Here is a 288358-nt window from a genome sequence, read left to right as displayed (position 1 = left end):
TACACAAAAAAGCACGTTGATTGTCATTCTCTGATCAGCTTCCAAGCATCACTTTAGCTTAAGCAAGCCTGGCTTTATCCACTAATTGGATGTAGGAAAATAGTAGAAACACAGTACAAATATTTCCCTATAATTTACACAGTGTCATTAGAGCAACAATTCGTTTTTTTACTTCAAACACAGTTCCAATTTGCAATATTTAAAAGACATTTCAAAGCTTACATGCCTCTCTTACTGATATTTTTGTGTTTCGTGCCTTTCATTAGGCACAACTTCTACACTGACATGTCAACGTGAATATAACAAATGGCTCAAGCGTGAAAGGTGGTCAAAGAAGACCATGCAGACCATTGCTCATTTATTCGAAAAACGCCATCTGCATGCAGCTCCGCCAGTACCCTCTGTGTCCTTTAATTTGAACACACTCCCAGCAACGATGAAGGTGGTGAGCTTGTTAGAGAAAAATTTGGTGAGACGGCTACTATAAACATGGAAGCAAGAGTATTTTATTCACGTAAAGATATGTTATGTGTGTGTATATTGCCGCGAACCATGCATTAGGTTTGTTTATTTGTGTTTAGTTTTTTCGGCCTGGCTGTGCCGGCCTGTGCTATCGCAGTTTTCACAGCGTTTCGAACAAACGCTATCGAACAACGCTTCAGGCGTTGTTCGATAGAAACAACGCTTCAAGCGTTGTTTGTTAGAAACGCTGTTCGAACGAACAGCGTTTCTAACAAACGCTATCACGGCGTTCTCGACACAATTCGACTATTCGAGAAACCCTCGCGCCGAGGGATATAAATTCCCGCACAGCCGATGCCGCGTCATTTTGATCGCCGACGCTCACTAGCGTGCCCGTCGTTTTGCCGGCCCCTGCTTCGCCGCCTGTGTATTCTTTCAGTTGTTAGGGGAGCACAAGTTCGCTCCAATAAACTTGTTTTCCTTATAGACAACTGTGTCGTCCTTTGCTGCGTGACAATATGCCCCTGTTTCACATCATGGCGATGGGCAGCCGGTCATCGGAACATTGTTATCGTGTTTGTGAGGTCGAGGTTTTGGTTGGGAACGTTGCGTGTTCCCAGGGTTCAAGATTTCTTGCAACATCCACTCTAGCATAAGTTCATGATTGGTGGTTGACGTGTTCATTGTGTCGCATTGTAGTCTGCCTTCATGTCTCGTCCAGTTGCAGTCAGCAATTTTGAGGGTATGTTCAAGAGCTGTACTGAAGCCATTGTTAGGAATCCATGTACAAGTATCTCCCATCAGTGCATACAAGCCGAATTTTTTGGTAATGGCTTTCTTCTCTATCAGTGTGTATTCCTTTTACTGTTCTTGTGCAAGAAAGACATCGAAGGTAGGTTTTCATGACTTTTCTGGGCTGTGCATCCACTGCTGACATGCTTGAAAGGTTTTTCTTTTTGTTGTGTTGTCTCAGTCAGGGCCACACAGCCTCCCGTCACTTTATGATATTTCGCTTCGTAGGAATGCTCTTTGCATGCTTCTTCAGTATTTTGTACTATTATGAAACAGATACTAGCAGGTGTTGACTGTGGTGCTTTTCTTTGGTGTTCCACACACTTCTCGCTAGATTCATTTGCACACAAAGCAAGAAGTCAAAGTATGGTGGCAACGTTTGCTTTGAGTTTTCTGTTATTTTTATTGTACTTTAGCCAAAGCCGATGCCAGAATTGGTCTATACCGTGGGTGCACACACGATAAGCGTGGTCCTTCAGGAAGAGAAGAGAGGCGGGGAGCTTGGCCATTGTATTATGACTATGTTTCCTCTTGGGAACATTGTCGTAACACATGGTCATAACACAACACAGGTGTCAGGCAAAAATTGGGGGCCTCCCTGAACCTATCCTGTCCAGCCTCCCTGAACCTACCCTGGCAACACCCCCGATTCCAGCCTGTGTCATTTGACTGCTGACGACCTCGTGTGGCCGCTCTTCTTCGCGCACTCATTGTTTGTCAGTTACTTGCTCGCCTTATCAGTTGAAGGCTCTTCATGTGATGAAGATGAACCTCCGTCGGTTCTTCTTTTGTCATTACCTGATGACGTATCTTCAGTATCTTTTCTCAGTGTATTCTTATTTTGCTTGGCAGGAAGATCAGCAACGTTACAACCTCGAACTCTTAGAATGTTTTTATGGACTGTAAAAGGAATTTCCGCTCTTTTCTCCGGTATTCGGTTTCAGATGGTTGGCACGTAAGTACTTCCCCTCTCAGCTGGTGAGTGTTTTGTAAGTAGGACTTTGTCGCATCAGCCTCCTGGTACTGGATGCAGTGCTCACTCAGCCAGCCTTATTGGCACAGCAGAAAACAGGACAAATGTGGACTAATCACTGCAGGTGTGCCCTTTATTGGTTGCGGCTGGTGTATCTTTGCAGTGGTGATGTCCTGAGTATGTATTACTAGCTCGACAGACAAAGCCTCTTCTTTTAGTTAGCTGCAAATTACGTGTGAAGAGTACTATTAACACTTGCAAAGAATATAGCCCCTCCCGGTGTGAATTACGATGCACTGTCAACAAATGTGGCAAATTCAGAAAGCACAATCACAAGGCACTCAATATTACATTCTAAGGAGAAAAATAATGTGTTCTTTTGTGTGAGCTCCAGCAAGCCATTACGATTTCTATAAAATTAAAAACTTCATCATTCTGATGTAAGTTATATTTAGTTTTGATATAAAAATAATGAAATCATAAGCTCCTGATGTGTGTGCAATTAGTTTTTGATTGCATTAATTTCGGGAGAAGAAAAGTAACACTTGACGTTGGTTTTAGAACACGATTTGAACGACCCATTGTAAACTAGAGTGATCAGCTATGATTGTGCCCACTAGATTGAGGTCAAGTCAGGACATACTGACTAGAGAGAAGGTTCAATTCATCTAACGAACTGTGTATTTTACTCTATTCTGGCTTCAAGTTGACACAGCTAGCATAAACAAATTTCATACACAAATGCCGCCACTGATGCGGAAGTTTTATATTTGTTTCTCTTAGAAAAATGTTTTCATTTGAAAACATAAGGTCGCATAAACCTTGACAAAATGCTTGAACATGGGCCATGGACTTATAACCTGTGATATAGGCGGAACTTTGTGTGGTGAAGAGATAGGGGGATGACATCCTTGGTCCTCAGTGCAGGCAAGTCGAGTATGTGTTATTTGGTTCTCGGTATCCCATTGCTGAAAATTTCAAGGGTGGGCCATTTGCCCATTGTACCATTCCTTGGCTACACCACTGCATTAACTATGAAGCAGCCATCTTGCACTTTTGTGCCTTCAGTAGCTCATTCATTAAACTGTCTCTCTAGTGGACGTGACCATTTCAGCCGTTAATAGTACAGATAAGCTACATATTTTGATCTGCATGTCAAACTAAAAGTGGAAAGGCTTGTTTCAGCTTAAAAAGCCTTGAGGAAACGTGTTCATATACCACATGAATATGAAATCCAATAAGAACTTCATGTGTGTAGAGCAGTATAAGTCACAAAGATATTTATTATGGCAAGAGTGATATGCACTAGCTACTCTGGCCAACTGAGCTGTTTCTTGCTTTTAGTTCTGTTTGACTGTCGCACTGAATATAGGATGTCCTGAAGACACATACACCACAAAATTGCACACAGAGTATTTGATAATTAAGACAAATTAACTAGTTATTCGCTGATCACAACAATCCTGTTTGCTATTCTGCACTAAGTCTGGAGAAAGGAAACTATAAAAATATGACTGAGCTAGATTGAGGAACACTGTGAGAAAGAAGCTGCAAGATCTCACATGCCAAATATAAAAAAATGCACAGCTGCTAACAACACAGGCAACAGTCTTCAGCACTGCAAACAGTCACTCACTCATAGCTTAAGATTTATTCATAGATATTGCCTTTCAGTTATCAGGACCAGTATTGACACCAGCTGTCAATTGATCCTCCTCATGTTCTGGAGACTACAGCAATTTGTGACACATTTACCGGTTTGCAACGTGTACGTCTATTGATTTCTCGAAACACAGCCAGCTAGCCGTCGCCACCCCACTAAACGAAAAATAATAAAGGACAGCGAGTGTGAAATAAAACTCTCTACTGTACAGGAACCAGCTTGCCACATCTGTGCAGAGCACTTTCTTCTTTTCACAGTCTTAAAAAAGAAAAGCAGGAAGGAGGAGGCGGAGAGGGGTCTGCGGTTTTGCATTTGATAAAACAACACGACGCCGTAAGCATGCGTGTTTCTTGTTTATAAACAATTTAGCCTACGTGTTATGTGTTCTATGCATCAGCCCGTATGAACTCACGGAAATGTTTTTTGTGCGTCGTACTGCGTAAGCTAGCTGATGTTTTGGCTACAGTAGGGCAATGTATAGACATCATCAAAATAATCAACAAAAAAACGTTCCACAACAAAATCGTAACGCGCACGACCCACGGAGACAAGGTGCCCGACGCCCACGCACTCCACCACACTTTACCGACCGCGCGCAGCAATGTTGTAGGTAATTCGTGTGGTCGTTGCGATACTGGATGCGAGCGTCCGTGCGTGTGTCAGATTACGGCAAATGCGTGTGTTGCACGATTCAATCACCGTAACGCAACTGATCACTCCAGTTCCAACACGTCAAGCACTTGTGTGCCGTTAACTGGTACAGCGCTGTGAACGCGAAAAAACCAAATCAGTCGTTGCGATAGCATTGCAGGACACACGATACGATATGCTTTGCGTTAGATATCCACGAAATCGAAAGCGCTTGGCGTGGCATCGCCGGCGTGATGCGACGAAACGAACGCCGCCGGGTCACGTCGAAGTGGGTCACGTACGGCAGGGGCATCCGCAGTTGCTCCATAGCACAGATCTGCACGATTTTCATCTGCAAAAGCACCGCATCGGACGTCTGACACGCGACAAACTCCATAAAACTTTAACAGTAAAATAGTTTACCTCGCGCAACTTCAATCAACAATAATGCCAATGAACTAGTTGTGCGTGATTTAATGACAAAAATATATCACTCATGCGCCCCGAATATTACTTTCTCGAACTTGAACAGTCGAACGTGAGTGGAACCAGAACAGCGCCAAAAGCAGCAGATGCAGATATCAGCTCATAACGCAGGCAATAACGTTAGAACGACGGGCCAATAATGCCATCCTCATTGCATGGCTCCGCCCATATTAGCTGTTGGTTGTACAACTCGGTACAATGTGGCCGTTCTAATACGCTGGCATGGCCAATAATGGCGGGAAGATCTGAACGCCGGTCCAACATCACCGTTCTATTCGACTGGCACAGCCATTATTGGCGGAACGTTGTCAATGCTGGTCCAACATCGCCGTTCTATTCGGCTGGCTCAGCCATTATTGGCGGTACAATGTCAAATCTGTGCCATTCTTGGGCCATGAACTGCCGATCTATCCCCAACATTGGGCCAACGTTCTGTGCGGCCTGGGTCTATTTTCATGGCGCTGGCACTGACACTCGCACCGGCGGCCACACCTGTAATCTGGTAAATGGGGTTTGATAGGCTCAGTTTGCGGGTCTCAGCCGAGTACTTGCTGGCGCAGGCGCTCGTCGTTGTTCGTGGCATAATCATTGTTGTGGTCTTGCCTGGGCCGATGACCGGAGCGTCTGCACGTCCCGTTGTTCGGGTACCGCGTCCCATCGAAGCTCTCGGCGCCTCGGGGCTACTGGGGGTACCAACTGTGTCAGAGCTGTAGCTCTCGTGATCTCTGCTAAGTACGGACACTCGGGCTTCGGCTTTGGAGGAGCTGTGTTCTTCATAGGCGTCCGGCGAGAAGTCGCTGGTCTCGGACGGGGCGTGAAGGGTTAACGAGGCTTTCTCAGACAAAGGAGGCAGGTCTCCTGCGTCTTGTGGTTCAGCATGGGCGTAAGTGTCGCTTTTGTCAGTGTCGGTCGCAGGCTCAAGCGCCGGATAATTATCTTGCAATGCGGGCGTGAGGTCGGTGCCCGCTTGTTCTTCGGTTTCCGCTGCTGCAGCCACTGCCAAGGACTCCGGACGTACGCAGTCAGCTCTTGCATGGCTGCCCGAGCACTTGCGGCATGGTTCTGCGCATTCCTCTGTGGCATGTCCAAACACGTTGCAGCGCGTGCAACGGGGCGTGGCACAATCTTTGGCAATGTGGCCGGAATTTCTGCACTTCGAGCACACTTTCTTGACTCCCCGGTAGTCTCACATGACATTGTAGCCTTGAACTGTCAGAAAGTTCGGTATTTGGCTTTTCATTTCCACTCGCGGCACACGGACACCTGTGCCAACCCAAGGGCGGCCCTTGAACACTGGCTCGTGGATATGTTGCACGTAGCCATAGGCGGAGAAAGCAGTCACTAGGGCTGTGTCGCCTATCTACAGTGGTACCCGGAAGACTGTGAGGTGGACTATGTCGGGACCGACGCTGACCAGTGGAACTGATTCGCCGTTCAAGAGAATGGCGCCCCGGCTTTTCAGCTTGGTGGCTTCATGGACGTTTGTGGCTGCGGCGCCGAACTTTGCACCTTCCATGGGCTGGGGAGACTTGATACCGGCTGGGCCGGTTACTGCTTCGAGGGAAGTTAAAATGTCATTGACGGTTCTCTCCTCTGGTGCACTGAAGTTAAAGCAATGAGCTTTCGGCGGTGGCGCTGCGAAAGCCATCACACTTCCGTCCTGGCCCTGGCTCCCATGGCGTGCGCTGTGGTGCCCGGGCGTTGGCTCACGATGAAGGCCTGGACCGAGCCGGGGGGTTGTCCAGGGGTTCGCTTGATGCTCGATGAGATGGGGTCGATGACTGGCAGCGTGCCTGGTAGCGGGAATCCTGGCACCAGGAAAGCAGTGAACGAAGCGTCGGCCGTCGATTAACTACTGACAAGCGGCGAAGTACGTCGGCATTTATACTTTTGCTATCGAATGTTCGAGCATTATCGCTGGCGGTGACGTAGGTTCCAGTATTATCTGTACAGTTCTCGGGGTGGGCGTGATCTTATCTAAATGGTCTACAACAGTCTCGAAGCTTCTCAAAAACTGCAGGCGCGGATACACTGAAAATTGTGTGGTGTATTGGGGTGATAACAAAACTTGAGACGTATCGTGGCGCAATGTATAAGTATATATATATATATATATATATATATGTGTGTGTGTGTGTGTGTGTGTGTGTGTGTGTCATGATACAGAGGCGCGGGAAAAAAATTCAGTGTTCGCCGGGCGGCGGCAAAGAGTAAAATTAAGCGTGCGGGTGGTGTGCAGAGGTTGGAGGCAGCGCGTGCAAGGAGTCAGTTCTCGGCTGGACGTCCGGTCCGGGGAACTAGGTCTACAACAGCATCTAGGCACTCTACCGTTCCTGGACTCCGGCTGGGCAGCTGGCCTAGGGACCAGGTGATCCACTGCTGTTCTGGCTGCCGTTCCGGGTAGCTGGACCTTCTGTGAACGAGGCCTGTACTCCAGCTGTGTGACTGGCCCAGGGACCAGGCGAGTTTCCGCAGTGCTTGATGCCGTCCACAGTGGCTGTGGGTTTCGGTTGCTGCGGGCCTGATGTTTGTGCTGCCGTTCCGGGTGACTGGCGCGACCCCGTTGCGCTTCTGAGACGAGCGTTGTGGCGGAGAGCTGCTGCAGAGCTACCAATAAGCTACCGGCTGCTGCTGGTGTGGCAGAAGGCCGTTTCGCGGCGTGGTGCGACGCACGTTGTGGACGGCAACGAGCCAGACGGCGCACAGTCCACGAGCGATCGGCGCCGGTGACCCGCAAGCCACATCAAAACACCGCGAGACTTTTCTAATTTAGAGAGATATTGAGTACATCTATAGACTGCGTGTTTATACTATTTTAAGTATTACTCGTTCATAGTTGCGTTCTCTGTAAATATATTCTCGTGTGTGTGTCTGTGTGCTCGTGGTTCTATTCAGTTCCTTGCTGAGTGGTCCTGGGCCCAAAACTGGCACTACATCACAATCTGGCGAGCCTGCCAGGATACCGCTCGCAGAAACGTCGAAGGAAGTTATTTTCTCCCGAGTGCACATTCACAAAACTTGTTTTGATGATGGACACAGAAAGATTAGCTGCTGTTGGGGCACAAGTAGGATTGGATGGCGCAGAATTGCGCAAGTGGGTTGAGACAGAACAGGCGAGGCAAAGAGATGAACGTGCTGGTGATGAGAGATGAAGCAGATGAGAGAGCGAAGCAAATCCTTGAGCTGAATCCAAAGCTTCAAGAAGGAGCTCCGAGGGTAGATGCCGCAGCTGGCTCTGATTTTATGGCTCAGCCGAGTAGCTCCTCTGCAGTACTGAATCCACAGAAATTGCTTTCGCTGTTCGATGGGCGACGTGATGATTTGCACGCATACTTGCAAAGATTCGAACGCGTGGCAACAGGACATGGCTGGTCACAAGAGAAACGGGCATTAGCTGTGAGCATGTGTTTGAGTGGCGAAGCGTTGACAGTAATTGGCCGAATGACGGCCACAGTTTCTCTAGACTATGAGAAAGTAAATAAAGCCGTGTTGCAGAGGTTTCGATTCACTGCGCAAGGGTATCAAGAAAAATTTCGCAAGGCAAGACCAGAAGATGGGGAAACCAGGAGACAGTTAGCCGCGAGACTCTCAGGGTACTTCGACCACTGGGTTGACATGGCTGATGTGCCCAGAACATTCGATGGTCTTCGAGACCACATGCTAATCGAGCAGTCTGTCTGCTGTTGCCATCCAAAATTAACGATATTTTTGAAAGAACGCGAGTGCAAGTTACACCTACAGCTAGCTGACACTACTGATCGCTTCATGGAAGCGCAGAATCTGTGAAATCTGGGAAAGGGTACAGACGACTCCAGAGAATTCAAGAGTCTTGATAATGCTCCCAAGAAACCACCGACAAGATGCATGCTATGCAAGCGTCTGGGACATCAAGCACATGAATGTCGGAACCCAGCTAACGAAGCGACAAAGTGTAGAGTATGTGGAAAAATTGGCCACAAGAGCGACGAGTGCTGGAGCATGAATGCACAGAAAAAAAAATTCCGCATGTGCAGTTAACGAGAACCATTATGGTTTCCCCTCGAGTGACAACACTGGCGGAGGGCAAAAATGAAAGAAACGTGACCCTCCTAATGTAAGTGTGGATGAAAGGATGCCAGTATTTCTGGTACAAAGAATGCCAGTTGTTGAAGGCGAAGTGTTGAGAAACCAGTCAGGATTCTTCGAGATACGGGCAGTAATACTGCCATTCCCCGAAGAAACGTAGTGCTAAAACAACGGTTGACCGGGAAGAGTAGCAGAGTCTTACTCATTGATGTTTCCGCCATAGAAGTATCAGAGGCCAAGATTTCCGTGAACACCCATACTTTAGGGGGAGACAACCACATTTTGTATGGACAAGCCGCTTTATGATTTGGTGCTTTGTAACCTACCAGGACAGATTGTGTTAGAAAAACTAACCACCCTGTTTACGAGGTGTCTCCTGACGAGAAGAGTACCAGAGTCTTGAAAGAACGCTAACATCATCTTAATACATTAGAAAGGAAATTACAAGGACTTGAAGAATTACAGGCCGATCAGCTTGCTCTCTGTAGTATACAAGCTATTTACAAAGGTAATTGCTAACAGAGTAAAGAAAACATTAAAATTCAATCAACCAAAGGAACGAGAAGGATTTCGAACAGGCTACTCAACAATTGACCACACTCATACTATCAATCAGGTAATCGAGAAATGCTCAGAGTATAACCAACCACTATACATAGCCTTCATAGATTACGAAAAGGCGTTTGATTCAGTAGTAATATCAGCCGTCATGCAGACACTGCGGAATCAGAAAGTAGATAAAGTGTATATAAACATTCTGGAAGAAATCTACAGGGGATCAAGTGCTACCATAGTGATTCATTAAGAAAGCAACAGAATACCAATCAAGAAGGGTGTAAGGCAGGGGGACACAATCTCCCCAATGCTATTTACCCCGTGCTTACAGGAGGTTTTTAGAAGCTTAGAATGGGAACAGCTAGGGATAAGAGTTAATGGAGAGTACCTTAGTAACCTGCGCTTCGCCGATGACATTGCATTGCTGAGTAACTCTCGGAGTTAGACAAGGAGAGCAGAAAGGTGGGTCTTAAAATAATCTGCAGAAAAGGAAAGTAGTGTACAACAACCTCTGAAGAGAACAGCTCTTCGAGATAGGTGATAGTGCACTTCAAGTTGTAGAAAACTATGTCTACTTAGGACAGGTAATAACCATGGAGCCAAACCACGAGAGTGAAGTAACTAGAAGAATAAGAATGGGGTAGAGCACATTCGGCAAGAACTCTCAAATTATGACAGGTAGATTGCCACTATCCCTCAAGAGGAAGGTATATAACAGCTGCATCTTGCCGGTACTTAGCTACGGAGCAGAAACCTGGAGACTTAAAAAGAGAGTTCAGCCTAAATTGAGGACGACGCAGCGAGCCATGGAAAGAAAAATGGTAGGTGTAACCTTAAGAGACAAGAAGAGAGCAGAGTGGATTAGGGGACAAACGGGGGTTAAGGATATCATAGTTGAAATAAAGAAGAGGAAATGGATTTGGGCCGGGCATGTAGCGCGTAGACAGGATAACCGCTGATCATTAAGGGTAACTAACTGGATTCCCAGATAAGGGAAGCGGGTTAGGGGGGGACAGAAAGTTAGGTGGGCAGATGAGATTAAGAAGTTTGCGGGTATAAATTGGCTACAGCAAGCGCAGGACCGGGTTAACTGGCGGAACATGGGAGAGGCCTTTGTCCTGGAGTGGACGTAGTCAGGCTGATGATGATGATGATGATGATTTTGATGAACCTACCAGGTGTCAGAGATTCCCACAAGCCGGATCATAAGTGGAAGCCTCCTACAGTCGGCAAGAGCAACAATGCGACGCGAAACGGCAGCAAGGAAGCTGAGGAACGTCCTCACTATGTTTCCGCTACGGTTAAGCCTCACAACGACAAAATAACACCATTGTCCGTGCCAAAAATAAAAAGGTGCGACTTGACAAAAGACCAGTTCTCAGAAGTGCAAGAGAACGACAAAACATTGAAGCCGTGTTTGCTAAAGTCGGTAAAGATTTCAAGTTACTGAAAAGCCGCAGTTACACGTTTCTTGAAAGAGGAGGACTTCTTTACCGACAATACTACCTTGCGACAGGCAGGACGTTTAGCCAGCTCGTCGTGCCGAAGATTTTCAGGAAGCATAGCCTTGAAGTCAGCCATGAAAGTCTTTTGGCAGGGCACCAAGGCATTCGGCGCATGACAGATTGAATTTTAGCAGATTTTTACTGGCCGGATCTGCATGGCGACGTGAAACGTTTCGTCAAGTCCTGCAATAAGTGTCAGCGAACGACACTAAAAGACGAAATTGGTGTTACGCCTCTAGGAAACATGCCTGTCATTTGTACGCCTTTTGAGCGTGTTGCAGTCGATTCAATCGGTCTGTTCTCACCGAAGTCGGACCGTGGCAACCATTACATTTCAACTCTTATCGACTTCGCCACCCGATTGGCGGATGCCATTGCACTCCCTGCAATTCATGCTGTGCATGTAGCTGAAGGACTGATGGAGATTTTCTCTCGAGTCGGCTTACCGAAGGACATCGTTACCGACCAAGGAAGAAGTTTTACAGCGGAACTCATGGGAGAGGTGGGCCGTCTCCTTGCCATCAAGTTTCTTCGAACGACCCCTTATCATGCCATGGCGAATGGGCTCGTTGAGAAGTTTAATGAAACGCTGAAGATGATGCTAAAGAGGATGTGCCAGGAAAACCCACGATGTTCAGACAGGTACCTCGCCCCACTCCTTTTCGCTTACAGAGAGGTGCCGCAAGCGAGCTTGGACTTCTCGCCTTTTCAGCTTATTTACGGGCGTCACGTACGAGCACCACTGACGGTGCGGAAGGAGCTGTGGAGCAATGAAGACATCGACGGTGAAATTCGCACTACATATACCTACTTGGTCGACCTTCGAAACCGCCTGGAAGAGACATGCAAACTTGCGCATGATGAATTGGAAAGAGCACAAGCAAAACAAAAGACTTACTACGACCGCAAAAGCCGTCCTCGAAAGCTAAACGTCGAGGATAAAGTGTTACTTCGTTTGCCGAAATACCAACAAACTGCTTATGCAATGGAAAGGTCCATTTGAAGTCGTCGAGCGCAAGAATGAGGTTGACTACATTCTCGCGATAAGTGGAAAAAGAAAAAATTTTCCACATCAACATGCTCAAAAAGTACGAGGAAAGCGAACCTCTACAAGTGCAGCAGGTGTCGGTTATAACCAAAACTGAAGGGCCACCGGAAGCGAACGAGGAAATGTCAAGCGAAGAAAGCTCACACGACATTGCTTACCTTAGCTTATTTCGCACACAGACTGCGGATGATGTGAAATTACCAGAGATTCTGAACATTGAACAGCGTTCTGATGTGCTTGATTTATTCAAAGAATTTGAGATAATTTTTTCGGATATTCCAGGAAAGACTGACCTAGTAGATTGCACTATCTTATGTAAACTTCTGAAGTGCTGTGGACGTACAACTTTACATTTAGTGAACCATCTAGAACTTTGTGACAATTTTTCCGCCTCTTCCTCACGTCATAAAAGTTTTAAACAACCTTCTTAAACGGGGGGCTGTCATGATACAGAGGCGCCGAAAAAAAATTCAGTGTTCGCCGTGCGGGGGCGAAGAGGAAAACGAAGCGTGCGCGTGGTGTGCGGTGGTTCGAGGCAGCGCGTGTAAGGAGTGAGTTCTCGGCTGGACGTCCGGTGCGAGGAACTAGACAATGGCATCTAGGTGCTCTACTGTTCTAGGACTCCGGCTGGGCGACTGGCGCAGGGACCAGGCGATCCACTGCTGTACTGGCTGCCGTTCCGAACAGCTTGACATCCTGTGAACGAGGCCTGCACTCCGGCTGGGTGACTGGCCCAGGGACCAGGCGAGGTGCCGTGGTGCTACTGCCGTTCAGAGTGGCTGTGGGTTTTGTTTTCTGCGGGCCTGATGTTCCTGCTATCGTTCCGGGTGGCTGGCGCGACCCCGGTGCGCTGCTGAGACGAGCGTGGTGGCGGAGAGCTGCTGCGGAGCTACCAATCAGCTACCGACTGCTGCTGCTGCGGCAGAAAGCTGGGTCACGGCGTCGTCCGACGCATGTTGATTACCGCAACGAGCCAGACGATGCACAGCCCACGAGCGATCGGCGCCGGCGACCCGCAAGCTACATCAAAACAGGGCGAGACTTTTTTTTAATTTAGAGAGACATTGAGTACAGCTATAGACTGCGTGTTTCTACTACTTTAAGTAACACTCGATCATAGTTACGTTCTCTCTAAATATATTCTCGTGTGTGTGTCTGTGCGCTCGCGGTTCGATTCAGTTGCCTGCTGAGTGGTCCTGGGCCGAAAACTGACACTACGTCATATATATATATATATATATATATATATATATATATATATATATATATATATATATATATATATATATATATATATTCATATAAATTTATATATATATATATGTGTGTGTGTGTGTGTGTGTGTGTGTGCAAGCCATTTAGCATTCCCTAAGTCATGCACAGTGAATAGGAGCACTGCTATTTCAACAAAGTAGTCATTTCCTTGCTCATTCCACTCAGCAAAGAATATTGAGATCCACATTATAAGTCACCATGCCTGTCATATTGTTTGACAATTCAAATGTGGATTTCCCAAGATGGTGACCATGAGATTCGTATAACTGGGAAAAAACTGTTTGACTTTTTAGAGCTGCGGAGATGTCATATTGTACTCCAAATCAATTTGCCAGTAACTATTTAGACATCGGCGAGCATATTAGTACTCACAATTATGTGGCATATACATGCATCAGTCATTGCACCAACTGTGGAGTGTCCAGGCACTACAACTACAAGCCCGTTCTAACTAATATAACGCTTTTCTGCAGGCCACTCAGGTACTATGGCGAAGGTGGCTTAAGCGGTGTTTCAGTACAGGTTAGCACAAGACCAAGAAATTTTCAAACCATAAACCCCTCTTCATTTTTTTTTTCATTAAGAGGTTAGGTTTAGGGCACAATTTCTGGGCTTGCTTGCAAAGAACGTTTGACCAGATAAAGTAATAATGGTACACGCCATTTGGCCTCGCAACAGCACCTGATATCTATTGTATGTGAGATTGCTATGGCAACTGACGTGGTCACAGCATGAACTAAAGCTGGTAGCGTACAAGCTCACCGTGCTGAGAGTTTGTACAATTCCAGCTTTAGTTCCTAATGGTTCTTAACATGCCAAGGCCGCACTTGCTGACTAGGAAATTGGCATTTCTCACGAACATTTTCTGGCCATGGCAACACATTTTTGTGTTGTAGTTGCGTCGCCCTGCTGGTAAATATCTGCTGTGGTCAGCAGACCGCCAGGCGCGCGGCGTTGTTACTTCATCTGGTCCATCACGTTTCGCGATTGTCGTAGCATAATACGCAGCTATCTTACACTGCAGTTTAGAGTTACGGTCTGCCCGCATAGATTGATAATGAACACTGAAGGTGGCTAAAGTGGTATTCATTTCTCGCTCAAATTTGGGCCATTTGGAAAATTTTGAGTCTGGTCTGGCGTTTTGATGCAGCGTGGCGCGATTTCTGCATTTTGCTTGGTTTTTGCTCAGCTCGGTGCACAAATGGTGAATTTTATTAAATTGGCGCAATCAGCGCAGCTGTTGCACCTCTGCATTTCAGCATCCCGCAGCAAATTTCAAAATGTCTTTTTCATATTTTCACAACATTGGCTCAATGAAACTTTCGAAACCTTTGAATTCTAGGTCTATCACTCACTGAAGACAATGTATTTCATTTTTATTGAGTAGAAGCTATTTGCATGTTTTCTCTATTTCCAATCATCATGTCACGGCAAGAGACGTGTTTTTGGATAATGAAGTTACGGTTGCAAATATGTAAAAAATTGTTTTGCTCTTTAGTGTCCCTTTAAAGTGAATGGAAGCGCACTTTACTTCACGACAGAACTGCCACAGGAATGAAACCTTCAGTTTATAGACCTAAGGCTAACGTTTTACTCAAACAGGAGTGACACGGCTGAAACTAAATAGGGAGCAGTTTTTGTAGCAACGAAATTTCAATTTTGGAGCAGTTAGCAGTCTTTACTAAGTTGTCCCGGGAGCTTAAAAATACTAATGTTCAGCAACGTTGGGGCACCAGTGCATATTGTAATTGGCTTATAATACTCATTACACTGGAACAGATTTTGAAGGAAGTTTTTAAGATTATCGCCAGGTATGAAGTGCACTACCTTTTTACATACCACGTGACCTATATAGGCCTCATAACCTGAGAAATAGTGTTGAAAATGTTTTTTGAAAGCTAGGTTCTGCGGAAACATTAAAAAAACGCATCACATTCGAAAAAATTAAAATAATTGTAGTTTCTCAAGAATCTTAGTGACGTAACAGTGGTCGTTCCCTTAAAGAAAGCCTGACAAGATAGCGTCAAGAGTTTTTAACAAACAAAAGCATGCTGCACTGCCGTTCACGCCAACCTCATGGAGGGCCCTCTCCAAGAGTTCAGCGCGAGAGCCAAGAAATCTCGCCGCATAGACTATCTCGTAAAGCACGTGCATATGGCACTAAGTGATAAGCGAGTGATACTGATAACGCCTCTCCACATGAGCAACCACGCGTTAAGCGCGAGACAGACGTGCGGTTTTCTCTGCGATTCGGCGTGCTGGTGCGACGATGCGACTGCTGGAGTGGTGACGTTTCGGGCCGTTTCGTGACGTATCATGGATGGATGGATGGATGGATGGATGAAAGTGGCTGTACCCTTTACATCGGGCGGCGGCTAACGCCATCTAGCCGTAATACTTAGTGAACTAACCAATACATTTATCTTTTTTTTCCTTTAAATAATGAAGTTGAGGATTCGTACTTCGCAGTGAAGGGTTTAATTTTCACTCGTGCCTTGACTTTAGCCACCATTCAGATAACCTCCTTCTAGTTAAGTCTACCCACTTAAAGTCTATTTTGCCCTCGCTGTCCCTAAATCCCAGTGCTTTGAAAAACTCTGCGCCATCATCCTGAACTATTTTTTTATTTATTTATTTATTTATTTCACAATACTGCAGGCCAGCATGGCCCAGGCAGGAGTGGAATTACAGAAAAAAAAAGAATACAGAAATCAGTGATAACAACACTGGCAGCGCAAGCAATATATCACAACACTCGTAGCATAACAGTTTAACAGTAATATGACAGCAATATAAAAGTTTATAACGCAGCATAACAGCAATATAACAGTTACAATGATTCAATGTTCAATACAACACAAATATTGCTCAAGGACTTCGTCAAAATCGTCTGCCTCGCAAACGAACTTAGGTAGACTGTTCCAATCCGAGACAGTGCGGGGGAAAAAACTCTGTTTGAATGCCTCTGTTTTGGCAAAAATGTGTTGTAGGGTGTGTTTGTGAGCGTTGCGCGTAGTTCTCGCTGTAGTGGTCTTTAAATATGAAGGTGCAGACATACCAAGTTTTCCGTTAAAAATATTGCGCAAGAATTTAAGTCGACTGATTTTTCTGCGGACAGCCAAGGTGGGGATGTTATTAGCATTCATGAGTTGAGTTGGTGAATCTAGTCTTTTGTACTTATTGAATATAAATCTGATGGCTTTCTTTTGTAGCGCTTCTAAGCTCTGTATGTCTTTTTTCGTGTACGGATCCCATACAACGGACGCATACTCCAATTTAGGTCTGATAATTGCATTATACGCTTGAAGTTTAACATTCACAGTTGCCTTTGCAAGCTTCCTTTTCAAAAAGCACAGCTTCCGAAAAGCTGAAGTGCATATTGACGAAATGTGTGCTCGCCACGTCATATCACTTGAAAGAGTGATCCCTAAATACTTATACTGCGTTACCGATTGAATGGGTGAGCCATGAATATTGTAGGTAAACACACTAGGATTTGTTTTTCGCGTTATATTTATGAGCACTGTTTTATCAACGTTTAATTCCATGTCCCATGCTGCGCACCAGCATTCAATGTTGCGAAGAGCTTGCTGTAATAGGTTATGGTCGTCAGAGCAGGTTATTTCTTTAAACACAACACAATCATCCGCGAAAAGCTTAATAGACACTGTGTCAGGGATTGCTTGCACTAAATCATTTACATATATAAGGAATAATAGTGGCCCCAACACACTTCCCTGTGGCACACCAGAAGTGACATTGAGCATCCCAGATACACTAGATTTAATTTCGACGAACTGTTTTCTATTAGTTAAATAAGATTCAACCCACTTAATAAGATAAAGCGGCAATCCTATGTTACGTAATTTCAGAAGTAATTTACTATGCGGAACCTTATCAAACGCTTCAGAAAAATCGAGTAGAAGTATATCAGTTTGCCCTGATCGATCTAAAACTGCCATAAAATCATGGATAGTTATAACCAATTGCGTTGTTGTGGACAATCCCTTCCGAAATCCATGTTGGCAAGGGGACAAGATGTTATTATCCGCTAAGAAGCACTGAATATTTTGAGCCACTATGTGTTCTAGTAACTTGCAACTTACTGAAGTTAAGGAAACCGGTCTGTAATTAGAAACAATTGATTTATCTCCCTTCTTATGGATGGGCACAACACGCGCAATCTTCCAGTCACCCGGAACTTCACCACTACGCAATGATTTATTAAATACCTCTGTCAAGAAATCAGTTATCTGTGTAGAATAGCGCTTTAAAAATGTATTTGGGATTTGGTCTGGTCCTATACTTTTTTTGGTGCTCAGTTTTCTTAGTAAAATCAAAACACCCTCCCTTGTGACAGTGGGAATGTTCACCTCGTTAACAATAGCTGGCAGAGGTACATAAGCATTGGAAAAAGTGAAGACGCTGTGAAAATATTCATTGAATGCCTGCGATATTAAGAAGCCGTCAGTTTCGTATTTGCCGTCCAGTTTAATTCTATTCACTGTTTCATTGGTTTGAGCCAGAAATCTCCAGAATTTAGCAGGATCTTCTTTAATGAATGAAGGGAGAGTGACTTGATAGTAATGTGTCCTAGCATCATTTACTTTGGTCGCCAAATTTCTTTTCAAAACCTCAAATTTTTCGGGTGCTACGTTTTTACGCTTTCTAAGTCGCTTGATTCTGCGTTTAATGTGGATAATCTCCCGAGATATCCATGGATGTTTACGGTTCTGGCGTACCTTCCGGAAGGGGACAAACTGCTGAATGGAGAACCAGACCGCACTTTTAAATCGCATCCACAATGCATGGACATCATCGTGCGTGCTGTAGCTTAGTACACTGTCTAAGTAATCTGTGATTGCTGTATCATCAGCGCGATCAAAATCTTTGACATCCACTGAATTTGTACTCGAACGCACTACAGAGCATCGATAAGGCCAAGAGAAAAACAACAAACTGTGGTCTGACACTCCTTTTTCAACTGTGATAACACCATTAAAAAAGATATCGCTGACAAAGAATAAGTCCAAGACAGCACTGTTGCGCGTAGGCTCACAGACAATTTGGTCAAGGTTCAGAGCTAACATTGCGTCTAAAACAACATCACTCGATTTATATTGCCCGTAAGCTAAGTTCTTCCATTTGATAGCTGGAAGGTTGAAGTCACCTGTAATCATGATGTGACGTGTACGGTTTAAAAGGAGATGGTCGTAAAGCTGTTCGAGAAAAGAATCTGAGACTTCCGGGGCTTTATAAACAACACAAAGCATAAAGGTTAAACCATTTACAGTGACGTTGAGGAACAGGCTTTCGTGATCGGCAATCTGATTGATCAAACATACATCAATACCAAGTTTACAAATAACCGCAACTCCTCCGCCACGTGTGCCTCGATCACGCCTGTGTATCTGATAGCCGGGAGGAATAATTTCGTCATCTCGTACACCATCATGCAACCAAGTCTCAGTGATAACAACCACATGAGGGTCGTACGTCAAAAGCAATAGTTCTAATTTATCCGCTTTGTTCACAATGCTTCTTGCGTTGAAAGAGAGCATACGAAGGTTCTTAAATGCAGACAGTGAAAGCTACGCTGTTTGCGTAGGATCTTTGCCAGATCGAACAATGACACGCGTGTTCGAAACATCATCCCATGCGTAGAACTGTGAATCAACACGCAATTTATCCCTTACCAGCGCAATCCTCTTGCCTTGCTCTTTCTCGACTTTGGCGCTTTGCCATAGCAGTTTTCGTTTTCTTAGCGTGTCAGCAGAAAAGTCATTTTGCACGGAAATTTGTGTTCCCTTCAGCTTTTTGCAGTTCCGCAGCACTTCCTGTTTTTCCGTATAATTTTGAAAAAACAGAATTACAGGTCGCTTTCCAGCACGTTTTCCCAAACGGTGTATTCTAGCAACAGACAAGCACTTTACGCCGAGCCTATCCTCGAACACCTCTTTTATTACTTTCTGCCGTAGAACATCCTCCGTTTCATTCGCTCGCTCCTCTATGCCAAACACAACAAGGTTCGACATCCGACTCCGGTCTTCCAGATCTGTAAGCTTTTCCTGCTGCAGCATGAGTGTTTGCTGAATTTTTTCAACCGAATTGTTGAGAGTTTCAAAACTGTCCACTTTCCGGGCTATTTCTCTTACATTTGCTTCTAATTTGGTCATTCGGGTCGAGAAAGAGCTAACACTTTTCTCGGCAACTTCCAACCGCTGTTTAAGCTCTGCTAAATCTTCCCTAATAGCCTGCTGGCCCTGTATCAGTGTCTGGAGCATTTCAGTATTGGTAGGACCTGGATTCAATTCCACATCACCACAGAGTAGCAGTTTGCACACATGGTAGCACTCGTACGCCAAAGCAATCAAAGTCCGTGGGCACGGCACGACAACAACACCTCTTTCATCACTACAGTATGAACCAACACAACTAACCTGGAACAAGAATGCGGGACGCATGGTTAATGGTCCGCTTCTCGAGTTTTCGCCGTGCCCACTGAAGAATCCGATTTGAAGCTGTTCTTTTATATGCGTTGAACTGGCCGATGTCACGCATGCGCTGCCGATATCCTGTCCAAGATACGAGGTCCAGTTGATGGCAAATTCCGTGAAGTTGTCGCCTGTTCCATAAGCATGCGAAGCGCAGGTGCGATTCGGCGGTGTCCAAGAAGCAGCGACAATTGGCAGCAAAGCCATCTGGAACAAGAATGCGGGACGCATGGTTAATGGTCCGCTTCTCGAGTTTTCGCCGTGCCCACTGAAGAATCCGATTTGAAGCTGTTCTTTTATATGCGTTGAACTGGCCGATGTCACGCATGCGCTGCCGATATCCTGTCCAAGATACGAGGTCCAGTTGATGGCAAATTCCGTGAAGTTGTCGCCTGTTCCATAAGCATGCGAAGCGCAGGTGCGATTCGGCGGTGTCCAAGAAGCAGCGACAATTGGCAGCAAAGCCATCTGGAACAAGAATGCGGGACGCATGGTTAATGGTCCGCTTCTCGAGTTTTCGCCGTGCCCACTCGCCGTGCCCACAACTATAGGGTGAAGCCCTTTACAGAAGATTATCAAGTGTTCGGCCGTTTCTTTTTCCTCTCCACACGCACTGCATACTGTGTCTACCCCTTCGTATTTGGCCCGATATGTCTTGGTTCGCAGTACTCCTGTCCTGGCCTCAAACAGTAGAGAACTACCCCGCGTATTATGATAGATCCTTTCCTTGGCAATCTCCTGCTTAAAAGTTCGATAGATCTCTAGTGCGGACTTCTTAATCATGCCCATTCTCCACATGTCAGTCTCCGTTTCCTTCACTTTCTTCTTAACCAATAGTTCTTTTTGGTTTGGCCCCCTGCTGTTTTCTAAGTATTTACCAGTCAACTTCCTGGTTCGCTTCCTCCATTTTGTATCGACATTCTTCATGTACAAGTAGCTGAAAACCTTCCTAGCCCAACGCTCTTCCCCCATTTCTCTCAATCGCTTCTCAAATTTTATCTTGCTGCTAGCTTCCCCGCCCTCAAATGATGTCCATCCCATATCACCTTGTACTCCCTGATTTGGTGTATTCCCGTGAGCTCCTAAAGCAAGCCTACCTATTCCACGTTGCTTAATTTCTAATCTTGCTTGAACTTCTGATCTCATGCCCAAGACCGCATTGCCGAACGTCAGCCCAGGAACCATGACCCCTTTCCATATTCCTCTCACAACATCATACCTATTGTAATTCCACAGTGCCCTATTTTTCATGACTGCTGCATTCCTGTTACCTTTAGTCGTCACGTATATTTCGTGTTCCCTCAGATACTCGGTCCCATTGCTTATCCATACGCCCAGATATTTGTATTTATCTGTTATCTCTAGCGCGACCTCCTGTATTCTAAGCTCACAACCTTCGTTGTCATTGAAAATCATGACTGCTGATTTTTCCTTACTGAATCTAAAATCTAACCTATCTTCCTCATTACCGCAGATGCCCATCAATCTCTGCAAATCTTTCTTGTTGTTGGCCATTAGCACTATATCATCTGCGTAGATTAATGCTGGTAGTGCCTGATCAATAAGTTTTCCTTGTTTGACTAAAGAGAGGTTGAAGCCCAGTCCACTTCCCTCTAATTTTGCCTCTAATCCTTGTAGGTACATCATGAATAATAAGGGTGACAGGGGGCAACCCTGCCTAAGCCCCCGTTTTACCTCTGCAGGCTTGGTTACCCGTTTTTCCCACTTTATAACTACCTTGTTACCTTTATAGATACCCTTTAAAAGATTAGTGACTACATATTCCACGCCTAGTGTGTCCAGTATTCCCCACAATTCCTCTTGAACCACGCTATCGTACGCTCTCTTGATATCCAAAAATGCTAGCCACAGGGGCCTGTGTTCCTTTTCTGCTATTTCGATGCACTGCGTCAGTGAGAACAGATTGTCTTCCAACCTCCTGTGTTTCCGAAACCCATTCTGCAGTTCCCCCAGCACCCCCTCATCCTCTATCAACGATTGCAGTCTTTCTTTTATAATCTGCATCGCCAGCCTGTAGACCACTGATGTCACTGTTATAGGACAGTATTTGTTTATGTCAGCTTTGTCCCCCTTTCCTTTATAGATCATGCTCATCCTGCTAAGTTTCCATCCATCGGGAACTTCACCATCGATTATTATTGTGCTCACTGCCTCTCTCAAAGCCTGCTTAGACTTCGGACCTAATATCTTTATCAGCCTAATTGGAATGCCATCTGGGCCTGTTGATGTACTACTAGGAACCCTTTTCTCAGCCCTTTCCCACTCTTGTTGTGAAAATGGAGCCATTGCACCACTTGATTCGTCCTTGTCTATTGTGGTGCATCAAGTACTTTTTTGTTGAAATTTTTCTGTCACCCTTCTTCTTATATATTCAATAGCTTCGTCCCCTTCTAGCCTAGCCCCTTGGGCTGTAGTTATAAAACTCTGCTCTAGGCTCGTCTCATTTCTTAGGGAGTTTAGATGGTTCCAAAATTTCGCAGCTGCCTTTCTATCTTTTTTATGTACTTCTGCAAGCCACTGAGCTCCCTTCCTTCTAATCTTTTCATTGATCAGAAGGGATGCTTCCCTTATACAGCTTAGAAAGTTTGCCCATTTTCTTTCAACATCATCTGTCGGTTCGCCCTGCTGCTTAGCATGTCTGTGTTCCCTAGAGGCTTCCTGACGTTTTGCTATGGCTCTCTTAACTTCCTCATCCCACCAACTTTTGGGTTTGTGTCTTCTTTTCCGGGGTGACTTGCCACGCGTCTTAGCAAGCTCTAGCTGAAAGAGTGTAATTAGATTCGTGTATGTCCACACTGTCTTATTATCCTCCGTGATTACTTTCTCAACTTGTTTAGTGGCTATTTCAACTTGCCTTTCTGGATAAAAATTTTCCTGTAGTTGCTCATCTTGTCCCCTTCCCACTTTCACTGCTCTTCCAAAACTTAGCTTGAGACGTTTGTGATCGCTACCCAGACTTCTGGAGCCACCTTCATCTATGTGCATTCCCGTGAGCTTATCATACATCCTATGTGACATCAGTGCATAATCTATCGTCGACTGAAGCCTTCCTACCTCCCATGTTATTTGCCCTTCACACTTCTCGGTACTGTTGCAAATGATCAAATCAAGCCTTTCACACATATCCATGATCATTTTGCCTGTCGGGTCGGTATACCCATCTATATCTTCTATGTGCGCATTCATGTCTCCTAGTATAATTACTTCACACTCTCTTCCTAACTCCTGAATGTCCTTTGATATACACTCTACCATTGCCCGGTTTTCCTCTCTGGCCTTTGCTCCCGTCCACAAGTACACGAAACCAAGGAGTGTCATTTGACCTGCCACTTTCCCTTTTAGCCATAAATGTTCCTTGCACTCCTGCTTGACCCTTTGACAGTCTGTACTTTTATGAATGAATGCCCCAATACCACCCCCCTTTCTGCTGCCTTCTGTTCTATTACAATATTCCCACGCGTAGTCCGGATTGTTCGGAGGTTGTTCCATGTCCCTGAGATGTGTTTCTACAAAACCGTATACCATCGGCCTCTCTTCCCTTAGCTGTTCTTCTATCTCTTCCCACTTCAGCCTGTTCCTGCCACCCTGCATGGTAATATACCCTATGTCTGAATTGGCTCGGCGCTCGTGGCTATGTCTATTTATGCCCCGGACTCTACCTATCTTAGATATTGGTGCCACTTTGGAATCGTATCTGTCCATACAACCTGTCGAAAAGTCTCCCTGGTTATTTTCCCCGTTACTAGCTATCCTGCACCCCGAAGGGCTCGCTTGCCCCCCAAAAAAGCTACTGCGCGTCCTGCAAGGCGCCAACCCACCTCATGACCTAGCCGCCCATCGAAGTGAATTCTGTCTCGTTGAAAACCCCCCACCTATGCACCTCTCTGTTTATTTCCACCACCTCAAAGCCTTTCTCTCGACTCATCCGCCATATCTCTTGGTTTGCGTTGACCACCGCTCTTTGCAGGTTGCTATCACGCATCGGTACCTCCGGTATCGTGCATATCACTACCTGTACCTTAGGAGAAATGGCGCGCATGTCATCGACGCCTTTCGCCAGTGTGGCTGCTAGTCCTGCTGCATCTTCATTTAGGACATCGTTTAAACCGCCTGAAATTATCACGAGGTTTCGTCTATCAGCTGTTGTTTTGAGCTTTGCGCTCGCTTGCCTCATGACTACTTTCAGCTTGCGTCCGGGGAACGTCCCTACTGCAACCCTCTTGTCACCTCTTACCGTCTCTTTGATGGCTTCTGTGCATCGATTTAAATTCGAATCCCCGGCGATTATCACATGCTGTGACTTTTCAGCTGGAGCGTTCTGCACCTGGGGGCTACTTGCACCTGTGACGCCGGCTGCTTTGTTCCCCCCCTGCCCTACCACTACCTCGCCGAAGCTGGGCCTTGCGACAGTTGAACCGGCTAAACCTGTTTTTCCCAAACTTCTTTGCTTTTCTTTCTCCACCGTTCTGGTTGCCGGATCCCTACTGTTCTCTCCGTAGGTCGCTTCTTTGTCAGGCTTCGCTAGCGCTTCTTCAGCGGACTTCAGTCTTTCTCCCATTGCCCTCGTTTTCTCTTGCTCTGTCGCCAACGCAGACTCGAGCTCGGCGATTCTCATGAGCAGTTCACTTTGGGCAACCATCTTTTTATGCATTTTTTCCTCGACCTCACATTGCCTACACTTCACGTCAGCCTCTTCTCCATCCGCTTCTACGCTTGGGTCCACTTTCAAACCCACTCCACATCCTGAACACTTTACAGTCTTTTTAACCATGCCTTTCTGACACCAATTGTCCCTATACTCGATAATTACTAAACTCGAGCCCTGCACTACGAGAAAAAAAAAGAAAGTCTAAGCTCTACTGCAAAAATTTGCGTGTTCAATGTACGCGCACCTCCCCCACGAGGTGGCCAAAGGAAAAAAAAACAGCAACAAAAAAATTTCAAACACACACACACACACACACACACTAACTAATGAATACCTGGTGACTGGCCCCCGAAAAAGCCGTACCATAAAATAAGTGCTATGAAGATTTCAACCGCTGCCTTATAATTATAAAGACAAGCTCAAAACATGCAAAAACACTTATCTGCGCAGTCGATTCGGAGCGCTCAAAAAACACGTCCATCCACCTTGACAGCCCGAACCCGCCTCGCATCGCGTCGCACCGCCGCACACCGGTGCGGCGAGCATCGAACCGGCCAGATATTTTCGTCGCACCGCCGCATGGCAGCAGCCAATGACAGCGCGAAAATGCGAGTGGCGTCACAATGCTAGTGGCGCCATCTCCCGGTCGCCGCTCCCATCACCCGTGGTCCAAGGCTCCAGGCGAGTCGATGGAGCGGTGCGAGCGTGGATTTGCTGACATCGCCGACTGCGGCGGCGTGACAAACATCGAGTACATTTCCCTGGTGACGTGATAATATTCTGGATTGAATAATGTACGATTGAAGTGTGCCTTTTCTGCAAGACAACGCCTGTTTTGAAACTGCTAGAGAGAGCGGGGATCGTGAGCAGCGATGCAAGGTCATTTCGCAGGTAAACACAGCTACCGGCGTGTCTGCTTTGCTCGCTTCGCTTCTACCTTTGCTCTTCACATCGATGGCATCGATAAAGTAATATTGTATGCTAACGCATTACATACGAGCGCAATGCTTGATAGTGTGGTCAAAAACAAGCGCTCGATGACGAGCTCGCGTGTGAACGGCGTAGGCGGCGGCTGGCGCCCGCGGTGCTAGGCCTACCTGTCGGAGTCGTGAATAATCAGCTATTGCCGTGGTTACGACGTGCTTGTCGTTCACGAATGCAATTTATTTATTATTTTTATAGAGCGAAGCGTGGCTGTGCAGTGTTGTTTTTTTTTTGAGCGTCATTACGAGGATACCAAGTCGTTCGACCCTGCATGCCGAGGCGCCGCATTGGGGCGGAGCCTGCCGCTGATAGCTCCTTCGCCCTCGTGTGTCCCGAAACGTCGCATGCGGCACGCCGCACCATGCGACGCCGCACCATGCGACGCCGCACGCTGCATCGCACGGAAAATCGCACGTCTGTCTCGCGCTTTATTAATACAGCACAAGTTGGCCAGTTCTATATTTTTTTCTTTATTCTTTATTCTTTATTAAAAAAAAAACCTTACAGGCCCCAGAACAGGGCATTGGGTAAGGGGGGGGAGGAATCGGAATGGTACAGACAGGTAACGTTTACAGGCAGGATCAGTGCAAAAACAACGAAAAACTATATATATATATATATAAATGAGATCACATTTTAGGCTATACAGGGCGAGGTAAATTTGAGGGAATACAGCACTTGTTGATAGGAACATGGCGACAGAGGGATAAATTTTAAAATAAAAGACAAGGGGAATATAAAGCACCGTTACGCAATGCACTCATAATACAAAAACAGGGTCACATGGTGAACAGAGTGAGTAGCTGACGGCAAAATGTATCGGGATTAGATATGGAGGCTACGCAATCAGGGAGGTCATTCCAAAGACGAACGGCCCGAGGCAGTGGTGATGAATTGAATGCATTAGTTGACCCGTATATGCGCATGAAGCTTAACTGATTATGCAATCTGCGTGAAAAAGAGTGAGGTGTTTGAAGCTGAAGCCGCGTTCGTTTATTAGAGGTAATATATTTCTGGAACAGACAGAGAAGAGCAATACTGCGACGGCTATCCAATGACGGCAGCTGAAGGTCTGATTTAATTTGCGTTATGTTTGACGTGATGTCGTAGTTTCGTGATATGAAGCGAGCACCTCTATTTTGAATCCTTTCTACCATCAAGTAGTTTTGATGAGGAGACCAAATTGCTGAGGCGAATTCTAATATTGGCCGAATAAAGGTAAGAAAGGCTAGTTTTCGAATATTAGTAGGGGAATTTCTCAAGTTGTGGCGTAGGTAGCCCAGTGAACGTGATGCTTTGGCACAGGTAGACTCGATATGTGAGGCCCATGAAAGATTCTCTGTGAGAAGAACACCTAGGTATTTGTAGGAAGAAGTGTGGGAAAGCATGGTATTGTTCAAGTAATAGGAGAATTCAGAGTTTACGTGTTTACGGGTGAAAGACATTGCCTCGCATTTTGTTAAGTTCAGTTTCATAAGCCACTTGTCGCACCAGTTACAAATATGGTTGAGATCTGCTTGAATGGTTAAGTGGTCATTACTGGAGTTTATAGAACGGCATATTATACAATCATCGGAAAACAGACGCATGCAAGAAGTAATCTCGGAAGGTAAGTCATTAATGTAGATTAAAAATAGTAAGGGCCCAAGGACGCTGCCTTGCGGTACGCCCGAACTAACAGAAGAAAAAGGGGACGCAAGATTGTTAACAACAGTGAACTGCTGTCGAAAAGAAATGAAGTTTCGAATCCAGGTTAATGTTAAAGAATCAAGTCATAGAGCAGATAGCTTAGAGATTAGTCGGCAATGGGGCATACGATCGAAGGCTTTAGAAAAGTCAAGAAAGATACAGTCCGTTTGAAGGTTGCTGTTCATGTTTGAGTGTAAATCGGTGGTGAATTCAAACAGTTGTGTGTCACACGAAAATCCCTTTCTAAAACCATGCTGATTAGGAAAGAAAAAATTGTTCGTCTCGAGGTGATTGTACACGTGTGAACTGAATATGTGCTCAAGCATTTTGCAGCATATGCAAGTTAAAGATATGGGTCGGTAGTTGTCAGGCGAGCGAACATCTCCAGTTTTGTGAATTGGTTTTATCTTTCCTATTAACCAGTCGTCCGGTAGCATGCCAGATGTTAGAGATTGGTCAAAAATTTGGCATAATATTTTGCTTGATATGGAAAGGGTGTTCTTTAGTATCTTGGAATTAATGTTGTCAATACCGGCTGATGTGGATAATTTTAGGTTGTTAATGAGTGATCCAATGCCTCCAACAGTGACAGTAATGGGTTCCATATAGGCGGGTCATCACTGTCGATGTAGAGCTCCCAATAGTACGTCGACTTGCGATTTCTGCCCGCGCCGATCCGTGACCTCACGTAAAGTGGTCGCGCAGCGCAGGTGAAAAAATCCGTGCCCACGCGAACAAACCGCTGTACATAGAGAAGCAGGTTTAATTGCAAAAAACAACAAGGAAAGAAAGAAAACGTAGTCACACTGCCTCCAACTGAAACACTGATTGAGATATGCCAAAAGCTCGTGTAGCGCAGGGCCAGTGCGCATGCAGCGACGCCTCTTTCAGCACTTGTTTTGAATCTCGCTTACAAAATGGAGCAGTGGCAAATCGCTATTATTGAAAATTGTGCCGAGGGATTGCTGATGCGTATTGCGTCACAAGTAAAGCGCCGAGGTGCCTGTTATTATTGTTTACAATGGTTTAAACACTCGTTTTGTAACAACGACTTCACACGTAACCAAGTGTTTCTGTCTACCTGCAGATACCCATGTGCGGATTTCACTTGCGATGGCTTTTTTAAATGCAAACTTCAATGAGAAATCGCCTGTCTAAATAAATTAGTAGCTAATGGGTGTAAACCGGAAATAGGTTTCACACGTTCTGCCGCTCATGGAACCCATCTTGAAAACCCATGTGCACGTGCCAGAGCATCCGGGAGGCGCGTCGGGTGCAGGGAAAAATATGACTCCAAGTTTACAGTTACTCGCTCACGGAGAACACGTACTCGTAGGTGACCGCATGCAGCAGCGTTGACATGAAAGCCACCATTCCTGGAGGAACGCGCTATGCACGACAAAGAACCGGAGAGTCAACCCCGCTACGATTGCCACCCACCTCGGTGATAATTCGCTGGCCGACAGTGGCACTAGAACACACAGCCTAGCTAGTAGAAGCAGTGCGCTCGATGCACGGCCGCAGATTTTTGTGGGGTCACGCATATTTGCTAAAGTTTAAGGTTTATCCCCGCAGGGGCGCCTGTGAATGCAGGCGTTTGGTGTGTAGCGACACCACGGACCCGAGCTAACGGGGAAGTTTCTACTTCCTCCCACGCCTAGCCGTGCGTGGCTTTGCCGTGTCCGGGGAAAAGGGGATCCTGGGGGTTGAGCCGACGCTGGGTGATTGGACCATTAAGGCCCCCCGGCAGAGGCAACACACCCCTTTAGCCCCGGCTTCACGTAGACGGCACTCCTGGGCCGACCCACCCAGGGGAAATCGGCAGTCGCCTTTTCCTATCCCTCTCTCCCTACATCTTCGTCTTTATCTCTTACTATTTATCTGTCCTGTCTTCTACTCTCTTCCGTTTACTTCCAAACTTCCTGGCGGCTAGGGTTAACCCTGTGCAAATAGCCTACCTTGGTCTAGGTGCATTGGCTTATAGTGGCGTTGTACGGCTGGCGTCTGCAGGTTTCAGCATCCGCAAACTTGTAGCGTCCCCTCGTTGGGCTCCGTGGTGGGTGGCCGCCAACGCTGCTGAACAAAAATAAGACAGGCATGCACAGAGCATTCCCCTTACTGTCCGATCGTACCGGCTTAAAGCGGGTACGCACCGATGATATAAACTTTTTTAACCAGCCCAAAGAAACATATCCTCATCATCATGTTATCCACTGTGAAAAAACTGAAAAGCAAGCCAGAACCGTCTCTCCTTTCCTGGTTTCTAGATGTCTTACCGAAACTCTTGGCACAGGATACAAGGTAACCAAAATGGCTAGTGAAGACCTTCTCCTCGAAATCCGTGACAAAGAACAATTTGAAAAGCTAGACCGTCTTTCAGATTTCGGTGGCATACCAATAACCGTAACACCACATAGATCAATGAACACAACTCGCGGAGTGGTATCTGACATGGACTTACTTGAATTGACTGAGACTGAACTTTTGGAGGGGTGGAAGAGCCAAAATGTCACTAATGTAAAGAGAATCATCATTAGAAGGGATAATAAGGAACCACCGACGAATCACTTATACTCACATTTGCATCCAGTAAACTACCGGAATCTATTCAAACAGGGTACACAAAAACACCTATCAGGCCGTACATACCAAACCCTCGTCATTGCTTCCAGTGCCAGGGGTATGGCCAAGGCTCTAAAACCTGTCGTGGTCGCCAGAGTTGTGCACAATGTGGAGTCCTAGGCCACGTGTCTGAGAACTGCAAACAACCGCCACACTGTGTAAACTGCGAAGGAAACCATGCCGAATATTCACGCTCCTGTGCATACTGGAAAAAAGAAAAAGAAATAATTACGTTGAAGGTGAAGGAGAACATTGCATTTAAAGAAGCACGGCGAAGAGTCGCTCCATTCTATGGACCTACATACGCTGATGCGGCGCGTCAGGGGGCACCGCCGCACCAGCCCTCGCCACTCCTTCGGCCCGCGCATACCGAGCCGGTGGTTGTGGCACCTGCCCCCAAGGTGGCTGTAGCCCAGACTACACCGCCTACTCCAAAACAGGGACCGGAGACTCCAGAGTCCTCCGGTCTCAAGGCCTCACCTCATCAGGCGAGGCCCGAAATTCGAATTAAGAGCCCGCACGTGCGGGCATCCAGTGCCTCCGATGAGGCAATGGATACGTCGGCACCCTTGGTGTCGAAAGAGCGGCGTGGCTCTCTTGAGCACGTAAAGAAAACAAAAAAGCAGATAACAGGGCCTGGTGATGGCCCTGTTAAGTGAACTCAAACTCCCTGTCTAAACAGCCACTCGCTTTTCGTACACACAGCACTATTTAACATTCACCATGAACACTCAAAATATACAATGGAACGTCAGGGGCCTTCTCAGAAACCTTGACTACATCCAAGAACTCTTACATGAACACTCACCAAAAGTGCTGTGTGTACAAGAAACACACCTTATTTTAAAACAAACAAATTTTCTTCGTAAATACGTTATTTTCCGAAGAGACCGTGTTGATGCCATGATATCATCCGGAGGTGTTGCCATCATAGTGAATCAAGGAATAGCATGCACACACTTACAACTCCAAATATCCCTTGAGGCAGTGGCTGTTCGAGCGGTTCTTTTTGATAAACTGATCACAATCTTCACTATTTACATTCCTCCTAGCTATCACCTGCAAAAATGCGATTTATACTCTCTAATTGATGAACTTCCGGAGCCTTATGTTCTCCTTGAAGACTTTAATGCGCATAGCAGGCTATGGGGTGACTCTCGGTATGACGCGCGAGGTCGATTGATCGAACAGTTCCTTATCTCGTCGAGCGCCTGTCTCCTAAATCGAAAAGAACCAACCTATTATAACCTCGCTGATAAAACCTACTCCTCCATAGACCTGGGCATAGTATCTCCATCTCTTGTGCCTCTACTCCAGTGGAAAGTCGTCAGTATTCTGTATGGAAGTGACCACTTCCCCGTAGTTTTGAGCACAACGACAGTAACTGACTGTCCACCACGTGTTCCTAAGTGGCTCATAAACAGAGCCGACTGGGAGCAGTTTTATACTATCGCTTGTCTAGGTTGGAATGACATCTGTACTTTGAACATTGATGTTGCTGTGAACTACTTCACAGCGTTTTTGATTGATGCTGCAACAAAATGCATCCCACAAACAAATGGACACCCTGGAAAACGACGTGTGCCATGGTGGAACTCTGAATGCCGAAACGCGCGCAAACAGCAAAACAGAGCTTGGAGGCTGCTTCGGAACTCACCGACAGCCGAAAGTCTTGAAACCTTCAAGAAAATAAAGTCTCAACGCAGGAGAACACGTCGGCAGGCCAGAAGAGAAAGCTGGCAGAAGTTTTTAACAGGGGTTAATTCATACACACAGGGGGCTAAAGTCTGGAACATGGTCGGTAAGATAGCAGGAAAACAAGTACACACACTTCCACTCGTAAGCACTCAGGGTGATACCTTGGAAGATCAGGCAAACTTCCTCGGTGCACACTTCGAACAGGTATCCAGCTCATCCCAATATACTGACACTTTCCAAAAAATACAGAACAAGAATAGAAAAGCAGAAACTCGAACACAAATTCACTAGATACGAGGCATATAACCAAGCTTTCAGTCTAGCTGAGCTCCGAACATCTCTAAACTCCTGCAGAACTTCTGCCCCAGGTTCTGACCGTGTGATGTATGAAATGTTAAAAAACCTACCAAACGAAACCCAAAAAACCTTACTTTGTTTGTACAATGCTATTTGGTCTTCTGGCACTATTCATATCTCTTGGAAAGAGGTTATTGTTATTCCCATTTTGAAAGAGGACAAGGACCCTTCTTTAGCTTCGAGTTATAGGCCTATTGCACTTACAAGCTGCTTGTGCAAAGTGTTCGAAAAAATGATAAACTGCCGACTTGTACACTTTCTTGAAACAAACAATTTGCTCGACCCATTTCAGTGCGGGTTTCGAGAGAGTAGATCCACGACAGACCACCTTGTTCGTATCGAGGCACAGATCAGAAACGCCTTCGTCCATAAACAATATTTTCTCTCTGTGTTCCTCGATATCGAAAAGGCTTATGATACAACATGGCGTTTTGTATTTCTAAGAGACTTGTCCCACCTTGGCGTGCGCGGAAGAATGTTTCACATAATCAAAAGTTACCTGTCAAACCGGACATTCCGTGTCCGAGTGGGCACGGTTCTTTCCCAACCATTTGTCCAGGAAACAGGTGTGCCACAAGGTGGTGTACTTAGCTGCACACTTTTTCTCATAAAATTGAATTCCTTGCGCTTGACCATCCCTCGCAATATGTTTTACTGTACATATGTCGATGACGTCTAGCTTGGCTTTAGGTCTTGCAATCTGGCAATGTGTGAGCGGCAGGTTCAGTTAGGCTTAAACAAGGTCTCCAAATGGGCAGAGGAAAACGGCGGATTCCGACTGAACCCACAAAAAAGCACGTGTGTCTTGTTCTCCAGAAAGAGAGGCATGCACTCAGAACCCGAAAGTGAACTGAATGGTCAACGTTTGTCTGTTAATACGGAGCATAAATTCTTAGGATTAATCTTGGACAGCAAGTTGACCTTCGTACCGCACATCAAGTATCTGAAAACAAAATGTTTCAAAGCCATGAATGTTTTGAAAGTGTTCTCACGTACTAGGTGGGGTAGTGACAGGCAATGTCTCATGAACCTATATAGAAGCCTCATTCGCACCCGCTTAGATTATGGCGCTGTTGTTTATCAGTCTGCGACTCAAAGTGCTTTGAAGATGCTGCACCCCGTGCACCATTTGGGCATCCGCCTCTACGGGTGCTTTTCGCACCAGCCCCGTAGAAAGCCTTTATGTTGAGTCAAATGAGTGGACGCTTCATCTGCAGAGAACTTACATGTCCTTTGTTTATTTCCTTAAGGTGAAAGCAGACAAGAAGCACCCCTCATACTCTACTAATAATGATTTGTCGAGCTCAATTTTGTTTCAAAACAGGCCTTCGATGAGGCAGCCCTTGTCCATTCGCCTGAAGAGTCTAGCTGAGGAAACTGGAGTCTCACTAGTACACAGTTTAATGGCTCCTGTAGCATACCCGCCACCGTGGCAATGGCAGACTATAGACTGCGATGTGTCTTTTCTAGAAGTTACAAAACATGCGCCTATTGCCCATATCCGAACATACTTCCTGGAATTTCAACACAAATACACATGTCCTGAGCTCTTTACAGATGCCTCCAAGTCTAACTCCTCTGTGTACTACGCTGCTGTCGGTCCATCCTTTTCGGATGCTGGCCCTCTACATCCAGGCACAAGTATCTTCACAGCGGAAGTCTATGCGATACTTGTGGCGGCTAAACGCATCAAGCAATTACAAATACAAAAAGCAGTAATTTATACAGACTCTCTCAGTGTAGTAACGGCTCTTCACACTCTTAAAAACACAAAAACCCAGTCCTTGTCTCACTTTACTCTATTTTATGCACACTCTACACACTCAAACAACATGCTGCAGTGTGCTGGGTGCCAGGGCACCGTGAGATTCAAGGCAACGTGAAGGCGGATCAGCTCGCTGCATCCATCCACAAAAACACTGCCCCTACACCCATATCAATCCCGGTCCTTGATCTGAAGCAGTCTCTCAAACGAAACCTCAGGGACTACTGGCAGAGCCAGTGGGATAAACACACACAAAACAAAGTACACGTTATCAAGCCACACCTTGGCCATTGGCCACCAGTATCAAAATCACGTCATACAGAGGTAACAATAACGAGGCTCAGGATAGGACACACATACACGACACACTCATAACTTTTGTCTGGTGGCGATCCACCATTGTGTGACAGATGTGGTGAAGCACTAACGGTTCTTCACATTTCAATCGAGTGCAAACAGTTAGAAACTGTAAGAAAACAACACTTTCCATTACCCTACCGACAACATATACCTCTACACCCTGCAATGTTCGTTGGTAGGGAACCGCTTCTTAGTCATAAATCATTGTTAGCGTTTTTAAAAGAAATTCATAGTTTTCATATCATATACCCGGGCATACCGTAGCACGACCTCTCTAGAGAGGTATTTGCTGCGGTGGTTACACAGGAAAGCACTTGCCTCACGGCCCTTGGACGCAAGGGTATGAACGAGTGAGGTACTTGTGATACATATCCACCATCGTTTTTATTATCACCAACATTTGTCGTCTATTCACACCACACACACCTTTCACGGCATGGTCATGATTTTATTACTTGTATGTTTTTACCCGCCTTACCGCGACGAATTTTATGGCCCTTATACAGCCGCTAATCACAATCATTGTCCACATTCCTTGTCCCATGAACTGGCGCTCTTTGGCCATCGAATGGCCCTTGCGCCAAAAAAAACACCATATATCATCAGTTTAAGGTTTATGGCGGCACCATGGCAGCCTTTGTCACCAGAAAGGTGGAAAGTAAAAGAACACACTTGGGTGCGTCTTATTAGTCAAACTCCCTTTTTTTTCCCCACAGAAGCTGAGGTCGGCATTGAAATTCTAGCTTTCGAGGCTCTTTCGGAGCAGTTTGGTGCAATTTGCTCGATTTTTATGCTTTTAGCGCAGCTTGGCGCAAGAAAACTGAAATGTATTAAAAATGCGCGATATGCGCTGCTGTCTCACCACTGACCAATGCATGTGTGTTGCAGTACAGGACTGCCGTATAAACCAGACTATAGGTCGAGTGGGAATATAGGTCGACCCCCCAAGTTCAGGTTACCGAAAAAGAAAAAAAATGGAAATTAACCCAAAACTGCCGAACCACATTTATTCGCGAATTGGGTGCACCACACTCCGATCGTCGGAGCTCCCCTCAACCACCATCGCAACTGGATCCTATTCGTCCGACGAATCACCACTGTCCTCCGAAGACGAGAGTTTGTCGCTGGCCGCCTCCCACAGTGCGTCGCCCTCCGTGCCACCCAGCGAGTTGCTGAAGCAACATTTCTTGAAAGTCTTTTCCACCATAGAATCTGGCAAGGAACGCCAGGCGGAAAGCATCCAACCACAAACAGTCACAAGCGGAGGCCTCTGTAGGCGGCCCGTCAGTGTCTGGGATGTCGCCGGACATTCACTCTTGGTACTCCACCCACACTCGGTCCTTGAACGGCTTGTTCAGTGCAACGTCCAGTGGCTGGAGGGTGGACGCCATACCACCTGGTATCACGGCGAGGTCCATTTTGCCGTCGCCGAATGCGCGTTTCACAGCGTCGGTTAAGTGACCACGAAACACATCCAACACCAGCTTGCTGCGAAGACGAAGCAGTGCACTTGCCCGACGGTTCCACACTACTCTTATCCATTCGAGCATCATGGCCTCGTCCATGTATCCCTTTTTGTTGACGCGAAAGACAACACCGGGCGGGAACACTTCCTTCACCAGTGTGTTGCGTTTGAAAATGATGAAGGGCGAAGCTTTCTACTATCTGCCGTGCAGGCCAGCATGACAGTGAAGCGCGAGTGCTTGTTGCCAGTGTACAACAGCTTCACATCCTTGGCGCCGCGCTGCGTGATCGTGGTCGACGAAGACATGTCAAACCACACGGGGGTCTCATCGGCGTTGCCAATATACTCCATCATGTAGTCGTTCTCCTCCAGAAGCCGGTTCACGAACCACTGAAAGTTATAAGCTTGTCCTCGAACTCATCGAGCAACTTCTGACAGATGGTATGTGCGCTGCCGAGAAGAAAATCCTTCGCATAGCATAAATCAACGCACCCAATAGTTTGATGCACTAAACACTGCTCTCATGAGCCTAGCTTCTCGAGCGAGTTCCACGGCTTTCTTGCGAATGCTATCTACGGTCACTGGCAGCGAGCGCACACGAACTTCCCGCACAAAGTGCGCTAGCTTCTCCTCCAGCTGCGGATCAATGGCACTTCGTCCACGAAACGACGTTTTCCGAAAATGGCACATCTGCAGCTTCTTTTTCTGCGTCCTCCAATAGCGCACGCTTTTTTTCTGATACACCAAAGCGGCGCTGAGCAGCCATATTCCCGTTCGCTTCTGTGAACTCAACAACATTCAGTTTAAACGCAGCTGAGTACTGCTTCCTCGTACCGCTACTCATATTGACTGAACGAAGAAAGTACCCATAAAAATGCAGCGCTATTTTAAGCGGAGCGAAAACTCTGAACAGATAAGAAGCTAATCACGGAAACAAGAAAACAGAAAGAGAGAACAAAAGCAGCCTGCGATTGTATTTGGATGTGGTTATGGCCGCGTCCGGCTTCTCAAGCACATGCAAGCCACATGTTGCCAGACAGTGGTGCACTTTCAGCTAGACACCGGTATATAAGACGAGCGGCGACTTTAGGTTAATATTTTATTGAAAATATCTCCACTTATATTCCGGCATACGTAGGTCGCAGCAGCCTCCTTTGCCTTGCACATTAGTTTATTCCAAAGTTATCAAAGATGGATTGGCTGCATCTTTGGAACCAGAGGCTTTGTGCAAGTCATTAGTGCACAAGGTATTGAGCAGTGTTTATGCTCAGATCCAGAGGTTCCGAACAGCAGGTTCTTCAGATTATGCGGTCACTAGGTCCTGCGAAAAGGTGGCAACATGAATCAAACATTTCAGCAAATGCGAAGTCTATGAGAAAGATTATGAAAGCTGCTACAGCCTGCTGCCCTACATTCAAGTTCTTTATTGGTACAAGTTCTTTCTAGTACATGAAAATACACAACACTTGTTAAACTTGTTCACAAGATGGCGCACAATTAAGAGTGTTGCATCCAGACATGACGCGGCAGTGGAATGTACGGCTCTCAAGAACCTGAACAGCACTTGCACTTTTGTTTAGCTCGGGGCTAAAGGCAGAACGAAATATAAAGGGGAATGTGGTCAGAAACGCCGAAGCTCCTTCATTCCATGTGTTACAGTAGTAGTGTACAGGATTCCTCTGTCATGCGCAAACAATTATATATGTCAGACTGCTAGGTGCATTTTAAATTAAAGGGGCACCAGAACAAATGCGAAAAGAATGCCTGACAATCATACTTGTTTTCCCATTAAACAGAGCGTCACTGAAAACTACTGTTTAACAATATCAGGGGTGCCAAAGCCGAATTACAACAAGGAACAATTTTTTGCCGCAAAATATTACCTTTCGAGCAAGAAAATGTAAATTTCGAGCAGGTCACAAGGAAAATTGTGCAATTTTCGTCACTAGATATCACATTTGGAGCAGTATAAAAGAGAAGCCTTACATTTAGAAACAGAATCTGTATAACTATTGGACATCACCAAAATTGTGCAGTGTAAACATGAGCATAGCTATGGTATTTCAATGAAAAAAGTAATTTGAACCACCCCACTGAGCCAACAATGATAAAGTTCATACTAGAATTTGCTGTGCCTGTAGAATCATTTGACAGACCCTGCGAATTTAAATTTGAATATGCCATGCTAGCGACCATGATATTTGGGAGATTCCTGAAACAAAAGAGTACGTGTGGTGAAAAAAAAACTAGTGCACAATTCAATTTGTTCTTTTAGGGAAGCTGAAATGTCATACACTGTTCAAAATTATTTCCAGCAGCATATTTAGACATCAGTGGTCATACTGATGCTCACAATCAGGCAGCGTAAAAACACACGTGTAACTGAACAATATGTGCAGTGTCCCGCGACTAGCAATAACAGATCCTTCCAAATCTCAATACGCTTTTTCGCACATCACCGGTGTAAAATGGCAAAGGTAGCTTACTCAGGATTCCCTGCACGGATTAGGATTCCAAGCGAAGAAATTTTCTAACCATCACACCTGCCCCTCCCCGATTCCCACCTGGTTTTTTTCTTTCACCGCGGGGTTGGGTACCGCTTCGGCTCTCCCTTGAATCCGCGTTCAGCCAGGTAAAGTAACAACGGCATGCATCCGTTGACCTGGCGACAGTACTGCAGATGCCTATCACCAGGACCATGGCCGGGACGACGCAACTTCAAGACAAAAAAAAGAAGGCTGAGCTTTCATTGAAATAGAGTGTCCAATTTTTTTAAACATTATTCACAAGCTGTGTGATGTTTCACGGCAGCTCTTAGAAGATGAATGAGTTTTCAAAGCTTACCATGTTTTCACATCTAGATCAAAAAATCATTGAGATGAAGTGACACGGGCTATGGGCTATGCACCTTGTTGTCTCTTCTGATGATGATGCTTTGTACATTGCTCACAATCTGACTTTTCCACACCTCCAGAAGTGCCTCTTCAGTCAAGCCAAGCAAATCAGCATCAGATACCACTCCATGAGTTGCGTTCAATGATCTATGTGGTGTTACAGTGATTTGGAGTGTCACCAAAAATTGAAGGATTTTGTAGCTTCTCAAACTGTTCTTTTTCTCGAACTTCGAGGTGGAGGTTTCCGCTGACCATTTCGGTAACTTTGTACCCGGCCCCAAGAGTTTCTGTAAGACACCTTGCTACTACAAAGGGGGATACAGTTCTGCATTGCTTGCCACTTTTCTCACTATGTGTGACGTGAAAGTGGGGGAAGTTTCCTTTTGAACGGTTGAAAAAACGCAAGTCTTTGGTGCTTCGGTGCGTATGCGCTTTAAGGTGGTACGATCATTTAGCAGAGGAAAAGCTCTATGCGTGATTGTTTCATTTTCTTGAGAAGCGTTGGCGGCCACCCACCACGGAGCCCAACGAGGTGACGCTACAAGTTTGCGGATGCTAAAACCTGCAGACGCAAGCCATACCACGCAACTATAACCCATTGCGCCTAGACCAAGGCAGACTATTTTCACAGGGTCAACCCTAGCCGCCAGGAAGTTTGGAAGTAAACGGAAGAAAGTAGAAGACAGGACAGATGAAGAGTGAGAGATAAGCACGAAGACGTAGGGAGAGAAAGATAGGAAAAGGGGAATGCCGATTTCCCCTAGGTGGGTCAGCCCAGGGGTGCCGTCTACGTGAAACCGGGGCCAAAGGGTGTGTTGCCTCTGCCGGGGGGCCTTAAATGTACAATCACCCAGCATTGGCTCAATCCAGAGGGTCCTTTTTTTCCGGACACGGCTCAGCCACGCACGGCTAGGCGTGAGAGGAGATCGAAACCCCCCTTTAGCTCGGGTCTGTGGTGTCGCTACACACCAAAAGCCTGCTTGTGTAGACGCCCCTGCGAGCTGGTGGATAAAAACTCGTGTTGTCGGGTACAGACATGGAGGAAAAGAGCTGGGTAGAAGGGTGGGAGTGGCACAGGCTGCTGTTAGACTACCTTGGCGAGAGAAGCAGCTTCAACTGGAGAGGAACATGTATGACGTAAGAAAGAAGGTTTCGTCCAACGTGCTAGCCGAACACGTAGAAGCAACTGGCCACGAAATAGACTGGAATAATGCAAAATATAACCAAAATAAAGGAAAAACAAGTGGACTTCTGGGCTATATCTAGACTGCCTGGCACTTCGGACAACAGCGGCGTACATTCTTGAATGTAATGACAGCAACTTCCCCCAGATGTACACACCTACATTCTATTTTGAAATATACATAATCGGACTGTTCGCACATTCATTTTAGTTGTGAGCGTGGCTTCCGTGCGGAAACGTAAACATTCCGATATTGTGCGAGCATTCCTGGTCGGTGATCGTGTTAACCTCATAGGCTCAAAATATCAACCACAACACAAAAAGAGAGAGATTACAGAGGAAATGCAAGCCGCCGTGAAAGTACCCTCACGTATGTAGCGCACTGTGACATACCGCCGGGAACTTCTGCTGTTATTCCGGATTGTGTAGTCTACCGAAGTTCGCACACGTGATGCCAGAGCAAAACAACGCTGTTTGAAATTGAAGACACCACAAAGTCACGGTGAAAGCACCCATGCAACTTCTAACTTTACTTTGCCAGGTCAAGGCGAGATCATGTTATCGAACCCTGCACGTCAAAGTGATTGCAGCACTCGCGTCTCCGGTTGGGGGCATCGTGCCCAACATGTTAGGGAAACTGGATGACTGACCCTTGCTATGCTGGACGGCGCAGCAAGCAATAGAGGAAGATAAGAGTGGTTGGTGCGTGGTGAATTAGTGGTCGAAAAGACAGTGAGAAGGGACTTTTCGAAAACAGTCAACCATAGATTCTTGGCCCTATAACGCAGTTTTAAGTACAATATAGAAACCAAATGTCAGTGAATTACTGAATCAAACCCTTCTATAACATACTCCGTCCTGTCATGCAAGAGTTCGTTCATTTCAAACATCAGTAGGCTAAAATTACAGATCACTCAAACTCACTTATCCATACTTCGCGCCTGGGGCTCACTCTGACCGACCGAAATTCCAATAAACCTGACTCGCTCGGCCTCAAGCTCGCATAAATTAATACTCACCCTTACTTACTCAAGCCCATGGCTTAATTTGAGTATGAGCGAGTCTCGACTAAGTCGACTCATAAGATAGTTGCTGACCTACGGTGCCAAGTTAAGGAGACGATCACAGCGCGCCAAAACTTAAGAGGCTAGATTAAATCGATCGATTATATAGATACTACACAGACCAACTGACTGACAGATGTGGTTAAGGTGCTTTTAGTTCACTAAAAAAGATCTGCTTTAAATATCAAGTGACGACCAGGAGCCCAATCTTTAAGCGGAGCGTATCTTTGAGACTTCAGCTTTTCTGGTTTCTATGAATAGAAAGCACTTATGGGTCACTTTGAAACTTGCCACTCAGTACAAGCACTGGTGTCCAAGCGATAGCCGACACACTGCCCTAAACAAGCCTTGGAATGCAAACCACAGGTCAACAGCACGAGAAAAAAAAATTCCTTGTTATCATAGCAGGACGACAGCACTTGCTAGGCTAAAAAAATAAATAATTGGAACACTGATGTGTTTTTGAAACACCCAACAGTGCTGCACAGACCTTGTGCAGAATCTGCTACGATCTAGCAGACACCGAGCGCATTTCTGCAATGTTGAACGCTGAGCGCGCTCCACCTGTGCAGGCGCGGAATGTCCATATTAACGTGTGGTGGCAGATAGGAGTGGCAGTGCCAACGAATTTTCGTGTGCCATGTTGCTCACACTAAGGAAACTTGGATGCTAAAAAAATATTTGCAGGAGATTAACCTCTATTTTATTTGACTTCCTCGTGGCTGACGCGAAGGGCCAGATCTGTTGCTCATTTTGGTGCTTACAATTAAATGCCTGTTTATATTCTCCGTTCTATCCAGGTGTGGGACAGCATACGCACTCATCACAGCACGCTCTTTCATGCCATGCCAGAATGAAACGGTTTTGGCACCGTGTGAATGCTGGCACAGACAAACCGGCCTTGTGCACGAGCTTCAAAGTTGCACCACGGCTACTCATGCTTGCCTCTGCTGCTGTTTACAGCAATACTTTGTCGATTACATTGCGATAACAATTACATATTAGCCACGCAGCTTCTGCATGTCATCTATTCTCATGTAATTGGCTGGCTGTGCTGGAACATGTTGCTTATTGTTACTTGTTTATTGTGGAGTTTAATAAGGTAACACTTGGCGGTGTGGTTGCACGCGCAATGCTTTACTATGTGTACTTTTCAAGCATTCCACGTGTTCTTTCAGAGGCACGGCCAATATCAGAAGGGCGACCCGAATGCCGTGAGCCTCCCCCAGTTAATACTTTTACACCCGAAGAAGAGCGAATATGTCATTCGAAATAGTGATCCTCCTTCATAAAAATCTTGTATCCACCTTTGTGTGCCATGAAATGGTAATCGATGTCTCAATTGTGTCAACACTGTTCAAAACTAAAAAAATGCTGTTCTCGCAAATCTGTTACCCTAAACTGTGGTTGCGCTCCCACGGTTTATGCACAAAGGTAGTTTCGCAAATGTTCAGTAGGCGATACACAACTTCCCTGCGGCGAACGGCGTTAAACTGTAAGGTGCAAAGAAGTGCCGAAAGTTATGGCGTGAACACAAATATTTCAGGCCTACTGTGCTGTTTACGAGCACATGCCCTCCCAAACGGGTATTCAATGAAATACCAGCTAATAGGCACCTACTTTATCGATGTGTTTTTTATTTTTTTTTTCTCGCACAGAAGACTAAGAGTCTAAAGAATGTAATTTGTGTATTAATGCTGTATATAGCGTACGTTGAGGACTACAGCAACAAAGCATTATTTATTTGAGAAATAAAGAAAGAGTAAAAAGTTTCATTTCTTGTTAGATGTGCAATAAATCGAAAGGGCTATTTTGTGAGAATGCCATATGGAACAGGGCAGATATTAAACAGGAGAATTAAACAGACTCACACTAGATTGGTCAAAGCTATTCTCATGCTCAAGGCATGCGAATAGCCACGAAATGTGCATAGAACGGGTGGATACCGCATCGCGTCAATAAAATGGAGAAAAAACGGCATCGGAACAACATAAATTCGATTGAAATGAAGCGCTTGAGCCCAAAATATCAAATTAGCCTGTTTTCCACCGGACTTACCATAATCCTGCTGCGAAAATCACAACAAAATCGCTCCTCCGAATCGCAATACGACCTAGCATATACTGAAGACACAAATATATGGCTGAAGTCATCCCATTCTGCAATCTAAAGCTTTGAAAAACAACACGTGCCAATATTGATGATGTGCTGCATTCATTTTATATTTTTCCATGTGTTTAAAGCATTTCCGAATTCTCTTAGCTTGCCTACGGGCTTCTAGCTGCTGTTTGTTCTTTCATTCTATCTCCACCCATTCTAAATAAAACCCTTGCAAATTAACCCCTACTTCGATATAAGCCGTTTCCAGTAAATTACCCTTTGCAAAGGTGCAACAGAGCTTCCTTAGCTCAGCTGTGGCTCGCTATAAATTCTTCTCAACCGCCTTCTATTGTTCCTCATGAGCAGCAAATAACTAAAGCGATCCTTACTTCATAATCCGGTGACCACTCCGGTTGATTTAAAGGGCCCCTGAACTACCCTCTATATTTTTTTTCAAACATGTGAAAGAACACGTGCATCATATCTAAAATGCCACATGATCAATGATTCTCCGTGTGGCAGCGCAACAAGCCGCCAGTGCTCCACACATTGCAAGAAACGATCCCTCCATGCTTTTCAGGCTGGTACGTGACATGAAGAAGTTGGGTCTGACGTGCAGAATAAATATGCTGCGATTGGTCAAACAAGCACCCATGCCTTCCTGTTGGTCTACAAGAAGCTGTCCACGCCGCTCGTCGTTTGTCATGATGCCCGCATGCATGCACGTGCTTGCAAATCAGGTACTGTGGTCCGTAGGACGCCCCGCCGTGGTGGTCTAGTGGCTAAAGTACTCGGCTGCTGACCCGCAGGGCGCGGGTTCAAATCCCGGCTGCGGCGGCTATGTTTCCGATGGAGGCGGAAATGTTGTAGGCCCGTGTGCTCAGATTTGGGTGCACGTTAAAGAACCCCAGGTGGTCTAAATTTTCAGAGCCCTCCACTACGGCGTCTCTCATAATCATATAGTGGTTTTGGGACGTTAAACCCCACATATCAATCAATCAGTCAATGTGGTCCGTAGGACAGGGTTCAGACCGACACTATTTGTATAAGCAGCAGCTGGCACAGCAACAGCGATTCGCCAACCAACCCACGGTTTACCGAGGGCGGAGTCGCGGTAACCGTAACAAGACAGTGTTTGGAGCATCATGTCATCGATCATGTAAGCGCCGCGAGATTGGGAGAGGTGGTCAGCAAGAGAGCAAAGCGGCTTCGGGAGAGATACCAACCGAGGGTAGTGAAAGGAAGAATGAAAAGAGTGATTGCTGCGCTTGCCCTGCCACGGTAGTCTAGTGGCTAAGGTACTCCGCTGCTGACCCGCAGGTCGCAGTTTCCAATCCCGGCTGCGGCGGCTGCATTTCCGATGGAGGCGGAAATGTTGTAGGCCCGTGTGCTCAGATTTGGGTGCACGTTAAAGAACTCCAGGTGGTCGAAATTTCCGGAGCCCTTCACTATGGCGTCTCTCACAATCATATGGTGGTTTTGGGACGTTACACACGACATATCAATCAAATAATGATTGCTGAGCTTTGACTATCAAACCCGTTTCCCTCCGCTATTACAGCATCGTTTCAAAAAATTTTAACGGCTCCATGGTTGTTTTGCACTAGCGCACAACTTCACCGCAACTAAATTTTCACCTCTGCACCTCTGGGTGGTTAAAAATTGCATCTGGTTACTGGCTTCATGATATATAGTACATATTGCGGGCCTATACGTGCGGTTATTAAAATACTCCATGGTGTAAGGCTGTGAGATTTGTGGCCTCCAAATCAAGTGGCACATGTTTAGACCAGCAATGCTATTGCAACTGATACATACTGTCAAACGTGGTTCTATGGTGCAGCATGGCATAATCTACATATATTTTATTAGGATGGCGCAAAAAACTTAGTTTGGCACATTTGTGCGGAGAAGCAGCAACACTCGTTGAGGAAGGGGGGTGTTTGTATTAATAACACCAAGGGAAGCTAACAGACAATGGAAACATAAAAATTGAGATAGATTATTACTTGAACATTTATATTTTGTTTCTGACTCACCATGCGCGAATTTTCAAAACAATCTAAAGGTATTGTAGGGCATACAAAGCAATACGAAGTGAAAAAGTAACTAAGACCTCCTTTTGTTGTCGGCCAAGCTAACCCCGCTACTAGTAGCATAATCACCACCAGCACTTTTTTTTGATGCAAAGTAACGGACATAAACGATTATGCCACTTTTACTTACTTGTATTGATGTCACGAAGCATAGAAACGGCGCTGCTCATTTTATCTAATGTAGCTAGCAAGTTACACAAGTCTTGTCTGGCGTACTAACCTCCCACAAAAAGAACTGCCCCTACCTGCAATGGGTCATGCTCCACATAATGGCCACACTGAACTCACGGCACACTGCAGTAGATGGCCTTGCTTTAAGTGCACCGTAAGGAAGCGGTTATGCAAAAAGGTGCGACATGTGCGATGTGTAAGCACCATTTAGCTCACACTGCCGATCCACTGTACAAGTTTGACACCCAGGCACATAAAATTAGCATTGGTGACGGGCAGGCACTTTTCAAAAGGATACCCGAGACATAGGCAGACGACATAAGCTCCCGTCATGTTGCGGTAAGCTTACACAAGTTGCACATCAAAAGATTGCCTTTACTCTACTATGTACCTTTGAATCGAAAGAAAAAGGACAGATCACCCGGGTCGCACGTACGCGACTAGCCGCAACTATCTGCAACTATTCGTCCTGCTTACTCGCCAAATACTCGCCCCGTCGCGGTGGTCTAGTGACTATGGTACACGGTTGCTGACCCGCAGGTCGCGGGTTCGAATCACGGCTGCGGCGGCTGCAATTCCGATGGAAGCGGAAATGTTGTAGGCCCGTGTGCTCAGATTTGGGTGCACGCTAAAGAACCCCAGGTGGTCGAAATTTTTGGAGCCCATCACTACGGCGCCTCTCTTAATTATAAGGTGGTTTTGGGACGTGAAATCCCACATATCAATCAATGAACTCGCCAGATACACAAACACTTCAGCAAGCGGTTATTTAAGATGCATGTGACAGGTATGAACAATAAAGCACTTGTACAGAAGAACAGTAACTTATCCTCACAAATGTAATCTGGCTTGTCGCTGGCGTTGCTGAGGCAGCTGAAATTATTATTCTGTTTTCTCTACCCGGAACCCGGATGGCAACATCAATTTTGCCAGGTCTTTGTAAGGGAGCGTCGACAAAATCGGACGAAATCGCTCGAAATGTGGCCAAGAAAGTATTTTTTCACAACGAAACTAAAAATGATTTCAAGCCTCCTTAATAAAAAAGATAGTTAGCACACAGAAAAGCAGCGATGGTGTGGTCAACCAGTAAAGGTCAAAATCCACTGTCGCTCAGCTTGGCGAGCTGGTATCACGACCGAGGTCATGGTTGGCGCAAAAGCCTCTGACACGATTTTTTTTTAAAAAAGGTAGCATGCACTTTATACCTTTTATACAGCACCAGCTGGCTGCAATACCCACAAAACAAGCGTACTACTTACGACTGTGCTAAGCTTGCGTTGCGTGTCACACGGACACCTGTCATAGCAGTGGGATTAAGACGATCGCAATCTGCGCATCGCGATTTCCGACTCTCAGGCCGTGATTTGGCAAACGTCTGCGCCAAATTTTTGTGTGATTCTGCGTCAAACACAACCTGAGGGACCTGATCACGATCAAAAGAAACTGTTACAAAGAATCAGCAAGACAATTCAGGCGATCCTCGCAAAATCGTGAAAATCAGCATCGGCTGATCCGATTGCAGCATATATTTTATTTCATCATGCCGATGATCGAGGCGTTATGCAGCGGCAGTAGTATTGACTTCGACATGCGTGAAAAGCCATGGTTGTACGTGCGAGAATGACGCGTAAATAGGAAGCGAGAATGATTGATTTATTTATGTGTTGGGTTTAACATCCCAAAACCACTATATGATTATGCGAGACGCCGTAGTGTAGGTCTCCGAAAATTTCGACCACCTGGGGTTCTTTAACGTGCGCCAGAAACTGAGCCCACGGAAGCGAGAATGACGGCCGTAAAGAGGCGAAAGAGCGCAAAATTTTTGTTCTGATTAAATTAAGTGGTAGCATAAGGTGCTAGGCGTTGCCACAAGGTTGGGTTCAAACAATACAGCTCTATACAATAATACATGTTCAATCATACTGTGGGCTCGACGCTCCACCCAGAAAAAAACTCCTTGGAAAAGGTGTCTTAGCATGGTCACATGCGTGTGTACTTTTATTCTCAGATACACCTCGCTCTGAATGCGACATACACCAGACCGCGTGAACACAATACGGCAGCTAGTAAAATACAATACCTAAGCGTATACACGTGCATGCTTTATTAGTAGGAATTGTGGAAAGCCATAACAGTCCACCTACGTTTGCCCACTAATACCTTATTCCCAACAACATCCCAGTCAAAAAAGTGAATTTGTCTAATTGGTCATACCAGTTGCTAGCGATCGGTCCTAAATGAAATGATTGGAAAGCAACTGGGATGTGTTGCGTCAATTTAGAGGACCAGTGACCACACAGTTAAGATTGGTCACTCCATTAGGTCCACTAGTTTGAATGGTCTCCAAATTGGAATGATTCTCAGTCCAATGTGTTGCACACATCCCAATCGGTAAACCATTGGAACAATGAATTCTAATTTGTCTCCCAATCGGAATGCTTGTTGGTCCGATTGGATGTGCACACTGAAATTGGAAAGTGCTTTTGAATTGGAGGAGACCCTTTATTGGAAACATTCTAGTTGTAAAGAGTTTGTGTTGTAAGTGTTTAACTGATTGACCTGCTAGAAACCAGTTAATTTCAACTGGCTGACCAGCTGAAGAGCAGTTCTCTTCAACTGGTTAACGCTTGGTGCAGAATACTGAGGCACAAAAAACATAACGTGAAGCAGGAAGAGCTTGAGAGAAGACAGAACAGCGCTCAAACCCCGGCCTTCCTGCTTCACGTTATGTTTTTTGCGCCTCAGTCTTCGGCACCAAGTATGCACTAACTAGCCCAAAAACAAGTCTTTTTGGTTAACGCTATGTAGTGCCATGTGCAAGTTCTGTGAGATCGGCAATGAGTAAAGTGGTAAAAATTTTGTAATATTTTTTTTAAATCATAATACACCTTACTACAGTACTGCTGCAAACTTTTCTTACTACTTCACATCTTTATCACGTGAGCAGCCACCGCTGTTTATTCATAAGCGAACACAGTGAGGAAGCAGCTGAGCAAGCATTGCTTTAGTATTAACATCCTTTCCAAAAACTCTGCTTTCGAAACAATAAAGTAAGGTCAAAATAAAATTTAAAAAGTAATTGCTGATTATAAAATTTGGTATTGTTTTTTTGACGAAAGCAATAATCGTGTATTTTATTTTCATAAAAGTACACACACTCACAGCGCAAGCGCGGCGGCAAGTGCCATCGGCATCGTGATCGGCAGCGCACCACCGCAGCGGACACAAATCATGAGCTTTACTGGTTTGTTTTATATCCAGCGTCTTTGCAGTAATCATGTTGGCATGATTCATTCATTTAGCCCTATTTCTTTACAACCAAGACAAGTATTTTGCTCTTGAACCACCTTAACCACTCTAATATTAGCACCTTTTTCGCATTTTTTTTGTTCGTTACCCTAACTAAAGTTGGCTCGCGACTGCAGCGGACATGGTGCATGGGCGCAACCAGCATGAAGTGTGGGAGCTACTGTACGCGGTAAGTCTTGTTACTGTTACGACCGGGGCTTGCAGGCACCGGAGGTTCGGGATGAAGTTGTGGAGGCAGGAGGAAGAGAGACTTGAAGAAGGTTTATTTGCAATATGTACATGGTGAGCTCTCGTGCATGACGACCACTTTCATACATGGCCAGCTCTCGTATCTGGTGTTGCTCTACCTGGCGCTACTTCGATTGAGCCGAATGGCTCATTATAAAGGGTATGTTCTCCCCAGATCCCAGATCAGGCAACACGTGCATAGGTCACTGTCCAATCACAGCTCACACACAGCCGGCGAGGGTGAAGGCCATGCACGGCCCACGTGAACGTCCAATATTGAGGCGTGACTCTGCACTCTAAGGTGGCGCCAGCGGGGCTCTTCCCCATCGTGTGTGTGCCACTGGTTGAGAGGTCCAAAGCTCATGACAGCATACATCAAAGGTTCCGTCGATTTCTTCACTCAGTTAGCGGGGCGATACGTGGCTGCCACCGAAGCATCTTTCAAGGAAGCTGATTTATTTGTTGTCCTCTCTAGAACGGCTTACGGCGTCGTGGTGACACGACGTCTCACCCTCCGGCTAGGAGGGACAATACTGGCGGGCATAGGCCGCCGGCCATTCGGCTACTTGTCGGAGGATTAAAGTAGCGCCGCTCCTCAGTCAGTTTTCGCACCAGTCACAACATTACATTGATAACATTTCCATCCTTCGTGCAGAGGTAACCACACTCGCCTGGAACACCCAAATGACGCGCTCTGAATTGCACTGTCGATGTTAATATGCATGACCGCTTAGGACGACTGCTTCACGCGTGGACTATCTCAAACTATCAAATGTGGAATGTGCCAATGCGTTCACTTACAGCGTTTTAGACTAGTGTATTAACGCTTTACTACAGCCATGTAGCTAAATTTTCTCTCTGTCTTATCATATTTTTTTCACGAAGCCAACCTGCATGATTTCTGGTCCAACTCGGAACTAAGAAAAAAACTGAGCACCAAGAATATACCAGCCACCTCCTTTCCAGAAGCTGCAACAGAACAGATGGCAGCATGACTACAAATACTCTTACTAGCAGATATTGGGAGTTTTACTACAAAGTTCACTCTGTAAGAGGCATTTTCGCCGAACTATTGCTGCCTAGTAAAGGCTTTTTGTGTTGAGCACCAGGATGCTCTAAATAGATGATCATTTGCGCTCAGCCGGTTAACCAATTCTGAGCCAGTTTATTTCAACTGGCTGACCAGTTGAGCACCTGTTACTTTTAATCTAATGGCCACATCTATTCAATCATTTAACCAATTGAACACCATGTATCTTAGACTGGCCTTTAGTTTGACACCAGTTCTCAACTGGCAAACCATTTAGATACCAGCTACCTTCAATTGGATGACTTCATCTATTTTAATTGGTTAAACAATTGAACATCACCTAGTTTCAACTGCCGGACCATTTACGATTAACTAGAATACCAGTTGCACACCAGTTCACTTTAACTGGTTAGCCATTTGGGTACCAGTTAGCTTCAATTGGATGAATAATTGGTCCTCCACATAAAATAATTAGTGAACCAATCAGCCACCAGTTCTGTCTGAGCGGTTATAACCAAATGGATACGAACTGGTTCACCAATGACATCCAATTCTAACTGGTGGCGAAATTCCAAAGGGTTGAAAATCGATTGATATAGATGTCAATTGATATTTTCGCAATTGGACGACTTGAACTTTTTTTGCTGTGATTACATGTATACACTCTGGAAAAGTGTCACATTATGCTACCAGCGAGTGTAGAAGCAAAACATCCCAAAAATAACGAGTACCAAGGAAGAGTGTCTACAACACGAGTGCTAATTTTCAACGTTTTTGACAGCTTAACCGCTAAAGAAAACTCTGTATCGGTGCAAAGCGATTGGTCCGATTATTATGTTTTAAGGCATACCAACGTACCTGCTTCTTTTTGTTGCAATGACATTATTGCACGCTACATTACCACTGTTCAGTATATTAAACCATGCAGCCACCACATCAGTATGGGATGGTTCATTGAGAAACAGTCTGATGGCTCTGATGACAGAGAAACAAAGAAGAATTATTTTGCATATGGTAACTCAACCATTAAACTAATGAACTACATAAATTATATTAGAAGTACCATCTCAAATTGGCTGAAATTCAAAAAAAATTTCGACGCAGTCATATAAATTTCATATATATTTAGAGACTATGCTGACTTCACTCAGCCCACTGTATGATGTGTGTTCGTGTTACTGTGTTCTTCGAATTGGGCTGAAGTCTTAATCAGGATGCTGAAGGCATAGCACCAACAGCCAACTGAGTCTAGCTGTTTCAACGAAGCAACCGCACCTGATCAATATACCCAGCACCTCACATTCTTATATGATGTCACAAATATTGGATGCAGCAGTTTTCTCCCGAACTGGCCTCATGTGGTTTAACCATCAAATCCTTTCAGAAGATGTGTAGACATACGCCAGCCCTGCCGCGGTAGTCTAGTGACTAAGGTACTCGGCTACTGACCCGCAAGTCGCGAGATCGAATCCCGGCTGCGGTGGCTGAATTTCAGGTGGAGGCTGAAATGTTGAGGCCCGTGTGCTCAGATTTGCGTGCACGGTAAAGAACCCCGGGTGGTCGAAATTTCCGGCGCCCTTCACTACGGCGTTTCTCATAATCAAATCGTAGTTTTCGGTCGTTAAACCCCACAAATCAATCACTCAATCAACCAATCACTACAGACGCCATGCGGTTCGAGAAATTCCAGACAGATATTTCAGCATATACTGCAGCCTTGAATTACGTAATGCTTGCTTCAACAACCTACTCATTGCGAGTTCATCAGATAAGCACAGTTCACATCTGTATTCTGTAATCCAACGCCTGAACAAGGCACATTTGTCACCTTAAGCAAGTGTGCATTTGATGCCCAAAGGATCACCTTTCCTCTCCCTGTCATCTCAGCATCCAGTATTTAGCTCTACCCAGGCAGATTTATAGGTGTTGAGAGCTTCCCATCTCCTTATACTAGATGCTCATAAGCCCTACAAACTCCTTCGTCTCATTTTTGTGATGTCTGTACTAAACTAACATTTTGTACCATAGTGACAGGCCATTCTACATATTCCCTTCACTTCGTGCTATTGATACAGACAAATGTTACTACATTGAGCTCCCTTAGACCAAGAACTCCCACACAGACTTTTCAGAATCAAGAGATGCTTGCGCGAACGTATATGCTACTACCTTAATATCAAATAAGAGTTCGAATATACATCATCGTAGACATTTTGAATGCAATTTGTGCTAGATCACCGACTCGTCAAAGGAGTACATATGGTGGCCAATCAATTTCCTGACATGTCCTGAAAACTTATGCCCACTATCTGAGCAGCATCACAGAATTTTTTGTGGAGAATGAACGCAATAGATCCTCAAAAATGACACTGAATCATGTGGTTGGCCCTGTGAACATATCCAGCAATGTCACAATGCGAATAATTGTTGAAGTGCCGCAAAGCAATCAACTCAGGCGGTACGTACACCCACGTAATGCTATATTACACCCTATGTATTTGCTTGGGTAAGCCTTTGGGTTTTCTGTGTACTTGGGTGTACGTGAAAGACTCGGTAATTGTAATACACCGAATTGTGCTTACAAGTGGGCCTAAGTGGTTAGTGCTTATGTCAATACATTATTACACGGAAAAAATTGAGTGATTTTTGTCAAAAATATGTGACTACATCTCTTGTCAGTAAATGTTACACTCCCTCAGTTACAATCGTGGCATCCATTTTCCCATGAACTGCAGCAGATGTCAAACATATCACAGACATATCATAGAAGCTGTCAACATTGTCATTGATACCCTGTCACATAACCCAATCAACATGTTCACCTGTCCCAGAGAAATATACATCTTAAATAGAGCCAACTGGTTGACATTACCACAAATTCTGCCATCTGCAAAAATAATAAGCTTTGACGCCGCTAACCGGAGACATATTTGCTTCAACAGATACTGTGACCCAAGAACTGACCATTTGTGCACCTTTGCGTGCACAATTAGGCATGTTGGCACAACTAGACTGTCTTTCAGACCCGAATACGGGGGAAATTCAAAGGCTTCCTCATTGATTTATTTATTGATATGTGGGGTTTAACGTGCCAAACCCGGCATATGATTATGCGAGACGCCGTAGTGGAAGACTCCGGAAATTTCGACCACCTAGGGGTCGTTAACGTGCACCCAATGCTGAGCACACGAGCCTACAGCATTTCCGCCTCCATCGGAAATGCAGCCGCTGCAGCCGGCATTCGATGCCGCGACCTGCGGGTCAGCATGATGATGATGTTTGATGTTTTATGGCGCAAGGGCCGATTCACGGCCAAAGAGCGCCAGTTCATCTTACTAAAAAAATATGGACAATGATTGTGATAAGCGGCTGTATAAGGGCCATAAAATTCCTCGCAGTAAGGCGGGTAAAAACATACAGGTAATAAAATCATGACCATGCCGTGAAAGGTGTGTGTGATGTGAACATATGACAAAAGTTGGTGATAATAAAAGACGATGGTGGATATGTATGGCAATAGCACAAGTGCCTCACTCGTTCAAACCCTTGCGTCCAAGGGCCGTGAGGCATGTGCTTTTTTGTGTAGCCACCGCAGCAAAAACCTCTCTGGAGAGGTCCTGCTACGGTATGCCCGGGTATATGACACGAAAGCTGTGAATTTCTTTTAAAAACGCTAACAATGAATTATGACTAAAAAGTGGTTCTCTACCGACAAACATTGCAGGGTGTAAAGGTATATGTTGTCGGTAGAGTATTGGAAAATGTTGTTTTCTAAGAGTTTCTAAGTGTTTACACTGAATTAGCATGTGAAGGACGGTTAAGCATTCCCCACATCTGTCACACAATGGTGGATTGCCACCAGACAAAAGGTGTGTGTGTGTCGTGTATGTGTGTCCTATCCTGAGTCTTGTTAGTGTTACCTCTGTTAGACGCGATTTTGATACTGGTGGCCAATGGCCAAGGTGTGGCTTGATAACGTGTAGTTTGTTTTGTGTGTGTGTATCCCACTTGCTCTGCCAGTAGTCCCTGAGTTTTCGTTTGAGAGACGGCTTAAGATCAAGGACCGGGATTGATGTCGGTGTAACGGCGGTGCTTTCGTGGGCGGATGCAGCAAGCTGATCCGCCATCACGTTGCCTTGAATCTCACGGTGCCCTGGCACCCAGCACACAACAACATGTCTGTTGAGTGTGTAGAGGGTGCATAAAATGGAGTAAAGTGAAACGAGGACAGGGTTTTTTTGCTTTTTAAGACTGTGCAGAGCCGTTACCACACTGAGGGAGTCTGTATAAATTACTGCTTTTTGTATTTGTGATTGTTTGATGTGTTTAGCTGCCACAAGTATCGCGTAAGCTTCCGCTGTGAAGATACTTGTGCCTGGATGTAGAGGGCCAGCATCCGAAAAGGAAGGGCCAACAGCAGCGTAGGACACAGAAGAGTTAGACTTAGAGGCATCTGTGAAAAACTCAGGACGTGTGTATTTGTATTGAAGTTCCAAGAAGTATGTTCGAATATGGGCAATAGGCGCATGTTTTGTAACTTCTAAAAAAGACACATCGCAATCTATAGTCTGCCACTGCCACGGTGGCAGGTATGCAACAGGAGCCATTAAACTGTGTTCAAGTGATACTGCAGTTTCTTCAGCTAGACCCTTCAGGCGAACTGAGAAGGGCTGCCTCATTGAAGGCCTGTTTTGAAAAAGAATGGAGCTCGATAAGTCAATAATAGTAGAGTATGAGGGGTGCCTCTTGTCTGCTTTCACCTTAAGCAAATATATAAAGGACATGTAGGTTCTTTGCAGATGAAGGGACCACTCATTTGACTCAACGTAAAGGCTTTCTACGGGGCTGGTGCGAAAAGCACCCGTAGAAAGGCGGATGCCCGAATGGTGCACGGGATCCAGCATCTTCAAAGCACTTTGAGTCGCTGACTGATAAACAATGGCCCCATAATCTAAGCGGGTGCGAATAAGGCTTCTATACAGGTTCATGAGGCATTTCCTGTCACTACCCCACGTAGTACGTGACAACACTTTTATAACATTCATGGCTTTTAAACATTTTGTTTTTAAATACTTTATGTGGGGTACGAAGGTCAACTTGTTGTCCAAGATTAAGCCTAAGAATTTATGCTCGGCTTTGACGGACAGTTGTTGCCCGTTCAGTTGAATGTCGGGTTCCGAGTGCATGCCTCTCTTTCGAGAGAACAAGACACATGTGCTTTTTTGTGGGTTAAGTCGAAATCCGTTTTCATCTGCCCATTTGGAGACCTTATTTAAACCAAGCTGAACCTGCCGCTCACACATGGCCAAGTTGCATGACTTGAAGCCAAGCTGAACGTCGTCGACATATGTACAATAGAACATATTGCGAGGGATGGACAAGTGCAAGGAATTCATCTTGATGAGAAAAAGTGTGCAGCTGAGTACACCACCTTGTGGCACGCCTGTTTCCTGGACGAATGTTTGGGAAAGAACCGTGCCCACTCGGACACGGAATGTCCGGTTTGACAGGTAACTTTCGATTATGTGAAACATTCTTCCGCGCACGCCAAGGTGGGACAGGTCTCTTAGAATTCCGAAACGCCATGTTGTATCATAAGCCTTTTCGATATCGAGGAATACAGAGAGAAAATATTGTTTATGGACGAAGGCGTCCCTGATCTGTGCCTCGACACGAACAAGGTGGTCTGTGGTGGATCTACTTTCTCGAAACCCACACTGAAATGGATCGAGCAAATTGTTTATTTCAAGAAAGTGTACAAGTCTGCAGTTTATCATTTTTTCAAAGATTTTGCACAAGCAGCTTGTGAGTGCAATAGGCCTATAACTGGAAGGTAAGGAAGGGTCCTTGCCCTCTTTCAAAACGGGAATTATAATAGCCTCTTTCCAGGAGTTAGGGATAGTGCCAGAAAACCAGATAGCATTGTACAAACAAAGTAAGGTTTTTCGCGTTTCGATCGGCAGGTTTTTTAACATTTCATAAACGACACGGTCAGAACCTGGGGCAGAAGTACTGCAGGAGTTTAGGGATGTTCGGAGCTCAGCTAGACTGAACGCTTGATTATATGCCTCGTATCCAGTGCATTTGTGTTCGAGTTTCTGCTTTTCTATTCTTGTTCTGTATTTTTGGAAAGTGTCAGTATAGTGGGATGAGCTGGACACCTGTTCGAAGTGTGCACCGAGGAAGTTTGCCTGATCTTCCAAGGTGTCACCCTGAGTGTTTACGAGTGGAAGTGTGTGTACTTGTTTTCCTGCTATCCTACCGACCATGTTCCAGACTTTAGCTTCCTGTGTGTATGAATTGATCCCTGACAAAAACTTCTGCCAACTTTCTCTTCTTGCCTGCCGACGCGTTCGCCTGCCTTGAGACTTTATTTTCTTGAAGGTGTCAAGATTTTCGGCTGTCGGTGAGTTCCGAAGCAGCCTCCAAGCTCTGTTTTGCTGTTTGCGCGCGTTTCGGCATTCAGAGTTCCACCATGGCACACGCCGTTTTCCAGGGTGTCCATTTGTTTGTGGGATGCATTTTGTTGCAGCATCAATCAAAAATGCTGTGAAGTAGTTGACAGCAACATCAATGTTCAAAGTACTTATGTCATTCCAACCTAGACGAGCGATGGTATAAAAGTGTTCCCAGTCGGCTCTGTTTATGAGCCACTTGGGAAAACGTGATGGACACTCAGTTACTGTATTTGTGCTCAAAACTATGGGGAAGTGGTCACTTCCGTACAGATTACTGATGACTTTCCACTGGAGTAGGGGCACAAGAGATGGGGATACTATGCTTAGGTCTATGGAGGAGTAGGTGTTATTGGCGAGATTATAATACGTTGAGTCTTTTCGATTTAGAAGACACGCGCTTGAGGAGAGAAGGAACTCTTCTATCAATCGACCTCGCGCGTCATACCGAGAGTCACCCCATAGCCTGCTATGCGCATTAAAGTCTCCAAGGAGAACATAGGGCTCCGGAAGTTCATCAATTAAAGAGTGTAAATGACGTTTTTGTAGCTGATAGCTAGGAGGAATGTAGATAGTGCAGATTGTGATCAGTTTATCAAAAAGGACTGCTCGAACAGCCACTGCCTCAAGGGATGTTTGGAGTTGTAAGTGTGTGCATGCAATTCCTTGATTCACAATGATGGCAACACCTCCGGATGATGTCATAGCATCAACACGGTCCTTACGGAATATAACGTATTTACGGAGAAAATTTGTGTGCTTTGAATTAAGGTGTGTTTCTTGTACACACAGCACTTTTGGTGAGTATTCGTGTAAGAGTTCTTGGATGTCGTCAAGGTTTCTGAAAAGGCCCCTGACGTTCCATTGTATAATTTGAGTGTTCATGGTGAATGTAAAATAGTGCTGTGTGTACGAAAAGCGAGTGGCTGTTTAGACAGAGTTTGAGTTCACTTAACAGGGCCGTCACCAGGCCCTGTTATCGGCTTTTTTGTTTTCTTGGCGCGCTCCAAGGAGCCACGCCGCTCTTTCGGCACCAAGGGTGCCGACGTATCCATTGCCTCCTCGGAGGCACTGGATGCCCGCACGTGCGGGCTCCTAGTTCGAATTTCGGGCCTCACCTGCGGAGGTGAGGCCTTGAGACTGGAGGACTCTGGAGTCTCCGGTCTCTGTTTGGGAGTAGGCGGTGTAGCCTGGGCTACAGCCGCCTTGGGGGCAGGTGCCACAACCACCGGCTCGGTATGCGCGGGCCGAGGGAGTGGCGAGGGCTGGTGCGGCGGTGCCCCCTGACGCGCCGCATCAGCGTATGTAGCTCCATAGAATGGAGCGACTCTTCGCCGTGCTTCCTTAAATGTAATGTTTTCCTTCACCTTCAACGTAATTATTTCTTTTTCTTTTTTCCAGTATGTGCAGGAGCGTGAATATGCGGCATGGTTTCCTTCGCAGTTTACACAGTGTGGTGGTTGTTTGCAGTTCTCAGACACGTGGCCTAGAACTCCACATTGTGCACAAGTCTGGCGACCACGACACGTTTTGGAGCCATGGCCATATTTCTGGCATTGGAAGCAACGGCGGGGGTTGGGAATATATGGTCTCACGGATGTCTTTGTGTACCCAGTCTGAATAGTTTCCGGCAAATCGCTCGAAGCAAAGGTCAGTACTAAGTGTTTGGTTGGGATTTCCTTTTGATCTCTTCTGATCTTAATACGCTGTACGTTTGTCACGTTCTGGCTCTTCCATCCTTCCAGAAGTTCAGCTTCCGTCAGCTCAAGCAAATCTACGTCTGATACGACCCCGCGAGATGAGTTCAAGGACCTGTGTGGCGTAATACTGATGGGTGTGTCTCCAAACGTTGTGAGGGTGTTCAGTTTATCGAATTGGTTTTGTTCATGTATTTCAAGGAGTAGATCTCCACTGGCCATTTTGGTAACCTTGTACCCGGCACCGAGAGTTTCGGTTAAGGACCTAGCCACTACGAAGGGGGATACTGTTCTGGCTTGCTTGTTAGTTTTTTCACAGTGTATAACATGGAATCGAGGAAAGGTTTGTCTTGGCCGCATGAAAAAGTTGATATCTTCGGTGCGTACCCGCTTTGAGGAGGCACGATCACTTAGTAAAGGGAATGCTTTGTGCATGCTAATTGTATGTTGTTCGGTAGCGTTGGCGGCCACCCACCACGGAGCCCAACGAGGGGACGCTGCAGGTTTACAGATGCTGAAACCTGCAGACGCCAGCCGTACAACGCCACTATAACCCAATGCGCCTAGACCAAGGTAGGCTATTTGCACAGGGTTAACCCTAGCCGCCAGGAAGTTTGGAAGTAAACGGAAGAGAGTAGAAGACAGGACAGATAAACAGTAAGAGATAAAGACGAAGATGTAGGGAGAGAGAGATAGGAAAAGGCGACTGCCGATTTCCCCTGGGTGGGTCAGCCCAGGGGTGCCGTCTACGTGAAGCCGGGGCCAAAGGGGTGTGTTGCCTCTGCCGGGGGGCCTTAACGGTCCAATCACCCAGCGTCGGCTCAACCCCCAGGATCCCCTTTTCCCCGGACACGGCAAAGCCACGCACGGCTAGGCGTGGGAGGGAGTAGAAACTCCCCCGTTAGCTCGGGTCCGTGGTGTCGCTACACACCAAACGCCTACTTGCGCAGGCGCCCCTGCGGGCCTGCGGGTCAGCAGCCGAGTGCTTTAGCCACTATACCTCTGCAGCGGGGCAAAGGCTTCCCCAGGCAGAAATACTTAACGTGCGTGGCATCTCGTGGGTGTAAGTACCACCTGTGTCTAATTCTTTGCAGCACTTTAAGATTCAGTCACATTGTGACATTGCTGGATAAGTTTTCAGGCCCAACCACTTGATTCAGTGACGTTTCTGAGGTTCTTATTGTTCCATTGACTACACTGCTTCCTTGCAAAAGACAAACTTGTAGGCTTCTGTTGATTGCATAGTTCAGCGTAAGCGTGGAATATATTCTTACTCTAGACATTTCTAGGTCACGCACTGTTGCTCCTGCTTTTGTAGCTGCTGGCTGCATTACTCATGTCATCCTTGGTCCCAACAAATAGAGTAGCCGATATGGACCGACAGTATTTCACCTTTCAATGAGCAATGGAAATAATGAAACGTATATGCATGATACTCAAGGCAGACATTGGTTGCAGCACTGTAAAACCTGCTTTAGGCGTGACTGTAGGTCTACCCAGTGACCACGTTCTTTTACTCTGATTGACACAAAGCCCACCTTCTTGCCAGTGGCTACACATCTTGTCTATGTTACATCATAAAAAAGCTTCTACCTATAGCTGTGTGACAGCGAATTGGAAGGCATATATGGTAGCAGTGAACTAGACTCGTGTACACGCATGCATAAAGAAATGATAAGGGCTAACCATCCCTCATCAGTGTAATGCTGCCAACTTTAAAAAACCTTTCTGTCAAGTAACTTTTACTGAAGTTTTATGAAAACAGATGATTCACTTCCTATGCAGAAATCACCATCAGTGCACAAATGCCTGAAACAACAAAAGTATCCCACTTCATAACATCAATAAGCATTCCCCACAATGCAATGAATAAAATTTCATGTTAACTAGTTGTCAAATTCATCTAGCTAATAAAGCCTTTTCCAGCATCACTTCTGGTAAAGTGAAAATAAATTTTCTGTGTTTTACGCATTTGTTATGTCTGAAATATTATTATAGACACGACAAAAATGCCCAATTGAATTTGTGACACCTGAGTTATAATGGTTTCAAATATTATTGATAACTGCTGTAATGTTATATAACGATTCAATAAATCTATGCCTTGCACGGGTTTGCAAATGTGCGAGTTCTGGATTGCCACAAATAAAAAGTGAGGCAGTAATTTCAATTTTTTCTTACCTAGTACTCATGCTGTAGTGCTATGAAAAACAAAGTGTAACTTTGTGTTTGCTGTAAGCTTGACTCTGCAACTAGACATCACTTACAAAAGGTTCACGCACTATTCTAATTGCGTGAATTTACAATCACTTGCAATAAAAGACGGTGTGGTCTTGCAACTTGAGCTTTGTTTCATTTGTAGATCAACAAGCTCGTGGTCGTAAGTCATGCCTAATTGTCTTTTCTAACTCATTCACATCATATCAACACTGAAGCTAAAGCCACATGTGCAAAAATGAAAGATTAAGATGGTGCATGTGCCCCTGAAAAGCAAAAAGCAGTGTTCACGTAACCAATGTGATGAATGCTGTGAACCCTGCCATACATCAAACGGTCCTCCAAACATTTTGAGAGGTATGCTTGGTCATAATTCTGACATGGTTTAGTAAGTCAACTATAGGAGCCAGAAAGACTAAATTGGACTGGCAGAGTAAGTTGGTATGGATTCATGATATTAGAACAGTACAACAAAGAATATATAAAACAAATGCGCCACAGAAACACAAGCGCCGACTCACCGGGGAAGTTTATTCGAGATTACAAAACAGATACATACATCCACATGGCAATACGCAAAATAGGCCAGCAATACCAAAAAACAGAGAAACAGTTGTAGACAAGAGTGAAGGTTTTGTTTATCCTGCAGTGTAACTGAAAGAAAGCTGATGCATGGTTATTTTTCATTTTGACTGTATTTTCTCAATTAGTTCCTTTTTTTTAACTTCATCACAGGACAACTCGGGAAGCTTGTGCTCGCACACGTTACTCAACAGTCTTTTTTTGTTTCTTTGTCCTGCCAGTCTAAAAATCAGAAAGCTTACTGGATCTTGAGATTACCTATAGTAGTTCTTTTCCTATTTGTCTATGTCAAAATCTACTAGTGTGAACTCTTTTCGGCTCCACTGTTGCCATAGTTGTTATGTGTCGTCTGCCTGATTAGTTCTTTTTTGAGTTAACTCTAGAAACTGAATTTGTCGATGACATAAGTCAATGCAGCAAATATTCCTGCAGTTCACTGAATCAAATGCACATTCAAGGCGAATGTAATAAGAGGACAGCTAGTGATGACATTTTTCATATTGAAAAAGTTGTTTGGAGCAATGCACAGCATTAAATATGAAAAAAGACCTTATAAATTGAGCAACAAGTGAGTGCTACTTATATACATATAATAATAATAATAATAAAAAACATGAGGGTTGAGTCTGACAGGGGCTATACAAGAAAGCACGTTCATCGTTATTCTTTGATCAGCTTCCAAGCCACACGTTAGCTTAAGCAACCCTGGTTTTATCCAATCATTGCATGTAGAAAGTCAGCAGAAACACAGTACAAATATTTCTTTATAATATACACAGTGTCTTTAAAACAACAATTTGGCTTTTTTATTTCTAACACAGTTCAAATTTGCAATATATAGAAGACAACTCAAAGTTTACATGCATTTCTTACTGATATTTATGTCTTTCATGCTTTTCTTTGGGCGCAACAACTAAACTAACATGTAAGCGTGAATATAACAAATTGTTCAGATGTGAAAGTGCTCAATGATGACAATGAAGGCCATTGCTAATTTTTTCAAAGAACACCATCTGCATGCAGCCTCAACGGTACCCTCTGTCTCGTTTAATTTGAACACGCTCCCAGCAGCGAGAGAGAGAGAGAGAGATAAATGGAGAGGAAAGGCAGAGAGGTTAACCAAGCTTGGCTCGGTTGGCTCCCCTACACTTGGGGTGGGGAAAAAAGACTTGAAAGGAAAAGAAAGTAGTGAGCTTATTAAAGAGAAATTCGGTGAGATGGTTTCTCTGGGAGGAAGAGCATTTTGACCACGTAAAGATGAATTGGGTGTGTGTATATGCGCCTGTTTCCCATCTTGGCAATGTGCAGAAGAGCATCAGAACAATATTATCTTGTTGGGAGGTCGAGATTTCGGTTGGGAACGTTCAGTTGGAGCCAGTTTTCAAGATTTCTTGTGGCATTCACTCTAGCCTAAGTTCATGGTTGGAGGTTGACGTGTTCTTTGTGTTGCATTGCAGTCTGCCTTCATGTCTCGTCAACTTGAAGTCAGATCTTTTGAGGGCATGTTCGAGAGTTGTATTGAAGACATTGTTGGGAATCAATGTACAAGTATCTTCCATCAGTGCATAGGAGCCGGATTTGAGTAATGGCTCTCTTCTCCATCAGTGTGCATTCCTTTTAACGTTCTTGTGCAAGAAACGCATTAAAGGCAGGGTAGTGTGCATGAACTGCTGACACGACTGAAAGTCTTTTCTTTTTGTTGTGGTGTTGCCTCAGTTAGGGCTACACAGTCTCCTGTTGCTTTATAATATTTCGCTTTGTAGGATTGCTCTGTCAGTGCTTCTTCTGTATTTTGTACAATTGTGAAAACAGGTACTAGCAGGTGTTGATTATGGTACTTTTATTTGGTGTTCCACAAAGTTCTCGCTAGATTCATTCGCACACAAAGCAGGGAGTCAAAGTATGGTGTTAACATTTGCTTTGAGTTTTCGCTTGTTATTACTCTATTTTAGCCTGGGACGGTGCGAGGATCGGTCTATACCAGGGTTGAACTCATGATAAGCGAGGTCCTTAAGGAAGAGCAGAGAGGCGTGGAGCTTGGCCATTGTGTTACGACTGTGTTCCCTCTAAGGAACATAGTCATAACATATAGTCAGAAGACAACACGTGGGTCAGGCGAAAATTGGGGAGGGGGGGATCCAGCCTGACTGTGCCTAACCCTGGCACCACCCTCGATTTTAGCCTGTGTCATTTGAATGCTGATGACCTCATGTGACAGCTCTTCCTCGTGCACTCATTGTGTGTCAGTTACTTATTCGCTTTATCAGTTGAAGACTGTTCATGTGAGGAAGATAAATTTCGGTCGGCTCTTGTTTTGTCATTATCTGATGGCGTACCCTCCGTATCTTTTCTGTGTACCCTTATCTTACTTGGCTAGAATATCAGCGACGTTACAACTTTACTCTTCGCATGTATTTGCCTTGCGAAAGTAATCGCCACTCCTTTCTTCGACATTCTGTTTTAGATGGCTGGCATGTCAGTACTTCTCTTAGCTGGTGAGTGTTTTGTTGTTAGGACTTTGCGTTACAGCCTCCTGGTACTGGATGCAGTGGACGCTCAACCAGCCTTGTTGGCACAGCAGAAAACATGAAAACTGTGGACTAATCACTACAGGTGTGCCCTTTCTTGGTTGCGGCTGGTGTATCTTTACAGTGGTGATGTGCTGAGTATGTATTACTAGCTCGACAGGCAAGGCCTCTCTTTTTAGTTAGCTGCAAATCAGATGCGAAGAGTACTATTAACACTTGCTAATATTATAGCCCCTTCACGTGTGAATTATGATGCACTGTCAATAAATCTGTCAAATACAAATATGACAACCACAAGGCACTCAATATTACATTCCAAGAAAGAAACGGATGTGTTCTTTTGTGTATGCTTCACCAAGCCATTATAATGTCTATGAAATTGAATACTTCGTCATTCGTCTGTAACATATATTTAGTTTTGATGAAAAAAAATTAAATCATCCGTTCCTGATGTGTGTACAATTAGTTTTTCATTGCATTATTTTGAGAGAAGAAAAGCAACACTTGACGTTGGTTTTGGAACACGATATGACCGACCCATGAAAGATAACAGTTCCTTCACTAGATTGATCAGCTACGGTTGTGCACTGCAGACTGAGGTCAAGTCAGAACCTACTGATTAGGGAGAAGGTTCAGTTCATCTAACGAACTATGTATATTACTCTATACTGGCCAGAGTTGACACAGCTAGCCTAAACGAATTGCCTACACAAATGTAGCCACTGCTTCTAAAGGGTTATATTTGTTTCTTTTATAAAAATGTTCCCGTTTGAAAACATAAGGTCGCATAAATCTTGACAAAATGCTTGAACATGGGCTATAGACTTATACCGTGTGATATAGGTGGAACTTTGTGTGGTGGAAGGATAGGGGGATGACGTCCTTGGTCTTCAGTGCAGGCAAGTTGAGTATGTTTTACTTGGTGCTCGGTATCCCATTGCTGAAAATTTCAGAGGTGGGCCATTTGCCCAGTGTCCCATTCCTTCGCTACTGTACTGAATTAATTATGAAGCCCAATCTTGCACTTTTGTGCCTTCAGTGGCTTATTAAATAAACGGCCTTTCTGGTGGGCGCGACGATTTCAGCCGTTACTAATGCAGACAATCTTAATATCTTGATGTGCATGTCAAACAAAAAGCGAAAAGTGTCGTTTCAGTTTGAAAAGTCTTGAGGAAGCATGTTCATATACCACATGAGTATGAAAGCCAATGATAACTTCATCTGTGTAGAGCAGTATAAGTCACAAAGATATAAAATACGGGAAGAGTGATATGCACCAGCTACTTTGGCCGACTGAGCCGTTCAATTACGCTTGCTTTTAGTTCTGTTTGACTCTCCACTCATTATAAGATGTCTTAAAGACACACACACCACAAAATTGCATGCAGAGTATGTGATAATCACGACAAATGAACTAGTTATTCATTGATCACAACAAGCCTGTTTGCTCTTCTGCACTGATTCTGGAGAAAGGAAATTATAAAAATATGACTCGGGTAGAGTGAGATACACTGTAAGACGAACATTTAAAGATCTCGCTTGTGAAATAAAAAATGCACAGCTGCTGACAGCATAGGCAACAGTATTCAGTACTACAAACAGTCCCTCAATCATAGCTTAAAATAATTCATAGATATTGCCTTTCAAGTTTGAAGACCAGTCCTGACACCAGCTGTCAAATGATCCTTCTCATGTTCTGGACATTACCGCGATTTCTGACACATTTTCTGCTTTGAAAAGTGTACGTCCACTGATATATCAAAAGACAACCAGATGGCCTTAGCCGCCCCCCTTAAGGAAAAAGTAATAAAGGACAAGGGGTGCAAAATAAAACTCTATGTTTTACAGGAACCAGCTTGCAAGATCTGTGCCAAGCACTTCCTTCCTTTCACAGACTTTTAAAAAAGCGGGAGGGAAGGGGGCGCTGAAGAATCTGTGGTTTTCTATTTGATAAAACAACACGATGCCGTAAGTGTGCGGGTTTTTGTTTATATACGATTTAGTTTACGTGTTATGTGTTCTTTGCAACAACACATATGAACTCACGGAAACGTTGTTTTTTTCGCGCATCGTACTGGGGCTCAAATAGGTCTACCTACAGCGTAACGTAGGTGATATTTTGCTACAATACGCAAATTTATATATATGTCAAAATAATCAACAAAAAACCCTTCCACAAAAAATTTGCGACGACCCACAGAGACAAGGTGACCGACCCCCACGTTCTACACCACACTTTACCAACCGTTCTCTACAATGTTGTAGGTAATACGCGTGTTCGTTGCTATTCAGGATGCGTGCGTCGGTGCGTGTGGCAGATTACGGCAAATGCATTCGTTGTACGATTCAATCACCATAGCGAAACTAATAACCCGGAGCTCCCACACGTCAAGCACTTGTGTGCCGTTAACTGGTACAGCGCTGTGAACGCGAAAAAACTTAATCAGTCGCGGCGATAGCATAGCAGGACACACGATACCATATAATTTGCGTCCGATATCCGTGAAATCTGAAGCACTTAAGTGCCAACCACTGCCACGCGTATGCTCGCGTCTACGCGTCAAAAGCGTCAAATGCGCCTCTCAGCGTCGGCTTGAGGGGCATACACGAGCAGGCGCGAGGGATCAAGCCGGGCTTGATATTTCGCCTCGCGTACGCTACGTCACCACGCGTACAGCGGCGCCAACCAACCAGAGGCCGCGCACCAACCAACTAGAGACCGCGACGACTCCGAATGCTGTGCCTAAAGGCCGCCGCTTCAAAGGCACAGCCGAGTGCTGAGAGCAAGCATGAAAACTACTCCAAACGTTCCTGAATGACCGCTTCGTAATCTAGAACGACAACGAAACGACGAACGACTGCGAGTGCTACCAGCGTGACGCGGTTTCGTGCCGAGTTCGAGCGACGCCGACAAATCCACCAAATGCCGGCACCGGTCCCGAGTGCAATCGTCGGCCGAGCGAAAACATCGCACAGACTATTGGAGCATGTCGGTGTTCTTGTGCATTGATTTGTGATTTTCTGTGCCAAAAATAAGTGTGAACGGACTTCGGAGGTTCGAAGCTTTGAGCGCGAGCCCTCGCCTACCGCGGAGGCAATTCAGAGTGGTGTCATCTGGATCCAGCGTAGGCCTCTACCGTCTAGTTCGTATGAACCAACACATGCGAGGCACTTCGGCTGAGAAAGATCTACGGTAGTTTCCGTCGCAACATAGACACCGTATACTACGCCCAAAACATTGCGTAGTGCATACGGAGGAGTTTTTATCTACACTGTGTTTGTTTTCAAGATCGGTATTCATCATCGCTGAAAGTGAAGCTCGCACTAGCCAGCACATTTTGGTGATGTGAAATCGTACGTACTTATATAAGTGTATTCGCGAATTGTATGACGCTGAAACATTCGTTGGCTTCAGTGCAAATCGTTTTCGTGTGTTGCCAAGCTATTAACAAGCGTGCTCCGGTTGGTATCAGTGTGATGTGATTTCGTGACCGGTACCAGCGACGCTGACACATTCAGCTGTCAGCAGTCTCATGTCCATTCATATCCAAGATAGAAACTAGAGCGTGCGTTGCTGTGGTGATCGAAAAAGAAAGTTGCATGATTAAGTGCTGCTGGTATTGCCTGCTATTACACTTCTCGCTTGTTCTGCTTCTCGGCCACGCTCAGTTGCACATACATTGTTTGGAGGCATTCTAACATACACATTCTTAATTTATAGCTCATTCTGATACTCATAGCTGTAGGCATACGATGGTGCTTCTCAATCGTTTTACAGTTCACTATAATATAACGCGTGTTTTGTTTACAGCTAGACAGATAACTGAAAACCTTGTGAGAAGCGCCTGATTTGAAATTAGCTGCACGATGACACAATAGTAGGAAGAGAAGGTCACCACATGTATGCACAGAAAGAATGAAGGTGCACTAGTACTGTACTGCACTTTGCATAGAAGAAATGCAAAAAGTACCTCATGTGACTTATGAAATCTTTCAGAACTGTGCATGTATTTATCTGTTCCTCTAGACTGTAATGAGCTGAAGATATTATTAGATGGTTTCAAACATTGAATGTTTGTATGTGTTTCCAAGGACTGCTTCATTTCTTTTCAGGTTTTTAGTATACACATTAACTTTGACTATATATGCATGCACTTAAGCACATTCAGTTAGGCTATGTTAAAAACCTTGCCAAAACTTCTGTATGGTGCTCTGGTGCAATCCTATGACCGGTATGTGTCCGATCAAAAATTTTGGGCATGCTTTATTGCATTCTAGGGTATTTTGACTATTTATGACATGTGAAAGCCACAGTGCTTGGCTGCCGTCTCAAAACCAATTTCTGTCTCATCAAGAAGTGTCAGATGCACTTTGTAGATGTTAAAAGATATTGAAACTAGCTGCAAAGTGCAGAAACCTCCAACAGAGCACTGATCTGCAATCACAGTCCAGCCTAGAAGTCATTTGTAGTGCTCTCCAACACGTTCAAATAAAGTTGTCGAACACTGGAATGATCTACTTGACTTTGTTCGTGATACCAGTGTGTCTGACTTTTTGGAGGCACTTATATTAATGCTCTGTTTCTCTCATTTCTTATTGGGGTGCACTCAGAGGGTAGTGATATTTGTTTACGTTGGCACACTTACTGTGATATCACTGTTTAAATGCTTTCATTTTGTATATATGTACACCACTTCTGCAGAAGCCTCACATTGGGCTGCCGTATTTGAAAATATATAAATATACCATCTGAAAGTGTTCCACGCTGTGCTTGGTTCCAATCTGATCACTAATATCTGTTGCATCATGAAGTGTCAGGTGTGTTTTATTGCATTGGAGAACATTTTGACTGCCTTCCATACAGGGTTCAGTTCCAGTATTATGACCGATATCTGTGACTTCATGAAGAGTCGAGTGCAGTTTGTCGTTTAACAGAATACTTTAACTATAGACAACATCCAGAAGTATTCCATACAGGGTTCAGTTGCAGTCCTATGACCAATATATGTCTTATCATGAGGTTTCAGGTACAGTTAATTGCGTTAAAGCATATTTTTACCACAAAAAATGCCCAAGGGCATTATATGTAATGCTTGGTTCTATTCCTATGACCAGTATCTGTTGTATCATTAAGAGCGAGGTGCGGTTTATTGCATTAGAGGATATTTCCAATACGCTTATCATTCGAAAGCCCTCTGCACAGTGTACAATTAGAGTCTCATGACCTACATTCATCACATCATGAAGAGTAGGTGTGGGTTGTTGCATTGGAGAACATTTTGGTTGCAGACAACATTCGAAAGCCTTCTATACAGGGTTCAGTTCCAATATTATGATGATATCTGTGACTTCATGAATAGTTGAATGTCGTTTGTCGTGTTAGAGAATACTTTGACTAAAGACAACGTCCAGACGTCTTGCATTGAGGTTTCAGTTCAAATATTATAACCGATATCTGTGACTTCATGAACAGTTGGGTGTCATTTGTCGTTTTAAAGAATACTTTGACGAAAGACAACGCCCAGAAGTCTTCCATACAGGGGTCATTTGCAATATTATGACCGATATCTGTCAAATCATGAAGTGTCAGGCACAGTTAGTTGCATTAGAGCACATTTAGACTATGTAAAATGCCCGAAGGCATTCTACGCAGTATTTGGTTCCTATCTTATGGCCAATATCAGTTGTATCAATAAGAACCAGGTGTGCTTTGTTGCATTAGAAGATATTTTGAACACGCACATCAGCCGAAAGCCTGCTATTCTGGCCTCAATTGTAGTCTTATGATGGACTTAATTCTGTCAGATCATGAAGTTGCAGGCGTGATTATTAAGTTGACTGATATAAAATATGTTGGTAAATATACTGAAGGTACCAGCATATGCAAGATATTGTTTGAAACTTTGGTAGTGCAGGTATAGAAACCCGGTGGTTTGTAAACCTGATCAGGAGGGCAGCCACGCCTCATTCACCACAGAGAGGAGGGGGGGGGGAGAGCTCAATGTCAACTCCATATATTAACATAATAGGGAGAGGGTGCTAAGTCAGCCCTGGGGAGGGGCACTGGGACAAACTTTTGCCCCCCCCCCCTCCTTAAGGAGAACCCTGCACACGCCAATGATAGACGTACAGTATGCTAGACGCGAATGTTCATTCGCGGGAGCAGAGCACGCACAGATGTTGATTTCTGGTGCATACCGCTGTAGTTACTTTGGGCACTGAAATGTCAATTACTTCTAAAATAGTCTAAACTGTGGTGTTTGAAGCACTATCAACTTGTTAACGTGTTCTCATATCCTCTAAAACATACATTCCCGCTCCAGTTGAGAACGTACCATTCTGTGCTGAACTTGGACAGTTCTAAGCCAAAAGATCAAGCAACATTGTGCATCGGCCTTGGACGCGTGGGCGTCAACGCGGTTGACGCGTGTCAGTGGTTGCGCGCCCTTTTCCTCCACAGGCACGACTAGACGCTTTTGACGCGTAGGCGCGTGCATACGCGTGCCAGTGGTTGGCACTTTAGCGTGGTATCGCCAGCGTGATGCGACAAAATGAAAGCCGACGCGCGCGCACGCGCCGGGTCAACTCGAAGTGGGTGGCATACGGCCGTGGAATCCGCGGTTGCTTCATCGCACAGATCTGTACGATTTTCATCCGGGAAAGTACTGCATCGGACGTCTGACAGGTGACAAACTCGATAAATGTTTATCGGTGAAATAGTCTAACTTGCGTAACTTCAATCGACAATCAATCATATCAACTAGTTGTGTATGATTTAAAGACAAAAATATATTCCTCGTGCCCGGCATCTTACTCTCTCAAACTTGAAAAATAGACGTGTGAGTCAGACCAGAACAGCGCCAAAAGCAGCAGACGCAAAAATTAGCTCATACCGGTCCAGTGTTACGCCAACGAAGTTGAGTCTTTAGCCAACGCCGGTAATAACGTTCGAACGATGGGCCAATAATGCCAGCCTAACTGCATGGCTCCGCCCATATTGGCTGCCTCTTGTACAACTCGGACCAAAGTTGCCTTTCTAATACGCTGGCACTGCCAATATTGGCGGAAAGTTCTGAATACTGGTCCAACATCACCGTTCTATGAAACTGGCACAGCCATTATAGACAAAACGTTGTGAATGCTGGCCCAACACCGCCGTTCTATTCGGCTGGCGCAGCAATTATTGGCGGTACGTTGTCAATCCTGGGCGATTCTTGGGCCATGATCTGCCAATCTATCTCCAACATTGGGCCAACGTTCTGTGCTGCCTGGAACACTGTTTATCAGGTGCCCAGGTTATGCCCCAAAACCTAATTGCAGCATATCATGATCTGTTTTTTTTAATTTCAAGTAAATTCAGTTCAGTTCAGGGTTATTTTTTCACTTCGTTCATCTTTTCAGTTTTATAATATCTTATAGTGTGAAATTGCATTATTCACTGAGTATCATCTACATGAAAGGTGGGTACAGATGGATACGCAGAACGTGCTGCAAAATACCATCCGGGTAGTTGTACAATCTTTTGCCACACGCCCTGAATATTGATCACATCATTGAGGATAATAAACTCAAATCTCTACTTTGTTATAAAGCAGCGCTGATACAAGAACACGGTTTTGACGAAAAATAGGAAATCGAGACCCCCTTTTGCATTTATTTCAGCTTTTTATGCGGCAGCTTTTATATACATAGCACACATGATTTCTAGCTCATCCTGGCCGGACCTGAGAAACTGCGATCCACTCTAAAGTAAATCGTAGCTGGTGTGGTGCCCACAAATGAAATTATACACCTTTTAATCTATCGATTTCTGAAAGCGTTCGGCTCAGCTGCCATGAGCCTAAGTGTGAGTGCTCTCAACCGCCGAGCTTCGTAGGCCACACTGCGGCTGCCAAGCCCAGCAGGTGTAGGCCTAATATCCGTGGCCGACGGCAACGTGCGACCATGCTGCTCGCATTGTTCGAGGAACTTTAGTAGGTCATAGAGAACAGCGTCCCTGACGAGAACCACCTGTTTAGCTAGGCTCTCGAACAGAGCCAAAAGGCAGCGCTTCGCATAGTACCACGTGTCGGCACCCAGCTTGCTGGCATGTGGCTCGAAGCTCTTGATGACTCGCGATATGCCGAAGTCGTAGTTGCCCTTGGCGCAGTAAAGCGTGCCAATGACGAGGTTCACGATGCATAGATGAAATATCTTCTCGCCTGGCTGGTCGTAGGCGAGTTGCTCCTCCCGTTGCTCGACCCTTCGCATGAGCTGCTCCGCTTGCTCGTTTTGACCGGTCATAATGTACGCCACGCAAAGGTTTGCGAGCAGGGCAGGGCGGAGTCGCAGGAGGTCGCGGTCCTGTTGGCGCTCCACCAAGGGCTCGTAGAACGCCACGGCCTCGTGGAATTTGCCTTCCTGGACGAAGAGAACGTGGCCGACGTTCAGTCGCCAGCAGTCCTCCTCGCTACAGAGCTCCACCGAGCGCCGGAAGAGACGCTCAACAAGAGGGTAGTCGTGGGCCTCCCACGGTATGCGTGCCTGTGAAAAAATTAGAGGGAGCTTGTGAAGAAGGAAGACATGTTGAAGTGCATGTTCACAAAAGAAACTGCCCTTGGCTGACAAATTTTATTCAAAATTCCCTTTACGAATATTTAGAATACGATGCTCCTGCAAGCTGCAAAGCATGGTGTTCCTGATTTCAGTAAAGGTGCTGATAACGATTGAAATTTCTACATAATCAGTGGTGCATAGACAAAAAGCAAAGGTAGTGCCACTGATGCGACCATAGTACAGTGAAGTTACATTTTTCTCGTCAGCCGCTAAATTTTGTCGCATAGGCACAAGACACCAGGTTAAATAAAGGATGTTTAAGGCAACAATAGGTGCTCACTAGACAAAGGGCATTCAGAAAGGTGAACACGCCAAGCAACCAACGTGATCGCTGAAGATACTCGTCCACAAGTGCAAAATTACAGCTAGATTTTTATTTCTGTATGGTTTATGAGGCCTGTAAATATTGAAGAAAAAATGAAACATCTTTATTTACAATCAGGTGCAAGCATAAAGCTTAGTAATCCTTTCAATAAAGTAAAGCATAAAATATGGTTTTGCTGTGCTTATTTAACCCCCGATTTGCGGGGGTTAAATAAGCACAGCAAAACCATATTAGATGATAAGCTGTCAGTGAACATTCGGAACACCCTCCCAGCTGTTCCCAATAGATGTTAAGCTACAGCTGCTTTGCAGTTCACGCGAAGGCTTCTAATGACGGCCAATCACCCATCGTTTTCCCCAAGTGTTTCCCGTTTTGACAAATAAAATAGCGACCCGTATCGCAACACTACATCGGCCGTCCTCTCCACAAGCCTGCTGAAATCTCAGAGCAGCTTCTAAGGAAGAGCTAGTCACGACCACTGGTACAATACGTTTGCATCGCGGAACCACATGTTCAATTGTTTCATCATCATCACCACACACCTCACACCGCACATTACTTACAGCATACTTTACGTTCCTTAGGCGCAAGTGTGTTCACAGTGCTCCAGCTCTCGCCAGAAAGAGTAAGTTACTACCAAGAGAGTTGTACAGCATCACCATAATAATACTATTTTTGCGACACCTCGAGACAACTAGCGTCGACTTTTACGACATACTGTGCACCCAATGGGCTTTCTCTTCTTCTCGCGCTCTTTCCCGTGCCTGGTTTGCCCAGTCAGTGGGTGAATTTGCGCTGAGAGGGACACGTAAAAAGCCGAACTTGCGAACGATGTGGTAGAGGCAACGCACCTACGGAGTACGCAAGCACGTTGCCTACAAGTAGTCAAACACAAGGCGCGCTCCACCCTCCTAAGACAAACAGAGCAAGCAACCACGCAATGAAATTTTGCTGGCCACCTTCCAAGCTTCAAAACTTGACAAGCCTCTGTTACCCTATATAGCCTCGGTGTCCAGGGCATCATGACAGCCGAAAGTTGTCCGGCCAACCTGTTGTTGTCTTTGCTCAAATCATTTTCTTGTGGTAGTCGAGAGGCAGAGTACAACAGCGTTCGCGAACGACAATGCAAGCATATGCACAATTTTCGGTGTGTTCCGAACCATCACAAGTCTGTTGCCCTGCCAGAGACGCTGTCGATGGAAGATGCACTGGGTTCAAAGTACCTTCTGATGAAGATCTCATTTTGTTGGCTAAATAGCTTCGGTCCACTTGAAAGCTGCACTCCCAGGTATTTGCATGTCGTACAAACTATCCTCATATCATCTTCGAGCCTTAGGCAACTTCTACGCATGTGCCTGCGATGGGTACTACTGCAGATTTTTCGCAGTTTTTGCAGAATTTCGCAGAGCTCAAGGCTGGGGACCTCTGCTTCAGAGATGGTAATCCGCTTCTCAAAATACCGAGACTCTGTCAAAACACTTGGTCATCAGCAAAGGTGAGCCCCGCTAGTCTACACATCTTGTTCACCTGCCTCCCCCTGTTGTGTATTTCAGTTGAAAACGAAGCCCGCATTTGAGAAGCTTCCACTCTAGGTTGGTCATATACATAATGCACAGCAGTAGGAATAAGGGGCATCCCTGTCGTAATCCCCTCGTCACCTTGACAGGTGAGGATTGCACACCCCCAAAATGAACAATAACACTGTTGTCTTCGTACAGGTACTACACTATAGGTGACGAAGAAGGTAGAAATTCTTCAGGTCGCGGGATCTAATCACGCCTGAAGCAGCCTCATTTTCTATGGAGGCGAAAATGCTTGTGGCACGTGTGCCTAAATTTAGGTGCCCGTCAAAGAAACCCAAGTGTTCAAAAGTACCGGAGCCCTCCACTACGGCTTCTCTCATAATCATAAGGTAGTTTTGTGGCACTAAATTCTAACAATTATGCTTGAAGTTTGATTTGTTTACAGACTCTCAAAGAGCGTAGCATGTGGATAATTGTCGTACGCCTTCTCTACATCTGAAAAAAGCACAGGAACGGTCGCTTTTCTGCCTTTACAGTCAAAACAACCTCTGTGAGTACAAACAATTTGTCATCCAGTCTTCTACCTATCCAGAAACCATTCCGCATCCCCCTAAGCAAATGTTTAGTCTCTGCCCAGCCACTGCTTCAAAATTTCTGCTAAAAGCCTATACAGTACGCCAGTAATTGTAAGTGGGCGGTAGGGTTCGATGCGATCAGCTGGGCCTCCTTTCTTGGGTATATAAAGACCACGCGGCCAAGGCAACACTGCCTTGGAATCGGCGCACCTTCAATAATTCAAGTGAAGGAATTTGCAAGCTGTTCCTTCATTTCCTTGCCAAAGCCTTGAAGTATTCCGGTTGGTAGGCCACCCCGACCAGGTGCTCTGCGGGCGCCGATACGCTCTAATGAACGTGACCGGCCTCCAAAGATCGAAATCCTCGGCTGGTACCTCTGTCGAAAATAGTACGTTCTCGTTCATGTGCGCATAGCAAAGGCCCTCTTTGGGCTCCGTCATCACTTCTCTCTGCAGATAGTTTTTATGTAGACGGAACAGGTGGGAGGTGTGATGCTCTTTAAGCTGCGAAACCGGCTCTCCTGTAGCAGCTTTTTGCGGCTGAACAGGGCTCTTCCCCTTCCAATTCAATGAGATGTATATAACACCAGAACTTTTGTGACGTCGATTTTCCTTCTTTAGGAAATGCCATTAAATGGACAGTATGTTTGGCAATCTTGTCTTGAGCTAGTGTTTGTAGATTTTTTTTTGGTCTAGGTACTCTCAGCAAGCCTACAAACATGCTTCCTTGTCTCCCCTATTCACAAGAAGGTGCTGGTGGTTCACCGCAAGAGTGCTTTGCTAATAAAAGTTCACTTCTGCGTCCCACCAGGGTTCGCGTACTGCATCTGTAAGGTGCTTCTCCCCAACCCCGTGTTTTTGCATGACTGAAGACACTGCAGACACAAAGTCTTAATATGTTCCAGCTTGACCTCATTCTGCACACGTCTCTAACTTGCCCACGACATCCGGGACAGCCTAGCTGGGCAAGTACTTGCCCCATTTCTTGAGACAGTGGTTGTGCGACACCGAGTCACTCGAACAGTTAAATTCTAGGAACACACTATTGCGGTCGCTGCCCAAGCTGAGTAGGCCTTGTTCGTCAACGTCCATATGCTCGAGCAGCCTATTACGGATTGCAGGCACCAGGGCATAGTCAATACACATGGCCTTCCACGGGCACACCACGTTACTTGGTCCCCACATAGAGGTTCGAGCTTTTCTACGACAAGCTACATCTTGCTACTAAACTTCCATACGGAACTTGCGTGTCCATTCTGGTCTGTCAACTCACCAAACTCGTTTATGTGTCCATTGCAGTAACCCTCAATATTGATATGTCTAAACAACGTCAGCTGTTATGCATTCCTTTGAATGCATTTTTCTAGCTGAGTATTGGCGTCGCATTCTTTGCTATTATGGAGTTTAATAAATATGTACTAGAAAAGTTATGGTGCTTGTACCAATGGGAGCTGCCACGCACGGCGCTTCAGCGAGCATGGGAATGATGGGTAGTACAATTATTTGTCTAAACTTCAAATTCTGGCTCCAAGAGTATGCGTGTGGCTTGGAGCTGTTTTTTACGAAACAAAAATAAATTATTGTTCAGCAGTTCCGCTTCACCACCTTATTTTTTTAGGCTTACCACTTCAAATCGGGTAACGAAGTTAAACACGGTGCATTCTTTTGACACAAAGCGTAAACACAATAATAAACGAAGCCACAAGTGCGATTCGCCACCCACAAGTACGAAGACTTGGCAAATTCATGTACTACCCATCATTTACAAGGTCGCTGAACGATCGCAGTTCCAGAGTCCCCTCTAGTTAATTTTACGAAACTCTACACTCTTGCGAAAAAAGTTAGCGATGAGTAAGTAAACGCATGTGTTTACTAGTTTCCGGAGTATTTTACTACCTGCGCAGCATACTTTTACTATCCACCTGCAAGTACAGCTGGTAACTTTAGCCCCGCCGACGCGGTCTAGTGGCTAAAGTACTCGGCTGCTGACCCGCAGGTCGCGGGTTTGAATCCCGGCTGTGGAGCTGCGTTTTCGATGGAGGCGGAAATGTAGGCCCGTGTGCACGTTAAAGAACCCCAGGTAGTCAAAGTTTAAGGAGCCCTCCACTACGGCGTCTCACATATTCATATGGTGGTTTTGAGACGTTAAACTCCACATATCAATCAATCAATCAAGATAAGAGTAAGTTTATTTACAGAAAGGCAGAGAGGTCGGTCTGAGCGATAGTTTGCTCTAGCCTGCTACTCTACTTTAGGGGAAGGGAACCATCGTCATTCACTATTCAATCAAGCTTGTAACCTTAGCCATTACTAACCACTGAAACTTTCTTAGTGTTTTTAACTAAGCAACTACTAAGCCATTTGCGTTGCCAGATCTTTCGTAGGTTCCGCAGTGTATTTTGCCATAATGGTGACACCGTTAGCAATACTTAGGCAAGCTTTAATTTTATTGACTACCATAGAATAGAAGTTTCGAGCTACGTAATGGCACATGCTTAAGTAAATAGAAGGGGCATGATGAAACAGATATCTTATAAAGTATGTGACTGCTAACCAGGACGCGGTGTGTGGTCCCACAGCAGGAGTATATATAGTCTTCAAGCTCCTGCTACAGTGAAATTCTGCTGTGTCCAAGTCTTGGATATTTACTTTTGCATGTGTTCTCCTGATCCGCTTATATGAGTTCTGATACCCATATGAGCATATAACCGTTTGAGAATGAAAATGATATCCTCATATGGACTCATATGTTGATATGAGTCTATATGTCACATATGATCATACATATGTGAATATGATTTAGTCATATTATCATGTCGTCAATGCTGTATAAGTATCTTGCTGTGATGCGCACTTACTACAGTATAGGCACAAGAAGTAGTTAAAAGCCAGTAATAATTTACGGGTACCATGTCAATTCGTTTTTATCCTGTTCTTTTGTAATATAATCATATTGATAAGGCCATACATATGAACATTTAATAAAATAGGCGTAAACCTCGATTCGCGGGGGTTACTAACAATATAGTAACAAACTAATCACTCAAGTCAGCACTATTCACTTGCTAACTAGGTAGAAACTTTAACTACCCAACGACGTAGTACTTTTATGAGACTGTTAGTATTTGGGCTAGTGTTTTTACGAGCCCAACGTGGCAGTGCCTTTCACTATGGTTACTTTTACTAGCTGCATTTGACAGCTGGCTAGTGGATTGTGTGATAAGTAATTGGCTAGTACTTAGCGATTATACCAACCTTTTCAAAGGCGATGATCTTTCTTTGGGACCTTCAACGCACAAATTTCGGTCTGCCTGCATATCTGTTTGTCTGACTGTCTGTACTTTGCATGTTTGTTCGCACATAACGGTACACTAAACGGCACCAAAGTGGCCAAACGATACTCCAAACGGCCCAGCCCACCTGCAGTGCCCACCAATGTGCTCAAAATTCAGGGTTCATACTTGTGTGATTGTAAATTGAAAAGCATTTATTGCTCATATTTGAGGCAACACGTTGAGAATCTGTATGTGTATCTCTCACTAAAAAAAGCATACATAAGTAATTATTTATACATAAGGCCGCCATTGGAACCTGAACTTGGCAAAGTTTAACACTAGAACCTTAACTAGTGAGGCAAGTCTAGCTGCACATTTTGAAGAGCTAAAGGGCAATGAATGAGATTTATTGGGCTATGTGAGGTTAGGAGTACAGATGAAGCCTATACAGTGCTACAGAACGGGCACGTCCTTCGCTATCGGGGCTTGGTTGACCAAAGAGAACTTGAAGTGGGGTTTCTAATTCACTGACACATATCTGGCAACATGGAGGAATATTACACCAATAATTTAGGAGTGGTAGGTATCGTGTTTACACTCAATAAGAAATAGAAGATGAAGGTGGTACAGGCTTATGCGCCTACGTCCAGCCAATATGACGCGTCATTTGAAAGCTTCTATGAAGGCGTGGAATTAGCAATGAGTAAGGTAAAACACAGTATACTATACTGATAACAGACTTCCATGCAAAATTAGGTGAAGAAACAGGCTGAAAACCAGGCAGTAGGAGATTTTGGCGTTGGTACTAGAAATGCCAGAGGTGAGCTACTAGTAAAATTCGTGGAACGCAATATTTTACGGATTTTGAATATCTTCTACCGAAAGTGAGGGAACCGTAAATGACATGAAGCAGCCCTAATGGCGAAAAAAAGAACGAAATAGACTTTATACTGAGTGCACACCCAGGCATCCTGCAGGATGTGGAAGTGGTTGGCAAGGTACGATGCAGTGACCATAGAATGGTACAGTCTTGAATTCACCTAGACTTGAAGGATTGATGAAACTGATGCGCAAGAAGCCAATCATTGAGCTAGCACTAAGAGGGAAAGTACAAGAATTCAGAGTCTCGCCTTAGAACAGGTACTCGGCTCTTATCGAGGAAAACAGCCTTACTGTTGACGCAATGATCGATAAGCTGACGAGTATCATTAGGAGTGTGTAGTGAAAGTTGGAGGTACTGTAGTTAGACAGAACACCGTCAAGCTGCCCCAGAAAACAAACAATCTCATTAGTAAGCGTCAAAGCATGAAAGTCTTAAGTACAACAGACAAAATAAAGTTGGTAGAGCATTCGAAGTTAATTATTAAGCGTACGATATTCGATGTAAGAAGGTATAACCTGGAGAGAGTCAAAACTCTCTGAACAACGGAGGAAGCGTCAAAGCAGTGAAGATAAATCTTGGCATATAAAAAAACCAGAAGTATGCACTAAGGGACAAGGAAGGCCAAGCAACAACCAATATGGATAGGATAGTAAAATTAGCGGAGGAGTTTTACAGAGATCTGTACAGTAGCCAGCACAACCACAACCTTATTATAAGAACTAGCAGTAGTCCAGATGACATGGCACCAGTAATGTTAGAAGAAGTCAGAAAAGCCTTGGAGAGCATGCAAAGAGGCAAAGCTGCTGGTGAGAATAATTTAACATCAGATATGCTGAAAAATAGAGGACATATTCTGTTAGAAAAACTAGCGGCCCTTTACGAAGTGACTCCTGACGGAAAGAGTACCAGAATCTGGGAAGAATGCCAGCATCATTCTAATACATAAGAAAGGAGGTGACAAGGACTTGAAGAATTACAAGCCGATCGGCTTGCTCTCTGTAGTATACAAGCTATTTACACAGGTAATTGCTAAGAGAGTAAAGAAAACAATAGGATTCAATCAACCAAGGACACAAGCAGGATTTCGAAGAGGCAACTCAACAATCGACCACATTCACACCATCAATCAGATAATAGAAAAATGCGCAGAATATAACCAACCACTATACATAGCCTTCATAGATTACGAAAAGGCGTTTGATTCAGTAGGAATATATCAGCCGTCATGCAGACACTGCGAAATCAGGGCGTCGGTGAAGTATATATAAACATCCTGAAAGAAATATACAGGGGATAAACTGCTCCCAAGGTGCTTCACATAGAAAGCAACAGAATACCAATCAAAAAGGGTGTAAGGCAGGGGTATACAATCTTCCCAATGCTGTCTACCGCGTGCTTACTGGAAGTTTTCAGAAGCCTAGAATGGGAACAGTTAGGGATAAGAGTTAATAGAGAGTATCTTACTAACCTGCGCTTCGTCGATGACATTATATTGCTGAGTAACTCAGGGGACGAATTGCAACGCATCAATACGGAGTTAGACAAGAAGAGCAGAAAAGTAGGTCTTAAAATAATCTGCACAAAACGAAAGTAATGTACAACCTCGGAAGAGAACATACTTCACGATAGGTAATAGTGCACTTGAACTTGCAAGAGACTATGTCTGCTTAGGACAGGTAATAACTGCGGAGCCGAACCATGAGACTGTAGTAACTAGAAGAAAGAATGAGAATGGAATGGAGCACGTTTGGCAAGCACTCTGAAATCATGACAGGTAGATTGCTACTATCCCTCAAAAGGAAGGTATATAACAGCTGCACTTTGCCGGTACTTAGCTATGAAGGAGAAACCTGGAGACATAAAAAGAGGGTTCAGCTTAAATTGAAGACGACGCAGCGGACAATTGAAAAGAAAATGGTAGGTATAACGTTAAGAGACAAGAAGAGACCAGAGTGGATTAGGGAACAAACCGGGGTATAGGATATCATAGTTGAAATCAAGAAGATGAAATGGAGATAGGCCGGGCATGTAACATGTAGACAGGATAAGTGCTGGTCATTAAGTGTAAATAACTGGATTCCTAGAGAAGGCAAGGGGTTAGGGGGAGACAGAAGGTTAGTTGGTAAGATGAGATTAAGAAGTTTGTGGGTACAAAATGGCGGCAGCAAGCACAGGACCGAGTTGACTGGCGGAACTTGGGAGAGGCCTTTATCCTGCAGTCGACGTAATCAGGCTGATGATGATGACGATGATGATGATGATGATGATGAAGAAGTAATTATAAGTACCGTAGCGTTTATCACGTTGTGCTCACTAAGCAACGCTTGCACCAAAAGGCAAGTGTTCCCAACGCTTTGCTAAGACAACACGGTGGTGGCATCTACCCGTTGCCTTGCGTTCTACGCCTTATCGCCTCCGAGACGGAGGCGCAGGGCGCGCGCGCTTCGTTTTTCAAGATAACTGCCAGATAGCGCTCATGTCTCACGTGTAACATGACTTGATGCACTCGTTCGCCGCCGCTGCACACTCAAGGCACTCTGATGCAGTGCCTTTAGAATACCATTCACCGCTTTTCTTGCGCAGAACATCAAATAAACATTTTTTCACTCTCTCCAGGCGCAAGACTTTGGTCTTTCGGTAACATTTGCAGTCTAACATGCATATACGGTGCCAATTTTTTAGTTCTAAGAGTGAATGCTTGCTATACCGACTGCCATATACACCACACATCGAGTGGTAGGCCTCCCTGCGACGTCCCCTAGAACCCACAGATAACCTGCACAGTCACTGTCCACACTCTGCTACCGCATGTCCCGCCGCCAAAGTAGTCCAACGCCACCTTCCTTCCGGCTATTGTAAGTTTATTTTTGCTTGCCCAGAGCCACCCAATGCACAGGAGGGTGTTCCAGATCGCGGATGCGCATTTAATCAACTGCGTAGAGAGAAGGCTTTCGCTTCAAGAGCATGGCATGGCTCCGCCCAATTTTTTTTCTTGGTGAGCTTGATTAATATTCATGAACCCCACTCTGACGCTTCGTTGTTTACGTTGGTGTTGGGGGTGGCGTCGAGCACTGGCTACTACGGGATTCAGCGAAGGTGTCGCATAGGTTTGACCTGATGTTTCGGTGCTGTCATTTGAAGTATTATCTGTTCAAGATCCGCCATGACTGAAGTTACTTCTGAGGTTCTCATCGACAGCTGGCACTGAGTTACGTATGCTGGAGGTAAGCCGAAACAAGCGCAGAGTCGAAACTCGGATGCTGTCCCATTTTGTTCCGCCATGATATTATTGATGGTTGCGTCAAACCATGCGCGGTGCCTTGACCAACTCTACTAGCGGTCCCAGCTCTGTGCGAACCTTTTCCCAAAGTCGTTCTACTGGCAACATTGTTCAAACATTGCTGTTTTCCCTGAAATTTCTGGAAACCCATGCAACCCAAAAAGGTGTTGGTCTGTTCATTCTTTCTATGCTACAATTGTACAAAGGGTTTCGTGTGCTAACACGTCTAAAGACATGTTGCAGCAGGTGATGTTTCAAAGGCCAGCATAGATGATGATGATGATGATTATAGCGTCTGGCAAGCTTTAAATGTCATTCGCAGAATTTGCATCTGTCATAACGTACTGTAGCGTAGCATCTCTCCTTGTGTGGAATTTCGCAACCGGGGTCCTGTGTGCAGCCCGCGAAACTGCATACCTCAATTGGTACGCGTATCTGTGACCGAGTACAAACGCAAATCTAGTCTGGCCTCTGCGAGCAATTCAAAGGGTTTGGACTCTGCTGGGGAAGATCACCGCTTTTGAAAGACGCATAATAGGATCGCTTGGGGCGTGTTTACTTTCTCCCTGTTTATATAAAGTTTTTGCTCCCGGCTGACCTCATAAGCGTGATCTTGTTTTTAACATCCTTCTTCGGTGTGTCTGTGTCTCGCCTCTTCTTTTGGGCTATGTATCAGGTGCTGTTAGAGTGTATTATTGGTGTTTCAACTGTGAATGAGCACTTGACATCGAAATCTCAAATGTAGCAACTGCAGGAAAAGCAAGCCACCCTTCGACAAGCCATCGAGGCTATCTCCACAGAATTCAGCGTTTTTCTGCCAGCGCCAAGCCACAGAAATCAGTGAGCTCAAGGAACATTTTGAAGATCTGGTGGAACAAGTAAATGAGCTGACTACAGTCAACGGCGCCATCGCGAAAATGCTTGATTACAGGAACTCGTAGCCTCGCTCGCCGAATGCAATGGCTACAACCAAAAAGTCACCACCATGAAGACGAAAGTCAAAGAAGCTCTGAAACACGAAGCCTTGAGCGAAACAAGGTCAAGCACTTCATCACATATGAATGATTCGGAAAAAAAAGCACATTCTGGTTCTGTTCAGAGCACAGTGGCGTCTTCATGTCTCTAGTTGCCATGATTGACAACGATACTTTAGAAGCAGGAAATCATGAAGTTTCATGGTGAGCTGCGCGCATGGACCAGACTCTGGAACCAGTTCTTGCATGCGATTCATGAAAAGCAAACGCTCCATGCCATTGACGATTTTTAATATCTGACTAGCTATTTAGCTTGAAAGGCTCCAGCTGCTATCGATGGACTGCCACTCAGTTATTGAAAGTACAAAATTGGTGCGAAAATATCGGTCGCAAGATTTGGAAAGGACGAGGTCATCATTGAGTTGTACTTGTTGGGGCTAATTACTACTATGACATCACAACAAGAACTGTCAAGCGCGTCGATGAGAAGCTCATTGACGTAGTGACTGTGTATGGATAGGTAATACAGAGAAAAGACACCACAACATCGGCCTAAACACACTTGACAAGCGTTGGCCTAATGTGAGCCAGAGTTAACACGGAACGAGACGACGTTTCTCGTCAAATTAAATTTTTCTGAGAGCTGGAACGTCTTGGCATCATTCATGACGCGCCGCTGACCACTGAAAACAACGACGTTTTACTTGGGCAATTTAGGACAGGATCGTCCTCAAGAACAGTCGATACGAAGTTACGCTTCCATGGAAAGAGAACGCATCGCAGCTGGCCAGCAACAAGAGAACATATCGCACACTATTCACTCAGTCTCTGCAAAACCACTGCGAAAAGACGAAATGATCCGCATCTATGACCAGGAAATCAAAACTGCCTTCAAGCCAGACACGCTGAAGAAGTTAACGAAGGTGGTCAGTCCCCACAGGGACCTAATTAATTCATACGAGACCGAGGCATTGTCTGGTCAGGTAGCGAAACAACCAAGGTGTGGGTCGTATTTAATGCGTCCTCCAAAGAAGCAAGGAAGCTTTCATTGAACGGCTACCTTGTGTCATCATTTAAAAAATGTCGGAGAGAAATTTACCCACACCACTACGATCCTGCGGGACAGCCTGTATGTCGATGACTTTGTTACTGCTTACTGGTGCTTAGAGTTTAGAATAGACGGACTAGATACGCAAGTAAGCGTAATCTACTCTCGGGATGGAAGGTATGAACCGCAGGAAATGGCGATTCAACAATTCAGTCCTAATGACATCATTTGCTGTGATTAAGACCGCCCTAGAGTGCCTACCGGAATCGGACCCCACAAATATTCTTATTGTAGAATGGAGGCAGATTACAGATGACTTCGTCTAATGATGCGCGCCCTGATTGAATTGTTGGCAAGTTCGCACAAAAGAAAGCAGTTTTTAATACAGGTCTCAGCACGCATTTTCGACCCGTTTTCTTTCCTCGCACCCGCTGCTCTTACCAGGAAGAAAATGTTTCAGAGCCGCTGGGTACCATGTGCAACACGCTATGAAGAGAGTACCCCAGAAACGTACCGAGACAAAACCTAAGCTGCGCATAATTTATGACGCAAGTCTTATGAGATATGATGAAGTAACTTAAATGAAAGCGCAAAATCAAGAAGGTGAAGTTACCGTTGTGCTGCTCATGGCAAAGGAAAGAGTCGCTCCACTTAAGTGGTTGTCATTTCCTCGACTATATCTGATAAGAGAGTTCATTGGTGCATGACTTCCGAGGTGCTCGAGAAAACAGGTAATTGTTGAAGACATTTATGTGCACTGTCGAAGCGATTCAACCTTCGCGCTCAGTTGTATGAAGAGATGAGCACTGAGGTTGAAACTCTTTGTTGCAAAGCATGTTTAAGAAATTCAAACGCTGACAGATCCTACGGCTTGTAAACAATACCCCGGCATTGACCACTCCGCATATTTGCTGGCCCGCGGGATGTTGCCTTCTCAGCTGGTTGGACGCAAAGACAGGTGGACTGGCTGCGAGTGGCTACAGATAGAACGAGCAACTACAGCCTGAGAGTCAGACCTCGGTACGAGCTAGCTATCTGTGCATAGAAGAAGAGCGAGCTGCACGCGTTTTCAGCTCTGTCACAGTTTCATAGCTCCTTGATGAGAGTGCTCCACGTAGCAGCGTGGATCAGGCGTTTCATTCACAAGAGTGAATGCGAGTAGAGGTTGACGGGAGGGCTGACGGCTGAGGAACTAGTCTACGCGGAACAGCTTTCGCGAAAAACCTACCAAATAGCAACGCTTGCGAATAACGTTTGCGTGCTGCGCAAATTCAGGCGTCTGGATTGGACATCAGCAGTACAGACATCAAATTCGATCTTTGGCAGTGATAGTGTAATGAGAGCGAGTGGGCGGCTATAGTAGAAAAAAAAGAAGCACCGTCTCGTCCTTTCACTCCTCTGGTAATTCACTTGGAGCACAGACGCCGACTGTACACGGGAGTGATGGACACGTTATCCGCTCTTACAGAACGTTATTGGAGTACTAGACGAAGTTAAACAATCAAATTGGTTATTCGATGCTGTCTTCCATGCAAGAAGCAAAGCTGCCTAGCCACAGATGAGCATATTTCCCGACATACAGCCTCCAGAGTATGCCAAGCTGGCCCTTTCGAAACAGGAATGGACTTTGCGAGGCCAATATTCTGCAAAAGAAGCCAGTCCGAACACGAGGCTGATATTCGTTTGCTCAACCACTTGGCAACAAGGGCCGTATGCGTCAAGCTTGTTAGAGACCTTTCATTGAAATTATTTTCTAATGACGTTAGAGGTCCGTAGCGAGCAGAGAAATCTTCAAGACTGTGCTGTCAGACAAAGCATACAAACGAGCTTTTGGGCGACTTGAACCAAATGTTCCAAGCCATAAACAAGCGATGTGCGTTGCTTCTTCTGTGAACATAACGTCAGGTGGAAATAGATTGTCCAGAGTGCGGCACGGTGGGGTGGCTTATGGTAAAGCGTAGTGAAAACTGTGAAAGCCACCCTTCGCCGAGTGCTTGGTTCTGAAAACTATAACAGAAAGAGATGGCCGAATACCTGCATGCCAAATACTTCTGCCAAACGGAAGAGAGTTTTGACGACCAATGCCGTTGCCTCGACAATGGCAACCTCTCCACAGTACTAAAGCAGGCAGTCTGTGGTGAACTCCCGTTTTTGACCTAGGTCAAAAAACGCGAATCAGGCGGAACTTTACCAGCCGCGAAACGGAAGCTCATGCCTTCCACACATGCACATTTCCCGGTCAGCCACAAACTAAAGAGCCTGCGTCCTCTTCGAGAAACCACGGAAGTGCAATCGACCGCAGATAGCCAAATCCGAAGATGGGTATAGCGCAGCATCGTTGTAGACTCATATTTGCGATATTGGAGGCTTTAATATAATACACAACTACCTCCTGCGCATGAACGAAAATGAGGAAGCATTGGTGAGAAAGATGTCGTTCTCTTTGCAAGCACCAGAGCTCCTGTCTTAATGTGAAAACAGGACCGTGTTGTGCCCCTCCGCGTAGTTCCAGTGTCTAAGGTACTCGGCTGCTGGCCCACAGGTCGCGGGATCAAATGCCGGCTTCGGTGGCTGCATTTTAGATGGAGGCGAAAATGCTGCAGGCCCATGTGCTTCGATTTGGTTGCACGTTAAAGAACACCAGGTGGTCAACATTTCCGGAGCCCTCCACTACGGCATCTCTCATAATCATATGGTGATTTTGGGACGTTAAACCCCACATAGTATCATCATCAGAGCCGTGTTCTGAAAACTTTCACAGAAAGAGATGGCCAAATACGTGCCTGCCAAATACTTTTGCCAGGTGAAAGGGAACATCGACGACTATTGTCATTGCCTCGAGAACGGTACCCCTCCACACTTCTAACACTGGCCGAGTCTCTGGTTAATTCAGGTTTTTTTACCTTCGTCGATACGGACGCAGGAGGGCTCATGTCTTCGACACCTGCACATTTCCCGGTCAGCCGTAAACTAACAAGTCTCCGTCTTCTCTACCGCGGAAGTGAATTCGACAGCAGGTAGCCAAATCTGAATATGGAGATAAGGCAGCACCCTTATATACCTATATTGGGGACGTTGAAGGCTCAAATGTAGTATACAACTACGTTCTGCGCATGTAAAACAATGAAGAAGCATCGATGAAGGAGATATCGTTCTCTTTGCAAGCAAGAGAGCTCCTGTCCCAGTGTGAAAACAGGGCCGTGGTGTAGAAACTTTCACAGGAAGAGATGGCTGAATACGTGCCAGCCGAATACTTTCGCAACGCGTAAGGAAACTTCGACGAGCAGTGTTCTTGTCAGATAGAGAGAGACGTGGCGCTATGTCGCAGAGTCTCTCGTAACTTATAAACCCATCATCTTCCATACGTCTGTCCCGGCATTTCCTCCCCACCCCCCCAAGGCCGTGTAAGTGGGAAGATTTGCTTTGGGCAGACGGCCATACGCTGGCAAAGTAGCCACTACTCGGCGCCAGGCGCTAAACAAACGCCGCCTGCCTCCCGGCTACAAGCCAGGGAGACCCAACAAAGAGACTACTCTTTGAAGCCGTAGCTTCAGTTCAGTACAAGCCTTGCACCCGCTTTAGCTCCATGACTAACCGTTCGCCACGGGACAAAACCACCCGTGAGCGCCTGTTCATTTAGGGGAGGATGTTGAGTACTGCGATGGCGGCTGTGTGCTTTCCCACCATACTGACACTGTCTTGTGAAAAGGGCCACCAACACAATGCCGACGGGGTCGAAGGTGGTTTCTCCACGCCTTTTTTACGACAACCTTCGCGAGACAGTCTCTGATCTTTCCTCTTTCCTATTCTCCTTCTGACTTTTTTTTTACTTTCCAACCACTAGTATTTCACAATAAAAGCAGTCTTGAAAGTGATGCTAACATGCCGAGTCTCTTATTTTCCGGGCTTTTGCAGCGCGGCCCACGCAGCCTTGCTAGCCAACACGCAACGAAAAAGTTTGCAATGAGAGTCAGCTTACGAAGAGTCAGCTCACGAATTAGAGTCAGCTTAGGGCACAAGTAAGCATTTACACCACGACCCCACCGATATCTGTGGCATTCTATAGTTTAGTTTTAGCCAGAAAAATGTATTGCTAGTCTTGTTATTGAATAAACAATGAATCTATTTTCTTTTTTTATCTCAGTCAAATGTTTCTTTCTATTTTTCACCTAAGAAAAAGCTTCATGGTAATTTTATACAATATCTCAATTAAGTTTGTATTTCTGGGAATTATACGCGAAGCAGTTTCTCCATAGTTATTGATGTGTGTTTCAAAGTGGTAAAGTTTTGATGGAGGCAAAGTGGCACTGGCCCGTCTACTGTGCAATGTGCAACTCCAGTTATTGGTGATACCTGTTTACAAATGAACACTAGAAATTCCGGTGTTTTTATAGATTATCAAATGAAAATCTGATAATTCATTATCAGATTATTAGATGATAATCTGATAATCTAATATTAGATGATAATCAGCCGCCCGCCTTTGTTCAAGCTGGCAAAATAACGGCCCAGAAGCACTCCTTAATGCGTAGCCTGCTAAAGTGCACGCCCAAGCAGGCTTGTTGAACATGTTCAGCAGAGCCGAAGAGAAACTTTTTACACTAATATTGGCTTGTCAATGAGTCTTAAAATGAAGAATTTGCAGACAATTGATACACGAAATAAACATTTTGTTTATACGTCAGTTTATCACTACTCAACTCTTTTTTTTTCGCATGAATTCACGGTATGAAGTTAACTTTGCTAGCATGCTAAGTGTGCGGGTCTCAACGTTGTGACATGAAACGAAATGTTAAATTCTCTGTAGCAACTACATTCCACTGCAAGCAAAGCTTACTTCAAGGTAATGCAAGATCTGCAGTCTTAGGGCTCCACCAGGGTAGCAAACGACATGAGGACACACCCGGAAGAGCTCTGGCGCCTACGGACACTTGCTTGCTGACAATAGAATACGAGTTTGGTGGGGGAGCCTTCAGGATCCACAGCGGTCAGACCTGCGTATGCTATAGATTTACACGCAAACGCGTCCAATATCCTGCAGAGCACGTGCGCAGGACGATCGTGGAAAGAGCGAAACGTAGAACGTATCTCTAGCTTTGCTCGCCCGAAGTGCACTGAGCGCAACGTGAACGTGCACTTGGTTTCGCCATCGTTCTGCAGCCAAGCTTACCGCATCGCGGAAACACGCGCTCGTCAAACAAGCGAAATCTATACAGTTCCCTGAAGGTGTTCGGGGATTGGCTAGGCTTTCACTCTGCGCATACCTATTTGCCTACACTATACCATACAACATTATGCTAAGTATGGCTACACAAGCTCTTTCATAGAGTAATGAGCCACAGATATTAGGCTAATTCTACAATCAACACACTGGTACAGCAAAGTTTACGGTGGCACCTGGGCAGCGCACACCGATTTGGGGCTCCTCATTTCGGCTTGTCTTGTTCACTACGAACGCCGAGCGCTTGGGCGGTGCGTGAGTGCGTGGTATTACATGATTATAATAAATTTATATCTACAACACACAAAAATCCTCGACGATGACAGCTATCGGGCAAGAGTCGACAACGAAAACAGTATTCTTTACTCAACCAAACCTATCGCACTGACGCATTAGAAAGTATAATGTGGTTTCTCATTCTCTTGAGCTGTTGCTTCTTATTTTATTATAATGTCGCCATACTCTTACATGGCCAGGCTCGCCATGATGATCTAGTGGTTACGGTGCTTGACTTATGACACGCAGTTTACGGGGTCGAATCTCCGCCACGCCGGCCGCATTTTCGATGGTGGTGAAAATGCTTGAAGCTTCTGTGCTTAGACATGGGCGCACGTTGATAACCTCAGGTGGTCAAAATTTCCGGAACCCTCCACTACAGCATTCCTGGAACTGCATTATATGATAGTTTGGGGATATTGAACCTAATTCATTATTGTCATTATCTTCATCATCATCATCATCATCAGCCTGACTACGTCCACTGCAGGACAAAGGCCTCTCCCATGTTTCGCCAGTTAACCCGGTCCTGTGCTTGCTGCTGCCAATTTATACCCGCAAGCTTCTTAATCTCATCTGCCCACCTAACCTTCTGTCTCCCCCTAACCCACTTCCCTTCTCTGGGAATCCAGTTAGTTACCCTTAATGACCAGCGGTTATCCTGTCTACGCGCTACATGCCCGGCCCATGTCCATTTCCTTTTCTTTATTTCAGCTATGATATCCTTAACCCCCATTTGTCCCCTAATTAACTCTGCTCTCTTCTTGTCTCTTAAGGTTAGACCTACCATTTTTCTTTCCATTGCTTGCTCCGTCGTCCTCAATTTAAGCTGAACCCTCTTTGAAAGTCTGCAGGTTTCTGCTCCGTAGCAAAGTACCAGCAAGATACAGCTGTTATATACCTTCCTCTTGAGGAATAGTGGCAATCTACCTGTCAGTGAGCTACATGGCCTTGCAACTTCACTTGCCGATGAGTGTTTGAAGGGACCAAAATCAGTTTAGAGTGATGAATTGGTATTCTTTGAGAGCTCTTACTATTGTCAATTTTACGGTCAGGTGTCCGTTATTCAGTGACAATATCGTTGCATTGATTCTTGAATTTCGCGCCCAAGCTTCGGCACCTAAATCATTCTGCGATCTCTCCAAATGAGTTTCGACTGTAATGAGCCATGCAAGTGTCAGTATATTCTATCTAAATCTGTGATGCCATAGGAAGTTGGTGTGGGAACCTCGAGCTATTATCACCTGTATATTCTTTTTGTGTGTTTTCAGCCTAAGTGAGGGTCTTCTTATTGCAGGCGTCGTGCTTCAGATAATGAGATAAATATTCCTCTTTAGTGTGCCCATAACATTTCAGTCTTGAACTATGGAGAAGATTGTGCTGATTGACAAACAGTTCCTCTCCTGCTCAATGCAATCGTGCTATCCCGCGGCTTAGCAGAAGGCCGTGGGTTGAGTTCCTAGTTAGTGTATCCGCATACTGATTGCGAAGGACTCAAACCTTGGTATAACATACATGCATATTACCAACTATCGGTTTTAATGAAATGAATAACAGTTCAGTCATACATAGTATTGATAGATAGTATAGGGTGTGGCGATGGCGTAGTGGTTAGAGCATCCGCCTCGCATGGAAGAGGTCCGTGGTTCAAATCCCGGTGCCGCGCAGTTTCTAACCAAATTTTAAAAAAAAATCTGCGTATTGATGGAACTGCATTAAGAAGGCCTGGGGTGCGGCCTCACCGGTAACCACTGCCGGGAATGCCCTCCCTCACCAGAGAAGGATTGGCCACCCTGGTGCAGTATCTGGCCACTACCTCTCACATGCATACGTCAAATAACTCACGGCCCTCAGTTCCCAGCAGCTGTGAAGCAACTGACCACGGCGGCGGTCAGATCTGCAACGCAGCAGAGGGTGCTAAGAATCTCCGGATCCGGACAGGCCGCCATTAGAACCTGAACTTGGCAACGTTTAACGCTAGAACCTTATCTGGTGAGGGAAGTGTAGCTGCACGATTCCAGATCTAGAGGGTATTCAATGGGATATAATAGGGCTCAGTGAGGTTAGGAGGACAGATGAGACCTATACAGTGCAACAGAATGAGCACGTTCTTTGCTATCGGGGCTTGGCAGACAGAAGAGCACTGGAGGTTCCTAATCCACATAAACCTAGCTGGCAACATAGAGGAAGACTATAGCATTAATGAAAGGGTGGTAGGTGTCGTAAAGAACTGACTAAAAGATACAAGATGAAGGTAGTAGAGGCTTACGCGCCTACATCAAGCCATGATGACGCTTCAGTCGAAAGCTTCTATGAAGATGTGGAATCGGCAATGAGTAAGGTAAAAACAGAGTACACTATAGTGATGGGCGACTTTAATGCAAAGGTAAAGAAGAAGCAGGCTGGAGACCAGGCAGTAGGAGAATATGGCATCAGCACTAAAAACGACAGAGGAGAGCTGCTAGTAGAATTCGCAGAACGCAATATTTACGGATTTTGATTATCTTCTACCCAAAACGTGAAAACCGCAAGTGGACATGGAAGAGCCCTAATGGCGAAAATAAGAACAAAATAGACTTTATAATGACTGCACACCCAGGAATTGTGCAGGATGTGGAAGTGGTTGGCAAGGTACGATGCAGTGACCATAGAATGGTATGGTCTCGAATTCACCTAGACTTGATGAAGGAATGGCAGAAACTGATACGCAAGAAGCCAATCAATGAGTTGGCACTGAGAGGGAAAGTACAGGAATTCAGAGTGTCGCTGCAGAACAGGTACTCGGCTCTTAGTGAAGAAACCAACGTTAGCGTAGATACAATGAATGATAATCTGACGAGTATTATTACGGAGTGTGCAGTGGAAGTTGGAGGCAGGGTAGCTAGACAGGACACTGGCAAGCTTTCCCAGGAAACAAAGAACCTAGTTAAGAAGCGTCAAATCATGAAAGTGTCAAGTACAACACACAAAATAGAACTGGCAGAGCTTTCGAAGTTGATTATTAGCCGTAAGGTATGCGATGTAAGAAGGTATAACATGGAGAGAATTGAACACGCTCTGAAAAACGGAGGAAGCGTCAAAGCAGTGAAGAGGAAACTTGAGATAGGCCAAAGTCGGATGTATGCACTAAGGGACAAAGAAGGCAAAATAACTACCAATATGGATAGGATAGTTAAAATAGTAGAGGATTTTTACAAAGATCTGTACAGTAGCCGACACAACCACGAACTTAATACTACAAGAACTAGCAGTAACCCAGATGACACCCCACCAGTAATGATAGAAGAAATCAGAAAAGCTTTGGAGAACATGCAAAGAGGCAAAGCTGCTGGTGAGGATCAGGTAACATCAGATCTGCTGAAAGATGAAGGACAGATTGTGTTAGAAAAACTAGCCACCCTGTTTACGAGGTGCCTCCTGACGGGAAGAGTACCAGAGTCTTGCAAGAACGCTAACATCATCTTCATATATAAGAAAGGAGATGACAAGGACTTGAAGAATTACAGGCCAATCAGCTTGCTCTCTGTGGTATACAAGCTATTTACAAAGGTAATTGCTAACAGAGTAAAGAAAAGATTAGAATTCAATCAACCAAAGGAACAAGCGGGATTTCGATCAGGCTACTCAACAATTGACCACATTCATACTATCAATCAGGTAATAGAGAAATGCTCAGAGTATAACCAACCACTATACATAGCCTTCATAGATTACGAGAAGGCGTTTGATTCAGTAGAAATATCAGCCGTCATGCAGACACTGCGGAATCAGGGTGTAGATGAAGGATATATAAACATTCTGGAAGATATTTAGGGGATCAACTGCTACCATAGTGCTTCATAAAGAAAGCAACAGAATACGAATCAAGAAGGGTGTAAGGCAGGGGGACACAATCTCCCCAATGCTATTTACCGCGTGCTTTCAGGAGGTTTTCAGAATCCTAGAATGGGAACAGTTAGGGATAAGAGTTAATGGAGAAGAACTTAGTAACCTGCGCTTCGCCGATGACATTGCATTGCTGAGTAACTCAGGGGACGAATTGCAACTCATGATTACGGAGTTAGATAAGGAGAGCAGAAAGGTGGGTCTTAATATTAATCTGCAGAAGAGGAAAGTATTGTACAACAACCTCGGAAAGGAGCAGCACTTCGAGATAGGTAATAGTGCACTTGAAGTTGTTAAAGACTATGTATACTTAGGGCAGGTAATATCCGCAGAGCCGAACCACGAGATTGAAATACCTAGTAGAATAAAAATGGGGTGGAGCACATTCGGTTAGCATTATCTTACCTGAGCCATAAGGGCTGGCAGGAACCTCTCCCGCAGCACGGCCTCGCACTGTGCCTGTGGTGCGCCCTGTTGTCGCATCTGTCGTAGCCGGTCAGCCTGCCTGGCAGCCAAGGCTTCAAGCTTGGCGTACGCTTCTTCCGGTGCCGTCTGCTGGGCAAGCAGGGCCTCCAGAAACTCGTACAGGAATGGTGGCAGCAGTCTGCGATGGTCATGAGACCACTCTGGAGCAATATTATTTTTGGTTTTCAAAAAAAAATACCGTCAGTAGTTCCTAACGCCTCTTTCCAGTTGGTCGTGCATAAGCAAATAATTTTATACAGGTGGGTGTTTACGTGTAGTCACAGATCACTATTTATTTCTAGCTTTTATTACATGAATATTTCTTGAAATTCTTGTCCACCTTACTCTTCATTTTCTGTCAGTTCTTGGTAATATATTTTGGCTTCCTTGCTATCCTCCGCTTCTCCGTTGTGAATTCCAGTTGCACCGAAGGCTTTATTATTACCGATGTTTTTGTGTTGTATTTCACTCACTTACAGTTACGTTGTTTTCATTTTTCCGCAGCGAATTTTTAAGAGCCATTGAACGCGCTTCAGCAAAAGAAGGGCGTCACGTAGATAGAGGCGTGCAATACAGACGCTTACGGTGAGGGCCGACAATTGAGGACGCTCAAAGCAGGATGGGGCTCTAAAGAGGAGACACGACAATGTAAAAAAAGAAGTCTTCATTTACCGTGTCTCAGTTTCCTTAAGTTTTCTGTATATTTTTCAAGATCACTTGCCATCAATATTATTGTGCAGTCAACGGTTCCACAACCCCGCAGGCCGTCTGCGCAAGCAGGCGTTTGGTGCGTTGCGACACCATGGAGCCGAGCTGAAGGGGTGGGGGGGGGGGGGGGGGTTCAACTCCCTTCCTTCCACGCATAGCCGTGCGTGGCTGCCCCCGGTCCAAGGAAAATGGGATCCTGAAGTTGAGCCGATGCTGGGTGGTTCGACCTTTAAGGTTCTCTGGCGCAGGCAACACACTCCGTTGGACATGGCTCTGCGTACATGGCACCCCTAGGCGGACTCACTCAGGGGAAATCGGCAGTCGCCTTCTCGTATCTTTCTCACCCTATATCTTCGCCTTTCTTTCATTTTACTCTTTGCTGTCTTCTACTAACTTCATTTACTTATTGTTTTGCTGGCGTCAAGGGTTAACCATGTATAGTTGCTCTACTTAGGGCAGACATGTTTGGTTATAGCGGCGATGCATGGCTGGCGTCTCCAAGTGTTTTTTATTCAAACTTGTACGTCTACTTGGTGGACTTGGTGATGGGTGGCCACCATCGCCACCGAACTTTAAATGCTTCTTATGAAAAAATGTTTTTCCGCACTACCTGAATGCTGCGTAAAAAACGCACCGATGACAGCTTCTTTTTTGCACAGCCCGAAGAGACCTTTCCTTGGTACAACATAATTAAAAGTCAGATGAACAGAAAATACTCCGATTCATTTCACCAGTCACTGTCTCAAAAACTCTCCCAGATGAAATAGGCTCAAGCTACAAAGTGAGAATACGGGAACTGGTGATCTCCTTCTAGAAGTTCGCGACAAGACCCACTACGACAAGCTCTTCAAACTTGTAGCATTTGGTAACATCCCTGTACCAGTGAGCCCACATAAGTTGATGAACACAGTGCGTAGTGTCGTATCTGATGATGACCTCCTCGCCCTATATGAAAGCGAGTTGCTTGAAAGATGGCAGGAACAGAATGTAGCGAAGTGATTTATTTGTGGAGTTTAATGTCCCGAAACCACCATATGATTATGAGAGACGCCGTAGTGAATGGCTCCAGAAATTTCGACCACCTGGGGTTCTTTAACGAGCCCTCAAATCTGAGCACACAGGCCTACAACATTTCCGCCTCCATCAGAAATGCAGCCGCCACTGCCGGGATTTGGTCTCGCGACCTGCGGGTCAGCAGTCGAGTACCTTAACCACTAGACCACCAAGACAGGGCAAAATGTAGAAAAGTGTGAAGAATAACACTAAGGCGAGATGAAAAACTAATCGCAACAAAGCACATAAGAATTACCTTCAGAACAGGCAACCTCCCCGACACTATTCAAACTGGTTACTGTAAGCTTCGTGTAAGACCTTGTGTGCCAAATCACCGCGAATTTTTTAAGTTCCAGCGCTTTGGACCCGGGTCCCAAGCGTTCAGAGGGCGCGTTAGGTGCGCGAGGAACGCATCTTGCGAAAATGCATACAAGTGCACTTCAGAAACCTTTGCGCTAACTGGAACGGCGATCACAACGCCTAATGCTGCTCATGCTTCGCATGAAAAAAAAGAACAAATATTATACCTCGGGGTCAAATTCAACCTAAGATTCGAAAAGGCACTGCAATCCTTTTCTGCACAAAAGCGTTCTTATCCTTCCTTCGCCAACGTGGCGCGCCCGGGCGCTGTGCCACGGTTTTCGGTGCCCACGTGATTGGTGCCAAGTGTGACCGCAGTTGCGCCAGCAGCGCCTCCAGCAGGACTAGTCTTTTCTGCTTTGCCTCCTGCTCAAAAGGGCCAGCAGACTACCTAGTCTGCCAAACCCCGGGCCGCTGCAAGAGCAGTCAGGACCTATATCGCCATGTTGGAGCGCAACAAAGAGAAACGCCGTATTACAGGGCTCCCAAAGGACCCTGTAACTTGAGCCTACACATTTTGTACACAAATCACCGAACTGCAATAAAATGAGGACACAAATACAACAGTGGAACGTCTCAAGGCAGGACAACGCGTCGTCAGGCCACGAGGGAGTTCTGGCAGAAGTTTTTATCGACATGAATTCATATACACATTACGCGAGAGTCTAGAGCATGGTTAGTAGGGTAGCAGGAGGAGAACAACATTCGTTTTCTCTAGTTAACACACACGGCAACGAGTTCGAAGTCCAGGTGAATTGTAATGGGTGACTTTTCGAACAGGTCTGCAGTTCATCTCATTACACTGAAGCGTTCCAATGATACGAAGCCAGAATGCGAAAACAAATAATAAAACGCAAAACCACAAACCATGAAGCATACAATGAAGCCTTCGTCTTAGCAGAGCTAGAAGTGTCGCTAAACTGCTGTAATGAAACCACTCTTGGCTCAGGCCGTATAGTATACGAAATGCTCGAACGTCTGCCCGATGAAACCTTCCAAAAAACCTCCTTCCCTTGTATATGGTTTGTGTATGATTTTTTGGCGAGATTCCTTCCGCCTAAAAGCAGCCATTATTATTTCGATCCTTAAGCAGGGTAAGGACCCACCTTAAGCATCAAGCAACAGGTCCATACCTTTGACGAGTTGCCTTTGCAAGTTGTTTCAGAAAATGATAAACAGGCAAGTGATGCGATTCCTCAAAACTAATGGCCTACTTGACCCATACAAGTGCAGAGTTCGAGAAGCTAAATCCACTACTGACCACATTGAGGCACAAATTTGTGATGCTTTCATTCATAAACTATTCTTTCTCTCAGTGTTCCTCGATATTGAGAAGGCCTATGACACAACGTGGCGTTTTGGCATACTTCCATACCTGTAAAACGTAGGTGTTACACCTGAGTGTTACACCGGGCTGCGTACTGCAGGTAGCAAACAGAAGTGCCCTGACGAATTGTGCAGTGCTGCCCACACGGTGAGCCAAGCATCCCAAAAGAGGTGCTTATTCAGCATCTGTGACTAACTCAAAGGTAATGTGCAAAGTTCCATTTAATGAAGAAGAGTGTTGTTTTGAGCTTGTCATGTTGAAGTGAAAGTATTGCAAAATAAGTGAGGGTACACAGAGTAACGTCAGGATGTATGCTACCTACCATCTTAACATTATTCATGCCAAAGTGTTAATTATGTGCACCCTTTATTTGAGGGAGAAGTACGATGGTTTCCATGAATGAGCATAGTTGGAAATCGCTGCACAACCAGTCACTGTGCTTTTCCCACTAATTATTATGTGGCCCTTATTCTTGTGACCTCCCACTGACAAAAAACTGCTTCATATAAACAACAGTAGAAGAGCTTTTGCTAGCTATAATAGGAAATTATTGTTATCATAGTTTTTAGTTTCAATAAGTCAAGCTGTAGAAGAGTACTCCACCTATTTGTCACCATGGCAAGTGCATTTCGTCGGGAAACGTGACTTGCTTTCGCAAATTGTTGTCTTTCTGTAGAATGAGGTACTGGCAAGTGGAATTTTGCAAAAACTAAATACTTTATTGTTTCTTGCATCAAGCATTGTTATCGTTTTTGTAAATACATGCATAGTGTGAGGAATAGGGACCCACTTTGAAATTTAAAACCTTATCATTGCAATGTGTTGGGCTGTCTTTTTTGTATGCGACTTGTTTCTGCCAATTATAAACCTAGTTTTTACAATTTTTCAAGGTAAATTGCTGATTTTTCTTTGTACGTTCGCAAGCACACTTTAACCTCTGATGCTAAACCACAGGCGTAATTGGTGTGCCTGATTCTTGTCTAGATATTTTATAGAATACCTAAAATGGACTCTTCTACTTGGCGCAATTATTCGCTGCTGTGTGCATGCTCTAGTCAATTAAACATAAAGTTAGAGAATGAAGCTGGTAGCATTGAATACTCTGTTCAGACTCTTGTATACACTGCGAAACCTTGCTGGTGCCAAAATTTGTTGTGAGTGTACGGTGAAGTGACTGGTAGCTAGCAATACTGCATTGTTACAGCTAATTGCACAATGGAGCGTTTTTAAGCTGCTCACGTAACTCGAGCAGATGTCAATCATGTTCACTGTGGTACGACATAGCCCCAAATTCATGCATTTGCATCCTGCATGCAAGAAACCCTTATGTGAAGCAACATGATGTGATAGGGGTGGCTCAGTGAGAACTGGGTTTTCTCTGTCAGAATCATTACACAGATTTGCTAAATGCACTCGAGTAGATTCAGAAGGCACTTGCAGCTACAGACTCAGTAGTAACAACACATTTCACTAGTAGAATCACCTAGCTGTATATTGCATTTTCCGGAAACTTCATTATTTTGTGACACCTTAGCGTCACAGCTTGGTTACTCTTTTCTTGGTTGTGGGACATTACAAGATTGATAATTTCATATATCTTGCAAAAATATTCAATTTTTATATTGTATATTGATTTTATGCTTTTCAACTTCTTCCTCCTCAACTAAAGCTTAACTTTAGCTGGATTGTCTCATAAGTGAAAACAAGAAACCAGGCCAGGGAAAGCAATACGGTGCTCAATTAATACAGAAGCGAGTATTGCTGTGGTTCAGTGAACAGCTTGAATTTTTTAAGGCACCAATGTGTATTTCATGTGACTAATTACAGAGCATAATTGTGTGTTGCTACTTTTGTTATCACAGCCCCGCCGTGGTGGTCTAGTGGCTAAGGTACTCGGCTGCTGACCCGCAGGGCGCGGGTTCGAATCCCGGCTGCGGCGGCTGCATTTCCGATGGAGGCGGAAATGTTGTAGGCCCGTGTGCTCAGATTTGGGTGCACGTTAAAGAACCCCAGGTGGTCTAAATTTCCGGAGCCCTCCACTACGGCGTCTCTCATAATCATAGAGTGGTTTTGGGACGTTAAACCCCACATATCAATCAACTTTTGTTATCACAGGAAGCACCTCTCAAAAGCAGTGCTACAAGGATGTGAGCCATAAGTTCTTTTCAACAAACGGATCAGATGCCTGAGATCCAGTGGCCGGCTGCTTCTAGCCTACACAGACACTGCAGCCACCACAGTAAAGTTCTTGCAACGGTGTGAGACATTCCTAGGTTGCATAGAGTAGGCATGTTATTTGTCAATTTTATAGCTTATAGGGATATGTCTGCAAAAGTAATTCCCTGCACAGTGTATTTTACATTCTCTTAAGGTGCCATTAGGCAGCTTTGGCACTGTCTTTCACCTTCCAGACCATCTTGCTAATTCATACAGAGTGCTGCAGCAATCGCATTATGTGAGTATCACAAAAACTTAATTTCGAAAAGCAATTACTGTGACCCCTTCATGCCTGACCAGTGTATACTCTTCGCTAGCGAAGTGATGTGATTTTGCACTGACTGTCGGTTGGTTCTCTCTGCAATATGAAATAGTGTTTTGGCCTTAAAATTATTCCGTATAGACTGTGCCGTTGTGAGGCGGGCTGCATATTTGTTTATTTCACCTATGCCTTGCACAGAACTTCTTCACCATGCCGATGTAGCGCAGCGGCACTCAACGAGGTCTTGGTTACTTGATGGCTGCTTGTTGATTGCACAATGATGCTTTGTAGCCATGTGACTGTATTCATGATGGTAACGCATGCGTACCCCTCTTCGCGATGAGAACGATGAAAAAGCCGAGTGAGAAACTGAAAACAGCTAATGTTATTGGCTGTGACTTCACCCTTTCATCATGTGAACAGAATATTTGTGGCAACGTGCTCACATTTTACAATGTTGCAGTAATCAGAAATTTCAGACGGTGGGGTTGTTTAGTAGCTTTCTACCTTTCAATTATGAATGGTCAGTTTATGCACAGCATAGCGTTGTTGATTTATATTTCGCAATGCTCATCTGTGAAATAGTCTGCAGCTTATGTCAATATTTATGTGTTCATTATACGAAACAATCTGTATGTTCAATATGTACCATCAACAGCAACAGTTTGTGGGACACCAAATATTCGATGATGCTGAATTCTCACTTTGTCTAAGAATGTTTTTGAAAGAAATATTTTATACTGCACTTCGCATTCCAACCTATGCAGTCACCAGTCTAACTACAAGCATTAAGTACCGACGTAGCGGAAATTCGCATTTGTTGTGGATTCAACACCTACCAAGTATTTCCTGTTGGTAGTACTTCCATGGATTTTCCATGGCACTAGAGTCACCTCCTTTTTCCGCTTTTGCAGCTACATAGCTGGCAGTTCATTGCTTTGCTGCTTGGTTTACCTAAAACCTATTCAAACAGCACATCGGAAACGCTGTTTTGGGTGTACTTGAATCATTAGGTGTTTAATATTTTATTAGTCATGCAGCTTTTTTCGGTCTTTTGGCTTTTACTTTTTGGCAACTTAACTGCTGTTTTCACAGCCATCTGTAGATATCAATATTGACTCTACTAAACTTTGCTTCAGAAAGAAAAGCTGAACAGTTGCCAAGGCGCATGGCCTGCGCCACAGCATTCTAGGTTACCAGAAATAGATTCTAAGCCGGGTATTATATGGCTTCTTGCTAGTTACGTGTCTTGCTTTTACTCAGAGCTCTTTTCATTGTCCTAAAATTTATCTTACCTGGCCCACAGCTATGCTACCATGTGAACAACCCCCGCACTGATTGGATTTGTTCTTTAGGGCAGCAGTTGCACTTTTGAAGGAGGCAAAAATGCTAGAGGCCTTAGTGCTTTTGAATTGAATTTACAATCAGAACCCCATTATTATTGTTACATTTAACGAACAAAGTGATAATTCTACATCGTATACATAGTTCAAATAGAAGAGGTGAGCTGCTTAGTAGGTTGGTATTCGTGTTAAAAAGGCAGGGCATGCAAACATGGACTTGAGAGAGTAGTCAAGACACTGCGAACACCAACTGTAAAAATTGACATTAAGCTAGAAACGAAACAAGGCAAGTGTAAATATTGATCAAGACAGCATGTCTGTTTATCTATGTGAGAGATGACTGCTCAGCATTTGATTTATTTATTGAGTTATTCAATAGTTCGCTCACACATGCACTACCACATTTCACTAGGCCAAGCCTCGACCATTATATGCAATTCTTCATTTCTGTGCTTGTACGAAACTGCATGATTTAAATTTCGGCATTTGTTTACGTCGTGATATAAGGATATGTTTAATGATGGGCCTCTGGTTAACTATCTTATATGTTCCATTAGTCTGCCTTGTCACTGTTAGTTGGCACACGAAATGTTCCGACTCACCTGGGGCCATGTGTGCGAGCCCAGCCTTTTGAACATGTATGCATATAATGCGTAAAGAAAATAGGTTATTCAGTGAGTATTAGGAAGGTAAATATATGTGTAGTGAAAATTGTGGTATTTTCTTCTGTTAGACGTCTTGCTTAACAATGACTGGGCATTAATTTGGAGCCTGCTAGTGGGGTATGAGATATACATACATAAGGCAGCAGCTGTTAGCATGATTTCGAGACTGCTGCCTCATGAGGCCGAGAAAGTCAAGTTGTGTTACATAGTGCATGCTAGAAAGAGTGAAATGTTTCTAATGTTTTTTTTTTTTGTTGTATCAGCAGACATTCTACAAAAACTGGCCCAAATGCGGACGGAAGGCAGTACAGATGAACACACAGAAGCCATCAGGCTGCCTCAGAAACCGTGACTGGGCATTAACTTGTAAGTATTTGTGAGTTTATGGTCTTGTCATGTTAGTCTGTGAAGTGGTTTCTTGACACTTGAAATATTTTTCAAAACTGGTGTTTTGATTCCTCAATGTGGAAAGACGTTGTTCCAGCACTATTTTTGAGGAAAAACTTTCTATTACAGCAGAGGCCTTTTAAACCAATTGCTCAGAAATGGAGTTATGGGAGAAAAATAACTGACACATCATTGTTACTTCATGATTTTACGACAGTCTTTGTTTCTTTGTCAGCAAAATTTCATGGCTATGGTATAAAAATTATTTTTGTTTGAATATATGTCAATGTTAGTCGTGAGGAAACATGGCAAAATGGTACTCGCCCATGACCCGCAGGTCACGGGATTGAGACCCGGCTGCAGCGGCTGCTATTCCAATGGAGGCGCAAATGTTGTAGGTGGTCGACATTTTTGTAGCCCTCCACTACGGCGTCTCTCATAATCATATGGTGGTTGTAAACCCCACATCTCAATCAAATCAAACATGGCAAAATGCAGTGTCCTTTGTTTATTTTTACAAGAGTGATTTTTTCTTGTAGAATAAAATACATTGCTTCTTTTAAGGGCATTTACCAAGAGTTAAAAATACTTCTGACTCTAAAAATTGAAGACGCCTTCACACAACTTTACTCTGGGTTCTTTGGCTGATAATACAATTATTAGAGCATAAACGTAAAGGGTGAGCATCGAATTAGGAAGAAAGGCTTACTGTCCATATCCTAAAATTCTATCAAACACTACATGACATTTGTCTTATTATGGCAGAAGTTAAGATGATGATGATAATAGGAGGGGGGGCTTTACTGAGAGTCAAATAATTAAAGAAAGTTTTTTGGAGCCAATCTAAAATTTTGAAAATTAGTTGGTTTTGAATGTTTGAACAAAAATTGTTTGCCTAAGTCGTGGCAGTAACTTTGATACGGTTTGCTGCTCTGATAAATAGATGGCCTGTTCTCGAATCGCTCTTTTTTAGAATCTTGGAGATAGTTTTATAAAACTGTTGAGCAGCCAGACCCTTGCTGAATGCCTTGTTCTCTGCAAATTAGGTTTTGCATTCAGTATCATTACAATAGAAGCGTTTATTAAAGTTGAGGATTTGTAATGAATGTGTGGAGATGTAGACCTGATGAAAAAATATTATTGAACTAATGTAAGAGCTTGTTATTCAACAACAGAACTTTTCTTTGCCGAGGCAGCAAACTACCTCAAGGTTGCTGCCACAACTTAAACAAATTTTCTTAATCAAACATTGGCTCCAACAACATACCTAACTTAGCGATGACACTCATTCAAGCCCCCATCTTTAAGTTAGCTCCTGCCATGATGAGATCTACAACTGTCATGTAATGTTTATTGGATTTAAAAAAACTATATATGCAAGCCTTGCTTCTTAATTTATTGCTCACTCTTTTGTTGATGCATTATTCATTCTCTTCATCAGGCTAATACCTCCACCATGGTGTTATGATTAAGATGTTGTGTACCCATCCAGCACTCTGTCACGCGCAGTGACAGAGTGTTGAGTGGGTTAAGGCTACGGAAACGACAACGAAGTCCTAATCTTCTTATCTCACCGCTTCTGTTTCTCGCTCCAAAGGTGCCGTTACAATATATTGCATGCCGCACGTAGGCCTTTGCAATGGTCGGCAATATGCTGCTTATGGAGGCAGATATGTTATAGGCACGATAGCTCAGATTTGGGTGTATGTAAAGAACTCCAGGTGGTCGAAATTTCTGGAGCCCTCCACTACGGCGTCTCTCATAATCATATGGCGGTTTTGGGACGTTGAACCCCACATATCAATCAACAGTATGCTTTGTCTTGTATAAGATTTCATATTATAATGCCAAATTAACTCTCCATTGTGTTAGTAGGTACAGAAATTGTAACTGCTACACCATGGCACTCATTTAATGGAATTTGTTATGCTAGTCGGTGAATACTTTTGCAGTTAGAATAGAGTGCGTTTAACGTTGAGTTCTTGTCTTCCATAGCAATAGGTCTTCGTAGCAACCTGCTGCTTGTTCTGCATGTGAGTTGTTCTTGTCCAGAAATACCGTCTGCTTTTGTGATTCAGGAAATAGTTGTGTGACCAGAGGGGATCGATGGAGTAGACACCGTAGTGCTTTAAACTTTTAACATTGCTGCTGTTGCAATAGTTATTTTTCGTACTTCCTTTTCAGGCATACAGAAAGGAGCCAAGTGGAGCTGTTCATGGGCCATGAAAACAGTTTTATAAGCGGGCTTTAAGCACTTTAGAGAATTATGTTTGTGAATACATCTGCCAATGTTATGTTTAAAGAAGCGTGTAGTCATGCATTTCATTGTTCATTTTGCATGCTGCAGCAAGTATGACTCACACATCTTCAAGATAACGCAGCACAGTGCATACACACAAACTACCCCCCCATACACTTTGGATTTGTGGCTTAACTGTAAATTTTTTACTCTGACCTTGCACAGCAGTTAATAAGAAAATGACATGAAAGCTTTGCCATCTAAGCAGGTAGCGTTCTCAGTATATGCTGGCAATAAGTGTGCAAAGTTCAACCAGTCCACTGGTCACATATTTTCTGGTAAACATTTATAGATAAAAGGCCGGGGTCGTTGGAAGCTGATACATTGTAACAAATAGACTGCGACTCCAGAAGTTCTCTGTTTTCTCACATTTGTACACGAGGTGGCATAGTCAAATTGTTCAGGCTGCAGCTATGTCTTATCACTCAGCAGCGTTCAACAAGCTCTGTGTCAGAACATGTTGCATCGAAAACTTAACCAACACTCTCTTTACGTTCTTTAGGTTTCGGTGACCATTTTTCATTTGTTTTGCCCATGGAAGTTACGTCGCACTTTTTGCTTTATGCTTTACCGATGACCTCACTCAAATTTTCAGTGCTTTTTGGTATACCTTGGGATATACGTTCACGGACCGCACACCTGCGCATGATCCGAGGAAGGTCTTCTACAAAGTACACTGAGGTATTGCAACGCCACTCATATTGGCAAAATGGGCAGAAAGAGTTCAGAGGTTAAAAGGCTGCAGTCTTGGAACAAGCTGCACCAGTGCAGCTTGTTCTAAGATTAGTTTAACTGCTGGACAATAAGGCGCAGCTTCTATATAGACAGTGCTTTAAAGTGGCTTGAAGACAGATCGGGGGGGGGGGGACTTGGAATATTGGTTTATTTGTTGTCAACCATTAACTTCCAAGAACAACATGTTCATGAGGAGGTATATTGCTAAAGAACTGGTCAGCCTTCACTGGCTTATTGTCAACATATGCTGCTGCTGCCATCTGCTTAGGTGGGAACACTTCTATGCATCTTTACTAAATGCAAGTCCAAGTAAACTTTTACACTCATTATTTCACACATAGTTTTAAACATCTTTTTACGTACAGATTGGCTCAACAAAAAGAAATCTGCAAATAGGGGAAAAGGAAGATGTAATGTGAACTTAGCACGGGAAAACGTTTGGCTCTGTTGGTGTAACATTTTCATAAAGTTCAGCGTAGCACTTCAAATCACAAAGATGGGACAGGCTTGTGTATGTTCGGCCTGTCCCAACTTCGTCATTTCAGTGCCGCGATTAGCGCTATAAGCATGTCATGTGCTGTTTGTGCCTTTGTTTGCTGCACACTCCATTCTTGTGTTCTCTGTGTAGAGTTTTGTTCAAATGGACTCCTGTTTAATTTGGTGTTTTGTGCATAAGAAACTGGTACATTAGGAAGCTTGCCATATATAACGGCATTCATTCTGCAAAATCATGCAACCTGTGCAAAACATATAATACGTTGTAATCATTCTATGAACCCTATGTTCATTTGCAGATGAAGGTGCGCCCAGAAACTAAATTACCAGCATGTCCAGCCAACAAAACTCTCCGTCAAACAACACAAATAACTCACATTCACAGGTATGCAGAACATAAATGAAATGCTCCATTGCTATATTTTGCGAGCAGACTGCATGGCACAGCTGTGGTGCGGCATTGTGTTGTGCGGAACAATACAACAGACTGTTGCATGAAACAATACAAACATTTTTGTATTAGTTGCAACAACGTTTAGAATACGTAAGGACACCTTGTTTGAAGAAAATTGTCGTAATTTCATCACCGAATAATATCTGTTGCCTTAATAGTGTGACGGGTTCTGCGCTAACTGTGCCGAAGCATGACTTCCGTGAAGAGGCTAAGTCTTAAGGAGAGAGTTGTATTCTTGCTCACGGAATTGCTCGGCACCACTATACCTTCAGCATTCTCCGTGAAGGAGGGTCCTCATTTTTTACAGTGTGCTGAAAATATTGGGAAACTTTCCAAGATATTCGGTCCAAGTTTCCGCAAGGTAATGGTTACACTTCTCAACGAGCCGGTTACATAAAAATAGAAAAAGAAGCACCCGGATCAGTATGTTTGCGAAAATGGGACGTCTGGGGAATAATTTTCACTCTAATTCAGGAAAACCATAGTTGCCATTGGAAGAATTGCAGCAACTCGCGATAATTTCACTTGATTTAAAAAGTTGCTGATAACAAAAAACAGCGTGAGCCCTTCGTGAAAAGCATTATATAGCTCACATTTCTCAAAAAGAAGCTGCCAGTAATATTTGTCGTCCGCCACAATTGACCAGAATCGCCCCGTACCTGTACGTGAGAGCCGCGTGCTCGGCCAGCAGGTCGGCGGCGAGGGGATGTTGTTCCAGGCGGCAGCACAAGAGAAGCAGGTTACCAAAGGCCTCAGGTGGTTCCTGCCATGTGGCAAATGAAATCGATGCAACAATGTTAAACCTGCATAAAAAGTAGTGTCTTTGCACGATTTGAATGAAACTCACCAATCCTAACTGTTTAGACAGAGAGATGCGTACTGTTGAAATTTAGAATACGATGCTTCATTTTGGTTTGCTACCCTAGGCTTAGGTAAGCAAAATGAAGTCGCAGCAAACCAAGGCACATTTGAGGTAGCATGCTGTCCACCAGAAGTATTTTTAAAAGAAATCTTGTAATAATGACAGACCTATCGATCATGCCGTAACGCTTGTCAAACTTTCCTTTTCCATTCTGCCGATGCTTGACCGAACATCCCCAGAAAATAAGAGAATTCGGGAAGCCGCACGGAACAGCGGCCTACGAATACATCTGGGGCTTCCGAAGAGTTCATCAGCATCGGGAACTGTAGCGGGAGCAGGATGTCTCCCGCTAGAAGTCATCTATATATATATACCTAAAAAACCATGCGTACTCATGTTCGACATATATAACAAGGTAAAAAGCATTTCCTGTACCGAGTTAATCTAACTCAGAGCAATTCTGCATTTGGTCAAGCTGTGAAAACGGTTCATTTCATTCTATTAGTCAGCCACAAAAATTAATGCCTGGAACATTTCTTCCCTGGGTGCTTTCGCCTCTAACTATAAAAAACGAGTTCTAGCTGGCATCAAAGGGGCAAAGAGAGGAATGTCACGGACTGCGCTGCTACAGACTACGCTCCTCTTCTTAGCCGAGCACTAAGCTCACCATTCGCATATCTACACCGACGACTCATGCACTCAGGGCACTTCCAACTCGGACTTTATGGCCCGTATTCACAAGCGCTCCTTCACTTAAGGGCTCCCCTCGACTTGACGAAGTCAAGGCGGAACGTGCTCCTCCACTCAAGGAGCCGCTGCATTTCATGAACGCTCCTCCACACTCCCTTCGCCAATGGAGGCCTCGGAAATGCTCCCTCCACTCGAGTGAACTGCATGGGCCGAGAAAAACGCCTGAGAGTATTCGCGATTGCGGTTAAGAAATGCCTATCTTTGTATAAAAAGTGAACGCTTTTCTTACGCATTCTTTTTTTATAAATTGACATTACAGCAAAATACACGCATTTAGAGTGGTAGCATGGTGTCCGTACACAAATATAATTTTTACACCCAGAAGGGTGTAAATGAGCTTGTCTCATGGACGACACCCTAAGGGTGCTAATTCAGCACCTTCCAAAAAGGGTGCCTTTCCATGCACCATTATAATAGGGTGTACATGTAAAAAAACTGTGGGGTGTTACAAAAACACCCTTAAGAAAGGGTGCCTTCGATGTCCATCACTTTTTAGCACCCTCTAAGGAGGGTGCGAGAAGGGTGCGCAAGTGTGTTGAGTGCCCAATGCAGGGGTGCCAGTATTCTTTTAGACAGCACTAGTAAATATCAGCATGCACTGATTACACACTACTTGAAGAAAGGGGTCCTGATTATCAAGGGTGCGCCACCTGTCGAGCTCCATTCATTGCGCGTGGGCAAAAATATAAACACGAACAATCGTGTATGAACTTTTGCTGGATCTATATATACTTCACAGTATATGCATAATGCGCGTTACAGAAAACGAAGCCTTGCTGCCCTTTCATATTGCATTTATTTAATAGGCAAATAAAACATAAACTTTTCTTCTGCCACACAACTTCTTCACCAGATGTGTAACATGTTCACGTATACGTACACTACACATGCGACACCTCAAATGTTTATTATATTTTTTCAGTTTCACTTTATTGACCATTCTTTGCAACATACAATTACACTGGTTTCAGTTTAGTATACTACTTTAAGTACATAGAGAGTACAAATGAAATACACGCTAATATATCCCTATAGTTCTTTCAAGTATCTACAATCCAAGTGGTTTCCACTTTAATACTCCTTCATGTACACAATCGGTTAATATATAGGAATGAACTACAGGCAAATGTATACTTATGATTCTTTCAAATAGATACAATCACCATGATTTCACTATATCACTTCATGTACACAATCGTTCCCAAGAATTGATGCACACAAAAATATATGCGGATAGTGTTTTCAAATGTATACAGTCACAGTGGTGTAAGCTTCGTATTCCTGGATGTATAACAATTCGTTATGAGAAATGATGTACATGCAAACATATATGTGTTTTTGCACATATAACTTTACCGAATACTTAAAAAACCTATACAATGATCAGAAACAGAATAAGCTAAAACCGAACACAAAACTGAGTCAGGACACACAAAAAACAAAATAGGTAATGCATAATTACTGCTAATGACACAGCTGGGTCACTTTATGCCAAATGTCCCAGCCATTTTGGCAACCATCTCAAATATATTCGAAAAACTCGTGCTGCATTGAAAATAGTGAACTTCTGGCATATTTAGGATAGGAAAAATATTTGGTCACGTGGCTGCCTTCTGAACTTTCTGGAATGCCGTCTAGGTGTTGTATGTGAAAAAGTTTATTTTAAAAGCACCGCTTCTTCTTTCTATACGAAACTCGGTCTACGGGTTACGTAACAAGAGTTTAATTTGGGCTAGTTGGTTCATCATGGTTGTGTGCTAGTCACAGCGCGACAACTTAAGGAAGAGACAGAAAGGACAGGAAAGAGCACCGACTGTCAACTGAATTTATTGAATGTGCTACGAGCACTTTTATACGGAGTATAAGAACCGTGCTCATGCGCGACGACACGTGTGACCACTACAAAATAATCTTAACTGAGAAAAGAATACTCCTTCGCGGAAAGGATAAGTGACATGTAGTGAAGCACTGATCATTGGTTTACCTGATAAAAAATACTTCTACAAACGTTAAATTGGCATTAAGTAAACCTATCCTCGTGACGAATGGTGCAAGATTGAGTATTCCTGTTGCTGTTTAGTACACACACTTTTCAAAGCTTGCAAGGGGTGGAAACAACACGTTAATACCATATCTGCTGTCTATTTTTTTAATTGTAAGACATGTGATGTGGTATAACATGCAAAGGTTTTGGTCATTGTTTTTTTGTTGGTCCTGTCTTCTTTAACTTTACTTTCTGCAGGAGGGTTTTGCAAACGGGTGTGATGATTCTGTCGGTATATCGAGCATCTTTTAGTCTTTTATGCTGGTTTTAAGCCTGACCTCACCCTTGTGTTAACATGACTTCTGAAGGGTGGCCTGAATACATGTGGTATCAATTCCTCTTTTTACTAATTTTGGATGCCCACTATCAAAAGGCAGAACATTCTGAGTCCTCCTGGGCTGATAACACCAGCCAATACCCCAACAGCATCATCACACTTGTTTGCGAAACCCTCCTGCAGAAAGTAAAGTTAAAGGAAACAGGACCAAAAAAAAACAGAAGGACCAATGAACTTTGCATGTCACACGGTACTACATACATAAGGTGTCTCACAATTTTAGGAAAAGAGCCAACAGATATGACATTGTTGTTTTCTACCCCTTGCAAGCTTTCAAAAGTGCGTGTACTTACAGCAACAGGAATAGTAAATCTTGCACCATTCGTCACTAGAATAGATTTACTGAATGCCAATCTAATGTGTATGAGATACCGCTAACACGTTGAAAAGTAAACATAGGACAAACTGGGCAATGCTTCAATGATCAAGCAAGACAGCATGCTTTAAATGTTAAGAAGGGCTATAGTAGTCTCATGGCCGGACACAGTAAAGAATCTAAGTGTAGTCCCAGGTTTCATAAAACACGGTTTTTGAAAAAAAGCAAGCAGAAAAAATGAGAGATTTTAGAACTCTTTATCAGGAAGGCCAAGGATCAATGCATCAGTACACCTTCACTTATATTTTCCGAAAAAGAGTATTCTTTTCTCGGTTAAAATTATTTTGTCATGGTCACACATGGGTTGTTGCAGATGAGCCCTGGTCTTGTGCTCAGTATAAAAACGCTCGTAGCATCTTCAATAAAATTCAGTTGACAGCGCTCTTTCCTTTCCTTTTTGCGATAAGATTTTTATTACAGAAAGAATTTCATTTTCTTGCAATTTAGGTATAATGATGAGTTTTCATTGTATCACAACATGGAGCAAATGGCATCTCAATACGGACAAAAATCACGATTTTGTGAAATTCGTGATATTTTCTTGTATATTTCAGCAGCTTGAGAGGTCTAAGGATATTTTTTTCTCAAAATATACCTTCTGTGGAGTAAGTATTCACTGCTCAGATATTCATACAAAGTGCAATATTGCAATAAAAAATGCAAACATAACACATTTACGCTTTATTCTTGGAAGCGAATGTGGCCAAAAAGTTGCACTATTATTATTGAGCTTCAAATACCTTACAGAAGCACATTTACTTAACAGGTAGACCGAATTTGCTTTAGAAAAAATAAGCGGTAGTTTTAAAACGAAATTTTCCACAACAGCACACAGACGGCATTATGCCAGGAAGTTATAAGCAAGCCACGTGAACAAAACTTTTTTTTCTCGCTTAAATATTCTAGCAGTTCACGGCTTTCAACGCAGTAAGTCAGCACATTTTTTTCAAATACAATTCAGATGGTCGCCAAAGTGCCTGGGACGTTTGGCATGGAATGGTCCAGCTATATTTAAGCAAAATATTTTACACAAATAACAATATTTGTTCATCTACCATGACCACAATAGAAAAAGAGTTTCAGGCATTGTGACACTAAAATTTTCAGCGTCGTACCGCTTGAACAACTTCTTTGATACACTCCAAACTCACGCCGAGAAAAAGCCGCTCTATCATGGTGGTTGTTAAAGGCCTTGCGGCCGTAGACATTGTTGAAAAATAAAAAAAACTCATCAGTGCTGCCACTCTTTCTTCGTCATTACTGACACGGAAGATTTTTCGGTTATCCATGTGGAGGTTCAGAAAGTAGGCTTGCTCTAGGCTGGGGCCGGGGTAGACTACGCAGGACGTCAGCGGCACCCTCTCATACTGTAATAAGAGCAAATATGACTTCTCATAAAAGGATGTTCGTGCTGTTCTGGCAGCACCACATATAAAGAAAGTGTAGTGTGTATCCTTCAAATCGGCGTGTAATTGACATTACACTGAACTCGAAGCATACAACCCATACATTCCAATTATTTCGTATGATAAAGATAAGACTTTTCCAGCATACAGCAAATTCCCGAAATGAGGTGAAGTGTAAGACTACAGCTCGAAAATGGCACTTACGAAAGCCTGAACTCACCTAAAAATCAAATTTCTTCTAGGGTAGTGAGCCAGTGTGAAAAACAATTCTTAAAGTAGATCGTTCAGAACATGTAGCAATAATCAAAACGCACAAGAAACTTACCTCTTCATGTACAAACAGTGAAGACATCTCTGCTTTCTCTTTTACATGAGAACAAATGATCTTGGACGTGGCACTAGCGAAGAGGTCTTCAAAAAAAAGTAAAAGATTTACTGACTTTAATAACGCCTCTAATAATCTGAGGAATTGTTACAAGTCACCAATCAGTGCAATTCTGACTGCCTCTATAAGGGCATCAAAAATCAACAATTTTCTCGTTCTTTCTACCCTCACAAGACGCTCCGTCAATGGAATCTAATCCAAATTAGACGCTGTGCTCCCTATTTGCCTGCTTTCTAGACGTAGGGCTGCGAACATGTGTTTTGTGCACCTAATCTAGCACAGAAATTTGTCATCTATAATTCAATATTCTTAATTCATTGTAATTTGATAAAAGATGTGATAGCTTGTCCAGTTTTTAAAGAGTTGTGGGCCTGCAATAGGCACTGCCTAGGACGTATGAAAGTATTTCTTTAAAAAAAAAATTCTTCAAAGCATGCTTTCAGAAAAAGCGTCTGGCATATTTCGACAGCCAAGCCCATTCTCTGATGGCAATCAGGGGCACGCTATTAGCGATAATTGACCATGGGATTTACAAACGTAATCCGTGCCTAAATACTCAGTTAAACACAATCAAGCAAGTAGGAGCGCTCGAACGACACCAACGCGCGCGGACGCCGTCTACGTTGTAGCAGCCATGGCTTATGCTAGAGCTACCGCACATAGCTCCCACAGTCACGTATACTCTCTCGATTCTTTTATAACGCCGAACGTTATCGCAGATGAAGGCAAAGCACGAAAACAGCAAACAGAAACGAGGGAAAACAACGCACGGCGATGGCCACAACAACGCGCCTTTGGAAGTCTGCTAGATCTTTCCCTGTTGCTGGTGACAATTGTCCTAAATAGCTTAAAAGACCGAGGCGCACGTGCTGGGAGCATCGCGGCATATCAGCACCTCCAACTATACCGTCTTTATGCAAAAAAAAGCCATTTTGTACAGTGCGCCTCTGTACATAACTTTTTCTGTTTCTTCCTTTTTTACGCTTACACCTACAGAAGCACTTTGCACATTTGAGTATTAATAGAAATGTTATTACGATGTAGCCCAAAGCACATATTAAAACAATATCAATGAATCACTTTGTGCAGCGTAGAGACAATGTGCGATCAGCAACTAATCCCGCCCTTGTTAAGTGATCACATCACTCACTGTATGAGTGATGCAGGCACTTACACAACATCGCGCATAGCAGTGTGAACTCGTTAAGTCACACGTTTAATCGGGCATCTGCAACAGGCCCGAAAACACATGCTGTTGTAAATGGCTGGCAGCCTACTTCGGCAGAGCTGCTGCAGGCGCCCAGCTAGCGCTGTATGATTACTACCTACGAAAACAGTACACTCACCGTTAACAGGCTACGTTGTCCGTGTCCGCCACTCCATGAATATTCCTTAATCCGAGCGTCGCTTCGAACACGGTGTCATGCGTGACCACCATTGAATATGCGCCTGTTCGCTAGAACACACACAGCGACCAAGAACCCAGACCAACGCAACGCATTTGAAAGACGATGAGACAGAGAGAGCAACATTGAGAGAGAGAAAGAGGAGGCACTGGCGGCGGTGCCGCAGCTGTCGACGCAGGTGTTCGGTGACGCAACTATTCGCTTATATACGCCGCCGTTGTGGAAGCAACGCTGGCCGGGGTGAGCGGGGAGGGGAAGGAGCGGGAAACCCGCCAAGACGGCGCCGAAAGGCAAACGCTATGGCGCATACGGCAGACGGTCGTTTGACGCGGAAGGCAATCGAATTGCGCTTCAAGAATGACTCCTTGTAAATGGCAACTCTCCTTCCAGCCAGTCGCACAGTGACACAGGTTATTTACCAGCCTCGGGTTCTTTGAGTATTTGGACGCAATGCGATAGCAGTGGGCGAAAAATAGTGAAGCAAAACTTGCGGAAAACAAAGTGCACCAAGGAACGGCCAGAAACAATAATTATTTTGTCCTCGGTGGCATTAGCGGGAGAGCATCGCTACACCTTTTTCCAGAGGAATTTCTTTTCGCATTGTCTGTGTCTGGCGATTCCGCGTATAGTGCCGCAAACATTGAATGCGTAGTCGAAGCTGGAACAAATTATTCCACAGTCGCGGGTGTTTAGAAGGCTTGTCACGCACCATGAAACGTGCCGAGGTTTTTATAACAAACTTTTTGCTGGCTACATGATCAGCACATAATTCCATATGGTTGCCCAATCAGTTAGCTAAGCACCTGTAGCAAAGGCAGGGCACGTTCTTGTTAAACGTTGTTAATATAAACGATGGTTGTGCATAAGTGCAGTGACAGCTTTCCGTGTAAATTGGTCATAACCTACGTTTCCGAGCGTAGAAGCGCCTCAGCGGACCTAATCAGCTACCACAGCAAGTGCGTAAGCAATGATGAGGTACGAAAATGTGCAGCTGTTTTCCATGTACTGAATAGTCCGTGTACAGTGCGTTGACCACCGCCATTCTTTAAGCCACCTCCTATATTGACTCCCAGTCTGAACTGGTGTGGGACCTTAAACACTAAGAAGCAGTGCCCCCCCCCCCCGCACACACACACAAAATTTGAGGGCGCACGGGCTGATAAACACGCATACTTATTCACAGGCGCACACACATACACGTATACACACATACGGCAACACACACACGCGACCGTAAACGCACGCATGCATGGGCGTACACTTGTGCACAGGCACGCTTAACACAAGCACGGACTCGCACATACACGCGCACGCACACATGCACGGGTGTACACACAATCGCGCTTACACGCGAACACATGCGCAGGCTCACGCCCACACACCCATACTCGGGCGAACATTATGTTCCTGTATATAATCCACAGCAAACATGTAGCTTATAACCAACGCTAAGGTGAGCTTTCGTAACGTGGATTGGAGTTAATTGCCAATATAGATGAAACGCGATTTGCTTCTGCTGGCATTCTGCTGTATTCGGAGAGCACCTTCACACATTCTAAGTCTAGGCCGTCATTTAACGCAACGTCCACATATTCTTGCAGTAGCTACGCTGCTCGGCCGCCAATTCGAAGGTCGCGGGTTCGATGCCGGCCGTGGCAGTCGAATTTAGATAGAGGCGAAAAGCTAGAAGCCTGTGCACTGTGCGATATCAGCGCCCATTAGAGAACACCAAATGGTCAAAATCTCTAGAGCTTTCCACTACGACGACCCTCATAATCATATCGAGGTTTTCGAGACGTAAAATCCCAAGTATTATAATTATGTGTTCTTCTTATGCTGCATATTCCTACTGATGAATCGTCACCTACACCCTTCTCAGGCACATAAGCACCCTTAGAGCCTATTTTAGGGTGATATCAAGGCAAGCACCCAAACAAATGGGTGCTTTTTTTTTCAATCGACCATTTATGGGTGTTAAAGGGGGTTGCGAATAGTGCTTTCTCGTAAAAGCACCCTTTTACACCCTTTTGGGTGTAAACATTTTTATTGTGTACGTGCTTAGTTTGTTTCATCTCGTGTGCGTCTATTATATGCAGTTTATATTTACGGTAGTGTCTGAGTGAGTGTTTCAGACTCTGCTTTCGCCGAGGTGACTAACGAACTACGTGTGTAATGGCAGGAAGCAGAACATATGGTTTGTTGCTTTGTTTAATTTCGCTTTGCTGAGAGCCTTCTGATCACTAGGGTAGCCACCGAACGTGTAATGCGGTGGAATTAGTAATTTATACTTTATATCACATTACATTTGTTTGCCTTTATAATTCACCTCCGACAAAGATGACTTGTTCGTGAATTCATTTTCACTGCGGGAGTACGCGAACATTTCCTGATTTCAGAGGACTGTGCTATGTTCTTGAACTGGTATAGCACATTACGGGGAAGAAGAAACGGCCGAGCAGACCGACACAAGAGGACAGAGCGCTAACTTCCAACTGAGTTGGAAGTTAGCGCTCGGTCCTCTTGTGTCGGTCTGCTTGGCCGTTTCTTCTTCCCCGTAATGCGCTATACCAGCTCAAGTACGACGAACCAACTCGCCCAATCTTCAACGCTCGTGTGCTATGTTCATTTTTCTCATTTACTCCGAATTTAGATGTGGCACTTTCGAAGTTCTTCAGCATGTAATAGAAATTTTAGAAGACAATGTTCTCAATTTCTATTCAAGGTTACACCAGTGTAGCGTTGATTTGATTATTATGTGGGATTTAAAGTCCCATACCCACCATTTGATTATGAGAGACGCAGGGTAGCGTTAAAAAGTAGGCATGGTACACTCATGACTGAGTGTTTGAATGAGACTGCTATGCAAATTAAGAAAAGCGATCGTGTGCCTTTCTTCAACTAATGGCGAAAACATCATTTTGAAGTTGTTGTTTTCTTCAATTATTAGCGTATATAGTCGGTTAACAATGCGTGTTTGTGTTTCAATTTTAACATTTCAATCTTCCAAGGATGCCTGAGTAAGCAGTTATTTTTTCCATCGCGTTATGCCCTGCATTTGTGGATGCTCTAATATGACAGATTCGAATAAACGTAACCTCTAAATCTCTGTAGCTTCCGTATCGAAGTTCACACAGCGGCCCTGTCTTAAAATTTTTGTCCTGTCTTTTTCACCTGCAAGCTCAAAAGCACATTGGTTAATGCAGAATGGACCTTTGCAGTTATGTTTTGGTTTTATTTGTAGCATATTATTGCCGGAAATGGCTCTTGAAAATGATCGTGTTTTCTGTGCTTCATTCTAAAGCCTCCGCAGTACATAATTTATAGGAGATGTTTCATTCTTTTGGAAATGATAAAATTGAAGGCGCTTTTAACTTTTGGTGCTGTTCTGTCTTAAAAATGACCGTGGTGGTTCACTGAACCATGAAAAAAGTGTCGTCAGGAAGCAGAGTATTTTACTTTGCTGAGTTAACGAAGACCAGTGCAACAAAATGGTAAAAAATGCTCAAGAGCATTGGAGACATCGCGGATATATCTGGTCAAACCCCTGTAAATAAAATATCCGCTACTGTTGCAACATTAGCATGCCTACACGCTGGAACCACGCCATCTCAGTTTCATGGAAGAAAATTGGTGCTGATGTATATAAAACAAGCTTGATTTTTGTAGAACTGCTCTTCTGTAGAATCGGAGAAGAGGGTTTTGTGATTCTGTCTCATCCTGAAAAGACGAACATGACGATAACTATGTATTCAAAAATAAACAAAGTAGAAATTACGAATGGCAAAATAAGCCTTTACTACCTTTCACTGATGAAGAGCCATGTGGCAAGCACAAGCGTGCAACTGCAAAGTGTGCATTATTCAAGCATATGCAGTTGACACACTGTCGAAATAAATTTCTAGATTGTAAAACATCATAAATAAGATCGAGGTAGTAGACACCATAGCGTGTCTTATGCGTTGAAGCTGCACGCATTCACTGCAGATTTTGTTATTTTGCATACAGTCGTGCAAACTCTGCAATGCATTGCGAATACGGCACGTTTTAGGAAACCTCTCCTCTGTGTTCTTCCGTCGGCAGCCAGGCCCCTGCAAAAACGAGGCAAGACATAATATTAGAAAAATGTAATAGCTAGAACACCAAAGCCGCAATTTTTTATTTCTCAGGATGCACTCATTCATTATATTTCTTGCGTTAAAAAACCGACATGGTTGAGTTCTTGAGCTTTGCCTATTTTGACACATGTTTCGCTCAGGCCCTTGGGCAGCTTACCAGGCATATGGTTAAGTAATTTGATAACCTAATTGCACGAATCGATGGCGTAGCCTGCAATACCTCTTCGCGGGGGGGGGGGGGGGGTTCAACCATAAAAAACAATGTTATAATGTATCTGCTGTATTTCTATTTCGTATGTTTCTGTTTTTATACGACACTCGATGCATTCTTGCGCGCGTGGACGTTTCACAGAGCACGAGCCTCTGCTTGATTCCCTAAAGCTGGGTGTGGTTGTTCATTGGTATTGTGAGCTGCATAGAAACTGTATATCGAAGCTATGTTACACAAGTAGTAGCAACAAAAACACACTTTTTGGGCCCAATTGCATTGCGTTTTGTTCTTCCTAAACTGTCTCTAATAGTGATATGACCTGAGCAGAGGGGAAAATGAACAAAAAACAAGAAAAATAAGAACTTACCTTCTTATTGATACAGACGATCATCTAACGAAGGTGTGCTTTGCGGTATATTTCGGTTATGGTAGCAACGATTCACCGGAGAAGAAGCCGCTCAGGAGTATGGTGAATGCAGTGCATCGAAAGTTTGCTATTACGTTTCCTCTCCGCTTGTTTGTCAAGCTTTCGCGCCACAGTTGAAAAGGTGCGGTGTGCAAGCTTCATCAAAACACTTGAAAGCACTGGCATCCGCAGTAAGTCTTGGAGCACTCGCACGACGAGTATACGCACGCTCGAAGGCAGGTAATCCACTGGCTTATGCACGAAACACAACACATCACGGCACTGGTGAGCGCTCCGCTTGACACCACGCCCGCCTGTGCCGGCGCCATAACCGTTGTCGAACCATTACAGACAGCTTCGTAGTGAATGTGCACCGTCACTGTTGAAATAACGCGGTGGTGGCAGCCAAATTGATTGATAAACAGTGTCAAAGTGATACGGGCTCCGCCATGGACGCGAAGTTGGCGCAGAAACTTCACTCGAGGGATGATTCAAGGTAGCTCGATCGCTTCCTTGACAATCTCGAGGAAACGCTCCAGATTTTCTCAAGTGAAGGAAGCGTTTCAAGTGAAGGGCGGTTTGTGAATGGTAAAATGCCACTCAAGGAGCATTCCGAGTGAAGTGTCGAGTCGAGGAGCGTTTGTGAAGACGGGCGTATATCCCTTCTACAAGACATAAGCTACCCTATCGACTGCAGCGGAAGATATCCCCGATGGCAGCAGAACTTTATCGTATCAAAGAAGCTGTCCTTCGCATCTTGCGCCAAACGCCTGGCCGGTGGGTAATTTTCACCGACTCCAACAGATAGCATTCAAGGTCCTAATGAAAGAATCCTGAACCCGTTTCATTCGACATCGCATACCTATATCACCTGGCTATTACCGCTAGAAAATATATCACATTTCTGTGTATACCAGGTCATTGTGGCATTATGGCCCACTATAAAGCTGATGAAGCAGCACGCAAAGGTCTTCGACACCACAATTACGGACAAACATCATTCGCGAAATCAGATGCTTCTCAGATGGCTAAAAGGCTTGCGTTCGAAGAAAATAAGATGCACTACAATTTTTTGAAAAATCATTATGTCTTCCTTCACTCAACCGACCCCTCCTTCAGAACAAGACGCTCATTCGTAATTCCTCGGCATCTGTAAACGTTAAACCATGGTCTTCATCTAAACAGTGCCTATGTAAACAGCTTACGGTACCGGTTCGGTCTGTCAGCAAGTCCGTACAGCAACAAATGCGGCACCATCGAAACTGTGGAACATATCTTGTTTGAGTGTAAAGCGTATGAATATGCATGTGCTTAATAAGCATTTCATGCATTCGATAACCGATAGAACTTTCTTTTATGACTGTGTATGAGGACCTTTGTCAGGCTCCACGCTACAGAGGCATGCTATGAAACTTTTGATCGCGTACTAGGACAGCATCGGTCAGCTAGGCAAGCTCTAGCTGTAGCTTGACGTCACAGAAAAACTATTAACGCGAGTCCTTATTCCATAGTCAAAGATGTGGCCTCTTTTCTTTATTTTTATTCTATCTTCAATCTTAAAATTTCTCTTTTTTTCTCCCTTCGTATGCTTGCCTTCAATCCCCGATCCCCTCCCCCACGCAGAGCAGCAAGTCAGAGATTTATATATGCCGGCTAAATTCTCTACTTTTCAATAAAATTTTCTTCCCCTCCCTCTCTGCTTATTTACTGCTCTGGGCCCACAATTGAATCATATCTCGCATGTATTGTGCGTTAAGCGTTTGGTGAGCAGGCGTGCTGAGTAAGCTCCTTTGACATGTTTATTCTTATCGGTTAGATACCATATTACATCTGCATGAAGTCAAGCATAGATTTGCTGTATTTAGAGAGCGAGGCCGCTCACCTTTTCGCCTTAACATGCCAGCTGGCTCTGTAGGCTGGTTTAGGTCGGGTTTTTTTTGTGCACCGTAAAAACCTGGGTCACCTTACGCGTTTCCGTTTCGAGATGACAGTTGCACACGATGCTGAATGCCGGGAGCTACGCGAGTACCACAAAGTGGATAGTTAGAGCATGCATCCTTCTGCCGGGTAGCCTAGCTACGGCTGCTAACCCACCTTACACACTTTGGTTGAGCGCGGTTCGGTTTTGGCTGTTTTACTTCTGGAACACTTTAAACAACTTGTTGCAAATAACAGGTATTTCCTTCGGAAGCTCGTGCTTCCGAAGGGCAACTTGTTTTAAAGAACAAGTTGTCGCAAAGACGGCCGCTATTCATTCTTATGCTTTGGTATGGTGTTAATTAGGTCATTTCATTGCATTGTGCAAAGTTCACTCTCACTTTTTGTTGCATTTCATTGAGCGGAATTTCGTTTACACAGGTATGACGTTGTCACATTGTTGTTTTTAGAATATAAACAGTGAAGAAGCTCGCAAAGGCAAGCCAGCGAGGGCAGACGACAGAGCGGCTGATCGCTGGAAGAAGAAAAAGAAAAAAGCTCGTGCTTCCGAAGGGCAAAAGAGCACTTGGGCAGGTGAGGCTGTACTGTTTCTTCGTGTTTTTTTTTTGTTATCATTTTTCCAAATTCTCCGGTAACACGTTTTGTAGCGAATCCGCCGTGCGGGGTTGCACCGTTCTTCCAGGAAACAACAACAATAGTTTTTAGAACCCGGCCAGAACGGGCCGGAGGGCTATCGAACCCGCAAATACCCACGTGGCTTACGAGTCTTGCCTTTCTACCGACAGTGGAGGGTATAACGTCTACCAAGCCATGGGTCTATCATTCGGTCCATGACGCCTGCTTACCTTCCGTCACCACTCCGCCAGACATCTACCTGAAGACGACTACGTCATCGCCGGGAATCTACCAGCCCACTGCTTTCCCGACTCCAGCCCCACCACGTGACAAGATTAGAAGATAGTTGTACATTCTACCTTTATGCATTGTGTGTGTGTGTGTCTGTGCGTGTGCAGTCAAATATAATTTTCGTGGGCATTTTAACATCATCCACTGTCTCCTCTATTTTCAACACGTCACACGGTCTGTGGCGTGATGATGCTGACAACATAACATTACACTATCTGTAGTTACCTGCCCTTTTTTGCCCTTATTTTTATGGCTATAGTTTTCACTCAAATTCTCCGTGAATACGGTGTGCTCGGTGCGCATGCTATGCCTTGTTTATTCAATATCGCCATAGTTGTTGTTGAAACCTAATAATACGACACAGTACTAGCGAAATAAAAGACAAGAAACACAAATCCCACGTTTCATCTTTTCATCTTTCTCTTATTTCGCGAGTATCATGTTATATTATCCACGATTCCTACTAGCCCAACTTTCCACCCAAACTGTTGGGACCTCTGACATACCTACTCTAGAGGACCGGCCAAGAATTGATCATATGAATTTGTTGGACATTTTGAGTTATAAATACTGATAACAAAAATAACATACGTAAAACGAACGGGTGCAGCAATTATTATTCACCTATTCATATCAGGACTATAGTCGTTATCCTAAATAGAAGTTAAAGCAATCGAAACAAAATAAACACTTATGTAGCTTTCTCTTTAAATAAATCAATACTGCAGTAATAATACTGACACAAGTAGGAACTTAAAGTTGCATTTGTTTAGTCCCCTGAAGGTAACTACAGATGTCATCAAAAGCATTTATGTTGCCGAAGCGCCGGCGGAAAGTATGTTTTCACTTGTGAAGGTTAGCCTCTGGTTAGTGTATGGAATAATAAGGAGTCGTTTTCTTAGTACTCGGTATCAACGACATGAAAAAAATAGTGTTCTGTTATTGTCAATTTTGAGTAAAAAAGTATCGATATCGCCAGACCAGTCCTGTGTCAACATAAGCTCACCGGGGGCACCTTACATTGCAATTTATTAAATGCGACTTCCAACTGTCTAGTATGACACTGCTCAACTTTCAACGGAAATTTTCCATGTATTAATTGTGGCCACAATATATTTGATTCCAGGAGTCTGCAATAAGAAAAAATTTTCTTTGTCTTATTGCAGTTATACAGGTAACAACAAGAAGGAGAGCAGACATTAGGCTATTCAATGCCACTCATGCTAGTAAGTCAGCCATTTCATTTGTACCTAAAGAATTGTAAAGTTTCTTTTTTCTCGTCATTGCGTGCATTTTGAAGTAGAAGCCTGACCAACTTTAAAATAGTATCTCCGGCTAGATTTTATCACAGTACTCGGTCTGTTTTAGAGACGTCACCTTTTACTGACCATGTTTTAGTGAATAGAAAACCCTGCGCCATATTCTTGCCTTCTAGGCAGCTGCATTTAAATAAGGACGTGGCCATTGTTCGGTATTTGCGTTTTGGAGTACTCAAGTTTAACTATAGGAATTATTTAGACAACAGCACTCACCTGTACAAAGCATCAAGTGCTTATTTAAGTGCCTGACATTTACTGTCACCCACGTTTATTCAATTATATACCACGGAAATTAAAATGGCTCTTTGTAATCACATAACGGACGACTATTAAACCAGGGTATGCAAAAATATTTCCCAAATCGGCAAACGCTGTATGCTTGATTTCATGGATGATCAAGGTACACTTTTAGGCCTTGTGTCTGTCGCGCTGTTCCTCACAATAGGGAGTTTTAGAATACCGTTTGCAAGCGCTGCGGGCGTAGCGGGCGCCATATGAGTTTTAAAACAGCGTTTGCCCTGCTGCGATCCGCAACGCACGATCGCAGCGACACCGTAGCCTCGAAACCAGTGCTCGCGGACCACATGCGGACCGCCATCACCACCCGTAGCCTCGAAACCAGCGCTTGCGGGCCACATGCGGGCCGCCGTTACCGCACACAACTTTGGATTTTTTGCGTGCGGTCCGCGAACGCGAACGCCAACTCGCGTTACGACGCATGCGCAGTGGCAGCGACCGCACCGCAAGGGCTCGCCGTGCGCTATTCTAAAACTGCCTAATTTGTCTTACAGACGCTTCTAAGATAGCTGTAACTTTTACAAAACAGTAACACACGAATGATTCGCGCTCTTTCAAAGGTTGTAGCACCTGGAGCAAAAATTGAAGCTTTGCGAGTGCGGCGGCTGGTTGCTGGTCAGCCTCCAGCAGCGCCTGGTTGTGCAGCGTCACTGCGTCCAGTTCGTGTTCGGCGCGCGGAGGCATGTCCGTGAGTGCCTCGCGCGCCGCTGCCGGATTGGCCAGTCGCAGCTCGATGGCTGCCTTCAGGTTGAACGCTTCAACCAACGCCGATAAATGCAGCGCTGGTGTGTTGCCCACGCTGTGCACCTGCAAAAACGCCGCGTCTTTCCTTTTGGTAACTTTTGTACTTTGGCGGCACAGTAATGGCACCTTTATATTGCTAAATATGTTTTTTTTATTTGGCGGTTCTACATCCCAAAATCATGATTATTATGGTAGACACCATAGCCAACGAAGCCGGAAATTTCAACCACCTTTAGCCTCTATGCCGACGGGCTTCTGACATTTCGCCATTACTGAAGAGCGTGGACGGGATTCAATTCCGATAACATCGGTCAGCAGACGAGCATCATAACCGTCATAAATCGGCACCACGTGAATGATGGGGTCATAAAAAAGACGACGTTCAGTGCCCTCGAAGAGCAAACATGCCTAGTTGGCAGGATGCTTCCTTCATCACCATGAATTCAAAGTTCCGTCACGTCTTAATTGAGAATCTTTTATCGCTGCCATATGCAAGAACATCAGTACACGCTGTGCAAAAACATCAGTTTCTGTTTGTATAATCAGCGTACAAAAAAAATATATACAAAAGCTTATATTGATGAACATGGATCCTTGCGGAAAATTATTTCCTATTAAGGTGTTGTTTTCGATGATCCACATCTTTCAGGTTTGAAGCTAACCTTTTTTAACTCGCATGAGATGGCACACCGCGCCATTCATGCGCGCGCTTGCTGAAACTACGTGCCCGATTAGCTCACTTCTTTCGTACGATGGACCCAACGCACGCAGTACTCACTATTGAGTATCGTTCGGAGCCAAAGCTACGAATAAATGCGTAGCTTTGTTCGGCGTATCACCATTTTCTCTTTGAAGTTTACCCTTTACAAACATTCCCGAAGGCTTGCACGATTTTACAGAACCAGTGTGCCATAGCGCCCATTGTCACCTTCAGAATGACACGTTCGCTTTCTTGCGAGTGCTAGCTCCCATCTTGCCTTGCGTATAAGGTATTTCGGTGGACATCACTTTGTATGCAGGATTGAGAACGTTTTAAATTGTGAAATGTGAATTGGTCTTTTATTCGCGGCGAGATCGTGCTGTAGGTGGCATTACCATCGCCTCGTTATTGTGCATAGGCGGTCGGTGGCGCGTGTATACAAACGTGCGCAAGGGCACTTCGCTGTTGGTGGTTTAAGTCGTTTGGCGGCAAATAAAGCGCGTTGCATGAGACCTTAGGGTTATATACACGACCTTCAGGAGGCCGAGCTAAAGTTGCGCTTGTGCCCTAGAGAAGCGCAATCGGCCATTCAACGTGGCGCCTGCCTACAGTCACAGTCGTGTTTTGCGTGGTTCTCGGAGTTTTCTTCTTGGTCTCCTTGCAACCCACCACCACTGGTGTAGTTGTTATGTCGCTCGACTGCAGAACCGCTGGACGAGGGATCAAATCCTGGCCGCAGCAGCCACATTTTCAAAAGAGTTTAAAACGCTGCAGGTGCACGTCAAAGAACCCCCCGTCATAGAGTTTGTAAGAAGAATAATTAGAGGGAAGTGGGCACCACCGTTTATGCTAGTTTCTTAAGGGGCACGTTGGAACGCTGGGAATGACAATGTGTGTCTGCGAAGCTTGTGTTGGCTGATATTGAGCGAGGCTACGGCTCAAAATCGAATAGGACTGCGTGAATAAAGCTTCTTTGAAGGGAAACGTTCATAAGCGGATCTCATTCATGCGTAATATTTTCTGAAAAACAAAAAAGTCCACTTACCATGACGGCACAACCAAACGGCGAAAGAAAGAAACAGACGACATAAAAGTGGCGGAGGGAACGCTGGCTTTGTCGTCTGCCTGTGATGTTTAGCTGCCATTGGTGAATTCTTCCGCTTAGTGAAATTGTACATCGATGCAGAAGGTTCCAGTGTTAAATAGATCACGTTTCTGTACAATGAAAAAAAAAAGATTACGTGCTTTTTTAGTAAGAAATAAATCATTTTAACGTGACGCCAGACGCGTTTTCGGGGTATATGAATTCGAGTCAAATTTGAAGCTCACAAATCTCGTCATTCCCTTGCATCCAGCAGCTCACTAGTGCCAGATTTTTCTCTAAGTAAGTTTTTCTGCGCCACAGGTGGTCAAAATTTCCGGAATTCTTCACTATGGCACCCCTCGTAAACAAATGTTAGTTTTGAAAGGTTAACACTGAATAGTTAATATTACCGTAATGGTATGTGTTTCACCTGCGTTCTGCATGCAAAACCAAATAAATTATGTTACCTACTGACGATTTTAGGTATTTACTTCTTGATCTAGCATCTGCAGAAAAAAAATGAAGTGTGCATTTCTGCTAATTTAGATTAGCTTTGTGTATTCCGTCTTTAGATTTGTATAAGTACGTAAGCCACTATAGATATGCATTGTGTGGGTTCTTCTATATCGCGAAACGGCCATTACAGACGCTCGTTCATACTTTGATGCATCACAAGGTGTCTGAAACCACCATAGTATTATCTGAATTTGTCGTTGAAGCATATTACCTAGTGCACGTTTCGTAGTTCTAAACGAAATAAGTACTAAAAACTATGTGTGAATATAGAACTCAGACGATTAAGTGGCAACCACAGTAGAATGATTTCAGGGTATACGATTATTACACTGAACGCCACACCGACACGTGCGCACACTCACTATTGCAGTGCAGAAAAACTTCTGTAGGCAAAACGCTTGTGTGTAGTCTATAAGCATACCAACGAGTAATTGACAGTCTGCTAACCCCAACATTCATCATATTAAATGAAATAAACCAACTTCTGAGGACGGATGTGACGTACGCACACATGCGACCATGCTGCCACTAGCAGACGACGCAAGGAGCGATCGACACCGCGAGATTTCTCCCGCTCGCCGTTAGGTGCACACTCTGTTTGATCTCGCAGCCAATAGGTCCGCACCGAATACTGTGGTATAGGTAAGCCCGCATCGCGCGAGCTCAGATTTCATCAAGAATACCTTCTGCTCCACGGAATCGACACAAACAGAAAGTGGCTGATTGTGGTCACCTCTAGTCCTTCGGTGGCCATGCCGACGCTCAGCTCTGGACGGTCTCGAATGCCCCTCTCAATTATGTGCGCCAGCTGCTGCAAAGCAGGCGCGTAGTCCCGTCGGGCGTAATGGCACAGCGCCACAGCGTACCACAGCTGAGGAGGAGCGTCCGCTTGCGACTGTTTGTTCACAAGGCGAGAGCATGCAATGAAGCGTCCTTGCCGGTACAACACAAATATGCAAATGCAGTAAATTCATTCGTAATTTCATGTTGAAATGATCGCTGTAATTCATACAACATTTTGCTTTGAGTTCTGCTTGATTTCTGGCGATCTCGTAGGGCAAAGAGAACGGTAAGTTTTTATTTAAACATTTCTTACTAGTTACCCTTCACGTCAACTACAACTACACTCACGTAGACTCTGATGCGGATTTTACACCTAGTAATGCCACTGTCAGTGACAGCAAGTGTGGTGAATGGACCCTCAAAAACGCCTACAGTCACCTACGCAGACCACAAGACAGCAGAAAATGGTTCATAATTCCACTGCTTCATCAGGCCACCTAGAATTAAGACTTTTCGGAGAGCTCAAAAATGTTATAACAACATGCACTCTGTCGTTCGAGAGAACACAGTGGCAAATTGCAGGAAAATGAGCTTTTTATACTTAAATGCTTTTAAGCAGCAGATGATGACTGTACACCAACTTTCTTCCAAAAAATTACGGGATTATGTTTTACTTGATTCCCTTCGTTCAATCAAGGATGAAGTTTCTACATATATGAATACTTTTTCTTTGTTAGAAAGGAAAATGTTTCACCTAATGTCAGTAGGAATATAGATTTCGTATTTTCTGGGCTGCAGGCTATGCATACGGGAAAATCAATACATCTCATTATCTACTTGAACTATCATGCGCATAACTAAGTCAGCCCCGCGCAGAACACGTTGTCTAGTTTACTTGCTTGTACACCTCCACATGACCAGAGGAAAGTGAACAGAAATTACCAATTGGTTGGGCTGGGGTTAGTCGCTTTATCTGGAAGCATTTCGCATGTTATTCCAGGATTTCACTCTTAAACTAGAAACATGGCTGTCGTGGGAGAGCGTGGCTGTCGTGGGAGAGCTAGTAGTTTTGAGCTGCAAAACTCGTAACCACGCAGCGAAACTTTCTGCCTGAAACTAACTAAGATGGATTGCCTGACCCCGACTTTCGCATGCGCCTGAAATGTTCACTCACTTCCATTATCTCTCACCTGGAGGGCCTTGTTGAATAGTCTCAAGGCCTCGTCAGGTCTTCCCTCCTTGTAAGCGAGACAGCCGAGATTCACCTGTGTGTCTGCATTGTCATCCTCAGACGGGCCGCCTTGCAAGAGCAGCGCACGCGCCCCAGCTAGGTCATCCTGCAAACTTTCGAGAATTACCTTACCAAGATTCCCACGTAACAATGTCAGCTGAAGATGGGATGCTAGTGTGCTAGATATTGTGCTAGATATTGCTCTCGATTACACAATCGAGAGCAATATCATTCTGTATTTTGGCCACATGCGTGGTCTCTTTAAAGTACAGTCCATAAATACACAATACAGCAGCAACCAGTGGCTTAAGATGAAAGCTACGTTCAATTGAGGCTGTATTGGTGTGCTTCATAAGAAATGTTACATTTCGTTTAAGGTTACAGACTATCGATGATGTGAAAAATCTTGACTCTTTATTTCACTTTTATGATCAGATAAATGAGGCCGCTGCTGGCCGCTTGCGTCATAGAATATTTGGACCGAGCCTCGTGTGTCCTGCTTTGGAATAAAATCACAGATTATAAAATTGAGAAAAGCGCCATCTTATAGCACTACAGATGAACCGAATCGCTTGATGGCAGCAACTTAACAGAAGTTTATGTCTTGGGAAGTTTGTTAAGTTCTGTGAAAATTGCCTGTGCAGCACGGTACAAGCAGTGCACAATCTAGGCGAAAGCTCGAAATCCGGCCTTTATATAGTCGGTTGTGGACTGCAACGTACCCAGTACGTCGTAAATCCCAGTAACTTTCAAAAAAAAAAGAAGGAAATCACTCAATATATCATTATTAGTCATTCTGCAACAAGTGTGGTACACATTTGGCATCTGTTAGGCGCCGTCAGTTGAACTTGGTTTGTGCCATCGCTGATGACGATGAAGAATTATGGCGGAGCCATTCGTAATGCGTCATAATCAATGAATGACCAGGTCACTCCTTACATAATTTGCATTGTGTCAAGCCTAGTTATTGTTTTACTTATCTACGATGTTCTATGACATGTGTTAACACAACTGCTTGCCCAACAACTCACGTGCATAGGGCATTTTTGCGATTGACTTAAAGTCCAGCTCAGAGCTACCTAGACAAAAAGCCAATTCCGTCTATTTTACCGCCTCGTGAGTGCTGTATGCCCTCCCCGCGCTAGGTCGTAAAAATATAGCAACCACAATTATATTGACACCCTCTGCGGGCTTTTTTCGCCGCTGTTGGCTTCATGGTCAGCGAGTGTATGTATATTTTTATTAACCACAAAGACGAATAATTCGAACTATTTTCTCCAGCTTGCAACCGTGCTTTCGAAACTTCGCATAGCACCTTGTCAGACAAGTATGCCACGCAGCCTACGTTCTCCAGCATTTTAACGGCCAGCTAACTATACAAACTCTTTATTGCTGGTTGTAGGCAGCGCTCGGCTGTGCTTCTCAACGTTCACTATATATCACTCGCTAGTTTGCACGAAAAGTGCTCTTTAAATGTCGTCGCCCTTCACGTGTTTCACCAGAGTTGGGAGGCGCACCTTTGACTTACACTTTGACCGACAAGTTGTGGCCACTGGTTCTCGCTCGCTTCTCTCGTGAGAGGGATGTAAATAGGCCTTTTGCTTACACCGAAAAGTTCGTGTTGAACCTATAGACCACTCGAAGGCCAGTTCGCTCGCTGCAACAGCCCAGTTTTCGAACTCAGTGAGCTGCTGCTAGCTTGAAGAGGCTAAGTAGGGTCTAGTTGGCTGTGCAGAGTCAAACATTGCAGCACGCTGCTGAAGCGCAAAGTGTCAAAGCTACTTCCCGCGCGTCCTATAAATATGTATATCTGTGCGTTATTTTTGTGCATCCTTTTTTTTTCTTGCCCAAAAAACCATATCGCATGCGTCAAGGCGTGTCCTCGTTAGATGGCGCTCGTCGTGTGTGTGTTTCCGTGCGTCTTTAGTGATTCAGCAATGTGCAGCTACTTTCGAGCTGCTTGCCACTCTTCGTGTGACATTCCAATTTAACGCTTCCGCATTCAATTCAGCGGTGCTATGACTTTTTATACAACAGCATTTACCCACATGAATGGTATTCAAGAGGAAATATTTATGACCGTGAGAATACCAAAAAAACTCTCATTCCGACTCATCACACACAGTAGGTACTGCGTCCATGTGTACTAAAGAAACAGCACACTAAAAACGCCTACTTGGTGGAAAACAGCGAGCGCCGAGTAGTCGTTTCAGTGCGCCGCTGTGGTGCAGCGATTTTTTTCAATTTAATAATACTGTCAGGGATCTCTGCAGGAGTGGGTAGAAGTGTCTACAAATATTATATATTCGCACAACGTATCAAATGTAGAGAGAGGGCAGTGCACAATAATACAATCAAAAAAGTCATGATACATAATTATAACGACAATATACAAGTTGGTTTGCAGTGCTCTACGATCGACTGCTAACCCTAAGGTCGCGAGTTTAAGCCAAGCCGCGGCAGTCGCATTTCAGTAGAGCGATTGACAAACGCCCACGACTGCGCGATGTCAGTGCATCTTAGAACACCAGATGGAGCACCGAATTGTATCTTGGTTTTGGGACGTTTAACCCCCGATAAAAAACGTGGTTGATCTCCTTTTTAAAACAAGTAATTCGTATAACACGAAAGTGAAACGGGTCCTAGAAGAGTAGTTGAACATTCGGTGTGCATTGTTTCGCCTTGAAAGCGAAGAAAGGAATGCTGCAGTAACACATTTGATATTCAGGCTAATAACGGCAAGCAGCCTGAAACTTGCAGCGCACACCTCAAGCAGTAAGCGCGCACGGAAGGAGCATACATAGGACGAGTGCGGACAAACAAATGTCTAAGCTTCACAATTTAAGCTCACTGCTAAAAAAAAATAAAAGGAAGACGAACGAAAAGAACGTACATGTATACATCTGTAAGAGCGCGAAAGCAAGTCCCAATTCTTATTCTTCGTGTGGGAGCCTTCCTTTCGTAAACGCGGCCGGTGCAGCGAACGAAGTGGCGCTCGGGCTCTCTTTACGCACCCACTCGTAACGCATTTCGCGTTTCGTGGCGCCCGGTGCTATTTGCAGTGGTTACTGTAACTTCAAAGCAAACTTCTGGTGCATGCACAGGAGGTAGAGGGCACCCGAACTCCGAGATAAGCGCGTGCGAGCAAACCACCACGCTACATAACAACCGTACGCAATTTGACCACGCCATGTGAAGGCACGCGTGAATGGTGCGGTGCAGCTACCTTTGTGGGCACGATCGCGTGCCATATCGCTACTAATGACGAAAACGTGCTGAAACGCCGAGCTCTCGGGACCGGCAGCGGTACACGGTGTAGATAAATAGCTCGCTGTTACCATGTCGAACAAGGGTCACTGGGTAGCTTAGTGATTCGCGTTGAGTGGTGAGAAACGCAACGTTGCTGGTTAGACGCCCCACTGCAGAACGTTTCCTTCTCACTTTTTTTTCTTTGCAATCTGCTAGCATTTTAAACATCATATTGCCACAGGCATGGAACGAGGTTGAGCCATGCCAATGCGAGTATGCGCCATGGTGTAAAAAAAAAGAAGAGGACTGTTTGTGGTGCTTGTGCTCTAACGTTTGGTTCGGCTCGACGGCCACACTGTAAGCAAAAACTATCCGAGTTTGGGGTTTTCGCGGCTCATGACCTCTGAAAACTCTCTCGCGTTTAAAATTACTACCTCGTGTAGGAGTAAAAGATGGTACATGACATACATTTATTACCACCTCCCAGGCAAGTAGTAAAAGGATGTCCAAATCCAGTTTTACCACGTAGGGAGTTTTCTATATCACGTGATTTTTAACCTGTGTTTCAGAGTTTATTACCACGTGACTGCAAGGTGCAGCTGCTTCGGTGGCTTTTGCCCCATACCCCCATCGTGACGCTCTCAGTGAATCCTAAAGACACGCGAGGACCACAGATCTTTTTTTTTTTTTTGGCATCGACGTGCCTCAGGACTGACCTCGAGTCCACGCACTTTCACTGCAACTGGGGGCAGCATAAGCACAACAAGCGAGAACAGCATTCTGTGAACGAAAAAAAAGAAAAAAAGACAGGGGGACCTCAAAAGAAGAAAAAAAAGAAAGAAAACCTGCTGTGGAAAGTTGTCCTGCATATTTTCGCAAATTGTTAGCTTTTGCTCGACCGTGGTGCCTTGGAGACAGGCGGTGCAAGAAGCTCGGTATCTTTGTGTCTGGTTGGGCTGATGGATCTCACGTGTTTCCGACATTGTCAAACGACAGTGCGCTTCCAAGCGCCTCCGAACCTGCACGTCACGGATCTGTCGCTTCCGAGCTGAATCGCGAATATCTGCCAGTGGTAACAAAATCAATTTGGTGTCATCGTCTGTGCTTGCCTACTGGAGAAGGAATAAGCGAAATGCTTCACTCTGTCGTCGGCACCGAGCCGCGGCCGCCAGTGACCAGTGGGAGTGTGTCACCGGGGCAGGTGAAAGAAGCATCACATATATTTTGTTCCACAGTAGGCGATGTCTGCGTGAGTAATGTGCTGCCCGAATTGCCCACCTCATGCACCAACTGTTCTCAAACATGTAGCGCGAAGCCGATACGAGGCAGACGGAACCAACAAGCGGCTGCCGGTGAGCACGAAGAAAACCCGGACGGTGGTCTTTCATTGGAAGTATATGCATACACCGCCCCGTCTCCGTAAGATAGTGGTCACGTGTTCATTTGTGTCTGAAATGACGACGAAATTCGCACAGAATATGTGTTCTGTGATCGCCAGCTGTGTTTCATCGGATAGCCGTGCTCCTCGAAAAGGCCTAGCACACCATCGGTAAGCAGCTTGTATGCAGGCGTGGACCACTCTTCTACGCCCATTGTGATCAATACGGGCTGCTACTGTGTTTGTGCACCGTCGCTCAATGAAAATCATTGAGCTACCATGGTTTGTGCGTACTTAGGTATATTTTATGGACTTGTGCATCAGCAGTGCTAACACGCGTGGGGCCATGAGCCCGGTGTGCCAAGTAATGATTGGATGCTCAAAAAGGTGAGATTGGGTAGATTTATTATAAAAGGTCGGTGTGACATTTAGTTCCCTGCAGCCCACTTTAAGTTTACGCTTGCACCTTCAACCGTTGTTGTTAATAAATGGAAAAAAAGAGCTCTCCTTCCGGTCCTACAGGGCCGGTCAAAAAGTCGTGCCTATATATACCGGATCGTCGAAGTGTAGTTGAGCAACGCGTGGAGTCTTTTCGGGTGGTGTATTATTCTGCATTTGTTGTGTGTGCGTTTTTGTCTGTATGTAAATCTATGTGTCACCAATTTTGCCGTTTAATGAATTCATTCAATTCCGCTACTTAATTATTTAGTCAACTCTGGGTGAATGCACTCGTCAATTTTTATTTTTTTACCACCAGATATAACTCCCTGAAGTCACCTCAAAAACCTTGTGAAGGCAGTAAAAATTTACTCTCTCTATACTCGCTCAAAACCTCACTGGGGTAAATAATTACTACTCTCTTTACGTTCAAAAACTCCGTTAGCACGAGAGTAAATTTTTACCTGAATAGTAGGTGGTAAAAAACCCAGGAGAGGTAGTGCGCTAGAGGACAAATGGTTTACCCAGTTTTTGAGGTTATTTCAGGTCATTTTCGTTTAGTGTGCAGTGCTGCTGCTCCTGTGAACAGGCGTTGTAATCTTTTTGTAATCACGTGACAGTTTCTGGTGGAGGCTCGGGGCAGTGTTGTATACACTGGAACCAGCAGCAAGGTCCCGACACTAGTCGCGGCTTGAAAGAACTAGCTGACCTACGGCGTAGGAGGCGACAACTAAGTCTACACTCTAAGCCAAAAGGGAGCAACAGGGGTATAGGGGTTGCTCCTTTCAGGGAGCAATTGTATTGCCACTCCCATTACTCCCCTAAAAGGAGTAACAGCAGGGGGAGTAACCGTTGCTCTCCTTCCAGTTCCTCCTTCGGGGGATGAACAGTTACTCCTTCCAGTTCCTCCCTGCGTACCAACAGTTACTCCCACCAGTTGCTCCGTGCGGACCAACCATTACTCCCACCAGTTGCTCTTCTAAGAGCAACAGTTACTCTTTACCATTCCTCCCACGTGTTCGCAGTTACTCTCTGAAAACCAACTGCATATGCTTCCAGTTAGTCCTTGTGGAAATGACTATTTATCTCGAGTATGCTTGTCACACGCTTAACACATGGTGAGAGCTCCTTGGAAGAGCACTGCTTGGGTGCTTCTAACACAAAAAGTGGACAATATTGAAAGGAAAATAAATGCTTTATTGTTCTTTTTATGAGGCGACGTGTGAGCACACGTAGACTTTGCCACACCACAGCCAGCACTAAACAAGCACCATAATACATCAAAGGTTTTCTGCGTCATCCGCGGAAAAACAATCTTGAATTTCTAGCATAGGGCAGTCTGTGTCATCATTAGTGAGAGAAGGGCAACTTCTCCAATGCTGAAGGACTCAAGTTTCGCTGCTGGTGTTTCCATCAGGCTAGCACAGCGGAATGTCACCAAAGGCATATGTGAAGCATCTCATTGCTGCAAGAAAAAAAATAGAAGTGTGAGGTTGAACATGCCAGAATCAATACATAACAATGAGTCACACACACTGCAGAAGCGGTTACATTCTAGGATGTCTACTGCAAAACGAAATGTGAAAAAAAAGGAAGGTTTGGCCAAACGTTACTTGGCAAGCCATATAAATGCTGATGTGGTAGACTCTTTTCACATGATGTCTCAGACAGCAATATGCTGGAAGAAAATGTGCAGAACCTCAACAAGGCATATTTGTAGCAGTTAAAGATACCCTTAGGTTCAGTTAACTTGTTTCCTATACACAGCTGAGTGACATTTCTATGAGCCCATTCACCAATAGGCATTCTAAGTGAGATCATGTGTGTGGAAAATAACACGTACCGTCCCCTCATGTTAAAATACTTATTTAGCTCGTGCACATAGTTGCTCTCCATTCTACTGTTCTATCATACGCTGCTGCGTCTTGAATTGTGCAATACCTGTAGGCACAAGCCAAGCATGCAAAGCCTGCTTGAAAGCGACCATTTGCAGAGGCTACATGATAATCTTCTGTATATTTCTTTGTACCTGACGCAAACGGCTGGACAAAATTATAGACAAATAAATGTAGACCGTGCTACCTTCAAAAAGTGCTTTAAATTTAGTAAACTAGGGTGCATTTGTTCACTCGGTTGACGAGTCACAGCCACGAGATATGTAAACGAAGCAATATATCTGAAGGCATGCACAGATATTCTGATTCTTTGTTTGACAGTGTCACAGATAGCTTGCCAATACATATATATCTGAGAGCAACAAGATGTGAAGCTTTTATTAGTTCAACGTCTTGTTGGTTCACAGCCAAACAGGTCACTGCTCTGTTAGACAAATTGGAATAAGCGCACCGTGGTTTCAAAAAAAAGCGCTATTAGTAGTTAGCTCCCGGTGTGAATGTCTGCCTATTTATTTTGTACTGCCTTCTACATGTGCCACAAAGACATTTGTTGAGGATGTGCTACCAGTCAAGCCAAGATCGCATACTTGGTCAATGTGATGGAAATAGAAACATTAGAAACACTGTTACCTCTAGTAAGAGCATAACACTTCAGGATCTTGAAACAGCAAGGAGGTGCACAAGAAAGTTGAGCCCACTCTTGCAGAACTTTGAAAGCGAATTTTTCAGAGTGGGGGAGGTCAACATGCTGTGGCACTTTTAAACCCATGAAACATCTGCAGAAAACAGGTTAAAGTCAAGTCAAGAAACGCTGTTATGAAGGCCTGCGCATGGGCAGCTTTGTGAATCTAGGCCCAAGTGTTATGCTTTGTGCAAGCCACAATCCATGTAAATAGGGAAAGCGTACTTTTAGGAGCACCAGCGTAAACAAATCCTGGCAGTTGGCTTTCTAGTACAAACAGCAATCCCTACAATGAAAACATAAACATTTTATCTTAACGGTAACAGTGTGAGCACACACACAGGCCAGCGGAGCCATGTCAAGTTGTCAGTGCCAGTGTAACCATGTGGCATGATAAACTATTTTCTGGCCAACACATGCACAGTTTGCCCCTAAAAAGTGATGCTTTCACATACGTAGTACAAAAAGTCTGCACTTACCGAAATTCACTTGCTTTCTGTACTTTAGCATCGTTGGGAGCATCTTTATCTGCACTATAACCAAATTTGTGTCATATCCCTGAAAAAAAGTAGTAAAAGACATGCATCAAATATTGTTTCATTTGGTAGCAGTGAAGTCAGGTTAAGAACAGCCAAGTGGGAATCAGCCTAATTATGTGCATGAGGCAAATCTCAAACGACGTTATTGAGGTTGTCGAAATTTTCGTCAATTGGTATTAACGTCGATATGTGACTTCAACGGCATGCCAAGTTTTCACAGCGCATAAATATTTCATGATGCAGAATAATGACATTGCTAACGAGAACATACAGCATTTATGATTGTCTTTTACAATATTCAGTTTTGCGAAGGTTTTGCATGACTAAAGAAATCTGAAAGATTTGGGTCATTCCTCCTCCAATTGTTCTGTCCATATGTAAATTGCTCGCTTGATGGTGCGCTTTTAAAATAGTACGTTCAGCGCAGAGGTGAAGCAAGTGATGCAGTGGTGTGGGCAGATTTTTTTTTTTAGGCGTGCGGGGATGGGGGGGGGGGGGGGGGGTCCGCTTATCTGAATTGGAGGCCGGGCAAGCGAATATGGTCGTCATTATGGGCTCCCTACGACCGGCCTAAAAAACTTCTGTGCGCAACCGCCACGCTAGTGAAGTGATGCGACAATGATTTGTTCGCTTACTGATTTACATACACTTTACAGCTCTAAAAAATGCGGCCCAAGGCCCCAACACTGAGCCGTTAACGTTACATAAAGCCAATGGTAGAAAAGTGCCAGTATGAAGGCAGCTACAACCCCGCCCCAATGTTTTTTCAAGCGAGGTAGTGTTGCGGAAATGAACTTTTAACTGCAAAAGTACACTGGCACTGCAGTGGTGACAGGGGAAGCAAGAGGGTATGCAGGCGGTAATAATGGAGGTAATTTAGTCGGTTACGGCTAGCAATGGATACGGTAAATAAGAAAGAGCAAATCATTTCTCTTTTAATAGCGCAACCACTCAACAATGTATTGTAAGAGCATTAAATGTTGCTGGAAATGCCACTCACCTGCACGCTGATGCATGCACAGTCCTTTGTCCGACGAGCGAACAGGCTTGCAGATAGCTGAAGACGTGTTTACGATGTGTTTGTTCCACCCGGCAGAAAAATCCACAACCACTTCGCGCCCATAAAGATAAATATACACTAACCTTCATCACGAATAAGTAGAAACGCAAATCTGCGACACACACACACGATCAAAACATAGCCCACAAGCTCGCGTGTCCATGTGCTCGCCGACCACAGATCATATGAATATGAGTAGTGCGAACGCGAACCTAGTTGTGCCGAAAAAAAAACGCCGAGCAGTGGCAGCACAGGCGTCAGCGCAATGCTTTCAGTGTGTTCTCCTAATACATTTTTAAAAAAACTGAGGTACACTAAAACTCATAATTAAATATGAAAAATTGAGTGTAATTTTTATTTAGTGCTAGTAAACATAAACACTGAATAAAAATTACTTTGTAAATTACATCGCTTACTACACTAGCGCCACACTTGTCGTGCGGGCGCAGATGGCGCAGATTTGTCATTATGCCCTCAAACTACACGGTGAAGCGTGCTACTAAGTGTACGGCTGATGAAAAGCGCGTCCGGGTCCGCTTTTTTTTTTTTCTTCGATATATTGGGGGGGGGGGGGGGGCTCCTTATGCACGTGTTTCGGTGCTTGATCGACTTTTACGTCCTTCCTTCGCGGACGAACGGCGTGTCTAGCCTTTTTTTTTATCGTTGTTTTGCACGTGTTTCGGCGTTCGGTCCGCTTTGACTCTTGCTTTGACGTACCAACTCTCCGTTCTGCTGCTGCGTGTGTTAGGTACTTGCCGTAGCTGTATTCTCAGGCCTTCTGTGTTCCGCCAGCGCTGCTATCTTATTATATGCGGATGCTAAAATAAATCACTGTTTTGGTTTGGTGAAGCTTGGCACACAGAACAAATAATAATCTGGCCCATGAATGTCAATGTGGGCGGCATGCATATTTGTGTGTGGTGTCCTGCCGGGGAGTAACCGTTGCGTGACGAGAGCATTTACAGCGGTTCCTCCTTCCGTTGCTCCCTTACAAACTTAAGATGTATACAGTTGCTCCCCAATTCTCGAACAAGTCGGCCATCTTGTTCCGCTTGGTCTTTTCAGAGAGTAACAGTCGGTCTGAAGGAGTAAAAACAGCCGTTGCTCCCATTTCGGCCGTTTTTAGCTTAGAGTGTACCTACTGAATTCGGGCCATTTCCACAACTCGGCAGTACTATGACTAGTGCGGGAACGCAAACCAAGAGACATCGATGCTGCCTTCTCCATGGTTCTTCAACGCCCCACAAACCCCGAAACCATTCCACGGTGACCCTTACGAGGACGTCGACGACTGGCTTGACGACTACAGCCATGCGGCAGCATCCGCGAATGGAACGAGCAGCGAAAGCTTCGGTATGTCTACTTTTACCTCGAGGATTCTGCACGCACTTGGTTCGAAAACCATGAAGCCACTATGACAACCTGGCCAGAGTTTTGCAACCACTTGCAAAATACCTCCCGAAGCTCTGACCGAAAGCAGCAAGCGGAACGGCTCCTCAATTCCCGAAATCAGCGTCCGAACGAGAGTGTTGCCATGTTCGTTAAGGACATGTCGCGGCTGTTCAGGCGAGCTGACTCCTCAATGACGGATGAGAAAAAGGTGCGCGTCCTAATGTGGGGAGTGAAATAGCAGCTGTTCACTGGAGTGGTGCGGAACCCTCCCAGCACTGTGGAGGATTTCCTCCGCGAAGCCACGAAAATGAGAGAATGCTAAGGCAGCGCTCGTACCAGTATAAGCGTCCTGCCACTTATTCGTCAGTGTCATCGGCCCTGCCAACACGTGACGTCCAGACTATAAGAAACCTGACGGAATTCGTGCACTATTGTGCTTGAGGAGCTGCAAAAGCTGCAAGCGGTGTCTTCTCCGCCGCATGTTGTTGCTCTAACGGATGTCGTTCGCGAAGAGGTCTGGCAGCTCGTGCACCTCATGATGACTCTGCGCCCAGCCGAAGTCCAACCCATGACGGCCCCACGTCCAGCCGAAGCTCCGATATTAACGTACGCGGAAGCAATACGTACTCCTGCACCGGCTGTTGGCTATCCATCCCGTCCGTCCACCCTGCAGATGGCACCGTCATTCTACTCAGGACCACCGCAGTACCGCAACCCACCCCTTACACGGAAATCTAGTGTATGGCGTGCTCCCGACAACCGGCCTCTATGTTATCACTGTGTTGTATGTTATCACTGTGTATGCGCGCTCATCTACCATGAGCGCGCATACAGGCACATGAGTCTTCCTGGCTTTCTTCCGGATGCTCATCGACCCAGAGATGGCGAGTGGCCGCATGCTATCACCGAATACTTGGCAAGCCAGCAATCCTCAACCCTTCCGCGTCACCAATTCCGCTCACCGTCTTGACGGCGTTCCACGTCACCTGGCCGACATCGACCTTTGCGGACGTCCTTGCAGGAAGATCGCCTAGCTCCATGAGCCCGCGCCGTGGAAACTAAGAAGAGCGACTTCTGGGGGTGAGGTCGCTGTTGATCGACCGTTACAAGACCCGTCTCCAAACTGTCTGCCGATATCCGACGACGTCCTTTCACCGACATGTGCCATTGAAGACAAACGTGTTTCTGCTCGCATCTCTGTCCTTGTCGACAACCACCCGCTAACCCCTCTGGTAGATACGGGTGCCGATTATTCCGTTATAAGCGCTGACCTCACTGCACAGCTAAGAAAGATAACGGCACCTTGGAGACATAGAACCAAACTCCGGACTGTAGGAGGTCACCTATTGACACCGCTGAGAATATGCACTGCCCGTCTCCGAATTCGTGAGTCGACATGCATTGCTTCCTTCGTCGTATTGCGTGAATGCTCCCAAAACCTAATTCTTGGAATGGACTTTTCTCTGCGAGCATGGAGCCAATATTAAGCTTCGCGACCTTCTTATTACCTTCTCTAACGACCATACAGGCACATAAAAGAATGCAGTTGCGCAGACCACAACATTTCGAATTGCTGACGACACCATCGCACTTCGGCTACGAGCCACTATGTTGGTAACTGTGGAGAGTGACTGTGACAACATGAGTAGTGGCGTCGCGGAAACTAACCTCTCGGTGCTCTTGGCTCGGCAGATTTGTGTAGCACGCGTTATCGTCCAACTGAAACATCGGAGGACTCAGCTTCTGACCACGAATTTTGGCGGCCAGTACCAACACTTGGCAAAGCGAACGGCGATCGCGAACTCTGAAGCCATTGATGACGAAGAATGTTCAACTATCGCACCGATTGCCACTGCTGCCGAAGGTGACACTGCATTAGCCAGTACAGTTGACGTGAATTGCCAGCTATCCTCAGTGCAGCAGCAGCAAATACGCATGATTTTACGTACGTATAGTGACTGCTTTGTGTCCACCTCCAAAATCAAGCAGACCCCAACTGTGAATCACCGAATTTAATGCACCCTACCGAACGGCCTATACGACACCACGCCTACCGCGTGTCACAAAAAGAACAAGAGGCAATACGTTTTCAGGTGAAACATAAGCTCGACGACGACGTTATCCAACCCTCGAACAGTCCATGGGCGTCACCCGTCGTACTTGTTAAAAACAAATACGGCACTCTTCGATTTCGCGTCGATTACCGGAAGCTCAACAAAGTGACGAAGAGAGACGTCTACCCTCTCCCACGCATAGATGCCTCACTGGATCGACTTCGACATGCCTGATATTTTTCATCAATGGATTTACGCAGCGGCTACTGGCAGACCGAGGCCGATGACCGCGACAGGAAAAAAACAGCATTCATAACTCCCGATGGCGTCTACGAATTCAAATTGTTACCATTGTGATTGTGCTCTGCACCGGCAACGTTCCAAAGGATGATGGACACCGTCCTGTCTGGTCTGAAGTGGGAATCTGGCCTCGTCTATTCAGATGACGTCGTTGTTTTTTCAAAACATTTGAGCAACATTTGCAGCGACTTTAGTCCGTCTTCATTGCTATTCTATCCGCAGGCCTATCGCTAAAACCAGAGAAGTGTCATTTCGGCTACGAAGAACTAAATTCCTTCGGCCACCTTGTCAGTCACGATGGCATTCGACCCGACCCAAAAAAGAACATGTCCATTGCTGCATTTTCTCCACCTTCGAACAAACGGGATTTGCGCCGAATTTTGGGTCTCTGCGCCTACTACAGGCACTTTGTCCAGAGCTTTGCTAACATCGATGAACCCCTTACCCGCTTAACGAAGGAGGATACTCCTTTCGTGTGGGGTCCAAAGCAGAGAGCCGCTTTTTCCAAGCTTCAACAGCGCCTTCAGAGTGAACCCTTACTAGGGCACTTTGATGAAGATGCCGCCACCGAACTTCAAACTGACGAAAGCAACATCGGTCTCGGTGCAGTGCTCGTCCAGTGGAAAGACGGCACTGAACGTCCCATCGCTTATGCTAGTCGCATTCTGTCATCTGCGGAAACTAACTACTCGACCTCGGAGAAGTAATGCCTTGCTGTTATTTTGGCGATAAGAACGTTCCGACCGTATCTGTATGGGCATCCATTCAGAGTAGTTACGGACCATCATGCCCTCTGTTGGCTGGCCAATCTCTAGGACCCTTCAGGGCGCCTCGCGAGGTGAAGCTTGCACCTTCAAGAATTTGAGGTTACAGTCGTCTACAAGTCGGGCCGCAGGCACACTATGCTGATTGTCTTTCGCGCGCTCCCCTCACGACGATATCGAGCGACGATGATACCGATGCCCATTTTCTTTGTACAGTCAGTAGCCCCGCCGTGGTGGTCTATTGACTAAGGTACTCGGCTGCTGACCCGCAGGTCACGGGTTCAAATCCCGGCGGCGGCGGCTGCATTTCCGATGGAGGCGGAAATGTCGAGGCCCGTGTGCTCAGATTTGGGTGCACGTTAAAGAACCCCAGGTGGTGTAAATTTCCGGAGCCCTCCACTACGGTGTCTCTCATAATCATATGGTGGTTTTGGGACGTTAAACCCCACAAATCAATCAATTTGTACAGTCAGTAAATCTAACTTGGCCCAACAACAGTGAAATGATTCATAGATCCGACAACTTATCAAATACTTTCAAGGTCACAGCTCTAGTCCACAATTGACATTTGAACGCTCAGGGTCATTTTGTTTCCCCAACGACATCGTCTACAAAAAGAACTTCGAACACAATGCGACTGAATACCTCCTCGTCGTTCCGTCAGGGCTGCGTGCTGACATTTCATCTGCCTGCCACGACGAGCCTTCCTCCTGCCACCTAGGATTCGCACGTACCCTTGCCCGGATTCGGACTCGCTACTACTGGCCAAAGCTCATTTATGATGTCAAGCACTACGTTAAAACGTGCAATCATTGCCAGAGCCGTAAAGCCCCACCTGTGCGTCCTGCTGGTTTATTGCAGCCTGTTGCACCCGCGTCACAACCATTTGAACGAATCTACATGAATTTGCTTGGGCTCTTCCCAAAGTCACATGATGGCAACCACTGGATCGCAGTCGCCACTGACTATTTAACAAGGTACTGCGAAACGAAAGCCCTACAACGAGGCACTGCCAATCATATTGCGTATTTTTTCATGAACAACATCATACTCCACCATGGAGCGCCAACAGTTTTTATCACTGACCGTGGAATAGCCTTTACAGCCCAATTTATGCAAGACATATGAGACTAAGTGGAACAGCTCATCAAAAACGACCACATATCATCCACAAACCAATGGTCTGACGGAGAGAATAAACAAGACGCTCGCTGACATGCTATCTATGTACTTCAACTGCGATCACAAAAACTGGAATGAAATTCTGTCATACGTAACGTTCGCTTACAACACTGTGGTTCAAGAAACTGCGGGTTTCACTCCTTTCCGGTTGCTTCACGGCCGAGAAGCAATTACGATGCTGGATGCCATGCTCTTGCCTGACATGACCGATATTCCTACTGATGCGAACGACTTTACCCGGCTCGGCAACGCGGCCCGCCAGCTTGCACTCGAGCGGATCCGAAAACAACAACGCATCGACTCGCAGAGGTACAATTCTCGTCATCGCCATGTTATTTACCAACCCGGTGATCTGGTGTGGCTGAGACGTCCCCACTACGCCACGATCGCCAAAGAGAGAGAAGCCCCTCAACCCCCTTTTTATCCGGTTCCCTCTTTGCTACGTGTCTCAATTACTTGACGCATACAGGGATTCGTGCTGGGGCCGGGAAGTAAGAGCCGTCACGATCTTTTCTTAATCATGGACGCATTTAATTGATAACAAGTGCAAATGGCGTACACACATATTGTCCGTGAACGACATCTCTGTTACACAAAAGGGTAACACATCAGCAAATACTCGCGACACGCGAAACAGGATACATAAGCGAGTAACGGTGACAATACAACTGTGCCTATATGCAGAGTAAACATACGACGACACAAATGATAAAGCGATAAATTATTAAAACCGCGCAATGTCTCAATATGCCGCATCCCTTCCCGCAAAGCTCGTTTAATTAAAGGAGGTGAAGTTCGTCTCACAGAATGTCCATGTAGACGGAGCCTCGGAGTTGGCTGCTCGAGTCGGGGCCGAAAGTTGGTTCTTGGCGTCAAGGTCTGATCTGTCCAATTCGTCAGCGTCTTCACCGTCTTCGTCATCGTCGCCCATGTCGTGCCTCTCAGTGATTTCCATCTTAGCCTCCTTTCGTAACGCAGCATTCACTCGCCTCCTATCCCTAACTTGATTTCATTCCTCATCGTACCGTCCTTGCCTCTCTACGATCTCGAGCTCATCGCATCGTATATATCTGACTCTCTTTGCATCGTCTCTCTGACCCCCTTTTTGTAGGACCCGACTCCGTCCTACCGGGGCACCAAACCAGTCACCACTCCACGCGGCATATGTTTTCTTCTCAGTCCGAGTGTATCATCTTCGACGGCCGCCCCCGCGGCCTACACCAGTAGAAAACCCTCTCCCAAACAAAGCCGAGCAAGTAACAATGTACAAACTCAAGCCTCAGGGAGAGTGATGGGCGAGCCGTCCGAAGACACTTTAATTACGGCCGAACAATGGTCCCGATGCTTCCGGTACTTGGTGAGCCGATGTCCAGATAAGTCTCAACGTTTCCATGCCGCTCGGTGTCTCCCGCAAAATTCTCCGTAGCCGCCGCTTCTTCGTCATTCACTGCCGAGGGTGGCCATCCGCGCAGAACGCAGTAATGAGCCCTGGAGCCACGGAGGCTGAGGGAATGTCATACAGGCTAGAGTGCCTCGATACGCGCACCCCCGCTTAGAGTGGTGTCAGCTTTTGCAAGGGCAGATGCCGCTGCCTCGGCTTCGGCGCCAGTGCGACCGCCATTTTGGCGCCTCCGGCCGGTACTTCGTGCTTGGCGTGTGAGGTGTTGTTGGGCAGTGTTCATTGCCTTCCAGTTTTATGCACCCATCTCCACATCACCATGCCCGGCTGCTGCGTGCCGCAGTGCTCGAATCACTCGAGAAACGGATGGAAGTTGTACCGGTTTCCAAGAGACCCAAAAAGAAGGCTTTTTTGGACCGTTAAAATCAAACGAGACAAGTGGCAACCGACTAATACGTCGCACGTATGCAGCGTAAGTAAACAGTTTTTTAGTGCGTCGTATTCTGACTGGTCAGCATTATTTAGGGCGCCGTTGTTTTTATTTAGGTGCGCAATGTAAACGCAGGACAGCCAAACGTCGTGCAGGGTACTGTGCGGCGTGCTCGTGTTAAAAGACCACGCTTTAAGAAAAAGCGTCAAGTACGGGGGCTTCGGAAGCCCCCGTGTCGATAACATTTCATGCTGGTTCAAGGGCCTCGAATGTGCTACTACATTCTTAGGAATTGCGACTAGTTTCAGTGCCCTTGCACGGAAAAGTGTTCCCTTGGCAGCAGCGTTGTGATATCCTTTCCACCTCCTACCCGAGGCTGTTAATTTCGTGCACTGCGCTTCGCAGCTATTGTGCTCGCGAGACTGGCTGCCGCTGCCGTGACCGTCCGCCTCGCGGCCCGAAGACAGACTTCCTGAAATTGCCGTACTCGCTCCCCAACTCGCCCCGACAGCGTACGCGTCGACCGGGTGCTGGCGGAGTTGAGCTGAACGAAAAGCTGAATAAAGTACAGCGATTCCTGCCTTTGCTATTCGGCTGATTCACAAAAACCCAAATATTGCATTCCTTTCAGCAAGCGTAGTAATAAAAGTTAATGCGCCCTTCCATCTTAACGACGACAATGGTTCAACGCGAAGCTTTCTGGTGTGGGAGTTCGTGGCTCATTTCATTTCGCACACAAAGATTCATGTTCAACCATCGGCGTCGTTAGGCGGAGGAGAACGCGAATTTTTTCATTTTGCATGTTCATGCACCCCTCTCCAAATCCAATCTTCGAGAGTGTCGAAATAGTGCTCTCTGATAAGCGTCGGGTTAAGAATGCGAGGGACCCAAGCTCGATTATGATTGCTGTAAGCGTTTTTTTTTCTTACACTTCTCGAACGATCGTTGACATCGTCAGAGAAAGTTGGCTTTCCTGCAGGGTGCTAATACGTCATCCGGAAGACGTAAAAACCTTCGCTTTAATTGTGTAGCTCTCATTTCTTCTTAACAAGATATTTGCACCGTACTACGCCTCGGCACCTCACCTCTGGGTATGGGGACCTATTTCAGAGTACAATACGTATAAAGCCATTCATAATAAATTAGTAAATTGCTTGTAAACAGCAAAATATGCCCCCAGAGCCACACTTAGGTAACTTCGCAACAGTGAAATTTTCGTTGCGATACATTGGCTGCTGCCGACATGCCCATAAATGCTTTAAACGATCCTTGGTGCATTTGAAATTCAGACTGCCCCAAGAAAATAGGTACGCTCTTAAGCGTATCGAAAATCTCTTTTCCGTCCCAGCAAATAGAGCTCGTTTTTAAAATAATGAAGTCTATGTCAGCTCCTGGCGCATTGTACAAGCACAGGCTGCCAGTTTGTATGACGTGCGTTGTTTCATTTAACAATTAGGCAACAACAGCACTAATAGGTGTCCAAGTTGCACCAAAAAAAAGCTCGCCAACGAGTACTTCTTTCCTACCATACGCGAGCACCGCAAGCAGTAGTGCGCTTCGCATGCTGCCCCACTACGGCGGGAGCCGTAATGGCGGCCGTCGTAGCAGACGACGCGGCTGTCCTCACCCTCAGCGGAGCGCGCGGGCATCAAGGCACCCTAGCACAGGCGCTGCGGCAGCGCCGCATTCCCCGAACCAACAAAAGGTGCTCTGCTGCTCCCCCATGCCACAAATCTGAAGGGTGCGCGCGGATTATCTCCACCGTACACTGTCACACAGTCTGTAGATGACAAGGCGCCGCCCGGTCCTCGTGTTTGCGCGGGGGAGCCTGTGAGAATATTAGAAATAATCCTTCCAGTACTCCACTCCGTAATGCCCATTCGTTACACCAAAGGTTTTTTTTTCCCTTTTTTGTGGGTTTGAGAAACGAGCGTACACATCTTGAAAGGAGTGGGGTTCAGTCCGTGTTTGCGGGGACGTCAGATGGCTGTGGATCCCCCTTCGCCAAAGGGGCCGCTCGGAAAAGTTACTGCATCGCTACCTCGGTCCTTATAGAGTACCATGGCGCCTCACAGATGTCTACTACGAAATCGTGCTTGAAGACACAGCTCGGCGATCTCGATGTTCCCAGCAGGCCGTCATTGTTCATGTGTCACGGATGAAGCCACACTACCCCCGAGCCACCTGACACTGCTTCGGCATGCGTCTTTGTGCGTGTACGCGATTAGTTTAACATTTATTCGGCATTGATCACCAGGGTGGTACTTTCTTTTGGAAGGGGGGGGGGGTAATGCCACAGGCATGAAAGGAGGTTGAGCCACGCCAATGCGAGTATGTACCATGGTGTGAAAAAGAAGAAAACTGTTTGTGGGGCTCGTCATCTAACGTTTGGTTCGGCTCGACATCCAGGGCTGTGGCTCCTGTGAACATACGTGGTCTTTCTTTAATCACCTGACAATATACGTGACGAATATTCGGTCACGGAGCCGTGGTGGACTGCGACATAAAGAACTTACGTGTTAAAAGAAGAAGTATTTAAACTGCCCCAAAGGGTGGGTGTCATTCAACAATGTGAGGCCCAAACGTCTCTTACTCTGAAAGACTGGTGAGCAGTGGCTCTTTACCGTTATAAATATTTATCAAGAGCTAGGCTTCCGTCGAACCCTGGTTTTCATTACACTCCAATGTGTATTAGAACACACACACACAAAAAGACGCCAGGCTTCCACGCAACACTCAGCACAGTTACAGCGAAAGCCGAAGGAGCGTCCTTTCTAGAGACTGTTGTAAGCTCCGTGTGCAAGCAGACTTGCAGGACAGTTCAGCTTACGCCATGATTTGACAAAGTTAGGCCAAATGGGGATATATCCACCGTGCTATTACTCATCATTTCACCGAGAAGTAAGGTACCGGCTGCGCGTTGAGCACTTTGTTGGTTTTCTGGATGTTGGCGATAGTAATTTTGATTGACCCCTTTCTATTGTATCGCAAACCTTAACTCACGCACTCGTAACGAATTTCGCGTTGCGTGAAGCCCGGTGGTATTGGACTCTCCTACCACGCAATATACATCTAATTTCGTGATTCCATGCCCTACATCAGGACCAACATCAGGCTCTCAGCAAAGTGCAAGTGTAAATGGGTGCAACACATTTTAAATGCTAAGCATTTTTTGCGAACTTCGGCAAGTTTGACCATTTCTATCTATCTGTCTATCTATCTATCTATCTATCTATCTATCTATCTATCTATCTATCTATTTATCTATCTATCTATCTATCTATTTTCTTGTAAACCATTAGGATGGAACTCCTTCGCCATTTTGTTTTCTTTTGTTTCCTAATTTTCGTAACTATCCCAAGGCACCTGTCGCATTACAGCCAACTTCATCTATGTGGCTTTTTCAATTTAATGTTCTATTATATACGATGCCTAGGTATTTCAGGGAATCGACCTGAGGAATGAGCTTGTTACGATACGTCAGAGAAATGTTGACAGGGTCCTTAAAAGAGAACGACAGAAGCGCACTTTTAAAAAGACGATAGTCTTTCTTGGGGACCTTCGACGCAAAAATTTTGGTCTGTCTGTCTGTCTATCTCTCTGTCTGTCTGTCTGTCTGTACATTTGTCTGTTTGTCCGCCCTTCACAGTACCCTAAACGGCACCAAGGTGGCCAAACGATACTCCAAACGGCTGACCCCATCCACAGCACCCACCAATATTGATCAAGATTCAGCTTTCATACTTGTGCTATTGTCAATAAAAAGCAATTACTGCGCATATCTGAGGCACCATAACAAGACGTCAAAGTTCTGTATGTGTGTCTCTTACAAGAAAAGTCGTAAAATGTAATATTAAGGACCGTAGAGTTTACCTCGTTGCGTTGACCATGCAACGCTTGAAAGAAAACGCAATTGTTTCCAACGCTTTGCTAAGATGATACAGTGGTGGAACCTACCCATCGCCTCGCATTATACACCTTATCACTTCCGAGATGGGCGCGCAAGGCACGCGCGCTTTGTTTTCCAAGATAACTGCCAGATAGCGCTCATGTCTCACGTGTGACATGACTTGATGTGCTCGTTCGCCTCCGCAGCATGCTCGAGGCACTTTAACGCAGCGCCTCCATAATACCATACAACGCTTTTCTTGCGCAAAACATGAAATAAATGTTTTGTTCACTCTCTCCAGACGCAAGACTATCGTCTTTCGACGACATTTGCAGTGTAACATGCAGATACGGGGCCGAAGTTTTTGAGGTTCAATTACATATAGATATTATCTAGTCATGATTCCAGCATGTTCATGTGACTCTGTAATGCCTGATACAATAAGTACAGATCACTGCTTGTTGCGAAGAAAGCAATATCATCTGCATACACGTAAATTTGAATATTCCAATGAGTTGGAATGGAACTCAGTAGTATATTAAATAAAACAGGTGATAACACTGAGTCCTGATGTTAGAAGGTCATCCACCCAAGAAGCAATAAAATTCTCTGTGTTTTACTAACTCTGTTCTCCATGATGTTACATATCTATCTAGGTATCTGTATATCTATCTGTCTATCTATCTATCTATCTATCTATCTATCTATCTATCTATCTATCATTATAACTGTCTATCTATCTCGGTGCTCTCATGGTCCCCCCCTTACCTTGGGGTAAACCAAAATTAGTGTAAGAGGGTAACATGATTTGACAAATATGACTCGCTGGTCATGAATAATGTCACAATCTCGTAGCGTACCTCATTAAACACTTTCCGAAAAACAGCAGCACACATCTGGGGGCGTGTATGTGTCACTATGCGGGTATGTGCCACAGGTGTTCGACAATTTAAATCTAAAAGCGGCGAGGACACACTCGGAAAATTTTAACGCTTGATTGTTAAGAAAAAGCAAACGTCGACAGCGTTGACCGGTCAAGTTCATAGAACAGATGTAATTGCCCCAGCAGCAATCTAACTCTAGCATTCTGCGTGGCAATCAAGTATTCAGCTGTGTGAGGTGTCGCATTTCCTTTTCAGATAGACTGTAATGTTCGTGAAGCGTCTACTGGGTATGCAGTAATGGTAATCAAATTTATAAGCATTAAATATGCACTCCTAAATGCCGCCGTCACGCCGAGTTAACGTCAGTTGTAGTTAGGTGGCAAGCGCTGAAGTTCATTTATGTAGCAGTGTCCAGATCTAGCATCGTCGCGAGCACTAGCGTTTCCTATCAGCTTATCTCTTCTGGTGTTGCTAATACTCATGTTCCTGTTGACATTGTTGCGCAAGTGGCAATAACTGGTGTATAAACATATCTAACTGTTCAACATATGCCTCTGTGTGCAACAATTGTACATATATTTAGCATCATTTGATAACATGTCACTCAATAAAAATACAACATGGTCACTTTTCCACCGCATGCATCGTGTAAGGTTGATTCCCAGAGTACGCGAGATCTGCCCTTTTTTTTCATAGTCACGCATGTGTCGTCGCGCATGAGCACTGTTCTTGCACTCTGTATAAAAGCGCTCCTAGCACCTCCAATAAATCTAATTGGCAGTCCGTGCTCCTTCCTGTTCTTTGACCTTCATCGATTACCGAAGTCCTCGAGCACTCGCCAGGGGCCTGCGGACGCCTCGGCTCATAGGCGACTACATCACATACACGTGATTCAGAAGTCCCGAGCCAGCCCGAGCGGCCTCGGGCCATTTGCGCGCTTGATGCTGTCTGCGTCCGCCGAGGCATCTGCTATGCCATCTGCTTCCTCCGTGGCTGTGACACAGGCAACCACACCAACCCAATTCCAACCCAAATAGCAGTTAGGTAGTGAAATATATCTCTTTCCTTTGTTACTCAACTTTCTGTAAATGAACTACTCGAGTGCACACGCATTGAAGACCCGGGCAGTCATTCCACCACTGTTTCTCCTAGCGAATATAACGCGTGTTTGCCGCACCTTTGTGGATACGCACACGGTCGACGTGGCTCGGAACACCTTTGACAATAACGGGGTGCGGAAACAATGTGAAATAAAAAAAATGCGAGGATCAGACAGAGAAGCAAAGAGAGAGCAAGAGCGCGTCGAAAATTCACCGTGTCTAACTTAAGATGGCCGCAGAGGCATGCGCACCATGCTGTCGTCTGCCAGCTGCCCGAAATAAATCTTTCGGACCATATAGAGTGGCATAGAATATAGGGTCAGTCTAGTTCGGACAGTCCCAAGCCACCCGCTGGCCGCCAGGCATGCGCACAACATGCGTCCGAGCGATCACCAACCAGTGGGCAGAGCATGGAGGAAGGAAGCTTCCGGTTGGTCCTCGAGGAAAACGAATGCCGCGCTGGAGTCCGGGGCCGTCTGGAGCCGTCCGAAACGTGTAAAACAATGAAGCTGTTTCTTCTCACTGGAGAGTCACGGAGAGCCTCACACGGAGCTGGACGGTGGGCTCGGTGGCACTGCCATGATGCGGTCCACTAATCCGCTTCTGTTCATCATGCAGATTATGACGTCCTTCGTCATGCGAATGTTGCTGCCCTTTCCCGCGGAATCAACGAGCGCTTCGTTGGCCAAGGCGAACCCGTGCACCAGCTGTGTCATCAATTTGCAAATCGGAATCGGCAACCAATCGTCCCGTTCAATGGCGCCACCAGTCCAAGCATGGATCCTCGACAAGATGCCATTCGCCCTACCGCCATCGTCAACAGCCAGCCAGCGGCCTATAAAGGAGCAGCGAATACCCCCCGCGCGATGTGGGCTCGGTGGCACTGCCATGATGCGGTCCACTAATCCGCTTCTGTTCATCATGCAGATTATGACGTCCTTCGTCATGCGAATGTTGCTGCCCTTTCCCGCGGAATCAACGAGCGCTTCGTTGGCCAAGGCGAACCCGTGCACCAGCTGTGTCATCAATTTGCAAATCGGAATCGGCAACCAATCGTCCCGTTCAATGGCGCCACCAGTCCAAGCATGGATCCTCGACAAGATGCCATTCGCCCTACCGCCATCGTCAACAGCCAGCCAGCGGCCTATAAAGGAGCAGCGAATACCCCCCGCGCGATGTGGGCTCGGTGGCACTGCCATGATGCGGTCCACTAATCCGCTTCTGTTCATCATGCAGGTCTGTAAATCTCATCCTCTTTTCGCTAAAAAAACAAGTAATTATTGTCTTGTGCAGCTACCGAGCCCGCAGTGCTGCTTTTCCATTGTTTTTCAGTGTCTTTCCGTGATTAGATCCCTATTATTGCTTTCCGGTGATATTGAAAGCAATCCTGGTCCAGATAATGCCGCGCTGCTTGCCGAAATGAAGAAGATTTCCGCTGGTCAGGCTAAGATGATCGCTGAAATGCAGGAACTAAAGAACCAATCTATGGCTACGACCGCGTTACTGGACACGTTAAGTAAAAGGCTGACGGACCTCGAGGGTAATTACCAAAGTGTGATAGCCTTGCAAGGAGACATGCAATCTATACAGGCAGACAGCGAACGTACGGCGCAGCTGATCCATAAACTGGAAGCGCGTGTAGACGATGCTGAAAACAGATCTAGGCGAAATAATTTGGTTTTCTACGGCCTTCCAGATCCGTCTGCATCAGAGCCATCATCAGATTCTGAAAAAATTATTTTACGTCATTGCTCAGATTACCTAAAGGTACAGCTTGAGCCCAAGGATATGGAGCGGGCACACCGAATTGGTCGGCATTCCTGTAACCGCAAACGCCCAATTATAGTAAAATTTGTGTCTTATAAAACGAAGGAAGCTGTTCTTTCAAAAGGACGTAACTTCAAAGGCACTGACTTTAGCGTCGCAGAAGATTTTTCACCAGCTGTTAGGAACGCCCGTAAACACCTTGTCGCCTTCGCTAAAGATAAATCTGCACCCTATTCCTTGCGTTTCAAAACGCTGTTCATGGGCCCAAAGCGGTACGTATACGATGAAGCTTCTCAAACAGTCAAAGAAGCATAGCAACCACAAATCGAGACAAAATTAATCCGTCGTCCGAAACCAACAGGCAAGTCACGTCTTCCCATCTCAGTAATCTTCACTAATATACGCAGCTTCATTTCAAAACGTGAACATGTGTCCAACCTTGTGCTGACATCTAAAAGCAACATGTTAATTCTTACCGAAACTTGGCTTAGCGACCACATTTCAGATTCGGAAGTACTGACAGATTTGCCTAATTTCAGTCTGTTTCGTGCTGACCGACCGAATGCACGAGGCGGAGGTGTCCTCATAGCTGCCAGCCAGGAACTATCGTGCTCTGTTCTTAGTATCAGGTCGAACTTAGAACTACTTTTCATTCATTGTCACGCCGCTCCACAATCAGTACTTGTGGGCGTTTGCTATAGACCCCCCCACAGTAGCCCAGCTTTTGCCATTGAGCTAAACAATGCACTCTTCGAAATAACATCGAAGCACACCAAGGCTAGCCTTCTCCTTTTCGGAGACTTCAATTTTCCAGACATTAATTGGCACAACTTATCTCCCCACTTAGTAAACGAGACGGAGGTAAAAAACTTTCTTGACGTTTGTCTTGATTTTAATCTTAGTCAACTAGTGTCTCAACCAACGCGTATCACGGAAAACACAGCTAACGTATTAGATTTAATACTAACAAACCAACCAGACAAATTATCATCGATCGCCTACCTAAAAGAAATCAGTGATCATAAGGTCATTCACGCGTCCTTTAACTTTGGGGCAGTTCCGCGCTTGAAAGTACAAAAAACTATACATCTTTACAAGAAAGCAAACTACAAAGCTATGTACGATAACCTGTGTGAGTTTTTAGTTTCATTTGAAACGTCTTTCAATAAACGCACTATCCATACAAATTGGCAAATATTTAAAGAAAAAATTAACAGCCTAGCAGACAGATACATCCCAAGGATAGCGATAGGAACGCAACCAGAAAAACCATGGTTCAGCAATTCTTTAAAAAGGTTGGATAACAAAAAGAAACGTTTATACCGAGCAGCAAAAGGTACCACAAATGTATGCGCATGGGATAAATATTACACAGCGGAACGCGCATACTTGTCAGCTGTTCGGGAAGCAAAAAAAACGTACTTTCACGAAGACCTACCCAAGATGCTGGTCAACAATCCAAGGAAATTTTGGCAGGTGATTAATCCTCGAGATATAAACAGCAACACGCTAATTAACGAAGACGGTGAAACGGTCGACGACGTGGAGTGCGCTAACATTTTCAATGCAGCTTTCGCGTCAGTATTCACCAAAGAAGTTAGCTTACCATTTCCTTCTACAGCGTCAAGCACACCTAATACCATGCCAGTTATAACTTTCCATGTTGATGGTATTTCCTCTTTAATTGACAATCTCAAACTATCATCTTCAGCCGGAGTAGACAACATAAACTCAAAAGTGTTAAAAAATACTAAAGATATCAGTGCTGCTTATTTATGTCTATTGTTTTCTCAGTCACTTTCCACAGGCACCATACCTCATGACTGGACGGTGGGAAGGGTTGTTCCAATCTATAAATCAGGGGACAAGAATTCCCCACTTAACTATCGCCCCATTTCACTTACAAGCGTACCTTGCAAAATCATGGAACATGTCATTTATACAGAAATCATGAAATTTTTAGACTCGAATAAATACTTTCATCCTTCACAGCACGGATTTCGCAAAGGGTTTTCTTGCGAAACCCAATTGGCAGCGTTTCTGCATGATCTTCACACAAATCTCGATACTAACCTACAGACAGACGCGATATTTTTAGACTTTGCGAAGGCGTTCGATAAGGTACCACATCAACGATTGCTACTAAAACTATCTTTGGCAAATGTACACCCCGACGTCTTACGATGGATTGAAGCATTCCTTAATAACCGCTCACAGTTTGTCTTTATTAACAACAGCACCTCTGACTCCCTGCGTGTAACTTCCGGTGTTCCTCAAGGATCTGTTCTCGGGCCTCTCCTCTTTTTAATATATATTAACGATCTACCTGGTCATGTAACCTGTAATATCCGTATGTTTGCGGATGATTGCGTCATTTACAAAACCATTACTAATACATCTCACCAAATTTCTCTTCAGGCAAATATTAACCGTCTGCAACAATGGTGTGACTGTTGGCTAATGACACTAAACCCCGCTAAGTGTAAAGTTGTGACATTCTCCCGTCGACGTAACCCTCTGTCCTATTCATATTCAATCAATAACATATCATTAGAAGCTTCGCCCTCATACAAATACCTCGGTGTTACCCTAACTAAAGATTTATCTTGGAACGCACATATCACTAACGTCATCTCATCTTCTAATAAATCACTTGGTTTCCTTAAACGCCACCTAAAACAAGCCCCAAAGCATGTTAGATTACTAGCCTATCAAACCATAATCCGCCCTAAACTCGAATACGCATGCGCAGTATGGAGCCCCCACCAAACATATTTAAGCAACGCTCTCGAAACCGTGCAAAACCGTGCTGTAAGGTTCATACACTCTCAATATTCATATCATGTCAGCGTGTCTTTATTGCGAAAGGACTTAGGTCTGCCGACCCTTGCCCATCGTCGCCGTGTTTTATCACTATCTCTTTTTCATAAGTTTTATCATTGTTCGCTCAATCAAACGCCGTACATTATTCCCCCTGGCAGAACATCGCATCGAACTGGGCTCATCAACCATGTGGGCCGCCCCCGCACTCGTACTACTACCTTTTCAGGTTCTTTTTTCTTTCGCACAGCCATAGATTGGAACAGCCTGCCTCACCAAATTGCCGCCCTAACCAGCGCACCCGCATTCATGCAAGAGATATCTCATCATTTTTCAGAATAACAATTACTGGATGTCATTTTTCACCTTTCCAACTGATTGTATATACCACAAAATCATGTAAACCATATTTCCACGTCATGTTTAATAAATGCTTATTCAAATGTCATTTCTAACAATGTATAATGAACATATGTAAACCCACCCCTTATGTAATGCCCCTGTTGGGCTTTTAAGGTAATAAAATGAAATGAAATGGAGCAGACCTGTTTTTCCCGTCGCCAGTTCTTTTAATATGGCTGTTTTTGGTCACTCCACCCTATCGGAAAAATTGCCATGGTGGATACTGGAAAACATGGTGGGCGTACTGGAAATAACAGTAAGAACGGTGGAAATTATGATGGATATGGTGGGACGTAGTGGGAAATATGGTGGATATGCCGGGACATACTGGGTGGTATGGTGTACAGATAATGGACAAAGTGGAAATGATGGTAGAAAGCAGAGGCTTGATAGTGGGCAATAATGGGACACTCTGCCCACCATTGCGATAATGCTGGGAAGCCCTAAGCATATGGTGGGTGGTGCTTATTATGGTGGGCCACGTTGTGTACCAAGCTGAGAAACTGTTCCCACCATTGCGATAATGCTGGGAAGCACTAAGCAGATGATGGGTGCTGCTTGTTATGGTAGGCCCCATGGTGTATTAAGCTGAGAAGCTCTGCCCACCATTGCGATAATGCTAGAAAGCAGTAAGCAGATGATGGGTAGGCTTATAATGGCGGTCAATTTAAATCGTGTACCAAGCTGGGATCTGTATACTACATGTTTCACCACCCCGATTTCCACCAAAGGTTAGGCCTACAGACCGAACCTGCACAATTGCTTTATCTTTGCTTCCGGGTTTCAGAATACACGATTTTGACGATTAAGAATGCCAATACAGCGCAGCCATGACATCAATTAACCTAAATGAAGCATTTTTCATTGTGTATGGTGTCTGCTCAAGAAGCAACAAACATCGATGCGACGCGATTCAAGCACTCCCAGAGAACGTACGTTTCTTCTCACCGACAGCCGCCGGTCGCACTCGCCGGCACTTCTCTAGCTTTTGTGCGAGAACTCAGACGTGGCAATTCGTACTCTTGAAGAACAAATATGATAGCGTAATGTTTCCGGCACACTGCATTTGTTTTGGCCAAGCCGTTATGTAGTTGTTGCTTTAGCGAAAGAGCTACAGCATTGCGCTGGCACGACCGCCCTCTACATTGCGCAAAAAGCATCCCAATATTCAATCAAATAAATTAGGCGGGCATATCTATGGAATGAGCCTAGAAGCGTCATAAAGCGTGAGCAGATGTCGCCCTTTAGAACGAGCGCGAAATGGATATTAAACTTGACATACCCCACCGGTAAACTGTTGCTGCTCCCCAGTTCACTTGGTTTTTTTTTTCTTGCAGTGGTGAATTGTAAAAAAAAAGCACTGGTGCCATTAACACAGTGGCAATCGTTACAGGCAGAAGTTGCTTGTGTTTAATAAATGTGCAATTTTTAGAAGCAGGCGCAGATCTCGTCTATGTCGTGTACACGACGTAGAAGAGATCTGTTGAACCGTAAGTTGAACCGTAAGTTTGTATGCCAACTAACTATTTAACACATAACCAACCTCATGTTGGTATGGCGCAGTGGTTAGTGTCTCCGAATGAGAGTCCACAGGTTGCACGTTCGATCCTCCGTGGCAAATTGTTTTTTTTTTACGGGACGGGTGTTTTTTGTACCGTCTTTATAGAATTTTTTTTTAGTTTTTGTGGCCGCTTGTCAAGGTAATTCGGACACCATTTTGCGCTCAAGCGTTGCCCGCACTGCAGCACCCACCATATCTCACTATGCGCCATGGTGGGAGTTTCCCACCATTCACCCACCACATTAATCCACTATAATGGTGGGTGGTGGTTTACACCATGCCCACCATTTGTTTTCTTCCGATAAGGCAGTGGTAGTATTCCTTTATATCTCGTCTAAACCTTGAATAACCCTCTCGAGTGCAGACCTTTTTAGGGCTCCAAGGTTTAGCATAAGATTTCTCAATCCCCTGCCCTTTTTTATCATCGTTTATTTTGTTTCTATTGAACCACTCTCGACGGTCCCTCAGTGCAATCGCTAATGGCAGACGGCCTGCCTGAGGACTTCCCGTCAGGTTATGCCCTCGACTTGGCAGATAGAGCCAAGGCCTGGGACCTACTGCTCAAAACCACAGCATAAGTCTTGCACACAAGGACGGCTGGCCGACCAAGCCCGCCGCGTCCCTCACCTACCACGAGCGCACGTACCAGGGCAGGGAGACTCAAGGCAGACACAAGCCTGCTGTCCATACCTCCGCAGCAGACTGCGAGCGACACAGGCCCAAGGCTCCGGGAACGAAGGGCGAAAAACTTTATACCAAAAAATCGCCCAGTAACAAGAAGGCAGACAGCAGCCGCCGCCACTTTAGGGTCGTCCACCATGCTGTAGAACCCGTCTCCATGTCAGGAGGCAGAATTACACACCAGCAGCAGCAAGGAGGGTGGCTGCCCAGAAGGGAAAGAAAGTGAGCAGTCTCCCTCCACTCAGAAGAGCGACAGAGCCAGTGGTGATTCTTCCCCCATCACTGACACGTCCTGCCCCACCTCCTCCTCGTCCTGGTCACACAACACGCTGGTCTGCTCGCCCAACAATTCTGTAGAGAGAACAGCTCAGAACACAAAGAGCAGGCCTCCGCCTCCTCTTTGACGACTGTCTACACAGGGGCACCTGGAAGGGCAGCCCTCTCTAGCCCACAAGCAGAGGGAGAAAAACAAATTGACCACTCGGTCCCAACTACACTTCTCTCAAGTGCGTCTACTTAGCTGCGTCGGGATCAAGCGCATCTCAAGAAACACAGCCGCACCCCCTTGCTCGCTACAGCTGTGTGCTGGGGCCGCCCAAGGGAACATTTACTTTACTGCCATCCACAGGTGCTCCAAACGGCACCAAACTCTGCGAACCACAGGTTCCTACCACCAAACACGGCAAAAAAACCAGGGGTACATAAACCTGCGGTTTCGAACCAAAATAGTATCCCACCCTCCCAGCTACCTGCGAGCCCTGTGTCCGATTTCCAGCTGGAGACCACTCTCTACAAGGCAACCGCCATAAAAAACTCCTTTCGGTCTGCGACGCAAGAGGCAATCTCCGCAAAATTAGTGGCAGGTGAGGGAGCAAGCATATCACGTGCGAATTAACTTCGGCCACAATGTTATCGTGGTCGATGTTGCTGCGGAAGCACCGCTCGCGCCCCTCTTCGCAGTTTCAAACATCTGCGAGATCCCTGTGCGTGCCAGGCAGGCGTCGCACAGGATCGCATCGCAGCTCACTGTACTCGTGCGTGCCAGGTAGGCGTCAACCAACACCTGCAGTGGAGTAATCCGCAACGTCGACCTAGCACTCACAGAGGAACAACTACGCGACAACATCGCATCGCAGCTCACTGTACTACAATGCACGCGATCGGGACGCAAAGTCGTCGTCATGTTCTCTGGACGGAAACCTCAGCAGGACATTGAACTTCACAAACAACGACGCTCGGTCCGTGCTCGCCATCCTCGTCCTGTACAGTGTCAACGGTGCGGTCGCTACGGCCACACGGATATCACCTGCAACGCACATGAACGCTGTGTGTGCTGTGGCGGGTCACATCGGCGTGCCGAATGCACCGCGCCGCGCCCGCGTTGCATATTCTGTGACGCCACCCATCCGGCCACAGAACCCCGCTGTCCTCGGTGGCAACAAAAGCGCCAGCTACTAGAGGTCCACGCGCAATAGGGGTACCTGATGACACGCCGCGAGGCATTCGCAGTTGTTCGCAAGAACAACCCCACAGAACAGAACTTTCCCACTCAAGAGAGTTTTTTTATGTGCCGACCAGGCTGGTGGCTCTACTGCTCATGCACTCACGAGCACCACTACCGCTCCAGAAAACGCCTCGGCGAGCTCAGTGCTCGCGGTCGCAATTCGTGCCGAGTTGGACTTCCTCCCTCGCGACTGTCCCATTCGCGCACTCTGCATAGCGGCGCTGGCTACTCAACAAGCTTTGAAACAGCACGGCGAGTAAAAACGGTGCACGGTGGCCGTGCATCCTTCAGTGAAACTGTCCTTCTTTTCACCGCCATCAAAATGAGCTCGCTGAGTACTTGCAGCTCAACGAGTACGACATCGTCGCACTACGAGAGGCTTATGTACGTGGCAGCGAATGTGGATTGCTGCGACCCCACACATCCTCCCGTCCGCTCTGACGCCTCTATCTACGCGCGCAATGAACTCGCACATTGCACCGTTGACGTTTCCAACACCTTGAGTAGTGAGGTTGAATGTGTGGCAGTGAAAGTATTTTTCGGGAAGTGCGACATGGCAGTGGCGTGTGTTTACGTCCATCCTGTCCACAGGTGGGACACGGTATTTGTGATCTGTTGCGTGCGATGCCTACAAGGCGACTGAGTAATGTGTGGAGACTTCAACTCACACCATACGGCTTGGGGGGAGTGACCACATACACTACAAAGATACCTGTTGGACACCATTGCTGGGACAGGCTTGCTTATTTGAACACGGGCTGTCCGACTTTCCTGCGTCGTGGTGTAAAGAGCAGTGTCATAGACCTCTCACTTGTGAGTGACCAGTGCCGGTACGAGTGGAAGACGGAGGCAGAGACGTGGGGCTCAGATCATTACCCCCTCCACCGAGAGCCACTTGATCGGCGCCACGCGGGCACACGCTCATACACTGTTACTGATTGGCCGCGTTTTTGGCAACTCTAGGCTGTCTCCCCACCTTGCGGTGTCGCCTACTTCTCGCACATCGGCCGCTGCGTCGAAGCGGCCTCGTGCAAGTGCACAGTGCCAACGGGAACACCAGTTTCGGTTATAAAACTTTTCAATTTAGGCGCGGCTCGCCAGAGGCTCTAGCGCCGTGTGACCAAAAGTGACCACAAGGAGCTCTGGACACTTTATAGTCGCCTTGACGCAAAGGCGTGACCGCTCCTGGGGCAGTTTATGCGTCATGCTGGACGACCTTGACGCTCCGCGCGTGCGTGGAGGATATTCAGTGCCGTTCTGTGCCCAGTTGAGTTACGTTTCTCATGCCTCACCATTGCTGTTGCACAGTGTCTCACTTACCAGCAATTAGCCGAGCTACTGACTGATGCCCTCTGCTTCAGTGCTCCCGAAAGCTTGCCCAAGGTTCCCCAACTCCCGCTGCACGATCGCCGAGAGTGATACAAACCTCACCACTTTTTCCTCACCGCCGGCATGCGCGACCATGTACGTGCTATATGCACTGAGATTTTTACTCTTGGTGAGTTTCGCCTGGCTTTGGCATCGCGCAAACGCCGCTCAGTCCCGGCACTGACGGCAATACATGCCAGATGCTTCGCAGCATCGATTAGTCCCAGGTCTCAGTGCTCTTGGCCGCCTACAACGACATTTGGCGCACACGGATAGTGCCACAAGAGTGGCGTGAAGCCATTGTCGTCCCCGTGTTCAAGAAGGACAAACCCGCTTCGAAGCCAGTGTCCTATCGCCCTGTTTCCCTTACCTCCGCAGCGGGCAAGCTCTTTGAGGCCATGGAATTGAGGAGACTTGAATGGATTGCTAGGGCACTATATGTTTTCTCGCCTTCACAGTGCGGCTTCCATCATTCACGTGCCACTCCCGATGCCCTTGCTGACGTCATCGCATTCTAGATTAGGCACAGCACTACGGACAGGCCGGCTACCTCATCCTGCTTGATTTTAAGGCGGCGTTTGACTCCCTGCCACACGCCACTATTTTGCCCGTGGTGCGCGATCTTGGAGTGACCAGTCTCCTCTTCGCGTACATCACTGCCTTTCCCGGTGACAGAACCATGCGTGTGCGCATCGGTGGAAAACTCCGTAAGCCGCGTCCCGTGAGTGTCGGTGTTCCAAAGGGCAGTGTAATCAGACCATATCTGTTCAATTTTGTCCTGCTTGACATCGATTATTACATTCCCCATGCCCTTTTAAATGTGCTCGTCACAGTCTACGCGGACGACATTGCGGGTTCGCGACGGGACCTGTGCCCAGTTGCCGGTGTGTTCGCACCAATGTCCAAACCGTCCTGGATTCTCTTGACGTGTTCATCGCGAGCACGGGGTCAGGCTTTCACCGGCCAAGACTGAAGCGATGCTGCTGCACCCCAGCTATGGTGCCCAGCGCTACACACCGAGATTGACTCTCCAAACAATCCCCATTCCTTGGAAGAGGCGAATGACCTACCTCGGAGTGCAGCTGGTCCAAGGCCTCAATTGGTAACCAGTGGTCAGCGACCAGCTTTGAAACGCGCGAAAGGTCACCTCCACCGCTCGAGCGCTCTTTGCTCGCAGTGGCGGATGCACACCAACTCTATCCCTCCGCATCTACAACAGAATGGCTGCGGCGCGTATTTTGTACGGCCTTCCTCTCGCAGCGCTCACGCGTTTCAGCTGGGCGACACTAGACGCAGTGCATCGTATTGCAATTCGCCGGTTTTTATGCTTGCTCCGATTCTCTAAAACCGGCCCAACAATCGCTGAGACGGGAGACATGCCGCTGTCACTCCGGGCCGACCTTCACTCGTTAAATCACATAGGGCGTATGAAACGCTCGCGTCACGGACTGCAGCTGGTATTCCGGCTCTCTTCTCTGCTACACTCACGGGTGGGGCAAAGCGCTGCGCCATTCAACGCCCTCGTCCAGAACTCACCAGATGTGAACGACTACATTGCCCCGCCCTGTTTCCATTGCCCTCTGAAGATTCGGACATGGTTACCGGGAGTGGCAAGCAAACGGGTGACGCCAGAGGGTGCAATTCGGCATGAAACTGTTGCCACTTTCGACGGACTTCTCGCGGGGCGACTCTTCGCCTTTACTGACGGTTCAGTGTTGTACGACGGTTGTACCACGGCTGCATGTGGGGTGCCTTCGCCGGAGCTTCACAATCAGTGTCGCCTCGCCTGCGAGGCATCGTCGACGATACCCGAACTCGCCACATTTGACCTCGAGGCCGATTCCCTCCTTCAACTGGGAGTTTCGTCAGCTGCCATTCTCTCGGACTCACGTCCTGCTCTCCAACTGCTCACGCAGGACTCCTGCAGACTTCTGGTTGCCACGCACATCGCGCGAAAGCTTGGGTGAAGCATGGCGCGAAGCATCGCGCAGGACCTTGGGTGTGATCTTGTGCTGCAATTGATACCAGCGCACGTTGGAATATCTGGCAGCGAAGGGACCGACGAGCTTGCCGAAGATGCGAACTCTCCCGGAACCCCTGTGACTACAGCGGGGAGCACATTGGACGTAGCGCGGCTTCGCACACGGCGCTCAATCACCGCTCGCCATCCTGACACAACAGTAGATTGTTTTAGTCGGTCCGGCGCACCACTATACGGGAAAAAAGTTTGCAGATACCGGTTTATCATGTCTGAACTGCACATGCGCATGCCTTCCGGGCGTTTACCGGACACGCTCAAACGCCCGAACGCCCGACATGCTTCCAAGGCTGCCATTACCAGCTTCCCTCTTCTTTGAGCTGAATCAAGTCGAGCCAAACAAAAACGTAAAAAAACTAAAATGGCTACTTCGAGGCCCACTACAAGCATGGTGCCACGGACATGCTACTCGCCTTCCGACGATAAAATTATACTCGAAGTTCTTGCGTTTAACCTTTTTTTTTCAAAGAGTTTCGATGCTACTGCGGCGGACACTTAATTTACGAAGTGTGAAAGAGCACGTTGACCTTCTCCTGGCCAACTTTCTACGGAACGACGCGAAAAACAGAAAAAAGTAATTAAAACGTATAGTTCACGTTATCTTCAAGCCACCACGTTGTGGCCAAACTTTGTAAACGTGATTGTTTGCTTCACTGAGATCGGGAACAGAAGAAAAATACGCGGCAATCGACGTACGTCTCCAGCACGTGGCTGACCTCGCCGCCGAATACTCGTATCGGCCCCCACGGTCGGCCGTTCAGAAGCATCGTCCAAAAAAAAAAAAAAAAACTCCAGCTTCCGCATCAGAGACCACTCCAGGTTCTGCTTCCGGGTCCATCGCTAAGCGGGTCAGACCTAACAAGCAGGCGAGTTGGGACGGCCGCCACATCGCCGCGCTGGAATGCGATGCCGCTAAGTCAGCAGCGGAGATAACCAATCAATCTGGTAAGAACTTCGCTACCCCCACCCCAATTTTTTTATTTTTCTTGTTTCATGAGGCATGGAGAAGGAAGCTCTGAAACATTGACACTCATCTGCATCGTTCAATTAAAGTAACTTGCACAATTCGAGGCCAAATAAACTCTGTATTGGTTGCCCCTATGTGACATTAATAGTAACATTATGATTATTACCAGTAGTCGTGTCGTTATAGCCAATAATAATATTATTATACGCACCTAAATCTGTCAATGTGTGAGTTTCTGAAAGTTTTCATTTCCAGTTGATATGCACGAGATAATTGCTAGTTTCAGCTAATAAAGTTTTTGGAGTGAATTTCACGATGACACCGTTAATACGGTCCTTACGAATGCCCCCGAATTATCTGAGAGTTCGCCTTCTTAACTACCTCAAAGGGAACAACAGCCTATTTTTGGCACCTATTTGTTAGCACAATGAAACGCTTGATAGTCAGAGTGTCTAATCACAGAATAGTAACAAGCAAAATGCTGTGAAACATTTGTATAGATTTGTTTCTATCTCCGGTGAAAATGCAGTTGGAGATGCACGTGACAACACATGCCTCAAACAGTCAGCGCAAGAGTGGTTTGTGTCCGAGTGGGGCAGTACACTGTGCATGTGCACACTCTATGCGCTTACGCAGCAGCTAAGCAAGGTGCACTTGCTACCCAAAAAGCAGCACCGGCCAAAAGTCACACATTTCTGCTGGTTGTCAGCCCCATCAAGTAACTGCATTCAAAAATTTGCAAAGGATTAGCTGCAACAATGATTTATAGCGTTTAGGGTCACTGGTGTTGTTCAGCCTGATTGAAAGCAAATATGCACCTATTTTAGGGTGAAATGTTAGGGAACTTGTGTATATAATATCACTAAAGAGGCATTGGTTTTTTATTTCATGTGTTTTAATATTTTTCATCTGTACAAGGTGACGCAGTGAACCCAGCGGATTCACTGCTGCGTAGCATGTACGCAAGGGAGAATGAAGATACAGCAAATGATGTGGACGATCCGGACACACGCTGCCATTTTGACTGGCCCTCATCAGCTGAGGCCGAATGTATGTAAAAATATTCAAGTTTCAACAGAATTCACTATAACAAAGAATTAATGAGGCACTTAGACACATTTTTGTCAGCATACTCTTGCGAACCTGTAAAAGCCGTTGTTAGGTAAAACTGCCTTCACTTATTTTGCACAGCAGTGTTCCTGTGCATGTGGTCGATTATTGAGTATCCTGTTCGAAATCCTGCTTGTTCCTTTGGTTGATTGAATTCAAACGTTTTCTTTACTCTGTTAGCAATAACCTTCGTAAATAGCTTGTATACTACAGAGAGCAAGCTGATCGGCCTGTAATTTTTCAAGTCCTTGTCATCTCTTTTCTTATGTATTAAAATGATGTTAGCATTTTTCCAAGACATTGGTACTCTTCCCGTCAGGAGACACCTCGTAAACCGGGTGGCTTGTTTTTCCAACACAATCTGTCCTCCATCTTTCAGCAGTTCTGATATTACCTGATCCTCACCAGCGGCTTTCCATCTTTGCATGCTCTCCAAAGCTTTTCTGACTTCTATCATTACTGTTGGGGTGTCATCTGGGTTACTGCTAGTTCTTATAGTATTAGGGTCGTGGTTGTGCCGGCTACTGTAAATATCTCTGTAAAACTCCTCCGCTATTTTAACTATCCTATTCATATTGGTAGTTATTTTGCCTTCTTTGTCATTTAGTGCATACAACCAATTTTTGCCTATGCCAAGTTTTCTCTTTACTGCTTTGACACTTCCACCATTTTCCAGAGCGTGTTCAATTCTCTCCATGGTATACCTTTTTACATCGCGCACCTTACGCCTATTAATCGACTTCGAAAGCTCTGCCAGTTCTATTTTGTCTGTTGTTCTTCAGACTTTCATCATTTCACGCTTCTTAATTAGATTTTTTGTTTCCTGGGAAAGCTTGCCAGTGTCCTGTCTAACTTCCGTGCCGCCAACTTGCACTGCACACTCCGTAATGATACTCGTCAGATTATCATTCAATGTATCTACACTAAGATTGGTTTCTTCACTAAGAGCCGAGAACCTGTTCTTAAGCGAGACTCTGAATTCAAGTACTTTCCCTCTAACTGCTAGCTCATTGATTGGCTTCTTGCGTATCAGTTTCTCTCTTTCCTTCTTCAAGACTAGGCAAATTCGAGACGGTACCGTTCTTTGGTCACTGCATCGTACCTTGCCAACCACTTCCACATCCTGCACGATGCCTTGGTGTGCACTAATCATAAATTCTATTTCGTTCCTATTTTCGCCATAAGGGCGTCTCCATGTCCACTTGTAGTTTCCTCGTTTTCGGTAAAAGGTATTCCGAATCCGCAAATTATTGCGTTATGCGAATTATACTAGTAGCTCTCCTCTGGCGTTTTTAGTACCAATGCCATAATCTCCTACTGCCTGGTCGCCAGCCTGCTTCTTCCCTACCTTTGCATTAAAGTCTCCCATCAGTATAGTATACTGTGTTTTTACCTTACTCATTGCGGAATGCTCAGAACATAACCAACCACTATACATAGCCTTCATAGACTACGAGAAGGCGTTTGATTCAGTAGAAATATCAGCCGTCATGCAGACACTGCAGAATCAGGGTGTCGATGAAGTATATATAAACATACTGGAAGAAATGTACAGGAGATCAACTGCTACCATAGTGCTTCATAAAGAAAGCAACAGAATACCAATCAAGAATGATGTAAGGCAGGGGGACACAATCTTCCCAATGCTATTTACTGCATGCTTACAGGAGGTTTTCAGAAGCCTAGAATGGGAACAGTTAGGGATAATAGTTAATAGAGAGTACATTAGTAACCTCACCGATGACATTGCATTGAGTAACTCGCCGATGACATTAACGATGACAGTAACTCGCATTAAGTAACTTTGCCGATGACATTGCATTGCTGAGTAACTCAGGGGACGAATTGCAACTTATGATTACGGAGTTAGACAAGGAGAGCAGAAAGGGTCTTAAAATTAATCTGCAGAAAAGGAAAGTAGTGTACAACAACCTCTGAAGAGAACAGCACTTCGAGATAGGTAATAGTGCACTTCAAGTTGTAAAAGACTATGTCTACTTAGGACAGGTAATCACCACGGAGTCGAACCACGAGAGTGGAGTAACTAGAAGAATAAGATTGGGGCGGAGCACATTTTGCAAGCACTCTCAAATTATGTCAGGTAGATTGCCACTATTCCTCAAAAGGAAGGTATATAACAGCTGTATCTTGCCGGTACTTAGCTACGCAGAAGAAACCCGGAGACTCACAGAGAGGGTCCAGCTTAAATTCAGGGTGAAGCAGTGAGCAAGGGAAAGAAATATGGTAGGTGTAACATTAAGAGACAAGAAGAGAGCAGAGTGGATTAGAGAACAAACGGGGCTTAAGGATATCATAGTTGAAATCAAGAAGATGAGTTGGACATGGGCCAGGCATGTAGCACGTAGACAGGATAACTGCTGGTGATGAAGGGTAACTAACTGGATTCTTAAAGAAGGCAAGGGGTTAGGGGGAGACACAAGGTTAGGTGGTCAGATGAGATTAAGAAGTTTGCGGGTACAAAATGGCAGCAGCAAGCACCGGACCGAGTTGACTGGCGGAACTTGGGAGAGGCCTTTGTCCTCCATTGGACGCAGTCAGGCTGATGATGATGATGATGATGGTGATGATGATAATGGTGGTGTTCCTGTGCATGTGAACAGCATGATCATCTGCCACATCTTCTCCATTGCTCTTATCATATATAGCTTACCGCATAACACTGTTTTGTTTTTGCTGTTGTTGGTTGAGCAAATGCAGCAATACCATCTCGTAGCTCTGAATGGATATATTTAAAGAATAAATGGCCTCGCTCTCTGTTGTGACGATTCGCCCAGACACCAGTGGCAATAGCTGGAATGGTGAATAATTTTTCATACGGTGTTTAATTAACACTTCAGCAATCCTACTTGTACAGGTGTTTTGTTGCTTCGTGTCACCCTGCTTAATGCAATGAGCCACTTAAAGGTTTACTTGAAATAATGTCATCACTTTGAAGAATCACATGTGTGCCCATAGTGGGGTCAATTTTTGTAGCTCCCAACATGAGCGGAGCTGGCATGGCTGATGAGCGGCCCAAACGCCGGCAACAACTGTTGATGAGCCAGCAACAACTGTTTATGGGCCCTCAACAGAAAATTCTTGGTGGCAATACACCATCACCAGGTATATAATTGTTGTTTCCTTGTCATGTTTTTAATAGCAATTATTAGTGGAATTTTATGTGCCACGTAAAATTTAGCGATTTTCTTTGGTTGTGAGTACAGCTGATAGCATGAAGAATACTTCGGCAAGTATACTGGTATGAATGTGTTGCTTTTTGTAATGTTACCTAGTGCAACAAGCCAATTAAAGGCTTACTTAAAATTATGTCATCACTTTGAAGAGTGCCGTATGTGACAATGACGGGGTCAATTTTTTTAGGGCCCGAGATAACACCAGGCACGGCCAATGAGGCAAGCCACACGCCAGCAACAAGTACGGATGGGCCTTCTTCCCAAGCCACTCATAACCGTGCACAATTGCGAGGTATATCATTCTGTTAACTTTATATCCCTGTTTGTTATGTTTTCATTAGCTACAATTTGTGGGATTTCACTTGCGAAATCCACAATATGAGTATGAGGTGTCTTGCAATGTACGTACTCGGCATTATTCTTGACGACTTTAAGTTCTTTTATGTCAACGTCAGTTGAGTACACGAATGCCACTGCATTTCGCACACACTGAAATGAATCCACAGTGGCCAATCATTAACCTACAACCTTGAATTAGGCAATTCAACAACTGAGCCTGTTTCATGTTTTGTTTGTTCTCCTATAAAGAAAACAGACAGTATTTGCGATGAGCATGCCACTGCTGTTGGTATAAATATCAGCATTTAGTGATTAATATTACAATTCATGAAACATGACTGCCTGTTGTCATATGGATACTTTTTGTCAGCTTCTGCAGAAATTATATTCGATGTGCCATATTGTGAGGTCATACAGTTACACAAATATTCAATGCCATTTGGACATAATTTACAGCAATCTTTTAGACAATTTCATTTTTATCATATGTCCAGTGATCGAAGTGCATTTTTACTTTTTGGAGCATATCTTGGACCAGCCATAGGTGTTTATGGAGCAGAAAAAAATGGCAGTTCAGAGCAGCCATCATGTTTTAGATGATATTAATTTGCGATACATAATTACGAGTTTGGAGCATTGTCAAATAAGCTCGAAAATATTATTTCTGATGAAGCATAATAAACAGACAACAGTCATTGTAACTTTATTGTATCATACAATAGAAGATTGTCCAAAATATGCTGTGCAATAAGCTGCAATTTAAAATACTATCATGTGTGGCAGAAATCAAATTAAACTGGAAAAGCTGAGCACCACATTTTAGAATTAACCACAGTCTCATATAACTGTTGCCAAATAAGCAGTAGATAATCGGCATCAGATGAAAGCAGTCCTGCTCATTTTCAAATTTCACCATTGTAGCCTGCATGTCTAGTTTAGAAAAAAAAACAGCCTACGAGCTATATGCTTCATATGCTAATTCTTGTCGCACATACGAGATCAGAGCCAATAACACTGTACACTAGTAACACACTGGGAAGGTAGTATGCAGATTCTTTTCAGTTTCTTTAAGACTTATGAGCCGGTCAAACAGTAAAAGTTCAGCATTCTCATACTGTCAGTGTCATCTCCGAGCAGGTTTGAAGCAATCAGTGACAAAGAATACTCTTCGGAGCAGCATTTCTCTTTTGGAGCAGTTTGGAGCAATTGAAGCAGCACTTCCATCACTGCATGTCATCAATCAAGCTATGGTTTATGCAATGACCAGTACTGAACTCCCGAAACAAAGGCTGATTTTGTGATTACAACTAAAATTCAAGTGACAAATCGATTTCAGTTAGTTTCTGAAGTGCACATTTTCAGAGGCAGTAGACATAAAGCAATAAACATGACATTATTGTGCATTTTCAGAGCTTTCAACAAATGTGCCACAGCCACTGCCTAAAGGCAGTTCACGAGAACAACTGGCTGCATCAACAGCACAGACCCCTCTACGACGCGCACCACTAAGAGGTACATAACAAAGTTTTTGCTCTATCCAAATGAACTAGAGTTTAAAGGGCTTGCCTGCTATGATGGCACCAAGGAAAGAATTCATTTCATCTCAGCAAAGTAATAGGCGCCATTGTGCAACCGCAGCACCAACTTTGACTTTACTACAGTGCGCTTTTGAGCTCAAGTGCAAATATGGATGCAACAGTCAATCTTTGCGTCAATCTTTTAAGTACAGATTAATATTTCAAATTTTATGGGCATATTATTCAGCAGAATAATGCGGCCTTAGCTTATTAAGTAGATTGCGTTTAACTTATTCACTATAGAAGTCACATGGCTGTCCAGAGAGTTAGTGTTTTAAGGCACATTCTGTCGCATAGCTTGTTGCTGAGACATAAAGCCTTGCCACTGTCTAAGGAATTGTTGAGCTGGCTCAAGTTACTGAATTGCAATCTGCCACTGCCAGCAAAGCAGAACACAAAAATGTATTGAACTGATTTCAGCAATATAATGAGAATTTCAGTAATAAAGCCCGTTCCACTGAAATGTTTGCTATTCAGATAAGTTCAACCGAAACGTTTTTGCACAAAACAGATAGAAAAACCAATGGGAGTTTCCTAAAAGCATAAATATTTCTTAGATGTTCGTAAAAATTACGTTTGTAAATCCGAGTGTTTACTGTATATGGCACTGAGACCACAGCAACAGTGCTCGCCTTCTTCAATTGGTGCTAGATTGTTAATGCTTGTCAGGGGGCTACTTGGTTTGCAAGCACTGTAAAGAAAGAACAGGGCAATAAAACAGCGACACACTGGTCACACAGATGAGTGCTGACTCACACCTTATTTTTATTCGCCGCAGTGCATGAAATATATATATACCATAAACATGAAAATAAAAAGCTGTTCAACAACTCTTGCACTCGTCCGCTCATAGTGAACGCTTATTCATCGAACTGTACAAATCTAGAAAATCTTTTTTTCTTTAATGACGCAATGCTAACACAAGCACCTTTTTTTATTTAATGTGTGCAACTTCGATGATTAATGTAGTCAACTTGTGTGACGAGCGGCTAAGCACTGTCGTATCTTCCAAGTGAGGAATGCTCCACAATCTCGGCAATGCGACCCGGGTGTATGCAGAATTTTTATTTCAGTATGTGTCTGTTGGGGGGCGGGGGTGAGTCCCCACCTAAATCTGAAGGGCTGACCAGGCAGGCAAAGCTTTTGCCAAATGAGGGTTGTATCAGTTGATTTCAGGAGCCAATCTTTCAGTTTGCTTGAAAATTACAGTGGCAAAAACTTCATTCAGCATCCCTTTAGGTACTTCAGTATGTCAAGTCCAATGTTTCTTGTTTACATATTTTTGCAGCAGGGAGAAGCCAAAATGAGGCAAAGTGGCGTTTTTGGAGGCCAGGTATGATAAAGACGTAGAAACGCGCCTCCTGAGCTACCAGATCGACAGAAGAAAGCTGGACCTAAAACTTTGCCAGCATGAAGACAACATGAAGCTGCTACACCAGAAGCATGCCGACGACGTACAATTGAGGGAAGCGGAAATGGAAATGAGAAGAATGGAAATGATGGCAGTACTTGAAGAGAGGTGGGCTAATGCAGCATACCAAGTTTCTCAACTTGAGTTGATCAAAGGACTCATTGAGGAAAAAAAAGAATAAATAATAATAGCAATAGTGTGATTGCTAAAAACGGGTCAGTATGCATTTCTTTAAAGTTGCTATGTATTGGAGAAGTCCCTTCAATGACACTTCAAGAACCTGCAACCAATACAAGTCACTGTCGGGGACAGAAAGAGGGTACGACTACCTTATGGTAATATGATATGTGCGGTTTAACGTCCCAAAACCACCATATGATTATGAAAGACGCTGTAGTAGAAGGCTTCAAAAATTTCGACCACCTAGGGTTCTTTAACGTGCCCCCATATCTCAACACACGGGCCTACAGAATTTTCGTCTCCATCGAAAATACAGCCCCCGCAGCCAGGATTCCATCCCGTGACCTACGGGGAAGCAGCCGAGTACCTTAGCCACTAGACCACCACGGCGGCGCACGGCTACCTTATGTTTAATGTGCGTCATGTCTCCTGTCTTTCTCTGAGCTCCACAAAGTAATATAATACAATGTACACTATAATTCATGAGTTGTTGGGGCTGCTGTGTGTAATGGTATGCGTTCAAGCTATTTCATGTTGTCACAGGAATCGTCATTTGTACAGGTGCAAAGTGCGCCTCAAAAGCTCTCTCTTTGGCAGCCATACAAACTAAAACGAACACAGTAGCTCTAGGTCTGTTCGATTTACCTGCACCACTTGGAGTTGGTTCACGGTTGAGCACGCAAAGTTCAGGAATTGTCCAGTGCGAGTTCCACAGTGCTGGCACAGCACAACACCTGAAACTAATGACAAGGTGCCGACAAGGTGCAGGCTTTATTTTTGTCTGCTGAATTCACACCGTTCAGCTAACACTGAACGATGACGAACTGCACATGAGGACATGCCTATTCAATCCCAACAGGATCACTTGTAAAACATAACAATCTAATAATGAAAATAAACTGTTATACTTTTTGAACTGACACATAAAAAAGCCTCTCTGTAAGCTGGCTGTGAAATTCAATTTTATTGTGATAGTTAAAAAATGCACATATCTTGAAATAGTTGTACACATTAGGTAGTATTTCATGTATAAAAGGTCCGACAAAAAAAAAAGAACGAGACTAAGTGTGCACCTTGAATAGAGTGGAATTAAAAAGAGCTGTTTTACTGACATCATCCCATACACATCCTCTATCCGCCAGTTTGAGCTTAACACCGATCCCACCAGTTGAAAATGCAGTGCCATGAGTGAACACGTGCAACCATCTTCCGAAAAAAAAATGTGTAATGTAAAAACTGAACTGATGTTCAACATCAAGTTTCTTGTGAAACTTAAATATCTTCTATGAAAACATGTCGAATAGTAAACGAGGTTTATAGAGATGAAACGTTGTCTTATGCAAGTGTGTTTGAACGGCATAAGTGGCTTTCAGGGGAGAGTTAGTGTGGAAGATGAACATTTTGTGGGCCCAAGTCAACGAGTACAGATCCAAGCATTTACAATGTGTCCGGGTGATTTGTGGTGACCGGAGATAAGTGTTCATGCAGAAGTTGTTACAGGAAAAGCTGTTCAACGCATTTTAAAGGAGCAGTGCCACCCAATGTCAAACTTGAGATGCGGCGTTCATTCGATTGCTTGGTATGCACGTTTTTTTTTTAGTGAAGCAGGAATGGCGTTTATTGTGTAGAAACTATTCTATTTTTAGCGCAAAGAGTGTCGAAAGGCTCAATGGTGCATTCAAGGCTACGAGACATTGTGTATTTTGTAGTGTTCAGCAAGGTCGTACGCCATGCCTCAGGCACTGAGCGACTTTGAGCGAGCAGCGATGACGTCATGCCTGGCAACGGCTTCACGTGCTTTGTTTTGTTCTGTTCAGTCAGTGCGTTCGTGTGAGTTCTGCGTTTTCGTGATGCTGCTTCGGGTGACTTGTCATGGAGCTGTGAGCGTCGATTTGGTAATTTCAAATTACGATCATTTCAAACTAACATGCACGCAGCGTTCGTATGTCTTCCAGCCAGCGTAACCCAAACATGCGCTGCCAGCTGCCTCATCACTGCTCTGTCCAGCGTTGAATGCAGAATCTCAGCCAAGAAGATGAAAGAACTGAGAATGATTTCCCATGCCACGATTCCGTATTCCTCAATTTTTCTATCGTTGCTACTGCACGTTGGCGATGGAGGTGAGAACGGTGGCGGTAGAAAGGCATAGCTATCCATGTCCACGCTAAGCAGAGAAAATGTCAACGGAAACTGGCGCCCACTCATGTCCACCCAATGCAGCCTTATTATTGCCTTTTTTAGCCACTAGGTTTTGGGTTCTGGCACTGCAGTGCTGCCATCACACTGAAGAACTCGACCACATGGTACAGCTCTATGCCAATGAGAACTGTCCGTGATCTATGATTAAACAAAGCACTATGGTACCTATATATATGTTAATGGCAAGAGCATGATCAGAAATAGGTGCAATAGCCAGAAGAGCATCACACCCACTTTATTCGCCTAATTTTGCTTGGTGTTTTTTTTTGTGAAAGTTAAATATTGCTGAAAGAGAACCTATTTTTGGCTCAGTTGAAGAGATTCAGGCAAAATAGAGAATTTCCTGAAGGACCTCCCAAAAACCTGATGGTAAAACTATCACCAGGCATAACAGTACTGTATGCAGAAATGTGTGAATGCTGAAGGGGACTACTTTGAAGGTGATAATGTAAAGGAAGACTGTTTTCGCAAGTACAAGAAATTATTGTGCACTCTCATGTTATTTTTTCCGATTTTGTGGCCTTTTTAAATCATGACATGAGCATCAAAGCTACTAGAGTCGAACCCTGCTACAATGAAACTGACAGGGCACAAAAATTTTGTTGTAGTAAAATAAAACATAAATATATAGCTGATCTGACCTAGCAGAAAAAGAAACGTTTTTTCTCAATAATTAAAAAAAAATGTCCGCTGCTTCCTATTCTTTCTCAGCAGTGACACGACGTGTTTCTCACCCATGCATAGCGAGGCCATGGTCAAAAGCACGCTGAAACAACACCTGAAACCACCTTAGTGAACGAACCAAACAGTTGGGTTAACACGTTAACACCAGCAGGTGTCCGCCATCAAAAGTATCAGACAACGCCGAGATATAATCAGGGTATTGTAGAGCGGCCACTTTTGCATTATTCTACGCCATTCTTATCATCAATCACTAGCGACTAGCTGATTTTGTTGATAATGCAGATGAACAGCCGCTCTAATTAGTTACCACACTGGCCAAGCACGAACATAACGATAAGCATCGGAATCGAAAAAGGCTTCGTTCCGAGGTTGCACCCAGCAGCTGCGTAGAGGAAACCTCGAACTGAGGAACTGAGCTTCAGCTACGAATTGTCTGCGGCTCAAAAGCAAACCAGTGGCAAGAGCGGGGCTAGAGTGTACTAGCAGGACAGTCTCATTACCACTGCTATCGAGCAATGGCGGCGCCCATGCTTGCTAAACAGCCCCGGTGCTCGTTGTGCCAACATGTGTTTTAGACTTCGTTGACACACTTTCAGGCTCTGAAAATGCATCGAAATGTTAAAGATTGGGTTCACTGCATAGCAATAAGTATTTGAGCCTCGAATAGCATCGTAAAATTTTGTGGAAGCGGTACGATCGAAGAAAAAGTGTTCGTTGTGGCGACTATATTTATGCCTTGACTCCTATGGACTGCTGACGGGGAATCGTGAATTTTTCATTGAAGCGGCGTTCGTTGTTGCGGATTTCGACTGCACAAGAAATTGTCATGAGAATAGAGAGAGAGTCAATAAAGTCCCGCTCATCAACACGCCAGTTAAAATAGAGCCGAACGTCTTGGTTCTTTTTTACTAGCTGCCAAAAACAAAGCTCGGCTACGCACAAATAGAAAACTGCCTTGCACAATAGACAGGGATCCATTGTATTTTCATGTCAATATGCTATGCTGGCATCTCAAATGGCACAAGGTATTCTCTGAGGGTGGGCGGAGTAACTTCAAAATATGTACACACTTGGCTGCCATACATGCAAGTACGGCAGTTTAAGAACAATGTTGCAACTTTGTACATCCGACCCTTCCACTGTCGAGTCATATTCTGTCCTTTATGGAAATCAACGAAGGCAAAGACTGCAACGACTCTCCCGAAGCCCCACTCAACGGCCTGCTGCACAGAGCTCATGCGCTTATTGAAGTTAACCTCATGGGGACGCAAAGAAGCACCTCCAAAAGGCTTGTATAGCAGTGGCCAGAGTGGGTAGGTGGGGTCTCCATATATTACGTATGTGCGGCCTTGAGTAACAGTCTTCAAGTTGCTGTAAAGGGCCGTCTCCTTTAGTATACCTGCGGAAAAAAACTGCTCAATAATACTGAACAATATATGGGATAATCAGCCATGGTATCCTGCTACAGAAACAGTCGACTTGAGCTTGCAGAGAAGAATGAGTGGTTCAGCAGTGCTATTGGACTAGTGACACCAAATTAAGTGTAGTAAAGAGAACTTGCTGAACTGCCAGTTGCAGATTTTCTCTGCTAGTTGTGCAGCTATATTTGGACTGTACCAGCTGCTTGACCACACATCTGTGCTCCATCTTGGTGGTGTGTCCAGTTAACGCTTACAGACACAGGACAGTGAAGAGCATGGCAAGGTGAAAAAGAAAAAAAACTCTGATTGTGAGACAGAGGGAAGCAGCAAGTATCTTGCTGTGTTCTGAAGATATGACTGAATATGTAAAATCGAGAAGGGTAGAGGGCTGTTGACCTCTTAAATTATTTTTCATGGCAGTGTGACGTTACTGGAAGACATCAACTAGTCGCTTGCTAGCAGCAGATCCGTATTTTTATTTATTCATATGTATATAAGGAGAGGTTGGTGCCAATGCGTGGCGCCAGCTACTTTTCTTTTCTTGCAGAAAAGCCGACATCGCACATTTTGTAGCAAACACAAGTCTATACATATGTATATATCACAACGCTCACAAAATGAGTGCACGTTTTTCAACACTCAGAGTCTACACCACACAGAAATATGTCCACACTAAATATAGGTGTGTGTGTACCACCCTGAGTTTGTTAAAAAACAAGTAATTGCGCCAATTTAGGTGTTCACACAAAACGTGAAATTTCAATAAAATGCCTAAGGTGATCTTGTCGCTTAAATACTGAACTGTTTTCAGCAAAGTTTCCCCAAAAATATCGTAGTAAAACACAAAAATACTGTTTTGAAACATACCGTGGTTAGCGACGAAGTACAGTTTTTTTTGTTTAGTACTTTTGAGCGATTTCTGATTCCTCCAGAAAGTAAACGACTGCACGCGCTGCAGTGGCTTTTAGCTTTTCTTTTGGCCATCATTTGCTTGTAATGCACATTAGCAACCATAAGACAGAAATCGTCCCGTGACCTTGACAGTGATTTGGGCAATTAAGGCAGCACCCGAAACATAGAGTTCATAAACTCACAGTAACTGCGTTGACAAGTTGACATGATGTTCATTGCAGTGAGTCATGCTAATGCTCTGCGATAGAAACTTTCAAATCAAAGATAATATTTTGGATGTGTTTGCTTACTCCGGTGTGGGGAGAGCGTTAAATACACTGCATACTAAGGAAAGCAAAAATGTTGCTTTTGAGATGTCTTGAATCATGTTAGTACACTTTTATGCTGCATACCAAGAAATAAAATAATGTCACTTGCAGGACATCTAAAATTGTGTAACTGCTCTTTTGAGACACCTTGTCAAATGTCAAGGGCAAGAAGTGGTTGGAAAAGAATAAGCCAATAAAAGATGAAAAATTTCAACTGCTTTAAGCCTAGTGAAGAAGTAACATTACTAGTTGAACGTTTGTTTTTGCGAGGTTAGTAATAAATAGGGGCGTCCATAGTGAAACGTAGTAATGACCGAATACACATTGAATAGTGATCATACCCTAGTTCATACCTAATTGAGTACTATTCAAATAGTAGTTGAACAGAAAGGCACCCATTTCCAAGACAATCGTAGAGTGCCACAACATCTAATTCCAAGCAAATATCCACACTTTAACGAATTAACATCGCCATAATATTTGACCACTTAATTATACCATTATGTGAACTGATAGTTTACATACAGCAGCATACAGCCTTTGAAGTATTTTTTTTTCATTTGTATGACGAACATATAAGGTACATCAATATTAAAGGAGGCACTTTGTCACCAGCTCTTGAATAACATTCCTTATCATGAATCTGATGGTAATGAATTGAGGTTACACTTTTTTCAGCAACACTGAAGTTTAAAGCAAAAGTTTGTTATTGCGGTCATTACTGAGGTCTTGGTAGTCCCGTAAAAGTGTGAAATGAATGTATCTTCACAATTCATTCATTTAAACAAGAGTTTTGATCTTTTGCTCTTCTAAAACTTTGTTGCTTTGACATTTCGCCATTGGTTATTTGCGAATAATTAAAAAGAACTAAAAAATATTCGGTAGTTTCAATAAACTCCAAATATTCATTCAATTAAAACACCAAATGGAACAAAACACTGTTGAATTTGCATTTAGAATTTTTGAATAGTCAAACACCCTTGTTATATTATTTGAGTGCAGACACAAATTAACAAATGCGTACATATGTGCCGTCTGAAGTAAAGGTGTCTGTTCGAGCTGGTACATCATCATTTCATGATGAATTCACTTGCCAAAAAAGAAGTGTTAAGCATCAAGTGGGTACAATTATACAAAGTAGCATGCTTTTGAAATTAACCTACATGAATGTTTTATTATAGAGGTGCATGCTACCTTGCCAGGACATGCCATTGTGTTTAAAGCAAAATGTTTCATTAACAACATAGTACTCCGTAGGGCATTTCAGTTAGTTTGGTACCCTTGCAGGAGAAATTGGAGGAAAGTTCACATACCAGCATCATGACAATGGCCTTGGAATGGCCCATTCAACTGACAGGTTATGCCATTTGCGCACATCAATGCCTGAAACTTGAAAGCATGATAGCGTTTGTGCCCAGAAAAATAGTCTTCTTGGCTAGTTGATGGTCGACAAATTCGTCTAGCTGTTCCGTCCATAAATCCCCAGCAATTCTTCAATGGGGCACCTTTCCTGTGCACAGCCTGAAAAATGAAATTCCCGCTGCAAAAAGCAACACATAGCCCGACGTTCCGAGATCGAAATAAGTATAAGCTAAATTTTTCGCAATAAATGAAGATGCTTAAGGTGTAGTAGCTCTACCTGATAGGGCGTGTGTTTTGCACTTAATGTTTAGCATCACTGCAACAGGAATTCAGATCTATCTACCACAGAAGAAACGCATTCAATGACACATACATGAAGAATTTCACTTATCACATTTTCAATAACAAGTGGTTTCTGTTAATCTGTCCTTATAATTATTCATTGATATTAATCGCTAACACCTTTTATGCTGGTAGTTGGCATCAGGTACTGTGTCTGTTGAAGTAATGGAGTAAACTGCATGCAAAAGTAGGTTGCTGACACAGCACAGGCAGTTATACAGAGCGATGGTGCTAACCTTGGAAGGCAGGCTGGTAATCGGCACAACACTTATATCTTTTGGTTTGAATGGAACTCGTTTTTCTGCGAACACTGATTAAACAAAGCGGTAAATCAAATTAGAAATTGCCTCGTTGTGCAGGAAAGTCAGAGAAATATTTCAAATGGCATTGGTACAGCAAGAAAGAAAACTGATCTATAAGGCATTGTTACAGTACAGTTGTTCTGACACTGACTACATCATGAGGTTTTTCTTGGGGCAGTAATGCTAATGAGGAGGCAAAATAATGAAGGAGTAGGTATCTGGTTCACAGAAATAACTGCTTTACAGTGTTGGGAATAAAGGGGATGTCTCCTGTGCTTTTTTCAAAGCATGCTAGGAAATAATAATAGCATTGACGATAAGTTCACGTATTAAATTATTGCGGCAAAAGATTACTTAGAAGATGATGTTGTTGCTACGACATTGGTAGGGTTGAGGGGCGATTTATTGTGCAACGGTGTGCTATGAGTATATAAAGCCAGAGCCTCATTTTTCCTTCATATTGACGAATTAGAATTGAGTGATTTGTGGGATTTAATGTCCCGAAACCACGATATGATTATGAGAGAGGTTGTATTGGAGGGCTCCGGAACTTTCGACCACCTGGGTTTTTTTAACGTGCACCCAATTCCGGGTACACGGGCCTACAACATTTCCGCCTTCATCAGAAAATGCAGCCGCCGCAGCCGGGATTCTATCCGGCGACCTGCGGGTCAGCATCCGAGTACCTCAGCAACTAGACCACCACGGCGGGGCACGAATTAGATTTAATGACCTCTACCGAAACAGAGAGATGTAGTGCGGCGAAGCATAAATATAGCATTAAAGGCAGTCATGCAGTGCAACAGCAACAGCACACCTTCTTACCTGAGAAAACAGCTCCAGTGATTGCAGTTTGAGCCAGTTGTGCACTGTAACGTCCGCAGGGAGGCGCGTGAAGTAGTAATCTATGTGGGCTAAAACTTTAGACACCACACTTGATATTACCGAGCTGTGGCGCCTGAAGAAGAGCTCCAGCTCACAGAGACAATTCGGGTAATCTAGACGCCGCAACGTCATGCACAGCGCCTCGCGACCAGAAATTGGAACCTGTTGAGCGCTCATGACCTCTTCGGGAATCATCAAGGCTTCCGTCAAATCTTCAAGGTCTCCTTTTTGAAATCTGAACGAGCGGCAGCAGTGAAGTCCGTTCCATCCAAATGGAGAAGGCCGTTTATCTGGAGGTCACGCCGCAGTGCAGTTCGGAGCAAATACATATTTCCGATTTCGTTCCATCGCAAAGTTCGCAGGAGCAGTTGGTCGTGAAACACGCTGTACGGCATCGTTGATGCATACACAAGAACAGCAAATGACCAACACATCAACGAGATCGACGGATCGCTGCGACCGATGCCACAAAGAAGCACACAAAAAGTAGGCATGAGTCGCTTGACGCTTGTGTCAGCAACTTGTGATGCCGATTTTGATGCCAATAACCGTGATGCTGATGTTTTCTTCATAGTTAAGTTTAAATTATAGCGCAAGTAAAGAAAACAAACATAATGTTCCATTTTGTAACAAAAAATTTATTGGCACTGTCCATCTTTTTTTATTTTGAGATTTATTCAGTAATCGCGTAAACTTTCTGTTTTGCGCAAACGCACATGCCGCGGCCACTGCCGCGAAGGCATTGCGGCCGTTTTTTGGGCGTGTTTTGGGTGGTACGGGCTAAAAGTGCAAAAATCTCGTTTCAACGCTATCCGGCTTGATGCCCTCCGGCAACCCCGTATACGCAAAAGCGTACCAGAGTGCCGTACAGACTAAAATCCTCTAGTTGTGGCAGCGCAGACACCATGCCCACTCCCAAAAACCAGATTTTCGAGATAGGAGCGTGCCTTCCTTCTCCGCCTGCACATCGACTGCTACCACAGGGCGGAACGTGTGCACAGACAGTTGGGACGGGGAAACTCAAACTGCCGTCATTGCCCGCAGCGCGAAACACTCTATCCCATAATCTTCGAGTGTGAGGATTATTTGGATGCACGCAGATCACTCTTCGGTGGGACTCTCCACCACCACTTTTGATGTCATTCTCTTTCTCCTCCGTGCGCACGCATGCCTGGTCAAGCGCGTGCACACTGCCCACATCACCTTCTTCAAGACTTCTGCGCTCTTTGAGCGCTTGTGACCTCAAGGAACTTTAGCGTCTCCCCATCGAGGTCTGCTGCAATCCTATGAGTCAGTGCTACAGACCAAGCTTTTCTCGTTTAGAGATTGCGCGTTTCGGTGAGTGCTTCACGCGCTCTCTACAACGCGCCAATCTAACCCGTTGGCCTCCTTGGAGCGACGATACCTATCCGGCCTACTTTGGGGCTTTCCTAGTCAGCTGCACATGGCGCGTGGGGGCATGTGAGTCCATTATGGGAAGCAGATTGAATGACCTTCACATATCTCTTTTTCTCTCCTCCAATCTTATCCGGTCTATATCTTTTATTTCCTATGCCCCATTTTCGTGCCGACCTGTTGAGGTGTCCTCGTAAGGAGAGACAGTTTCGGGTCGGCACATTTCTCTTCTTTTGTTATAACTACTTATATATATCTTCCCGCGGTTATTGTGTTGTTACTACGATACAACTACGGAGAACTAAATACCAAATAGAGCTCTTGTTATATGCAGTCAGAAACCATTTGCTCTCCTAGCTCTTCTCTGGCGCAACGTGCTCCTTGTTGTGATCGGTGAGCCCGCCTTTACCGCGAACGCTGAGATGAAAGAAAGGCAGCCGCCGAGAAGGAGGAACGCGCAAATACCCCGCTGTATTTCATGTATTGGGAGGTGCGTGGTAGTAATTACTTCAGGCACCACTGCTGTCACTTGTGCCGGTGCGGAAATGCGACACGTGGCGCCTTTGTACACGGAAGCAGCAAAGCCATTTCCACCGAAGACGGATTTCAGACCACCACGCTGTGCATTTATGGCTGAGAGGTCACCGACGCTCAAATCAACGCCAGATGACCAACCACATGTCATTGTAGTTGCTTTGCCAGCGACCACCGTTCAACAGTGTCGGTGGTCAGCCCGAGCAGTGACACGATGGACTCGTTGCATCCCGTTTGCTGGTAGCACGATTCCCCGGATGCGAAAGCGTGGCCGGAACAATATATGTTTTGTGTAGTGATTGTGCTGTGTGCAGACGAGCTCTGTCGTCTACTGGAGTTCTGCCTTTCCAGTGCGTACTTTTTCTACAAAGGGGCTATTTTCAAGCAGAACAGTGGAACCACGATGGGAGCTTCCATGTCCGTCATGATGGCGAACCTGACCATGGAGTACATAGAAGAGAAAGTACTCGGCTCCTTCTCGGCGCGACCCAAGTTTTTTCTGCGTTATATGGACAATTGCTTCTGCACCATTAAGGTCTGAAGTTGAAAACTTCAGACAGCACATAAATACCGTGCACCCAGCCATACAATTCACGACCGAGTGTGAAAGCGACCACTGCCTGTCCTTTCTCGACGTCCAGGTGGCAAAAAAGCACAACGGCCTTGAGTTCTCCATTCATAGGAGAACCAACGCACACTGGCCGCTACCTTCAATTCGATTCTTTCCACCCCACTTGGCACATGGCCTCGGTTGTGACCACGCTACTCGAGAGAGCAAGGAATTTGTGCTGTAAAGACACAGAGTAGAAGAAAGAAGACGCCCGCGTAATTTCGGACCAAAGAAAAAACGGATACCCAAATAACTTCATTCGAGCCGACACCCACTGTGCAGAGCGAGAGGATACGAAAAACCCAATTGATTTTAATTGGCAGCCCCCCGAAACGCGTACCGGTTCGATACGTTCAGGGAACGAGCGAGATGTTGGCGCGGATCTTCAAGGAGGAAGGGCTTCGCATCGCGCACGTGCCTTCGTGTACGCTGGGCTGCCTCCTCCCCCACCCGAAAGACCGGCCAACAATAGACAGGACCCCCGGTGTCGTTTAAAATATTCCATGCACCGAGTATCCCTCGTCGTATATCGGCGAGACGAAAAACCTACCGGAACGACTGAAGCAACACGCGAACGATGTGCGGAAGTTCTACAAAGAGCGCAGCGCAGTCGCCGAACATGCTGCGACGTTGGATCACCAGATGAATTTCGAAGCGACGGTCATCCTTGAAAGCGAACCACTGGAGGAGAAGGTTTGTTACTCGAGTCGTGGCACATCCAGAGCACAGCCCGTAACATCAACTGCTCTCTCGGAACCCTTCCCCCATTGTATACACACGGACTGCACTCGAGAGAGAGATAGGGGGGGGGGTCATTATCCATCCCGTGAGTGCTTTGAAGACGCCGCTGCTACTTAGCCTCCGCAGTCACCCCTGAGGAAGGAAATAAGTCAGTTTCGAAACGTCGGGTTCCTTCAAAACTTTTGGTTGGAGACCAAATCATCTCCCATGTTTTGTGAAGTGTGTGTGCGTATGTTGGGGCCGTTGCCGGCAAAATTGCTTTCAACAGTGGTAACCTGATTGGGTAAAAACGGCTTTCCCCGTTTCGCTACGCCTCGTGTCAAGGGATTGTGAAAGGTTACAAAGGGGCAGGCGAATGCCTGAGAGTCAGTTTCTGTTTCGAATTATTGTTCTGTAACTATGTAACTAAACCTCTCGTACTCTTCATCGGCTCTTCAGCCCAGTTACCTCCAAAAGCAGCTCTTTGAGAGCGAGAGGTTCGCGACAGCCTGCCTGGCCACGAAAAGACCTTGGCAGTCGGGAAAACCTGAACCTCAATATCCGCTAGATCGCCAAATCTAAGGGTCTTTATGTCCGCTATCGAAAAGGATATACATACTTTCTTTCCATCCCTTAAAGCGGCGAACGTCATAGTTAGCTGCCTCACAGTTGTGTACTGCGGAACACTGAGGTGCCCGAATTAAGGCATCCGCCATTCCTGTTTTTTTTTTCAATAAATGTTTGCCTTAAGATTTGCATTTTTGTTTTTCAATTACCATTGTAAGCGTTCGTTAAGGCTTACTGACTTGGTATAAAATAAATTGCTACTCATACTTTGTGTGCAAGCTGTAGTTCTGTGAGTTTAGCCAATGCATGCTCGTAATATTTAGCTTTATTCTCTAATATGCTGTATTCATAGTACATGAAGTCAAATAACTTTGCCAGATTGTGTAGCAAATCTGCATCGGTGCTCGCTGTAAATAGAAAGCATTTATTAGGCCCGAGAGCAAACACTGACGTCACTTCGGTGGCGGCAATGTGACGGCACGGCAAGGGCACCATTATCCGCCGCCGCTTGTCTCCTTTTGCCGCCCTGGCCACATACCCGCTCTTGAGCGATACGTTGGTGATTACTGCTCAATTGCGTGACGCAAATATCTCAAGATACAAAGTTAATCATAACTAGCAAAAATTATCGAGGCTGTGAAAAGTTTGCATAATTTAACTTAGAATAGGCAAACTGCCATCCGAATGCCAAATGTACTGTGAAAACTGCTGTTTTCATTGCGCACACCAAGAAATGGGTGCTATAGGAAGAAATATGCTTAGTGGTGCTAACATGATTACAACTAGGCATAGGCTCCCGAATGGGAAATAATGTGTGCAGAAATATCACAAATAAATTAGAATATTTGCAATTCCTTAAATACATTGCGCTTTGCCGTGAAAGTTACGCCTGCGTCTGCGAAAACTCTAAATGATTACAATGAATGGAGCTTTCTCCAACGGGAGACCTTACATGAATATGACTGCCATAAGCACGGACTTAAAATATTCGGAAAATAAAAAGTTTACTGCAACACACAACAATTCCGGAAATTTTGGGATATGTCTGTTTACTCGGATTATATGTACATGTTTCTTCGCAACAGTTGCCAGGTATCGTGTAGTTGTATACCCTTTTTTTCTGAAATGCTTGGGTGATCTGCGGCCGCGTCACAAGCAGGACTGTTCGCTTCACACAGGAGCACCGCTGATATCAGAAATTCCAACTCAAACACCGGGAAGTCGAAATGAACCTTTTCGATGCCAAAGTCAGCGAATTGGCCCAAGTAATATATAAACAACCTTGCCTTGATAAGGCGACGAGAGCTGGTCTCATAAGTCATGACCCCATACAGAAAATTAGCTTCAAAGAAAATTAGTTTGTGAGGTGCATATCTAAACTCGTAGTGACGAGTGCTTGCTGTGATTCTACATGAAGATATAACCTGATCTCAATGAGAATTATTTTCCTCACACAACCTCAATTGCACTTACCCTCATTAAGTTGGTGAAATGAAGCTTCAAGTTTCTTGCGTGGGAAACATGAAATTGAACGACATGTTTAGTGAGCATGTGCACAAGAAAAACAGACACAATAGCGGCGATGGCATTCCAGGGTGAGCGCATATGTATACGATGTATTTTGCGAAACTCGATAATGCAAGCGGGCGTGGGTCTTAGCACACCAGCGGAAAGTGTGTCCATATACGTGGATTCCTTCAATAAAAATACCACTACAGGAGGGTAAATCCTCATATATGCTATAGGAATCACCCATGAACCCCTCAACCTAATGGCCTAAATATTGTGTTTTGCGTCCCAAAACCGCATGATTATGGGCCAATGAATGTTGTACTCAAGCAGAAGTGTTTTTATTTGCTATTCACACCCGCTGGAATGCGGCTGCCGTGGCCAAGATTGTAATCCATTATTGGGGTTATCAGCGCGACACAGACCTTTTCACCTCTTCTATATATTGCCTATGGTCGAGTGCGTGATTGTGCAGAAGCAAAAGTAAACAATTATTGTTTTACCAGAAAATATACATATTTTGTTTCCCTCCGTCATGTACAGCTTCAGAGGAGCAGAAAGTGAACTAAAACAGCGGAACAGAGCACGAAGCGAGAGCGTGATTATTTTTACGCTTGCGGCGGCGGGCATCGGAGAGTCCGTGACGTGCGTCACCCAGGGCCCCCACCAGGAGGCGCCACTCCAACTTCTCGGGGCTAATTGCTAACGGTGTATGATTTCTTTTGACAGCTTGAAACTTCCATGAAAGTGTCTCTTTACAATTCACAAGCAATTCCGTCTTGCACGTGCTAACGAGAACTGGTAAACTCGCGTTCAACTCCTTTGGGAGTTGAACGCAATGGCGCCATACTGTTCTTAGTACGTATTTCGAATCCTTAGTGCATGAAACCTTTTGAAATTTGCTATGAACCCGCTATAAATGGGCTTAAGAGAATAGGTGCAGTAGTGTGTGTGCCTCTTGTAGTGGTGTACCAGCTTAGCTTTCAACCATGGAGCCATTATGACAATTACAAATTCTGACGCCCATTGGCAATGGACGTTGTACCACTCAATATTTCTGCAATATTTAATTTTGCATTGTGAAGTATGTATACTGGACGCGTGTGTTTGTGAAGTATGAAAGCTAATTTCACTGCGTTTCAAAGGAGAGAAAGTTCTTATTACTGTTTTAACAAGCAGAGGCATGGCCGTGTAGTGGAAAATCCGCTTGCCACGCAAACGAGCCACACTCGGACCCCAACAGCTCTGGTTCGGTCCCTACTGAGATCCATGCTTTTTTTATCATTTATTTATTTTATTTGCACCGTTTTTTCTTTCTCGGTCATGCATAAGATCATTTTTCGTTCACAAGCATAGAAACTGCAATATCTGCGAAACGAGCTCTTTAACGCTGTCGCATTAATAAAGTTACCAGCTTTACTGACTGCCTGTCACTAAGTAGTAACAGTGGTTGTATTGTTACTTACTCTTACTACCTTCTGGTGTGTTGTAAGTGCACGTAGTGAATGACGTAGTAGTAAGTTAACAACCTTGTCGTTAACCTTTTGCAGTTCTTAATTATGTAGTGAATGTTGAGCCTCCTATTATTGCGAAAGCAAATATATGGACACTCTCGGCAATATTTTGCCGCCGGCGTCGATGTCATGCACCATATATGTTTACGTATCTATATATGTAAAAACGCAAAAAATAGAAAAAAAAACACCCTGCCGCGATGAATCGAGCGTGGGACCTCTGCGTCGTGAAAGCGAGGCGTTAACCAGTAAGCTACCCCGGAAAACATTCTTCTCCACTCAAACGGCAAGCTAATTATATCTACCACTTACCGCTTCTGTGTTTCGGACATTACCAGAAAGATGGCGCAATGAGCGCACGTTGCCACATCGCGCAACGGCACCCGCTCTAATCTTCTACGTGTAGTTTGCCCGGCATAGAAAGGGGAATCTACGCTCCTCGCGTGCCCTTATCTCGCGGTGGCGAAGAGGGGAAGATCGTACGCCTTGGCTTGCCTCGGGCTTTACGTGGAACAATTCTGCTGCAGATACTGGGCGCGCAAAGGTCACTGCATTTATTGCAGTCTCTGTTCGCGAAAAGCTCGCGCTTTTCAGACTCAGCGAAGTAACAAATGAGACGCTTGTTTGCGTGCATCCGTACTTGTGGGTACGTTTCGTGTGTAATTTCTGCGCCAGACATGCGAGGAACGTTTCGATCTGATTTCCATTTTGCGCCTAACCTTTCAAAGTGTTGCTATCACGTTCATTGCTTCGCCTTTGCAGCAAAGCTGTGACTTTTTACTACTTCAAAGTCAGTAAGCACAATACAAATTTGTTAAAAGTGTGTGTCGTAATGATGCATGTCATCTACAGTTATCTACATTCTTGCTTTACTTCAGTTGTACCAGAAACTCGCCTGTAGGCCATCCATATTTTAAAATCACGGCACAATTGATGTGCTCATGACTTCTGTGTACCACTTACAGTAATCATAGAGCAAGTACAGCTGTTGTCACGCATATTGACTATGAACTCTTTACCTGTGCGTAGCGGATAGCGGCCTGAAGCTGTCTCGCAGCCGGTGCCATCTCAGGCTTGTCCTCTGCCAAAGCAGCTGCTACCTGGAGGGCCTCATCGTATGCTTGTCCGCTTTGGTATAGCGCTTGTGCACGGCTCAACGCGTAACGTGGCTCTTCTGGGCAAAGGGTACACAGCTGCTCGTAACATGAGGCCGCCTGCTCGAACTCCTGCAATGGAGCAAGAATTCAAACTGCAAAAACAACAATCTATGATAAATTTGGCACTCTGCTGGTTAAGAGGAGTGCGGCTCGTGGTTTCTTCCACTACATGTTATTGCTTCGCAGTCTTGATGGAGCGGTCAAATGCCTGATGCTGATGCAGACAGCTTGTGTTATCTTGGCGCGCGCACACAAACACACACACACACAAACACACACACACACACACACACACACACACACACAGAGAGAGAAAGAGATGAACGGCCGCATGAATGCATGCATGCCGGCAAGTAGGCATACATGCATACATATTGCTACGCGTGTTTCTTTATACCGTTTTGACGTATTTGGTATTCGCCTACAATGTCCGTAAGCAAACTGCAGTGCAAACCGCTCCTGTGGTGTTCGAAAAGATTCAGGACTTTGGTAGGTCAATTTGTTAAGATTGCCTGCATGACACGAACACTCAAGCTTATTCTAGAGCTCTCGCGATTACAATTGATAAAGCTGTAAAATTTGACGCATGATGTATAAAAGACGGCGTGTTCCAACGATGATCAGAATAAAGACGGCCGACCATCTGTTTGCCGCTGTTTATGCTAGTGTGTAGCTAAAGTTTGACCTACAGTTTCTATGTCAGAAGTTCGGCCAAACAAAGGGTGTCTTCTCCGACGTCACTACCTGTGACGCAGCACCCATGCATGCATATATATAATCTAGAGAACAGATTTGGTAAAGAGGACATAACATCTCGAGGTCGAGGCACACGGTATAGCAGAACAGTAAAATATGCTGGCGTTAACTAAATAAGCCGTGAATGAATGATTTCTATAACAAACTTCACATTTATGCCGCTTCAAAAAAAGAAATTGTGAGAGCATTGTAAGAATATCGCGTTTCCCTGATTTTCGAGAGTCTAGGACAGATTTCTACTGACGGAATTCCTTGGTTATATTTCTATACCTGTGCTTGGTAGTGACAAAATGCAAGCAGCGACAGCGCAGCACGGCTTCCCAACGCCCCCTGTCGGCGACTGCAGTCCGCCAACGCTGAGGCAGCTTCGATGAGTCGGCCTTCGCGGATGAGGCCATAGATGACGCTGGTGTATTCGCCGTCCCGTATGGGGCGCGCCCACGATGCCATGTCTGCAAGTGAAGTACATATAAAAGCGAAAATAAATCTAGTGACCACATATTACGCCAAACACATCTATTCAAATGAATAATGGCAACCTTACATAGCCGATCACGTCACTGCAGCCCTCCACTAAGTGTATGCTTTAGTTAAGTCAGATAACGAAAATTTGTATCTTTTCGAAGCTTTCTTTAGGGCCAAACATATTGCTCAATATGGTAGCACAAGTGCAGAAATGATAGCGGAAATGATAAAAGAAGTAAGTTTCACTCCTACGAGACTTGCAGAACCCCTATTTGTTATTATAGCATCATGTATGAAAGCTCTTCCAGAAAAGGCCTCACGCAGGCCATCGCCGTGTATATGTAGAGGCGCTTTTGTGAAGCCTTAGGCGGAAACGAAGTGTGGGCGTCAGCATCGAATTTCACCACAACAGGTGGAAGTGCGCAGGGCTAATTCATATAGCAGATGCGCTGCACATTTTCGCGCTGCTAATACTAAACCAATGAAGTTTCAGACACCGCTTTCTGTCCAATAAAAACACGCGCACTCCACAAGGCTGTTGGGCGTTTTCCCTGCGCTGGTTTTAGGACAGGTATAACCTAGTGTTTGAATCGTTTTTCTTTTCAAATAAAACAATCGTAAGTGTCATGTGCACTGAAAAAATAAAGTGCTTGGTATAGCATAGAGATGTAAAATTGCCCTGTAACCCCCAGTGGTCAAAATTTCTGAAGCTGTCCACTACGGCGTCTCTCATAATCATATGGTGGTTTTGGGAAGTTAAACCTGACACATCAATCAATCACATATCAATCAAAATCGCCTCGGGGGGTAATGATTCCCAATGATTGGGTCGTTTAAAGGGATGCTGAAAAAGAGGTTCGAGCGCAAAAAAATAAAAAAGTGATACAAAAGAGGAGAACGCGACTACAGGTATAGTATAGCTCATGTAGTCCTGTTAACCACTTGTGGCTGATTCCTGTTTGCGCTCACATCTACTACAGTTTAAACTAACGCTTTTAAGTCATTTAACGAAAGACACAGTATAATAAACGTACAAATTAGGTGAGATTACTAAACTTTATTCTCAAAACTAATACCGTTTATCTGATCATTGCAGGTTTGTTGATAGCACAGAAATTCGAGGTGCAGCTTTTCATTTTTGGTAAATTTCGCGCCGAATGCATGAAACGGGATGTCACAGATTTCAAAGCGTACCTAACCTCTTTCTGGGACACTGGCTCAATGAATTTTTCTGGAATTTTGTAAGCTCATACCATGTATCCCAAACATGGTCACTGCTGAGCCGCAGGTCGCGGGAACGAATCCCGGCTACGGCGGCTGCATTTTCGATAGAGGCGGAAATGTTGTAGGCCCGTGTGCTCATATTTGCGTGCACGTTAAGGAACCCCACGTGGTCTAAATTTCCGGAGCCCTCCACTACGGTAAGTCTCAAAATCATATTGTGGTTTTGTGACATTCAACCCCCAATATAAATAAATCATTACCATGGTTTCTGTGTTTTTTTTTCTTTTTAGTCATTATGTACACTGTACACGAGAACTAGCTGCATTAAGCTTTATAGTGGTTTCATACTACCGGAATTATGACCGTACTCTCCCACGACACACAATCGGTGTACTACACAATCGGTGTAGTAAGGGTCTAAGACCAGAATTCTACTTCATTGGGAAGTTACGTAAATAAAAGGTTGGAGAAACAATGTTAATTCACGATCTGATACCGTTTATCACCAACGAGGGAGACCAACACAAAACTCCCGTTTGCTCCATTGATTTAGTGAGTCTCAGAGTGCGTGAACTTCTTGAAATATGTTTTCGAGCTGTAAGGTTGCAGCGCATGCAGGTCCGAGAAGCCGACGCCTCAGGGGGTCGTCGGTAGAGTTGGCTTGAAGGCGGTGACAGCTTCCCTGAATTATTGATTTGGGAGTTTCTACCGGGGAAGCGAACCACCGCAGCCGATTTCGGGACGGCCAGGCGAGCGCTGTGGTCCGCGCCATGTGGCTGACCCGACTGAGGAGCAGAAGCGCGAGATCATGTTACGGTCCGTTGGCCATAATGGCCAACACGGGTGTTGCGCCCGAAAGAGAACGTCTCGAGAATGCCGTTCCTCCTTGCTGAGAGCAAGGAAGAGGGGGATCTCATACTCTGTGTTTTCTTTATGTTTGTCTTTCAACTGCACGGGAACGCGCGGTTGGAAAACGGGACAAAGGGTTCGTTGGGCGCGGCCCAAGCGGATGGTCGTGCAATAAACGCTGGCTAAACCAGGCTCTGGCGCTTCAATCGCGTTGCCAGCGTGCACTCGGATCACCAAGGGGCTGTCACCCACAGCGAGGATAACACCGGAGCCTTGGTGAAGGTGAGCTGCTACATGATCACCGCAACTCGGCCGACTTTGAAGGCACTGGTGCACTAGTGAAGAGGCGCGAAAAATAGCTGACTTCCTAGACCGTTGGAAGAAGTTAGAATACTCAGAGCGAGCCTGAAGAAGCCCACGGCCAGAGTGTGGTCGGTATTGAAGGAGGTCGGAGAAAGAGCGTCCGCAAGAGGCAGGTGCCAATCGTCACGGCATTAGCACTTCGGTGAGGGAGGCCTTGTCAGGCAGATAACAGCGCCAAGAGGAAGCTCGCTTGGTGTCGCCAGTAATCCGACAAGGTGTAGCGCAGAATACATCGTAACACTGCTGCGGTGTGGCAATTGTGTGGTGCATTCTTTTTGTTTTTGTTTTTTTTCAACACCTCATCGAACTTCGGTGCCATCAGACGTGTGGCAGTCGCGAAACAAAGGGTCTTCCGGACACGCCAAGGCCAGCAGCTACAGGAGCAGCTGGCAGAGAGCATCACATCGTATGGTGAGATACGTTTCGGGCTCTCTTATGATGGCTCTGTAGTGAATGCATTTACGTTCCGGCACTCTCTGGGAGTCTTGAAATATAAACGACACGGACAACAGCTCGGATGCTGGTGTCGCTCCAGAAGATAAATTGAGTAGCACAGAGTCATTAAAACTCCGGATTGATGCTCTCAAGCTTGAGCTGGAAATCGAGGAACTGAAATATTCACTTGTATCCCATCATGCCGCGTCGTCACGAAGAGAAACGGGAGGGACAGGTTAGTACGTGAAGTTACTGCCGATAACATAGCCGATGTAAAATATAGAGCTAATAAACAACTAAAAAATATTTGTATGTGGTTTACGGGGAACAAATAACACTTAATGCAAAAAGAGCCAAATACACCATTTTTCATTCCCGTTACCGAAATGTAAACTGCAAGTCATTTCGACTTACAATGAAGAACTGCAAACTTGAGCATGCAAAAGAATTTCAATATATTGGTGTAGTGTTCGACAGCCAATTACGAAGATTTCGAGTGTCACCGCCTGGCCGCGTATGAGCCAGAGGATGATACCGAAGGCGGCGAATGTGCATTGGTGGAGGTACCGCAGAAGCAAGAGGGAACTTTCGCGAGAGAATATGGGGTACAGTCTGTAGACCATACTAGCACCGATAACGCTGCGCCTCTTGAGGATAGTGAGGAATCGAACGAGGTTTTTAAAGGTAGCGCACGTTGTGGAGCCAGAGTTGGACCAGATGAAAAGATAGAAAATGATTACTACAGAGACAGCGTGGAGTGCGACGAGGTTGAACAGCCCTCAGAGGATCGAAAAGAAATCGTTAGCGTAACTAACGTCGGTGCTGCAGCAAAGCTCCTGCAGGGGGGTCACACGGAAGAGGAGGAGCAGCCTACACCACCTACTGAAGGCTCATTTGCGAAAGAGAAAATGGACGATGAACCGTTAGCAGATGCACGGCAGCAGGCGAAGGCCGGGACCCAAGGCATGGTCATTCAGGGGCAGCTGTTGTTTCACAAGGAGTCATTGGATTGTAAACAACGGCTGCAACTGGTGCTGTCGAAGCCTCGTCGCACTGAAGTTTTCGCATTAGCTCATAATATCCCGTGAGGAGGTAACGTTTCTGAAAAAAAGACAAAGAAAAGCATCAAGAGTGCCTTCTTTTGGCCGTCACGAGTGTCGGATGTGAAGCGTCATTGTCGGACATGGAATGGTTGCCAGGTGCACTCACGTAAACTGACAACAGACCATGTGCGCATAACGCCCCTCAATCGTCCACAAAAGCCGTTTGAATTCGTTTATCTCTACTGTATAGGACCGATGGAGCACGAATAATCGCGGGGCCAAAAATATGCCTTGAGTGTAGTAGACCTTTGCACTCGGTGGGCCGAGGTTATACCCTTACGTGCCATAACGACTAAGGCGACATGTCACGCTCTGATTGAGGTATTCGCCCGTTATGGGACACAGGAGTTGATATGCAGCGACCAGGGCGCGAACTTTACAGCGAAACTGACCACCCAATTGATGGAAAGGCTAGGAGTTGCGATGAAGTTTGCCGCTCCTGATCACCCGCAGAGCAATAGTATTGTTGAACGGTCGAATGGCACATTTAAAGGCATGTAACGTCAAGTGCTAGAGGAACATGTAAAGGACTGGGACGGCTATGTTCTCTGTTTGCTGTGGACTTACCGCGAAGTTGAACACGGCGTCACACGGGTTTCGCCATTCGAACTCATGTATGGTCGGTCCCCTCATGGCCCACTCAGTATCTGCGCAAATCTTAGACGGCCAAGTGGACACCGCCCTCGGAATAGAACAAACCAGCAGTGGCATATCTTGAATATCTTCGGCAAATAGTTAGTGAGGCCGTGAGGGTGGTGGATGAACGATGTGATCAAATACAAAGAAGGTATGCCCACAGATACAATTTCCGAGCTAAAAAACAGGAGTTCAGCAAAGGGTATCAGGTACTTGTGATGCAGGATGCATTAAAAGGAAAAATGCAGCCGAAATTGTTTGGTCCTTTGGTTGTGAAAGAAAGAAGACGTCCTGAAAGCTACTTGATCGTAGATGTGGTGGGCACTAAGAAACTCATACATGCAAATATGTAGAGGCCATACTACGCGCCTACTAACGTGGTGGGCGTGGTGTTTGAGCCAGACATGGAGTTCGGAAGTCTGGGGATCGTACATTCTAACGCAAAATTACCCGATAAAAAAGTGATGGAGCCCAATAGGCGGGCGCGATGAACAGATAGACCGTTGAGGAGCAACCATAGAGGAAAGCGTGCCAAGCACAAACCACTGAGTCGCCAAACACGCTCCAAAGGGATGAACCGCCCGCGAATTGCAGGCAGTGCGCAAAGCGTTGCCAAGGTGACTAGCCGTCCTCCTTTCCTTCTAACTCAGTCTTTCCCTGTATTTTGCTGGCGACGGTTCGAGTTGCGTCGCGATCGGAGTGCTCGACCACGGCCGCCTGAATTCGACGATCTAGGAATTATGACGTGGTGCTTGTGTGTACGCTTGAATGAGCGTGGGCTGCTGCTTTTACGTTTCACTGCATCCATGAAATCTGGAGAAAGCCTCGACACGTTACCACGCTGCGCTTTATATCTCTGGCTTCAAGTTGTAGTCACGACCAACACACAACAGCAACAGTTGGGAAGGCCAACATGGCAGCCGAGAAGACAGCAGGCCAATCGGGTATGTACTTCAGTCCGACTCAGGGCAGAAATAAGCGCTGGATTCTTTCGCAGGTAGGTTATCATTCATTTCTCAACTCTACTTCTTGCGTGTGCGATACGGATCGCGCTTGCTGGCAACGGGCTTGGTCATGTTGTATATCACACACACAAAATGCACCACGAAGGTCAGCTTGGGCATCTGCAGTTCGCCTGTGCTTTGCGAACACCTGGAAATCGGCCACCATTGTCGTTGGCCTCGCGTACGCTCGATCATCGACTGCTCGCCCGTCTTCGCCGCCGCGATGAGCTCCGGGCTGACGATATTGGGCCGAGACGTCGTCGCTGTGTTGGGAGCCGTCGAAAACACGTTGCGGGTTCTCGTAGCGAGCTTGGTTGTAGTATGTCACGCACTGTATGTGCAACAGCACGGGCTGGCGGGGCTTTCGCTAGCGTCGGAACTCAGTGAAATATGGCCGCCATTACAGTTGGCTTTCCCGTCAGTCGGTCACAAGCAGCTCGGCGCCGTCCGTTGGCAGCGGCGGCGGACTCGCGTTTGCGCGCTGCACTCGCTCGAGTTTGTGGAAAAGGGCCGCATTACCGTCGATTTTTTGGCGCTAGCTCGAAACCATCTCGGTGCTGTCCATGGCGGTGGCCAAGCATACGCTCGCTCCCCTTTTCGAAGTTCGCTGGCTGCAGACACTCCGCGTGCAGCACCGTGTTTGGTCTCGCATTCGCTGGCTCGAGCTGAAAGACGTCGCTCGCTTAGAACTCGCTGACTTGCTGGCGGCACGGTGTTTCGTGGAGTTGTGGCTGCGGCCACTGCTCCTAAGCTGTTGCGCTACAGGGATCGCAATGAGTCTTTGACGATGTGTGACATCACGGTAAAATTATTAGCATGCCATATCTCACGTATGTTTTTTTTCACCTTGCACGTATTTCTCATATGCATTCGTATTCATGCTCTCTCACGTGTGACTCACTATTTACATACTTATTGTGCAGCCATAGGCACACACCGTGCTGAAGACTGTATGCGCTAGCGTCTGCGATGCCTGTCGTCCATCTCTTTCGTCAGAGCAGCTTGAGAAGGACTGTGAGAGATGTGAAGGTGAAGTTATTTGTGTGTCATATTTTACACGCATGGTTTTATATTAACGTGCAAGTACTTGCCATATGCATGCATCTTCATCTTCTGTCACGTGTATCAAACTATTTTTACTATATAATTGTACGTGCATCTATGAGAACACAAGAGGCAGAAAGCTGCGTGCGCTGGCGTCTGCAATGCCTGTCCTATCGCTTCCATCGGAGGAGCTCCACAAGGAGTGAACAAGATGTGACAACGAAACTGGACTTGTACACTTCACCATGAATTCATTTAAAAGAAAGGAAAAACTTCATGTGTAGATAGAAAAATAAAAAATTTCTGTGCCTTACTTTTGTCTTTCGTTGTTGCCGTGACTACGAATGCAGTTACACATAGGTGGCTGAAAACTTGTTCGCGTGTTCTTTTCTGCGCAATTTGTTGCTCACTGCAAAGAAAAACAGGCGAAAAAGTGTTAGACCTGGCGGAAAATAAACAAACAATGTTTGAACTGGGTATAAAAAGTTCATCTGATTGGAGTATTTGAGTGGATTAACCCTTCGTGCAGCGAAATGCCACTGCGAGGACTAACGGTTGCCTGGTAAGGTGTAAATTTGGGGATTAACAGTTGCCCTTTAGGGTGCGAATGTGAGGATTAAAGGTTAGTCCTTTGAGGTGAAGTGTGGGGCTAACGGTTACTAAGGTGTAAATGTGAGGACTAAATGTTAGTCCCTTGAGCTCGTTAGTGGAAACTAACTGTTAGACCCGGTGCCATTGGTCCCTAAAGAAAATAATGGTTGTGGCAGCCCCATTAGTCCCCAAAAGGACGAACCACGCACCCCTTTAACACCCTTTCGCCTAAGAGTGTACCGCATGCCAGCAAACTTCGCGAACAATCTAGGGGGCAAAGAAAGGCCACTAATTTGAGGAATTCGCATAAAAAGGAGCTACGTGGTGTGCTGCATGATTTTCGAGAGGTCATGTCAAGCAGACTAGGCTGATGTAGATTGAGAGAGCACAAAATCACTCTTCTTCCGGGGGCTAAGCGGTCGAGAACGCAGATCTATAAAGTTTCAATGGCTCTGAGAGCGGAAGTAGAACGGCAGATGAGTGAGCTGATCGAAGGATACTCTATATACCCGGTGCAGAGCTCCTTCGCCCATCCGATTGTCTGTGCCACCAAAAAAGATGCCTCGATCAGTGTGCGTAGATTATAGAAATGTTAACGCTCTAACGAAACCTGGTAGCTTCCCGATGGGTAGTGTAACTGAACACCATTGCAAAAACAAAGTACATATCTATTTTGGATATGACAGGGGGATACTGGCAAATGCCACTTAGTAGAGAATCACCGATGCTTGCTGCCTTCGCGACACGAAGCGGCTTTTATGCTTGGAAAGTCATGCCGTATGGGCTGCGTAACTCTGCTGCGATGTTTCAGTGGATAGTCGATGAGATACTTGCGAATCACCGTCAATACGCGTGCGGACGACGTGGTGGTATTCTCAGAGACATGGCAGGACCATATGCGCCACCTGCGCGCAGTTCTGCAGGCAATACAGTCAGCGGGACTAAGAGTAAACCCGGCAAAATGTATTTTTGCACAACCGCGGGAGAATTATTTTGGACATGAGGTGGGTTCTAGCATTCATGCTCCCGATTCGGATTAGTTTCGCGCCATTCAGAAGCTCAGGCCACCCAAAACAAAGAAAGAACTGAGAAGTGTGCTGGGACTTCTCAATTATTACCGAGAGTATGTCCCGGAATACTCAAGCCTAGTGCTCCCATTGACAAGGTTAACGAACAAGAGAGTCCCAAAGATCTTGCCATGGACCGCGGAGGCACACCATGTGTTCCATGCGGCGAATAGCGCCCTCGCGTCGGTTCCGAGTTTAACTGCACCGATTCTAGGTAATGAATTTTACTTGGCCACAGACGCCTCCGAAAAAGCGTTGGGCGCTTGTCTTTCTGAAGAGGCAGACAGAGAGGAGCGCCCCATGGCATTCCTCAGTAGGAAATTAACCCCTGCGCTGCAGAAGTGGTCTACAATCGAGCGAGAGGCGTTCGCAATTGTGTGGGCACTAGAAAGCCTAGATACATGGCTTTTTGGTACAAGTGTTCGTGGTAGAACTGACCACGACTCGCTAACTTTCCTATCCCGCTCATCTCCCTCTAGTGCAAGGATCACACGTTGGGCATTAACACTTCGGAAGTATAATACAGAAATGATGCACATAAAGGGAACACTCAACAAGGCGGTGGATACCCTTTCGCGCCTCAGACAGGAAGCGTAGAGATTAGCTCTGGTTTTTCGTTTTCCTTGCTTTTTTTAAACAAAGTGTGCGTAATATTTTCACTGTTCTGAAGTGCAGAATACGTAATAAGTAGTGTATGAAGTAACAACGTTGAGTGGCCATGGTTGCAAGTTGTGGCTTATGTATTGTTGTTGCCCCGCCGCGGTGGTCTAGTGGCTAAGGTACTCGGCTGCTGACCCGCAGGTCGCGGGTTCAAATCCCGGCAGTGGCGGCTGCATTTTCGATGGAGGTGGAAATGTTGTAGGACGGTGTACTCAGATTTGGGTGCACGTTAAAGAACCCCAGGTGGTCGAAATTTCTGTAGCCCTCTACTACGGCGTCTCTTATAATCATATGATGGTTTTGGGACGTTAAACCCAACATATCAATTATATATTGTTGTTGTGTTGTTGAATTCAAGACTTCTGTTTGCATGTTATTCGGGTTTGATTTCAAATATGACTTTGGCACATCTGCTTACATTGTTTATTTTCGGCTCGTTTTCTTGTTAGCGATGATATGTATGTACGTTACCGCAGATGAACCGATAACAGGAATGTGTTGACGTGGAATTGTAGTTTTGAGTAGGGCACACAAAAAAGTGTGGCTAAACATGTGCTGATGACGCGTTGTTAACTGTTCAAACTGCATATATTAGGGATATTGAGCTACAAAGTGTAGCTGTCAACGAGAGCGCTTAAAGAGCCCGAAAGAGCTCAAGACGTGTCACGCATGCTTGGACAAATTTGTGATGTGTGATACGTTTTGTTTCAGTGCAATTTTTGGCTGAATGTTAACGGTCGTGGTGCTGGAACCTTGCCGGGAAGTATTCACGAGCAGGCGTTTGCAGTTGTGGAGCTGACTGTGTGTTTTTTTTCTCTTTATCGTTGTTTTCTTTTGCGTGTTTTGCTGTGTGTACTAGTTTTGTTTTTATTTTTTGGTTAAGAAATGAAAAAAAAAACTTGTTGTCATATTAAATGGACGAGTGTCCGGTAGCATTCTTGAGAGGGGAGGAGTCAGTCTCAGAGTGCGTGAGCTTCTTGGAATATGTTTTTGAGCTGTAAAGAATACGTTTTCGAGCTGTAAGGTTGCAGTGGACGCGGATCAGAGGAGCCGACGCCACAGGCGGTCGTCGGTAGAGTTGGCTGGAAGGCGGTGACAGTTTCCTTGAATTATTGATTTGAGAGTTTGTACCAGAAAGCGAACTACCGCAGCCGATTTCGGGACGGCCAGGCGAGCGCTATGGTCCGGGTCATGTGGCTGACCCGACCAAAGATCAGAAGCGCGAGATCATGTTACGGACCGTCGGCGTTAACGGCCAACACGAGTGGTGCACCCAAAAGAGAGCGTTCCGAGAATTCCATTTCTCATTGCTGAGAACAACGAATAGGGGGAGCGCATACTCTGGGTGATTGCACGAGAGATCAACACGGGTTCAAATGTTGATATTTTATATTTCATTGAGTATTTTATATTTCGAGCACCTCTCACCAGGTAGCCCGAAAGTCAAATTCGTTTTATGATTAACGGCATAACTAACGAGATAAAAATGATCAAACTTCACCATTACGGAGGCACCAATTTCGTCACCTTTCATTTTTGAAAATAGCAGATGCTATAAAAAGACAAATATTTTGTTTCAAGAAAGATATTTTTAACCTGAAATGCATGTGTATTGAAGAATGAATTAGTACAGTTTCAAGTTTGTAGACCTTAAGAAAATAGCTTTTAAACATGTCTAATTTTGCGACAGTTAAAAATAAAGTACGTATTCCCCAATTTTTTTCTCCGAAAGTAATGCAAGCACCGTTTTCAAACTTTGCAAGTTTTAAGGAAATAGTGTTTTTATTCGGTGCATAAATTATTGCTGCCGTAGGGCAAATGTAAACTTTTATATATTGCTTCAAATTTCTCATATTGGCAAAAGTGTACTCCACTGAAAGTTCAATAATGAAAAACCCCATCTTCGATCTTTTTTAAAATCTCGTAAATTGACATGCGAAAGCCATCATACAGTAATACAGAAAAACATGTTGCTTTATTTTGTTTTTAGCGACAATATTTGTGGTACAAATCAGAGCTTTTCGAGAATGCCCTGATAAGTTGAGAAATCTAGAAATCGTAACGGAGAAGCGCCAATGAGCTTCAAACGCGAATAAACGTGACCGCATTCGGTGAAAAAAGGCTGTTTTCGCAGACAGGAGTAACATTTTGAACATGATATTCTACAGTATCTGAATTCACCCTTATACGTAGAGCACTGAGACTTCTAATATGTCGTGCCTCTCTATTACTGACACACAGATGGAGCTGCTGTGACGGCCATGTGTTTGCAACACATTGGGTAAGAGAATCGACTGTTGAATGAGTTCATAAACGATTTATAACAAACTTTTATCATTTGGGGCACGAAGACTGCCGCAATAGACCGAAGAACACGCTTTAGGGCAAGTTGTCATCCGTCGTCTGCTCTACAGATGAATTGCTGTGCGCCGCATCTCGGAGGCAATGCTCTAGATCATATGGTTCAAAGTAGCGACAAATATTACGCCTCCCGTAATTTTATCGACAAAAACATTGTGAAATTCATTTTAACGTACTATACTTCAGTTTTGCATTCGTACGGTGGATAGTTGCGCACGCTGTTTTACGTCTGCTCTCATTAAAGGTGAGGGACATAGAAACAGACGACAGATAGATCACTTTCGAGCTGCTGGTTTCCCGCATAGTTGCATTGCCAGTAGATTGAGCCTCAAGAGCCGGGATAGAGTTTTTTGTTCAGATTACCTCATGTTGCATAAAAAGAAAATACCTCATCAAAGGAACTTCCGCAAGGTGGAAGACATCGGCCTGTTTGCCCTCCAGAAGCTTTTGCCAAAAGCTGCCCGCCATGCACATAACAACGACCACGTCTGCCAGAACTGCTTCAGACGCCTCAGAGATATGCTTTCTTCGTCTAATGGCTTCTCAGCTGAAAGAGCTGATGAGTTTTTGCCGAAAGAAGGAGAAGGTAGAAGTCAAGAGCGGTGCGTAAACACGCCTGAAGCATTGACACATATGCGACTGGAGAAGCTGCATGAGCGAAATAGCAAAGTTCATGCAGAGCCAAGACAATTTAGCAGCAATTCTACAGTAACCGTGAAATGCCACCATAACGTGTGTAACCACCACTTTCAACCACCAGATCTAAAATGCAGTGTGTGTACCCATGGTGGTTCAAGAACTTCAAGCAAGCCTATGACTTGTGTTCTTCGTATCTAGAGCCCATGCGTTTGTTGACACTGTTGCCGAGCGATATAGAGCGCCGAAAACTCCAAGCGCTTATACCAAACTTGTCAGCTTACATGATATACAGATCCAGACGCTGGTGCGCAAAACACGTGATATTGTTAGCATCAAATGCGGTAAAGAGGACACGGCTGAACCCAATTAACGTCCAGCCAGCTATGGCATACTACTCCAAAGATGAGTATAGCTGCTCTCGGCAGAGTCCCAACAAAAAAGATGTAGTATCTGTTATCACTGGCGGAAAAAAGGAGCTTGTTTCGAAAAGGTTTATGACCCGTTCGGTGCGAGAGGCTTACCGTCTCTTTAGAAAAGCTAATCCGAACACGTCGATTGGGCTCTCAAAGTTTTATTCACTGAGGCCAAAGTGGGTTCTTCTTGCACCACAACAAGAAGTGTGCCTTCTTATATACTGTGCTAATGCCACGGAGTGTGTTTCTGCCCTACAAGACGTCACCGATGGTGCCTACACGGCGGACTTCTTGAAAGAACTATGTCTTTGCAGCCGCCGAACAAGTGATTGTTTTTAGGCCATTGTGACTATTGGGCTAAGAAGGACGCTCTCACAGCCACATATTTAGGAATCCCTGAAGATATTGAGGTAGCCTATGCAGTATGGGAAAATGCCGATCTAGTAAAAAAAAAGCCCAGACAAGTGCTTTTCTGCGAGAGCTAAGTCTATGGTTCGTGAAGTAGATTACCCGTGATTACCTAAGATACATTCAAAAATCAGCAATACGCCAGGCGAAAGAGAACCAAGAAAAAGAATCTTGCATTTTTCACTTTGATTCCTCCAAAAATTGGACAGCCATTTTACCGAATGAGGTACAATCGTATCACAGGCACAAAAGACAGGTCTCTATATTCACGTGTGTCGTCACAAGGAAGCAATCAATTCAAAGTTTTGCCGTCATCAGTGATGACACATGCCATGATGCTGGACATGCCTGTTTTGCTTACAAATAATCCACAACTATATCAAGGAACAACTTACAATTCCTTACCGCTCACAATTCCGGCGTTGGTGGCCTACTAAAGCATCAGGCTACGCTCTACAACCTCAGAGCGGCAAGCTCAGCTGTGATTATGTCAGCATCCCAAATGGTGGTGCAAATGAGCGCGAAGCTCAAGAATGTCAAGCTGCTGTGTGCAAATGCAGACGAGCTAGAAACATTCCGTCAGTTTAAGAAGAGCCAGTGGAAATTGTTGCCACGTGTTCCAGGCATACGTTCTTGGCATGTTTGGCTAAGCACATCTGAGGGCACTGATTGTAATAGTCTTTTGTTAGCGTCACGTACTGCTAAGTGTGATCTGCAAAAGATGCAGCCATTTTGAGCGCATCTCTTGTTTTTCGCAGTCACCACCAAAATACCAGTAAGGGTACTTCAAGCGCATATCCTTTTTCTAGCGAGACCGAACACTTGTTTTGCAACATTTTCATGTTTGAGTTTATCTGCAAATATAGACAGATGTTTTGCAACTGAGTTACAGTGTCGAAGATTTCTTCCATTAGAGCTGTGTTATCAGGAGCATAAATGCGCCTTCATGAGTACGTACTTGTCACAGTGCTGAAACAGCCTTTTTTCACCAAATGCGGTCACGTTTACTCGCGTTTGAAGCTCATTGCCACGTTTCCGTTCCGATTTCTAGATTTCTCAACTTATCAGCGCATTCACGAAAAGCTCTGATTTGTACCATGAATATTGTAGCTAAAAAGAAAATTCTGCAACATGTTTTTCTGTATTACTGTATGATGGCCTTCGGTTCTCTATTTACGAGATTTTAAGAAAAATGGAAAATGGGTTTTTTTAATATTCAAATTTCAGTGGAGTACACTTTTGCCAATATGAGAATTATGAGGCATTATATAAAAATTTACATAAGCCCTACGGCAGCAATAATTTATGTACCTAATGAACACACTATATCCTTAATACGTGTCAAGTTTGAAAGCGCTGCTTGTTTTACTTTCGGAGAAAAAAAATGGGGAATACGTAACTTGATTTAAACTGTCGCAAATATAGACATTTTTAAAAGCTCTTTTTTTAAGGTCTACAAACTTGAAACCGTATGAGTTCATTCTTCATTAGACATGCATTTCAGGTAAAAAATATCTTATTTGAAACAAAAGTATTTGTCTTTTTATAACATCTGCAATTTTCGAAAATGACAGGTGACGAAATTGGTGCCTCCGTGTTGGTGAAGTTTGATATTTTTTTCTCGAGGGTTATGCCATTAATCATAAAACGAAGTTGACTTTCGGGCTACCTGGTGAGAGGTGCATGAATTATGAAATACTCAATGAAACCTAAAAAATCAACTTTTGGATCCGTGTTGATATCTCGTGGAATCACCCCTCTGTGTTTGTTTATGTTTGTTTTTCAACGGCACGATAATGCGCGGTTGGAAGACGGGAATATAGGGTTCGTAGAGCGCGGCCCGAGCAGACGGTCGTGCAATAAACACTGCCTTCAACGAGACTCTGGCCCTTCTTTCGCGTTGCCAGTAGGCACTCGGATCACCAAAGGGCTGTCGATACCTCCAACATCCACAACATCGAATTTTGACTATTTCATTCAAGTGCAAAATTATTACAATTCGGAAAGAGAAACACGACAGCATTCACGCTTGATGATGTCATTTCACCTGAAACAACACCAGTTTCTACGCAATTAATAACAACAAAAGCAGAAGTAACTGAACAATTTACATAAAGGCTGTAGTAGATCAGGTACAATTTTAATATATATGGCAAAATAAAATACCAATTCACAGGTAATTATATATTCGAATGTATCATTGAGGAGACTTAAAACATTGAAAACAAATAGCAGGCAATAATGAAACAATTAACAATGACTGAAACTATAAGTAGAAACTATGAAAGGAGCGGTTGACCTATTTGGCGCTTTATTATTTTTCCGCAGCTTCGACCTTCATATAGAGTTCGCGGCTACAGCGGTGCTCACCACCAACACTGTCATTTATTTCAGCTACATACGTTTCACGTCAGCGCATGATTTTAACACTTTTGAGTTTTAACCCGCCTGATGGTGTGGAATTTCAAACACCTCGTTACGCCTGGGAGTCCAGATCGAACGTCATTGCCTCTGCAAACGCAGTCTGTGTCAAGGCCAGCGAGTGAGCCCGCCTGACGCTATCACCTCCACAACGTCATATAACCCGCCAGTGCCGGTATGTCTTGCGCAACGCACGGCGAGCTCCTTCAACCCACGGGCCCGGTAACAGCCCAATGATGCAATGATGATGATGATATTCGGTGTTTTTTTTTTTTTTTTGGCGCAAAGGCCATTGATAGCCAAAGAGCGCCAGTTCATTGGACTAGAGATGTGGACAATGATTGTGATTAGCGGCTGTGTAAGGGCCTTAAAATTCCTTGTGCTAAAACGGGTAAAAACATATAAGTAATAAAATTATGACTATGTCATGAAATGTGTGTAGTGTATATAAATGACGAACGTTTGTGGCATTAAAACCGTGGTGACATGTAAGGCATTAGCACAAGTACCTCGATCGTTCACACACTTGCGTCCAAGGACCGTGAGCAAGTGCTTTGTTCAGTGTAGCCACCGCAGCGTAGATCTCTCTAGAGAGGTCTTGCTACGGATTGCCCGGGTATATCTTATGAAAGGTACGTGGGTCTCTCAAAAAAGCCAACAACGATTTATGTGTGAAAAGTGGTTCCCTACCCACGAACATTCCTGGATGAAGTGGTATCTGTTGTCGGTAGGGTAATAGAAAGTGTTGTCTTCTCAGCGTGTCTAATTGTTTACCCTGGACTAAAATGTGAAGTATGGCGAGCGCTTCTCCACATCCATTACACAAAGGTGAATCGCAACCAGAAAAAAAGAAATAAATGTGTAGTGTATGTATGTCCTGTTCTTAATCTCGTACGGATTAATTCTTTGTGCCGTGATTTTGACAATCGTCGCCATTGACCAAGTTGCGTCTTAATGATATGAAATGTATTACCTGTGTGTGTGTCCCATGTGCTCTGCCAATAACCCCTGAGCTTCCGTTTTATAAAAGGTTTCAAGTCGAGTGCAGGAATTGGTATCAATGTATTGGTAGCGGTTTCGTTGGCGGACTCAGCTAGCTGGTACACCAAAACGTTGCCTTGTATTTGGCAGTGTCCTGACACCCAGGTGACTACAACATGCTGCTGGTATGAGTAGAATGTCAATAAAAAAAAATAAAGCGAGTCAAGAACAGAGTTTTTGTGTTTTTAAATGTTTGAGAGCTTTTACTACGTTTAGGAAATCTGTGTATAGTATTGCCTTCTGTAGTTTTATTTGCTTAATCTGTTTAGCAGCCGCAAGTATCCATAAGCTTCGCTGGTGAAAATGCTTGTATCAGGGTGCAGAACGCCGGCTTTCGAAAAGGATGGGCCAACGGCTGCGTACGAGACAGACGTGTTGGTCTTTGAGGCATTCGTAAAGAACTCAGGACATGTGTATTTCCGTTGTAGTTCTAGAAAGTATGTCTGAATATGTGCAAGTGGTGCGTGCTTCGTAACCTAAAAAAAGACTCGTCATTATCTATCGCGTGCCACTGCCATGGTGGAAGGCATACTGCGGGAGCCATTAAACGGTGTTCTAGTGGTACACCGGTTTCCTTCGCTGGACCCCTCACACGGAGTCAGTATGACTGTCTCATAGAAGGTCGTTTCTCAAACACAGGAAGGCATGACATGTCATTGTAGAATACGAAGGATGTCCTTTGTCTGCGCTCACTTGAAGATAATATTTAAAAGACATGTAGCATCTCCGTAGGTGGAGCGACCATTCGTTCGGTTCCACGTACAGGCTTTCCACGAGGCCAGTATGAAAAGCACCCGTAGAGAAGCGGATGCCTAGATGATGAACAAGGTCAAGCATTTTAAGGGTAGTAGGTGTCGCAGACTGATATGCTTTTGCCCCATAATTAAGGCGAGTACGTATGAGACTTGTAAACAAATTGATCAGACACTTGTTGTCACTTCGCCACGTAGTGCGTGACAACACTTTTAGAACATTCATGGCTTTTAAGCACTTGTTTTTCAGATATTTGATGTGTAGGATGAAGGTTAGCTTGGTGTCCAAGATTAGGCCGAAGAATTTGTGTTCAGTATTAACTGAAAGATGTTGGCCAAGTAGTTAAATATGGGGTTCGGAAGGCATGTTTCTCTTCCTGGAGAACAAGGCACACTTGCTTTTCTGTATATTCAGCCGGAACCCGATTTCTTCTGCCCAATCAGAGACTGTTTAAGACAAGCTGAACCTGCCGCTCACTCATGGCCAGAGTACAAGACTCGAAACCAAGCTGGATGTCGTTGAAATATGTGCAGTAACACATATTTCGAGGGATGGACAAGCGCAAAGAATTCATTTTGATAATAAAAAGTGTGCAGCTAAGTACACCACCTTGCGGCACTCCTGTTTCTTAGAAAAATGTTTAGGAAAGAATGGTGCCCACTCGAACACAAAATGTCCAATTTGACAAGCAACTTTCGGTTATGGTAAACATTCTGCCACTTACGCCAGGGTGGGACATGTCTTTCAACATTCCAAAGCGTCATGTTGTATCGTAAGCCTTTTAGATATCGACGAAGAACCTTGCTACTTCAGAGGCACTGCCTTTGTGGAGGGCCTTTGTTTTGGCGTAGCGTGTGAGGTAGTCACTAGCTACAACGATCCATTTGTTCCCCGAATTCGACGTAGGAAACGGCCTCCGTAAATACATTCCCATTTGCTGGAACGGTCGGTGAAGTGGCTTGATGGGCTAGGGAAGTCCATTTGGCCTAGTCGGCGGTGTCTTTTGTCGCTGACAGTCGCGGAAGGTCCTGACATAGCGAGTGACGTTGGCGGAAAGTTGTGGCCAGTTGTACTTTTCTCGTATTTTTGCGAGTGTACGGGAAACACCGAGGTGTCTTGCTGTCGAGTCGTCGTGTAGGGCCTCGAGTACTTATGGTCTCACTGCTGACGGAACCACGAGAAGGCAGTCGGCTCGAAGGGCAAGAAGTACTTCTTCAAGAGAAATCCGTTTCGCAAAAAGAACGACTTCAGTCCTCTCTTAAAAACATCCGAAACAGTCCTGCTGCTACCCTCGAGTAATTCCACAAGACTTCTGAGTTGTGGGTCAGCTCGCTGTTGCTTAGCGATGTCATCGGCAGTTATTTTTATTTGAAAAGCTGTCCTCATCCAGGCCGTCGGGCAGCGGTGGTTCCACGGGGGCACGAGACAAGCAGTCGGCGTCAGAGTGTGATCTTCCAATCTTGTATACGACGGTCACGTAGAATTCTTGAAGTCTCAGGCTCCATCGGGCGAGGCGACCCGAAGCATCTTTCAATTTAGCTAGCCAATACAAGGCGTGGTGGTCGCTCACAACTTTGAAAGGCCTGCCGTTGAGGTAGGGTCGAAACTTCGATGTGGCCCAGATTATGGCAAGGCACTCCTTTTCTGGGGTGGAATAGTTGGCCTTGGCCTTTGATAGCTACCACCTAGCAAAACAAATGTTCTTTTCCACGCCACCAGTCCTTTGCACAAGAACGGCGCTGAGTCCTACGCTGCTTGCGTCGGTGTGTATTGTTTCGGCGTATTCGTCAAAATGCGCAACTATCGGTGGTGTTTGAAATCGTCGTTTAGGTGCTTCAAATGCTTCCTCTTGTGCCGGTTCACACCTGGATTCGACGATGCTTTTCGTGAGGTAGGTTAGCGGCTCGGCGATTTGTGAAAAACGTTTGACAAAACGTCGGTGATGGGCGCATAATTCGAGCAATCGGCGCACAGCCTTAATGTCAGTGGACTGCGGGAAATTAGTGATGTTGGATGTTTTCCACGGGTCGGGATAGACTTGAGACTCGCTTATCAAGTGTCCCAGGAACAACAGCTCCTCATGCGTGAAGCGGCACTTTTATGGCTTCAGGGTTAGTCCAGAGGTGTTGATGGCTTGAAGTACTGCTTCAAGGCGCCGGAGGTGCTCGTCAAAGCTGGAGAAAAAAAACGACACCATCATCGAAGTACACTAGAAAAGTCTGCCATTTCAATCCAACCGGCACAGTGTCCATAACGCACTGGAACGTCGCAGCTGCTGAGCAAATACCAAATGGCATGACCTTAAACTCGAAGAGGCCGTCTGGCGTGATGAAGGCCTTCTCTCGATCTCTCTCTTGAACCTCAATTTGCCAATAGCCCATTTTGAGGTGCGTCAAAAAGAAGTACTTCGCGTTGTGGAGATGGTTCAGTGCGTCGTCTATACGTAGGAGAGGGTACACGTCCTTCTTTACGATTTTGTCCAGGCCCAGGTAATCGACAAAAAAACGTAGAGCCTCGTCCTTCTTCTTCACTAGTACCACGGGTGACACCCACGAACTTTTGTATGGCTGAATGATGTCGTCGCGTAGCATTTCGTCTAATTGTTTCTTCATGGCGTCGCGTTCGCACGTCGATACTCGGTACGGCCTTTGTCAAACTTGTCGGGCACTTTCTTCTGCTAAGATGCGATGTTTCTCAAATGGTGTTTGTTGAATTCGCGATGCTGACGTGAAGCAGTCCTTGAATTGCAAGAGCAGGGACTTGAGCTGGTCTTGCTTGCACTTCGAAAGACTTTGCTTGCCATCGAAATCTGGTTAGGAACCTAGATTCGCCGAAGCAGCATCGTAAGCACGGAAGAGGGCGAATTGCTGACCTCCACGAATTCGTCGATGTGGGCGACCGCCGTACCATGGTTGAGGTGCCTATATTGTCACGGGGTCGTGACGTGGCCGAAGACAGGAGACTTCGTGTTGGGATTTAACTGTTTATTTGGGCGAACCTGTGCCCGGTAAACGGAAAGTCCAATTACAGCAGCAGTCTCGGACTGATAGCGGCGAACGGAGCGTCGGCCTTCGATCAGCAACTGACAAGCGGCGAAGCGCGTCGGCATTTATACTCTTGCCGTAGAATGTTCTAGCGTTATCGCTGGCGGTGGCGTAGGTTCCAGAACAATCTGTACCGTTCGCACAGTGGGCGTGATCTTATCGAAATGATCTACTACAGTCCGGAACCTTCTCGAAAACTGCAGGCGCGGTTTGCGCAGAGAATCATGTGGTGTTTTGGGACGATAACAAAAACGTGGGAAATGGAACGTGGCATTGCCCCCCTCTGAAAATAAGAAATCGTCCCGATGCTTCAACTGAAGATGAAGGTACAATAATAATGCAAGAAAGTACAATGAATAAATTGCAATACAACAATAATACAAAAAAACTCTGTTTCAGTTTGTTAACGCGCATGAAACGGCTTGAGGCGCGCGACATGGACGACTTCAGATCGCGATCGGCGTCGTTGAGAGTTCGTGATGCCGTCGGGGACAACCTCGTAATCAAGTGGGCCTAGACGTCGAACCACCATGTACGGTCCGAAGTACCGTCGCAGAAGCTTTTCACTTAGTCCATGTCGGCGTATCGGCGTTCACACCCAAACACGTTCACCGGGCTGGTATTCCATGAAGCGTCGTCGAAGGTTGTAACGGTGGCTGTCTTGTCGTCTGTTGATTCTTGATACGGAGACGCGCAAGTTGTCGGGCTTCTACGGCGCGTTGAAGGTACTCGCTCACATCGAGGTTTTCTTCGTCGGAGACGTTGGGTAACATGGCATCGAGCGTCGTTGCCGGGCTCCTTCCGTAGACCAATTTGTATGGAGATATCTGCGTCGTCTCCTGCACCGCCGTGTTGTATGCGAAGGTCACATACGGAAGAATGGCATCTCATGTCTTGTGTTCGACATCGACGTACATTGACAGCATGTCGGCGATCATCTTGTTAAGCCGCTCGGTGAGGGCGTTGGTCTGTGGGTGGTACACTGTCGTCCGGTGGTGGTTTGTTTGGCTTTATGCCGAGATCACTTGAGTTAAATCGGCAGTGAATGCCGTTCCTCTGCCGGTGATAAGGACCTCCGGGGCGCCGTGACGTAGGACAATAGTTTCGACGAAGAACTTAGCTACCTCGGATGCACTGCCCTTTGGCAGGGCTTTTGTCTCGGCGTAGCGGGTGAGGTAGTCGGTAGCTACCACGATCCACTTGTTTCCGAAAGCCGACGTCGGGAACGGCCCCAGTAGGTCCATACCAATCTGCTGGAAAGGTCGGCAAGGAGGATCAATTGGCTGCAGAAGTCCTGCTGGCCTTGTCGGCGGTGTCTTGCGTCGCTGACAGTCCCGGCATGTCCTCACATAACGAGTGACGTCGGTGGTAAGGCGTGGTCAGTAGCACCTTTTTTGTATCCTCGCGAGCGTGCGAGAAACACCGAGGTGCCCTGCCGTCGGATCGTCGTGCAAGGCCAGCAGGAGTTCTGGTCACAGAGCTGAAGGCACCACAAGGAGGTACTTAGCTTGAAGCGGTGAAAATTTTTTCTTTTAAAGAAGACCGTTTTGTAGAAAGAACGACGCAAGTGCGCGCTTGAATACCTTCGGGACTTCGGCCGTCCTGCCTTCGAGGTATTCTATTAGGGCCTTAAGTTCCGGGTCGGCCCGCTGTCGTTCAGTGAAGTCGTCGGTAGTGATCGTTCCCAAGAAGTAGTCGTCATCTGGGTCGTCGGGTAGCGGTTGGTCGACAGGCGCACGAGAGAGACAGTCGGCGTCGGAGTGTTTTTTGCCGGACTTGTAAATCACAGTAATGTCATATTCTTGAAGTATCAGGCTCCATCGTGCGAGGCGACCTGAAGGGTCCTTCAAGGTGGCTAGCCAACACAAGGCGTGGTGGTCGCTCACAACTTTGAAGGTCCTGCCGTAGAGGTAGGGGCGAAATTTCGACGTAGCCCAGATGATGGCGAGGCACTCCTTTTCTGTTGTGGAATAATTTGCTTCTGCTTTGGATAGCGATCGGCTGGCGTAACTAATAACCATTTCAAGTCCGTCAGCCCTCTGCACAAGAACGGCGCCAAGACCTACGCTGCTTGCGTCAGTATGTATTTCTGTCTCGGCGAATTCGTCGAAATGGGCTGGTAACGGAGGCGTCTGGAGGCGATGTTTAAGCTCCTGGAAAGCGTGTTCCTGTGGCGTTCCCCACTTGAACTCCACACCGGCCTTGGTGAAGTTAGTGAGAGGATCGGCGATGTGGGCGAAGTTTTTCACGAACCACCTATAATAGGCGCACAGCCCCTGAAATCAGGGTACGGCTTTCTTGTCAGTGGGCGGCGGGAAGTCGGCGATAGCGACTGTTTTTCGTGGATCGGGGCAAACTCCAGACTTGCTGATGACGTGCCCCAGAAACAAGAGCTCCTCATACGCAAATCTGCACTTTTCTGGCTTCAGTGTGAGTCCGGAAGTCTTGATGGCTTGAAGTACAGCTTCAAGGCGCCGAAGATGCTCGTCAAAACTCGAGGAAAACACGACGACGTCGTCCAAGTACACAAGGCAAGTCTGCCGCTTCAATCCTGCCAGTACTGTATCCATAACGCGTTGAAAAGTTGCAGGCGCTGAGAAAAGGCCGAAGGGCATCACCTTAAACTCGAAGAGGCCGTCCGGTGTTATAAACGCCGTCTTCTCTCGGTCTCTTTCGTCGACTTCGATTTGCCAATCGCCAGTCTTGGTGTACATTGACGAAAAGTACTTGGCGTTGTGGAGCCGATCAAGTGCTTCGTCTATTCATGGGAGAGGATACACGTCCTTTCTTGTGAGTTTGTTCAGGCGGCGATAATCGACGCAGAAACACAGGGTCCCATCCTTTTTCTTTACTAACACCACGGGGGAGGCCCATGGACTCTTCGACGGCTAGATAATGTCATCCCGCAGCATTTCATCAGCTTGTCTCTTCATGGCCTCACGTTCTCGCGACGAAACCCTGTACGGACTCTGACGGAGTGGTCTGGCATTTTCTTCGGTTATGATGCGATGTTTCGTGATTGGGGTCTGCCGAATTTTCGACGACGACGAAAAGCAATCTTCGTATTGCAGGAGCAGGGCCTTGAGCTGTTTTTGCTTATCGTTCGGAAGTCTGGGATTGATGTCGAAAGCTATGGGAGGGGCTTGGTTCCTCTGAGCAGGTTCCGCAGAATCGGCGAGGGCGAAAGCACTGGTGGCTTCGACAATTTCTTCGATGTATGTGACCGTTGTTCCTTTCTTCACACGTTTGTACTCATTGCTGAAATTCGTGAGCGTAACCGTTGCTTTGCCTCCCCGCAGCTCTGCAATTCCTCTTGCGACGTAAATATTTCGGATGACCAACAGATGCTGACTGCCTTCAATGACGCCTTCCAAGTCAGGTGATTTAGGAGCGCCGACTGAAATAATGACGCTTGAGTGAGGCGGAATGGTGACTTCTTCTTCCAGCACATTCAAGGCATGGTGTCCTGATTGCGTGCGAGGCGGTAGTGCTTCTTCTGTGGATAACGTTATCGACTTTGTTTTAGGTTGATGACAGCACCATGTAGGAATAAGAAGTCCATGCCAAGGATGACATCTCTCGAGCAACGCTGTAGGACTACGAAGTCTGTAGGATAAATACGGCTGTTAACGGTGACTCTTGCTGTGCAGATTCCTGCAGGCGTTACGAGATGAACTCCGGCTGTGCGGACTTAGGGGCCTTTCCAAGCTATCCTAACTTTCTTCAACTTCGCGGCGAACGACCCACTGATGACAGAATAGTCGGCTCCAGTATCGACGAGAGCGGTCACACTGTGGCCGTCGATAAGAACGTCGAGGTCGCTAGTTCGCCGTCTCGCATTACAGTTAGGGCGTGGCGTCGGGTCGCGGCTGCGTCGGCTTGTTCCGCTGCTTCCATGTTGCGTCATCAGGCCACCTTCGGTAAGTGAGCTTTCGCCGTCAGGGCTTTGCCTTGTTGGTGTTGTGTTCGGAAAGCTCCATCACGGCATTGTCGTCGTCGGAGGATCTTCGGCAGTTCGTCGCACAGCAACCGCACCTCCACCGGTTGCTGCCCTTAGTTTCCCGGATACGGGCTAGGAGACCGACCCCGCGTTGGGCCAGAGTACTGCCGGTGGTGCGGTGACGTGCGGCGGCTGGGCTATGGCGAACGCGAAGGGCTTCGTGGTGTCCACCGAGTTCCTGTCAGGTAGTCGGCGATGTCACGAGGTCGTTCTCCTGGCTGTGGACGCGGTGTATTGACGGCGAAGCCACGCAGTCCCATCTGTCGGTACTGGCAACGGCGGTATGTGTGTCCGGCCTCGCCGCAGTGGTAGCAGAGCGGGCGATGATCAGTGGTGCGCCAGACGTCAGTCTTCCTCGGTGCACTGCGCTGGGGCGCTGGCGAACGGTATTACGTCAGTGGGGGTGGTGGCGGCGGTGGCGTCTGTCGACGGAAGTGCGATGGGACAGCGTTTTGGCGAGGACGGGGAGGAGCGTTGTGGCGCAGTGCAGCGGCGTAGCTCATAGCTTCCGGCTCGGGCAGCGGTGCGTGGGGAATTGGAAGCGATTGCCGAACTTCTTCTCGCACAATGTCGGCGATTGAATCCACTTGAGGCTACGCCGAAGGCAACAGCTTGCGCAGCTATTCCCGCACGATCGCTCGCATCGTTTCACGCAGGTCTCCGGAGTTACTGGCTTGAGCAGCAGCGCAGTCTGCAGTCAGGCGACGATTATACTGTCTGGTGCGCATGTGCAGGGTTTTTTCGATAGTGGTCGCTTCGGCTACAAATTCTTGGACGGTTTTCGGTGGGTTTCTCATCAGTCCCGCGAAGAGCTCCTGTTTGACCCCTGGCATGAGGAAGCGAACTTTTTTCTCCTCAGGCATGTCAGGGTCAGCGTGACGGAATAGTCGGGTCATTTCTTCTGTGAAAATGACAACATTTTCATTTGGTATCTGAACCCGGGTTTCTAATAAACCAGCGGCCCTCTCTTTGCGAGCGACGCTCGCGAACGTTTGCAGGAATGCGCCGCAGAAAACATCCCGCGTTCGGAGCGTGGACTCCCGATTTTTGAGCCAGGTCCTTGCGGTGTCTTCCAAATAGAAGAACACACGACGCAGCTTTTCGTCATGGTCCCAGTGGTTGAGGGCGGCCACACGGTCGTATGTTTCTAGCCAGGACTCCGGGTCTTCGAACGATGACACATGAAAAATTGGTGGTTCCCTGGGTTGATGCATGACTATCGTGGGCTGGGACGCTGCGGTTGTCATTGTCGCTGCAGTCGCGGTCATGACCTTGGTCTTCCGCGCCTTGTCTTGTAGAAGCCCGTACTCCGGTGGTGGCCCTTGCTGTCGGCGGCTTGTTCGCTGCTCCTGGTTGGCGTCGGTGTCTTCTCCGCGACGTGGGCTGGGTTCACGGCTTGACGGGGGCGTCCGGTACATGAACGAAGCAGCACCTCCACCAGATGTCACGGGGTCGTGACGTGGCCGAAGACAGGAGACTTCATGTTGGGATTTAATTATTTATTTGGGCGAACCTGTGCCCGGTAAACAGAAAGTCCAATTACAGCAGCAGTCTCGCACAGATAGCAGTCTCGGACTGATAGCGGCGAACGGAGCGTCGGGCTCCGATCAGCAACTGACAAGTGGCGAAGCTCGTCGGCATATATACTCTTGCCGTCAAATGTTCTAGCGTTATTTCTGGTGGTGGCGTAAGTTCCAGAACAATCTGTACCGTTCGCACAGTGGGCGTGATCCTATCGAAATGATCTACTACAGTCCGGAACCTTCTCGAAAACTACAGGCGCGGTTTGCGCTGAGAATCGTGTGGTGTTTTGGGACGATAACAAAAACGTGGGAAATAGAACGTGGCAATATTCGTGACTAAAGTTTGTCAGCACCACCTTTGCTTTGCCGTCATGCACCTCAGCTATGCCTCTTGCGACGCAAATCTGACGGTTCAGAAGAAGGTCAGATCACCCTCGACGACGCCTTCAAAGTTTTCGGCTTTTTCGGTAGCAATAGAAACGACGACGCTAGAAAAAGGTGGAAAAAGACCTCCTCTTCTAGCACATGTAATGCACGATTCCTGGGCGTTGTAGGGGTTGGCAGCGTGCTTTCTGAAGTTAAAGTGAATGACTCAGGCCTCATGTCGATGACAGCGCCGTTTTGACTTAGAAAGTCCTTTGTAAGTATCCCATCTCTGGAGCAATTTTGTGAGATTACAAAGCTCGCAGGATAAGTCCGGTTATTTATGGTGATTCTTGCTGTGCAAAGACCAGTCGGCGTTATTAGGTGACCTTCAGCGGTCTGGATTTCGGGGCCTTGCTATACAGTCCCCACTTTTTTCAACTTCGTCGCGAAATACCCACTGACGACGGAATAGTCGGTTCCAGCATCGACGACAGCAGTGAAGATTTGACCATCGAATATTACGTCAAGGTCGATGGTTCGTCGTCGTGCATTGCAGTTAGGTCGTGGCATCAGGTAATGGCTGCGTGTATTTGCTCCGCTGCTTCCACGTTGCGTCGTGACGTCTTCTACATGTTGCAAAGGTTTGACGCCAACACCCTTTTTGTCTTGCGGCGGGTGCTTTCGATTTCGTCGCGGCGTCGCCGACGGCGGAGGATCTTCGGTACTTCGTTGTACAGCAACCGCACCTCCACCGGTTGCTGTCCTTAGTTTTTCGAGTAAGGGCTCGGAGATCAGCCCCGAACAGGGCCGGCGTACTTCTTGCGGTGTGGTGAGGCGTAACGACCTGGCGACGGCGAACGATAAAATCGTCGGGAAGTGTACTGCGCTCCCGCGATGTAGTCGGCTATATCATGCGGTTGTTTACCCCGTTGTGGGCACGGTGCGTTGATGTCGAAGCCCCGTAGACCCATCTGTCGGTACTGGAAACGGCAGTAAGTTTACCCGGCCTCACCGCAGTGGTAGCAGAGTGGGTAGTTATCAGGCACACGCCTAACGTCAGTTTTCCTCGGCGCGCAGCGCTGGCCCGCTGGAGAACGGTAAGAGGTCGGGGGTGGTGGTGGCGGCGGTGGCGTCTGGCAACAGAAGTGCGACGGGGCGGTGTTTTAGCATGGAGGAGGAGGGGCGTGACGGTGGGCTGCAGCAGCACAGCTCATTACTTGCAGCTGCGCTTCTGGAAGCTCTGAAAGGTTCAGTGAATTATGGATCTCCTAGCGTACGATGTCCACGATGGAGTCTACTCGAGGCTGCGCTGAAGGAAGCAATTTTCGTAGCTCTGCTTGCACGATCGCTCAGGTCGTCTGACACAAGTCGGCGGTTCCTAGCACTTGGATGTCAGCGTAGCTTGTAGACGAGAAGGTAAGGTTGTATTGCCGTGCCCGCATCTCAAGCGTCTTCTCTATCGTAGATGCTTCCAAAATGAACTCGGGGACTGTTTTGGGGGGTTACAGATCATCCAAGTGAAAAGTTTTTGCTTGACTCCTCGCATGAGCAGACGACCTTTCTTCTCCTCGGCCATGACGGGGTCGGCTTGGCGGAAGACGCGGCTCATTTCTTGCGTGAAAGTGGTGACATTTTCACTGGGCAGCTCAATCTGGGTCTCCAGGAACGCAGCGGCCTTCTCATTGCGAGCGACGCTCGTGAATGTTTGCAGGAATGTGCCGCAAAAAAGATCCCACGTTTGAAGCGCAGACTTCCTATTCTTGAACCACGTGCTTGCCGTGTCTTCCAGAAAAAGTAGAAGAGATGGAGTTTCTCTTCAGTGTTCCAGTGGTTAAGGGTGGCCACTCAGTTGTAGGTTTCTAGCCAGGTTTCCAGGACTTCAAACGAGGACCCAAGAAAAATCGGCGGTTCTCTTAGCTGCTGCACACGATCGCAGGCTGTGGCGTATCAGTCGTCATCGTTGCCGCGGTTGATGTCATGGCCTTGGTCTTCCGAGTCTTGTCTTGTAGAGGCCCATACTGTGGACGTAAACCCTGCTTTCTTGCGGCTTGTTTGGTGCTCGTGGCTGGCGTCAGTGTCTTCCTTGCGACGTGGGCTGGGTTCTCGGCTTGACGGTGGTGCCCGGTACATGAACGATGCAGCACCTCCACCAGTGTCACGGGGTCGTGACGTGAACGATGGGAGCAGACTGCACGTCAAAGAAGAAACTGTTTATTTGGGCCGAACTGGTGGCCACGCAAAATGAAAGTAAGAGGCTGACACGGATAGTGGCAAACAGAGCGTCGGTCGTCGATAAATAGGTGACCAGAAAAAGAGCGAGGTATTGTGGTATGCATTGTGGTATGCAGAAGAGCAGACGACGGCAAACCGCTCCGCCTCCAGCCTCAGATTATTCGGGATTCACGCACGCGGTCCCCCGTTTATCTTCGTCTTGATAAACCATGGTTGGTTGTTCAGCCGTTGGCTGCTTCAATTCGAGCGTGAAAGGCAAATGCATGCATTGCTTCCCATGAAACGAAGAAAGCAAAATGAGGTGGGCCGCGGCTGTAAAGAGAGCCACCGCGACAAGTAGACATTGGGTACCGAACGTTTAAGTCAGAGTGTGCGAAGACCATTTTATCACAGGTACGTATGTATTACGCACTAATAAAAAGCTTACGCATTGATTTGCTGCGAACTGCCTCCGTGGTGGTCTAGTGGCTAAGGTACTCTTCTGCTGACCCGTAGGTCGCGGGATCAAATCCCAGCTTCGGCGGCTGCATTTCCGATGGAGGCGGAAATGTTGTAGGCCCGTGTGCTCAGATTAGGGCGCGCGTTAAAGAACCACGTGTGATCGAAATTCCCGGAGCTCTCCACTATAGCGTCTCTCATAATCATATAATGGCTTTGGGACATTGAACCCCCGAAATCAATCAATTGACTTGCTGCGATATTACCCTATATGGAAAAATAAACTGTCGCGCAGGCGCACGCAGTAAATATATTATGGGAAAACGCGCGGGCGAAATCTACCTGCCATACGAGATGAGCGCCGGCAATCGCACCCATATAATATATGACAAAAAACGCGAAAGGTTCACTCAAGAGTAAGTTTACACGAAGCACTGCACGAATTCATTTGCGTTTATCCAGGTTAAACTGTGCGCCAGGATGGCACACAAAGTGAGAACTGCGTTAAACAAGCGCAGGGTTTCGATTAATCAGTGCCGTTTTGAAGATTAGCGTTCCAATGAGCAGGTGGTTTCGACTAAGAAATAGGTGGTCGAATTTCCGGAGCCCTCCACTACGGCGTCTCTCATGATCATATGGTGGTTTTGGTACGTTAAACCCTACGTACCAGTCAATCAATCAATCAATCAATCAATTCACTAAGAAATGCGTCTTATAGTGCGCTTAAGGCTAGAAAAAAAGGATATCTCAACGCGCTCAATAAGTTCTGCGCTTCATGCCGATAGACCTAAGATGTCAGCCGAAGCAGCGATAACGAAATGAACTCTTAGCGCACTGCTACAGCCACCCCCATCCCCTCATATCTTTAAAATGGTTATTTTTATCGGCAGTAACGTATCATACGATGCAAATTGTCTTCTGTATCGAGTGATCTCCTAGCGAAACTGACAGTATACCCAGAGCTACATAGGAGCGTTGCAGATCATTTTAGTGCGGTATAAAAGTTTCTTATCCTTCATAGCTTTCGTAGCTTGCCATCGTCGCAGTCACGAATAGCAGAAACAAAAAGCCAACTTCTAAAGCACTGACATTGCACAGAAAGATGCCTTTTTCAACGGAGTGGTACCAAAATTCACGCGTGCTGCTCCTAACCCACATGGTGCGTCGAACCGGAAGCCTTCCTATCCCACGTTTCCATGCGATTGCCCATATTACCGGTCACCTATTGACAAGCGGCGAAGCGTGTCGGCATTTATACCCTTGCCAGTGAATATTCTAGCGTTATCGCTAGCGGCGACGTAGGGTTTCGAATAATCTGTGATGTTCCCGATGTGGACGTAATCTTGACAAAAAATTGGGGGACCCTCGAGCTTTGCCTTTAAGAGTTCCACACGATAGCAAAATCCGGCCCCTAGTGCGCTGTTCAACCGGTTAGTGCATATTCGTTAATATGTTTTGTTACATACACACATACACACACACGCACACAGTGAATTGTACCAGCGTGCGCTATTATCACCAAATGGGCTCGTTTTCATATTGACACATGTCGAACAAAATGCGCTAAAGTGGCCCTGACACACTTTTTCAAGTAGCCATGGCAATGAAACATTTTTTCAAGTAGCCATGAAATGAATTCACTCGACAAGCTTATTGCCCCGAAAATTTAACGTCACAAAAAGTTTAAGAATCCGTCCAGTGCGAGTGGAGTTACAATGGTTTGTCGCATGCTGCTATTTCATTATCTCTTTTCTCGTCCCGCCGAAAACGCTGAAAGCTAAGCAGGAAGGGGTGGCAGGCGCGAATGAACTACCACGCCTCGTAGCACTTTTTTTCTTCAAATGGGCGGTTTTTGCAGTATGATCGCAAGCGCAGGCGTGCACAAGTAGCGGCTTCTCTCGGCGATCTCGGTGACTTGATTTTTCAATCACAGACCCACAGACGATTTTTCGCTCACAACCAATGGGGCTGACGCCGTGATTTTTGTGACATAAGATCTTTAACGCTATCGCGTTAAAACGATCTACTGAAGCTTCCAAGCTTCGCGATCATCGTAGGCGCTGTTTGCGCTGAACGTAATGTAACGGGGTGATAACAGAACTTGATGAAAGGAACGTGGCAGTATGGTTTGCATGCAGTAAAATGTTGCGAGCACACCTTTCCCAAACTGTTCGTGCGTGGCAGGCCCGAGCTCGATGTGCTGAAAGGCTTCGTCGAGTGTTTTTGTGCAAAAGCTCAGAAAGCACCAGTACGTGACGTATAATCCAAATCATTGAACCTCTGCATCATCGTATTTGAACTTATCCGGGAGTTACTCACGCGTTCTGCTCACCGTAATGCTTTTTTTTTCTCTCTCTTAGCCAGATTTTACAATCTATGGGCCTATTACCAGTTCATTCCTCGTATGTAATGTCAGTGTGACAATGACAATCTCCAGAGCTTGCTTTGTAGCTATTCCGTGCAACCCAGCATAGTAGTTCACGTCAATACGAAGGCACCACTGCATGTATACGCGATTATGCAAGTAAAGTGTATAATTCCAGTGCGCACACAACAGGCTGCGAGCGCACACCGTACGATACATACACATGTAGTCCGATAAAAATAAAAGTTATTGTCCTTCCGTATCAACGACACAACTTCTAAAAACGCGACACTACAACACTAAAACGAAACTTAGCATGTGTTCTCCGTTGACACAGTAAGTACGAACCAACACAACGTACAGCTGAGATATCTACATGCAAATACCATGCATTAGTGATCAACATTGAAGCAATCATACCTGAAAAGTGCCACCAGGTAAAACCGGTGGTGCACGCGATTCGCACCGAGTATACACTCCAGCAGGGAATCGCAGAGCTTTCCTAACAAACGCGCAAAAGAAGAGCACTCGCGAACTGGTTCGTTGCCGGAAGAGAAGAGAAAACACCTACCACTCTGCCGGCGCCACTTCCAAGGTCGCTGCGATGGCTGCTTGCCGGAAATCGCGAAGTGTTTATCTGCTTCTCCGCTAGGAAATAGTTGTCCGGGTGTTTGCGAAGCAGCGGTACACTGGCTAGAACTCTAGCCACTGTAGCAGCGGCTTCACAAATAAGACGTCATGGCCTCTCAGTTTTTCCTTCCTCAATGTGCGCCACAGCTATGGTGGCTAGAAGAAGAGATGATGATGTTGATGAGTGGTTTTTAATGGTGCAAGGGCCTATTGATGGTCAAAAAGCACCATTTAGGTAGACTAGAGATATGAACAATGATATGATGTGTAGCTGAGAAGGGGCCTTAAAATTTCATGCGCTAACACGCGTAAAAGTATAGAGGTAATAAAATAATGGAAGTAGCGTGAAATATGTGGTGTGAAAGTGGATGGCAAAATGTCATGATAATAAAATCATGGAGGAGATGCAGTCACCGCAGCCACGACCACGGTACAGAGGTCGTGCTACGGATCTCTTCGAAATATGGGGTGAAAGCAGTAAACATGTTTAAAAAAAGTGATTGCAGTTTAAAAAGCGGATTCCTACCGTATGGGGTGAAAGCAGTAAACATGTTTAAAAAAAGTGATTGCAGTTTAAAAAGCGGATTCCTACCGATGAGCATCCCAGGGTATAGTGGGAGCTGCTGTCGGTAGGGCTGTAGAAAGTGCTTTTTTTCTCAGAGCATCAAGCTCATTGCACTGGACGAGAATGTGGAGAACCGTAAGTGGTTCTCCACATCTCTCACAATACAGTGGATAGCCGGTAGACAAAAGATATAGATGTGTAGAGCGTGTATGTCCTGTTCTAAACCTTGTTAGCGTTATTTCTGTGTGTCGTGATTTGGATAGTGGCGGCCAATTACATAGTTGCGGCCCAATAGCATGGAGTTTATTGTCCGTCTGTCTATCCCACGTGCTCTGCCAATACCCCCTGAGCTTTCGTTTTAGAAAAGATTTTAGGTCAAATGCAGGGATTCGTATTGGTATTGGAAGTGGTGTCGTTGGCGGAAACAGCCAGCTTGTGGGCCAAGACGTTCCCTTGTATCTCACGGCGCCCTGGCACCCAGCAGACAACCACATGCTGTTTTGAAATGTACAGTGTGCACAGAAGTGAGTACAATGACACCAGCACGAGGTTTTTGTGTTTTAGGGGTTCTCGGGGCTTTAACCACACTTAGGGAATCTGTGTACACTGACGTTTTTTGTAATTTTATCTGTTTGATGTGTTTTACGGCGGCCAGTATTGCGTAAGCTCCTCCTGTAAAAATGCTTGCATCAGGATGAAGAACGCCGGCCTCGGAAAAGGATTGGCCTATCACTCCATATGACACAGAAGTGTTGGACTTTAAGGCATTGGTAAAGAACTCGGGCATATGTATTTATGTTGTAGTTCTAGGAAGAATGTATGTATGTATGTATGTATGTATGCATGCATGTATGTATGTGTGTGCGTATGTATTTATGTATGCATGTATGTATGTATGTATGTATGTATGTATGTATGTAGGTATGTATGTATGTATGTATGTATGTATGTATGTATGTATGTATGTATGTATGTAAGTGGTGCGTGCTTTGTGACTTCAACAAAGGGAGCTCACAGTCTATAAGCTGCCACTGCCACGGTGGCAGAATGCTGCAGGAGCCGTCAAATTGTGCTCGAGAAGATGCACATCTGTTTCTTCGGCCAGACCCCTTACATGGAGCGAGTAGGGCTGCCTTAACGAAGGACGGTTCTCGACAAGCCAGAACAAGACATATCATTACTTCTGAAATGAGAGAGGTGTTTCTTGTCTGCCTTAACCTTCAGAAAGTACGAAAAAACAGGTAACATCGTTGTAGGGGGAGCGATCATTCATTCAAATCCACGTACAGACTCTCTACAGGTCTTGTTCGAAAAGCACCTGGAGAGAGGCAAATTCCTAGATGGTGGACAGGGTCGAGAATCTTCAAATCCGGCCGTGTTGCCGACGGATAGATTAGAGCACCATAATATAGGCGTGTGCGCACGAGGCTTTTATATATATTCATCACGCACTTCTAGTCACTGCCCCACGTAGTGCGGGACAACACTTTCAAAAAATATTCATTGTTTTAAGCACCTGTCTTTTAAATACTTGATGTGTGGGATAAAGGTTAGTTTTCTGTCTAATCTTAGGCCAAGAAACTTGTGCTCGGTCCTCACTGGTAGAGGTTGACCATGCAGGTCAATGTCGGTGTCAGGATGGATGCCCCTCTTTCGGCAGAACAAGACGCAAATGCTCTTTTGCGCGTTGAGTATCACACCATTCTCATTCGCCCATTGAGATACCTTGTTCAGCCCTAGTTTAACTTAATGTTGGGACATTGATATGTTGCATGACTTGTAACCAATCTGTGCATCATCTAAATATATGCAGTAAACATATTACGTGGGAGAGACAGGTGCAAGGAATTCATTTTAACTATGAAAAGTGTGCAGGCCAGTACACATCCTTGTGGCCTTCCTGTTTTTTGGACAAATACTCGAGGTAAGACAGTGCCAACTCGGACATGGAATGTACGGTTGGACAGGTAGCTTTCGATAATTGTCAGCATTCTACCCCGCACACCTAAATGTGACAGGTCGCGCCATGTAGTGTCTTATGCATTTTCTATATCGAGGAACACACACAAAAAAACTGCTTATGAACAAAAGCGTCACGAATTTGTGCCTACGGACAAGGTGGTCACTGGTGGACCGAGCCTCTCAAAACCCACACTGATATGGATCAAGTAGGCCATTAATTTCAAGGAAGTGCATCAGACGCCTGTTAAACATTTTCTCAAAGACCTTGCAAAGACAGCTGGTTAACGCTATTGGCCTGTAGCTGAAAACTCAGGCCAGGTCCTTGCCTTCTTTTTGAATTGGGATAACGATAGCTTCCTTCCAGGCTGAGGGTAGCTCGCCGGAAGATCATATCGCATATACAGAAAGAGGAGAGCGTTCTGGGTTGCAGTGGGCAGTTGTTTTAACATTTTATATGCCACACGGTCCGGGCCAGGGGTAGGTTTATTGCAGCAGGTAAGTGGGGCTTGTAGTTTAGCCAAACAGAAATGTTCATTGTATACCTTATGTGTTGTGGGTTAGCGCTCTAATCTTTGTTTTTCTATTCTGGTTTTGTATCGTCGGAACGCTTCACAATAGTGTGATGAGCTGGAGACCTGTTCGAAGTGCAATTCGAAAATGTTAGCCAGGTCTTCCAAACTCCCCCCTTGTGTGTTCACTAGAGGAAGTGAATGTACTTTTCGTCCTGTCACCTTACCAACCATGTTCCAGACTCTCGCCTGATCTGTGTATGAATTAATGCCTGATAAATACTTGCGCCGACTTTCCCTTCTCGCCTGTCGACGCGTCCTCCTTCTATGCGACTTGGCGTTCTTAAAGTTTACAAGATTCTCGGCAGTCGGCGAGTCACCAAGCAACTTCCATGCCTTATTTTAGTTTTTGCGCGCATCACGGCACTCATTATTCTACCATGGGGCTTGTCGTTTGCCTGACAGTCCACATGTTTGGGGAATACATTTCGTTGCTTCATCAACCAAGAAAGCTTTAAAGTAGCACACGGCATCCTCAGTGTTCAACGCCGCCATGTCAGTCCAAGTTAATAGAGTCATTTTTTGAAACTTTCTCATTTGGCTTTGTCGGTGAGCCATTTGGGAACCTGTGCAGAACATTTATTAGTTAATGTTGTGCTGATAACAATAGAAAAATGGTCACTACTGTATGGATTAGTAATGACTTCCCATTTAAGTAAAGGCAGGAGTGATAGGGATGTTATGCAGAGAGCTATTGTTGAGTACGTATTGTTAGCGATGTTGTAATAGGCTGGCTCTTTTCTATTCATGAGGCACGCACCGGAAGAAAAAAAGGAACTGTTCAATCAGGCGACCTCGCGCATCGCAGCGACAGTCACCCCAGAGGCTACCATGTGCATTAAAGTCCCCTAGGACAAGGTAGGGTTCTGGAAGTTCGTCTATGAGGGACTAAAATTCATTCTTTTTAAGAGGGTGTTGTGGAGGTTTGTAGAGAGAGCAGATGGTGACGAGCTTATTCAAAATAGCTGCTCGAACAGCCTCCGCCTCAAGGGATGTTTGTAGTGGTAGGTGTGTGCATGCAATCCCTTGATTGACTATAACGGCAACGCCACCAAATGGCACAATGGCACCATTCCGGTCCATCCAAAAATTAACGTAATGACGTTAAAAGTTGTGTGTTTAGGTTTTAGGTGTGTCTCTCGTACGCACATCACTTTAGGTTTATGTGTAAACGTTCCTAGATATCGTCAAGATTTCTCAGCTCTCCTCTGACGTACCATTGTAGTATCTGTGTCATTCCAATGTTGTGTGGTGCTTTGCGTACAAAATTGTTGCGTTAGGGTACAGGGCCTTTTGGGGGCCCTGTAATTCAAGGTTTTTTTTAGTGCGCTCGAAAAAGTTGCGCCTATCCTTCGGCGTCTGAGGCGCTGGAGGAGTCGTACTTGTATCCATTACCTCTTGTGAGGTAGTGGATGGTGCCTGCTCGTCAGGCCCGTTCACAGAGCTTTCGGACCTAACTGCGCTTGCAGTGGTTCGAGGTTCAGCAGACACGGGGGTCTGCCGGCTCTGTTTGTCAGGTGGTGGAGGCTAATCCAGCCAGGGGCGCTCATGGCACGACCACGGCCACACTCTGTGTGACGTTCGTGGGTGCAGAAACATGTGGCGCGGCGCCCCGTCGCGTCACACCTGCAAAGGAGGGATATGAGGGGTTGTGCAGAGAAAAACGTTTACGTGCCTCTTGGAATGACAAATTGAATTTGACCTTGAGTTCTACTATTTGTTGCTCTTTTTTTTATGTGGGGCATGATCGTGTGTAAGCCGGGTGATCTCCCTCACAGTTCGAAATATGAGTGGCTTCTGAGGTGCAGTCAATCGATATGTGTCGAATTGACACACACTTTGCGCAAGTGGCTCACCCTCAGCAACTCTGCGATCTATGCCCGAAATGTTGACACTTGAAACATCGACGAGGATCGGAGATATAAGGTCTCACACGGAGCTTCAAGTAGCCGGTTTCAATTCATTCTAGTAAGTCACTAGTACCGAACGTGACAATTATGTGTTTCGTGGGTGTTTCTTTCTTGTATCGTTGTATAATTATTCTCTGTACCTTGACTACATTCTGGTCTTGCCAGCCTTCTAATAGTTCAATTTCTGAGAGTTGAAGAAGATCATCATCTGGAATTACCCCATAAACTGTGTTCATAGACATGTGTGGGCCCACTGAAACAGCAATGTCCCCAAATGTTGCAATTCTGGGTGGTTTGTCGTATTGAGTTTTGTCACGAACCTCGAGAAGAAATCCCATTTTTGTCACTTTGGAACCTCGGCCTATTGCTTTGGTGAGAGTTTTCGACACGGAAAAAAATGAAATAGCACGTAGTCTTCTTTTCGTTCTGACTATGAATAACATGGTACTTTGGCAAAGTTGGTTTAGTTGCATTCAGCATGAACGTTTCTTCAGTGCGCCACCTATTCAGGGAGCGATCAGGAAGGGGGAGGGAGCATCAGCTGCCATAAATAAACTCTAAAATTCGACAGCGGTGCCAGCCACCCACCACCGAGCTCAACCAGAGGACGTGGCAGGAAATGCTGGGCAAGTCCTGTCGAGCCAGCTGTACAGCGCTGCTATAACCTAATATGGAATAGCCAAGACTGGTTATCCACACGAGATTAACCCTTGCCACCAGGAAATTTGGAACTAGATGGAAAGAGAACTAGATGGAAGAGAAGAGAATTCCGGTCCACAAATCAGGTAACAAACAGTCACCCCTAAATTACCACCCCATTTCACTAACCATCGTCTCATGCAAAATCATGGAACACGTCATATACACTCACATAATAAACTTTCTGGACGCTAACAATTTTTACCATTCTTCCCAGCATGGATTTCGTAAATCTTTATCTTGTGAAACACAACTAGCTATATTTACTCATGATTTGCACGCTAATCTTGACCGTAACTTCCAGACTGATGCAATCTTTGTGGACTTCGCTAAAGCTTTCGATAAGGTACCACACAAACGCCTGTTACTAAAACTTGCCCAGTTGAATCTCTACCCCAAAATTCTTGCACGGATTTCAGAATTTCTTGCTAACCGTTTCAAGTTTGTCGATATTACAAATAAACACTCTAGCTCCCTCCCGGTAACATCGGGAGTCCCCCAAGGTTCTGTCCTCGGACCCCTTCTGTTCCTAATATATATTAACGATTTACCCATGCATGTATCTTCTCATATCCGCATGTTTGCCGACGATTGTGTTCTATACCGCAAAATTACTAACCCCTCCGATCAAACTGCGCTTCAAAATTACCTTCATCGTGTACAGCAATGGTGCGACCTGTGGTTGATGGAGCTTAACCCCTTTAAATGCAAACTCGTTTCTTTTCAACGCCATCATAATCCCTTGCATTTTTCTTACGTAATAGCTAACTCTACTCTTGAACAAATTAAATCCTATAAATACCTAGGCGTCACCTTATCCAGTGATCTTTCATGGCACACGCATATCACGAACGTCATATCATCAGCAAATCGAACTCTGGGTTTTTTGAAGCGTCATTTCCATCATGCCCCACCTGACATCAAACTTCTCGCCTATAAATCTTTAATCCGAACTAAACTAGAATATGCAGCTCCCATATGGAGCCCGCACCAGGTATACTTGATAAATGAACTAGAGTCTGTGCAAAACTGCGCCACTAGGTTTATACATTCTTTATATTCATATAACATAAGCATATCATCCCTTAAACGTGAAACTGGTCTTTCGAATCTTTCAGTGCGCCGCCGCATTACCAGCCTTTGTTTGCTACACAAGTTCTTTCACAGCCCTCCTAATCAAGCACCCTACATCGTCCCACCGACGCGCATATCTCACCGCACTGCCCACGCGTTTCAAATCGCCCGTCCACATGCTCGCACTACTACTTTTTCTGCCTCTTTTTTCCCCCGTGTAGCAGTGGACTGGAATGGCCTTCCCTGTGACGTTCCAGCCATCACGTGTCCATCAACATTTAAAGAGAAGGTCACCGCGCACATTTCCATTTGAAAACCTGCGTACATATACCTATAACCCACCCCTTATGTAATACCCCCTACAAGGGGTCTTTAAGATATTAAAGTGATGTGATGTGATGTAATGTGATGTGATGACAGGACAGAGAGAAATTGAGACATAAAGACGAAGATGTAGGGACAGAGAGATAGGAAAAGGCGACTGCCGATTTCCCCTGGGTGGTTCAGCCCAGGGGTGCCGTTTACGTGAAGCAGGGGACAAAGGGGTGTGTTGCCTCCGCCGGGGGCCTTAAAGGTCCAAGCTCCCAGAGTCAGCTCAACCCTCAGGATCCCTTTTTCAGTGAACACGTCTCAGCCACGCACGGCTAGGCGCGGGAGGGAGTCGACCCCCCCCCCCCCCTCCTGATAGCTAGGGTCCGTGGTGTCGTTACACACCAAACGCCTGCGTACGCCGACACCCCTGCGGGAGGCTCGAAGGAGAGGTGTGAGCATCGGCACACCGGAGAGCGAGCAAGAATTCATCTGGATGTGGCGGCGCTGCGCTCGCTTTCGAGATGCACCTCTTCGCGCCCGCACGTGCGTATCAGTCGTTTTTTGTTGCGAATGTTTCACGCTACCCTGCGGATAACAAAGTCTACCTGTCACAATTCTGGTGCTGCGCTTCAAAGCGTGTATTTGCACAGAAAACTAGTGTTTTCAATTCACTTTGTAGTATATCAACTACGAAGATCAGAAGACAGAAAATCAATTGTCTTGCCGTGAGCTTGACACCAAAACAAAGTCCGTACATGTTTCACTTTGAAGCCGCAGTTTTCTCCGTGAAGTCTCTATGCACGTAAAAGTACATTGTCAACCGTTATTTTTATGACTTGCGCAATCAATGTCTAATTTTACAAGCAAGGCAGTTATTTTCAAGAAAGCGAAAAACAACATGAAAAATAAACACAACTTATGCATTAAGGTTGAAGAGAACAGGTTATACGACACTCAGCTAAAGCAAGTGATTGAGGCAACTAAAAAGAACTGTAAATATGCGGTGATACATTGAGAATACATACACACATGATATTGAGATCTGATTGGCATACATAGATACAGTCTAAAACCAGTTCAGTAAAAATTCCATTTCTGCATAGTTCAAGCACAGCCAAACAGTGACATCACCGCTGTTAATGGGAGATTTGTAACAATGTGAAAAATACATTAGTGAAATCACGAAAAACGATTGTGAGTAAATACACAATAACATAAAATAAAACCTTGCTCGCCGAGTTACCGCTATTACAGTTAAAGGGCTACTCACCAGGTTTGACAATTTTGAGATGACAAGCGCAATGCGTAGACGAGGCGTTCATGATCATGTATGTCAAAATTTGCAACGCTACGTGCCGCGGAAACGGGTCAAATTTCAAGATCAACGCTGCTCCCCCTCCCCTCTGCCAGCTCGCGCCTAGAGATTGAGGGCATGAAGTGCGCGTATGAATGGCCCTACGTACACGGCAGTGCAGAGACATTGGTCCTCTATGTAGACGACTCTGCTCGGACGTTGCAGACAGTGGCAGTGATATGGCACAAATTAATTAACATGGCATGCGTAGTTTATGTTATCTGTTGTGTGAAAATGTCAATAAAGCTCTAGATATATAAAAAGACGCAATAAGGGAATGTTAGCGTCTTTTTTTCAATTTTTCTCCCGCGAATCACAGCGAGATGCGGGACTAATGTGTGAACGTTTCGCATGCGTTCGTATCCCCACGGTCAGCGCATGGAGAAGAAGACCGCCGTGGAACGCTCCTACTGGTTCGCGCACTCATTGTGTTCATCTACTTTACCGCGTCTAAGCCAGCTTTTTCAAACCATCCCGCAGAAACAGGCAGAAGACCACAAAATAATGCTGGTCAACAAAGCAATGCTGCGTGCATGCTCATGGTTGGACTTGTTTGGGCACGTCATGCGCACGTCACCTCTAGGTCGGATGTCGGAGAGTGTGGGGAAGAGATTTGGCTTGCGAAGGCGACGCGAAGGAGTGGCAAGGGTATCGAGCTCGCCTCCTCTCATCCCCGATTCGCACCGCAACAAAAAACCCTGTTTTCTCCGCTCTTGATGAACCGATTCAAAAAATGTTTGTGGTAAAATGTTCCTCATCGGACACCCAACAACTTCCACTGTCTAACTGAAATTGGGTATGGGGCCTGGTGAGTGGCCCGTTAAGTCATACGTCTCAACTTCAAGAACTTCATTTTTTCTCTGTTTTTTTATACGCCGCATTTTTTCCAGTAACAAGAAATTGCATTCTGGTCAGCGTAAAGAATCTAATTATCTGATCTGTCACGTCTAGTTTGTGGTGTTCACAGACGACCATAATTAACCTCTTTACAGACAGGCAAGCAATAAGGTCCGTTATGCTGCCATTTTTCAGCTTGTTGAAGCTGAAGCAATTGGTGAAAGATCCTCCATAGCTTTGACCAGGTCTGTTAAGAACTAGGACGGGTACAGAAGACATGATTCTGCCGGCAGCAAGCTGGAATTCTCAGAGTGAAGCAACAACCTGCTACTCGTTGCACTTAGTCTTTTTCACAATCATGCGGGCCACATGGGCGCTGACGTAATAGGTGATCCGGGAGTCACTTTTGCGTCCGATGAGTTCAGTGTGGTCAGGGAGGGCTTCACAAGCAACAATCATTTCATGAACCTCATTGAGGCACCCTACATCTAGCAGCTCATCAAGCTTATTCTGAATTTTATTAAATTATTGTGGCAGCTCGGATATAGAAGCTGCTGAGAATTCCAGAAAGTATGTTTCCACTGGAAGGTGACTGTGCCGAACTGTAAAAACTGAGGCAATTCACAGAGATAAAAAAATGTGTCGGCGAAGGGTGACCATTCGAGGCAGGAATTGCTTCAGAATTCCGAAAAAAAGATTTTTAGCGCGTCTTGGCAGAGGTGAGACGTCATCAAGTATTTTTAGCTAAAGGTTTTCCTGATATTGTGCAGGATGGAAAGGGTTAGAGTGACGCGGACTTCTTCGGCAGTTGATTCACCCAGGAACCCATCCTCCTTAGGTACAGCTTTTTCCCAAGTTGCTAAGAACTCGTTGATAACATGCTTGTAGCTACGGACGATGAATCGTTCATCGAATTGAGCTTCACACACAACGCAGTTCTTTTCCAGTGGTGTGTCAGCGCGAGGAATTGCATGCTCTCAGGCCTTGCGCCGTTCATCGTCGGCGCGAGAAGAGAAGAGGGACGCTTTCTTCTCTTCTTTGCGAGCCGAAAGATATCCCGCATTGCATACATGTGCAAAGCAGCGCATTTGTTGTTTACCCATCACTGTGGCATGGTCACATTGGCACGAATTCATCCCGAACAAGTCCAAATAGGCAAAGCACAGACGTTGCGACTTGCGAGCACACAAGAAAGCGACTATAAGTGCCGCGCTAGCGGCTGGCGAGCGCTCTCGACCAATAATGGTGGCGACTTGTGCGCCGCTCCGCGGCGAAATGAAATACCAGCACGCCTACTTTCAAGGCGCGGCTGGGACGATGCTGACACTTATCCTTCTAGCCACCATACCACAGCGTTTGCCTTTCGGCGCCGTCTTGACGGGTTTTCCGCTCACCCCGGCCACGGTTGCAACGGCCGGTTAGCCGGAGGGCGTGTTTCCGTATCAAAACCCAGGACATGTATGAAGAAAAGGTGGTGCCGCAATTGGCTGAAAGCCATCACATGATCTAAACGCACTTCCGGTATTTTTGTTTGTTTTTGTTTTTTATGCAAGATGGTGGTGCACATAGACGCTAGCATAGTGCTAATTCAGGCCCCGGAAACTCTCAAGTTCTAGTGCTCAGCTGTAGGGGGCGAAAAAATCAACCACGGCGCGTTTTTGCTTCAAACACCCTGAGTGGATTTACTAATCTCTCTCGCCACTCGAGCTATTGCACTTTCTTGTAGGGGTGCCCTCGTCGGAGCCAAGTTTTAATTATAAAATGATCAAATACTACATCTTTGTGTTTTCTTACGCATAAAAGACAACTTGTTCATTTAGCAAGTAGTTTTTCTTGAACACATGCTGCGTCATCAATTTTTTGTATTACTTTTTGCTCCAGCTGACTCGAGGTCAGTAGCAGCTTATCGACATCATTATCGTCTTTTCAAAATATACGGCGGCCAACGGTTGGGACGGCAGGTAACGGCTCGCGGTGCGTTCTGATGTGTCTCAGACTGTTTTTTTCGCTGTGAATATTTCGAGCCTCTGCCGGCCAACACACGCTTTCTTGTTCTGTTTATTTTGACTCGTTCAAATGCTTTCGTGAAGGGAATTCAAGAGACATCCGGGGAACGAAGCGACCGCTGAATCTTTCATCGGATTAACACCTGTTGCAAGCACAGACCAGTGCGTAAAAACCACTTCAGTTTTTTAAGAACGGTTGCTTGCTGGGCTTGTTGGTTAATTTCAACATATGTCGTTTTTTTTGCCAATGAGTGCGTAGGCATCACACGGTCGCAGTGCCGTAACATATTAAATTTTAAAATTTTTGAACGTCTCAATCTGTCAGCGGAAAAACGTGCGTTACTTGCAGCATGGCTTCACGTAAGAACGAGTCGCTGACTCGATAGTTATTTCTGATATTATATCGCCAGATAACACACGGACGCGTTGAAAAAAAGCAAATACATCACTGTTGTCTCGCGTGTGTCTTTTTAGCGAGCACATATATTAGTGCAAAAACCTACGAGTTGATAGTTTACTGCAGTCGCGTTTGAGAAACATCGCATATATATGGGTGTGATTTTGCTATAGTATTATAAGGAAAGTGTCACATAAATTAGAAATACTTCTTTTTTCTGCCACAGCCTCCTGGCCCACCTGAACGGAAGCAGCTGTGTACAATGGGCAAGGAACCTGCCCCATGACATGCCTTGAGAAGCAGCCCTGAATGATACACGTGTTATGTGGTACCATTTCATATATGCACAAAATACGGCTGTTTACTAGTTAAATGAGTTTATTTGTTTACTTTGAAAAATTTTATGCGTTGATATCTGGTGATTTTACTTGTTTTTCTAGACTGCCATGCAACGACAGGATGACTACTTCTGAATGTCCACGTTGAATGTCCACTACAACAGGTCTTTTCGAACTTCACACATGCAATGCCCTATTTGTTAATGTTTTACCGAAAATATCGTGGAGGGGTGCTTTTGATTGGCTGCAAGCATTTGCTGCCTACCGTGGCATGGAATCTGCACTTCAATAACGGTGAAGCATTAACACTATTAGTTAGATTGTGTGGCACTGCTGAGCTCAACAACACAAATTTGATCTCAACCAGAGTGGCCATATTTTGATGGGGGTGAAATGCTAAGACGCTTGTGTGCTTAAGGGTTTGTTCGATTCGCCTGCACGACATGATCCATTTTACAAAGTGCTGCATCTCGCCCTTCGTTTCAGTGGTGCAGCAAGATCATCTTCTAAACTGTGTCATTTATTTCAAAAAGCGCAGGAGAGGTACAGCACCAAAACTAGTTCATAACTTTTTCTGTACCTCCTACTCTGACGGCTCTGGCTTGGTGGGGCCGCACGCACAGTTTAACAAACAACATAACATTAGACACAGGTACCGCACCAACCTCTACAAACGCGGCGTGTTTTGCCGAGATGTTTGCACCTCATTAAATTAAGTGAACAAAAATAAGGGTTCCACCTTGTCGGCACCTTGTCATTCACTTGTGATGCCGCTCTGCTGAACTAGTGCTGCAAAAGATCTGAACTTTTGTACAGCTTGAACCAGTCCCGCAGGGCGCGGGTTCGAATCCCGGCTGCGGCGGCTGCATTTCCGATGGAGGCGGAAATTTTGTAGGGCCGTGTGCTCAGATTTGGGTGCACGTTAAAGAACCCCAGGTGGTCTAAATTTCCGGAGCCCTCCACTACGGCGTCTCTCATAATTATATAGTGGTTTTGGGACGTTAAACCCCACATATCAATCAATCAATCAAGCTTGAACCAGTTTCCAGTGGTGCAGGTGAACTAAACTGACCCTTAAAAGATGGAAGCTCGAAAGTATGAAAAGTCTATGAACATAAGGAGTCAGAGCAAATGTTTCGACAAGCAGCCTCGTCTTCTGCGAGGCTACGATGTCATTTGCTTTAACCCCTAGAAGCCAGAATCAATCTAAATTTGCCCACTACTGTACAACTCACGATCAATTTGTAGTTGGCATGTGAATCGCCAGAAATTAATAATTGCATTACTAAATAAACACCCCCGCAGTAAGGGGCATTAACAGGCTTTGCAACATTTAGTTGTGCCTTGTCAGAGTTTACGAACAACACCCAGAACTGTTTTGTCTTAACTGCGTTTAGCTCATACAAGTTTACAAAAAGATGTGCCAAATCTCATAGGGCTGCACTCAATTGTTTTAGCTTTATACATATAATCAATGTGATCCTAAAATAATAAATCATAAAGGCGATGAGCCCTTCAAGCATAGCTTCCTCAAAGACGTCAATGATGTCGTGAAGAGCAAGATTGTGTTCATTGGATGTGTTACCGTTTTTTTTTTTTTTAGAGCAAAGAAACGTCCCAGATTTCTTTGAGCACAACTGCTTCTGTTTAAACTAGGTTGTCATAACTGTAGTGCCTACCACTATAAAGTGAAATTCAGTGCACTAACGTCATGAAAAAAAATCTAGGAAAGCGCACGGGTAGTTGAAACATACCTGATCTCGACTTATCCACAGCCACACTGCAAGATAGTACGTTTTTCAAGTCCTAACCTCAAATAGTAGCAGGAAGAAAACAACTTCAGCTTTCAAGCACAAGTATACGGAAAAAGTAAACACAATAACAAGTGTGTAATAAATGTGACTTGTTGATCCAGTATTTGGACAGATTCACATCATGTACCACCAATTGATTTCAAGAGTGCTTGCTTGCAAGAGAGTGCTCAAGTTCTATCCATATGTCTAAGCAAAAAAGAGGTTCTGCTCAGTGCTGAGCGGATAGTGTACTGTAGGAGCACCAACAAATATGTACAAACAACAAGATTGTACAATGCATGCCGAAAGCCTGTTTTCTTAGAATTGGGCCTTTTCGATCTGTAAGCACACACCTCATAACTGTTCCTTTAGCCTATATGTTCACTGCAGACCGGTCATTACCTGCGACAAGAAATTCTAGCTGTAGTAACTGTGTAACCTAACTCTAACAATTAATGTAGCAAGCCGGAAATATTTTTAGGCCCTTCATCTAAATACATATTACCTATGATATGGGCTCATGGCTGAGAATGAAAACTAGTGCCTACCCTGTCGACCCGACACGACATTGCACAATTGTGAAGCACTCAATGTAGCATTGCAGAGCGAGAAAAATCAGACCTGCACGCATCCACCATTGCTTATTTAACAAATTTGGCAAAACTACACTGTTCTCGCTGCGCGCGCTATCTATTGGCAATGTGCAGGCTTCCTTCCCGATTCCACATCATGCATTCACTTCACTTCAAGATAGACACTACAGGTCAAGCGCCGCATCCGACGGCAGAATCGGACCCTTGTCCTGAAGCCACGCCATTAAACTGGAACGCCAATACACAATGAGAGCAACATTCATCCAGTGATCTCGATGTTCAGTTATAGGCATATGCTTGTTAGCGTTCAAGACTAAAGTCTTTACGCATGGGTTGAAAGCTTTCGATATGTATGTGTATGAGTGACTTGTTTAGTTCGGACCAGAACGTATACATTGGTTGTACCGGCTTGGACACTCGTAATAAACGATGCGAACCTTACTTGATTGACGTTGTTTTTGCCAGTCGAGGCCAGCTAGGTCGCCTGGCAATAATTACAGACGCGAATCGCGATTTAGCACCGAAAACAAGAATACCAGAGGAATCAAGCAACGCGAACCAGCCGCGAGCCCGCCTACCTGCAGAAAAAAAAAATATCTTTTTATTGATGATGATAGTAGAACCAGCGCCATCTTGCTTCGCAGTATTGCTGTTCAGTACGCCAACATTATGCATTTGCATGTTATTTTGATACAACAGCCCAAAGCTACAGTTTCCATTCTCTAAACTGGTAGGTGTTCTGTGGCTAGTTTTGCAATAGGCCGGTGAGGCTTGCTGAAAACGTTCGCCGGAGAAATTGCACTGAAACATGTGGGCGTTTCGCTGACGGTTTTGTTGAAACGAGTTGTGTTCTTACGCAGCTGGTGGTGCTTCAATTTTTTATTTATTACGCATTCGTTTGGGCTGCCGGCTGGCGAAGAAGGCGCGCCACTTGAACTACTCCGGATATCAGCTGTTTTGAGGTAAGTGGGTTGGATGACCTGTGGAATTCGCGCTGTGGTCTTTTGTGTTCCCCGCGTTAACCAAGACGAGATGAACTTGTTTCAATGTTAGCTGTTTTGTGACGGTGAGCTGTTTCTCGCTACGCCACGCGTTCACCCAATGGTCTTTTGATATCTTATTTCTCTGTACATCACACGACGCACTGCCAGCTTGCGCACTGTTAACGTGCACAGTGCTCATGAAGCTGAAGTAGTAAAGAAGAGCAGTTGGAGCTTAGGTGTTCCCCAGATGCCACTCCGCATCTAAGAAGGACACTAAAAGCATATCGTGGGCCTCACCACATTAAAAAGTAGATAGCGCAGTTGTCCCTCCCAGACTGATGGGTAACGTTCAAAAGTGTTTGGGATTGTTTTAAAAAAACTGAAAACAGCAAGCAGGGAACAATACATCTCACCTAATGCATATCTATGTCATGTTGAATAAAACATGCAGTGCATCTAGTAGCGTCCATGCACTGTTGTCCATGCAACCTGAATAATCAAAGAAATTGTATTGTGAAACAAAAAACATGGCTCCTGTATTCAGAAACATAGTTGTACAGAACAGACACACGTAATATTTGCTGACACATATATTGGAAATACTGTACCAATTTTTTATTACTGTCACTGGACATGTACTGCACAGAAGTGTTCTTGATACAAATATTTACTAATGAACTACAACAAAATTCGCTTTGCAAGAAAAAAAAACTAGCAGGAAATCAGTGAAATAATGAAAACAAATACAAAAGGAGACGTACGTATTCAGTCGTTAAAAAATTAACAGACTATCATGCCATTTGGCATGATTGTTCATCAGATCTCATTATTATTGTGCCTAACAAAAAGTGAGTCCTAAATGTACTTCTTTTCTTTGGCATGATTGTCTATTCGATATAATGAATATTGCGTCTGAGAAAGAAAACAAGCCCTTAAATGTGCTTCTATCTTTTTTTTTTATTTTCGGCACTACGGTTCTGATGAAGAGTCTATTGATGTTACCACTTGGTTATGGATGCATCATTCACTGTGACGGATGCATAGCACGTGGACATGTATGGTGTTCAATAACATGCTCGTCATAGCACCAATTAACATTAAAATAGGTCACCTGAAAAGCCGGGAGATTAGCGTTCCCTGCCTATTGCAAAATGACCTACACATACCAGAAGCAGCTTAGAAGTTTATAATGACGCTATTCTAGAAACATATTTCTTTTTTTGCATTTTTATTGCATCAAATTTATTTGCAATGGCATCAAGCCAAGCCTGAAAAAATATTCACTAATCGCCTCCCGTATTTTTTTTTACACCGTAGTTGAATAAGATTGCACTCATACGCGAGCAGAATCAAGTCCTAGGGTTTCTGGCGTCGTGGCAAACACACGATCCCAAGATAAATATCACTCCAAAGGGGCATGCACACGCTCTCTGACATAATTTTAGAAAAATTAAACTGTGCTAAAAACGAGACAGGAGAACTAAGTGGACCGGACGGTCGCAAATCCTCTTCGTTTTCGTGTCTCGTTTTTAGCGCAAATTTATTTTCCTTAATATCTTACCAACTAGCCCCCTATCATATGCTCCCCGGATTTACGTTGTGCACCACTTCGTCCATCGCAAGACAATCCGCGCATACACCACGGCGTCTATCATAAAACGATCTGCGTATACATTGCCACAAGCCGCGAAAACGTTTTGCAGCGAAAAGCCCGAACACTGTTCCGGCGTTCTTCATGTCTGCGGCGCACGGACGGCTCAATCGGTACGGAGCGGGGCTTCGTACATTCGGGGCTTCAAACACATGATCGCACGCCAGAAGGGCATGCACTACACACTCGCGGAATAATGTAAACACCACTGCGTTTATCGTAAAACAATAAGTACCATTGCGCGTAACACATGCCAGCGAAAACCCCGAGTTTCTACGGCTTACGGCTTCCACCAGCTTCGCAAGACCGCTCTGCGGGCGCCGCCATCGTGCTTGAAAAGAAACAAAAACGGAACCTTGTTTACGTCACGTGAACACCTTCAGCCAATAGCGGCGCAGCATTTTTCCCGTACAACTCTTGGGATATGATACGGAAACACGCAGCCGGGGAAAAGGGTTGCGTCAACAGCTGCGACGCCGGCGCCGCCACCGGTAGCCGCCAGAGCCTCCTCTTTCTCTCTTTTTGTCTCATCCATCTTTCCAATGTGTTGCATTGATCGCGGGTACTGTGTATTTATTTATTTATTTATTTATTTATTTATGAATACTGCAGGCCTTAATAGGCCCAGGCAGGAGGGGAAAAGTACGAACAAAAGTACAAAGTCTGCAAATATCAAGAATATATACAAGTAGGATCTATACAAAGCAACAATAAAGTGAATCTACTAACAAGTAAATGAGCACTAAAAGAAATGTTATACAAAGAAAATAATATACAATATGAGAAGATAAACAATACAGAACTATCTAATCAATGTACAAAGGAGTTAGTAAAATACTGGATCACTGTATTGAAAGAGAAAGGGCTAGATCTAAGATGAAATGGATGCGATAGAGTCGGTGTTGCTGAGTGTACTAAGAGGTAGGCTGTTCCAGTCGGCTACTGTTCGAGGAAAAAAGGAATACTTAAAGATGTTGGTTCTGGTATTGTAAGGCGTTAATGTGGCAGAGTGGCGATGTCTTGTTCGGCGAGCAGTGAGAGGCTTTATGTAAGGTTCAGGAGAAAGAGACAATTTATTTTTATACAGTAAGAATAGAAATTTAAGCCTGTGAATTTTTCTTCTTAGTTGCAAGGACTGAATGTTGTGTTGGGCCATTAGGTCACTTGGAGAGTCACTGGTGCGATATTTGGAGAAGATGAATCTTACTGCCTTACGTTGGATCCTTTCTAGCGCATCAATGTTAGTTTTAGTGTAAGGATCCCATACGATAGCTGCATATTCAAGCTTAGGACGGACAAGAGAGGTATAAGCGGTTAGACGGGTCTCGGGAGGAGCATGTTTTAATTTGTGTCTGAGGTAGCAGAGTTTTTTGAAAGCTGAGTCGCAAAGGTGAGAGATGTGGGAGTTCCAACTGAGATTATTAGTTATGATGACACCCAGGTACTTATATTCATCAACCTCTGTAAGAGGCATGGATGCAAGATTATACGTAAACGAAAGTTTATTAATTTTTTTGGTGATTTTCATAAATACTGTTTTATCAATATTAAGCTGCATGTCCCAGCGTTCGCACCATGTTAAAATTTTTTGAAGGTTAGAGTTTAGGGTGATTTGGTCTTGCTGGCAGGTAATTTCATTAAAGAGTAAGCAGTCATCAGCGAATAATTTTATCTGTACAGGTTCAGTAATAGAGTCAACGATGTCATTAATGTATATATTAAACAATAAAGGTCCAAGAACACTTCCTTGGGGAACTCCAGAAGTAACAGCAAGGTCACTCGAACAGTAATTATCAATTGCAACAAATTGCCTACGGTTAGTGAGGTAAGCAGAAATCCAATTTACTAGGTATGAGGGAACGTCCAGAAGAACAAGTTTTTCGATTAGTTTCGCGTGTGACACGAGATCAAACGCCTTCCTAAAATCCAGAAACATGATGTCAGTTTGTCCTGATTTGTCGACAACGCTAGCGAGACTGTGAATTACAGTAGTTAATTGGGTTACAGTGGAGAGGCCCTTCCTAAATCCATGCTGCATAGGAGTTAAAATAGCTCGATCATCAAGAAACCTAGTGATTTCGTTAGCAATAATGTGTTCTAAAAGTTTACAACAAGAGGAGGTTAGTGATATGGGGCGGTAGTTTTGAACTAATGATGGATCGCCTTTCTTTAGGATAGGAATGACACGAGCAGATAGCCAGTCGTTCGGAAGCACTGCTGATGATAGTGATGCACGAAAGATGATAACAAGAAAACGCGATAGCATTTCGGCGTATCTGTGAAGAAACACGTTTGGTAAGTTGTCAGGCCCGGGTGATGACTTTTTTTTTATATTCAACAGCATAGAAAAGACGCCAGGCAAAGAAACAAAACTAAAGTCATCCTTCACCAATGAGTGATTCAGGCAACGGGGAACAGGCGAGTTTGAAAATATACTATTAAAATAAGCATTGAAGTGAACAGCGATCTCTTGTTTAGCGACGACAGGATTGCCCTCGTGCATAATATGGTCAACTGGTTTACTTTTTTTGCTGAGAAAGCTCCAAAACTTGCTGGGAGCAGTTCGGATGAAGTTAGGCAGGGTAAATTGAAAGTAACGAAGTTTAGCTGCCCTAACAGCCTCGTTTAATTTAGCTTGGCATGGTACGATTTCGTCACGAGAAATACCCCGTCGTCTCAGACGTTTGACTTTTCTCTTCGCATGCACTATCTCACGCGTCATCCAGGGAGTAGGTTTGGATGTTTTTTTAGTTCTGCTTGGAATAAAGTTGTCGATACAGTGCATACAAATATTCTTAAATTCGTCCCAAAGTTTAGCAGCGTCATGTCCCCCAAAAGCACTCAGACTATCATCAAGGTAATCTAGTACGCTCTCATCATTGGCACGTGAATAATCCTTTACAGAAACAGTTTTACAACTAGTAGACTTGGGAAGATCGATGGTACAGGAAAAAGCCACAAGTTCGTGATCAGAAATGCCTTGTTCAACAGAAACAGAAAACTCTTGAAAAGTCTGCCTAATAAATATGAGGTCAAGTATTGAAGCAGAAGCAGCGCTAATTCGTGTAGGTTCAGTAACCACTTGCTGTAAGTTATGCATCAAAATAATGTCACGCAAATGTTCATTGTTTACGCTCACATCAGCGCTATATGTACCGCGAATCCAGTCAATGCCCGGTAGATTGAAATCACCTATTAAAAAAATTTTATTGTGTACAAAAGATGCCATGTGTTCATGCAGATCTTGAAGAAATAGCGGAGGGGAATCAGGGGCTCGATAAACAGCAAATAATAGAAAAGATGTATTACGGCATAAAATTTTTAAAGAAAGCGTTTCAAGATTAGCTGTCTGACGTAGGAGAACTGCGGTGATATCTTGCTTCACCAAGACAGCAACACCACCACCCCTTGTATGCCTATCGCGACGGAAAGCACGGTAATCAGAGGGAAAAACGTCCGTATCATCTATTTCGTCATGCAACCAAGTTTCCGTGATGACGACCACGTGTGGGTTATGCCCAAGAATAACCGCTTCAAGCTTATCAGTTTTATTAAGAATACTTCGTGCATTAATGTTCAAAATTCGGAAATCACGAGGTGGAGGAAGTCAGTCCTTTTTTGAAGTGCTACGATAGTTATGAATTTTAACCCTGCCGTTGGTGGGATCGCTCCATATAAAGTAATCGTTATCGACTCGCAGTTTCTCGTCTATCAAAGCGACTTTCTTGCCATCTTTTTTTTCTGCTTTCGCACTGTCCCATAGCAATTTACGTTTTCTGAGTGTTTCACGCGAGTAATCGTTTTGTACGGAAAAGCTTGTCCCTTTTAGCTTGTAGGCGTTTTTTAGAACATCACGTTTTTCATTAAAGCTTTGAAAAAAAATGATAACTGGTCTTTGTTTACCCGGCTTCCCTAGACGATGGATTCTTCCAATCGAACTACAATTTACATTTAATTTCTCGGAAAATATATCGGTAACAACTTTTTGCTTAAGCTCAGTTTCCGTTTCACCGGCTTCCTCTTGAAGACCGAAGATCAACAGATTAGAACGCCTGCTCCTGTCTTCTAAGTCCACAGTTTTGGATTCTAGAGATTTTACGGTCCGTTCAAGATCATCTACACGAGCAGCACGTTTTTCTAATGCAGTGAACCGACGGCCCCAATCAGCGAAAATCTTTTCCATGTTATTTTGCTGTGTTCTAAGAGCCGCCACATCTTTAACCAATTTGGTTTGTCCTACCAGTAGTTCTTGCAGCATTTTTTCTATGTCGGGACCTGTATTTGTCTCAACATCACCGCACAATAGAAGCAAGCATGCACAGTACATTTCGTAAGCGATACTAGCACAACGCCGTGGGCACGGCAAGACCAAAAGGCAGCGGTAATCGCTCTTGAACGAAGCAGAGTAATAACTAACCTGCATTAAGCAGAGAAATGGCTTGTGAGGCCACATGCCCGCAGCTGGTCCGCCGTGCCCACTGAAGGTGTGCAGTTTCAGTCGTCCTTTTATAGAGTTGTCGACCGATGTCACATGACGTGCAGGTGGCGCTGGGGTTGACGTGGGTGTGACCAAGGCTGGCATGAGGAGAAAGGTTCCTTGATAAGCCTCCGTCGGTGATCCCGTGTTAAGAAACCACGTGGAAGGAACAGGCACGTTTTGACAGCTTGTAGATCCGGTAGAACAGAAGTTTGGATGATACGTCGCTCCGGTCAAACCAAAAACGAGCACCTGCATTAAGCAGAGAAATGGCTTGTGAGGCCACATGCCCGCAGCTGGTCCGCCGTGCCCACTGAAGGTGTGCAGTTTCAGTCGTCCTTTTATAGAGTTGTCGACCGATGTCACATGACGTGCAGGTGGCGCTGGGGTTGACGTGGGTGTGACCAAGGCTGGCATGAGGAGAAAGGTTCCTTGATAAGCCTCCGTCGGTGATCCCGTGTTAAGAAACCACGTGGAAGGAACAGGCACGTTTTGACAGCTTGTAGATCCGGTAGAACAGAAGTTTGGATGATACGTCGCTCCGGTCAAACCAAAAACGAGCACCTGCATTAAGCAGAGAAATGGCTTGTGAGGCCACATGCCCGCAGCTGGTCCGCCGTGCCCACTCACTTTTAGTACATTCTATTGCGGGTCTTAGTAGCTGTGAGTTCATGCAAACATGTGCATCCTGCGGTGGTGGTCACACATGGCTTTTTGTTTGAATGGAGTGGCGGACACGGACAACGTGCGCCTGTTAACGGTTAGTGCACTGTTTTCGTAAGTAGCAATTACACATCGATAGCTGGGCGTCTGTAGCACCTTTGCGGAAGTAGACAGCCAGCCATTTACAACAGTAGCATGCATTCGCGGGGCTTTTGCAGATGCCCAATTAAAGGTGTCACTTAACGAGTTCACACTGCTATGCGCGTTCTTGTGTAAGCGCCTGCATCATTCATACAATGAGTGATGTGATAACTTATCAAGGGTGATTAGTTGCTGATCGCACATTTCCTTTAGACTGCTGAAAGTGCTTGATACCATTTTAAGATGCACTTTAGGCTACGTGGTAATAACATTTCTATCAATACTCGAGTGTGCAATGTGCTTCTGCAGGTGGAAGCGTTAAAGAAAAAAAGAAAGAAAAAGAAAATGTCTGTGGACAGAGGTGCATTGTATGAAATGGCCTTTGGTGGCTTAAATCCGATATAGTTTGAGGTGCTGATATGGTGCGATGCTGCCAGCACGTACGAAGTGTTCTTTCAAAATATTCTGGTCGCGTGTCGCCGGCTTGAGGGGAAGCTCTAGTGGACTTCCCAAGGCGCATTGTTGCGGCCATTGCCGTTTCTCGTTTTCCCTTGTTTCTCTTTGCTGTTTCCGTGCTTTGTTTACATCTGCGATGACGTTCAGCGTTATTACGGAATTGAGAGAATATACAGGACTGGGGCAGCTTTGTGCGGTAGCTCTAGTGTAAGCCATGGCTGATGCAACGTGAACGGCGTACGCGCGCGTTGGTGTCGTTCGAGCGCTCGTACTTGCTTGATTGTGTTTACCTTAGTATTTAGGCACGGGTTACGTTTGTAAATCCCGTGGTCAATAATCACTAATAGCGTGCCCCTGATTCTCAGAAGATGGCCTTCGTTGCCTAAATATGCCGGTCCTTATTCTGAAAGCAAACTTTGAAGCGATTTATATAATGTGCTTTCAAACGTGCACTAGCTAGTGCCTGTTGCGGGCCCCTAACTCTCTAAAAACTAGACAACCTACCACATCTTTCTATAAATTACAATACAATAAAGTGATTGAATTATGGCTGACAAATTCCTGTGCTAGATTAGGTGCATAAAATACACGTTTTTTGCCTGCTTTCTAGACCTATAGGTCTACGAAGCACGCAAATAAGCTGCACGGCGTCAAATGTGGATGAGATGGAGGGACCTTCTTGTGAGGGTAGAAAAAACAAAGAAAATGCTCATTTTTATGCCTCTATGGAGGCAGTCAAAATTGTGCTCATTTCTGAATTCTCAAAATTCCTCGAATTGTTAGAGTGATGATTAAAGGCAATAAATCTTTAACTTTTTTTGCGCACCTCTTTGCTGTTTCCACGCACAAGGTCATTCGTTCTCATGTAAAAAAGAAAGCAGTCATGTCTTCACTGTTTCTACATGAAGATGTAAGTTTCTTGCGCGTTTCGATTAATGCTACATGTAACTTTTATAGAAGATCATGTATCCAGTAGTTGGCGGCTCGTTCCCACCGTCTACGTCAACGGGACAACTCACAGCTAATAGAAAAAACAGAATATGACATCACAACCAGAAGCCGTAGCGACGTCGCGCATTTGCCTTGCTTGGCGTGAAACTGAAGTTTTTCTCCCTTGCTGACCTTTCACGTGCTGGCATAAATATGCGATTTCCTTCTGCATGACGCCCCACAATGCATGAGCTGGCGATAACGCAAAAGCACACATATGTCAGGTTAGCAGCTGCTGTGTACGTACACTGTAAGCGAAAACTATCACAGTTTGGGTTTTTTGCGGCTCATGACCTCTGAAAACTCTCTTGCGTTTAAAATTACTACCTCCTGTGGTAGTAAAAGATGGTACATGACATAGTTCTACCACCACCTCTCAGGTAAGTAGTAAAAGAATGTCAAAATTCAGTTTTACCTCGTAGGGAGTTTTCTATCACGTGATTTTTAACCTGCGTTTCAGAGTTTATTACCACGTGACTGCAAGGTGCAGCTGCTTCGGCGGCTTTTGCCCTATACCCCCCTTGTGACGCTCTCAGTGAATCCTGAAGGTACGCGAGGACCAAGATGTTTTTTTTTTTTTTTTTGGCATCGTCGTGCCTCATGACTGACTTCGAGTCAACGCACTTTCACTGGAAGTGGGGGCAGCATATGCACAACGAGCGAGGACAGCATTCTGTGAACGAAAAGAAAAAAATTACGGCATATTCACGGGGTGAATGATGATGAATGGGCAAAGCTCCGGAGGGATTCATCGGTAAACTGTGAATCTTCCGTGTAATTCGCCCAGTCGATCATCATGTAAAGACGTGAGAAACGCTGTGTGTGTATATACACAAATCAACTTTTATTTGTTCTTAGACGATGGATGGCTTGCGATGTCCCTTGCCTCGCGCGCTCGCACATCGGGATTCTGTCTGCGTGCGCGCGCTGCTGCCGCCTTGCGTTCTCTCCGCTGTGCAGCCTTATCCATCCGGCGAATCCGAGCGCGCGACAACAGCGAACGGATTTTATTACAACGCTCCCCCAAGCGTACGTCGCCGCACTAAATCGAACGATTGCCTTCAACCAATGACACGCGCCATATGTGACATCATTCCTATTTTATAAGATCTCGCGTCTTTCATCAACTACAAGTACCGCTTTCTAGTTTATAACATCTTGCATCTTTTCATCATCAGCTACAAGTACCACCATCTAGTAAACACTACAAGAACTAAACGAGGGGTGGCTACATACAGGAGACGGTACCGCCATCTAGTGAACACTGCAAGAACTAAACTAGAGGTGGCTACATACAGGGGACGGTACCGCCATCTAGTGAACACTGCAAGAACTAAACTAGAGGTGGCTACATACAGGCTACAGGGGACGCACAGCCCACGCCCTAAGGAGCTTCGCCCCTAAAAGGGGGGGGGGGGAGGGCTCTCAAGCTCGGGATCTGTGTGCCTGGTTGAGCTGATGGATGCCACGTGTGCTCTACATCATCGAGCGACCGTGCTCTTCCGAGCGCCTCCGAATTTGCACGTCACGGATATCTCGCTTCCGTGCCGAATCGCGAAAACCTGCCAGTAGTACCAAAATCAATCTGGTGTCAGCGTCCGTGGTTGCTTCCTGGAGAAGCAATAAGCAAAACACTTCACTCTGTCGTCGGCACTGAGCCGCGGCCGCCAGTGACCAGTGGGAGTGTGTCACCGGGGCAGGTGAAAGAAGCGTCACATATATTTTGTTCCACAGTAGGCGATGTCTGCGTGAGTAATGTGCTGCCCGAATTGCCCACCTCATGCACCAACTGTTCTCAAACATGTAGCGCGAAGCCGATACGAGGCAGACGGAACCAACAAGCGGCTGCCGGTGAGCACGAAGAAAACCGAGACGGGCCGTCTCTTTCGTTGGAAGCAGATACATCGGCCCGTCTCCGTAAGACTCCACAGATAGCGGACACGTGTTCATTTGTGTGTGAAATGACGATGAAATTCGCACGGGATGTCAATTCTTTGATTGCTAGCTGTGTTTCATCGCATATTCGTGCTCCTCGAAAAGGCCTAGCACGCCGTCGGTAAGCAGCTTGTATGCAAGCGTGGACCGCTCTTCTACGCCCGTTTCATGAATACGTGCTGCTACTGTGTTTGTGCACCGTCGCTCAAAGAAAATCATTGAGCTGCCATGGTATGTGTGTACTTAGGTATATTTTATAAACTTGCGCATCAGCAGTGCTAACACGTGTGGGGCAAAGAGCCCGGTATGCCAAGTAATTGTTGGGTAATCAAAAAGGTGAGATTGGGTAGATTTATAATAAATAGTCGATGTGACATTGAGCGCCCTGCAGCCCATCTTAAGCTTACCCTTGCACCTTTAACCGTTGTTGTTAATCAATGCAAAAAAAAAAAACTCTCCCACTGGTACCACACGGCTGGTAAAAAAGTTGTGCCTAAATATACCAGATTGTCGAACTGCAGTCGAGTAACCCGAGCAGTCTATTGCAGTGGTGTATTCTGCACTTGTTCTGTGGGCGTGTTTGTCTGTATGTAAAGCTATGTGTCATCAATTCTGCCATCATTTGATATTTAATAAATTTGTCGACTGGGTAAATGCGCCCGTCCACATTTATTTTTTACTACCAGAAATAACTCCCAGAAATCACCTCGAAAACCTTGTGAAGGTAGTAAAAATTTACTCTCTCTATATTCGCTCAGAACCTCATTGGGGTAAATAATTACTACCCTTCCTACGTTCAAGAACTCACTTAGCTTTTGAGAGTAAATTTTTACTTCGATAGTAGGTGGTCAAAAGAAAAAAAAACCAGAAAAGGTAGTGTGCTAGAGGACAAGTAGTTTTCCCAGTTTTTGAGGTTATTTAAGGTCATTTTCGTTTAGTGTGTATATAACGCCGCGAAAAAACAAGCAAGCAAGTGACAGCGTTGAAGAGTAATGGATATGATGTTTGCTGTCGGTGTGTGCGGTTCCGAGTTCGATCCCTGTGTTGTGCATACTTGTGTGAAAATTTGCTGTTTATGCGTGAATGTTTTGTTCCTTTTCTAATATGTCCCTGTGGTAAAATAGCAACAATAAATGCCTGTCAAGCGCTGGTAGAGGGCCTTGAATATATTTTTTTTCATGCCGGCACGCGCCCTAAAGCTGACTCGAGCAGCTACTTGCCATCTAGATGTAAAAACACTACGTGTAGTGAAAAAACCTCAACTGTGGAGAGAGAGAGAAGCTTTCACTCATTCATGCCGAAAAAATAGTCGTCCTTGTGTGAGGCCCTTAGTTCAGAGCCTGATTGGCTCGAGCCACACCACGGAACCACTGTGGAGCTAAATAAAGCTGCTGCACAAAGTTACCGCTGCTGCGTCTGCGTGCCGCGTTTGGTTCAATGTTGCACCTGACGCGCCAAAACACCTCGCCTTCTTTCAATACACGGCGCAATCGAGTTTTCTTCAAGAGCCCTAATACCTGTATCGGCATCAGTTGTGGTTGTATTTGTCTCAGCTTTTGAAAAGGGGAATTGATACAGCGTCGCCACCTCTGCGGGGCTATAGGAATCACAAACAACTTTCTAAAGAAACCTTCTTAAGCCTTCTGCATCACAAATCAACTGTGTATCTCAAAAACAGAGCTCATTTATCGGCAGTATACAGCTATCGAGGCCTCATCACTCAAATCAAGATTAAGTGCGCTCGTTATTTGGGCATCGAGGAGTTTATCAATGCAGGCTGGTGGCTATAAAAATATTGAGTGGACAGCTGCCACTTCAACAGGCAGCGCATCTTGCCCTATGTATATGTACCCTGAAACCTTCCTTTGAAGAGGATTTTGCATAGTACATTTAGGATGCAAGTTCATTTGCTCATGGTGCAATGCCTGTAAAGAGTATCCTGATCAAGATGCTGATCATGATTATAAGGCTGATTCCTTATCATTAGGCTGCTGAAAAACCAAACAACTTTTTCTTTTGCGTGTTTACCGATGAACATTTCGACAGCTTGCTTGCAATGTCTATTTAAAACCATAATATGATTCCTGACATAACATTCTCCCCAAACGGCATCGCTAAACTCAAAGACTCACTAAAAATCTCATCTTCATGCGGCATCGATGGTATATTAACGCAAAAATGCTCAAAAACACAAAATCAACTGTTAGTACACCTTTGCCATATTTTTTAGCATTCACTATCATCGAGAGTGGTACGGATGGACTGGAAAGTGTGCAGGATTGTTCCAGTCCCCAAAAAAAAGGTCCTTCATCTCTCTGCAGCAGCTATCACCCCCATTTCTCTTACTTGCGTTTGCTCCAAGCTAATGAAGCGTGTAATCCTTTATAACATTGTCAAGTTCTAAACGAGCAATATTTTTTTTTTTCATTCTAGTAAGCATGGTTTTCGCTCAGGACTTTCGTGCGACACGCAACTAGCTCTACTTTATCACGATATCAGTTCTAAACTCGCTCTAAGCATACCTGTTGACGCCCTCTTCTTAGACTTTGAAAAAGCTTTCGATAAGGTTCCAGATAACCGGCTACTGCTAAAGATTTCTCGTTTCAACATTAATTCAAATGTATTTATTTGGTTTCGAAACTTTCTTACCAATCGTCGACAGTTTGCGGCTGCGGCGGCTGCATTCCCGATGGAGGCGGAAATGTTGTAGGCCCGTGTGCTCAGATTTGGGTGCACGTTAAAGAGCCCCAGGTGGTCAAAATTTCTGGAGCCCTCCACTACGGCGTCTCTCATAATCATATGGTGGTTTTGGGACGTTAAACCCCACAATTCAATCAATAAATCAATCAATCAATCAATAAATCAATCAATCAACAGTTTGCGCATGCTAACTTCATCTCATCTAGCCATTCCTCTGTAATCTCTGGTCTGCGGCTATTGACAGTGCTTGGGCCATTAATTTTAGGGGCGAAGCTCCTTATGGCGTGGCTTGTGCGTTCCTCGTAGTACGTAACCACCAGTAGCACATACCTCAAATAGGTATAACGTTTGACCTCCAAGGTGGTCCCGGTGAGAGATTTCTTCTGTGCGTTGTTTAACAATAAAAAATAGCGCTCAGTGTACATGCTAATAGATGCTAATGGGGAATGAGAGACAGAAGCATTCGTCTTTTAGTCAACGCGCCGGCTGCGATCCCCATTAGCAGCCATTGGCATGTACATTGAGCACTATCGCACAAGAAAGGGTTGCTACATTATACTCGCTGGGTGTAACCTCCTTACTTTTAGAAAGGTTTAGCGAGCGTTGAGCCGCAGGGCCATGAGTAAAATGAACTAGTATATACCATGAATGAATTTGAGGTGGTTAAAGGGGGAAGCAGATACGAAGCGCAAGCCGTAAGAAATTAAAAGCTGAATCCTCCTGTCTCTCATTTCACATTAGCAGCCACTGGCATGTACATTGTGCACTATCTGACAGGAAAAGGGTGCTACGTTATACTCGCTGGGCGTAACCTCCTTGGTTTTAGAAAGGTTTAGCGAGCATTGGGCCGCAGTGTCATGAATACAGTGAACTAGTATATACCATGAACTCAAGGTGGTTGAAGGTGGGAAGTAGACCCGAAGCGCAAGCCGTAAGAAAGTGTGCGTGTGCCACCTCTCGTTTAGTCCTTGGAATGTCCACTGAATGGCGGTGCTTCTATATGGGGAATATATGATAAAAAGATGTGAAATGGTGGGACTTGGAGTGTTGAATAGATGGACGAACGGACACACAGACAGATGCATGGATGGACGCATGAACGGACGTAGGGGCGGATGCATGAACGAACGCAGGGACGGGCGCACGAACAGATGCATGGACGGTCACACAGACGGACGCATGGACGGACGAATGCTTCGCCCCCACTCTCCATCATTCACTCCGTGGATATGCTGCCATTTTTTTCTCATTTATATCAATGACCATCTATCAAACATCTCTTCTAGCATTCGCCTCTTTGCAGACGACTGCATCGTATACCGTTCCTTAGCAAATAGCGCAGATATTAAAATGTTACGAAACAACCTCAACCTTATATAATCGTCATTTGATAAGTGGTCAATGGCTTTAAACGTAAAGAAAACTTCATTGCTAATTTTCACCGCACGCCATATTACCGCTCAGCATTTCCGGCTCCGCAGTAACATCCACTGAATGCTACAAGTATCTCGGTGTCGCATTCTCAATTAACATTTTCTGGTCAGCCCACGTCACTAATATAGTCAATACCGCGAATCGCATTCTTGGATTTCTGTGTAGAAACTTAAAACTTGCACCCCCATCAGTCGAACAAATATCGTATACTACGTTTGTTCGTCCGAAATTAGAATATGTGTGCTTTATGTGGGATCATCAATCTAACTTAAGCAGCGTTCTAGAATCAATTCAAAACCATGCTGTACGATTTATCTACTCTGAGCATTCTTATATTTCCAGTGTTTCCAAACTTAAAGCCCAGGCTCACATTTATGATCTAGAGACACGACGTCTCATATCTCGACTATGCCTGTTTCACAAATTTTATCATGCTCCCATCGAAACTCCAGCCATCCTGTCAGTTCATCGCACATCCAGCCGCACAAACAATGCAAAAGCAGTATACCCTCCGCCAGCACAAACCACTGCCCATCTTCGCTCATTTTTGGCCTCAACAGCACAGGACTGGAACCATCTGCCTGCATCTACCGTGCACTACACTGACCCTCATCAATTCAAGACTGCCCTCGATTCACTTTTTTTTTGTAATCAATATCACCCATCCCTCATGCAATACTACAGCTAGGGCCTTTGAGGTATTTGAAATTAATAAATAAAAAAATTCACGAAAACTGTTTCAATGACATTCACGAGGCGTTTAGCTCCCTCAGTTTTCTCGTACTCTTTCAATATTTCTTCTCTACCCAAACTGCCCGAGTAAAAGTATCTAAGGCTTCCATGTACTGACAATCTACCCTAGAGCACGCATATCTAGAGCAAAGCTCGTCAAGGAATTAAACTGCTTACGTACAAAACACTAATTTGTCCAGTCCTAGAACATGCATTGATTGTTTGGAATACATTTCATCAAAACGATATTAACAGGATTGAGTCCGTTAAAAAAGCTATTCTTTTTATCTACCGTCGCTACGATCGGAACTTTTCTCCCTATTCCAAACTTACAATTGAAGTCTGACTACTCTGGCAACACCTCGCCAAAACGAAAGCCTAAAATTCATGAATGCCTTCATTGAATCCCCACGGTGTGCTACGCTAAGCCAGTACTTTCAGTTTTCTCAATGTTCTTGCACTCGTAGCTCGCCTAATCTTATTGTTTTGCCGCTTAAATCGAGAACAGATTTGTACAAATATAGCTAGTTTCCTACAACAATTGACCATTGGAATGCTTTGCCTCAGTTTGTTTGTGCTTTACCGATGACCGATTTTTTCTGCGCTTGAAATGAGACTTTATCGCCACTCCTGCCATAGCCCATGATGCCACGCAGTATGTATAAAAAAAGCCGAGCCTAAAGATCCCTGAAAGGTTCAAACCCGTTTCCTGTGGTACAACGTAAGAACCAGTAGGTGGCATCAAATTAATTCACGTAATGACATTTAGTACAAAACATTCAAGGTGGCGTCACCACCCGAATTAAGTTTCTGTGCACTTTATTGCTTAGTGAGCGTCTGCTCGGGGCAAGCTTAGTGATAAAATAGTAATAATATACGGGGCGTACGTCTAAGAACCACTAAATGATTGCGACGGACGCTGTAGTGGAGGGCTTCGGTGATTTCGATCACCTGCTGTTCGTTAACGTGCACGGACAACCCATAATACACAGGCCTCCAAAACCTAGTTTCAAATGAAATGCGGCCTTCACGGCCGAGATCGAAGCAGCGACATTCGGAGCAGTAGCCAAGCACGGTGACCGCTCATACTCTGTTCTCAGACAAGCTTTCCGATCTCGTATTGCTAAAGAGTACCTTACTATTGTGAAAGACATTGTTGATAGGTTTATTGTGCTCGTGAGGTAGTATAACCTTCCTGCTTACTACAAAGGGGTCATCAATTTTATTTATGCATTTCAACATTGCCTACCATATCAACAAAAATGTGTGCAGGTGCGCATACCCCCTTTAGATGCCAATTATGACACACTGCCTACAAATGCATCCAATTAGCATGACACGCTTCCAACGCATCCAGTATTGGATTCCAAGAAAGGAAATTATGAAATGTGTCGTTTTATGTGAGCTTACGGTATTCCTCTTATTTAAAATAGCATGCGATTGCATATCTGATTATCATGCAGCATGGAGAAAGGAAAGCTAAGAAGAGGCCTTTGCGATGCAAGCTGCAAAGCGAAAAGTGTGGCGGAACTGACGTGCTTTTCCAAGGGTGCGGTAGGACATGGTGGGCATGCCGGTGTCACGTGTCCTCTGCATCACCACTCCCATGACACGTTGTTGATAGCCGGCTGGAGTTCTGTATGTGCATTTTTATGCTGCTGTTGCACTTAACAGTAGACGCAGTGCGCTAGGAGGCTACAGTGAGCGTTAGTCTTCGCGGCTGCGAGATTAGTTTATTTCGCTTGAGGTCGAAAGCGGTCATTTTTGAAGCTCGCGGCCACTTGCTTGCTTGCTTGTTCCTTTCTTTTGTGGCTCTCACCCACTAAGGGGGATTGGCCAAGAAGCCGGTGGTTAATGCAACTAAATACCTATAGATTTTCTAGATTAGGGAAATATGATTACTGTGTTTTGACTGTGAAATAATTTGGCGCAATGAAAAAAAAAAAAGGGGGGGGGAGAAATAATAGAATTTGTTGAATATCTGTGGTGGGATCGTTATATGAAATTCTCCTGAAAGTTGAATCATTGCAGTGTATCAGCTAAATAATAAGTGGTAGTGTGACTAGTAAAATTTGAGAGCTGATGGCTGACTCAGCAAGGTAATCTTCTTGTGTTATGTATGAATTCGCAGAGAGCCCCGCAGATGTTCCTGTCGCTATGTCCCAATGAAATGGCCCCAAAAGACAAAATATTGGGAGTATTAAGTGTTATTCCTAATTTTCTGAATAAAGTTTCGAAGCAGTTTTTTCTTTGATTTTTGAATCGGTGACATGTGATAAGAAAATGGTCGATATGTTCAGGTTCCTTACAGCTTGAGCACAGAGGGGATGGCACCAGACCAGACCTGTTTAAATAGAAATTAAGAGGTGGTACACGGCAACGTAATTTTGTTACCAAGACTTCCAATTTACGCGTGGGACACCATTTATTATTCCATGTGAAGTGCAGGTGCGAGAAATCTGGATTCAGTATCATGGTTTTTGATGAGTCTTCAAGAAGGGAAAGTTTTGTAAACCTCGCTGCTGTTACATAAGCTGTAGGAGGCATGATTGGCACAATCGGAAGATCAAGAGATGTTCGCGCAAGTTTGTCAGCCATCTCGTTTATAAATATACTACGATGGCCTGGCACCCATATCATTCGCACTAGACGAATGTTTGCTGGGATTAATGATTTAAAAGTCTCTAGTACTGCTGATGTCGAAGACGATGATAAGAATGAACACACGGAATACGAGTCAGTCACTATCACAGCTGTCGAATGAGTCGCAGGAAGTTTACGAATAGCTAGTATAACGGCCGTTAATTCCGCTTCAAATATTGGTGTATAATCTCGGAGGCGTAATGAAAATGACCAGAATAATGATATAGAAAAAAAAAGTACCCACACCTGCCTTTTCGCCACTCATAGATGCATCTGTTGCAATTACTGTATTAGTACCTAATTGAGACAGGTGTTGTTCTAATAAACCAATCAAATATTTAGAGGGCAAGTGTTTAGCGTTCATGGGGAAGATATCGTCAAATTCTATTTGCACTTGGCCGATTGGTTTGACAGATGGTGTGATCTCGAATATATTAACATTTAAAGCATCTAGAAGTGTTTGAACAAATAGCACTTGAGGTTTATATACACGGGACCAATGCTCACTGAAAAAGACACCAGGCTCGGCAAAGAATACAAATTGTCGCCTTCTCAAAGTAGATTCAGAAAATTTTAAATAGGTGTTTACTGTTAAAATACGAAATCTGCAAGCAAGGGTGGGTATCCGAGCTTCTTGATACAAAACATTGTTAGCTGTGAATTTTGGCACACCTAAACAACTACGTAGGGCTTCCCGCTCTAAGAGAATGAGAGGGTTTATTTTGTATGCTGGTCCACCAGAGAATAGTACACATCCGAATTCGAGAATCGGACGAACGTACATGCGATATATCATGATCATCGTATCTCTGCGAAGACCGGAACGGAGGCGGCCAAGCCTACTTATCATTCCAACAGCGCGTGTAGCCTTAATTTTAATATATTCAATGTGGTCACGCCAGCTCAGTTTTTGATCGTACAGTACACCCAGATATTTACTACAATTAACCTGGGGTATTATTTCTTGATGGTACTGAAGAGAAATAGTAACTGGTGCGTCCAACGGAAAAACTATTATAGCACATTTAGTTACGTTCAGGTTACGTTCAGTTACGTTCGCGGCCACTTCTGTGAAAATGGTTGGTGCCGCATGCATCTTCGTCGTTTTCTTTCGGCACTGTGCTGTTGTGTGCCTCAGCGAAGGAAGCCTAGAATTCCTAGGCGAGAACGGCAGCGTCTATGGCTCTTAATGCGAGAGGCGATGGGGAGCCGTTCTCGTGTACGACGGTCACAAATATCGGAACAATGTACAGTACTCACGGATTGGAATAGGACACTTGGAGTGTGTGGCCGACGGGACATGTGCCGCCGCTCATGAGTGTGCATAGAACCAATGTGTTGCATTCTGGTATAGAGTGAGGGGAAGAACACCTACGGAGCAGGATTACTCCTTCCGGTCGCCAAATTTTCGGCTTGTAGTTCACCATGTGTACACTGCCAGCGTGGTGCTGCAAGGCTTGGTGGCGCGAGCCACCGCCCGATCTAAAGGGTACAGCCATATCAATCCATCTCTTCGTATGTCGACCTCACTCGTTCTCCGCTGCGCACCACTTTTATAGACGTCAGGCTGTGAAGTTTCGCGGACACGCAACGCCACCTATCGATGCAGTTTTGAGTATTACAAAACCCGACTCTCTTGCACAGTTTGCTGCGCAACCAGGTGCACTACAGCGTACGAAAGGACGATTGAGCTAAATATTAGATGTATTGGCGCATCGAGCGCTCAGAAAAAGAGCTACGAATTTCTCTCCGATAGTTGGACACGCCACCGAACCGCCGTTAAGTGCTTGCTGGTTCACTCACCTGAATGACCGTGGAAACAAGAGCAGACGAAGTGGCTCCACGCTCTAAGAAAAAAGACCCCAGTCTGCGTTACTGTTGCGTTGGGAATTGCCAACGGCGTAGATGGCTTCAGTTTTACTGATTTCCGCAGCTTTTGCAAAGCAGAGTGGTGAGAGCGCTAAATACAGGCCGTTGCGAACGCGTTGGGTATGCGAATACTGGCGTTCTCCACCGCGGTTCGTTTCAGTAAGTGTGATAATGTAGGTCTCCTGTTATCGTTTTCAGTAGCATTGACGAAAAACTGGGGTAACTTTCAATATGAACCTTAACAGACCCTCTGTCCGCGGTGTGCGACATGCAACAGTAGCCAGGTGACGCCCGGCCGCGATAGACATAGCACACGCTGCGACCACCGATAATCTGAAGTTATCGCCACCACACAGCATCACGCCCATTAGGGCTTTGAAGGCTTCAAGTGCCGGCTTTAACTAAGAAAATGCAAACACGTGCGTCATAAAGGTAAATCACAAAATTATTATGAGCACAAATAGTTTTTTTTTTGGTCTCCGGCATTACTGGAGCTATCTCGAAGGCATCGGTTTTGCCTTTCGTGGTACACTGAGTAAGTGGACACGCATGTATCCCCCTTTGCAGTATATACACACGGAAGGCAACCGTCAGAGCATTCGAGCATGCGTAATAAAACACTTCAATGCACAGCAAGCAACTGCAAGCAAGTGCAAGCAAGAATGCAACTGCAAAACGAAAATCACCCGAGCGATTTGTGCCGCATAAAGCGCTAGACAGACGTGCGATTTTCCGTGCGATGCGGCGTCGTATAGTGTGGCGTGCCGCATGCGACGTTTCGGGACAAACGAGGGCATAGGAGCTATCAGCGGCAGGCTCCGCCCCCATGTGGCGCCTCGCTATGTAGGGTCGAACGCCTTGGTATCCTCGTAATGAGGCTGAAAACAAACAACATTGCACAGCCACGCTTCATTCCATAAAAACAATTAATAAATCGCATTTGTGAACGACAAGCACGTCGTAACCACGGCAACAGCTGATTATTCACGACTCCAACAGGTAGGCCTAGCATCGCGGGTGCCAGCCGTCGCCTACGCCGTTCACCTGCGAGCTCGTCATTAAACGCTTGTTTTTGACAACACTTTCAAGCATCGCGCTCGTATGTAATGCGTTAGCATACATTATTACTTTATCAATTCCATCGATGTGAAGAGCAAAGGTGGAAGCGAAGCGAGCCAGCGCAGAGACGCCGGTAGCTGTGTTTACCTGCAAAATGACCTTGCATCGCTGCTCACAATCTCCGATCTCGCTAGCGGTTTCAATAAGGGCGTTCATTGATTGATATGTGGGGTTTAACGTCCCAAAACCACCATATGATTATGAGAGACGCCGTAGTGGAGGGCTCCGTAAATTTCGACCACCTGGGGTTCTTTAACGTGCACCCAAATCTGGGCACACGGGCCTACAACATTTCCGCCTCCATCGGAAATGCAGCCGCCGCAGCCGGGATTCGATCCCGCGACCTGCGGGTCAGCAGTCAAAAAGGGCGTTGTCGTGCAGAAAATGCACACTTCAAGCATCACTTTATTCAATCCGGAATAATATAACGTCACCAGGGCAATGTACTCGATGTTTTTCACGCCACCGCAGTTGGCGATGTCAGCAAATCCACGCTCGCACCGCTCCATCGACTCGCCTAGGGCCTTGGACCACGTGTGATGGGAGCGGCGACAGGGAGATGGCGCCACTAGCATCATGACGCCGCTCGTATGCTAGCGCTATGATTGGCTGCTGCCATGCGACGGTGCGATGCTGCGACGAAAATATCTGGCCGGTTTGATGCTCGCCGCACCGGCTATGCGGCGGTGCGACGCGATGATACGTCAGGAAACATCACCACTCCGGCAGTCGCATCGTCACACCGCACGCCGAATCGCAGAGAAAATCGCACGTCTGTCTCGCGCTTAAAGCGAGCTTTGTAACACTGATTGGATAGATTGTTCGTGTATGCACTCAGTTTAGTGCTTGCCTTGAATTCGATTATATGCAATGCTCGCTTGCACCTAAATTGCCAGGTGCTGCATGCCGAAATAAATTCAACATATTTTGCATCATGTCTGTCTGCATTTCGTTTTGATGAGCTTCCTACTTTCATGAAGCACGCTTGTATTGAAGGAAGAAGCTTGCCAGGTCCTTGATTTTCAGGAAACCGAGCCTGAAGACCAACAAAAGAGGAGGGCTTATGCATGTTCGCTTGCGGACGGCTCTCTGTGCACTACACAATTATGACCAACGCGGCGACGGGGGCGATGGTGGCGGCGTTTTTCGCAGCGCTGCCTAGGCAGAGTCTGACGTCTATTGCGGCGCCAGCAGACGACCCTCTTGTTCTGCCCATTGAGGCGGTGCGTAATACGCATTCTAGATTGCACCTTGAGAGCCTTCGTATACCTGATAAACACCTCCATAAAACAATGAAAGTTTTCTTCATGCTTTCTGCCTCGGCAACAAAAAAAAATGAGTAACTGGCTTGCCTTTAAGGAACATATAAATAATATGTATTAGTCTCGATAGGGCAAACTGTGGCCTATTGTTGAATAAATATGGCAGAAGCTAGCTCGTTCTTCCGTGGCCAGCAGCTTTACAAAAACTTGCCACTAAGAATAGCCGCGAAATTGGCTGCTTGGGGTGAAACAACAAAATACAAAAATGTTTTTATAGTGCAAGGAAACAGGCCCATGGCTGCTGCTTTTCCTACAAAAAGCAAGACAAACTGCTTTTGTGCAGCTGTTTATCACGTCTATGAGCACATGTCAGGCACAATATCTTAGCTGTATCCCATATCTTACTTGCGCAGCCTACGTGCTTCATCGTCGAAGCGCGCAATCTAGGGCGCCGTCTGCTCAAATGGGGCACACCGTCCACTCAATTCGGGCTGCACGCATGCTAAAGCGCGCGGGCCTTGCACCACGATGCTGACAGTGTGCGCTTTGTGAACTAAATGTCAACTTTTTAGCTACCGTAAGGAGTAATCCTGCTCTGTAGGTGTTCTCTCTCTCACTCTAAACCACAAAGCAACACCCTGGTTCCGCGAGCCCCCACGAGCGGCGGCACATGCACTGGCGGCCACGCGCTACGAGTGTCCTGTTTCAATTCGTGAGTACTGTGCAACATGGCCCACTGTTCTCCCCGCAGCTTGCCGAGTCAAGGATTAGATGTGCCGAGCACAGGTGATTCATTGTTTTTCAGCGAAAGCTGTTATGAGATCACTTTCCGGGTCACGCGCAGTTGCAAGTTGTCTGCCGCGGCCGCCGCCACCACCGGTGTCCGTAACCACATCTCGCAAAATTAGAAAACAAAATACCTTGCACTAGGGACACAGTGGGGCTCGAGCCCGGGTCCGCTGGGTGCCAGCCCAGTATTCTACATTTGAGCTACACCAGTGTTTGTAACTTGTCAAACTTGCCTTAGGCAGGCTTGATGTTGGCAAAGCAGTCGCGTTATTGAGATTTATAAAGCGTTTTAAAACAGCGAAAGCACAACGAGTCGTCGCACAATGCGATTAGCATAACGAGTGGGCCGTCCAATGCTCCAACATATTACAAAAGCTTGTTCTTTTTTTTCCCTATATCTGTGGTGCATACCCACTACAGCCATGATTTTTCATCATCATCAGCCACTGCATCGACAATTGGCACAATACGTTTTGCAAGTGTTCAGTGGATACCACAGTTCTAAGAACAATGACGAAAAATAGCATAGCGAATGCCGGCCTACTACCCAAAAGTTTATTATTATTGCCCTAGTGGGTACCAAGAAAGTAGTGCGATTGCAGTAGTTACCCAATGAGTGTTTTGAAAAGGCTCTGAAAGGCCGCTTTCTAGCTTGCGCTGTGACAGTGCTGCGCCTACCGCGCATGCCTTGCAGCTTTTGAATCATCGCTTTCTGTTTACGTTTGCGCGCAATAACCGCTTCCTTGGCCAAGTTTTTCTTTTTTTTTTCAATATGGTTGCGGCCCGTTCCACGCTGCTGCGAACCATACTCGCGCTAGCATTGTGACACACATGACAAAGAATGATTCAGGGGCGCTCCATCTGGCTAAATACCATCACACCTTAAATAACATTTCAAGATTACAGCATGTTGCGTGCCCCAAACTTACTGTATGTGCAGAAGAAAGCAGCCTATCACGCAGATTATCCCGCTGATTCGCGACGGTGCTCTCTTGTGTTCAGCGGAAATACCACGAAGTGAAGAAGCTGCAGGTGGATTGTAGATTCACAAAAATGAGTCGTAATGAGGCTGCGAATAGCACAAAGGCGCAATAGGCGAGTATCGCCACAGGTTTGCTCGTGATAAGCAAAGAGGTTTCGCTTTTCCGGCTTGTCTATCAGGTGGCAGCGGCGGTGCCGCCCGGCGAGTCCGCTCGCCTTTCTCTCGCTCGCGTCCACTGTGTGGGCGCGAGCCGCGGTAGAATGCCCATAATTGCGAGGACTCCTCTACTCTCCCGTAGTTACGGCTTAACAGAATGTAACTTAGCAGCCTCTCTTCAGCTTATTCCTTCCTCCACGCCCTGCAATCAGTCAGCTATAATGCTTGCCGGAAAACTAAATGCATGCGCAGTTCATTTTCTTATTGCACTCATTAAAAAGTAAAAAAATTGGGGGACCCTTCAGCTTCGCCTTTAAGCGCTATGGCGTAGGAAGCGAAAAATGGCCATTTTAAGGGGTTGTTCTCCTGAAATCGAAGAGGTGCCACCCCCCCCCCTTCCCCTGAAAAAAAGTTATGTGTACGCACCTGATCTCAACGATGGTGAGATCTTTTTGACTAACTGAAGCTCAGACAAACAGTACTTCTCTTTCACGTCCGCTCGAGTATAAAATCCTACTTACCTTCGACGCTGAACAATGACGCCTTGAATTTTATAATCTGCACCCAACGAAAGCTGCGTGCTTGCTGTTATAGTTCATGGATATTAATAAAAGTCTCTGCGCTAGGTAAAGGAAAAACTTCAGAACGATAATCCAGTGCATGGAACGGACATCTCTAATTTCCCTGCCAAACAGCCGTCTCTGTTGTGATCGTAGCGGTGAGGCACGCGCGTCAGTTTTGCGAGTCGGCTGCCATGGCAATGAGCGCGAAAAACAATTGCGAACGGCGGCCGCACAGGGGCGCAGACGCACTTGCCGCCGAAGTTGCGTGGCGAGGATGTAAGCGAAGAGGCGACTGGGGGCACTCTCACTTGTTTCTTTGGCGTCTCGTCAGCTGCCGTTCGGCCAGTCTCCCTCTCGTAAAGAACGATGGAGTGCTCGCGTTGGCGCGTTTGCATGACATCGCGGGTCACGTACGTTACCGGAGAGCGCTCCGGAGCTGTGGCCAGCAGCCTATTAAGAAGCACATGCCATTATGCGTGGCTTTGTGCTGCACCAAGTGAGGGACGTACCGCGTGGATACATCATTCCGTTGCCAGAAAACGACAGGTAAGCACGCTGTTCGCTTTGCGTGCAAGAAGAGGGGAGCCGCTAGGTTTATGGATTGGTTAAGGTATACTATGAATACTTATACCACGAACAAAAATTCAAAATTACTCTGTTTTTCTATGGACGATTCGTAGTCTGAATAAAAACACCTTTGCTTTCGAAGTGTCAGCTGTTCTGTACTTCTCTGCCTATTATGCGTGGTTTGAAGCGGATGTAGGTGAATTCAGGTGGGCAAAATATTTTTGTATGAACGATTGCTAGACCAAATAAAAACACTTTTGCTTTATTAGTAGTGTGAGCTGTTGTTTAAATGCTTCTATGCGCTGTGTACTAAGTGCTAGATTCCAGTGTATGTCTAATTTTGTGGTTGTTTCAACGTATACCGCCAATAAAATATCAGTCATGTGCATGTTGTTTATTCATTGTGGCCTTTAATTGCAAAACTCACGTAGTGTGTTATAGACACGAAAAGAGGTTCTCGCTGCGAGAATAAAATTCTGAAAACTGCAGCTACACAGACATCATTGCGCCTCACGTGAACTCCTCTCGGGTATGCTAAATACGGCGATCGCATCGGTAGCGCGCTTTGCGATGAGCTCAAGTTCAGCTCAAGCTTCTAGGAAGGCGAGGTATGCGTAGTTCGTTTTCCGATCTCTATTTGAGATACCGGACCTGATACATCAATTTGAGAATTTCCTTTGCGGTAAAGGTAGGCGATATACTCGCATGAGACTAAAGCCTAACACTCCTCGTGAAACTGCATAAGTAGCCGGTTGGAGCCACATGCGTGCATTGGCTGCGTGTTGGCTTCGTTCACTTTACACCGTGCTCGTGATTTGAAGTAAGTAAAACACGCTCGCATGAGTTCGCGTCCTTTCTAGAAAGCAAGAAACCGACGCCATAAGAAATGCCATCTCGTGTCGTCTGAGGTGAAATACACAGGGCATTTGTCGTTTTTTCTTCATTGTTTTGTGCGGTTTAAATGCACCGCACTTGCATATCGTATTTCCGCTAGTTTCATTTCAGGCGGCCAGGCAAGGGCGACTAGCCTACAAGAATTGTTTTCATAGCACCTATTGCATTTATCGTCGACTTGACTTTTGAAACTGCCACCGCATACACTCAACCTTGATTTTTTTTTCCGTTGGGGGTTCGGCACAGGCATTAACACGAGAAAAGTCTCTTTCTCGTCATGCTGATCTACTCTGTTGAGATACAACAAATGGGGTACAAGGAATGACATCCGTGCTGGCTCTTGATTGTCCTCACTTTTCAGTGTGTACAACGAATTAGCGCTTTCCTTTTTTTCCGTACGTATAACAAACATGCTGCAATTTATGAACATGAATAGCTTTCGTAGTGAAGTATCCGCAGAAATGAACGACCATAGTCGAGCCACCAAAGCCCAAGCCGCCTGATGGGTTATCTGTCGTCGTGTTGGGGCTACAGTGCAGGGCAATCGTGAGAGAGGGTTCACATAAAGACGGCGAAAAACTAGCTCACCTTCTCACTGTATGACGGAGGAAGAAAAGCTTCCTTCCTCCATATTTCCTTCCTCCACAGGGCGGTAGGGGAGCAGTCCCCAACACCGCCTATAGCATTTCGCCCCTTTTCTGCCAGATGTGTAGACTTTACGAAGCATGAGAGAAACACAACCCCGATAGAAAAAAAAAACTGGCATACGTTCCTTATCTCAGTGTAAATAGGGAAAAAGGTGGTGTCAAGTGTTCATCAGAATGTCATATGGTCGCCGATAACATAGACAAAAGAAACCAGATCGGGGACAGAAAAATACTTTCTTCGCGTGACCTTTCCACTGCTGCACGAAAGGTATTTGGAGAGTGCATTTCGAAAGACCCTGTCTACATCCGGAATGCGAGATGTAAACACACTTCAGAATAGGCCCTTCAGACCTCACAAATCTCTTCACCGAAGCACATCTTTTACCCAGGCGCTGGCGAGAGAATTTTTCTTCACTACCACGCTTAGCTATCGTCAATTTCGTTGCGACACTGGGGAAGTTTATACCTTCCGCTGCAGATCTACGTTGGGAGCTTTCTCTGGTGTCTAAACATTTCTTGCACGTGGAGTCTACGAATAATTGAAGGTCGACTGTCATTGAGTTGCTAAAGTGTTATCTGAAAATAAAGATATTGAGGTTGCCCTAATGCAGTGTAGTCTTTCTAACGTTCTTGTCTTTTAGCATTGAGTATGTTTTAGCATTAAGTTAAGCAGAACGCCTTAAAAATAAAGTGCTTAAAGTTGATTAAGCAACTTTTTTCTTGATGCGCGCTTTCTTGAACAGTATCCTCCATGGAGGGCTACCGAAGGGTTTCACTGAAGTGCGTTTTGCAGTCCTTATTATTTGGTGCTCAGGTCTTCAAAGTTGCAGTTTAAGAAAAATATATATATCTCTGCCGAGATCATCTCGCAGGTGGAACGTGTGCACGTTAGATTTAGCAATTTTTTTTCCAGCGAAACATTGCTTCAGTATTACGCATGGTTTACATGACGGTAATCTTGTGAGTTTCCAGCACCACGCATCCAGTATGGCAGTCACGTGGATGCCCTACTTGTTCCCAAGACGGCGCACAGCAAATTCATAGAAACTCTCACGGGTGCTCAGATCGTGCGTAATGCATTTGTATAATGCAAATATGTTCCATATAGTGCAGAGTATGACACCACGGGTCCGACAATAGGCATTTTCAGTTTCACGTACGCAGGAACTTCACGTACGCAAAGTGAAAAGTCCACGTGCGTTATGTGCACACCATCTGAAACGCCTTTAGCTACTCCTACGGGACGCGTGGTGACAGCTACCACATAGCTCCATCTGCTGGAACTTTTTTTTTACGGTTGTTGTGCTTCAGCAACCTGTGCCATACACTGCCTTCTTGAAGATTCATAATTCATAGCCTTTCTCTCTTGCGATTGTGAAAACTTCTTCGGGCAACTGCTCTGTTTATGAGAACTCCTCGGTTCACACCTAGGAGGAGCCACCAAGGAAAAGAAAACTTTGTACTGAGCAGTCTACTTTGTCTTCTGAGTTGTACACAAGTGGAAACCACTAAGCGACTTACCTGCGAAGGTTTCTCGTGTCTCGCTCAGCGGGTTGCGCGAGCGGTATGTCTGTCTGGCAGGAAACAGTGCGAGCGCTCAACACTTCTTGGTGCGAGTCTGTGAAGCGAAGAGCAATATTTGTCCACCGCACCGTGTGCCTTATGCTTTCTTCGAAAGGGCTGCATTTCCTAATAACGGGTTGCTGGTGTAAATCGTCGCTTCATTCGTGCTGTGGCCGTGTTTCGATACGCCGCCAGCACGCGCTCGACACGCTGCTATTTTGATCGAGCGCCAGTGGGAAGCTGTAATTGCGCAAAAACCGCACGCAGAGATGCGAATTAGTCACTGGAAAAAAATTCAGAGTACTGCAAAGGTAGGCTGCATGCGGGCAACACTGAGCGCCGACGGCCATTTTCCTTCCGGGCCGTTCGACGCATTGCTTGCGAGCGTTGAGAAGACCCGAGTTCTCCGCTTGAATATCGTGTTCCGTTCGATGTAACTGTAATATTTTTCGTGTGTTTCTGCAAGGGGATGCCACAAGTGAATCAGGAGTATAGATTGTTATGAGCGTAACGATTGTTATGAGCGGTAAGCGCCGTAGTTGTTACGACATCTGCGACGATTGTTGCGATGTTGTCGAACGCTCTTCGTGGCATATCACAAGGCTTGTTTTGCGTCAACTGCTCTGTTTATAAGGTCCCAGGCTGATAAAAATCGAACATCCACTCGGTGCATTCGTATTAAATGCTATGTACTTGCGCATCGGGTGGATCTTGAGGTTATGTTTGCGCGAGATTGTCGTGTTTGTGGTCCGTGTTCGCGTACTCGTTGGCGTACTGAGATTGATTGTCTAAGTTTACAAGAAACCAGATGTATAAAATGCTTGCTTGTCGACAGGTTGATCATATCAAAGTATCATTACGACATGGCTTCTCGTATTTACGTATCGGGGATGTACGACAGCAGCCGCTTATGTAGGCAGCTCGGGGTGTTGCGGTTACAGGCTCTATGTGGCCGTAATCGTGTGGCTGTAGGTGCTAAACACTAGTGCCCTGAAAATTTGTCGTTCTATTTAAACGTGCCGCACGGCCACATTCGATCCCGTTCAAGGTCGAATTTATTTACGGCGATCAGCTCCCCTCTGCGTCTCAGTGCGAATCAAGAAACCTGATTCCGGTAGGTATCTAAAGGGCGCCGTGCAATGCTCGTATTATTTGCGAACGCGCAGTTGCCATTTTCTCAGTTCTGTCAAAGAAATAAGCTATTTGAAAAGTTCATTCACGAGAGATTGGAATGTTTGTGGGTGGACTTGCGTAAACTGTGGGTGTAGCTGTGTGCCTTTATGGCCAATTTATGCTGCTGATAGTGTAAAAGTTGCGCTGTATTTGTAGCTGTATAAATCTGTTCCGCATTGTTGTTTTGTCTGCATTCTTTGTGCGTGAACAGGAGTGCAGTTATTTTCAAGTCGCATAGTTTTTTTGTAGATCACACACCTTCCCCCGAGGAAACAGGTTACCTGAATTACATAATTAACAATACAACATTTCAGATAAAGGCCTGTAAGGTGATTGGAATGAGAGATCTTAAATGTGTAACCAAAAGAACACGCCAATCGGGAACAAGTTTTTTGGAATTCACTCTCATTTTACTGTACCGTTAATAGCAAATGACAGGCGAGAAAAACTGGAGACATAACGGCTATTGGGATCTTCAGGCTTTCAATATCTTGCTGTACCAGGCGTGGGAGAACAGCTACGTGCTTCTAGTACTTTTTACAACTTTCTTTTGCTGGGAGGGCACCTTACTATTCTGCTCAATTGCTTTATACAGCGGCCAAAATTAGCACCTTCAGAATGGCAAGCGTAGACAAACTGTGCGCGCAGCTGTGTGCCTTGGCTTCATTATCTGTTGGTTTTCTTTAAGGATGCAATCACAAAGACATACGCATAGGTAAACAGTCAATATTTATTTATTGGTACACCAAGTACTCACATAATCGCGAAAGTACCTGAGTAAAGCAGATATTATCTGGAATTTCTCTCATATTCGCAGGCAACAAAAGTGTAGAAGCGAAAGCAAGATTGTGTGCAAATCACATGCACAGCGCAGGGAAGCTACATTGACACAAACAACAACAGCATTTTAGCACAATGTCGAGACATTTGTTGACAGCTGCCGCTGTAGTGGTGAATGAAAGCTGCAGAAATTATGGCCGAAGCAACCTGGTAGCAAGCAACTGACACGAACATTATCAGACGTGCTGGCAGCAGCGTTTAACTCCATAACATTACTACTGGAGAATTCTGGGCAAAACAAGGAAAGCATTGTCCTGGAGTTAGCATCTCAACAAGAGGACTACCTTGTTGAAATTTAGGGCCAAGACTCTGGCTGCTCATACTCGCCAGTTGTTATCAAAGTAAATCTTCTATGAAACTCAGCGTTTTCTAAAGTGCCGAATCATGATTAAAAACACTGGCACAGTTCGAGGTTCTAACATCGCATTGGTCACATATATCCTACCTATAGAGCTCACTGTTAGGACCTGAGCAATGAATAACTTATCATGCTTCAGTGACCATGGACATGCATGACACTCTTAAGATTGAATAATTACTACGCGCCCAATTTGACTCGCAACACGCGAGCGGCTGCCTGAGCTGCTCGCCGGGAGGTGGTGGCGCCTCGCAGCGAAGTATTAGAAAAGTAAAGAGAGAGGGGTCAGCTGTTCCGATAATCATCAGCGACCCCCGCCTGCTTTGTTGCCTTTCGGGCTCCGAATGCGGTGCGCATGAAGCTGCCCGACTTAGTTCAGCTTGGCGCAGTCTTGCGACTCAAGCATTGTGACGCGCGATAGTTTCGTCCGACGCGGCTATTACCGCAAAATGACGGCAGCTCGGCCATTGCTATAGAACGTATTGTCGAAAAGCTTTGTTGTTCATTTTAAAAATTGGCACTGTCCTTTCTGTTACCCTGAAGACGACTTGGAGGTAAAAGCCTGAGTGCCGCTGCATTAAAGACATGCGCAGATTTATTTGGTTGCTCGTTCTTTTTCCCCATTCATATCAACTGTGCTTCCTATTCTGGCACGAATATTTTACCGACAACCCAAATATTTAAGTTCGCAAAAATTTGCTTTTTATCTACATTCTCTGCCTTAATTATTATGCCTAATTAAACTCGTAAATTAGCGAATTAAAAAGTAGTCATTAGTAGGCCTATTTTCAATATTCATCCACCATATTACGGCTTGCTATCTCCTTTAAACCATCAAGTCATTTGCATTATTCTCTCTCAGGGATCCATCGTAATTTGCTGACTAACTTGTATTGCATAGTCATCCGTGTTCAATAACTAACTCACATTAATTCCTATGATTTACCTAGTCAGGCACCTAGTTTATTTTGCCTGCCTTAGTGGCGGTTGCCTGGTTTTTGACGTTCGCCCTTCCTTTTCTGCTTATACATTCGGTGACAGCGGTCAATAAATGCAAGGGGTAGCCAGAGTTCAATAAACGTTTTGCTTGGTCCCATAAGCTCTCATCAAGCTTGTGATGGCACGACTTCATCAGTGAGTTCTGAAAACAGGATTTTATTACCGCACGCTTTACCAATTTCGAATGAGCGGACGTGAACAGAAGAACCGGTTTATTCCCTCGCGGTTCATAGCTCCAGCATACTCTTGCTGGCTAAAAATACAGCCCGAGGTCAAGGAATCTTATAAAATTGTCATGTGGTACTTCATGCGTCAGCACCAAGGGAGATAACACTGTCAAGAACATGGTTAGAGTTTCAGTCACAACTGCGTCAAAATTGTTATGATCATTATTGGCAATGATCAGATAGTCATATACATATCTAAAAACAGCAATAACGTCAGTGTGCTTCATACGTTCATCAAGTACCTTGTTACGTTTTGCTAAAAACAGGTCGCCCAGGTACGGGGCTATGCAGGAACCTATACGTATCCCGTTCTTTTGTTTTACAGTGTTTCCATTCCACGTCGCATAGGTCGAGTTAAGATAAAAGTAGAGGAGCTATAAAAACTGATCACTCGACAGACCGGCAGTATATTGAAAATCAACCACTCCTACTCTGTCTATACCTTCCGACACACACGCCATCAACTCTGCCTGAGGGAGGGTGTAATAAAAGTCCTTAACGTCAATCGAAAAAGCTAAAAGGTCTGTGTTTTCCTTGCCTGCAAGAAAGTCTAGCACTTGTTCCGACTTTTTCGCCAAAAAGGGGTCGTCAAGAGATATCAACTTCAAATGTTTTTGTAGAAATAACGCAATGCACTTTTGCCAGGATTCATTCTCTGAGATGATCACTCTGAAAGGGCCGTCAACTTTATGCGTCTTTGCCGTGAAAAATATATAAAGATCCACTTTTTTTGTGTTCTCGATCGATCTAACCAGGCCTTCAAGATTAAAGCTTTTGCATAGCTTCTTCGCGGTAGTTCGCACTTTTTGTAACGAAATATTGTTATGAGTATCAAATACAGAATTGATGGCCTCAGACGCCTTCGCTCGATACAATGATTTACGCATAACCGCAAAGCCACCGTCTTTATCGGCTAGTAGCAGCGTGAGGGGATTGTCCTTCAAGTGCCTAATGGTCTCCTGAATAGCACATTTGCCACCCGTAGGACGGACACGCATGAGAACGTCGACACCTTCAGATACACACCTGTCAACGTCACCTTCAGGTACTTGTTTTGAGACATTCCGAACCATCCCTAGAAGTTTGGGGCTAGACTTTCGCGGCTCGACGGCGAACTTTGGTCCACACTTGAGTACCTGTCGCACTTTGTCGGGCAGGTTCACATCACCGATAACGTGAAGAGGTTTCGATGGTGCGGAGGGCTTCTTTTGTACTTGCGTCCTTAGCCCCGGCCGAACTTGCCGCCAGAGAAATAAGGTTGTTCGTTCAGCTAAGAGCGAGTAATCGCGCCAGTCGTTAAAGCTTGAGCTTGGTTCGATGATTTGATTTGTGGGGTTTAACGTCCCAAAACCACCATTTGATTATGAGAGACGCCGTAGTGGAGGGCTCCGGAAATTTTGACCACCTGGGGTTCTTTAACGTGCACCCAAATCTGAGTACACGGGCCTACAACATTTCCGCCTCCATCGGAAATGCAGCCGCCGCAGCCGGGAATCGAACCCGCGACCTGCGGGTCAGCAGCCGAGTACCTTAGCCACTAGACCACCACGGCGGGGCCTTGAGCTTGGTTCCAGAATGAGCCTGAGATGATTTCTGTACGTTCGAGTTTGCTTCTGCCATTCGGATCGCATATACGATCCGAATGCAAATACGAACACCATGGTTGGAGGAAGGCAAACAGTATCCAAGCAGAGCCAATACTTCAGGAGGGAGCACCTTGTATCGGATGTAGAACCCAAGTATCCGAGCTCTGCAGGCTGCCGTCGCGATCAGCGGGATGATTCGGCATGGGTCGGTGCTGTACCGTAAAGGAATGCCCGGTGTACAAGAAATGAACTTTGCTAAGGCACGTTGCCGGGCTAGTTGGTTTATTGGACTATTGGCTAGTTGGTTTATTGAACTCTGGCTACCCCTTGCACTTATTGACCGCTGTCGCCGAATGTATAAGCAGGAAAGGAAGGGCAAACGTCAAAAACGAGGCAACCCCCACTAAGGCAGGCAAGGTCGCTGTAGTGCCTTACATGCATGCCATTTCGCATAACTTGCGAAGGATAGCAAGAAAGGCGGGTGCGGATGTAGTGTTTTCTGCTCCCAAAAAGTTCCAAGGAATGTGCAAAAAGGTCAATGCAGAAAGTAGCAGGAACCAGGATTGTGAGAATAAGCACCGGGAAAAATTTGCGAATTGTTGTTGTGGTGTTGTCTATAGCACTCCTTTGACTTGCTGTTGCGAATACATAGGCCAATCTGGAAGGTGTGTGAATGAAAGACTAAGGGAACACAAGTACAATGTAGAAAAAGCTGTATGTGGTCATTTGGCCCTTCATTGTCAGAGGTGCGGTTGCGTCCCTATGTTCCGAAACACCCGTATACTCTTTAAGGCCCGTGACAGAACCACACCTGAAATTATTGAAGCTTTTGAAATAGACAAAATGAAAGAAAAATGTGTGAGTGTGGCTTCCATAGCATTATCATCTAAAGAAAAGAAGTATCTAGAATCTTCACTTTGACGGGCTAGTGTAGATTGTCGCTATCGGTGATGACACGTGCATGGGCTGTGCTGTATTCTTGACGTGACATTATCCAGGTTTTATCAGTCTACTGTTGTATAAACAGCGTGTGTGATTGCAAATAAAACATTAGTTGCAAGTTAGCGCTGTGTGTGTGTGCATCTCTCCTTTGTGTGTGTCCTTGTCGTGGTGCGCTATACCAGTGAAAATGATGAATCTCAACCAACTAGCTCGGCAACGTGCCTTAGCAAAGTCCGAATTATAGCCAGAATCAGTAAATAAAAAATGTGGTCAGCTTTCCGATATTTTAATTGGTTTGGAAGATTGAACGTTATTGATATTTCGTGACGCACTATGCTTGCCAAACTGGAAGGCTTGCGTGAATGCGCAAAAGAGCATTGCAGCCAGTGATAAAACTTATCGCTGGCGTTGCGGTAAGCCACCCTGAAAACTTCCGATGTAACAAATTATACCAGCCGCAAAGGAAGAAGCCATCAATAGTGAACAGGCGGGAGGGGGGGGGGGGGGAGGGGAGGTTGCTGCGAGGCGCCAACGCCTCCCGGGGAGCAGCTCAGGCGGCCGCTTGCGTGTTGCGAGTCAAATTGGGTGCTTTAGTACCCTCGTATATTTTGCCCAGTACTATGCAGTTGCGAGTACTAAACAGTTGGTATTTGCTCATGTTACTGATTAGTGATTTGTAAAGCACTGCCGGCTTGTGTGCTGTCTCGTTCCTTAGCTCAAGAGAGAGTTTGCAATTATTAAGCCCGACAAAAAATTAAATATTCAGAACATCTGCCCCAAGCTTTGCGAATCCTTTTAGAAGTGCCGTGTTACTGTAGCCCTTCTATTCTCAGTCTAAGATTGTAACAAAGTAGAGAGCCCAGTTTGATTATGCACATACAATTCTGGACTCTAAGCTTACATTTTATGAAATTTCAAAACGCTGCTGCAACTCTCTTCTCACAAGCAGCAACTTACAATTTGGCATGAGGCATCAAGTGTGGAACCCCTAAATTGTGTTGGTAATTCACTCAAATGCGTAGTAGAATGCATAGCAAATCACTAAGAAAATACATTAAAAAACAATGACGCATTAGACAAGCTATTTACCACTGTTGCAATCGCTTCCTTTATGTACAGTGTGTAAAAGCATGGCGTTCAAGAAAGGCTTGTGGTACCTGAGTTGCTTCCAGTGATATCCCAGAGTATTCGCTTCGTCACCACGCAGTGGTACCACGTCATTGTATGGTTAAATTGAAAGAAATCTAATAGAAATTTGCTGTCACAGCAAATTATGGTAATATTTTTCTGCTTGCTCTCAGATGTGTTGTTTAACATGCAATGCATGAAATAAGTTTACAAATTTGGTGTCATAGCCTCCTTAAAATAGGTTATGAATCTGCTTTTAAAATAGCACATGAAGATGCAAGTTCACGCCCTAATTACTATATGCAAATGACACAGTTCTAAATAATCCTGTTACACAGAAGTAAACAGTATCAAAATGTCTTGTATGACGCACAAGTAGTGAAAAATTAAACTGCAATAGTAATTAGCAATTTTCAATGAATCAATTAAACAGGCTATAATTGTGGAAGCTTCAGCTTCAGCTTTCTTCTAAAAACTGAAGTGGCTACATTATTTTGAGAGTAAGCCAGCTTATACACAAAAATGCACAGAACAATGTACACCAAGCGATTCGCCCAACTCTAAATAATGCTGTCAGCAGCAAATAATACTGATAGCCCTCGTATGACCACTGTGCAAACGCAACAAATCACACAGATAAAAAAAAACCACGAATCAAAACCCTATAAAACACTAGAAAAAATTCTGTCTTAACATTACTCAACGCTACACGCATTCCCACAGTTTTTGATGCTCATTTTACTTGCTATATTGCTTTATTCTGCATTTCTTCATTCTTTTTACGCAAACTAAACCTCAGTCTACACAACAAGAACTGCTGCACAATCTTTTATCAGCAATGTTATGGCATGCGGGTAGAGATTAAACTGCAGGTTCCATTGTCGAAATCACGTCAGCAACGTGCTTGAGAGGAAGTTTTCCTGCTACTAGTGACTCTTCATTTTTTGTAAAATAACTCTCCCTGCATTCCATGAGAGACATGACTGATGTTGATGGTATGCATAACGATTGCTTGTTTGGTACATAATTCTTTAACTGCAAAAGCAGGCCAGCCCGAGAGCGTCAGTTCCAGTCAATGTGTCTTTGCAAAGGTGACAAAGCCCATACCTCTTACCGACGCTTGGAGCAATGTAACCTGCCAGGTACTCTAGCAATTCCCGCTCTTCTGGCTCAAGAATTTCAAGCATGGCAGGCATTTTCACATCATCTAGCTCAGCCCTCAAGTCTGGTCTTGAGCTCAAAAATCTGTTAAATGAACAAAGTCATCTGTGTCATAGCTGCCATGCTTGCTTGGCTTAAAAAACTGTGCAAGCACAATGAGTCTCAGTGTGTCTTTGAATTCCCTAACTCTGGGGACGGGGGACTTGGTTCTTATGGCACTAAAAAGATTCTCTAGGGCGTCCTGCGAGAGGCGACTCAGGAGAAGGAACTTCAATCAAGCCTTTGTATTTGACATACCACTGGCGAAGATTTGTAGCTGTAGTAGTTGTTATTATCATGCCAGTCTGCACTGTCTTCCACAATGCCTTAGGCCGGCTGTGGTCAAAATCTAAAGTTCCCTGAACATCCGAATTAAATTGTGAAGGAATATTTCAACTTCCTTGCCCTTTTGTGCGCACAGATCACTCAAAACCAAGGTCGGTGTCCTTGACGTCATTAGCGAAAACCACATAAACACCTTATCTAAAAACCAAGCCATTGTTATAGCTTTCTCATAAATTTTTTTCTGCTCAATCAGAAGCCGCAGAGGAGCAGAGATACTGTAGCCAAACAAGACATAAGCTGAAGCTGTGCCAACATGCAGTTTGTCGAAGTGGCTTGGGTTTAGATGTTTCTGCTTTAAACGTGAGGCAAGCTTGAGGCTGTGCAGGTCGCCAATTTTCCACAGCTGCTCCACTTACTTTAAGCTAACCTGAAAAGCCCCGCCGCAGTGGTCTAGTGGCTAAGGTACTCGGCTGCTGACCCGCAGGTCGCAGGTTCGTATCCCGGCTACGGCGGCTGCGTTTCCGATGGAGGCGGAAATGTTGTAGGCCCGTGTGCTCAGATTTGGGTGCACGGTAAAGAACTCGAGGTGGTCCAACTTTCCTGAGCCTCCACTACGGCGTCTCTCATAATCATATGGTGGTTTTAGGACGTTAAACCCCACATGTCAATCAAGCTGTCCTGAAAGGAAAACGGGTCATTATGGTTCAATTTGCTGTTCATGTAATCGTATTCACACATTAATTTGTCATATTATAAAAAATTCAGGAAAACTGTACATAAGAATTTATAGCTCATTTGAAACATAGAAAAATTGCATAAACAAAACCATTTCTCTGCCAATCTTTACCAATCTTTACGATGTGTTTTTCAGGTTTTCGCTATTTCAGAGTAACCAGCAAAGTTCACAAGTAAGTTTAGAAATGCATATGGCATGTAAGCTCTTATATTGTAAGCTCTTCCGAGTTGTGGCTGGCAGCTTACTAGTATCCCTTAGGGCTGAAAGTAATGTATTCACCCAACTCGTATTTACCTATCGTGCATTTATTTCAAGTAAAGAAGCTCATGAAGAAGCTAAGGACTGCACTGAAGGATAGAAAAAAGTATATGGATAGCGTTTATAAATGCGAAGAGAAGTGCGAGTACCACTAACTAAAGAGAGTAAATGCTTGTAAATTAGATAACAGAGACAGTGTGAATTAGTGACATGAAGTTGAGCAAGCTATGCCTGCAGTAGATAACAGGTCATCGATCAGTTTAACAGAAGGAATGCAGTCAACAGCAGAGGAATAGAGGCGATAAATTGAGAAAATATGCAGGTAAAAGATAGAGCCATGTAATGCAACATGGGGCTATCAGAATGTGGTGATCCATTTGATGTGTCTTGGTGACAGTTTGAAAGGCGAAAACCACTAAACCTGCAGAAATGTGGACAGTGTGTGCTTCGTTTGGCTTTCACATTCGTCTTTCATGTACTTTAGGTTGTATTTGAACGCGGTTGAGCTCCTTGTGCAGGCATTCTGGCAGGGTTAATTGGCAATTGCAAGCAGAAGCATTCATACAGCAGTGCACATTGAAGACATTGGAGCGAAACAGCTTGAAAGTTGGAAGACCAGGCAAAGAAGGACACATACAACAGTCTGGTCTCTGCCTGGTCTATGTCTTTCGCGCTGTTTCTCTCCAATATGTCGTCCCAAACAGTGGTTGCAGTGTGTGCTACCATCAAAGGTAGAATGCTTTGATTGTTAGGCTTTGAATAAATCTAATCATGCATTGCTTGATTCCTGAGAAGTATGCAAACAATTAGTACTTATTTATGCGCTGATGTGCCTAGTTATGAGCACATTACCACAAAGTTTATTGTGACAGTTCCTATTCTCAAAACTGACGTCTGTGATCCAACATACGGGTCCTTACTTTACATGGGGGTTCATAAGCGACCCTTCAGTCGCCAGTGCAGTCAACGTGTCAATACACAGTCGGCTCCAGCGGCTCAGGGAGACCCGTCGGTGCAGCGCTAAGTTTTTCCGCCTTGGACGCCCCATGCTTGAAAATTTCCCGGTGGTTGCGACATATACTTTCACCTTTACAACAGTACATAAAAACCTTGCTACAACAACATGAGAGTCATTTAAGCGTCAGCTACTTCGCTCTCGTAAAAGGGCTATTTTCTTAAGCAAAAAAAAAAAAAGCTTCGGCCCTACCACCCGACTACCGAAGACGCTAGCAACAGAGGAGGCATATTGGGGACACTTTTGATACTCAACAAGCGCTCTCACCAAAGTTCATTTGATTTAGCGCCACATGAATCCCCACCTCCACGCGGGTCATCGATGTAGGCCCGAACGTAGGCCATGACAGGCGTCTTTGAAGACGGTACCGCAGACTGCGAGGGTCGTGTACCTCATGTGGCGCGCTACATGTTTAGTTTGTCATACATGACACAGGCGCCCCTGTGGTGCCTACCAAGTTTAGCACGATGGAAAGTGATTCGGCACGGGAGAGAAATCTCCCTCTTGCCGTTGTCCACATCACAGTATTCTCACATGGCGGCACTGTCACCAATACAGACTCACAAGCTAGTTGCCAGGTCTTCGTTCAAGGACTTGAGGCTGCATATACGCAATATTTTTTTTTCTGTCTTGCCATCCTCATTACGCCTTGTGTGTGTTGGCTGGAGTCCTGAAGACGCCTCTCTCCATGTTCATGACCGCTTTATGGGGTTGCCCAAGATCATCGCCCAGCACCATCGCCCGAGCTGTCCAACCCAGGACACGCACTATCAAACTACTACGCGACACCGGAGTACTAGCTACAGGGCCGTTATGCGTATCATTCCCCTCCTTCTTCGATTGCCAGAGGAAATTGTTGCAAGAAATTGTAATTTCCTTACGTATTCAAGGTAAATTACCTTGATACAATGCTCTACTGCTCCTACCACTCTGCTCAGCTTACGCCGGCAGAACAGCAGCAGCTTGTTCAGTGGACTCACAGGGTCGCGCAAGGCAATGGGGCCTTGCACTGAGGCCCAACCAATGCAACGAAAACTTCCGGTACATTAATAAAATGTTATTTTTTTAGCACGTGTGTTGTGCACTCAGACTACACAACTAATGCACTGAGAGAAAGACATCCAATGACCTTTGAACACTTGGATGCAAGTAAAACACTAGCAAGCAGCATAAACAGGCAATCGCCGACTGCTTCACATGAAATAAATTCCCGCAAAGCATGGGTTTGCTAGAATTTTTATGAACGTAACAAGAAACGGTGCCTTAGAGGAAACACGAAGCCAAAATGTTTGTGAAAACGCTGTACCTACATGTAGACCAAAGTGTGGTGCAAATTACTTTTAGAGCAACATAAGGGTGGTGAAACATCCGTTTGTAGAACCGCGCCGCTGCCTTTGTATATAATGGCTGATATTAACCTTGTTCTATGGCGTACAATACCTGCGACGGGGATACACGTTTACATTTTCTATACGTCTTCTAAATGCATCGAGTAGCTTCACAGCAACAGAGTTCTGACAATGCCACAAGAGTTTTTGCGAGCTTCTCACTGCAGCCTCGACGAAACATTGGATTCTACAGCGCCCCAATTCGCTCACCATTTCGGCGTTTATTCACGCTGAGAACATTCCGCTAAACACAGCTAATGTGGTTGCTTGGTAATGTTGGCACCCTATAGTGAAAAAAAAACAGCGCAAAAAACGAGAAACTAGGCAAAGGAGTAAACATCCTGCGAGTTGTATGTGTACATATTTGTCGTGTCTCTCTATTTTCACGCTGTTTCTTTTTCACTATTCCGCTGAAGCCTTGTGTTTTGATAAAAGCCGCAAAAGTGATATAAAAACACCCGCAAAAGTGACTTTCCTTTTTACAAAGATACATGTGGGTGTCGAGCTACGCTGATGAAATTTCTTCTGAAAAAAAAAAAAACTTTATTTAGTTTGACCTCTGCTGAAATACGTGCCCTGGCTCAAGCGCGTGAGCGTATATGCCATTGATTTCTTTGGCGTGTCTTTATCATTTTTGACACGTTGACCTTTCACTATCAAATGAACACAGTTCATTGCATGTAGCACATAGTGTTAAACGGCAGCGCCTGTGCCATTCATTTCTCTTACTTCCGACAATACCAACATCAACTAATGCAGTGAAGCGATGTCTATAAATACAGTGGCATGCACTTTCCTATGGCCAGCACAGTTTCCCACTGATGGAAGGCACAGGTAGTGCACTCATCTGCGTGCGAATAGGTTTAATAAAGGCTCAGTGTAAATTGTTTATGCTATAGAAACGCGTCATATTGTAACACCCGGTTGACGTCGACGAAGGCAGCTGTCGTTGTATCCATGTTGACAATCTATATGGCCTAACCTGTGGAAGAAAAACCAAAAGTAAGCAAGCAATGCACGCTGTCTGCTGATACGCTGATAGGTGCGAACAGGGTGGCGGCCGTATAAACTGACCTGTGGCAAGGCGCGTCGGCCTTTACTCAACGAAATGCTATGTTGTGCCGCCTGAGGTGAAATGCACAGGGCATTTGTCATTTTCTCCTTCATTTATCGCGCTATTTTGTTTGAATGCACCACACTTGCATATCGTGTTTTCGCTAGTTTCATTTCAGAGGGCCAGGCAATAGCGACTAGCCTGCGAGAACTGCTTTCTATAGTGTCCTATTGAATTTATTATAGAGTTTCATTTTGAAACTGTGCCAATACAAGCGCTCACTCTTGATTTTTTTCGGTGGAGGTACAGCACAAGCACTAACACGTGCCAAAAGGCTGTTTCTAGGTGTATTGATGCAGCCTTTTCCGATACAACAAACAAGATAGCAAGAATGGCATCTGTACCAGGTCTCTCGTCATTCATCAACATGCTGCAATTTATGAAAATGAGTCGCTTTTTCTAGTAGTCCTAGAAATAAGTGGCCGTTGTCGAGCCACCAACGCTAATGTTTAGGTGTAATGATGCAGCCTTTGGCCAATGATGAGAGAGGGATTTCAAGAAATATGGCGAAACACACGACTTTTCACTGTAGCATGGAGAAAGGAAAGCTTCCTTCTTTCATGCTCTGTAGCAAGGTGTTCGCAAATGATCTAGAGGAGCAGTGCCCAATACCTCCTATACCAATTCGCTCCTTTTCAGCGAGATGTGTAGACTGGAATAAGCATGAGAGAAACAAAACCCTGAAGAAAAAAAAAACAGTGGCAAACGTTCCTTATCTGAGTATAAATAGGAGACAAGATGATATCGAGTGTACAATCGAAGGGGGGCATTAACATAGACAAAAAAAGACCTCGCCAACAGCAACTAAAAAATACTTTTTTTGGAAGATCTTTCGAATCTCCAAGGAAAAGTTTTTTGAGGGTCTATTTCGAAAGAGGCTGTCTGTCAGGAATGCCAGATCTGAACACGCTTCGCAATAGGCTCTTCGCAGGTACAGGGTTTTCAAGAATTTCAAAGTCCTGTGCACTCCCCACTCTCCACATAAAAAAGCATGCCAAAATATGCATCCAACCATATTCATTAGTATTTTGCAGATAGTAGCGGGGAAAAAAAGTTGTGAGCCCTCAAACATTTCACGCTGCTTCGTAGTACGATGTGCTGTGGTGGCCCTCTTCTCATAAGGAGAAGTTATGGAGCCAGTGCCAGCCCATTGTGCGCCAGCAACGTGTGGACCTGGCGAAGAGGCAGGGTAGCTGTAGAATATGCACCAAGGTCAGCAATTGAACAGTGGATGAGACCACTTCAAGCCGTTAACAGAACTTGGACAGACGCAAAACACCATCGCAATGAGAGATTGAAGCTCAGCTGCTGTCAACGTCAGACTCAAAGCTCTTCATTCAAGTGAGGAGTAGTCGCAAGATAGTTTCGAGTGCCGCACGTTTCTCGTGGTGCAGTTGCGCACCAATGCGTGCATCACAAGAATGCCGTAGGAGCGACTACAGACACTGGACGTGGCCTTGTGTCTTATTTAACTATAGAAGGAAAAGCGAAGGGGCTAAAAAGGGACTCGAAAAGTCATCTCGATACGTTATACGTGCGGTGGTCCTTAAGTAATATTATTGTGTTAAATATATCTTTCCCAAATTTCAACAATAACTCTTTTAGTAAATAATTTACGCATATTTCCGGCAGTTGCTACTGCTCAGCACTTTCAGATTCTGAAGATGACACTACGATTTGGTATTTGATTTGCAAAGGTTTTTTTAATGACAGAACTTTTATGTTATTAAAGCATAATCACGACCAGCACGCATTTCTTTCTAACTCGTCAGCGAGGCCTATTTTCTCAACACACGCACATTAGTTTCCGCAGTTGTCTGTCAAAGGCCCAATCCAAATCAATTCTGTAGGTTTGGCAACTGGGCGAACTAAAGAAAGTGCTAAATGCACATGAAACTAAATTATCATGTGAACATTGATTATTTAATGCATCAATCACCGGTGGTCGTGTGTAATAGACGTGTTAACTTGCGAGAGTTAAACAGTTTCGGTGAGCATGTGTGGCATCTTCGTGTGAGAAAGCAAACGTTCTTTCTAATAAACTTTCTAGTTGAAAATTAGAGCCTGTGCAGTTGTGTTTCTCTAGGAGCTGGCGTTTCTGCGCCGTTTTCAAGATGGAATTTTACTCAGTGGCTAATCCTTCCAGTTGGCCAGGCTAGCTCTGTCAGCGCGAAAGCTGGAATATAAGGGTGACTCACTGTCGTCCATATTCCCTGTTTAGCAGGCGGTCTGCACATAAGTCGTCCAAACGTGGGCGTAGGCCTAGAGTGCCAACCTTAGTGCAGGACACTCGCACACTCCCAATCGTGCATTTGCTCCATGAACCACCTATGCCCCAATGAAGGCTTCAGGTGCTTACTGCTAAAATATGGTGTACGCGCACGTACGAACATGCAAAAGGTACTCTCCGCAGGAACTGGCGCAGTGGCACCGAAAACTGCACCAATTGTGGAAACATGCAGATTTTCCATGACTGATCCCAACTGCCATATCAGTTCCACAAATTGGTCTATCACAACTAAGTGGATATTGCAACTGGTTTCATTGAAACACTCAGATTCAGAGGTATTGGAAGGGCAATGAAGATGATGCCTCATCGATGCTCACCTGACTCGGAGCAGATGGGCGTTTTCACCCGTGTGCAGCCACTGGTGAGTCATCAGTTGTCTACTCTGGGCAAATGCTTGCTTGCAGCTTGGAGTTTCACACACATACGGCTTCTCACCAGTGTTCGACCGCATGTAGGTCTTGAGTGACTTGTCGCGTGGAAAAACAAGGTTGCACACCTTGCCCTTGATGTACTTGTTTTGAGCAAAAAAACATGTTGGTCCTAGAACACAGTCCGTCGAACGACCATCAAATATGGTAGCGTCTCCAGTAAAATCATCCTACAGAGCAATACGAACCAAATGGAGTGAGATGACCACTGTTTGTCCACCAAGGACGCCTGTACAAACGTGCACATTGCTTTTTAAGCCGTCTGAAGAAACATGCAGTGTGTGACATGCCTCTGAAGTTGACGTGCACAACTTTCCATGCTGCCGCTGAAGGCAACATGTAAGAATTCCTATAAGCATTTCCATCAAAGACACTGCCATAAGATGCGTCCCGCCGCAGTGGTCTAGCGGCTAAGGTACTTGGCTGCTGACCGCAGGTGGGTGGATTGAATCCCGGCTGCGGCGAATGCATTTCCGATGGAGGCGGAAATGTGATAGGCCCGTGGGCTCAGATTTGGGTGCACCTTGAAGAACACCAGGTGGTCTAAATTTCCGGAGCCCTCCACAATACGGTGCCTCTCATAATCATGTGGTGGTTTTGGGACGTTAAACCCCACATATCATCACAGTTATAATACGCACTGCTCCTCTTCGGTAGTCATTTTCCAGCATGCAGACTGCAATTTGAAAAGTGTGCTCGCAAGGACCTCGTGCTACCCAACCATATGACTACTTGCACCATTAAAAGTTCGTATTTACAGCATTGGTCTTCCCTTGAAACATCATTGACACTCCATGTAGACAGGTAGGGCTCATTTAAATACACATCGGCCAAAATGAAGAAAATAAAATAGAATCTTTATTACTCACTGTACATTGTCCGCGTTGCTAGTTCTTTTGCTGTTGTTCATGCCAAAACAACTGACTCTACACAGTTTTTTCACTTTCAAGCACAAATCAGGTGTAGATAGTACGCCAAGTTGGTAATACACAATTGTTTACTATCGTTACTCTATGCTAGCAGCAGAGATTAAACAGTGGCAACAATTACAGGAGAACTATATGCCACATCGCACACTAAATTGGCCAAATATGATGGTGGTCGCGTTTCGTGAAACCTGAAGAGTGCAAAACATTAGTTTGCTCACAGATAGCGCTATAATCAGTGGTGGGAAACCGGAGCCAATCGCGCCACTCTGCGTCATTTGGAAGTTTCTGCGCCATACTGCTGAAAAAAGTCTCTTTTGTGTAATTGGCGCCGTTGCTGAACCATAACGTGTTTTTGGATTCGCAAGTAGTCTTGAAAGCCCGCATCGTGACCCGATACTTAAGTAATTACTAACAATAAATAATATGATAATGTATAAGTTAAATATATTACTAGCAGCCTATGTGGCTAAGCATCACAGTGATTAAATTTTGTCATATAGTTTAATAACTTAATTTTCTGGTGTTACGATGCATCAGTAAATATGGCTTTTTCTTCTGCATCTTTTCTGACTTTAAATAAAGTGCTTGTTCGTGACAGTGCACGCTAAGTGCACGCTTGCTTTTGCTCTCGACCTTAAGCGGTGCTGCGAGTGAAAAGCATTTTAGGCCGGCTTTTTGCCAAGACCACCGCGTTGACTTCATGTGCATTAGTAATTAATCTAACTAATTCTTGCTCAAGGCGAACCTTTAAAATTTGAAAATGATGAAACACTCCCACATTTGCTTTCAAATTGTCTCAATATATAGGCAAAATTACAAAAGATGAAATTCAAATATTTGTGTTTCCAAAGTGGTGTTTGCTCACCCAGTAAAATTTAATTCAACATCCCAATTATCACTCACACAGGCACTCTGTGCCATCTTTAGCACTACGAGCAACTCTGACGCGCTCAGTAGGAACTTTGTCAGTGATTCAGTGCTCATCAAAAATTTTGACAGGCCTTCGCAAATAGTCTGCTCTCTGTTTACCGGCATTTGAGTTCTTGTAAATGGTTCAGAAGCTGTAGCGCAACGGTGAAGCTCTGCGACGTCCTCTAGTTCAAACTCCACCGCTATAGCTGGGCTTTCAAAGGCTGGTGCACACGGTCAACGCACACCATATGAGTGAATCAGTATTCCCAAAGCTAGGGGGAGGCAAATGAAACAGCTGAGATACATCAGCAGCTAGTGAAGAAAAACGGTGGCCTCGTGTTTGCGGTGCAGTGCCTCCGAGGCAATATGGTAGCTGGATGTCTCTACAAGATTCAGCTGACTCGGAACCTGAGCCCGAGGCCCACCGGCCAGACGTTGTTCCAGCTGCAAAGGTTTCTGAAGATGACACACGGGCAATCCTCGCTGCTCGTTGCACAGAACGCGGTAGGTGAACGCGGGAGCTAGACGAGTACCTTTCCTCAAAACGGGACGTGGCCGACCTTTCTTATCCTAGAACCGCTTCGCCTAATAGAAGCTGGCGTTAAGGAATGAAGACTGATGCACGCACTACTGGGGATCCTTCCGTTTCCTGGTATATATATATATATATATATATATATATATATATATATATATATATATATATATATATATATATATATATATGGTAGAAAAAGAGGTCGACCAACGTACGAAAAAACACTAGATTTACTAACGTTTCGGTAGGTGGGACTGCCTTCGTCGGAGGCAGGCCCACCTGCCGAAACGTTAGTAAAACTGGTGTTTTTTCGCACGTTTGTCGACCTCTTTTTCTACGGCATTTTCCACCGGATTTATTGAATTTCACCCCACCATAAATATATATATATATATATATATATATATATATATATATATATATATATATATATATATATATATATATATATATATATATATATATATATATATTCAAGTAGATCCTCCGTGAGTGGTCACAACGTGGTTTACTTCGATGTGTCGGCCTAGAGTCTGGCCTTCATCAGGATGATCCTGCGGCCAGACTCTAGGCTGAAACGTCGAAATAAACCACGGTGTTACCACTCACGGAGGATGCACTTGACTACTTGCAATGCTATGGCCACTCAACCACCATGCCTGCATATATATATATATATATATATATATATATATATATATATATATATATATATATATATATATATATATATATATATATATATATATATATATATATATATATATATATATATATATATGATAGTAGATGCGCTTTGACATAACTGTTTATTGTGCCGACGTTTCGACGGGAACCCCGTCTTTTTCAAAGCATATTACTTCACCTATAGATATATATATATATATATATATATATATATATATATAAATATATATATATCTATATATATCTATATATATATATATAAATAAATATATATATATATATATATATATATATATATATATATATATATATATATATATATATATATATATATATTTATATATATATATATATATATATATATATATATATATATATATATATATATATACAGCCATGCTGATCCATATTGCTATGAACTCCCTGCAGAGTGGTCATTCCCCAAAACGCTTTGGCAAGTGTCGTGAAGGCGTTTTCCGGACCTTTAAAAATGCCCAGTGTCCTTCGCGTCAGGTTCGCTTGCGTGGCGTCCTTCCTTACCTAGCAAACAGTTTCCCGTCGTTGTCTGGCACTGCAAGTAAAGGGATAGTAGAATTACAAATGAGCGCGCAGACGAGTCAACGAGCGCTCTTTATTCTCAGTGTGAGCGCGGACACGTCAAGGCTAGTTTGGTTCTCCATCCTGCACTCCATTACAGGCCCTTCAAGTACAGGGCGTGTTCGCAACGCGATCGAGTATTTCAGCTGATGGACAGAAACTCGAATTCTTCCAGATGCGATATATATTTCGCTCATCACCTGCAAAACGCAAACGTCTGGCTGGTATGCTCGTTCCAACGCTAAGCTTCCAGGTAACGTTGCACGCACCGTTACCTTTTCAACATCATTTTTTCCTCGCACAGCAGTTGGCTGGAATGGCCTTTCAGGCGACATTCCTGCCATTACTTGTACTTCTACCTTCACAACCAGTATCACTAATCATCTTTACTTTAGGACAAACGATTGTTTTCTGCTCAATTTTTATGTACCCACCCCTTATGTAATGCCCCGCAAGGGGTCTTTAAGAAAATAAAATGAAATGAAATGAAATGAATAGTGCTTTTGATGTCTAGGTTGTGTTGCGGAGCGGCAATAAGAGAGAGTGGCTGCTTTGTGTTCGGAATTAAAGTACTGGTCATATACTGCTGCGCTGCCTCCTCTCGTCGTTCGTCCATCGTGCAAGGCAAAGGATTCGGGAGCCTTAAGCACGCCAAGGCGAAGCCAGCCGGGCCGTCGATGATCCTCAACCAGTTCAAAAGGATCGCCAAGCAGCCGTCGCCTCGTACCTAAGTACAGTAGCAGCTGCAGTCCCAGTTTTCTCTTTTAGTGCATGACATGCATAGGTGACGAGGGAGGCGACTGCACAAGCAGCTGGCAGTACCGATCTTTTTTGGAGCACAGCTTGCGTAGGTGACGAGGGACGACGAGTCCGGTGCCACCGCTTTCGCGGACATACAGTGCAAATAGCGTTCGCTGCTCACTGTTCACTGCTGAGAATCCTACCAGTAACAAATGAAGAACTGGAAGTCCCACGTGTTCTTGTCTTGTTCTGGCTTGCGACTTGCATTGTAAAGTCGAAGCGATAAGCATTAGCTTCGTTGAATATTGTGAAGTCTGTACACAATAGTTCACATTTCTATTCACTTTAGGAATCCCGGACTCCTGGTATGGTGCACGGCTTGCATAGGCCTCGACAATGGAGTCCTGCACCGCCGCTGTCACGGACGTACTCTGCGCATAGCGTGTGCTGCTGACAAACCATGATATGAGTCCGGTTGGGAATAAATGAAGTATTACAGGTCTTAGGTGGTCTTGTCTAGTTCGGACTTGTGACCTGCATCAAAAAGTCGCAACAAAGCATTAGCTTCGTTCACAACTGTGAAGTGCTGCATACAATACCCCGCATTTCTATTCACTTTTAGAAGCCGGGTCTACTAGTTTGGTGCATGTCTTGCGTAGGTGACAACGAATATGAGTCCTGCGCCACCGCTTTCGCGGACATACGCTGTGAAGAACGCAGCGTTCAGAAACGTTGATATGAGATTCTGGTAGCTAACAGATAAAAAACTAGTAGTCTAAGGTTGTATTGTCTTTTCCTGACTGGTGACTTGCATAGGAAAGTCAAAACTATGAGCTTTTGCATTGCTGAATATTTTAGGTGCTGCACACGATACCTCGCTTTTCTATTGACTTTAGGAATCCCGTCTTCCTGTTTTTGTGAACGGCTTGCGTAGGTGACAAGGTACGAGTCGTGTGCCGGCGCTATTGCTGACAAACTCTGCCCATAGGGCGCACTGCACATAAGACATGATTCGTGAGTTTGTCTATATCAAATGAAGGAATAACTCGAGGTCATAATGGGTCTTGAACTAGGTGTTGTTTTGTTTGCGCATGCGACCAACCGCTTAACTTGTGCGTGGTCTCATCTCGGGGCAAGATAATTCAATGATGGTGAGGTTTGATGTTTTGTGGCGCAAGGGCCATTTCATGGCAAAAGAGCGCCACTTCATCTTACTAGAGATATGAAAAATGACAATGATAAGCGGCTGTATAAGGGCCATTCAAATGCTCGTTCTAAGGCGGGTAAAAACGTAGAAGGAATAAAATTATTACCATGCCGTGAGAGGTGTGTGGTGTTAATTGGGTGACAAAATTTTGGATAATAAAAACAATGGTGAACATGTATGGCATTGGCACAAGTGCCTCACTCGTTCACACCCTTGTGTCCAAGGGCCGTGAGGCAAGTGCTTTGTAGAGTGTAGCTACCGCAACAGAGACCTCTCTGGAGATGTCGTGCTACGGAATGCCTGAGTATATAATATAAAAATTGCCAACCTCTCTAAAAAGAGATAACAATTATTTATGTGTAGAAAGTGGTTCCCTACCAACGAACATTGCAGGTGGTATATGCTGTCGGTAGGGTAATAAAAAGTGTTGTCTTCTTAGCGTGTCTAACTCTTTACACTGGATTGGAATGTGAAGTAACGTGAGTGCTTCTCCACATCTTTCACAAAAAGGTGGATTGCCACCAGACAAAAGAAATGAAGGTGTAGTGTATCTATGTCCTGTTCTTAACCTTGTACGTAATACTTCTGTGTGGCGTGACTATTGATACTGGTGGCCAATGACCAAGTTGCGGCTTGATGACATGCAATTTATTAGCTGTGTTGTGTCCCATGTGCTCTGCTAATAATCCCTGAGCTTTCGTTTTAGAAAAGCTTTCAAGTCGACTTCAGGAACTAGTATCGATGTATTGCTAGCCGTTTTGTTGGAGGAGCCAATTACCTGGTCTATCAGAACGCTACCTTATGTATTTCGCGGTGTCCTGGCACCCAGCAGACTACAACATGCTGCTTGGATGAGTACACTGTGCATAGAAGCGAAGAAAGTAAGACAAGAACAAGGTTTTTGTGCTTTTTAAGTGTATCAGAGCTTTTACTACACTTAGGAAATCTGTATATATTAGTGCCTTGTGCAGATTCATTTGTTTAATGTGTTAAACAGCCACAAGTATGGCATAAGCTTCGCTGGTGAAAATGCTTGTGCTTCTGCTGCAGCTAGAAGCGTTATGAAGGGTTAGCTTTCTGTTGCACCGAGAAAAAAGGGGGTGCCAATGAAAAATAGGTGGTCAGTCTCTTTAACCTAAAAACAAAATACTATGACTCACCTTTACAGGTGATGTTCTACTTGACACGGCAGAATTGCGTTGCAGGGTATGGAGTGCGTGCTGCGCAGAACATCATCGAACTGTCGTTTTTTTTGACGCCGCTCGGCTACTGCGCTTTTTTTTTTGACTCCTGCAAAAAGTAACATGCATGCATGCACATATATCGTAGCATATGGCAAAATAAAATTGTATGTGAGTTGCTTACAGAAACCACAACTACCTACCTTCCTGAAAACTTTCTTTTTGTGTGAGATGTCATCAGACTCGTCAACATCAGATAGGCTTATAAGGAAGATTTTGACCCTTTTGTGCCTGATTTTCTCCTCCATGTCTTTTTGGTCTCTAGTAGACAACCCAAATGTCCTCCATCAGGACACTTTGCAACTAAGGAAAACACACCGGTGTACTCTGCCTTCGATGGACGCTTATTCTTAAATTGAAGTTACCGGCTTGCTCGCGCGTTTCTCCAAAACAGACATTTCCTCACTCAATGCTAATCAAACTCCTTGCAAGGTATTGAACGCAACAGACTGCTTTTCTTGAATTAGACGTGGCGCGGAACCGTCAACACACACTACCAGTCGTTTGTGCTAATTGAGTGTTCATTCACGGGGCATTTTTGAATACATATGGCTATTTTTCTACGATGTTTCGCTAGGAAGACAGGTTGTCACAATGATCTCACTACCATCAACTCGAACTGGTAATCGCTCGATTATTGTTGTGATAGACCACCTGACACGCTATGCCGAAACAGCCACGCTACCGACTGCCGCAGCCCATGACGTTGGAACCTTTCTGCTGCAATGTTTCGTTCTGCGTCATGGTGCCCCTCGCGAGCTCTTAAGTGACAGAGGCCGTGCTTTCCTTTCTGACACCTTGGTCATGTCAGTCTAGCGCTGTTGCGCGCAATCTCTGCTTCGCTGCTTCTTCATCATGGCTGCCAGAGTTATTTACAAGCCATTCATTATGCACCCTTAATGACTCAATGGTTTCCCCATAGGTGACGAGATGGCTACAGTCCTGAGAATGCAAGAAAAATAAACTAAAATGGTGCAGTGCAGCCACAAAAATCCAGACACTCACTTATCCGAAAATTCAGCAGGCCCCCTGTATCATGGAAATCTGTTTCATGCAAAGCAGAAAGCGATGAGCTGCCTATGCTGTATATTTTTTGGCTTTGTGTAAAGCATTACAACGTAGACTATTGTAAATGAAGTAGTGTGCAAATCGTGTACTTACCAGGCAGGCTGACTGCAATGGTATCCTAAAATGAGACTTAGTAAAGTAAGCAACTATATCACAGCACAGGCACCAGCTTTATTGAAACAAGGCACGCACCCTGGTGGGACTTACACTTCACATTGTTCAAATCAGGGGCAATATTGTTAACAAATGCTATGTGGGATATTTCCAACATCACATGTTACAACGCGATGCCGTTTGCTGTCCCCGGTCAAGAAGTATCCGATAACTCTGAGATGGAAATGATCTCGTGAAGCGGTGTTTGCTGGTAACGCGAATGACACCCGCTCAGACTGGTCACCACACTGACCAAGCACAAAAAGAACTAAAGGCACTGCCATTGAAAAATGCAAGGTTATTCGGACACTCACGCAAGCTCTCTTTTTCC

General features: G+C 45.2%; 1 protein-coding gene across 7 annotated transcripts; it reads right to left on the bottom strand.

Annotated features, from left to right (window-relative positions):
• Positions 1-60512: 60512 nt before the first annotated feature.
• On the bottom strand, positions 60513-260499 carry Ttc30 (tetratricopeptide repeat domain 30). 7 transcript variants are annotated; one of them, XM_075880721.1, is made up of 10 exons: positions 260275-260499; positions 195725-195819; positions 188558-188739; positions 187394-187600; positions 127516-127662; positions 126276-126437; positions 123069-123305; positions 106400-106503; positions 93376-93574; positions 60513-71634 (listed from the first exon to the last, which is right to left on the bottom strand). In XM_075880721.1, exons 3-10 carry the CDS (start codon positions 188735-188737, stop codon positions 70912-70914), a joined length of 1959 nt encoding a protein of 652 aa, XP_075736836.1. In that variant the 5' UTR covers positions 188738-188739; positions 195725-195819; positions 260275-260499; the 3' UTR covers positions 60513-70911. The 7 variants fall into 7 exon arrangements, with proteins under 7 accessions (XP_075736836.1, XP_075736833.1, XP_075736837.1 ...); XM_075880718.1 differs by lacking the exon at positions 260275-260499 and adding an exon at positions 254837-255075; XM_075880722.1 differs by lacking the exon at positions 260275-260499 and adding an exon at positions 220304-220381.
• Between the last annotated feature and the right edge of the window lie 27859 nt (positions 260500-288358).

Source organism: Rhipicephalus microplus, chromosome X, assembly GCF_043290135.1.
Source record: "Rhipicephalus microplus isolate Deutch F79 chromosome X, USDA_Rmic, whole genome shotgun sequence".
Classification (NCBI taxonomy): Eukaryota; Metazoa; Arthropoda; class Arachnida; order Ixodida; family Ixodidae; genus Rhipicephalus; species Rhipicephalus microplus.
This window is presented reverse-complemented; position numbering and strand designations above follow the sequence as displayed.

Excerpts from the sequence above, each read along its gene's own strand:
- Ttc30 (XM_075880718.1), bottom strand. The coding sequence starts at position 255,075 with ATGGCTGTACCCTTTAGATCGGGCGGTGGCTCGCGCCACCAAGCCTTG. Across the intron at positions 126,438-127,515 it reads TATTCAACAAGGCCCTCCAG|TCGCAAGCGGACGCTCCTCC; the intron begins GTGAGAGATAAT and ends GTGAACAAACAG. Across the intron at positions 71,635-93,375 it reads TGCCAGCCCTTATGGCTCAG|GCACGCATACCGTGGGAGGC; the intron begins GTAAGATAATGC and ends ATTTTTTCACAG.